At 36.9% G+C, this 270549-nt stretch overlaps 5 protein-coding genes, 2 long non-coding RNA genes and 2 pseudogenes across 15 annotated transcripts; 7 read left to right on the plus strand and 2 right to left on the minus strand.

Annotated features, from left to right (window-relative positions):
- Positions 1-5645: 5645 nt before the first annotated feature.
- Positions 5646-6371, plus strand: LOC147907468 (uncharacterized). The gene has a single exon (XM_087412684.1). It carries the CDS (start codon positions 5646-5648, stop codon positions 6369-6371), a length of 726 nt encoding a protein of 241 aa, XP_087268810.1.
- A 236-nt stretch (positions 6372-6607) lies between these two features.
- Positions 6608-8563, plus strand: LOC147907469 (uncharacterized). Its single transcript, XM_087412685.1, has one exon. The coding sequence runs from the start codon at positions 6608-6610 to the stop codon at positions 8561-8563; it is 1956 nt and encodes a 651-aa protein (XP_087268811.1).
- A 6273-nt stretch (positions 8564-14836) lies between these two features.
- LOC147907470 (uncharacterized) lies at positions 14837-16436 on the minus strand. Of its 2 annotated transcripts, XR_015547172.1 has the most exons (4): positions 16346-16436; positions 15949-15990; positions 15729-15849; positions 14837-15647 (listed from the first exon to the last, which is right to left on the minus strand). It is a non-coding gene; the product is annotated as an uncharacterized LOC147907470 (long non-coding RNA). The 2 variants fall into 2 exon arrangements; XR_015547171.1 differs by having other exon boundaries at positions 15729-15990.
- Positions 16437-17220: 784 nt separating this feature from the next.
- Positions 17221-154558, plus strand: LOC147907471 (uncharacterized). 6 transcript variants are annotated; one of them, XR_015547167.1, is made up of 5 exons: positions 17221-17993; positions 18294-18393; positions 68681-68788; positions 153554-153729; positions 153849-154550. XR_015547167.1 is itself a non-coding variant. In XM_087412590.1 (5 exons), the coding sequence occupies exons 1-5, from the start codon at positions 17221-17223 to the stop codon at positions 120716-120718; spliced, it is 1188 nt and encodes a 395-aa protein (XP_087268716.1). In that variant the 3' UTR covers positions 120719-120890. The 6 variants fall into 6 exon arrangements, 5 of the variants coding, with proteins under 5 accessions (XP_087268716.1, XP_087268719.1, XP_087268717.1 ...); XM_087412590.1 differs by lacking the exons at positions 153554-153729; positions 153849-154550 and adding exons at positions 120428-120583; positions 120668-120890; XM_087412593.1 differs by having other exon boundaries at positions 153554-154558.
- LOC147907472 (uncharacterized) lies at positions 64894-66812 on the minus strand (annotated as a pseudogene).
- An 11637-nt stretch (positions 154559-166195) lies between the features above and the next one.
- On the plus strand, positions 166196-246471 carry LOC147907473 (uncharacterized). 2 transcript variants are annotated; one of them, XM_087412589.1, is made up of 5 exons: positions 166196-167268; positions 167551-167650; positions 168860-168967; positions 235996-236151; positions 246131-246471. In XM_087412589.1, the coding sequence occupies exons 1-5, from the start codon at positions 166490-166492 to the stop codon at positions 246149-246151; spliced, it is 1164 nt and encodes a 387-aa protein (XP_087268715.1). In that variant the 5' UTR covers positions 166196-166489; the 3' UTR covers positions 246152-246471. The 2 variants fall into 2 exon arrangements, with proteins under 2 accessions (XP_087268715.1, XP_087268714.1); XM_087412588.1 differs by lacking the exon at positions 246131-246471 and adding an exon at positions 236256-236753 and having other exon boundaries at positions 166200-167268.
- Positions 183749-197237, plus strand: LOC147907474 (uncharacterized; annotated as a pseudogene).
- LOC147907475 (uncharacterized) lies at positions 193437-197803 on the plus strand. The gene is made up of 2 exons (XM_087412595.1): positions 193437-197288; positions 197635-197803. Exon 1 carries the CDS (start codon positions 196858-196860, stop codon positions 197284-197286), a length of 429 nt encoding a protein of 142 aa, XP_087268721.1. The 5' UTR covers positions 193437-196857; the 3' UTR covers positions 197287-197288; positions 197635-197803.
- On the plus strand, positions 204732-218552 carry LOC147907476 (uncharacterized). 2 transcript variants are annotated; one of them, XR_015547169.1, is made up of 4 exons: positions 204732-217865; positions 217948-218031; positions 218236-218346; positions 218432-218552. It is a non-coding gene; the product is annotated as an uncharacterized LOC147907476 (long non-coding RNA). The 2 variants fall into 2 exon arrangements; XR_015547168.1 differs by having other exon boundaries at positions 218236-218552.
- Positions 246472-270549: the final 24078 nt, after the last annotated feature.

The following is a 270549-nucleotide window of genomic DNA, read 5'->3' on the forward strand; positions in this document are numbered from 1 at the left end:
CGCGAACAAAAAAATAAAAAAAAATAATAAAAGAATGTAGAAAGACGCGATAAAACGTGTTGCGACATTTTAGCAATTCTTAGAAAAAGAGGGGAGAGTTATCCCCTCTTCGATTCTAGAAGTTTTATATACATCGCAATTTACGCGGGTGCAATTAGTTTCGCGATACTCGCTTGTACGAACGTTGAAAAAGAAATGTACTTCGCTGAAGACAGCAATGCATCGTACGAAACGAAGAAGGACTGCAGTAACATATAAGTTTTTTAACACAATTCTATACACATTTAATTCTATACACAAAAGAAATGTTTTTAACATTATGTATATACACAGCATGGAGCATCACAAGATGCGTTTATTGGGCAGACATTACGATCTGACGAGTACGGGCTACAAATTTTTGGAAATTAGAATCAACGTTGATCCACCGAGTTACGTGGAGATTGCCCTGGGAGATCATCGCGGACATGAACTGCTGCTGTCTCTCGAAACGTGGAAGAGCCTCTACGAGCAGCGATGGAATATTTACAAGATGCTGCGAAACGAATACAAGGACAATTTTATAAGTGTTGGACCGCTAACTGTCAGCGTTTGCATGCTGAACGATGCTATGCTCGTACGTCTCAATTCTTCGTCCGTATGCATGATGATGACCGAAACGACACTACGACGTATGTTTGAGTTTGACGAATGTATCGATGTAACGTTCGAACGATTAACCCGACTCGTCGATACGGTTGATGTCAAGTAGACGCGATTCTCCAACATCGCGTCCAAAAACGCTATACGAGATAGTGATATCTTTACAAACATCAGCTCGTCGATTGCGAGCTATTGGCTTTAGTTTTTAATACGTAAAAAAGAAATGATATAATAATATGTGAATAAAAAATTTTTTTATTCATATCGTTATATATATGTACTTTCTTTACTTCCCATCCGTCTACCCATCCATCCATCCATTCATCCTATATCTCGACGCGCTATAGTAATAACATTTCGTGACGGCACTTATGATCTAAAGTGTTTTATATACTGCCCCCCTATAGATCCTAGGCAGGCTCGCTTCTCAACGGCGAAGATCGATTCTCAACGTCAGTCTTTGTCCTGCTTTGTCTGCGCGCAAGACGTGTTAAGACGTGAGTGATATTTTTTTTTCCCAACGTGCAACAATATTCTACCATTTAGCGTTAATGATAGAATATTGTTGCACATTTTCTGTGATTAAGTGAAGTGATAATTTTTTTATTGTGCAGCTATAACATGCAAAAAGAACAAAAAGTTGAGAAGACTGCCTCTTTCTCTTCCTCCTTCTCCTCTTTCTTAGAGGAGATTCAGAATAATATCATAGTTGATCTCACTCAATTGCATGTAGATCAATTATTCAATCATCTCATCGACAATCTCGATGAGGCTGTGGAGGAAGAGGAATAAGAATTCAGCAAAAGATGAGGAGGAGGAGGAGGAAGAGGAGGAGGAGGAGGAAGAGGAGTAGGAGGAGGAAGAGGAGGCGGTGGAGGAAGAAGAAGAGGAAGAAGACTAAGAATTCAGCGGAGAATGAGGAGGAGGAGGACGGAGAGGGAGAGGGTGTGAAGAAAGTAAGAATATTTTTTTTATTATATAGTTTTTGTTCTTTCTTTTTTTCTTTAATATTTCTTGTTCGCGTTATAATACTGCCACGCATTTAGGGAGTGGACTCCGCAGTGGCTGTCTGAAACGCATTTTTTGGGATAGACGCGAGGTCTGTGGTGATGGCCCGAAACTCACTTTAGGGACGCGGGGTCCGCGGTTGCGGTGGTGGCACTGATGCCTGCGGCGGGGTGTGAGATGGCGGCGGTGGCGGCAGCGTTTGCGGCGATGGGATGTTGGGTGGCGGCGGTCCCAATAATACGTGACATCACAACATACGGCGATATGTATCATTATATCAATAAATACCGATAGCGCTGGGACTCATCATATCAGTAAACACCGATAGCGCCGGGACTTTCCGCACCTCCCCTCCCTTCCCCGCGCCAATGAATATCCTCCGCGCCCCGCGCCCCCCTCTGAGGACCTGGGTTAGAACCGCCACTATTATACTACTCAAGATGCATTGAATGTTACTGCAAGGAGTGAATTTAGCGTATAGAACACATGGTTATTGCATGTTTGTCGTTTATGGTCACGAGCGAGATACATCTTGAAACACATGTGACATAAATATAAGAAATAGAATAAAATAATTAAAATAAAATAATAATAATTAAAAATAATTCTAATCACATCTTTGATTAGGATAGCGTGGAAATTTTAAATCACGATTAATAGACGAAAAAGAACCATTTCGGAAATGATTCCCATAAAAGATAAAAAAAAACGGAATAAATCTAATGAAGGATACTGAGTTGTTGGATCGACCTTATTTTATTAACATACTTATTAACGATCGATTTTATTTTATTAACATATTTTATTAACATACTTGACGACACATACACTAATTAAGATTGTAACATTTTCAAACATACTTGTTTATGTCATGACGATATATGTATATTCTCTCACCTATAATATCAGTCCATTTTAAAACGTCTGACAAGCAAGAGTTGTTTTATACACAATGGCACAGTTATTGATTTTTAATTCAATAGACTATTCTATATAAATTAACGTAAGTTTGAACATAATTTCTCATTATTATTCAATTAACTTATACTAATCATTTAATTATTAATTGAGTACACAGAATATATTAGGATAGTCGTTAAAGGAAATCTTGATCGGACTGTCGTATATTTTTTTATAAAATAGTTGACTGAGCTGAATTCTCCTCAATAATAATCGAGGATTAGTAAAACACTCTTTTATAATTCGGACTTTAAACTTCTGACTAGATACCTATTTCGATCTGTAACATCTAAAGAAAAAAATAAGTAAGATTAGCTTATTAGGGCGATAATTTTTATTATTATATTATTGTAAGTTCGTTGACTTTGTAAGGAGTTATTTAAAAATATATATGTTTGTTTGAGATCGGTAATTCGAAAAAAAAGGTAAGAACTCCTTCGGTCGACCGACAGTAATTGTTATTGAACGCACGCACAAGGCGAGCTCGTGATTTCATCTCGAGCCTGACATTAAGCCTCGTCAAAGTCAGGGATTCATTGTTCTTTAGTCTTTTCAAAACAATTCGGTACACGCAAACAGGCACCGGCAACGGACCATCGAAAGTTCTAGAACAATTCAATTCGCGCACGCGAGCGCCGCGCTCCGACGAATACGTCACGCGCTGTCACCAATCCCGCGTACGGATTTTCTGTCGCGCATGACTGTTACGTTGAACGTCGTTAGGAAAGAATCGAAAGCGCCAATCAATTTTGTGCAACCAATGCCACGTGATAATTACGATTGTGGCAAAGTTTAATTGGATTTCTCCCAAGAAGAAAGCCCAGACCGAAAGCAATAAATGCTTCGATCTCGCCGTTCCTCCCGGGCAGATTGCTTAGATAGTTTACACCGCTTAAAATTCTTAGAATTCTTAGAGTTCTTACTTCTAAAAGTTCTTCGAGTTCTTAGAATCATAGTCTCGCTACTATATCGCTTCGTAAAACCGCCGTGCTAACCGCTTAGTGAAAGCCGCTATAAAACGAATCTTTTCAAAAGTTCCAAGAAAATCGCCGAGATTTTTCATCACCGCGATTTCAAATACAATTTTGGAAAAGGTGACCGCATTTGATATTCTGTTAATCTAATATTTAATTAATTATATTTTCTGACTCTGTAACTGATCATATTAAAGAAAATTCTTTGTTAAATTAAAAGGAAACGAAGTTCTCTTTACTGTCGTGTATCATATTAACAGTGTGCCGTTCTCTCACTCGAACCTTTCCGCGCGGTGCATTCTCGCACATTTTCTGGTCCTTCGAGCCGGATTCTCGCCGGCATCCGCAGTGTCGAGTGCATCGCGTCCAATGCGCGCATTATCAAGAAAATCAGAGAGAGAAAAATTCGCAAGTGAAAGCATGAGTGACGAAATAGCCGCCTTGCTGAGCGCCCAGAGTGACATCCATGGTCGTATGGCCAGGTCAATAACGAATTTGAAGAAATTGGGGACGGCCAACATCACCCTCCACAATGTCGAAACCCGCTTGGCGCTTCTCGACCAGATGTGGACGGAATTAGAAAAGCAACACAAGCTTATTCGAGCACATTACAAGGAAGCCTTCGATCAGAGTGAGTACAACACGTCTCAATTTGCCGATTCCGCCGAAAACACGTACGTGCAACAGCGCGGCCTGCTGAGCGAGTACCTGGCAAAGTTCAAAGCTGAAAATTCTAGTACAGCTCCTCCAAGTGCGGGAACCAATTGTTCTACCAAGTCGGCGCTGCCGCGCTTAAAAATCCGATCGTTTTCGGGCGCGTTCGAAGACTGGCCATCGTTTCGGGATATATTCTTGTCTATCGTTGGCAACAATCCGTCTATCTCAAACGTAGAGAGATTTCACCACTTAAAGCATTGCTTGGAAGGACCCGCGGAAGCGTTGATACGCCCGCTGGCCGTAACCGGAGACAACTATTCGCGCGCGTGGGCACTGCTCTGCAAGCATTATGAAAATAAACGGGAGTTGTCGCGTTCCAATTTTTGCACGTTCACCTCAGTGCAGAAAATGAAAAGCGATACCGCCGAGGAACTTAGCCGCATTCACAACGCCACGATCAGTGTCGTAAACGGCCAAGAAAGTATTGAGAGACCAGTTGGCGCATATGGATTCGACCTTTTGAATCACCTAGTCATCGAGCTTTTCGACCCGAAAACGCGTCTCGAGTGGGAATCGCACATGAGCAATTCCACGGACTTGCCAAACCACGACACGTTGCTGAACTTCATGACAAGGAGAACGCTGACTCTCAAAGCCGCGAAACCAAAATCGCTCAAGGTCTCCGACAACCCGTCGCGATCTGCCAAGTCGCATCACGTCAAGAAATACACCGAATCTTCTCAATGCGTCCTATGCAAGGGTAAACACCACGTGATGGTGTGTGAAGAATTCAAGAAAAAATCCGCGGTCGACCGCAAGGCCGTCGCCGAAACTCACAAGCTGTGCTTCAACTGTCTCGGCTCTCATACCTTCGCGAAATGCCAGTCGACGAGGACGTGTTCCACAAGCAAGTCTCGTCACCACTCAATGTTACACGATGAGTACGTTTCACCGAAACCTCACGAGGTCAGCTCACTGACGGCAGTGCGCCAACGACCACAAGGCTATCTTGCTCGCAACTGCGCGAGTTTCCATCGCTGATCGTCACGGCAATCGGCATACCGCACGCGTACTCATCGACCAAGGTTCGGAAATTTCTTTCCGAAGCTCTGGTCCAGCGCCTACGTTTGCCACGCTCTCGATCCGCAATCGAAGTCATCGGCAAAAGCTCCGGGCCCAGCCGGGGAAAGGTGACTCTCAAGGTGACCTCGTTAACCACAGGGACCGACTTCACAGTCGGAGCCTTCATTCTGCCACGTCTTTCGCTTTACCAAGGCTCTCACGCAAGGATCAGAATGGAGTGGCCACATCTAAAGGGGCTCCAATTGGCTGATCCGGGCTACACAGCAAACGACGCTATTGAGCTACTTTTTGGAGCGGAAGTATGCTCACTCATTCTCCAGGATGGCCTTCGCAAAGGAAGCCCCCAAGCGCCTATCGCTCAAAAGACACTGCTCGGCTGGATCTTATCGGGAGGTTGCGACCAAGCAACCAACTCAGCACAGCGCCGCTCGCTTCAGTGCACCGCAGATCATGAGCTGGCCGACCTTGTGCCGCTTCTGGGAGCAGGAACGAGAGGTGCCTGCTCCCGTCGCACTCACGCCAAAAGAGCAGCAATGCGAGGACATCTTCGCGCTGCAGCACCAACGCACTGCCGAAGGACGGTACGTAGTGCGACTACCTTTTGCATCTCCGCCGACGACGCTGGCTGAGACGCGAAGATCTGCTCAACGACTCTTAGTCGCCATGGAGCGACGCTGTGAAAGAGACGCACGATTCGGCGATCTCTACCGAGCCTTCCTGAAGGAATACGAGGACCAAGGTCACATGGAATTGGCGCCAGAACCTCCGAATTCCAGCGAAGATCGGTGCTACCTTCCGCATCACGGCGTCCTTCGAGAATCCAGCACTACGACGAAGCTAAGGGTCGTCTTCAACGGATCGCAGCGTACAAGGTCAGGTGAGTCACTCAATACTCATCTGCTAGTGGGGGCTAACCTGCTGCCACCCCTCGCGAACGTACTTCTGCGGTGGCGGTGGCATCGGTACGCGCTAGTGGCCGACATTGAGAAAATATATCGGCAGATTCTTGTGCATCCCGACAATCATAGGCATCAATGCATCCTTTGACGACACAGCACTGATGAGCCTATACGCGAGTTCACGTTGAAAACCGTCACTTACGGTCTCGCTTGCGCGCCATTTCTCGCCATTCGCACTCTGCGTCAACTCGCCGACGGACCGCGTTTCCCTCGAGGCGCGAATGCTTTACGACACGACTGCTACGTCGACGATGTCGTAACCGGAGCGCATTATAAAGACGACGCTATCGCGCTCCAAGTCGAGCGTTGCTCCGCAACCTCTGCATGGCGGGCGGGTTCTTTCTCCGAAAGTGGGCCGCCAACTGCCAGGAGCTGCTTCGCGACATTCCGTCTGAGTACTGTCTCACCAGAGACTCGCGGTCGTGGGAACAAGAGAACCACTCAACGCTGGGATTGCGCTGGTATCCAACCAGGGACGAATGCGCCTTCTCTGTTCCTCCTCGCACCGTCGTCGCGTTCACCAAGAGAAGCCTGCTGTCGGAGACCGCTCGACTCTTCGACCCGCTCGGATGGCTGGCTCCAGTGACCATTCAAGCTAAAATTCTTATTCAGTCGGCCTGGCTGCAGCAGCTAGATTGGGACACACCATTGCCGTCAACCATCGCTGGAAAGTGGAAGCGGCTCTGGGAAGAACTTTCACTGCTGGAGAAGCTCAGAGTCGGCCGCTGGCTCGGCACCGGCGACACGAGCTCTCAACTCGAATTGCACGGCTTCGCAGACGCGTCCGAAAGAGGTTACGCCGCCGTGGTGTACCTCCGCATCACCGCAAACAACCAAACAAAGACTCTATTATTGACAGTCAAAAGCAAGGTCGCGCCGATCAAACCTGTTTCTCTCCCGCGACTCTGCGCCGCCGCCTTGCTTTCAAGTGTACTCGTGCACACGCGCTCTGTGCTAAACCTCGCTACAACGCAAGTAATCTTGTGGTCAGACTCCAAGGTCACGCTCTACTGGATTCGAGGTCACGCCTCTCGCTGGAAAACTTACGTGGCCAACAGAGTATCACGAATCCAGCAGCAAATTCCAGAGGCTCAATGGCGTCACGTCCCGGACAAGGACAACCCTGTCGACTGTGCCTCCCGGGGACTAACACCACGCGAGCTCCTCAGCCATCCCTTGTGGTGGACGGGTCCCGCATGGTTGTGCGGGAATCCGACGCAATGGCTAAGCATCAATCTGGAGCCCATCAAGGACGTACCGGAGCAACGGGCCACCACACTCGCGGCAGTCATCAAAAGCAACCACGAGCCGGAAGAACTCCTCCGATTCACTGCACCAATTACTGAGAGTGACGTCCTGGTGCTTGCATTGGCGTCACCGCAGTCGCTCAGCGAGATCAGCGGACGATCAACTCCACGGATCTGCGCTTCTCCCAGCCGAACTCGACGCAGCACTCCTCCAATGGATTCGCGTAGTGCAGTCACGGCATTATCAGAAGGAGATAACTGCTATCGGAAACAAACGCGATCTTGCAAGATCCAGCCATCTGCGAACCCTCAGCCCGTACATGGACGAACACGGAGTCCTGCGAGTCGGAGGACGCCTCAAGCACGCAGCGCTGTCTTTCAACGAGCGACATCCTATCATCGTGCCTCCAGGGTCATGGCTCACTCGCCTGCTGGTGGAAGCCTACCATCGCCGTACTCTCCACGGAGGAGTCCAGATGACCCTGGGATTGTTTCGCCTCCGGTTCTGGATTCCACAAGGCCGAGAGGTGGTCAAGCGATGGCTGCATCAATGCGTGAGATGCACTCGGTGGAGGCTGCCACTCCGCAACCGAAAATGGGGAACCTTCCTCCAGGGAGAGTGACTCCTGCACGCCCATTTCTTCACGTGGGCATCGACTACGCTGGGCCTATCTTTATCAGGACGAGCAAAGGGCGTGGGCACAGCGCTCACAAAGCATTCATCGCAGTCTTTGTTTGTTTTAGCTCCAAGGCCGTTCACCTTGAGGCTGTTTCAGCTTACACCACCGACGCCTTCCTGGCTGCTCTCCGTCGATTCACATCTCGCCGAGGACTGTGCACGGACATCTACTCCGATTGCGGCATCAATTTTTTGGGCGCCGACCGGCAACTTCGAGAGATGCTCCGAGCCTCCTCGGCAGAAGGACGAAAGATCGCACACGTAGCTACATCGGAGGGGATCCATTGGCATTTCAATCCCCCTTCGGCACCTCATTTTGGATGGACTCTGGGAGGCGGCCGTGAAATCGGCTAAGTATCACCTGCGCCGAACCATCGGCGAAACCAGGCTCACCATCGAGGAAATGAGCACCCTGCTCGCACAAGTGGAGGCATGCTTGAACTCCCGGCCCATGCATGCCCTCTCAGACGACTCCGACGACCTTATGGCTCTGACACCAGGTCCCCTGCTCATCGGGGCACCACTGTTAGCAATTCCCGCGCCTTCCTTGTCGGACGAGAAGGAGAATTTGCTTTCCAGGTGGCAACTTATTCAGCGAATGCGAGACCACTTCTGGCAGAGATGGTCACGCGAATACTTACACACTCTGGCTACCAGACCGAAATGGACCACGGACGCTTTGCCACCACGCATTGGATCGCTATGCATCCTTCATTCCGAGCTCTCACCGCCAAATAAGTGTCCACTGGCACGGATCACGCAGCTACATCCTGGAGATGACGGCGTAGTGCGAGTGGTCACAGTCAAAACCGCCTCATCCGAATTAATTCGTCCTCTAGTCAAATTAGTTCTATTGCCGGAAGATGCTACCGCGTTTATCTCGCATGCGAATGCATCAAATGTAAAGAAGAGCTTGAATTGATCGCGTGTACTTTCGTGAATCATTTCTTCAATGTTATTTATCAGATAACTCTCGTTTACGGTTCAAGTTCTTCCACGGATTCATTGTATTGTATCGCTTGTCTTATTTACGCGTTTACGGTTTTTTTTGTAATCTCAATGCGTAACCTTATACATATATCGTCACGGAGATGACGAGGCGGGCGGCAATGTTTGAGATCGGTAATTCGAAAAAAAAGGTAAGAACTCTTTCGGTCGACCGACAGTAATTGTTATTGAACGCACGCACAAGACGAGCTCGTGATTTCATCTCGAGCCTGACATTAAGCCTCGTCAAAGTCAGGGATTCATTGTTCTTTAGTCTTTTCAAAACAATTCGGTACACGCAAACAGGCACCGGCAACGGACCATCGAAAGTTCTAGAACAATTCAATTCGCGCACGCGAGCGCCGCGCTCCGACGAATACGTCACGCGCTGTCACCAATCCCGCGTACGGATTTTCTGTCGCGCATGACTGTTACGTTGAACGTCGTTAGAAAAGAATCGAAAGCGCCAATCAATTTTGTGCAACCAATGCCACGTGATAATTACGATTGTGGCAAAGTTTAATTGGATTTCTCCCAAGAAGAAAGCCCAGACCGAAAGCAATAAATGCTTCGATCTCGCCGTTCCTCCCGGGCAGATTGCTTAGATAGTTTACACGGCTTAGACCGTTTACACCGCTTAAAATTCTTAGAATTCTCAGAGTTCTTACTTCTAAAAGTTCTTCGAGTTCTTAGAATCATAGTCTCGCTACTATATCGCTTCGTAAAACCGCCGTGCTAACCGCTTAGTGAAAACCGCTATAAAATGAATCTTTCCGAGAAAATCGCCGAGATTTTCCATCACCGTGATTCCAACTACAATTTGGAAAAGGTGACCGCATTTGATATTCTGTTAATCTAATATTTAATTAATTATATTTTCTGACTCTGTAACTGATCATATTAAAGAAAATTCTTTTGTTAATTTACAAAGAAACGGAGTTCTCTTTACTGTCGTGTATCATATCAACCGTGTGTCGTTCTCTCACTCGAACCTTTCCGCGCGGTGCATTCTCGCACATTTTCTGGTCCTTCGAGCCGGATGCTCGCCGGATGCATCCGCAGTGTCGAGTGCATCGCGTCCAATGCGCGCATTATCAAGAAAATCAGAGAGAGAAAAATTCGCAAGTGAAAGCATGAATGACGAAATAGCCGCCTTGCTGAGCGCCCAGAGTGACATCCATGGTCGTATGGCCAGGTCAATAACCAATTTGAAGAAATTGGTGACGGTCAACATCACCCTCCACAATGTCGAAACCCGCTTGGCGCTTCTCGACCAGATGTGGACGGAATTAGAAAAGCAACACAAGCTTATTCGAGCACATTTTCTGGTCCTTCGAGCCGAATACGTCACGCGCTGTCACCAATCCCGCGTACGGATTTTCTGTCGCGCATGACTGTTACGTTGAACGTCGTTAGAAAAGATTTGTTTTATAGCGGCTTTCACTAAGCGGTTAGCACGGCGGTTTTACGAAGCGATATAGTAGCGAGACTATGATTCTAAGAACTCGAAGAACTTTTAGAAGTAAGAACTCTAAGAATTCTAAGAATTTTAAACGGTGTAAACGGTCTAAGCGGTGTAAACTATCTAAGCAATCTGCCCGGGAGGAACGGCGAGATCGAAGCATTTATTGCTTTCGGTCTGGGCTTTCTTCTTGGGAGAAATCCAATTAAACTTTGCCACAATCGTAATTATCACGACATTGCATTGGTTGCACAAAATTGATTGGCGCTTTCGATTCTTTCCTAACGACGTTCAACGTGACAGTCATGCGCGACAGAAAATCCGTACGCGGGATTGGTGACAGCGCGTGACGTATTCGTCGGAGCGCGGCGCTCGCGTGCGCGAATTGAATTGTTCTAGAACTTTCGATGGTCCGTTGCCAGTGCCTGTTTGCGTGTACCGAATTGTTTTGAAAAGACTAAAGAACAATGAATCCCTGACTTTGACGAGGCTTAATGTCAGGCTCGAGATGAAATCACGAGCTCGCCTTGTGCGTGCGTTCAATAACAATTACTGTCGGTCGACCGAAGGAATTCTTACCTTTTTTTTCGAATTACCGATCTCAAACAATGTTGTTATGTATTTCACTGAGGAAGACTTTATAAGGCGAAACGTTTGAAAAACTTTATGGAATTATATTTACTTAATTAAAAAACAATTTTTATTTTATTGATAACTATAATTGCTCATTTAAAAAAGCCTTGATTTATTAATTATATTGCGTTGTATGTACATAAGACTGTTTCTATATTTTTTATATTAAAAATAAGGTAAATAGGTTAATAGATTGATAGCATGCTCTGTTCAAAATTTGTCTCCGTAGACTTAATTTGTTATCTGAATTTGGATTAATTATTCTATCATTATTCTAATCTCCAAGTCCACTCCTTTTTGGAGTAAATTTTTTGACTCTGATTATTGAATGCATTTTCCATTCCCATCTTGCAATAAAATTCACTGACAGTAATATTGGTGCAATTGCCACTAATGCCTGTATTGAAATTTCAATTTAATGCAATGAAATTTCATTGCTACAGATTTAGAGTGTATGATATTCACACAATTTGAACTTAATTTCATGACATTATATTAAATTTAATGTATTTGTAACTGAAAAGTATATTTGTGTATATGAAATTTAATAAATGTACTTTCCATAAATTTTCATGAAATTTTATAAAAATTTAATGTACTTTTCATAAAATTTTATGAAAGCGGGAGAATTCATAAAAGCCGATTTTGGCCTTATATCTATATATTGTCCAAACTCATGAAAATTTATTTTTTGAGGTCAATTATATTCAATTTAAGATTTTAGCTTAAACGAGCGGTGATATTGTTTACTTGAAAATTATTATTAATAATATTTTGAATTTCTAATGTGTTATTGAAAAACTTTCTAAAAAATCATGAAGAATTATAAATCATAAAAAAAAATATATATATATATATAAATATATAGTATAAAGATAATATACAGGGTCCATTATGAAAGTAATGCGCATGATTTTATTGTGACGCGAATATCCATCGCAGCGGAGTAAAATGGGTCGGGAAATGTGGTGGGGGGTCTGCCCTTCCAAGGCAGCCGGTGGCCAGTTTGCTCCGAGCAGTCTGAGTGGAAAGACGTGCCTCCGCGTGAAGTGTGTTTTCGACTTTGTAATACGGCGCAATGGAGCGTTCGCTTGAATAGCGATACGCCATCAAGTTTTGTGTGCGACTTGGAAAGAATGCAACTGAAACATTCCAGATGCTTCAAGAGGCCTTCAAGGGCGACTGCATTTCAAGGTCACAGTCCGGGAGGTGGCACAAGGCGTTCAAGGAGGGCCGGGAGGAGGTCGCCGACGAACCCCGTTCTGGACGCCCAACAACGGCCAGAACCGACGAAAACGTCGGAATCGTGTGTGCGAAGTTTTGCGTTCCGACTGTCGATTGAGCATCCAGTACATCGCTGACACCCTAAACATGTCCACATTTGCGGTACATGGGATAGTGACGGAGAATCTGCAAATGCGCAAGGTCTGCGCGAAGCTTGTGCCGAAAGTATTGACGGAAGAAAGAACTTCGAGTTTCGCGCTGTCAAGAATTGTTGGATTTGATTCAAAATGAGCCGGACTTTTTTAACTCTGTCGCAACCGTGGACGAATCTTGGATGTTCGAGTACGACCCAAAATCGAAAAGGCAGAGCAGCGAGTGGCACTCAAAATCATCCCCCCGCCCCAAGAAAGCGCGAATGAGCAAGTCTCGCATCAAAACGATGCTCATTGTCTTTTTTGACGTCCGAGGAATCGTCCATTTTGAGTTTGTACCGCAAGGAGAAACTGTCAACTCAGTCTTCTACTTGGAGGTGTTCAAGAGATTGAAACGCCGGGTCGCGCGCGTGAGGGCTGACATTAAAGACGCGATTAAGCTCCACCATGACAATGCCCCCAGCCACACGGCCTTCATCGTTGCCAACTACCTGGCCCGGAGCAACACCCCGGTGGTCCCCCAGTCCCCTTACAGTCCCGACTTGGCTCCGTGCGACTTTTTTTTGTTTCCCCGTCTGAAGAGAGAGCTGAAAGGAAAGCGTTGGGAGTCCGTGGAAAACATCCAAAAGCATGTTACAACGTTCCTAAGAGACATTCCCGTCGAGGAGTTTCAGCGTGCCTTCCAGGCGTGGCAGACACGTCTCCGCAAGTGTATTGATTCAGGGGGAGAGTATTTTGAAGAATTTTGAGCATTTGTACCGCTACGATCAATAAATCTATTTTTCCCAGAAAATGCGCATTACTTTTATAATGGACCCTGTATAAAAATAAACAATGCCTGAGGGGGATTTACGTGAATCAAACACTCCACTCAATAGTATTTTGGAGTGCACGTGCGTATCTCTTTCCCATACATACTAGAGAAGATTTCGAATTATTAAACTACAAGAATAACAAATTGTGAAGTCCTTAATCTGTGATGCACACACAAACGCGCACACACACGCACATACATGCACACGCACGCACGCACACAAGCACGCATTTGCGGACAGTTTATACTGAAAATCAAATTTATTTTTTTGGAATTTATTACCACGTATTGAATTCTAACATATAAGAGCATTGGCATCAAATGCAAATAGAATTGAAAAAACTGTCATTCCAGAATGATTTAGTTCATTTTTCAACACGATTACCATAATTTTTTAATAAGAAAACATTAAGTATTCAAAATATCAATTTCGGAGTAAATATGGCAACATCGCTCCGTTTAAATTAAAAATCACTTAAATTTAATATAATTGCCTTCAAAAAATAATAAAATAAATTTTCATGAGTTTTAGCAAAATTTGAATAGGGCCGAAATCGGCCTTATGGATTTTTTATTCTCTTCCTTTAATGTACATGTTCGTTACATTTCAGTAACTAAATTTTCAGTTAAATTATTCATTACTTTTAATTTTGTTTATAACCACGAGCTTCATTCACATGTAAATTTAAGGAAGCATTTCTAACAGTGTATGAATGATAGGAGATACCGGATTTCGTTGGCACAGTTTTCACAATTTCGGCATTAGATTTTTAAACTAATTATTATGATTAAAATATATCAATATGAGAGAAACTTTCTCTACATTTTCATACCAGTAATGATTCTATATATAATACACTGTATATAATTTGCAATAAATGAAATACGGATATATGCTGCACTGTGTTGTAGTTAATTTGCCCCGATATGTGGGATAAACTGCCTTTATGATAAACTCTATATTGAACAAATATATAATAGAAAGGTAATAAAAATAAAAATTAGATAGTAGATATGTACTTTTTAGTTAAAATTGTATCTTTCAAAGTTTGTAACGATCAAATAGCAAAATGTTGTTACAGAACGATAAGTATAAGTTGTTTTAATTCTATCTCATTTTAATATAGAAATATTATAAATATCAAACGTTTTATCAGAGTTAAATTGTAGTTAAATGTTCACACGTGCGGTAGAGCGAGTTATCCCATCCTTTTCTTATGACATGAACCAACGAACCCCATCCCTGCACACGTCCGATTTTAATCATTTTATTATAACAAATTACCATTGCTACTCAAAATAACGTATTGTATACTAACAAACCCTTTTTTTTAACTAATAATATATCGCTTAGATTTTCTTTTTGCAAGTTGAAGGACATTAAAATTATGAAAAGCTCAAAATTTTATTTGCTCTTGAATCAGACTTTTTCTTTTTTTATTATAATACTTGTTTGATTTAAATAAAATTGAGAAGTACTTATGTTGTAAAAGAAATATTTTGCGGTAACTTTTCCATTGTTTCGTTTGTCATAAATACATAAACCGAATGCAATACCAATTTGTCTATTATGCCAACTAGCCCCGGTCTCCCCTGCATATCATTAAATTTAAGTAAATAACAAAGATAGTACTACTTGGGTTTTACTTTTTAATTTGATAGAATTTAATTTGATTAGTTAAGACTGTAACATCTGGGTTTTAATTTTTTATTTAGTACATTAGTTTAGTACATTAGGTACATTAATTTTTTTCGGGGAGTAATAATTTTTGACCGAGAATTAAAGTTGCCGTTACTTTTGGATTGGAATAAGAAAACTTTCAATAAGAATATACTTAAAAAAAAATTAAAACTACTATTAATTGGATTGGACACTTAGGTTTTATTTGTACTATTAACTTCTTGGTTAATCTCCTGTTTGCTCCTTTTATTTTCATTTTTACAAATGAAGATAAGAGATACAAATTTCACTAATCTTGATTTTGTCAAATGTTACCAAGGTCATGATCCTGAATAGTATTTAAGAGGTTTTAATTGATCAATCATCTTGAATAATGTTAATGCTATAGGTAATACAAATATAATTTTGTCAAATTATATTTAGTCAAAAAAAAATTTAATCAAAAGAAATTTCATTGTTGGACTTTGGAAAGATCTCGATGTCAGCTACAAAAAAAAATATTGAATAAAAAAATGAAAGTTTACATTACATATTAAAATTGATTTTGAAAAATTTTCTATACTTACACTCAAGGTCAAATAAGTCTCGTCGATACATTGATTAAAATTTACAACATTTGTATGAAACATTTTCCTCGAAACAAATTTTTTTGAGACATTCGACCAGTATCCAGACTTTTTGCTTACCCTGTATATGATATTCAAGTACAAAGTGTTGAGATAAATTAAAAATTTAACACATTCCATAAGCTACTCCCACGCACAGAACAATCATGCATATACGTACAGAATAACTGTACATATCATGTACTATTCGAGGATGCACGGTCTAAATGGAAAGTTAACATATATTATCGGTGATACAGTGGTATGACATTAAATGAATACAATAAAATTTGTTTTATATAATTATCGTCATTTACTTATTAAATTACATTATCCGAAAGACTTCTGATCACTTTTAGTTCTAATAAACCTGCCATTAGCATGTGTGTAAGCGACAGAAAATATATTGCCAAAAGAAATATTTATATTAATAATAATGTTGTGATACATGAACATGATGCACTTATTTTTATAAAACATTAACATGTTACAGTAACTCAGAAAATTATTATACATTGTTATTTTTTGTTTATAAAGCGTTAAATAACATTATGTATTAGGAATTCTTCACGACTCACAATCATGCGATGTGTAGTTGAGCTTGTAATCATAAAAAGAGCGCTTCAAGATAACCATTGTTGTATAGAATGCATTTGTAGAAAACAGATACATTTAGAAGGAAAATCTTGATTTCTGTCTGCCATAGATGTAGTAAAGATTGCAGTCCTATACATTGAATGTTTTTATTTCTTGACATTTATTCGTGACGTTTATTCATCAATTTCTACATTGATAATGGAAGATAAGAGAGGACATCTTCAAATTTAGAAAGTACGCATTAAACAACATTATACACTGTGAATTTTTCGCGACTCTTAGTTCTGTGACGTGTAGTCGTGCTTGTAATTAAGGAAGCACTATAAGATAATCGTTGTTGTGTAGAACACAACTTTGTAGAACATAGATATTAGGAGGAAGGCCTTTCACTATACTTCTCCTTACGATAGATGTAGTAAAGATTCTAGTCTTGTCTCGAATGTTTTTATTTCTTGACATATATCATATTTATTCATTAATTCCAACAGTTCATAATAATAGAAGATGAAAGAGAACTTCAAATCGTCATTTATTTAGAAATACGCTATGTTATTGACGATACTAAAGTTCTGATGTACACTAATAACAAGATAAAACATAAATTGTAATGAAAAAACAGAATACCATTGCATGTCATGTGACAACGTCTATTAATACAAATCAAGTAGAAATTCAAAGGAATAATGTAACATCGGAGATCGACGATACAATCATTTTCGAAAGTTGATTAAAAAAATACACATGTTTTCTTGAAAAGAAAAAGGAGATATGCGTATGTATAACATTATGAGAAAGACGTGAAGCGAAGTAACTACAAGGTACAGAGAGTCACACAATTCCGATTGACAACGTGAGGATGAATTTTCGAAACGTTAATTCCTTAAATGTCCGTTTAAACTTGCTCTCGGGCAATCTTTTACCGATGATCAATCACGACTCATCCTTTTCATTTTTTTGGAAAACATATAGCGTTTTTATGTGGATAATATATTTTATTTTTATAATCGCGATAATATCTGGGTGCATCTACGTGCCAATGGAAAAAGCTCTTAAGGATGGCCTTCACGCCATTGTGGTCTTCATGGAAATACTCTTTTCGATTCTGCGAATTTGCACTCGTAGAAATTTAGCATACCAATTAATTCAAAAGTTGAATGAAATACTACATATTGCCGATGAAATTATGAAGAATGTTGTGCTAGCGACTTTAGAGCCGGTAAAGGTTCCACTCAATTTTTACTTGTCCTCTGGCGTAGTAGCGATAATTGGATGGAGCTGTATGCATTTCGTATTGATATTCGAAAAGAATCTGTTTTATTATGAGGATTACAGAATGCCTGCTGTTTTCTCCAAACAGCCATTCTCGTTTAGAATCTTTTTACTAGGAGATCTATTCATATTGATTGTCACGATATTTATGTTTGTAAAAAAAGTCAGTGTGGAGGTATACACGATGCATTTGGTTTTGATGGTAACAGCGCAGTATCGATATATTGCGTTGAAAATCGCGATGATATGTCAAGAAAAAAATAGAGATGATAAATCTCGAACAGGACATTCTCTTAAGCATTATTGGAAAAAAGAAAAGGAAATAAAAGCACTGTGTCGACATCATAATGATGTGATATAGTGAGTATTTCAAAGTTTATTTAAGTATATTCTATCAATTTCTGTAACAAGAAAAAAATATGAAAAACAATAATTGATTATATATGTATATATATGTATATATAACCAATTATTGTTTTTTTGTGTATTTTTGTATATTATATAATACGACAAATATGACAAATTAATTCTTTATATTTAAATTATTTGTCAGATTATATTATATTTCACATTTGTTTTTGTATAAAATTTATATTTAAATCTATGTAATTTTATATTATTTTATGATGTTTTACTTTTATATTGTACGTTTTATTTTAGCTTAACTTTATTGCTAAAGGAACTGCTGTCTTTAAACTTTAGTCTAATGTATGTAATGAGTGTGTTTCGATTCTGCTTTATTGGAATCATGTTTAGCAGCGTGAGTAATAATTTGTTACCACTAATTGTTCTTCTGTTTTCTCCTTCTTCCTCCCTCTTTTTTTCTTTTTTCTCTCTCTCTCTCCTTCTCTCACCCTACTTCTTTCTTCCTCCCTTCCTTCCTCCCTCTCACTGTTTGTTTAAAGAAATTGATTTTAAATAAAAATGAATTTAAAAATAACTATTGAATTATATTAATTTTACAGTGCGACAAAAAAATCACATTTTTTTCTGTCTGAAGTGCAATAGTACATTTCCCGAAAAATTTTTCGCGCTGAACACGATGTTGTTGGCAGAATTTACCAAGTACGTTAGAATTTTGAGTAAATTGAAATGAAAGAGACCAAAAATTGCTTTTATAGCTACTTTTAACATTTTTTGGCGACAAAGAAAGAATGTGGTTTCTAAATAAACTAAACAGCATCTGAAAGTATAATTGAGCAATTAAACCTTATCGTGAAATTCGATTTTAATTATACTGTCTCGTTCGGATGAATAATTGTAATATTCATAGTAGCGTTTTGCCGCGTTATATATTCTCAACAGGTGTTTAAAGCTCCAAAAAATTCAACACTGACACTACTTTCTTACTTTCCACGCGCCTGAATACATACACGTTGCGCGCCAATATTAGTTTATAAAGTCACTAGATCTATAAAATACCGCAAACTCGCATCCATTTTCACACGAAACGCGGCCGTTTTGAATTTATGTATTTGTATTACGTGCTTTATTTGGGAAAATGAAGCTGTCAAGTATGTAAATCAATGTTTTTTAGTTATAATTAGTTTATTTATGCATAAAAGAATATGTACGAATGCTCAATTTATGTGTTCTTTAATTTAATACGGATTTATTTATCGTAGAAGTTTTGTTCATAAAAGTACACGAAGGATACATGTAAGTACAGTTCAGAACTGTTCAGGAATATAAAAGTACACATCACACGTGTGATCATCTCATGTTTTCATCGTTTCGAAAATGCACGTTAGGTTAGCTGCACTCAATTGACCCAATATGGATCCTGTACTTCAAATCGTGTATGTGCACTTCGGTCATCTTTACACGACATTTCTGAAATCACAATTGTGGTACTTTATAAGCTAGTGACTTTATTAGTTTAAAAAAGACAAATCTGAAAGTGGGGTATTGGAGGAAGGGATTCTCCATCCGGAAATGATAGCATAATTGAAATCGAACTTCTTGATAAATTTAGTTATTCAATTGTCTCGTCTGGGTGGATAATTGCAAATGTTTAAAGCTCAGATTTGTCTGAGAAGTAGAATAAGGTAACTCCTATTCCGTCAAAAGTCAATACTTGTTTTATTGTAAATAAACATTTGCTCAAAGAGTAAATATGAATAAAAATAAGCTCTAAACAAGAAAAAAAATTTGCTTTAGTAAAAATGACAAAAGCTAAACCTAATATTCTGCGTATAATTCTGCTATGGATGGCATACATATATATATATATATATATATATATATACACACATATATAACTTATACAAGTACGTAGCAATTTACATAACTATTGCTTATTTACCTATTAGGCTTAGAAAGCCGCTTTCTTAACTATTGTTCGATTATAGAAACGGGTATAAACGTCTGGCAATTTGCTCTAGTATGCTCGGCAGTCTAATCTTATCTACGCTAATATCTTTGCTTGCTGCTAAAGATGTTGAAGCGTGACACGTAGAATGTGCTGAAAATGTATTTATATCTACACGCTGTGCCTAGCTCCGCTTTAACCCAACGCGTTAGATTTGAACGGAAACCATATTATATGGAATTCAAAAAAAGATAAAAAACGCATTACACAACGAAGATCGGAAGTGATTTTTAGGTAATATATTATTAGAGATAATTACAACGTGATTTGTCGCGCGCGATGTCGCGCATAACGCAGAGATAAAGTGGAAAGAAGGATGGAAAGAAGGAAGGAACACTAATTGCGAATACTGAGATATTTTTATTTTTTTATTTATAGGATATTTATTTATCGTATTTCCCCTTTACAGTTTCCCAATCATTTCTGGTATGGACTCTTTTCGCAATTAAGTAAAGATTTTTATTCTATCGCTGAATCGAACGCATAATAAGTGTGCATAACGCTATGATATGGTTGCGCGATGTAATCTAATGCCGTTGAAGTTAAAAGAAGGAAAGAAGAAAGAAAATAAATGTTAAGTTAAGTTAATCTATATGTATTTATCTAAATATGTGTTAATCTATATTTATTTATTTATTTTTACATATATGTATATATATATATATATAATATATATATATATATTTGTAATTTATTTAATTTTAATTTCTCCTCCAATATGAATGTAATGTCGTCATTCTTTCAATATTTATAATAATAATAATAACAATGATAAAAAAATGCACGATTGTGTCGATGTGCGCCTCCTCACGAAATGGGAAGGCAAATACGATGCGGAGGCAATGATCGGTAAACCAAATTTCCATAGTCGAAGCGTCTTTTCGAAGAATTTGGTTGCAATAGAACTGCGTAAACTCGAGATGAAGTTTGACAAGCCGATATAGTGAGTGCATTCTCGACATAACCAAGACGTGTACGAATTTCACGAGTACATGGCACCGCTGTTTCGCAAAAAATATAAAACTATGTACACCGATATCGATAGTCTTATATATCATATTAAATGCAACGATGCGTAACATTATGAAACGTGATATAAGTAGATTTAACACAAACGATCACGCGGTCGACAACGCGTTCGATATTCCGCTCGCAAATAAAAAATTCCTGATTTTATGAAAGACGAGAATAATGGTGGCATCATGACCGAATTCGTAGAGCTTAGAGAGAAAATGTACGCCATGCATGTAGAAGGAAAGAAGGATACGAAGAAGGCGAAGGGCGTCAAGAGCACGTTGTTACGAGACAAAACACTTAAACGTTTGAGAATTACATGCAGTACTTGAATGACGCAATTGAAGTGATGCGTGCATAAGATCCAAATTGCATGAGGTGTACACGATATTGGAAAAAATTGCTTTAAGTCTATCCATACGATGATAAGCGATATATTGTGCCAGGTTCCACCAACATACTGCCATGGGAAGGCAGTGCGTAAAATATCGATGTAAATAAAACATATTTCTATTGTATGTATAATATGTATATAACATGTATAATGTATAATATGTATAACACGTATAATATGTATACTACGTATAACATACATAATATGTACATTATAATATAATTATGTATTATATAATATGTAGATATAACATATAAATAATATTTATAATATGCTTAATACGTGTTTACATTTTTTATAAAAAATATAATTTTTGCACATTGTCATTATATTATATATCAACAAATTGTGCGAATTGTCAAATCCCAATCATGTCACGTATATCTCATTCGCCCTCTTGCACAACATCTTATCAACAAGATGCAGTCGAGATTAGCAACGCTATGCAATTCATAGAATCCTCCAACGATAGGTTCCCCGCAAGAATCTGTGTCTTTGAAGTTGGCGTATCACTTGGTGGAAATTCATTAAACTGAAGAGTTCTGAGCTTATTTTCGATAGTTCTATAGTTCTATATCAGTTAAACAAATAGTTCCGACCATTAAAGCCGAGAAACCCAAACTATAAAATGATACGCCAGGTTCACACAACACTTATTATAGCCAAAAAAGATTCAAAACCACATTTTCTTGAAGGAATTGAAAAGTTATATAGTAACTTCTTTGAAGAGTTCTAACAATGTTAATTTAATTTTTAAACAATTTTATTGCCTAAAAAATGGCCATTACGAGAAAAAAGATACGCTGGCCGATTTTCGACAGTTCTGTGCCACATATGATGCTTATCATGTGGCTCTGAATGTTTCCTGTTTGTAATAATAAACTATACGCTCTAATATACATATATTTATAATACGTTTAAGATTAAAATAGGTGAGGAAGTATGTGCAATTTAGTTCTAAAACGTAATGAAACGTTTCGAAATTCTTTACAATTTACACGCTTTAATATGTAATTAATTCTGTATGTAATTAATTCTGACTATTGCGTATGTATATATTATCATTATGGTATAACGGCGATCTACTGAGAAATTATTTCCCTAAGTAATTACTGAATTTTGTTCCATCTAATAGCGGAAATGTTAAAAAGGATCACCTTTCATACATTGACCATAGCACCACCTTCTCCTGTATAATAGTTTAGTTATATTCATCACGTACTTAGCGTAACCCAGAACCACGACGTGGACGTGACGAGATTATGGTTTTTTTTTGTTTTTTTAATTTTTTAATTTTTTGTTTTTAGTTTTTTTATTTTTTTTTATTTTTTTATTTATAATTTTTTTTCTCAATAATGTGTTCCCTTCAACTCGCAGAGTTATCGTGTAGAAAGTAACGTATACAATACTGAATATCTTAACTGTTATATGTTTTAATCAAATTAAATCGAAAATATTGTTACCTGAAACTGAAATAATAATATGTTATAATAATATGATATAATAATATGTCATGAAATAATAATATGATATAATAATATGTTAATGTATAGTACTTATTCTGTACTCTTAAGTTGGTTATTCTTTTGTTTTATCTTCGCATATAGTAACACAATTGGCATTGCTGTATATTTTTTCGGTGACATTTGTATTCGTTTTGATTGTAAATCATCGTATTCATACCACGACATATTCGTGAATACTACTGCCGTATAATGTCTCGCTCGATCCATATAGTATACAACACCTCTAAGAATATATTCGTTGTTACCTACTGAAATATTTTTTGAAATGTTATCCAAATTATATGTCATAGCTTTCAGTCCTATATGTTTTAGGTAATTAGTATCTGTTGGGATACTTGTATCTACTATAATTTGTGGGCCATATTCTTCTGTTACATTGCACAAATTATTGCATTTTACGCAACACTGTTTCGGTATAATTGCATCGTATTGACAGCCTCTTGTATGTATTCAAATTCTTTCTGTAATATCACGTTTACACTTATGCTTAGTGTTAAGAAGTTTCTCTCATTCGCATAATCACACGTTTTACATTTTTTTATCCTATGTACGCTCGGTAACGAGAGAAAAGTGTATTCGGCTAGGTGTGCAGCATTACACATGACGTCCACTGATTGAAAGCGTCTAGTTTATTTATATTGCTCGAATAGTGACAAATTTATCTATTTATTTAGAGAAAGGATGCTCTTGCTATATATTCGTTTCTTGTTATCTTTCCTTGAGATACGATCTTTTTTGCTAACTGTAAGAAACAATCATCTATGTCTTGAGTATGGTACTTATATTCTGCATCCATACCTATCATGTGTGCAGTAATATGGAGAAGAGCACAGGTATTTCGTACCATTACGGTTTCGCCTCGTAATTTTACAGGTTGACACAAATTACCATTTTTCATTATTGGAATGAAAACCGTATCTGTTGATTCGACGCTTTCCCATTCGGGACACTTGTCCAAGAGTAGTATAGTAGGGCGGGTTCTAACTCAGGACCTAGAGGGGAACGCGGGGTGCGGGGAAATACTCGTAGGCGCGGGGGATACCTAACGCGGGGGAAAGAGGGGGAAAGGTATGGGCTCCTTCACAATAGGGCTCCTACACAATAGGGCCCCTTTTTTTTTGTTATCAAAATTTGACCATGTTTTTCTTTAAAAATGCATCGATAATAAAGGTTTGAATTTGACCCTGACATATTTTTCTTTAAAAATGCATCGACACTTGCATGTTAGAGAAAGATAGAGCGCGCGTAACGTGCTATGAGTAAAGAAAGGATGGAAGAATTAATAGAGTACGAATTTCTTTTGTACAGTTTTTTCAATTTTTATGGTTTTCCTGGCGCGTCGAGGCATATATATATATATATATATATATATATATATATATATATACTATCAGATCGGTGACATGTCGCCACGTTAATAGAAGCGCCAATGTTTTTCGACTGCTAAACAAAAAACAAAAAAGAAAAAAAAACCAAAAGAAAACACAACTCTTCCACAGTAAATGTGCAAGACAGGATGTACAAGTATTCACACAAAGGCGAGTACTCCAAGTCGAACGCACCCTTCTTTGTCATCGATTTTTCTTTTATTACTTGTGTTCTCTCATTTAGAAAACATTTACCATTTAAATTTTACGATCGACAATCTAAAAAATTAAAAGCTACGCTTTGTGATTCCTCATTTATTTTACCAACTTCTTATTGTTGACGCCCTTCAACTTGCTTTTACACGTTTGGAAATATGAGTCTTTATTTATACACGATCGGTTCAGTAAGTACAAAATCTAAATGTGGATCCTATGTAAATAGGATTTTTTCTACATGATTTGTAATCTTTGTCGTAAATTTTGTCGTAGATCTCATGATTCTGAGGATCTATGTTTTTTTTGTTTATGTTTCCAATATCGTTGGGAAGATTTTCTAATGGCACGTTTCTTGAATATTATCACTCACCAATCGGTGACCGTTAAAGCTCGAGTTTTATGTTCGTGCTTTGTACTAACGATTGTTTTTTTTTCCTTTCTTTGTTTTTTTTTGTTGAAATTTTCATGAAACGAAGAAATCTTGGAGTCCATTGGACATAATGAAATATATAAAAGGGCATAAGTGCTCGATATACCACAGTGATGTCCTGGAAGACCATGGAATCAGTCGCTTCAGTTATTGACGATAAACATAATATGGCTAACCATCATGCGAACATAGCCAACGCAGTCGAGTATGTTCGAAACGCAGATCCGGAACAGTTCGCACATATCAGAGACGAAGTGTTCGAAGTGCTCGAAGAAGTGAACTTCGAAGAAATAATGGATCAAGAAATCGATTCCGATGAAAGAAACATTATCGGACGACGCTGGCTATACTAGCGATTTGAGCGAGCGTGATACAGATTACGTAGAAAGATTTGTGCCATCATCAGAAATCCGTGCACTGAACAGCCGTACTAAATACTGTATAATCCATTGTTATTATACGACGACGAGTGATGCTTCAAGAATATGTGCAGAATGCATGATCCGTTTGACTGATATTGATATCGCAGGATTGTATCTCGTAAGAAAGCATGATATTGGGCATATTTACGCGCTAAACGGTCAGTCTTGCACAAATTGCAGACTACCAACGTACGTTATATTTCCGTGCAACAAGTGCCCACAGTGCACACATTGAAAAAACTATTGCAAATAATATTGTGAACGAATCACGTGCAAGTGCTCCGTAGAAGAGTGTGATCTAAAGACTGTAAAAAAAAAGATATGTTAATATACATAATAAAAACTACTGAGGATTTTTTCGATAAATCAGATGAAAGTTATTCTTTTGAAGAGCCTTGTTCTAAAGATGGCACAAAAGCGTTTAAACTTATTATTTCTGATAAAAATTGGGACCATATAAAACCTGACACAAGACGATACAATAATCGGCGATATTTAAATTTAAAGCCCGGTGAATGGTCACATATTTTCGCAGCGAAAATATGGGAACAATCAAAACTTCCTTGTGCCTTTAAATTTAAAAACGCGGTTTTTCCGAGCCTAAACGCAAAATATTTTGTACTATTTAACGCCATATATAAAGAATGCAAAGCAATATTACAAGGCAAAATGTTAAAAAAGTCATGCGATGGGCAAGATGCTATTTTCGATTGTATTCTATCTTGATTTAATGATAAAATTATATCAAAAAAAGACAGTTAAAAGATTTTCTTCGCCAAAAAATAGCTGGTTAATCGATAGACAAAAAACAACATGCAATAATTTGGCGTATTAAGAAGGCTAATAAGATTATGATATTTGAGGATAAAGATCCGCTAATTTTATATTCATCGAACGTCTTGCGTAAAGCCAAGCAGATGGAATTGAATAATCGTCTAGGTATCGTCGATTGTGATCCAATTCGAAATTTGCAAATATTCAAATATTTGAAAAGATTCTGATCAATACATAGAATAGGTCTAGATCCATTTTATATAATGTATTGGTCTAAAGAACAAATCACATTATACAAGACATTAAATCGTTTAAAAAATTCATACTTTACTATGGATGCTACAGGCAGCATAGCAAAGAAATTGTCGAAGCGACAATTCCCGATGGAACGAAATCTCCCTACCTATTCTTATACCAATGTGTAATTGTTCCGGAAGATAAACGTGGTATCCCAGTTTTCCAAATGATCTCCATGAAACAAGATGCAGCACTTTAACATATTTTTTATTAGAAATTCGAAGAGCGGGTGCTACAGTGCCACTCGTAGTAATCACGGATTTTAGTCGAGCGATATTAGTCGCTTTAGCGCGTGCATTTGCTGATTGTGCAGATCTAAAACATTATTTACAACGTTGTTTCCACATTGTTATAGAGAATAATGAAGCAGCTCTGCCAGACTCATACTTAAGACTGGACATAAGCCACTTATAAAAAATTGTAAGCAATTGGGAGTGTTCGCGAAAATTATGAAATAAAGTGCGACAGTTTTATTTGAGATATATTGCTCAAGCATATAAAATGCAATCAATGACAGAATTAAATTCTTTTCTGTCGTCTGTATTAGTCGTAACTTTAAGCGAAAACATTGGCTATGTCGATGGTACTTCTGTCCTGGCTGAAACTTGTTTACAATTAGCTAACAATTGTATTAAAGGTGTGCATGTTGAAGATGTTAACGCCACAAATTTCAATACCACAGAATCATGTGATGATTTCTCGAATTCCGAGCATACTTCTTTATCTTGGCAGAAATGAAGTAAGAATTTATATGGCAAAGCAAACGCTTTAGCATTACAATCCCAAAATGGGAGCATAGTTAATGCATTTTATAATCCTACAGCTGCAAAAACGATAAAAGCGTTAATCGAATATTTACCGCTGTGGACAGGTGTAATGCGTCCTTATTTTAAAACTGGAACAGAAGTATCAACATCTTCTTCGAATCACTTTTCGCTGAATATAAAACACGACTTTTCAAAGGCTGTATTCCGATGAGAGTCGATAAATTTGTAGCAAGTCATTTCGATTATCTGGATGGAAGATTGCGTTTAGATTATGCCGTAAACGCTTCTTTGACTGGATCAGAATTGAAAACATCTTCGAAACAGGATCAGATATATGTGCACGAATCCGATGAACATTCCGATATTTCAAATAATTCTGTTACATCCAATTCCTATAATAACGAAGTAACAAATAAATACGTCCATTTTTGATACTAACGAAATAAGAGATAATTCTGTAACAAATAATTTAAACAGTACAGACTCCATTAATGACGACTCTCAAAACATGCAAGCCTATTCCAGAGAATCGAACTCATTAGTCTCTATTTCTAATGATACATCAGGCTCCATTTCTAATGATCCCTTGAATTATCAAGAAAATTGGATGGGTTTGATAAATAAAGATAAAAAGTCTGGTAATGTTAAAAAGAAATCTTACTTGGAAGTAGTATAGTAAGGCGGATTCTAACCTAGGGGCTAGAGGGGAACGCGGGGTGCGGGGAAATACTCGTTGGCTCCTACACAATAGGGCTCCTACACAATAGGGCTCCTTTTTTTTTGTTATCAAAATTTGACCATGTTTTTCTTTAAAAATGCATTGATAATAAAGGCTTGCATGTTAGAGAAAGATAGAGCGCACGTAACGTGCTATGAGTGAAGAAAGGATGGAAGAATTAATAGAATACGAGTTTCTTTTGTACGATACAGTTTTTTCAATTTTTATGGTATATTTTTCCTGGCGCGTCGAGGCAAAGGATGGGAAGTAAAAGACAATACATATGAAATAAGGCGAACAAAAATGTTTATTACACCAGTTTTCGTACTTATTAAAAACTAAAGCTAATAATTCGCAATCGACGAGCTGATGTCCATTGAAGATGTCGCTATCACGTATAATGTTCTCAGATGCGATGTTGGAGAATCGCGTATACTTGGTATCTACCGTATCGACGAATCGAGCTAATCGTTCGAACGTTACATCGATAAAGTCCCGTTAAAGTCAAACATACGGCGTAGCGTCGTTTCGGTCATCATAATGCGTACGGATGAAGAATCGAGACGTACGAGCGTAGCATAGTTCAGCATGCGAACACTGATGGTTAGCGGTCCAACGCTTATAAAATTATTCTTGTATTCGTTTCGAAACAGCTTGTAAATATTTCCTCGCTGCTCGTAGAGGCTCTTCCACGTTTCGAGAGACAGCGATAGTTCGTGTCCGCGATGATCTCCAAGGGCGATCTCCACGTAACTCGGTGGGCCAACGTTGATTCCAATTTCCAAAAATGTGTAGCCCGTTCGTCAGATCGTAACGTCTGCTCAGTAAACGCACCGCAAGATGTTCCGTACTGTGTACATATATAATGTTAAAAAACGTTTCTTTTGTGTACAGAATGTTGAAACTTACATGTTATATTCCTTCTTCATATCGTACGATGCACTGCTCTCTTTAGCGAAGTACATTTTTTCAACCGTTTGTACAAGCGTGTATCGTAAGACTGATTGCATCCGCGTAAATTGTGATGTAATACTTCTGGAATCGATGAGAGAAGACTGGTCCTTCCCCTCTTTCCAAGAATTTCGAACATGTTGCGACACATTTTATCAAGTCTTTCTACGTATTTTCTTTGTTACGAATTTATACATACGTTTATACACACGTACATACGTACATACGTACATACATACGTTCATACATACATACATTTATACATACGTACATACGTTTATACATATATTTATACATACGTACATACGTTTATACATACGATTATACATACGTTTATACGCATATACGTACGTTTATACATACGTTTATATATTACAAAGGAAGGGAAAAGAAATACATAATAAATATGTTAACGTATTTTTATTTTAAAAATTCTTTTGCAATTACCAGTTATATATTTTCAATACATTTTGTAACGCGCAATTCTTAACATGTTGTCCACATCGTAATTAGTAACATCTAGATTAGATAAAGATTCCATGTCTTCGTAAACTGCATCCAGGGTCTCAATGTACATGCGTTCTCGCTCATCATCCAGAAGCAAGTTCCGCAGCCACGTTCGTTTCCCGCGTCCCTTGACATACACAACAGCATCATCTTCAAATACACCCATCGTAATTAGACGTTTTGTCTCGTTGTACGGGATCATCCCATCCTCCCATTGCAATCCATGGTGAGAAGCAATCAACCAGGAGGCACAAGACCTGCCGGATCTTGTCAAAAATTTCCATGGCACGGGACTCGTAAAAATGTAATGCGTGAGAACGGTCCCCTGTTTTAGCACTGCCACTTCCTTCACGATAAATTTCTTGTTAACGATGAATCCTTGCAGATCCATGAACGTTGGCACGAGCATGTTGTCGAGAAGACTGCAGTCGATTGCGGTCGATTGCGACGTATCGTAGATCTCTCATGTTAGAGGTTCACACTTAGGTGATTTTGCGCACAACGTTGGTCAATGGATTATACTGAACCACGCGATCGTGTATGATGAGACAATAGACTGTTGTATTTGCAGGTACATCCTCTTTACATTCAAAGTCTAATCACACGTCCACGGTGCCACTCTTGATTGATTCGTTCTGTCGAGAGCAATCAATGATCACGAATGGACCATTACGTAAAAAAGTTGTAAAGATGAGACTCGGCTCGAGATACTCATATCCGTAGTAGCCCTTGCAGAAACGCGCGTACAATTTGTATAGAATCGCGCATCTGTTTTTATCAAAATCCAGATTCAAGTCATCGTACGGATAACATTCCGAATTCAGGTAAAGTTTCGCATTGATTAATTTGCAGTCATCGAATCGATTTACATCGTCGGACATGACATTTTTTCGACCTGTTTGCATAGCGAAAATAACGTAACGCGGCTTCTGGAGCTGAGTAGCTTGATGGCCCACGAATGCTTGATTGTGCTCTGCAAAAGCGGATATTCGTACAAATCCCACGAGTGAAAAGCTATACTCAGATATCGTCCGCTCTCCAAAGCGCGCAGCATCAACAGCTTATTTATCTCGCTCAATAACACATGCAGCATTCGCCACTGTACTTTGAATAATTCGAGCGTTGGCGCTATCGTCGGATCTCCCGTCAGACAATTGTTGTCGTTGCGCGCTCGTATTAAAATCAACTCGTGACGAGCGTTAATCACCACGCGTTTGTAATCTTCGCAAAATCCCAGCAGTATGTAAAGCGGTACACAGAAATTAAAATATCCGGCTGCAGTAGTCTGCGCATCCCAACCGGCATTCCGTAGAATCACGCTTCTGTCAGATGACACTGTTACATAGTTTTTGAGCGTGCTAGTTATACCCACATTTCTATTACGATCAATCTCCACATCATTGAGTTCATATCGAATCTCATCGAATATGAACGCGACGCAATTATTTCCCAATGCCACGTGAGCATCTTGGACCTCTTTGTTCTTCGTCAGTTTTCCCTCGACATATAGAAAGCTTTCGTACAGCAGTGTGTACAGATCCTGTTGCTGTATGGGTATTCTTATTTCATCGCTGTACCCGAATGTTATATTAGCGAACGGGTTACGTATGAGTCTCAATCTTGACGATGCGATCGTCAAAGATCGGCTCGTCTTTAATGTTTAAGATATCAGTCATCTTAAAAGTTGCGCACCACGAATCCCAAAGTTTGTAAAAATTTAACATTCGACGCACTGAGCTTCTTCTTGCTGACGCAGTTGGATGAGCGAGCGTTATCGAGCGGTAATGTTACCAGCCTTGTAAAAAATGCGTTATCTCTCTGCGTGCGCTCCGCTCCGTTCAATACGAGCATCTCACGTTCGCTGTCGCTGTCGCATGTGCAATCTGACGGTGATCTTCTCTCCGCGAAAATCGAGCAATCGTCCGTTCTGGTCGACGACGCGTATCATTAGATCCGTAATGCTCCGTACCGTGATCGGCAGGTAAATGATCTGCGTCGGCCTCTCCGATATCTTATATCCTGGTGGCACGCTCGGCGAAAATTCGTGTATCGTGTGCGCGCTTTTGCCGTTACTGTACGCGCCCGCGGTCACGTTACACTCTACGCGGATAACGTTTACGTTCATTATGTTGATCGACATGTTCGATTCGTGCCATCTTCGCGGTCGCAGTATACGCTTCGACGAGAATCCCAACAGCGATCCAATGCTGTTGGGCTTGCCCAAGTTTATTCTGTATGCACATTTAATCTCGCATCTTATCGTGCTGTAGTTTGCGCGGAGCGTAATCGGGTATTCTCCACCCTCACAATTATCATCATTATCATCAGTGTTATTCTTGTTGTTGATGTTGTTGTTGTTGTTATTGTTGTTATTGTTGTTATTATTATTGTTGTTGTTGTTATTATTATTGTCACCATGCACTACATCAACGGTTTCAAGTGCGTTGCGGTGCGAACGTTTCCGTAAAATCGTACGTTTCAAAAATTCATTTATGTCTCGCACTTCGTACGAACCCTCGGGAATTGTAATTTCTGCGTCGTCTTTGCCAAAATAAAATTTATTGTTCGATTCGTTTACATTCGGTATCGTGTGATAAGTCTCAAAAATCGCCAGACCAAGCTCGTAATCGTCGTCACTCAAATCTATGGAGAGAAAGTAGTTCGCCGCGAGGACGGTGCTCTTCCCGCTCAACGTAAGTGTCAACGACATGACGGAAAAAGCGTTCGACTAATACTGAGAAGTTACAGCACCTAGTCGAGCTTTTTAAATGCGCGTCTACCGTTTGTAGAAACCGCAGACACATTTGACCGCAGAAGCTCTGATCGTACGTCTGATAGGACGTACGATTGTACTCTATCGTCGTAGCACCGTTCTCGAAATATCGCACCAGTTCCTTGGGCGGTCGAAGATTACCGAAAATGTCAAAGTATACGATGCGGTTGTTCCTCTTGGCGTACGCTACCCAGTGAGTACCCGGCCCGGTCGCATCGTCCAAATTCACGATACCGCTTTCGTTTCGGTGCACTCCGCTCGTCAGTAAAGCGTTACGCATGAAGACACCTCTAAAGTACTCGCAGTACGCGCATACGTCTCGCGAGTATGTCCAATTGCACGTTAGTAGTTGCACCCGAGGGCATTTTTATCGTCTCTTTATTGTTTTTTTTTCTTCGCTGCTACACCCTGTCCGCGTTTATAGGGGCTGAGATACAGTCCGCGTCCATATTTGTATGGAGCGAGATACAGACTGCGGCCCTGTTCCATCACGCGGTCGTGACGTTGCAGCTCCTCGAGCTGACGTCGCGCGGCTATGCTATCGTTTACCGCTTTCGCCACGCTGGCCGCTCCACCAATCAAGGACCCGAGCGCGCCCAGCATTGGCAGAAAAGGTAACATACCACTTCGTTTTGCCGTTGGAAGTATCTGCTTTTTCGTTGTCATCTTCTTTTTTGATTTCATACCCATGCCGATCTTGGTCTTGGCTTTCATCGCTGTCCAAACGGCAGCAGCGGCGGCTCTCTCGCTCAGAGCCGAATCTCTCGCGGTGACACGTTTCCGCGCCTCCTTGGCGAGTACTTTGTCTGCCGCGTGTCTACCGATGAAATCGTTGCTGCGAGAATACGCGATGTCGTGTTCTCGGCACGCCGCGTCCAGCGGATTTATGCCCACGTTACCTCTGGCTAATCGCTTCGTAAGCCAAGTGCCCGGGCCGCCAAACTGGTAGCCCGGAATATGTAACTCGAAAGGAAGCGCGTTTATCGCTCGATTCAACAGACTGCCGTCCGACGCTGGCATTCGTTATAATCCTTTATCTTAAGTGCGGGACCGTCGATGTGCGTCCCCTGCCACGGCTGATTGTAGTGCTCGTCGCAGCGACGATTCGAACCTCCGAATCCGCCTTCACGTATTCCGAAAGCTTGTCCCACACGTAGTCGATATAGTCACCGTAAACGCATAAGAGTACGACCTTCGGTATATACTGCAGCTGCTCGGCGTTCAAGTCCTGAATGTCGAAAGGATGACACATTTTACTACTGCGCGACTCGTAAATTCGCGCGCCTTTAAATAGTTCGAAAGCGCGTAGCCTTAGTGTGAGCATGAAATTCGTGCTGCAACCGTTGTCGATACGTGTCACGAACTGCGACGCGAAATCGCGAATGATGGAAGGCAGCGTGGAGAAGCGCAAGCACAGTGAAATGCTGCCGAGTACTATACGCGCGATCATTTGCGGTCCATCGAATTGTGGTAAAACCAACGTCCTCATAAGTTTACTCGACAGCCCGAACGGCGTGCGTTTCGAAAACGTGTACGTCTACTCGAAATCGTTGCAACAGCCAAAGTATCGATATCTCGAAAATTTGTTTACGTCTATCGACGAAATCGGCTACTTTACATTCTCCAACAACAGCGACGTCGTTCCACCGAGCGAGGCGCGTCCAAATTCTATTTTTATCTTTGATGACGTGGCATGTGACAAGCAGGATGCGGTGAGAGAATACTTTTTGATGGGTCGCTACGCGAACGTCGACTGCTTTTATCTCTCAGACGTATGCGAGGATATCTAAACATCTGATACGCGACAACGCGAACCTGCTGATCCTGTTCAAACAGGACGGTACCAACTTGAAACACGTTTACAACGATCATGTGAATACCGACATGTCGTACGATGAATTTTGCACGTTGTGCCGCGATTGTTGGCAGCAAAAATATGGATTTCTAGTGATAGACAAAGACAGTGGGCTCACAAACGGATGATACAGAAAAGGATTTAACGAGTTCGCGATACCTTAACGTGACCCGTCGTTGCCGATACTTAGCCAAAGGCGAACATGGCGGATGTGCGCGAGCGCATCGCGAGGAAGATCGAGAAGACGAGCGAGTCGATCCGCAAGAAACATCGCGCTCTGAAGACCGGTAGAATCGAGGAGGGCATCGCGTTGGACAGACATTTTAAACCTCTTATCGAACTGCTGCGACTTTTCGTCGACAATCCCAGCGTGCGTGCTACAAAAAGAGAGTCGCGCGATGAAGATGCAACGTCTGCCTCTAAACGTGAGAGGAAGGAGGAAGAGGAACAAGAGAAGGAGGAGGAGGGAGAAGAAGCGAATGAGACGTTCGAGCGTTCCACGACTCTGCATAAATCCAATGATCGATCGCACGTTCACGCACAGCCGATAACCTCCACACCGTGTGCTAAAATCGTACCGACGATAGAATCGTTGAAGAACGTTTTCAAAACGACGGAAGACTCGCTAGCGACGAAAGTTCAAAATCAGCTGCAAACGTCAGAAGATCGAGAGGCGTTACGAGCTGGCTTGGGCCCACTGGGGCAAAAGTACGTCGAGGCTGTCCTGAGGGGAGTGCAAGATAAAGAGAGCGGTATAGATCACGTGTACGGCATTTACCTACACAAAGATGGATTGATGTTTGGCAATAAACGTTTCGATGATGACGCAAATGCGGACAACATAATTATCGATGGCGTACGATACGCCGGTACACCCCTGGTCTTTACGAGTTGATTTTCAAGAGAATTCCCGACGATACCCTCTACACGGAAGACGATATGCACAAATACAAGAGCATGCTGTTGGTGACGAACGCGCACAAACACAAGTATTCGCAGGGTCGATTATTGAGCAACAGGGGATACAATACAAACACGTAATCGCGCCGTTGATGTCGATCACACCAAGAAATAGAAGAAGAAATCTGTAAAGGGATTACCTCATGCAATGACATTGAACGACAACGCGATCGATTACAAGCACTGGGATGAACCCAACGAGCTGGTGGATCGTCTACAATTGCTCGACGCTTCGCACCGAGCAACAACGCTCACGACAACGAGATGCTGTCGATCATCGAGGAATTTCGCGAAGCTGGTCTTACTATAAATTAAATCGCGTATCCATGAAACGATTCGTCGAGTAACATCAGCGAGAAAAAATACATTATTTTCTTGTACTCAGTATATTACGCGTCGAATCATGAAAAAGAAATCTGAGAAAAAGAGAGAGAAAATTAGCTCCGAGACACGTTGAGGAATTGCATGCTCCTGCGAGAAGAAATTTTCCGCGAAGGCGCGTCATAGTTCGGGGATGATCTGTGACAGGCTGGTGTCGTTGAGATGCGTCCGTACTCAGGTTTCAACAGAGGTCACCATTACATACTCATCGTCATCGATGTGTTGAGCAAATACGCATGGGCCGTACCACTCAAGAGCAAGGATGGAAGCGAAATGGCTAACTATCGCTGAGATCGTTCGAGAGAGTAGAAGATGTCCGAAAAATTTACAAACGGATATGGGGAAAGTGTTTTACAACGCCGATGTGCAGAAAATCTTGAAAAAGCACAATTAATCACTATTCCACGTATTCGACGTTGAAAGCGTTAGTGGTCGAGCGGTTCAATCGCACGCTCAAGAAACATGTGGGAGATGTTTACGCTCAACGGCAATTACAAGTGGGTCGACGAGCTGCCGCGTCTCCTGTCAGATTACAACGCGCGCAAGCATCGCACCATCGGCTACCCGATGAAGTAACTCCCGCGATCGCCGAAAGACTCTTGGACACGGTGTACAGCGCGATAAAGATCGCAGGTCCTGCAAAATTCAAAATAGTCGATTTGGTACGCGTGAGCAAGTACAAAACGATTTTTGAGAAGGGTTACACGCCAAATTGGATCACCGATCCAAGGTGTTTACGATCGTTAAGGTGCACCAATCCTGTAATCTATTTACTCGAGGATTATCGCGGAAAATCCGTCGCTGGAGCGTTCTACGAGTACGAGTTGCATCGCGCTACTCATCCAGACGTATATCTCGTGGAGAAAGTACTGCGCAGGAAGGGAGACAAGGTGTACATCAAGTGGCTGGGATTCGATGGATCACACAATTCATGGATACACAAAAACAATATTATTTGATAAAAATTTTGATTCATATATTTTATTTCTACACATAAAAAATATATCAATATAAGTATATAAACTAAGTATATTTTTTTATTACTTCCCATTCATCTTCGTTTTGCAGTATACAGATATAAAATACGTATATAAATGTATGATACATGAAATGAAAATAATAGTAATACATAATAAATGATACTACATAAAACATAATAGTAATACTTATATAAATGTAAGAAATGCATTGCGTGTAAATTATAATGATAATAGTAACATGTACACTGTATGAAAATGTAGAAAAAACTTAATAGTGATATAAATGTTGATACACACACACACACACGCGCGCGCGCGCGCGCATCCACACACACACACACACACACACACACACACACATATATATTACAAAGGTATCCCCCCAATGCCTCCACGGTAACGTCTCCGTCGAATCCGGTACGACGTATCGTTTGTCATCGTATGGACGCAGAGCGATTTTCGATTCGGATATCGTGTACACATCGTGCAGTTTAGATCGTATACACGATTGACGACGAGTCATTTCGATCTCTTCATTCAAACACCGCGTGTAATCGTCGAACGTTATCGTTCGCGCTACGATGTTACCCTTTACGCCTTTCGCTTTTTTAATTTCTCTCTTGCCGTCCACCCTCACCGCGTACATCTTCGCTCTGAGACCAACGAATTCGCTCATTATCATACCGTTATTTTCGTCTTCCATCAGACCAGGTACTTTTTTGTTCGCGAGAGGCATACCGTACGCGTTGTCCATCGGATAATCGCTCGTGTCGAATCTAGCGATATCACAATTCATAGTCTCGTAAACGTTCTCGCACTCGACGCTGTATACAAGACTGTCCGTGTCGGTGTACATAATTTTACATTTGTCGCGAAACAGTAACATACACAGTACGACAAATATGTTCCCGGACACGAACCACATCTCAGCAACCAGTGGCGACATCTGTGCGTTCAAACATGCATTTTAAAGGTTGAACATTTTGCTATCATCTGTCAAAATTTCATTCATTTTGGTTGACATATAACGAAGATATGACAGTTCATGTTAAACAAGATTTTGGTCGAGTTAGAAATTTTAATATGGAACAAAGAGCAGTGATTAAATTGAACCCAAAACTTGGTAAAAGTGCATCAGAAACATTCCGATCGATGCAACAAGTTTACGGCAGTCTAGGTCGTACAGCTGTTTTTGAGTGGCATAAGCGTTTTTGGAAGACAGAGAGACCCTTGAAGATGACAAAAAATCAGGACGACCAATTTTGGTTCGAACACCCGAAATGATCGAAAAAGTACGTGATTTTGTTGCAAACGATCGCAATCACTAAAAATGCCTCACTAAAAATGATGGAGGAGGTTTTAAATATCAGTAGAGAAACAATTCGAATCATATTACATGAAGATTTGGCTAAAACGAAGGTTTGTGCGAAGTTTGTTCCACACACATTAAGAAGCGATCAAAAATCATCGAGAATTAATTATTCCAGAGACATCGTTGCAGCCACAGAAAATAATCCAAACTTCCTAAAATCAATTGTTACGGATGATGAAACATGGTGCTTTCAATATGATCCAGAAATTAAGCGTCAAAGTGCGGAATGGAAGTCAAAAAATTCACCACAAGCAAAAAAGTACGAAAAGTTCCATCAAAAATCAAGACAATGCTCATCACATTCTTTGATAGCAAAGGTATTATCCAAAGAGTTTGTTCTAACTGGCCAAACAATTACTGGTGCATATTATCTCGAAGTTTTAAAGCGATTGATGGGCAGAATTCATCGTATTCGCCTCGAATATCGTGATCCAGAAGATTGGTCTTTGTTGCATGATAATGCACCGAGTCACATTTCATTGATTGTCCGTCAATGTTTGGCTCGAAATCGTGTCTCTGTGTTAAACCATCCATCGTATTCACCTGATTTGGCCCCTTACGACTTCTCATTATTCCCAAAATTGAAATTGAAATTGAAAGGACGCTTTTTTGATGACATTCCGACCATCCAATCAGCTTCTACACAGGCACTGGAGGTAATTCCGCAAACTGAGCTAGAATATGCATTTAAATCACTATTGAATCGCTGTAACAAGTGTATTGAAGCCAGAAGAGAATATTTTGAATAATAAAACCAAAAAATATGCATATTGTTGTTTCAATTATGATTTTCAGGCCCTGTCCGGGAACATATTTGTCGCATTGTATATACTCGTGATAAAATTCGTACAAGCAGACTTTCGATATGTCGAGTATACACATACCCACGTAAATCGGCTTGTTGAACTTCATTTCGAGTTTGCGCAGTTCGACGGCGATCAAATTTTCCACAAAGATGCTACGGCTGTGGAAATTCGGTTTCGCGATCATTGCCTCCGCACCGTACCGTCCGTCCCATTTTGTTAATAATTTTACGTCAACATGGTTGCGCACATTCTCCATAGTTTTACCGAATACCGCGTTGTTCATTAATTTATATAAATTTTTCTCGAAATCATTTTTAGCGCGAGTTCTGAAATTTGTATTGAGTTCAATATAATCACGAAGCTATGGAGATTGCGCGAATTGTAGTACTCGATGAATCTTTGTTACGCGAAGACCGTGACGAGTACATTGCTGCAGGTTGCATTAGTGGATGACATAACGCTGTTTATCGTACAGCGTCGCTAAAAGTTTAGCCTCGCGGTTGCCGGGCTTATCGCGCGTCGGACAGAACGGCAGGTCAGTGTGCAGATCGTGTAGATGTTGTGGATACTGCAGATCGACTTCGAGAATGTAACCGATGGATGAATCCAGAGCAATCGCGCTCACGTCAAAATTTGCAACGTCTTCGACCCATCGAAATTCGGCGTATGGCAATGGTTGACACATCGCCCATCCGTATAAATTGTTAACATCGTAGTACATCAAGTACGACGACGGTTTTGGTGAGTCGTACGAACGCATGTACTTGTTATTAGTCTGTGCGTATCTACCACAGAACATTGACTGAGACTACCGCGTATACCGCGCTCGATGAACATGATCATATCGATGTCGGTGAGCAACTCGAATTTTATACGCGTATGTTTTAGCATTGCGTCCCACGTGAAACCAGGCAATATATAGTAATGCGCGGGATCGAGACCGTAACTCGCGACACAACTTTCGCGGAAATTTTCAAAAATGTCGACCAATAACAAAACATCGGTTTTCAAGATCACTGTACTCGCCAAGCGTTTGAATGGAGAATCGCTTCCAGATGTTCGCGGCGTGAGCGTAATCGCTCTCGGATACTGTATCGCCTGTCAACGAACTGAAAAATAATTCGCGCGGTGGTATTAAGCGCGTGTCCTGCAATTTTTTGACGTGATCAATGTACTCGTACGGAAAGATTTTCGTGTGAGTAATTCAAATTCTTCATCTGATAATGTTGGAAATTCGGAACGTACAATTTTTAATTTGTCTCTGCTTAAAAACGACGTCAATTTATCGAGGCTTGCGTTTAGAAATTTTAAAGAATCGATGAATCGTAATTTTATGCAATTTTTCCGAAAATTCTTTTCATTTGTGTCTTTGGTGCTATCAACATTTTTAGTGAATGAAATATATTTTTCTTTAATTATCGGTAGTATATCTACATGTCCTTCGAACGCAGTAGCAATTTCTATGATTATAAAATGCGCGTCGTAGCCTGATAAATTGTGAAAAACGATCGGAATATAAAATGAATTTTTATAATTTAAATTATAATTTGCATGCGCTGGACCACGGAATCTACCGGTGAGATGACAATGATCGCGGATCCGCGTATCGTCCGGCGCGAACGGTTTCTCGCAAATATGGCAACTTGTCGCGCTACGGTACGCCTCCAATTGTTCTTTCCACAACGTTTCCATGGGTAAGTTGGCGGATACTATATTTTTAATTCGATGCGCCAAATCGTTGAGTTGTCGCGCGAACCACGTTATGCAATCTTCATCGCGACGGAACCGATACAACGATAACGCGTCGTTGTACGAACATCGCACGTAGTATCCTATATTAAATACCTCGTGCTGTTGATGCGTGTACGACGACGACGACGACGACGCGCGCGACGATGCATTTTCCCTTTCAAGTTCCATCTTCCGTAGAACGCACTCCACGTCAGCGTAGACGATGAATGGGGCGCTCTGCTTATTGCGGTGGTTCTCAAATTCGAGCCACTTGTCGTCCACGCTCGGCAGTCTGATAGCGAAGTCGTTCATCTTCTCGCAGTCTATTACGTGCGACTGCAATTTTTCGTTGGTATTGAAGTAGTGCAAGCATCTGAAAAAAAGAAAAAAATTATAACTATTACCATTATTTTATTAGTGAGACGGAAAATTATAATAATTTTCCATGTATATTTACCGATCGCAGAAAAATTTCTTGTTCTGTTTCTCACTAATCTGCGAACTCACGAGACGGGATAGGTTTTTTATCCACGCAAAATATCCAACACCGTCGTTGCTTGGATCTTGCACGTACAGCACGTTGACGTGTTTCTCTTTCTTTTCATTAGTGAGTCGAAGAGAAAGGACCTGTTTATTCTCGATGCCGTACACGTTGATCGACACCGCGTTCAACCGTTCGAATTTAGAAATGTCTTTTAAAGTCACTGGAGACTCAATGTTTGCGAGATTCAGTACTGTCGTATAATGCGGATACGACGATTCCCGATCCATATACTTTTCAGCTAGGTACAGCGCGGCGACCATCGACCACGCGAAGCATGCATTGTCCGTCGTACGCACACTGATCACCGCTCGTTTCGTCGTGATTTCCCACGGCATTTTGATGTGGCATCCCGCGCGCATAGGATTTAATTTATTCACGTTGATAGTCAAATTCACTATACGTGACAATGCCCATCCGTTGTCGCGTTCCTGGAACTCTTCGAGCGATGCTAGGATAGGCTCGATTAGCGGTATATCTCGCTGTTCTTTGTAATTATGCTCTTATGAGCACGTTTATCCTTCGTCGCGAATTCACCGTTGAACATGGTGTTCACTTTTACGCTACCGTGTCTTTCTACTGCGTCTCGCACACGCTCGAACACTATTTCTTTCGCGTCTTCCAAAAACCGCCGCGGCTCAATGTGATTAGAGTTTATCACAGCACCTGTCGATATACGGCTTTCAAAAGCGGCGTCGATCTCTCGCCAGACGAGAGATCTTTCGTCGCGACTCGCGTACTCGCCACTCGCGTACTCACCACCAACGTACACGAAATATTGCTCCAATTGCACTTTTGCACCCGCGAATCGCGCGATCCTCGCCACCATGGATTGTCTGTGTCCAATGGCGAGACGCGGACGCTTGGCACGACAAAGTTTTTCAAGCTGCTCGATGCACTCGTCGCATCGTTGCAGCCACGCGAAATATTCCACCAGAGTAGCGACCTGGCCGCACTGTTCCAACAATTCGCGTATCACTCGCTCGTGATTTTCCATGTCTTTTTTTTACAGTCTTTAGATCACACTCTTCTACGGAGCACTTGCACGTGATTCGTTCACAATATTATTTGCAATAGTTTTTTCAATGTGTGCACTGTGGGCACTTGTTGCACGGAAATATAACGTACGTTGGTAGTCTGCAATTTGTGCAAGACTGACCGTTTAGCGCGTAAATATGCCCAATATCATGCTTTCTTACGAGATACAATCCTGCGATATCAATATCAGTCAAACGGATCATGCATTCTGCACATATTCTTGAAGCATCACTCGTCGTCGTATAATAACAATGGATTATACAGTATTTAGTACGGCTGTTCAGTGCACGGATTTCTGATGATGGCACAAATCTTTCTACGTAATCTGTATCACGCTCGCTCAAATCGCTAGTATAGCCAGCGTCGTCCGATAATGTTTCTTTCATCGGAATCGATTTCTTGATCCATTATTTCTTCGAAGTTCACTTCTTCGAGCACTTCGAACACTTCGTCTCTGATATGTGCGAACTGTTCCGGATCTGCGTTTCGAACATACTCGACTGCGTTGGCTATGTTCGCATGATGGTTAGCCATATTATGTTTATCGTCAATAACTGAAGCGACTGATTCCATGGTCTTCCAGGACATCACTGTGGTATATCGAGCACTTATGCCCTTTTATATATTTCATTATGTCCAATGGACTCCAAGATTTCTTCGTTTCATGAAAATTTCAACAAAAAAAAACAAAGAAAGGAAAAAAAAACAATCGTTAGTACAAAGCACGAACATAAAACTCGAGCTTTAACGGTCACCGATTGGTGAGTGATAATATTCAAGAAACGTGCCATTAGAAAATCTTCCCAACGATATTGGAAACATAAACAAAAAAAACATAGATCCTCAGAATCGTCAGATCTACGACAAAATTTACGACAAAGGTTACAAATCATGTAGAAAAAATCCTATTTACATAGGATCCACATTTAGATTTTGTACTTACTGAACCGATAGTGTATAAATAAAGACTCATATTTCCAAACGTGTAAAAGCAAGTTGAAGGGCGTCAACAATAAGAAGTTGGTAAAATAAATGAGGAATCACAAAGCGTAGCTCTTAATTTTTTAGATTGTCGATCGTAAAATTTAAATGGTAAATGTTTTCTAAATGAGAGAACACAAGTAATAAAAGAAAAATCGATGACAAAGAAGGGTGTGTTCGACTTGGAGTACTCGCCTTTGTGTGAATACTTGTACATCCTGTCTTCCACATTTACTGTGGAAGAGTTGTGTTTTCTTTTGGTTTTTTTTTCTTTTTTGTTTTTTGTTTAGCAGTCGAAAAACATTGGCGCTTCTATTAACGTGGCGACATGTCACCGATCTGATAGTATATATATATATACAAGGAGCTTCCCAAAATTTTCCAAACTTTTTCAATAGGGATAGGTCGGGTGGCGCCATCCGTGTGTTCGATTGCGCGTTTGAAAGGTACATCCCTAGCTGACTTCCAGTAAAAATTTCATGACATTTGGTTCAGTGGAAACGAAGTTATGGCGTCTCAAGTGTCAGTATGTTGTATACATCGGTACGAGAATGAACTTCGAACAAAGAGCCAATATTAAGTTTTGTTTTAAACTTGGTAAAACATTTACCGAAACCCATAATTTGATGAAACAAGTTTATGGTGATAATTGTGTAGCCCGTGCCAGTGTTTATGAGTGATATACGCGATTCAAGAACGGTCGTGAGGACATAAATGACGACGCACATACAGGTCGCCCAAAATCGACAATTAACGAAAATTCCATCGAAGTTTTTATGATTCCAAGGGTATTGTGCACAAAGAATTCGTTCCAGCAGGCCAAACAGTTAATGCTGTATTCTATGTAAGCGTTTTGAAGCGTTTGGTGCACCGCATTCGTCGTATTCGGCCAGAATATCGCGAAGGAGGAAGTTGGCGCTTGTTACACGATAATGCGCCATCTCACCGTTCGACACTTGTCACTGATTTTTTGACTAAAAATCACATTTTAACAATCAACCATTCCCCGTATTCGCCTGATATGGCACCTTGTGACTTCTACCTATTCGGCAAAATGCATTTGTCCATGAAAGGAAAGCGGTATGTGGACGTAGAAGACATCCAAAGGGCTTGTACCACTATTCTGAAGGACGTGCCTTTGAACGACATAAAACACTCATTTGAAATGCTTTTAGATCGTGCCAAACGTTGTATTGAGTCCGACGGGGACTACTTTGAATAAACAATTTGAATTTGAAAAAAAAAGTAAACCGTTGTTGTTTTATTTCAAAAGTTGGGAAAATTTTGGGACGCACCTTGTATATATATGCCTCGACGCGCCAGGAAAACCATAAAAATTGAAAAAACTGTACAAAAGAAATTCGTACTCTATTAATTCTTCCATCCTTTCTTTACTCATAGCACGTTACGCGCGCTCTATCTTTCTCTAACATGCAAGTGTCGATGCATTTTTAAAGAAAAATATGTCAGGGTCAAATTCAAACCTTTATTATCGATGCATTTTTAAAGAAAAACATGGTCAAATTTTGATAACAAAAAAAAAAGGGGCCCTATTGTGTAGGAGCCCTATTGTGAAGGAGCCCATACCTTTCCCCCTCTTTCCCCCGCGTTAGGTATCCCCCGCGCCTACGAGTATTTCCCCGCACCCCGCGTTCCCCTCTAGGTCCTGAGTTAGAACCCGCCCTACTATACTACTCTTGGACAAGTGTCCCGAATGGGAAAGCGTCGAATCAACAGATACGGTTTTCATTCCAATAATGAAAAATGGTAATTTGTGTCAACCTGTAAAATTACGAGGCGAAACCGTAATGGTACGAAATACCTGTGCTCTTCTCCATATTACTGCACACATGATAGGTATGGATGCAGAATATAAGTACCATACTCAAGACATAGATGATTGTTTCTTACAGTTAGCAAAAAAGATCGTATCTCAAGGAAAGATAACAAGAAACGAATATATAGCAAGAGCATCCTTTCTCTAAATAAATAGATAAATTTGTCACTATTCGAGCAATATAAATAAACTAGACGCTTTCAATCAGTGGACGTCATGTGTAATGCTGCACACCTAGCCGAATACACTTTTCTCTCGTTACCGAGCGTACATAGGATAAAAAAATGTAAAACGTGTGATTATGCGAATGAGAGAAACTTCTTAACACTAAGCATAAGTGTAAACGTGATATTACAGAAAGGATTTGAATACATACAAGAGGCTGTCAATACGATGCAATTATACCGAAACAGTGTTGCGTAAAATGCAATAATTTGTGCAATGTAACAGAAGAATATGGCCCACAAATTATAGTAGATACAAGTATCCCAACAGATACTAATTACCTAAAACATATAGGACTGAAAGCTACGACATATAATTTGGATAACATTTCAAAAAATATTTCAGTAGGTAACAACGAATATATTCTTAGAGGTGTTGTATACTATATGGATCGAGCGAGACATTATACGGCAGTAGTATTCACGAATATATCGTGGTATGAATACGATGATTTACAATCAAAACGAATACAAATGTCACCGAAAAAATATACAGCAATGCCAATTGTGTTACTATATGCGAAGATAAAACAAAAGAATAACCAACTTAAGAGTACAGAATAAGTACTATACATTAACATATTATTATATCATATTATTATTTCATGACATATTATTATATCATATTATTATAACATATTATTATTTCAATTTCAGGTAACAATATTTTCGATTTAATTTGATTAAAACATATAACAGTTAAGATATTCAGTATTGTATACGTTACTTTCTACACGATAACTCTGCGAGTTGAAGGGAACACATTATTGAGAAAAAAAATTATAAATAAAAAAATAAAAAAAAATAAAAAAACTAAAAACAAAAAATTAAAAAATTAAAAAAACAAAAAAAAACCATAATCTCGTCACGTCCACGTCGTGGTTCTGGGTTACGCTAAGTACGTGATGAATATAACTAAACTATTATACAGGAGAAGGTGGTGCTATGGTCAATGTATGAAAGGTGATCCTTTTTAACATTTCCGCTATTAGATGGAACAAAATTCAGTAATTACTTAGGGAAATAATTTCTCAGTAGATCGCCGTTATACCATAATGATAATATACACATACGCAATAGTCAGAATTAATTACATACAGAATTAATTACATATTAAAGCGTGTAAATTGTAAAGAATTTCGAAACGTTTCATTACGTTTTAGAACTAAATTGCACATACTTCCTCACCTATTTTAATCTTAAACGTATTATAAATATATGTATATTAGAGCGTATAGTTTATTATTACAAACAGGAAACATTCAGAGCCACATGATAAGCATCATATGTGGCACAGAACTGTCGAAAATCGGCCATCGTATCTTTTTTCTCGTAATGGCCATTTTTTAGGCAATAAAATTGTTTAAAAATTAAATTAACATTGTTAGAACTCTTCAAAGAAGTTACTATATAACTTTTCAATTCCTTCAAGAAAATGTGGTTTTGAATCTTTTTTGGCTATAATAAGTGTTGTGTGAACCTGGCGTATCATTTTATAGTTTGGGTTTCTCGGCTTTAATGGTCGGAACTATTTGTTTAACTGATATAGAACTATAGAACTATCGAAAATAAGCTCAGAACTCTTCATGTTTAATGAGTTTCTACCAAGTGATACGCCAACTACACAGACACCGAGAATCTTCCAGAAAATACGTCAATGGATTAGTTTGCTACACTTTGATAATTTTAAACACCTCCGCTGTCTAATTCGGTATGTAACCTTTTTTAAAGACTGTCTTGAATTTACTCATACGTACCGAATCACCCACTTTATTGCGCGGGTGCAGCAATCTTAACGCGATTGTAAATTGTGAAGAGCCTGTCGGCGATCGCGGGGTAACGTTGACGGGACGCGTACCGATAGTTCTACACGCTTTCGCGTATTATAATTTGATTCGAGACGCAGCAGGATGTCGATCCATTTGTAGTTTCCATTGTGCGTAAATTGTTTCCACATGTCGTTCTTCAACGTACGATTGATGACCGAGGCTTTCATTACGGAATACGTAGAATAATGATTGTTGTGCTTACTCAGCACGTCGATAAATGTAATGGTAGAAAATGTATGATGGTGAGAATGTAATGGTAACCTCTAAATCGCGTATAAGGACGCATCTCGATACAGGTCATTGTATTCGTGTACTATGACGTGTCTTCGCAAAAAAATTTTTCTCGTCAGAGTGTACAATCATCAAGCAGCCGTTTCTCGGACATTGTTAACAATTATTCTGCACGATACACTTCTCGAATCGTCTTTTCAAATTCGTAAGCATAACCTGCAAATTATTTTTTAAGGTCGCAATCTTCCTCTCGATTTCATTCAGACGGTCTCTCAAATGAACACTCTCTTGAACACTTTGTTTCACGTATGTTTGCTACGTCAGCATCATTCGCTAGTAGCGCAAATCGTCGAATCTTGCGCTATTTTGCGTCAAAGTTGGCTGCGATTATGCAAAGAGCGTTATCGCGCATGTAATTTCTGAGCAATCCGTGCTACTGATCGGTATTGCGATGTCGACTGAACGATGAATGTAGGACGAGGTCAATTTATAATCAGACTGGTTTCGCGAAGCTCTTCAATAATCGACGGAATCTAGTTGTCGTGACCATTGTGACCCGACTAGCGCGAGGCTTCGAGCAATCGGAGATGATCCACCATTTCATTGGAATCGTCCCAATAGATATAGTAGATCTTTTGTTGTCGTTAAGCGTCATTGTATGCAATAAATCCAATCTTTTGTTTATTCCCGTTCCAATTTTTTCACCCAACATCAATGGCACTACTATGTTCTTATACTCATATCACTTATTATATAAGTTACTTGATTACTCTGGTTATGACCGCGCCGGTGCGTTTGTCGTCAGCAGAATGCTTCTGTAGGTCTGTATGACATTATCCATACAGATACCTTCGTTGAGAAATTTCATTAAAATTGACCTTGTACAAGCCCGATGTTGTTCCATCATATCTTTTCCTATTTATAATTATATCGTCGCTTTTGTGCAAGATGATACGTTTATCACCGAGCATCGTTTCCTCGTCGCTGAAATAAATTTCATATACGACATCTATGTCGACGGTTTTCTTACCGCTCAGGACCGCTTTCAAATATTTTTGTCCCAACGGACTATGTATATTTGTTTGCAGCTTATCTTGCCCCTCGAATATTTGAATTGTCGAATGAATATTATGAGCGGTTCATCAGCAGCCTCAAAAATTTCTTCGATGAAAGAGATCGTACGATAACTTGCGCGGCTATATTATTTCGGACATTTTGTTCAAAATGAATGGTACAGTTTTCAATCGATTCAATACTGATTTCACAGATGCGGAAGCCTATATAGGATTGTCGTTCGAAGCACTCGGTCATTTTCTTTTGGTTCCTCGTCTTCTCCCGAAAAGATTGTTTCAGTCGTGACAGGATTTTTGGAGGATTCTATAGCGTTTTTTCAATAATCTGTTTCAGTGGATCGATAATAGGTTTGAAGTGTCGACCAAAGTGGATGGTACGGTTTTCGATCGATTCAATACTGATTTTATAGGCGTGGAAGCCTGTATGGGATTGTCATACAAAGCACTCAGTCGTTTTCTTTTGGGTTTTGGTTCTTCGTCTTCTCCTGAAGAGAATGTTTTAGTTATGACAGGATCCTTGAAAGATTCAACAGTGTTTTCGACAATCTGTTTCAGCGGGTCGATAATAGATTTGAGGTATCTCTTCAATGTAATGTCCTCCTCCATTTTACTAGTCTTCAAAGCGCGGTACTTTATGCGAATCAAATCGCTCGTTTTCGCAATCTATTTAACTATCTTCTTACGATCCGTGCTGTTGTCCATGTCAACGTATCGATATCACATCACAGTATTGCAAAGTCATTAAATCATTTTCTGTATCGCCCATCGGTAAACGCACTATCCTTGTCAATCACTAGAAATCCATATTTTTGCTGCCAACATTTACGGCATAAATTGCAGAAATTCTCGTAAGACATGTCGGTATTCACGTGATCGTTGTATACGAGTTTCAGATTGGTACCATTCTGTTTGAACAGGATTAACAGATTTGTATTGTCTCGTATAAGGTGCTTCTTTGTGTACGTCTGACAGAGATAGCTGGTGTCGACCCATTGCAAAGTACTCTCTTATCGCGTCTTGTTTGTCGCATGTCACGTCATCAAAAATAAAGATGGAATTCAGAAGCGCTTCATTCGGTAGAATGACGTCGTTGTTATTGGAGATTGTAAAATAACCAATTTCCTCGATTGGTAACAAATTCGCCACGTATCAATATTTCAGCTGTTGCAGCGATTTCGAATATATGTGTACGTTTTCGAATCATACGCTGTGCAGACTTTCCAACAGGCTTATTAGCATGTTCTTCTTGCCGCAATTTGACGGTTCACAAACGATAGCGCTTATAAAGGTCGGTAGCATATTGCAATGCTTGAACGTCTCTTTATCGGTTGCACTTTGCCGACGAGATTCGTCACTTTGATCGCCCGAGACTGGCGCACGAACTGCTTATTTTCTCTTTCCTCAAAATACTGAAAACGATATCGCCAGCGGGCCTATTTATAGAGCCGTGTATAGCAAAATTGCTTAGTAATCAAAAGCTGATGTTTCTCATCATGTCGGACGATCTGCACAATTTAATCTTAAAAGAAGTGGAATATATACCGAAAATTGTACTGCTGCGAGATTTAAAATTGTATAGATCTGTCGTGGGACAGATTGTCCGAACATATACGAAGCATATACGATTCGGAGGTACAATGGTCGGTGCCTGAAGTATTACAATTTTCCAACTCATCTAACATAGTATCAACGGTTCGGCGCCTTTGATAAAGAATTGCGAATGCCGTCGAAAGGCTTGTTAAATTGCGCAATAAACGCGTTTCCATTCGAACTGTATATTCCCGGATATTAATTTTACGGTTCAGGAACGTTTGGAGATTGACCAGAGGTGATTGAGATATTAATCTATTGGATGTTGCGTGTTGCGATTATGATATAACTTAGTCGTTCAGCAACGATCTCGCTGAACGGCACGCGGCTGCCGATATACTCGCCGAGAAGGTGCGAAAACGAATTATCGCAAGAACTTTTGAGAGAGAGAGAGAGAGAGAGAGAAAGAGAGAAAGAGAGAGAGCCGCAGCCGTTTGGGCAACTATGAACGCCAAAACGAAAATTGGTATGAGCTTGAAAACAAGGAAGAAGAAAAGTAAGCGGATATTTCCGACAACGATGCGTGACGGCGTTCTGCCTGTTCTACTGCTTGGCGTTCTCGGGTCATTGGTCGGCGGCGCGACGGAAGTCACCAAAGTTGTAAATGATAGTAAAGTGGCGCAACGTCAGCTAGAAGAACTATAACGTCATAATCGCGTCATGGAAGGCTGCGGCGTTTGTTTCGCTTCCTACAAGCGCAAACAAGATGTCGTGCGTAGAAGAAAAAAATGTCAATATGACGTTAAAAAGCGGGAATAACTATCAATGTGCAACTGCAACAACTTGCAAACTGTATGCGCATTTTAGAGGCATCTTTATGCGTATTACATTTGTTGTACTTTTGGGTGGAGGATACAAATAGGTGATTCGCTGAGGATACAGAAAATCACTAAATACACAAAACCAACACTTTAATCTTTAATTACTTTTACAAAGTCATGAGATCAAAAACTCTTAATTTAAATATTGATTTTAGTTTACAACATATTTATGACTTGACTTGCACGCGTCGGCCCGACGAGATTTTTATCGAATCAGGAAGAGAATTAAAATATTTGACAGAGATGTAGGAGAAAGCGGGATGGAACTTAGTGGATCGATATGAGAAGGATAAGTAATCTTGGTCAATGATAAGAAGGTTATTTTTAATATAATTAAAAGAGGAATGATGTTCAGAGTTCAACTGAAGGAAACGTCGCAGATATAGAAAAGTATTGGAGCGCAGGAGAGAAAATACAAAACGGCACAGGTGGAGAATAAAACGTTGCCAAATCTTAAGCCAGCCAGATCTCTGGTAATACGGAAATATTTGGTATTTACGGACGCAATAGGAGAAGCAGAGACAAGAATTTCGGATATGCTGTACACGATTTAGTAGATGTTGATTAAGAATCAGAACGTTGATGACATCAGCGTAATGAAATAGAGAAATAACAAATAATTGAGAAATGAGGAGTTTTTAAGAGCAGGAAAGAATGTGACGAAGGGGATAAAGAAACGTAAACGAGCATAAGCAATCTCACACTTGATGGCCACATGACTCGAATGACATGAAAAGTCAACATGGACACCAAGAATCTTAATGGAGATGGAGGAATTGGAATAGAATTAAGAGAAACGTCAAAAAACTGAATACAGGATAACAATGTTGAGGAATCAACAATCAGCAACGATGATTTAGAAAGATTTAGATGCATGGCATTATTAGTGAACCATTCGGCAATAGATTTTAAATCTGTATTCAAAGCAGAACAGGTTGCTAAAGCATCGAATAGATACAAGGATTTGAGAAAAATTACGTCATCTGCATACATGAAGAGCTCGGAGAAACATTAGACAAAAATATTAAAGAGTAAGGGTCCGAGAATGGAACCCTGCGGAACAGGAAAAAAAGGCACAAGTAGAGGAGAAAAGAGGAAAAGGATTATATATGAGGACTTACTGCGTGCAGTTTATAAAGAACCAGCAGATTAGCGAGAAGGCAAGATGAGAAAGATCGTATAACTTAAGTTTGACTAAAGGTCATGATTGATATCGAAAGCCTTTGTAAAGTCCACCGCAACGATGGAAGTAAGGCGATTATTATGAAGCACGGCGTCAGAGATATGAAACAATTCCGTCGTCGTACTGTGTGATCGACGAAACCACTGAAAAAGACTGATAGGAAGGAAGGATATTAAAAATAAAGGCATTAAGTTGTGAGGAGCAGATACACTCAAGCAGCTTTGAGAGGAAAGAGAGGAGCAAAATACGACGAAAAATGAAGGAGAAGAGGGGTTATTAGTATTAGCAATGGGAAGAATAAAAATTGAAGGAGGAGGGAAAGGAACTGTAAGAAAGAAAAAAATTTGACCGCGTGTTTAATTATCGCGTTTTCGTCATGCAGTATGGCTAACTGCTCCTTAATAATTTTTTCATCATTGGCGTTCATGATGTCAAACAATGATTTCGCGATTGAGCCTATTCCATCTATTAAGCCTTTTCTCTTATTCGGCGATATTTTGTAAATGGTTTATTTTTTCCACTAATTGTTGTGTTTTATTGTGTGCTTTTTCGAGAACTGTATATAAATTATCGCAAAATCCTTTACCTGTTAGTAACTCTTAGATACAGTTGTTTTGTTCGTAATATGTCCTTTTGAAATTCTTCTTTCTGCTGTTTGATCTGTTCTTTTTGCTAGTGTTGTGATATCTATTTGTATAACTAACTTCCAGTATTCTTCAATGGGTAACAGTTTTCAATTTTCTCGAAATATATTCTAGGATTATGGTTGAATTTCGCGATATTGTACGGCAGGTTGACTTGTCCGTCAACAGCATAGATTCATGAGATGATTCTGCAATTAATTGTTGCTGTTCATTTTCTCACTTGTTTTATTTTTGCCTCGTGTCTGATTTCTTTTTAGTGTGACATTTCTCTCTTTATTTATCGTGTGAGAGTTCTTACTCTCTCACATAACTTTATCTATAAAGTTTCGTATTTAATATGCTCAGCATTTCATTTCTCTCTTCTGAGCCTCGTTAGGTTTTTATACCTGCTATTTCTTTAATAGCTTCATAGCTTTCAATACGCGATATATATCAATTCACTATGTTTCTTATGATTGATTGCGGAGGTGTGCGAAGAAGAAGAGGAGGAAATTCCTTTAACAAATTATGCTCCATACTTCTCTATAGGGCAAGAGGAGAGCGATGTCGGTGCAGATGAAACGGACTGCGATTCGAATGATGATATGGAAGTATCCGATGGAGTCTTGTTTATATATAGATGAGGATGAAGAAGTAGAGGAAGTTGAAGATGAGAACTTCATAGAAATACAAGAACTGAAGGAGGAGCTGGAAGAAGGGAAGCTCCTATATCTTGTTCAAGTCGTGTCCCGAATCTGATTCGGAGATTGATCTGATCCGATGATTTTTTGTTCCATTATTTACAGTAGTAGTAGTTTTAATGTAGTTTTATAAATAGTGATTTGTAATGCTTAGTGAACTTATTTTACTTATCATTAGTGTAGTGCCTGTTTTATATCATTGATTATGCTTTGGATACATCTCCCACCATTCGATAACTGCTATTGATAAATATTCCAGCTATTTTTATTTATATTATTAATTAGTTATAAACGCTTTTAATCTGTTCACATGTGTGAACAGTATTTTTCGTCTCTTTTTCATCGTATAGTTTACGTCAGAATTTTTCTCGATTATTGTGTAGGGACCTATCCACGGAGATTCTAATTTTCACAATCTTCCCCATCGTACTGTTTCGTAGAATAAGAGTACTTCATCTCTTATTTTAAATTTTACGTGTTTTGATTTTCTATCTTGATATTCTTTTGCCTTTTGCTTTTCCTCTTTTAATTGCTGCTTCGCGATTTAATTTGACGCGCGTATTCGTTCTTTCAATTTCTGAGTGTAGTTATCATAATTATACGACAATTTCGGTGGGCTTAATAAGGTTGTAGGTAATGTCGCCTTATGCCCATACATTAGTTCGAAAGGCGTATACTATGTCGCGGTGTGAGGAGTAGTATTATACGCGAATATTGGCTAGCGTAAGGTAGCCAATTATCCTAATTGGTTTGAACCGCATTGACAAAATATCGTAGATATTCCGCTAAAGTTCTAGTGTCCCGTTACTTTGAGGATGATAGGCGGTTGTCTGTATTGTTAATTTTTAATAATTTGGACATATTTTTAAATATTTCGCTTAAAAAATTAATACCCTGATCTATAAGTACTGTTTGTGGAATTCCGTATTCCAATATTATCTTCGTAGTAAATTCCTTCGCAATGGTCACGGTTTCTTGGTTTGATATCGGTAATGCTTTGCTAAATTTGATGAAACTATCTTAAAATGTTAGCATATATTGATTATCTGTCTCTGTGAGTCAAAGGTCTCACTATATCTAGAGCATACTTCTCAAATGGTTTCTCGGAAGTATCAGAGATAACCAAAGATGCTTGTATCCGTCGCGAAAATTTATTTTTTTGACACTGTTCGTACTTATTATGTAATTTTTTACATCAGTGGTTATTCCTAGCCACGTATATTTTAGTTGCGTTTGAGGATTCTTTCAACCCCTTGATGTCTTCCTAAAGATGCGTTATGATATTCATACAAGATTTGCTTCTTTTTGTCTTCATTGTATATTCATACCATCTTGTCTTTCTTGTCGGAGTTATTATCTTTCTTTTCAATAATGTGCGTCTTCTCTGCGTCTGTGTCGATGTGACATTGCCTATATATCTGCTTAGAGCGTCTGCATTTGCATTGGTTTTTCCTTATTTATTTATGTATTATTTCATAGTCATATTCTTCGACTACATCTTAATCCAAATTATTAATCTTGATCCAAAATGTTAAATAACCATATTAATAGTCTATAATCGGTAACGATTTTAAATTTAATTTCATATAAATACGTCGGAAATGTTTCACAGTCTACACGGCAGGTAGTTTCTTCTCGGTAGTGCTATAATTTTACTCGGCGCGCGTTAATACACGGCTGGCGTATGCAATCGGACGATCCTGACCTACCGCGCCTTGCAATAAAACGGTTGCAATGGCGTAATCTAATGCGTTACAATAAATTCTTTATTAAATCCAAATATTTTAACATTAGCGCAGTTTAATTTTTAGATTATCAAAGGCATTCTGCTGCTCAGTGGTCTAAATAAATTTTTCGCTCTTTCTGGTTAACTTTGTGAGCAGTTTTGCTACTTGCGAGAAATCTGCTATAAATTTTTTATAATAACCAGCTAATTCTAATATAAATAACTGTATATCCTTGATTTTTTGTGGCGCCGGAAAATTCTTCACGACTTCTAGTTTGGAAGGATTCCGTGAAATTCCATTTTCTACAATAATATGCCCTAAGTAGCTCACTTTTTTAATAAAAAATTTACACTTATCCGATTGCAGTTTTAAATTGTTTTCGCGTAATCTTCTGAGAACGACGATCAATCGATCATTATGTTCTTTTAGATTAGTCGTATGTGACAAGTCATCTAGCTATATAAAGCATTTGATTCCCTGAAGTTCAGTTAATACGGAATTCATAAGACGTTGAAATGTCGCGTTTTTTAATCCGAATGACATTCCATTGAATTCATAGTGTCCATATGGTGTTGAGAACGCAGTTTTGTTTTTGTCTTGTTCCGCTATTTGAATTTGATGATATATGAACGCAATATCTAGTGTAATGAAATACTTCGCGTTATCCAACTGATCTAGTATATTGGGCAAAGGAAATGAATCTTCTATAATAAGGGCGTTTAATTTTTGAAAGTCTACTACTATTCGAAATTTCGATTTTCCTAATGCGTCAGTCTTTTTTGGTACTACCAACAGAGGTGCATTCCTATTGGCTTACGCTCGATCTGATTATCTCATTTCTTACATATCGCGAATTTGTTTGTTGACTACGGCATTATATTTTTCCATCTTTAGGTAGGCGATATGGTCTGACGTTTACACAGGACGAATTTATTTTATTATTTCGAGTTGTATTGTTGAAATGCAAATTAAAAGATTGCTTTTCAAGTAAAATACATCATTATATTCTGAACAAATTTTGTTCTCTTTATTGTTTAAATGTTCTGTTCGCAAAAATTTTTATTAAGTCTTCGCGAGGAGTTTAATTCTCAAAAAATTTTATTGATTGAATTTTATTTACGATTTCATATTCCATATCCGTTTCTAATTCATCTATTATATTGTTACACTTACGCGGTGTTAATATTTCTAATTCAATCTCTGTAGTAGTGTTTAGAGTGTTTATAGTTACAGGACATATATAATTCTAAGGAACTACTAAGCACCTTCCTATAAAAATTCCTGGTGCCGTTTTTTCTAATTTTGTTATTCCGATCTCATTTTTATTAACGGTACATTGCATGATAGTTTTACTTCGCGGCTTCAATTTAATTCGAATATATGATTGTAGCTTAAATTGTGCTCTGCCAATCATTACAGGTCGTGTGTTGTAATTCAATATAACCTTGTATCTTCGAATAAAATCCGTGCCTAAGATTCCAGCGAACTCCATGGGTGCATCGTCTCGTACTATATATACAGGATGCTTGATTTCTCCATCATATAGTTTGATCATAAAATTCGCCTTTCTGATTGTAGACATTGCGTGCTCCGTGACGCCTATTATTTTGACTTTTCCGTCAGCGATGGTATTGCCTTTAAACATTTTCAATTAAACAATTTAATTAGAGAAACAGTTACCCCGATATCAAACAAGAAGCTTATTTTATTTCTGTTGGCTCCCTGTAATGTAATTAAGTCCGGTATCTCATAAGGCACATCAAACGTGTATAATTCGATAATTTGTTGCGGTGCTTTTTCTTCGAGCTCGCGTCTTCTAGATCATCTTCCTCGGTACTTTTCCATCTTTCGTATCTGAATTTGTTATCGCTTTATATTTTGTCCAATGGCCCTTATTATTTTTTGGATAATATTAAGTGTAGTAAAAAGAAATCCATTATTTTTCCAATAGATGGCTTTAGTAATCTGTATCTCACAACGCGATATTATTGTATATTTTTCATTGCATATGTATTGGCGTTCAAGAATTCTCGCACGCGATTTCTGGAAGATCCGTCGATTTCGGGGATCATGTTCCGCGCTTCTTTTAATGATAGGAAACTCACAGAAGTGCCAGGTTGATGTCTAACATCCCGTATGGTTCATCCGTACGTTAGATATAAAGCTGGATCGTGTGGGAAGAAAGTATCCCGATTTTTCCCGGTGTATAGATTTTGCCTATTTCTATTCTGTTGCGCGACCTGAACGCGTAGTTTTCTTATTTCTCTTAATAGCTCTTGCATAGCTACGTTTTCAGTTAACGATCCTAGCACATGGTTGTCTCTTTGTAAAATTTCTGTGATGATCTCTTCTGCAGTAGCGCTCAGTGTAGCGTTTATCGGAGAGTTATCTTTGTTTATTTCAAGGAGATTGTAATCGTTTAAGTCAAAGGTGAAAATTAGTGTTACTGTCACGTTCGTAGGTGTTGTCAGTTGAGAATTGCTGTTCGAGTAATGCCCTATTCAAGTTTGTTATAATGTTATAATGCGTCTTCCACTATTCTTAACGATGGAGGTTCGCTGAATCATAATTCGCATTGATCGTATTATCTATTCGCGGTATCGTATTGCTATTTTCGTTCATTCGCTTTACGCGGTGTATTTAGTATTTAAAGTTGTCTTACGCGGTTTATTATTCGCGGTTCAGGATTGATTTATCCGTTTTACAATTCTTCGCACATTTAAATAATTTATTTACGCTGGTTATTCGCTCGCAGGTATAGTACAATTTTTCTGACTTACATTACAAAGTAATCGCATATTGTCAGCGTTTTTGATGGCTGCTGGCTGTGTCGGTGAGCGATGCCGCGTTGTGTTGTGACTCGTGACATCGGCGTGACGTAGTCTTAGCGATGCGGCGATATTCCTTCACGTCCTTCGGCTTGTCTGTTCCGTTTCCGATGATGTCAGCAAGATGCTGATGATCAGTGTGCGTTATCAGTCAGCTGTACTGGCTGTATGACGTTTTTATTTTCTCACGGTTGTACGTCCGTCTGATTTTTTCAGGGCTTATGAGATGTTTTTTTTTTTGTAGTTCATTGACGTATTAAGATATTTATATATTTATTTGTATTTCAGCGTGCTTTTTTACATGAATATTTTTGCTTATTCAACGAAGCGTGTGCAATTTTTCAGTGTTACATCGTATAATAAATTTATTCTTTTGTTGATACTCAGTGCCTGGATCCATGGAGTAGTATTATATGCCTAGTGTCTCAGCAAGTTTGGTCTCATGCTTTTCCTCTTTTATAGTCCGTAATCAGCAATTCGGGTTGTCTTTTTGGCTGCAAGCCCATACTGATTGTTCTGGTAATAGCAAACCCGTCTGATTGTACTTTTCTTTTGGCTATCCTATCACTGCCATCAATTATATTGTACTCTTGGGTGAAGGATATAGGGGATTCGAGGACGAAGATACAGAAATAAACCATCAAATGCATAAAACTAACACTTTAATATTTAATTATTTTTACAATGTCACGAGATAGAAAATTCTTACTTGAAATATTGATTTTAGTTTACAAGATATTTGTCACTTAACTTCCACGCGTCGACTCGATTTCCGTATACAAGGTGTATTCGCGTACCGCGTTGACTTTATGACTCAGACGCGTGATTTGGTCGATTTTATGACTCAGACGCTGTTGACATATGGATGTAGTCTCGGGTAACAGCTGATAATAAGACTCTGCCCAGTATGTCACGGCGTACGTTAATATACTTACTCGAACTGTTGGCCTGACTTAAACTTTGGTCAGCTGTTCGAACTGGTTTCGATCGTTCTCTTTTCGAATGCGTTCTTTTTCTCATTGCTGAGAATCACATCCTGATTTTTTTAATTCGACGGGAAATCGTTTTTTTGCAACTTATAGGGAACAGCTTGCAGTATTTGAGTGTTGCTTCTGCAAGATTGCATTTTCACAATTGAAGTGCACAATTGAAGAACGCAATTGAGATACTCAGACTTTTCGGAAATCGATGTCTGCAGATTGCAAAGTGACTCTGCAGTTGCAAAATGACTAAGTTGCCTAATTATTATATCAGTTATAGCTATATAGCTATCGCTATAACACATTACCAGTCGAAGGAATACATCGAAACGAGAGTGGTATCATAAATCTAGACAGTGAGCTGAGGGATCCAGTATGCATTGGGTGGTATATACAAAAAGGGAAAATCACGACGTGTTTGACCGTTTCGGCAATCTTCGACCGCCGAAGGAACTTGAACGATATCTGGGAAACAATGTAATCAAGTACAATTACAGACCTTATCAGCGTTACAATCAGAACAATTAAGAACAGTTATGTCTACAGTTTCTGCGGTCGGTAAACAATTTAAGGACATTGCGCCATTTAACTCAGTGCCCGTTCAAACATGTCGCTGACGTTTACGTTGACTGGCAAGAATGTCCTTGCCGTGAGCTACTTTCTAGTTGTAGATTTGGACGACGGTGATTATGAGCTCGGTCTGATGGGCTTTGAAACATACTATACTCTAGCCAATATAAATTCGACAAACATTGCATTTTTAAAGTCGTTGGGTTTCACCGTATGAAATGCATGATATCTTGAATATTACCGGTGAGTTGATCTTTGATGACTGCATCGTCAAGATTGAAATTCACACGTACAATTCGTACGTCAACACTACGTTTGGGCATAGCGACGAGATACGGATACCCACACAGCAGCAGGATTTGTACACATTGCCATACAACAGTTTTCTCTACTCTTCTCTATCGAAGGAAGATTGACGAGAAAGAAGAAAACCGATTAGATATCGACGATGCTTGGAAATAATTGCATGGCGTTCATGTTTGATGAAATTCGATATGAACTCAACGGTATAGAGATTGATGACTGCAACAGAAATGTTGGAATTACCAGTACCATCAAAAACTACATATGTGTCAATGACATACGACAAAGCTTTGATTGCCTTGAATGCAGGATGGAACTCTAAATCCGACACGGAGGAAGGATACTTTCATTTTTGCCTGCCGCTCAACATACTGTTGGGCTATTGCAAAGATTACAAATGTGTGGTCATCAACGCTTACTACGAATTGATTTTGATACGAGCGCGCAACGATTACAATTGCTTGATGGGAAATCCTGCGACAGAGCCAGAGGTTGAATTATTCAAAGTGCAATGACGGATTCCTCACGTTGCGTTAAACGAGATCAATGTTGCGAGCATTGAAAAGCGGTCATTATGAGCATGAGTTTTCGCTCGTGGGATCTGTATATCGAGTATCCTCAGTTACAGAATACGACCAAACATTCATGAGTCGTCAAAAACAGCGACTCAGCTTGAGAAGTCGCGATACGTTACCTTTGCTCTATAGATCGGTCGAAAAAATATCATGTCACGAGATGTTAGCGTGTTCGATGATTGTCATTTAAGTAACGTAAAACTTTATCTAAATTCAGCGTTTTATCCGTATGATTATTTAAATCTGGATTTTGACAAAAAGAGATACGCCGCCCTGTTTGATGTGCGTTTTCGTTTCGCATACAGCATATTATGGAATCGATTGCTTCGAAACGTGCTCTTATTTGTCGAGGAAGAGTCTTTTGTGGTCGCGACATTGATTGCTCGCGACAAAACGAATCCGTCAAGAGCGCCACTATAGACGTACGCATAAAATTTGATTGCAAGGAAAATGTGCCCGTCAATACCGCTTAATACTGCCTATTATCTTATCATACACGATCATATAATCAAATACGATCCGTTGTCTAACATAGTGCACAAGATTGTGTAAATTGTAACATCAACAAGTATCCAGAATATAAAGAAAAAAAAATCGAGGTGAGATGCAGTCTCGAAAAATTGCTTATCATGGTCATACCGACGTTTGTGGATCTGCAAGGATTTTTCATCCATAAAAGATTTATCATGAAGGAAGGTTGCCATACTGAGAAGGTAATCATTCTTACACACTACATTTTTTATATTCTCCATGCCATGGCATTTTCTAACGAGATCCGACAAATATTGTGCTTCCTGGTTGAGTGCTTATCACATGGATTGCATTGGAACGACGAGATGATCCCGTACAGCATGGCGAAGCGTCTATTACAAAAGCCATGAAGTTTTCGTATATGTCAAGGGACACGAAAAATGGAAATGGCTGATGGATACTCGACAGCAATAATATCATTGTCGGAACTTTGAATGTGCATTACGAAGATGTAGAATCGCTATATAATCTGGATGATTGTAATACTATACAATGTGCAAAGAATTGTGCTTTGCAAAATGTATTTAAAATATTTAATTGGTGATCGCGACGCCAAAAAGAATTGTAAAATTTTTAAATAAAATGTATGTCATTCCGCATTATCATGTTTTATTTCTGTTACGTATAAACATTTAAATAAATACAAATAGATGTTGAAAATGATAATGATTTGATATCCGTTCGATATCAGTTTGATAACTGTTTACAGTGAACCGATAGCTGTTTATAGTGAACTGATAGCTGTTTGTAGTGGACCGATAGTCAGTCGATAGCTGTTTGGTAGCCGTTATTGGTTCGATAGTCGTTCGATGGCCGTTCGATTGCCATTCGATGTATTTAATTGTGCTTCAATGATATTCGAAGAGCTGCAACAGTGCGTGCGTGCGTGCGTGCGTGCGTGCGTGCGTGCGTGCGTGCTTGTATGTGTGTATGTATGTGAACTAATAATATGTTGAAGTTATCATGGCATCATTTGAACGCGTAATATACTTTTCGGCTGAGGTATAAACTTTTGCATGTGGCACTTGGACTCAGGATTTTTTTTCAAAATGATATCACGTACATTTTTACTTAAATTCTCGCACAGCTTTCACGGTCTGTCAGTTTACTTGTTGAGCCTGTCGATTAGTTTGATTGTGAGTCTGTAAAATTTTGAATAATGGCCAATATTAACAATTTAATTGGTTGCGCAAATGGGATGAATGCGCTTATTAGTGCAAAAGACTGAGATCTTGTTCAAGCGGTTTAGGATCTTGCAAAGGGCTTTTACAATCAAGATACCTGACGGGCTTAAAATAAATTTGGATATCAGCGATGACAATCCGTTGTTCGGACAAATGTAAGTATTTTATTCTTAATTCAATAATTAACAGTGTAAACTATTACTATTAATGATATTACTATTACTATTATGTAAACTATTACCTTTAATGCTCACACTGGAGTCTGTGAGATTCCACGAAAATTTGGCTCGATATTTTTCAATAATTTTTCTAAGTTTGAATTAAAATTTAGAATAACAAAAATTATTCGTAGCATCATCTTGATCCAAGTGTGACATTTTACTGACGTTAAAAATTAATTGTAATACATATGGACTAGATGAGAAAGTATTGATAGCAAAAATGATATACAGGGTGAGTCAAAAATCTGGATACACTCAAATATTTCATTAACGCATTTTAGAAAAAAATGTTTCTTGTAAAAGTTGTAAGGCTTAAAAAAACGCATTCAACAATAATAGGTTATTTAACCTAGGATAGCGTTGTAAAAGTCAAGTCAAGGTCAACATGAATTTTTTAAATAAAACTCCCTTTTTTCATTACATATTCTTATCTCGAGAGCTTTCCAAAACACTACAATTAAGTTTATTTTCATTAAGTACTTTGCGAGTCATAAGGCTTGAAAGTTAGAATATCGCTGATATTATTATAGCATTACGCAAAGTGTCCAACCGACGGTTAAAACCTCTTGAATCATGTCCTGAATAACATTTGTTAAGATCAAGTTCATTGGAGATTGTCTCTCTTATTTTCATTTTTGCACAGAAAATTCATTTTTAAATATAATATAATATAATATTAAAATATGGTAATATTAAAATAAAAACCTTGACCTTGACAACGCCATCCTAGGTTAAATAATTATTATTGTTGAATATGTTTTTTTAAGCCTTACAACTTTTGTAAGAAACATTTTTTTCTAAAATGCATCATTTATGAGATATTTGAGTGTATCAAGACTTTTGGCCCATCCTGCATAATATTAATTAACATATCAGGAGACGCGGTAGTGGCTCTCGTCAAGTATATTTTTGTACGTAATATAATATCATGTCATGAAAGAGACGCTACAGCGTATCCTTTACAGGAAGGAACTCGCTTATATAATTAAAAATTATTGTTTTGTTTAAACAAATTAATGTTATAAAAAAATGCATATATTAGGGAAGAATATATATTTTTACAATTAAAATTACAATCATGTAATTAAGATTACAATCATGTCCGTAAATGTACTTGATGCGTAGATATTAATATGTGCATATTTTTCAGCCTAATTTATTCATTCAAATACGTCGTCATCTTCGCAAAATCTTATCTCCTTTTACACCTTTTTCAGCACTTTCTACACTTTTCCTGAATCTTTTCTACACTTCTTCTACACTTTTTCACATTCATTTTCTGCACTTTTTTTACACTTTTTCTAAACCTTTTTTGCATTTTTTCAATATTTTTTCTACATTTGATCTACATCTTTTCTGAACTTCTACTGCATCTCTTTTACACTATTTCTGCACCTCTCTCGCACCTTTCCGGCATCTCTATCGCATCTTTCATATACCTTTCTGTACTTTTTCTACATCTGTACCACATCTCTCTCACACCTCCCTCACATTAATTTCACATTTCTTCTACATTTCTCCGCATCTCTTCTCATCGTTTTCGCAACTCTTTTGTACCTCTTCCGCATCACTTGTACATCTCTTTTGCATCTCTTTCGCATTTGTTCTGCACCAGTTCGCATCGTTTTATGTAATACATTTAAATATTAACATAAAGTTTATTATTATTAATAACAAAAATTTAATAATTAAATTCATGAAATCAATCGGAAATGATATTAAAAATAATAGCAGTAAAAAAATAGCATTAAATATATTTTGGAATACCTTTACCTTTTTGTAATACATGAAATAAAATGAAAATAATCACAATAAATAATAAAAAAAAAAAATACTGGGAAAAACAGTACTAAAATAATAATAATAAAATAATGAAAATAATCATAAAAAATAATATCATAAAAAAGATGTGAAATTAAATTGCAATATTTGTTTGAAATATATGAAAAAAATGTCCAAAAACATAATAAAAAAAATAAATAATGCGTAAAAAGGAAGTGAAATCAAAATACACGAAAATAATAATGAAATTAATAATAATAATAGGAAAATAATTATAAAATATAACATTACTAAAAAGGTGCGAAAATAATTGCAATATTTTTTCGCAAATATATGAAAAGATGTCTAAAGATACAATTAAAAAACAAAAAAATAACACCATAAAAAAGAAATAAAATCAAAACATATATAATATTTCAAATTTATTTATTAGATATTAAAATAAATCCCACATAATATAATTCTCTGAATGGCATTTTGAGGATATCCCATGAGGTAGTCATCCTTTGGACATTCTTCAGAATTATATTGTATAAGATAATCTCTCATAATAGATTTAATATAAAATACGGAATACGTTTAAGATGTATACAAAGTATAACAACACATTAAAATAAGAATACGAAATGCAACAGATAGCATAATGAGAGGCGCAGAAATTAAAAATAAATTTTTACATTGATAATAAGTAAAAAATTATAAGAACAAAGTATTAAAAATAAACAAAATCTTCAGCAGCATATTTTATCATTAATCAACATTTGTTTATAATTTAATATTTGATGAAAAAAGATTAGACGGAAACAAAATTATAAACTGATATTTTTTGATTAAACTAGAAAATAATAATGAAACAACGATTTATTTCAAACAATATTTATTTATTTATAATTTAATGTTTAACAAAAAGGGATTGGACGAAAACGAAATTATATACTGGTATTTATTAACTAAACTAGAAATTGATAATGAACCGGAAAAGACATTAAAAATGTAAAAAAAGGCAAGTATATTAAAATTCCAATATTGAAACAATGTCCAGTTTATGAATCGATAAAAATAACGTTATTAGAACCAATATTTGAAAAATAAGCTTTTTCTAACTACATTTTAAAATAATCTGTAAGAAATATAAAATTTAAAATTAAATTAATAAATATTTTACTGTTATGAGATTCTTAAATAAAATATAAAATATATCATAGAAATAATAGAGAATATAATTACATTATATTATTTCGATTATGCAAATTTATATTTACTTTTCAATAGTAAAACAATATCTGAAAATCGGCTGTGAAAGGAAATTTATTTAATTATCTGAAGTCATTTTATATCAGATTTAGATGCTTTTACGTAAACATTTATTGGTATAAATAAGATGTCTTGTATTCTTGGTCCAAATATACCATTAGTTTCTTTTAATACAATAAATAAAGATGACAACAAATTTCCATTACATGATATTATTGGTATATGAGTGTGTTGTTGATGATATAGATTGCACAACACACTCTACTTTCTTTATTCCTTGATTAGATAATAATCTTCCAGAATGAATTTCCAATTGGAAACTACATTTTGATCAGAATTAAAAATATTTTCAGATCCAAACTGTTTGATAAGTGATTTCATTGTTTTCAGAAAATTATCAGCTGTATTTTGCAAATTAACAGAATCTTCTATTGTTCTTCTAGTTACAAATTTCGTAATTTTTCTCGAAACAATCGGTGGGACTTTTTGAATCTCAATAAGATGCTTTAAATATAGGATTTAAATTTCCTATTTCTTCTCTTGAGCTTGTAAAGTCTATCTTTGTAAATCGATATTATGAACTATGAATCCTGATTCAACAACTGTAGTAAATTTATCATGTGTAAATTTAGAGATGTAAGATAATTTTTCTATACGATTTCTATCTGAATATAATTATTTTTCTCATTTTCTTAATTGACGTTCAGATGAAACTCTTCTACATTTATTTTGCACTGATTTTAGAAAACGATTCCTTTTGTTGTTATTTTTTTCATTAATATCCCAATTCCACAACTCATCTTTTATGAGAACTGTGAAAGTCTGTGTCATCATTTAACATTGAGGATGAAAATTTAATTTATCTTCACTCCATGCTTCTTCGTCATCTTCAATTATTTCAGAATTATGTAGTTTATAAGATTCTTGATAATCGAGATAGATTTTTTCTGTTACTTCCAATCCATTATAATGAAAAATGCTATCCAACAATAATTTTTGTATGTGTTCCTTTAATTCTATTTCTGCTTCAGTGACTCTCTGATGTTTCTGTTAGATATACTGAACTTATAGATGCTAATAAAAGTCTATAACAACATTAAGTGTATTGATAATCTTGTCTAAAAATATTAAACTTTGCTTTGTATCGTAATATAAAAATAATTTAACAAATTATATAGATATGATTATGACAGAACAACTGCACTGACTGATGTAAGACTGATATGAATATTCTTATACTGTCCATTTATTATAATTATCTTGAATGTATTTATGAAATGTTATTGCACAGTTATTCTTATCATTTTGTTCGAGAGCGAGAGCGTTGGCGAGAAAAATTTGAGTGATACGGCGTTTAACTGAATTTCGCTTCACGCGAATTATCAATTGCGAATCAAACGCGGCGGTTTTCTGGCGGCGGAGCGTCTTCTAGGCGGTTGCACTGGTAGCGAAGCGTTGACTCGAGAACAGCGAAAAATAAGAGAGAGTCATTGCTTCTCGGTTTTGCCTTTTATGCTCTTTTAAGAACAAAGGCCCCTTCCCTTTGCATTTGTCTATGAGATTTTTGCAAAATTGAAAATTTTGAGGTCCCTCTGTTTCGGGTGGCAATTGGCAATTTCGAGCGCAACGACCAAGCGGCATGCTATTGCTATGCGCGCCCGTTAAATCTGGATTCTTGATTGGGATGAATGCATATTATGCGTTTTGCGTCACGCGAACGCGCGCGCGCTGCGACCGATCCGAGTTCGCCGTTATAGCGGTTGAGATTCGCGTACGCGCGACGTGCGGCTTAGCTTATTGTTTTTCGACTTTATCGACGAGGTGATGGCCGAGTTATATGTTTTGGAAACCTCTAAAGACGCTTTGGATCCTTCTAGAAGCTTTCGATCCGCATGTCGCATGAACGCCAAATATGCAAAAACTGTACATGTTGGCTGCATCTCGAACAATCTATTCCAAGAAACTTATCTTTTCTTTGAAAAATATGTCACGACTCTGATACGTGATACGTGATTTAGAAGATTATTTCTTATATCTCATTACACATGACAATTTAGACGCGAGATTTTCTAACAATTTAAATATATTTTATATATATATATATATATATATATATATATGATATATATATATATTAAATATAGTTATTAAACATATATTTTTTAACAATTCGATGTATTTTTAAATGTAATAATTTTTTAAAAATTTATTTTTTAAAAATTTAATCTTACACAATAATTTTATTATAAAAGAATGGAATAAAATTATTTTTAATTTTTATTCATAGAAGAAATTAATAGGTCAATTCTAAGCAGAATCGTAACTTGCTCTCGTAAAACTCGAAAGAACTTATAACCAGTATTCTTATTTTATACATATGTAAGACGTAAGATTGTTTCGTAAATATTTACTATTTCTTGTAAATCTTACTAATAAAAAATTGTCTGTAAAAATATCGTATAAACACTTCAAAATTCTTATAAATCTTACGAGAATATGTTACAAATTTGTTTAGAATTTAGGCATAAATATCAAAGAAATAATAACAGGATTAATATGTATATATATCTTAAAAATATTTAGAAAATCAAAATGCATATACACACATATATATATTATATATAAAATTTAAATACATATATAATAAAGCATATAGAAAACTAAACCAATTTTACTTAAGACATCTTTTCAAATTTTCATATAATATTTTATATATGCGCGCCTCTTATTACGTTAGATATTGCACTTCGTTCTCTCATTAATGTATTATTATATTTAATATACTTCAAATGTCATCTATACTATATTTGTGTAGTATATGTATTAAAATTGTGAGAAATTATTTCTTACAACACCGTCTTAAAGGATATCGAAAGGACATCTACATCATAAGGATGCCTTCAAGATGCTGCTCGTATAACATTATTTGATATATAAGTATTGATGTCTTGATAGATATAAATGATAAAATTTTTTAGCCTTGATGGGTAAATATTCTCGATTTTTATCGATATCTGTGAAGTTACTGAGAAATGTGATATCTCTATTATTAGCAATATTAATTTCAAAAACTTTGGCAGTTTATTCCTATTGAGAATTCACATAACAGGAAAACAATGATGGCGCGCGACTCGAATGTATTCAATGAGAAGTAAGAAAGTAGCGTCTGTTTTGAATTTCTTGAAGCTTTAAAGAACTTACAGATAATGCAGCGAAACGCTACTACTATTATCCATCCGGATAAGATGTTGCATAATTCAAGGATTTTCAAACGAACTTTGGTTCATGATCGTACGATTTTTTTCATCAAGTTATAACTATTCGAATTTTAGACTTTCTGTAACATCTCATATATTTACAGTTTTAGCAACACACACACGCACTCACGCACGCACGCATGCACGCACGCATGCATGCACGCACGCACCAACATCAAGTACGTATGCATACCTTTCTTAAAAATTTTACAGAAAATCCATAGTTCGAATAGTTATAACTTTAGAAGAAATGTCTTATGATCATGAACCAAAATTCATTGGAAGTCTTTTGAGTTATACTTTCAGGTTTTGTTGAGTTTATTTAAAGATTAGTTTTTCTTTTGTCACAAAAAAAATTGTTAAAAATGACTAAAAACGCCATTTTGATCGAGTTTATTTCAATTTATTCTAAATCCTGACGTGTTAGACAAATTCTGCCAACAGTATCACGTTCAGCACAAAAAATCTTCAGAAAACATATTATTATACTTCTAAGAGAGTTCTTTTATATCACTGTGTTATGATTTAATAACTAATACATCTTTTTTCAGGTTACATCCACGACGTTTGGAGAAGCAATTTCGATTATCATGTTCACATCAGGTGCAACAGTACAGCTTTATATTTTGTGCTCTTGCGTGCAACAATTATTAGACGCGGTAAATTTTGTAATTTATCATCAATATTATTTTATATTTAATTTACATTTAAGGGTTATTTCATTTGCGTGTTTTGTACGATAAATCAAGACAGAGAGGACTCGAATCTTTTTATCCTACAGCCAATCAACAGGCTTGAAAAACTTGTCGTACGATAAAAAAGCACAAATGAAATAGCGATCTAAAAAATCTAAAAAATTTTTTAATGTCAATGAAAGTAGGATTCTAATAAAAAGGTGTCAATTTTTATCTTTAGTAAGTAAAAGTGTTATTTTTGTAATTTTTGAGCTGCAATTTGATTCTAAATTTCTAAAAATTTTAATTTTTTAGGAAAAATTAAAATTATTATATAAAGATATTAAACATTTAATATCTAAAATTATTGTTGTTTATTGTGAATGTATTAGGGATGGAAAGATTTGGAAGGCTGAAAATAAAGTAAAATTCGAATGTCGTTTGTGGATAAATAAACATATACATACATTTTTTTATTAGCATATTTTGAATGCTTTCTCAACCAATAAAATCAGCTACAAAATTTCATAAAATATGAATAATTGAGGGCAATATTAATATTTAAAGACGACTGTGCGATTTGCGCATTGCTCCGTTCTTGCCACGATTTCGAGTAAGTGAATTGAAACTTTTTAATTTTCTTGGTGCCATTTTTTTGGTGAGATTCTCGTTTACAGATTGAATTTAAAATCTGAAAAAGAAAGTGAAGATTCTAAAAATGGTGATTAAAAATAGAATAATGTCGAAAAATTCAAGTTATTTATTATTGAAACGAGATTAAAAAATAAATTTTTATACGCAAAAGTTGGTTCAGTTAATAGAAAATTTTGTTATCATTACTTTAAAAAAAAATTTGAAGTCGATATTTACAGCCGTTCTTAATCGTGGCAAAATCAACGAAAACTGCTATTTCGAGTAAAGTGCGGTTAGTTAAAATTTGAAAAAAAATTAGAGAAAATTGATAGTTACGAAGTTCAAAAGTTTTCCACTTTATAAAATGATATCTCTAAGTCAGCTTTGTCTAGCAGCAATTGCAGAATGTCGATTTTTTTCAGCTTTAGTCTCTTTTGTTGATAATTTTTAACTTATTAACAATGCACAAAATGTTGCGACATATTTATTGTTCAGCGTTGAGGCATCGATTGTGTAAGCTTGAGTTCTCATTGCCACTAAGCTTTCTAACTTTGTGAGTATGTGACTTACCTCACAACAGTTAATGATTCAATTTTTTGAGAGGAAAAACGTTGGAGATATTATTTTGTAATGCAATAATCCAACCGTTGTGTTAGGGGGAAAGATTGTTAATGAAGACTTAAACCATGAGTGGAAACGTTTAAGATCAAGGTTTAATATTAAGAAGAATTGTGCTAATTGATAATCAGCGTTGACTCCCTCGCCAGTACTTTATGTTATTATCATATTTTTAAATTACCCAGATATTGTTTTTCATTTCTTTAACAATTGTTTCGAATTAATGTTTGCATTATTGTACATCACTGTGCAATTCACAATATTTTTGCCTCTAATATAATTTAAACAAAGATACGAAAACACCTTTTACAATTATTTTTTATACAGAAATGGCATCATGTAGGCAATAAAATAGAATAAAGTATTTATGAAACCATTGAAAACAATAATTGAAATAATAAAAATATGAAGAACTTTTACACAAGCTAAATCTTATCAAATCGAGCCTCTACCTGTTCGTGAGTATTTTTGCTATATACGGCCTCACATTTTTTGCTTTTCTGAGCTCAATTTTGCGAATTTCTAAAAAAAAAAAATAAAAGGAAAATATATATTCTTAAAAAATTATACTAACGGAATATGTAAAAAAATTAAAAATTGAATTTTTTTCAAAAGTTCAAACCTTTCCATCCTCCTTAATTTGTGTTTTAACGCCTTAGTTTTTAGATTAATAATAATTTACCATTACGCGGGGAAAATTGACACCTTTCTGACATCCTCGTCCTTTACTTTTTCTAACAATATACATTCAAAAGTTTCAATATCTTCTCTCTATTTATGAAAATGTTGTAACATAAAGAAAAATTTAAACACAGTTTGCACGCACTATATTTTTTAATTTATTTTGAGTTTTGATTTTTACTAAAAAAAAAAACTTATATTTTTCCTCAGACTTTTAATTATTTTAAGTTTAATCTCCTTGAGTTTTAATAACATAAGACAAACTTTGGCATTCTGTCGATAAGTTTTTTAGTAAGTAAGTTTAATAAGTATCTTTAATTCAAGACTTATGTTTAATCCGACACTTGATTTCTGCGAGAATAGAGGAGAATGTTCTAAATCGAACCATGATCCAAATAGGATTTTTTAAATTTAAATTAATACGGTTAAACAAATTTGCCTACTATTTATAATGTAAAGTCCTTATAAGACAGTAGTAAAGCAAGGCGGGTTCTAACCATGGGGCTAGAGGGAAACGCGGGGCGCGGGGAATACTCGTAGGCACGAGATACCTAACGCGGGGAAAGAAGGGGAAAGGTCCGGGTTCTTACGTAAACATAAGGCTCCTTATTTTTTTGTCGTCAAAATTTCTCCGCTTCCTCTCCAAAAATGCATCGGTAATAAAGGTTTGCATGTTAGAGAAAGATAGAACGCGTGACGAAGCATGTAACGTGCTATGAGTGAAGAAAGGATGGAAGAATCAATAGAGTACAAGTTTCTTTTGTACAACACAGTTTTTTCAATATAATTTTTCCTGGCGCGTCGAGGCGAAGGATGGGAAATAAAAGACAATACATACGTAATAATGCGAACAAAAATGTTTTATTCACATCTTATTACACCGGTTTTCGTATTTATTAAAAACTAAAGCTAATAGTTCGCAATCGACGAGCTGATGTCCATTGAAGATGTCGCTATTACGTATAATGTTCTCAGATGCGATGATTGGAGAATCGCGTATACTTGGTATCTACCGTATCGACGAGTTAATCGTTCGAACGTTACATCGATACACCCGTTAAAGTCAAACATACGGCGTAGCGTCGTTTCGGTCATCGTAATGCGTACGGTGGCTCGAACATCGCTAGCAGCGTTTTCTGGAAAAAGAGAACGAAAAAAATTTTTCAACCACTATTCGTTTTTTTAGCAGAGAATAAAATGCATTAGTACTAGTTACTCTAAATACGATACCTTATGACTTATATTTTGATGACATTGATGATGTTGATGATGAGCAACACGATTTTGATGCTTTTTCATCAGGACATTCCCAATATCTCGCTTTTTCCCTCGATGGTAGTGGTGGACTTGGCGGATTTGGTGACAAAGGATGGTACTCCTTGCGCTCGATCGATTTTCGACGTATATATTCTTTTACTCGATCCATGTCTTATCGTTCGTAACTAATATTTATGATTGAATAAAAAAAGCACTATATATTGTTTATATATATATATCTGATAGTATATATATATATATATATATATATATATATATATATATATATACTATCAGATCGGTGACATGTCGCCGCGCGTTAGAAGCGCCAATGTTTTTCGGCTGCTAAACAAAAAAAACATAACTCTTTCGCAGTAAATGTGGAAGACAGGATGTGCAAGTATTCGCACAAAGGCAAGTACTCCAAATTGAACGCACCTTTTTGTCATCGATTTCTCTTTTATTACTTGAACATGTGTTCTCTCGTCTAGAAAATATTTACTTAAATTTTACGATCTAAAAATTAAAAGCTATGCTTTGTAATTCCTTATTTATTTTACCAACTTCCTATTGTTGACGAGAAAACGCCCTTCAATTTGCTTTTACACGTTTGGAAATATGAGTCTTTATCTACACAGGATCCACATTTAGAGTACTTAGTAGTTTGTACTTACTGAACCGATCATGTACAAATAGGATTTTCTTTACATGATTTGTAATCTTTGTCGTAAATTTTATTGCTGTGGATCTGACGATTCTGAGGATCTATGTTTTTTGTTTATGTTTCCAATATCGTTGGAAAGATTTTCTAATGGCATGTTTCTTGAATATTGTCACGATCAGTGACAGTTAAAGCTCGAGTTTTATGTTCACGCTTTGTACTAACGATTATTTTTTTTTGCTTAAATTTTCATGAAACGGAGAAATCTTGAAGTCCACTGGACGTAATAAAATATACATATATAAAATATACAATATATATAATAGGGCATAAGTGCTCGATGCACTACAGTGGTATACTGGAAGACCAACGAATCAGTCGCTTCAGTTATTGACGATAAGCATAAATATGGCTAACCATCATGCGAACATAGCCAACGTAGTATGTTCGAAACGCAGATCCGGAACAGTTCGCACATATCAGAGATGAAGTGTTCGAAGTGCTCGAAGAAGTGAATTTCGAAGAAATAATGGATCAAGAAATCGATTCCGACGAAGAAATATTATCAGACGACGCTGGCTATACTAGCGATTTGAGCGAACGTGATACAGATTACGTAGAAAGATTTGTGCCATCATCAGAAATCCGTGCACTGAACGGCCGTACTAAATACTGTATAATCCATTGTTATTATACGACGGGTGGTGCTTTAAGTATATATGCAGAATACACGGTCTGTTTGGCTGATACTGATATCGCAGGATTGTATCTCGTAAAGAAGCACAATACTGGTTATATTTACGCGCTAAGCGGTCAGTCTTGCACAAATTGCAGACTGCCAACATACGTTATATTTCCGTGCAACAAGTGCCCACAGTGCACACATTGAAAAAACTATTGCGAATAGTATTGTGAACGAGCAAGTGCTTCGTAGAAGAGTGTGATTTAAAGAATATAAAAAAAAGACATGGAAAATCATGAGCGAGTAGTACGCGAATTGTTGGAACAGTGCGGCCAGGTCGCTACTCTGGTGGAGTATTTCACGTGGCTGCAACGATGCGACGAGTGCATCGAGCAGCTCGAAGAACTTTGTCATGCCAAGAGTCCGCGTCTCGCCGTTGGACACAAACAATCCGTGGTGACGAGGATCGCGCCACTCGCGGGTGCAAAAGTGCAATTGGAGTGACATTTCGTGCACGTTGGTGGCGAGTACGCGAGTGGCGAGTACGCGAGTCGTGACGAAAGATCTCTCGTCTGGCGAGAAATCGACGCCGCGTTGAAAGCTGTATATCGACAGGTGCTGTGATAAACTCTAATCACATTGAGCCGCGGCGGTTTTTGGAAGACGCGAAAGAAATAGTGTTCGAGCGTGTGTGAGACGCAGTAGAAAGACACGGTAGCGTAAAAGTGAACTCCGTGTTCAACAGTGAATTCGCGACGAAGGATAAACGTGCTCATAAGAGCATAATTACAAAGAACAGCGAGATATACCGCTAATCGAGCCTATCCTAGCATCGCTCGAAGAGTTCCAGGAACGCGACAACGAATGGGCATTGTCACGTATAGTGAATTTGACTATCAACGTGAATAAATTAAATCCTATGCGCGCGGGATGCCACATCAAAATGCCGTGGGAAATCACGACGAAACGAGCGGTGATCAGTGTGCGTACGACGGAAAACGCATGCTTCGCGTGGTCGATGGTCGCCGCGCTGTACCTGGCTGAAAAGTATATGGATCGGGAATCGTCGTATCCGCATTATACGACAGTACTGAATCTCGCAAACATTGAGTCTCCAGTGACTTTAAAAGACATTTCTAAATTCGAACGGTTGAACGCGGTGTCGACAACGTGCATCAAGAATAAACAGGTCCTTTCTCTTCGACTCATTAATGAAAAGAAAGAGAAACACGTCAACGTGCTGTACGTGCAAGATCCACGCAACGACGGTGTTGGACATTTTGCGTGGATAAAAAACCTATCCCGTCTCGTGAGTTCGCAGATTAGTGAGAAAAAGAACAAGAAATTTTTCTGCGATCGGTAAATATACATGGAAAATTATTATAATTTTCCGTCTCACTAATAAAATAATGGTAATAGTTATAATTTTTTTCTTTTTTCAAATGCTTGCACTACTTCAATACCAACGAAAAATTGCAGTCGCACGTAATGGACTGCGAGAAGATGAACGACTCCGCTATCCGACTGCCGAGCGTGGTCGATAAGTGGCTCGAATTTGAGGACCACTGCAATAAGCAGAGCGCCCCATTCATCGTCTACGCTGACTTGGGATGCGTTTTACGGAAGATGGAACTTGATAGGAAAAATGCGTCGTCGTCGTCGTACACGTATCAACAGCACGAGATATTTAGTATAGGATACTACGTGTGATGTTCGTACAACGACGCGTTATCGTCGGTTCCGTCGCGATTGCATAGCGTGGTTCGCGCGACAACTCAACGATTTGGCGCATCGAGTGAAAAATATAGTATCCGCCAACGTATCCATGGAAACGTCGTCGAAAGAACAATTGGAGGCATACCGCAGCGCGTTGTCATATTTGCGAGAAACCGTTCGCGCCGAACGATACGGGTCCGTGATTATTGTCATCTCACCGGTAGATTCCGGGTCCAGCGCATGCATTATAATTTAAATTATAAAAATTCATTTTATATTCTGATTGTTTTTCACAATTTATCAGGCTACGACGAGCATTTTATAATAAAAGAAATTGCTACCGCGTTCGAAGGACATGTAGATATATTATCGATAACTAAAGAAAAATATATTTCATTCACTAAACATGTCGATAGCACCAAAGACACAAATGAAAAGAATTTTCAGAAGAATTGCATAAAATTATGATTCATCGATTTTTTAAAATTTCTAAACGCAAACCTCGATAAATTGGCGTCGTTTTTAAGCAGAGACAAATTAAAAATTGTACGTTCCGAATTTCCAACATTATCAGATATAGAATTTGAATTACTCACACGAAAAAGTATCTTTCCGTACGAGTACATTGATCGCGCCGAAAAATTGCAGGACACGCGCTTACCACCGCGCGAATTATTTTTCAGTTCGTTGACAGGCGATACAGTATCCGAGAGCGATTACGCTCACGCCGCGAACGTCTGGAAGCGATTCTCCATTCAAACGCTCGGCGAGTACAGTGATCTGTACTTGAAAACCGATGTCTTGTTATTGGCCGACATTTTCGAAAATTTCCGCGAAAATTATGTCGTGAGTTACGGTCTCGATCCCACGCATTACTATACATTACCTGGTTTCACGTGGGACGCGATGCTAAAACATACGCGTATAAGATTCGAGTTACTCACCGACATCGATATGATCATGTTCATCGAGCGCGGTATACGCGGTGGTCTCAGTCAATGTTCCGGTAGATACAGGCTAATAACAAGTACATACGTTCGTACGACTCATCGAAACCGTCGTCGTACTTGATGTACTATAATGTTAACAATTTATATGGATGGACGATGTCAACCATTATCATACGCCGAATTTCGATGGGCCGAAGACGCTGCGAATTTTGACGTGAGCGCGATCGCTCTGGATTTATCCATCGGTTACATTCTCGAAGTCGATCACGAGTATCCACAACATCTACACGACCTGCACACTGACCTGCCGTTCTGTCCGACGCGCGATAAGCCTTTTAGCGACGCTGTACGGTAAATAGCGTTACATCATCCACTACCGCAACCTGCAATGTACTCGTCACAGTCTTCGCGTAACAAAGATTCATCGAGTACTACAATTCGCGCAATCTTCATGGCTTCGCGATTATATTGAACTCAATACAAATTTCAGAACTCGCGCTAAAAACGATTTCGAGAAAAATTTATATAAATTAATGAACAACGCGGTATTCAGTAAAACTATGGAGAATGTGCGCAATCATGTTGACGTAAAATTATTAACAAAATGGGATGGCGCGGATGCAATGATCGCGAAACCGAATTTCCAGCCGTAGCATCTTTGCAGAAAATTTGATCGCCGTCGAACTGCGCAAACTCGAGGTGAAGTTCAACAAGCCGATTTACGTGTGTATGTGTATACTCGACATATCAAAAGTCTGCTTGTACGAATTTCATCACGAGTATATGTTATCACTGTTTCGCGATAAATGTAAAATTATGTACACCGACATGGACAGTCTTGTATACAGCGTCGAGTGCGAGGACTATGAAACGCGATATCGCTAGATTCGACACGAGCGATTATCCGATGGACAACGCGTACGGTATGTCTCTCGCGAACAAAAAAGTACCCAGTCTGATGAAGGATGAAAATAACGGTGTGATAACCGACCGAATTCGTTGGTCTCAGAGCGAAGATGTACGCGGTAAGGGTGGACGGCAAGAGAGAAACTAAAAAAGCGAAAGGTGTAAAGAGTAACGTTGTAGCGCGAACGATAACGTTCGATGATTACACGCGGTGTTTGAACGAAGAGATCTAAATGACTCATCGTCAATCGTGTATACGATCTAAACTGCACGATGTGTACACGATATCCGAATCGAAAATCACTCTGACTCCATACGATCACAAACGATACGTCATACTGGATTCGACGGAGACGTTACCGTGGGAGCATTGGCGGATACCTTTGTAATATATATGTGTGTGTATGTGTGTGTGTGTGTGTGTGTGTGTGTGTGTGTGTACCAACATTTATATTACTATTACGTTTTTTTTATATTTTCATACAGTATATATGTATTATTATTATGCTTTATGTATTATCTTAATTGGTGTATGTTTTTTCTACATTTTTAAATATTTGCATACAGTGTACATGTTACTATTATCATTATAATTTACACGTAATGCATTTTTTTTTATATTTATATAAGTATTACTGTGCGGGAGTGCACCGCGCATGAAGATTAAAGTGAGAAGACACGGCTGATATAATGCACGACAGTGAAGAGAACTCCGTTCTTTGTAGTTTGACTAAAGATTTTACTTCAAATTTTACAACCACAAATTCAATATACATAAATAGTTATCGCAGAATATTCGGTATAATCACCTTTTCCGAAATAATAGTAATAAAAGTAATAGAAAATCGCGGCGATTTTCTCGGCGGTTCTCGAAGGAATCTTCCTTATAGCGGTTTTACTAGGCGATTTTTCACGGCGGTTTTCAAACTATATAACAGCGAGACTCTGAACACTAAGAGAGAGAGATCGGCGACGATCGGTGCATATATTGCTTTTGTGGCCTGGGCTCTCTTCTTGATAAAGTACAATAGAATTTTGCCACAATGGTAATTTTTGCGTGACATTTGTTGTATAAAATTGATTGGCGCCTCGGATTCTTTTCTAACGACGTTCGACGGAACAGTCATGCGCGACAGAAAATCCGCACATGGGATTGGTGGTTACGCGTGACTTGTTCGTCGGAGCGCTGCGCTCGCGTGCGTGAATTGAATTGTTCTCGAACCTTCGATGGTCCATTGCCGTTGTTTGTGTGTGTGTAACGAATTAATTCGAAATGACAAAAAAACGACAAATTGATAACTTTAGCGAGAATTAAGATCATGCTAGAGATGAATTTATAAACTCATTTCATGCATGCGTCTAACAACAATTACTGTTAATCGAGCGAAAGAATTATTAACTTTTTACGAATTAACGATCTCAAATAATTACTATTACGTTTTATGTAGTACTATTTGTAGTACTATTATGTATTACTATTTTCATTTCATGTATTACTATTATTTTCATTTCATGTATCGTACATTTATATACGTATTTTATATCTGTATACTGCAAAACGAAGATGAATGGGAAGTAATAAAAAATATACGTTTATATACTTATATTGATATATTTTTTATATGTAGAAATAAAATATATGAATCAAAATTTTATCAAATATAACATTGTTTTTGTGTATCCATGAATTGTACGATCCATCGAATGCCACTTGACGTACACCTTATCTCCCTTCTTGCGCAGTACTTTCTCCATGAGATACTACTGTGGGCAAAAAGTATCGATAATTTGTTTGTTTTTCAAAAATTCTTTATTTATTCATCCACATTCGTATCATCCCCCTCAAAGTAGTCCCCCCCGGTTGCAATGCAACTGTGCCAATGCTTTTTCCAATTTTCGAAACATGCCGCATAGTCGTCTGTAGGTATGGCCCGCAGCTCACTCGTCGTTCTCTCTTCAATCGTCTCGAAACGGTGTCCACGGAGTGGCCTTTTGAGTTTTGAGAACAGCCAGAAGTCAGATGGTGCTAAGTCAGGCGAATACGGTGGTTGTGGAATGATATGAGTTGAGTTTTTGGCGAAATGGTCACGAACTACAAGTGATGTGTGCGACGGCGCATTATCGTGGTGAAGGAGCCAAGAGTTGTCGGCCCACAATTCTGATCTTTTTCGGCGCACGGCATCACGCAAACGACGCATAACACCCAAATAGTATTGGCTGTTGACGATTTTCGAGCACCAAATCTCGGATTTTTTGGACGTGAATCACATCAGTTGATGTGGATGGCCGTCCGGCACGTGGCTCGTCTTGAACGCTCTCTCGGCCCTCTTTAAACATTCTGTGCCATGCAAAAACTCTTGCTTGTGACAAAGCGCCATCACCGTACGCCTTCTGACACATTCTCAACGTTTCGGCTGCAGAAATTCCATTCCGGACACAAAATTTTATCGCACTTCGTTGTTCCATAATTTCAGACATTTCAAAAAACGACAAATCACTTTTTACGTGCTTACAAACAGACGCTTATCTCAAACACTAATGACTATTTTGACGTGTACCTTGGCGCAGCTGTCACTGACAGAATTGCCAACTTCAAAATAAATTCGGTTGTCCCTATCGGAAACCCCGGGAAATTTAAATTTGAAATTATCGATACTTTTTGCCCACAGTAGTACACGTCCGGATGAGTAGCGCGATGCAACTCGTACTCGTAGAACTCCAGCGACGGATTTTCCGCGATAAATAGGTTACAGGATTGGTACGCTGCACCTTAACGTAAACACCTCGGTGGTCCAATTTGGCGCGTAACCCTTTTCAAAAATTGTCTTGTACTTGCTCACGCGTACCGAATCGCCTATTTTGAATTTTGCAGGACCCACGATCTTTATCGCGCTGTACACCGTCCAAGAGTCTTTCGGCGATCGCTGGGATTACTTCGGCGGGTCGCATGCCGATGGTGCGATGCTTGCGCGCGTTGTAATCTTACAGGAGACGCGGCAGCTCGTCGACCCACTTGTAATTACCGTTGAGCGTAAACATCTTCCACATGTCGTTCTTGAGCGTGCGATTGAACCGCTCGACCACTGACGCTTTCAACGTCGAATACGTGGAATAATGATTAACATCGTGCTTTTTCAAGATTTTCTGCACATCGGCGTTGTAAAATTCTTTCCCCATATCCGTTTGTAAATTTTTCGGACATCTTCTACTCTCTTGAACGATCTCAACAATAGCGTTAGCCGTCTCGCTTCCACCCTTGCTCTTTAGTGGGTACGGCCCACGCGTATTTGCTCAACACATCGATAACGGTGAGTATGTAGTGGTGGCCTCTGTTGAAATTCGAGTACGGGCGCATCTCAACGAGATCAGCCTGCCACAGATCGTCGTATTCCCTACGACGCGCCTTCGCGGAAAATTTCTTCTCGCAGGAGCGTGCAATTCCTCGAGTCGACGTCTCTCGGAGCTAATTTTCTCTCTCTTTTTCTCAGATTTCTTTTTCATGATTCGACGCGTAATACACTGAGTACAAGAAAATAATATATTTTTTCTCGCTGATGTTACTCGACGAATCATTTCATGGATACGCGATTTAATTTATAGTAAGACCAGCTTCGCGAAATTCCTCGATGATCGACAGCATCTCGTTGTCGTGAGCGTTGTTGCTCGGTGCGAAGCGTCGAGCAATTGTAGACGATCCATCAGCTCGTTGGGTTCATCCCAGTGCTCGTAATCGATCGCGTTGTCGTTCAATGTCATTGGTTGAGGTAATCCCTTTACAGATTTCTTCTTCTATTTCTTGGTGTGATCGACATCAACGGCGCGATTACGTGTTTGTACTTGTATCCCCTGTTGCTCAATAATCGACCCTGCGAATACTTGTGTTTGTGCGCGTTCGTCACCAACAGCATGCTCTTGTATTTGTGCATATCGTCTTCCGTGTAGAGGGTATCGTCGGGAATTCTCTTGAAAATCAACTCGTAAAGACCAGGGGTGTACCGGCGTATCGTACACCATCGATAATTATGTTGTCCGCGTCATCCACGTTTGCGTCATCATCGAAACGTTTATTGCCAAACATCAGTCCATCCTTGTGTAGGTAAACGCCGTACACATGATCTATATCGCTCTCTTTATTTTGCACTCCCCTCAGGACAGTCTCGACGTACTTTTGCCCCAGCTAGCCCAAGCCAGCTCGTAACGCCTCTCGACCTTCCGTTTGCAGCTGATTTTGAACCTTCGTCGCTAGTGTCGTTTCGAAAACGTTCTCCAACGATTCTATCGTCGGTACGATTTTAGCATACGGTGTGGAGGTTATCGGCTGTGCGCGATCGTGCGATCGATCATTGGATTTATGCAGAGTCGTGGAACGCTCGAACATCTCATTCGCTTCTTCTCCCTTCTCCTCCTTCTCTTGTTCCTCTTCCTCCTTCCTCTCACGTTTAGAGGCAGACGTTGCATCTTCGTCGCGCGATTCTCTTTTCGTAGCACGCACGCTGGGGCTGTCGACGAAAAGTCGCAGCGGTTCGATAAGAGGTTTAAAATGTCTGTCCAACGCAATGCCGTCCTCGATTCTACCGGTCTTCAGAGCGCGATGTTTCTTGCGGATCGACTCGCTCGTCTTCTCGATCTCCCTCGCGATGCGCTCGCGCACATCCGCCATGTTCGTCTTTGGCTAAGTATCGGCAACGACGGGTCACGTTACGGTATCGCGAACTCGTTAAATCTTTTTCTGTATCATCCGTTTGTGAGCCCACTGTCTTTGTCTATCACTAGAAATCCATATTTTTGCTGCCAACAGTCGCGGCACAACGTGCAAAATTCATCGACATGTCGGTATTCACATGATTCTTGTAAACGTGTTTCAAATTGGTACCGTCCTGTTTGAACAGGATCAGCAGGTTCGCGTTGTCGCATATCAGATGTTTAGGTATCCTTACGTACGTCTGACAGAGATAGAAGCAGTCGACGTTCGAGTGGCGACCCATCGAAAAATATTCTCTCACAGCATCCTGCTTGTCGCATGCCACATCATCAAAGATAAAAATAGAATTTGGACGCGCCTCGCTCGGTGGAACGACGTCGCTGTTGTTGGAGAACGTAAAGTAGCCGATTTCATCGATAGACGTAAACAAATTTCCGAAATATCGATACTTTAGCTATTGCAACGATTTCGAATAGACGTACACGTTTTCGAAACGTACGCCGTTTGAGTTCTCGAATAAGCTTATGAGAACGTTGGTTTTATCACAATTCGACGGGCCGCAAATGATCGCGCGTATAGTACTCGGCAGCATTTCGCCGCAGCTTGCGCTTCTCCACGCTCCCATCATTCGCGATTTCGCGTCGCAATTCGTGACGCGGTATCGACAGCGGTTGCAACACGAATTTCATGCTCACACCAAGGCTACGCGCTCTCGAACGACTATTTAAAGGCGCGCGAATTTACGAGTCGCGCAGTAGTAAAATGTATCTCGCGCTGTGTCATCCTTTCAACATTCAGGACTTGAACGCTGCCGAGCAGCTGCGGTATATACCGAAGGTCGTACTCTTACACGTGTACGATGATTATATCGATTACATGTGGGACACGCTTCCGGAACACGTGAAGGCGGATTCGGAAGTTCGAACGTATCGTTGCTGCGACGAGCACTACAATCAGCCGTGGCAGGGGACGCACGGAGTGGATCGACGGTCCCACACCTAATATAAAGGACTGTAGCGAATATCAGTGTTGGGCGGCAGTCTTTTGAATCGAGCGATAAACGCGCTTCCTTTCGAGTTACATATTCCGGGCTACCAGTTTTGCGGCCCGAGCACTCGGCTTACGCGATTAGCCAGAGGTGACGCGGACATAAATCTGCTGGACGCGGCGTACCGAGAACACGACATCGCGTATTCTCGCAACGATCTCATCGATAGACACCCGGCAGACAGTACTCGCCGAAGAGGCGGGGAATCGCGTCATCGCGAGAGATTCGACTCTGAGTGAGAGAGCCGCCGCTGCTGTCGTTTGGGCAGCGATGAAAGCCAAGACCAAGATCGGCATGAAATCAAAAAAGAAGATGACATCAAGGAAAAAGACAATGAAAAAGCGGATATTTTCAACGGCAAAACAAGGTGGTGCATTTTCTGCCAATGTTGGGCGCGCTCGGGTCGTTGATTGGCGGAGCGGCCAGCTTGGCGAAAGCGATAAACGATAGCAAAGCAGCGCAAAGTCAGCTCGAGGAGCTGCAACGTCACGATTGCGCTATGAAACAGGGCCGCGATCTGTATCTCGCTCCGCACAAATATGGACTGTATCTCAGCCCCTATAAACGCGGAGGGTGTAGCAGCGAAAAAAAAAAACGCCAAAGAGATAAAAATGCCCTCGGGTGCAACTATCAACATGCAATTGGACGCGCTCGCGAGACGTATGCGCGTACTTTAGAAGTGTCTTCATGCGTAACGCTTTACCGACGAGCGGGGCGTATCGAAACGAAAGCGGTATCGTAAATCTGGGCGATGCGACCGGGTACTCACTGGGTTGCGTATGCGAAGAGGAACAACCACGTCGTATACTTTGACTGTTTCGGTAATCTTCGACCTCCCAAGGAACTGGTGCGATATTTCGAGAACGGTGCTACTACGATAGAATACAATCGTACGTCCTATCAGACGTATGATCAGAGCTTCTGCGTCAAATGTATCTGCGATTTCTACAAACGATAGACGCGCGTGAATTTAAAAAGCTCGACGAGGTGCTGTAAAAGTCAGTATTAGTCGAACACTTTCTCCGTCATGTCGCTGACGCTTAACGTTGAGCGGGAAGAGCACCGTCCTCGCGGCGAACTACTTTCCCTTCATAGATTCGAGTTACGGCGATTACAAGCTCGGTCTGGCCATTTCTGAGACTTATCACACGATACCGAATGTAAACGAATCGAACAATAAATTTTATTTTGGCAAAGATGACGCAGAAATTACAATTCCCGAGGATTCGTACGAAGTGCAAGACATAAATGAATTTTTGAAACGTACGATTTTACGGAAACGTTCGCATCGCGACGCACTTGAAACCGTTGACGTAATGCGTGGTGACAATAACAACAATAACAACAACAACAACAACAACAATGACACTGATGACAATAATGGTGAAGGTGAAGAATTCCCGATTACGCTCCGCGCAAACTACAACACGATGAGATGCGAGATTAGATGTGCATACAGAATAAACTTTGGCAAGCCCAACAGCATTGGATCGCTGCTGGGATTCTCGTCGAAGCGTATACTGCGACCGTGAAGGTGGCACTAATCGGAAATGTCGATCAACATAATGAACATAAACGTTATCCGCGTTGAGTATAACGTGACCGCGGGCGGCACGTATAGCAACGGCAAAAGCGCGCACACGATATACGAATTTTCGCCGAGCGTGCCACCAGGATATAAGATATCGAAGAGGCCGACGCAGATCATTTACCTGCTGATCACGGCACGGAGCATTACGGATCTAACGATACGCGTCGTCGACCAAAACGGACGATTGCTCGATTTTCGCGGAGAGGAGATCACCGTCAGGTTGCACGTGCGACAGCGACAGCGAGCGTGAGATGCTCGTATTGGAGGGAGCGGAGCGCACGCAGAGAGATAACGCATTCTTTACAAGACTGGTAACATCACCGCTCACTCATCCAACTGCGTCAGCAATAAGAAGCTCAGCGCGTCGAACGTTAAATTTTTACAATCTTTGGGATTCGCGGTGCGCAACTTTTGAGATGATTGATATCTTGAAATTGATATCTTGAATATTACTGATGATGCGATCTTTGATGATCGCATCGTCAAGATTGAGACTCACACGTATCCATTCGCTAATACAACATTCGGGTACAGCGACGAGATAAGAACATAGCAGCAAGATTTGTACACGTTGCAGTGCAAAAATTTTTTCTCTACGTCGAAGGAAGATTGACGGTGAAAAAGAAAAACGATCAGATGCCAACGACGCTTGTAAATAATTACGTGGCGTTCATGTTTGATGAAATTCGATATGAACTCAACGATGTGATGATTGACCGCAATCGAAACGTGGGTATAACTAGCACGCTCAAGAATTACGTGTCAATGACGTACGATAAAGCTTTGACTGTGCTGAACGCTGGATGGAACTCTAGATCCGACACGGAGGAAGGACACTTTAATTTTTGCATGCCGCTCAGCATGCTGTTGGGTTTTTGTGAAGATTACAAACGCCTGATTGTCAACGCTCGCGAATTAATTTTGATACGAACGCGCAACGGCAACAATTGCTAGTGGGAAATCCTGTGACGGAGTCTGAGGTTGAATTATTTAAAGTACAGTGACGGATGCCTCACGTTGCGTTAAACGAGGTCAATAAATTAACATTATTGCGAGCATTGGAAAGCAGTCGTTATCTGAGCATGAGTTTTCCCTCGTGGGATCTGTATGAGTATCCTCTGTACGAGTATCCTCTTACAGAATACAACCAAGCATTCATGGTCCGTCAAAACAGCGAGAAGCTTGAGAAGCCTCGATACGTTATCTTTGCTCTGCAGGCCGGTCGAAAGAATATCATGTCACGAGATATTAGCATGTTCGACGATTGTAATTTGAGTAACGTGGAACTTTATCTAAATTCGGCGTTTTATCCGTACGACGATTTAAATCTGGATTTTAGCAAAAAGAGATACGCCGTTCTATTTGATATGTAGGCGCGTTTTCGTAAAACATATTATGGAATCGATTGCTTCGAAACGCTACTCAACGTGCTCTCATTTGTTGAGAAAGGATCTTTTGCGATCATTGATTGCTCGCGACAAAACGAATCCGTCAAGAGTGCCACTGTGGACGTACGCATAAAATTTGACTGCAAGGAGAAGGTGCCCGCAAATACAACAGCATATTGCCTCATTATACACGTGTAGCTCAGTACAATCCATTGACCAACGTTGTGCGCAAAATCATTTAAGTGCACCTCTGATATGTCACAGTCTTTTTGACAACATGCTCGTGCCAACGTTCGTGGATCTGCAAGGATTCATCGTTAACAAGAAATTTATTGTGAAGGATGTGGCGGTGCTGAAACAGGGGACCGTTCTCACGCATTACATTTTTACGAGTCTCGTGCCATGGAAATTTTTGACAAGATCCGATAGGTCTTGCGTCTCCTGGTTGATTGCTTATATGGATTGCAATGGGAGGACGGGACGGTCCCATACAACGAGGCGAAACGTCTAATTACGATGGCTGTATTTGAAGATGATGCTGTCGTGTATGTCAAGGGACGCGAGAAACGAACGTGGCTGTGGAACTTGCTTCTGGACGATGAGCGACAACGCATATACATCGAGACCTTGGATGCAGTTGACGAAGACATGGAATCTTTATCTAATCTAGACGTTACTAATATTATACGATGTGGGCAACATGTTAAGAATTGCGCGTTACAAAATGTATTGAAAATATATAACTGGTGGTTGCAAAAGAATTTTTTAAATAAAAATATGTTAACGTATTTATTATGTATTTCTTTTCCCTTCCTTTGTAATGTATAAACGTACGTATAAAAGTAAGTATAAACGTATGTATAAACGTGTGTATAAACGTATGCATGTATGTATGTATGTATAAACGTATGTATAAGCGTATGTATAAACGTACGTACGTATAAACATATATTATATATATAAACATATGTATGTATAAACGTATGTATATATAAACATATGTATGTACCAGGTGTATGCATAAGTTTTTTCCGGTTTTTTGGTAAAAAAAACACGTAATTTTCAAGGGAAATTAATTTTTTTTTATTCAAAATATTGCCATCGGCTTCTACACATTTCGCCCATCTTTCAGGTAATTTATGAATACCATGCCAGAAAAATGCTTGTCTTTTGCGGCAAAATTCGTCGAGTCATTTTCCAACTTCCTCGAAATTGCTGAAGTGCTGCTCTGCGTGCGCGTGCTCCATTGATGCGAAGAGATGATAGTCAGATGGCGCCAGGTCTGGGGAGGCGAGTGCGGAAGGATATCCCATCCAAGCGATTTCAAAGTGTCTTTCACTGGTTTTGCTGTGTGAGACGGCGCATTGTCGTGTAACAAAATCACTTTGCCATGTCTTCTGGCCCATTCCGGTCGTCTTTCGATTAATGCGTGGTTTAAATTAATCATTTGTTGGCGATAGCGTTGTGTATTAACGGTTTCGACGGGCTTCAAGAGTTCATAATACACAATACCGCTCTGATCCCACCAGACACAGAGCATGGTCTTCTTGCCGAAGCGATTTGGTCTTGGTGTTGATGGACCGGCTTCGCCAGGTGAAAGCCACGATTTTTTCCGCTTCGGGTTTTCAAAATAAATCCATTTTTCGTCACCCGTCACAATTCGATGCAAAAATGATTTCCTTTCGTAGCGTTGAAGCAGCATTTCACAAGTGACTTTGCGATTTTCCATTTGACGTTCATTCAAATTGTGTGGGACCCATTTACCGAGTTTATTGATCTTTCCCATTGCTCGTAAACGTCTACTGATTGTTTCTTGTGATACATGTAATGCTTCTGCTAATTGCGTTGAGTTTGAGTTGGGTCTTCATCCAATAACTCCTGCAATTGCTCGTCTTCGCATTTTTGTGGTCTACCAGAGCGCTCACTGTCTTTCACATTGAAATCACCATTTTTTAATTGTCGAAACCATGTCTCACATGTTCTAATCGATGGAGCGTGTTCACCATATGTTTCTATCAGCAAACGATGACTTTCAATAACCTTTTTCTTTTGATTAAATAAAAAAAGCAATGCGTGCCGCAAATGTTCTTTTTCAGGCACAAAACTCGACATGATTACTGAACGATAAAACAAAAACGCTAGTTTTTGGCGGACTCAACTTGTGTGTGTTTGTAGTTAAATGTCAGACGAACAAAATGGCGTATGTGTCAAATTAATACGCTGCGTACTTTTCGCTGGCGCCATCTCTTAGTTAAACCGGAAAAAACTTATGCATACCTGGTATAAACGTATGTTTAAATTCGACAAAGAAAATACGTAGAAAGACTTTATAAAACGTGTCGCAACATGTTCGAAATTCTTTGAAAGAGGGGAAGGACCTGTCTTCTCTCATCGATTCCAGAAGTATTACGTCACAATTTATTATCAGTCTTGCGATACACGCTTGTACAAATGGTTGAAAAAATGTACTTCGCTAAAGAGAGCAATGCATCGTACGATGTGAAGGAGGAATATAACATGTAAGTTTCAACATTCTGTACACAAAAGAAACGTTTTTTAACATTATATATGTACACAGTTACGGAGCATCGTGCAGTGCGTTTACTGAGCAGATGTTACGATCTGACGAATACGATCTACAAATTTTTGGAAATTGGAATCAACGTTGGCCCACCGAGTTACGTGGAGTCGCTCTTGGAGATCATCGCGGACACGAACTATCGCTGGCTCTCGAATCGTGGAAGAGCCTCTACGAGCAGCGAGGAAATATTTACAAGCTGTTTCGAAACGAATACAAGGATAATTTTGTAAGCGTTGGACCGTTAACCGTCAGTGTTTGCATGCTAAACAATGCTACGCTCATACGTCTTGATTCTTCATCCATATGCATTACCATGACCGAAACGACGCTACGCCGTATGTTTGACTTTAACAGGTATATCGATGTAACGTTCGAACGATTAGCTCATCGATACGGTAGATACCAAGTATACGCGATTCTCCAATATCGCATCTGAGAACATTATACGTGATAGCGACATCTTCAATGGACATCAGCTCGTCGATTGCGAACTATTAGCTTTAGTTTTTAATAAGTACAAAAATCGGTGTAATAAGATGTAAATAAAACATTTTTGTTCGCATTATTACGTATGTATTGTCTTTTATTTCCCATCCTTTGCCCTGACGCGCCAATGAAAAAACTGTGTCATACAAAAGAAACTTGTACTCTATTGATTCTTCCATCCTTTCTTCACTCATAGCACGTTACATGCTCTGTCACGCGCTCTATCTTTCTCTAACATGCAAGCCTTTATTACCGATGCATTTTTGGAGAGAAACCGGCGAAATTTTGACGACATAAAAATAAGGAGCCCTATGTTTACGTAAGAGCCCGGACCTTTCCCCCTCTTTCCCCGCGTTAGGTATCCACTCCTACGAGTATTCCCCGCGCCTCGCGTTCCCCTCTAGTCCCATGGATTAGAACCCGCCTTGCTTTACTTCTTAAGGCATCAAACATGAGTAGGTATACTAGCGGTTCTAAGCCAGGTTCTCTAAGAGGACGCGAGGCGCGGGGAGTACTAGTAGGCATGAAGGTGAAAGCAGCGCGGGGAAGGTCTCCGATCGCCGGTATCGCTGTTTACATAAACAGTGATAACCGGGATCCTATGTTTATATAAACATAAGAACCCAGTCGATGAATTACATAAACATGACATGCGCGATGACATTCCGCTATGCGTTCCATATTTTTCACCGACTGTCGCTGCCATCCCGCCGTCTCCCACCCCGCTGCCCTCCTCCCCGCCGCCCGCTGCCCAGCCCAAAAATGCGAAAGTAACAAAAACTCGCATGTTAGAAAAAGATAGAGCGCAATGATATCAGAGACTGTAACGTAACATTAAAAAAAGAATGAAAGAAATAAATCAATAGAGTAAAAGTACGACATCCATTTTTTTATGATGCAGATTTTACAATACGGTTTTTTTACTTAGCGCGTCAAAACAAAAAATACGACGGATAGGGAATAAAAGAAAGTACGAGGGCAAGTCAATAAGTTCTTAGAAAATCTGTCAGAGAGCACTTATAGTATCATGTCATATTACTTTTTAACAAGTAACATCTTTCAGCTGATTACTGTCAATTTTTCAACGGAATTCGTGTGGTTTCATTTCTATAGACGATTAAAGCGAACTTTAGTCGCAGACCTATGTACATATGAAGCCATGGAGGAACCCGCGGTGTGAGGAGTCGGGGGGAAAACTAGGGGTATTGTGGTGCGTGGGGGCAGCCAATAAGCGAGCTGCTTTGTCCTCTCACCACCTCTCGTAGTTTTCCACCCCGGCCCCCGTCTCCACAGGCGCATGTATGTGTGAGCTCGTAACGTCACGACGTAACGCGACGCGATGACGATCCAGCGACCTCTAGAGCAGACGAGCGACTGAGGAAGTTCGCGCGTTTTTCTTCCCTCGTGCTCTGTCGCTTTCGCTCGCATCAACGCCCACTCTCGCTCGCGGAGGATTCGATCTCTTACGATGGATGCGTAGGAAATTTTGTTTCTCACTCGCACTGACGTATCGGAACACACTTATGTCACGATGACACCTCATTGCGTTCAATTGTACCACCGTTCCCCACACACTTTTACTGTCGAGTTTTTTAATTGTTAGTTTAATAAAAAAAGATAGCAGAATAATAATCTTACCTCAATTTTCTTTTCTGCAGTTATTTGTCTTGTTAGATACCACATCCTTAAAGATACGATAAGACAAATTTCTCTACTTAATCCGTATCGTGTTCGCTCAAATCACTAGCACTAGCATAACCAACATCGTCTTCTTCGTCAGAATCTTGACCTATTTCAAAATCTATTTCTTCGAGCACTTCGAACATTTCGTCTATAAGATTTGCGAATTGTTCCGGATCCACGTTTCGAATATACTCGACTACGTTGGCTAAGTTGTCAACGTTCGCACGATGGTTAGCCATACTTTTTTTATTGATTTTGGCAAAAAAATAAAATCTTTTCAACGATATTAGAAATATAAGCAAAACCATAGGAGAGTTCGCGCATTTTTTTTTCCTGCGTGCGCTGTCGTTCTCGCTCGCACTACTAATGCTCGTTCAGCGCGAGTAATTATATATCGTATGATTCCACACCCATTTCTTTTTTCCTTTTGCCACTTTTTCCCTTTAAGTTTGCATCAGCGCGAGTTTTCTTTTTCTCCTTTATTTAAAGATATATATATATATATATACCTATATATATATGGTATATATATATATATAGGTAGGGATATATAAAATACTTTTATATATTTTAAAAGTATAGATTTATCGTTAGTGTTAATGACATATACAATTAACGTTCTCCGAAAATCAACGATCAACTTACAATCAAATATGTCGTTGCGGTCGAAGGATTCGTTATCATATCTCGTTTTTTAGTATGTTCGCAGATTTCGTGACAGTGGACACGTTAGCAAGAAGTCGTGAAAATTTTTTGTCGACTTTATCGGTCATTGCGGTTAAAGAGGAAATGAGACGATTTACAATGTTTGAGGTTAAATACATTAAGTACGGTACTTTTCGACATGGATAGACGAGCTGTTTCTAGACGCAGTATTGGTAGATTATTTATTCGTCCGAATCGTAACGTTAGATTTCCAATGTACATTGGAGACGGCGCATGTATTTCTTTACTTTTCATTATTCTCGTCGTACTGCAAAAGGGACAAAAAACGTGTTTTTGTTCGAGAAGCTCTCTCCAGATGTCCGGTGAAAGCGGAATCTCTTTACCGTGACAATCTCCCAAAATGATACTTACGTAAGAAGGGAGTGTGACATTGATATCAATGTTCAAGTATTTGTAGTCAGTTACAGTCTACAGATATCTTCTCTCGAGAATGCGTACGGTAGGACGATATGCGATTTGATGTCTATAATTAAGGAAAAGAAATTAGTAGATGGAAAAAAAGACGCAAAGAAAAAAATACCTACTTATTTGATTTGTTTTCTTTATCTAGATTTGCATTAGTTGAATCGTCGATTGTTTTTTTCTTCTTCGTGCTTCGTTCATTACGATCGTCCTGTTCCATAAAATAATTTTCGATATCCGCGTTGTTGAGCATTCTCACGATCGAAAAAAAAGCTTGGAAAGTGCGTACAAACGATGTTGTCGGAATGATTGTTCCTTTTATACTGATCTAAAACTATTATAGTATTTATTATATATGTCCTTTCATCCTTTCCTCTTCCTCCTCCTCCTCCTTCTTCGTCTTATTTCTCGTTGTGTTTTGTCAATATGTATTACTCGATCGAATTAGTCGACCTAAGATATCCTGCATTGTAATAATCCGTCTCTCGAACATTCGATGTTGAGTACGTTTATATTAAATTTACCAGCCTCTGTTACGGTTCTCGTGAATTCGTTAAATGTATTATATAAAATTGTTGTTTTTTGACAAAGTACAGATTACCATTTATATATTGGAAGGTCAAGGTCGGAGCTGACGGTATTCCTGGGAATACCGCTTGTAATGATTGATACGAGCGAACACTCACACTACATTCGTCTATCTGCGCCACATCGTTATTATTGAAGATCGCATAGGTTGTCCTCTGTTAGTATTTACTATGATATCGATCAAAGCGTTCAGGAGAAATCCTATGTTCGAGAAACGTTTTGGCCAACCTTCTTTCAATTTGAAACTGGGATACTCAATCATGTAAACTATATTATTTACAAACAGTACTAGTTTACCCGAAGGCCTTTGATACGCGGCTGATAAGGAGAAATTCTCCGGAAGGAAATCCATGTAGCTGTTTAATATGTGTGGTCCGTCGTATTTTGTATCATCTATATTTATCGACCTATACGTAGCGTTGATACGTGACGAATATTCGATGATGTAATACCAATACTGTATCCACATATTGTAAAGTATAGAGATCTACGTACTCGGGTTTATTTGTTGTAATTTCAGTAGTTGTTGACGTTGGTGGTTGTGTAGTTGTTATTAGTTTTGGATTTTTAATTCCATAGAGTTGTTGAATGGCTAAAATGTCCTCTGTTGAGTTTAAAATGTTGAGTTTAACGATTTTATTATTATTATTAGCAGTAACAAATGCGAACATTATGTAGTCTTCACGCGAACTGTGTGTTAATCCTAATGCGTGTCCAATTTCATGTGTTAACGTGTTAAGCAGATAGTCCTTGTTACTAGCAGATTTTTCGGTTAGATATATATGCCACGGTTCTGTACTATCTATGTGTATTTCAACGGTGTAATTGGCAACGTTTGAAGAATAGAACGCGTGAGCGAGTACTCCACCAGGTTCATCGAACGAGGAGGTGCAAATTTCTTCGTTACGTTTACGAAGTCAGCGTACGTGTGTGTGCCACGATAAGATATTAAGATATCGGGATTTAACGTTTTACGTTGGAATGATAAATTCGCTGCCCATAGCGAGAACGCGAATGCGGTAGTTTTCAAGTATGCACGTCCGCTAAATGGAAGTTCCATGTAAGATGTGTTTTCGCCCATTTCTTCCTATCTATTTTGCTCGTGGTGCAAAATATCCGCGAGACCACATCGTGGTTTACGCATTTGATACAACAATTTACGCATTTGATATAGTCATTCAATGTACCATCATCCTGTATTTGATAATATTCTTGAAATAACGAAATCGCCTGTTTAATTCCTCCCTCTTCGAATAATAATTGCGTATTGTTTCCAGCGTTACTCAAGTAGCTGTACTTTTGTAGATACAATTGTTTCAGTATCTATGCCTTGACGATTCGTCGCTGCGTTGACGTTGTCGTCGTAGTAATCGTAACGAAGACTACGACGATGACGATGACGAAGACATCGCGATGTAACACAAGTATACGACACGCAGTAGAAACAATGTATACTCGAACGCTTTGTTAAGAGTAATGAATCGCGTTTCGTGATTTTTTTCATGTGTTTTACATTATAATACAATAGTGTGTGATATTTGATAAAGAAGGAGAGAACTTGAAAAAAATATTATACGATTTTGCGAATAACATTAGTCAATGGATTATACTCTATCATCTTGTTGTGAATAATAAGACAATAAGCTGTGGTGTTCAGTGGAATATTTTCCTTACATTCAAATTCTATACGAATATCCACAGTAGCGCTTTTTATTGATTCGTTTTGGCGAGAACAATCGATCACTACGAATGGACGTACAAAAAATTGCCCGATAGATAACATAGCACCGCGATTGTTGTAACCGTAGTACGTCTTTTGAAATTTTACATACATATCGTAGAGTATAGCGTATTTCTTGCATTCGAAATCTAAATTCATATCGTCGTAAGAATAAAAATCAAAAGTTAAAAAAAGTTTCACATTAGTGAGATTACATACGTCGAATTGCGAATCATTTTGCGACGGTACGTTTCTTTTTCCGGTTTGAAGCACAAAAATTACGTATCGCGGTTTTTCCAATTGCGATGTTGTTTTAACAGCCCACGAATGCTTCGTTGTGCTTTGAAGCAGAGAAAATTCGTACAGATCCCATGAAACACTGCTGAGATATAGTCCACCTTCCAACGTTCGCAAAAGTGATAATTTATTGACATCATTTAGCACTACATGTAGCATTTTCCATTGTATCTTCGATAGCGTGATTTTAGGTTCCGTCGATTCGTGCGCCACAACGCAATTGTTATCGTTACGCGCACGTATCAGTAGTAAAGTCGTGTCGCGCGTTTATTATTATGCGTTTGTAATCCTCGCAAAATCCTAGGAGTGTGTTGAGTGGTACGCAAAAGTTGAAATCATTGTACAGCGGTGTGCGAAATAAGTACATTGTGCCGTCCCATCCTGCATTTTCTAACGTTATACTCTTGCTAGTGGTTAACGATAAGAAATTTTTGATCGTACTGGTAATACCAACGTTTCTAGATCTATCGATTTCTACACCATCTAACTCGTACCGAATCTCATCGAACATGAACGCGACGCGACGATTATTCGACAGTTTTGGAGGCTGTTATTCGGATGTGTTTCCATCTCGTTTTTTCGTTGAAAATTTTCCCTCAACGTAGAGAAAACTCTCACACGGTAACGTGTACAGATCTTGGTGTTGTATAGGTATTCGTATTTCATCGCTGTATCCGAATGTGGTGTTAGCGTATGGGTTGTAAGTGTGAGTCTCGATCTTAACGATATAGTCATCGAAGATGGGTTCACCTCCTACATTTAGAATATCGCGACTTATTTCTCACGACGAATCCCAGAGATCGTAGAAATGCGACGTTCGCAGCGTTCAATCTGTCCTCCATTCCTCTCTGCTTTCCTCCAACATATCATTCGGTGAGCAATGATTGCGACATCTGCGGTATGATTGTCGTGATGGATGTATTCTTACAATCGTGCGACTCGTTCAGAACGAGCATCTTTCGTTCATGAGCATATTTTTTATTGTCTACGCCGTATATGAAATCGAATCGATATCGCTTCTTCACGAAGGTTTATCAATTGTCCGTTTTGATCCACTATACGTATCGTTATATCGGTAACGTTTCTCGCGACGACTGAGAGATAAATGACATGTGTAGGAGTATCAGACAATTTATATTCAGGTGGAATGTTCATCGCGAATTCGTATATCGTATGCGCTGGTTTATCGTTGTTGTACGCACCCGAAATAATGTTGCATTCTATACGAATTATAGTTACATTCATAATGTTTACAGGTTTGTCAGACGCGTACACCACTTGTTCGGTTGTATTACGCGAGAGTTTGAATAATCTAATAACGAACTGATGTTATTCGGTTTCGTAAAATTTATTCGGTACGCACATTTGATCTCGCTTCTCATAGTATTCTCATTGGTTCGAAGAATCAGTATCTCTTCTGTATGAGTACTATCGTCGCCGTCGTCGTCGAATATGTACTCATCCTCATCATTATCTTTATCGTTAGGTCGTTGTATGTGACGAATAGCAGATACTTGTTTATAGCAGTTCGTACGATCCTTCGAGAATCGTGATTACTTTATCGTCGGTATCGAAGTAGAAGTTATTATTCGTGGAAATAACATTCGGTATTGCGTTGTACATTTCGAAATTCGTAAGACTCAATTCGTATTCACCATTACTTAAATCCAACGCAGGGAAGTAACCGTGAGTATACTTGTTCCAGTTAACGTGAGAGTCAACGACATGATGTAATCGAAGGTAAACGCTCAACTGAGATAACTCACACGGCACATTATTAGATATAGTTTTTCCTCCAATCTATTTCTCGAAGAAATTGTAGATACAATTGACCACAAATACTCTGATCGAACGTTTGATAAGAGCGATGATTATATGTTACGTTGCTTCCGAGATAGTGTTCGAATTCCCTTTACGGTCTAAGATTGCCAAAATCATCGAAGTAAACGGCATTATTTCCTTTTTTCGCATAAGCAACCCAGTGTGTGCCTGCATTTTCCGAATTATCGAGATTTACGATACCGCTTTTATTACGATGCAGTTTCATCGGTAACGCGTCACGCATAAACACACCTCTGAAGAATGGTGAACGCAAACGATATGCCGTACAGCTCAACTATTCATTCGTTGTGATACCGGTATTTTAAGAGTCTCTAACGTTTCCTTCCACGATGTTTTTTTTTACTTCTTGTCTTTCTTTTTCTCATGTAACCACGTTTGTAGGGCGCTAGATACAATCCGTGACCTTCTGTCTGATGTCGAGCGGCTTTGCGATCGCTTACAGCTCTCGCTACGCTCGCCGCTCCACCGATCAAAGATTCCAGCGCACCTAACATTGGTAAAATCGGTAGGAAATCTCCACGTTTCATTATCGGAAGTAATCTCTTCCTTTTCGTTTTTTTTCTTCTTTTCATACCCATCCCTAATTTCGTTTTTGCTTTCATGGCTGCCCATACAGCGGTTGCTTTCTCACAAAACGTCGAATCACTCGCTGTTATACGTTCGCGTGCTCTTTCGGCGAGAACTCGATCGGCAAAGTGACGATCGGCGAGATCGTTGCTTCGCGAATAGGCGATATCATGTTCGCGACACGCCGTGTCTAATCGATTTATACCTCGATCACCACGCGCTAGTCTTTTCGCGAGATGAGTACCGGGTCCACAAAATTGATAACCAGATATATGTATTTCAAACGGAAGCGCGTTTATTGTCTTGTCAAGTAAATCTGTTCCATATGCAGGAATCATTCCCCCTCCACGCTATCTTATCTCATACGACATATGTCGCAATTTTTGATAAGTATTGGCGGACCGTCTATGTGTGTTCGTTGCCACGAACGATTGTAATGCTCTATACACGGACGATAGCGTTGTACTTTAGGATCCGTTTTTAAATATTCGGGTAATCGATCCCACAGTAGCTCCACGTAATTCTCAAATTCCTGTAGAAGAACAATCTTCGGTATGTATTGCAATTGCTCGGCGCTAAAATCGAGAATCCGACGTTTATCCGTTAATAAGAAAAACATTTTTTGCGATAACAACAACAACGACGACTGCTCTTTACAGTAAAACTGTGCGAATCGAGTGCCTGCTCGGAGATATAAATAGTGCCGAAAAATTCGCTCGCGTTACATCGCACACGCGCGTTACACAAGTAAATGCGATTCGTACGACAATCACGAGTGATAGGAGTGTCGAATCTCGACCGCAAGACGCGACTCATGTCCGATGAAACGGTTGGAGAGATTCGTAGACACGGCCCTTTACCGAATACAATTCGTTGCATCATTTGCGGACCGTCCAACTATGGTAAAACAAACGCTTTGATAAGTTTGATAGAAAGTCCACATGATGTACGTTTCGAAAACATGTACGTGTATTCGAAATCTCTCTTTCAACCGAAATATCGATATTTAGAAGAACTACTCGAATCGATAAATGGTATCGGCTACCACGCATTTTCCAACAATCGTGATGTCATACTACCGAAGAAGGCATTAAAGGAGAGATAAAAACAATCAATATTCGTATTCGATGATGTGACTTGTGATAATCAGAATACTATTAGAGAATATTTTTCTATGTGTCAACATACGAACATTGATTGTTTTTATCTCTGTCAGACGTATATAAAAATATCGAAACATTTAATACGCGATAATGCAAATTTTTTGATACTATTCAAACAAAACGATATTAATTTAAAACACATTTATAACAATCACGTGCAACAATACTGATATATCGTATGAGAATTTTTGCACGTTGTGCTATTTATGTTGGCAACACAAATATGGTTTTGTGGTAATAGACAAAGATTACGCAACGGTAGATACAGACGAGGATTCAATGATTTCGCTATAGTGTAAAAAAATCATCTGTAGTGTTTTTTGTGAAAAAAGGTGAGCAGAACTTCTTTAACGTTACGATAAGATGGTCAGAACGAAAAGTATCTCTGAACGGAAGAAAACAAAACTGATCGCGAAGACACGCGCGTCGATTCGTAAGAAACACCGAGCATTGAAGACTGGCATAATGGAGAATGAAATCGTTCTGAAGAAACAATTAAAACCTATTATCGAACCGTTGAAACAAATTGCTGGAAACGCTGAACGTGGAGATAAACCATTTGACACTAAGTTTATGGAGAGTAAGCAAAAGAATAAACGTGAGTACAACTATGATGAGGATAATGATGATGAGGATGACGATGATAATGATGATGATGATCATGATGATGATGATGATGATGATGATGCAATTCATTTCCAATACAAATTACTCCCCAGCGTCCATGGAACAAACAAATAAAAAAGAAACGATCAAACGTTATGCCTGATTCGTCCATAATTCATTCGACACCAATAGAATCACAACAACAACAACAACAACAGGTAACTCTTTTTGACTTGCGGGACGAAGAAGTTTTTAAAATCGATGATGATCCATCGCTTGAAACGTCTATCAGACAAATGTTGAACACACCTCAAGGTCGTCAGAGATTGCAAAGTCAGTTAGGACCGTTAGGTATATGTACCAAGTCTAGAAGTATGAAACCGGAATTTCTCTATATATGGCACTAGCTATCAGTTTAAGGACCACAAAACCGCATCTGCAGCGCCATCATCTCTCTCTAACAGCTGACGAAGATTTCCAACATACAACAACCCAAGTTCCGTACACCGGTATATTTTTTTCTAACCTTAAACATGTCGAATTTTGTGCCTACGAACTACGATTTGCGGACAGCATTGATTTTCTGTTATCATTTGAAGAAAACTGCTGCAGAATCGCATCGAATGCTTGTCGAAGCTTACGGTGAACATGCTCTTGGTAAAACACAGTGTTTCGAGTGGTTCAAAAAATTCAAAAGTGGTGATTTTGACGTGAGAAACGAAGAGCGTGGGAAACCACCAAAAAAGTTCACAGACAACGAATTGCAAGCCTTATTGGATGAAGATGATACTCAAACTCAACAAGAACTCGCGGATCAATTGAATGTAACGCAGAAAGCCATCTCCATTCGTTTGAAAGCTATGGGCAAGATTCAGAAAGTGGGAAAATGGGTTCCGCATGAACTGAATGAAAGACAGCAAGAAAATCGAAAAACCACTTGTGAAATGCTGCTCGACAGATGCAAAAGAAAGTCATTTCTCCATCGAATCGTCACAGGTGATGAAAAATGGATATATTTTGAGAATCCTAAGCGTCGTAAATCATGGATGAATCCAGGCGAACCATCGACATCCACTGCAAGACCAAATCGCTTTGGAAAGAAGACAATGCTCTGTGTTTGGTGGGATCAGAAGGGTGTAATCTATTATGAGCTGCTAAAACTTGGTGAAACTGTTAACACTAATCGCTACCGACAGCAAATGATCGATTTAAATAGAGCATTACGTGAAAAACGACCAGAATATGGAAAAAGGCAACACAAAGTCATTTTGCTTCATGATAATGCTCCATCGCACACAGCAAAACGGGTCAGGGAAACGATCGAGGCGTTCAGTTGGGAGATATTAGCGCATGCGGCTTATTCTCTAGACTTGGCTCCGTCCGATTATCATCTATTCGCATCACTGGGACATGCTCTCGCTGAACAACACTTCAATTCGTATGAAAATGTACGAAAATGGCTCGATAACTGGTTCGCTTCAAAAGAAGAACTGTTTTTTTGGTGTGGCATTCATACATTGCCGGAGAGGTGGGAAAAATGTATAAATAGCAATGGAGATTATTTTGAATAAAAAATTTTTTATCATTTTCAAACAACAGACGTGTAATTTTTACAAAAAAATTCCGGTTTCATACTTCTACACCTGGTAAGTATATGTAAATACTCTTTTAACTGGTAATGCAAGAAACGAAATCGATCTTGTCTACGGTGTTTATTTTGATGAAAACGGTACGATGTTAGGTAATAAAAAATTTTACGTAGATACGGATGATACTATAATTATAGACGGAGTGAGGTACAAAGATACACCAGATCTATACGAGCTGATTCAAGAAGATTCCAAACGACGCTATCTACACCGAGAATGATAAACAAACGTACAAACATATATTATTGACGACGAATGCTCACAGACGTGTCAATAACGCCAGAATGCCTATTAAGAGTAACAAGGGACACAAATACAAAAACATTATCGTCCCGCTCTTAGTTACTCATCATAAAACCACGCACGAGTATTGGTTCAGGTATAAAGACAAATATACCATTCGCTGCGAAATTGACCGATAATGAAATAGATTACGTTTATTGGAACGATCCCAACGAGTTGGTGGATCATCTTCAATTGCTCGATGCTTCTCGTCGAGCGGATAATAACGCTCACGACAACGAAATATTGTCGATAATCGAAGAACTTCGCGAAGCTGGATTAATTATAAATTAAATTGTTGTGACAAAAAGTGCAACAGTGGTCAGGTTCGCGCGAACTCGATATGATGTGAATAAATTTGATATGCCTATGAGAAGAGATGATAGCGATGAAATCGAAAAGTCGCGATCGTCGATAGAATCTTTACGAAATTACGTACACGACAGTGGGCTTTGTCTGAATCCGGATCATTACGACACGAAGGAGCGAAAAATAGAACACGTAGCTGCGCCGGAATTCGACACCGATGCGGTAAACAAAAGCTACGTCGAATGTACGCTTCGAGATACGCGAAATGAGATCGAGGAATCATTTAGAATGATAAGGAGAGATGCACAGAAAGTGCATAGCGATGTGAAGAAGGTGCGAAGAAACATGGAAAAGAGTGTGATGAGGATGTCTAACGAGATTCAGCATTTGAATCGAGATGTAACTGTACGAATGAAAAATGTAGTAACTAATAAGACATTGGAGAAATCGTTTAAAATGACAGGGAGAGATACGATCGTGCTGGCGCTTCAGAAAGTGTCTAACGATATTCAGATGCTGCATCACGATGTAAGTGATCTGCGTCGACAATATCGACAAAAGTGTGTAACGAGAATGAGATTCGGTATCTGAATCGAGGTGCCTAGGTATTTAAACACATTTATAGTTGTCGTATCTACGAATAGAAAGGTTTAAAAAATATGCGCAAAGCTCGTTTCCTCTCATAACAGAGAGAGAGATAGATGAGTATTGAGAAACTCGGAAACTCGTGAAAGAACTTCACGCGCCCGCGCGAAGAAATTTTCCACGTCGTCGCGTCGTGGTGCACGACTGCGATGATTTGTGGCAAGCCGACGTAGTCGAGATGCGTCCCTACGCGCGATTCAACAAAGGTTACAATTACATTTTAACCGTTATCGATGTTTTGAGTAAATACGCATGGGCTCTACCGCTCAAGAGCAAGAACGGAAGCGACGTAGCCGCAGCATTATCTAAAATATTTCGCGAAGACGAACGATACCCACGAAACCTGCAGACAGATCAAGGAAAGGAATTTTACAACACTACCGTGCAGAAAAAAATTGTGAAAAGATACAACATAAATCATTATTCGACGTATTCGGTGATGAAAGCGTCGATAGTAGAACGATTCAACCGTACACTCAAGAATAACATGTGGAAAACATTCACGTTAAACGGCTCGTACAAATGGATCAACGAGCTACCGCGTCTATTGTCAGATTATAATCATCGTAAACATCGAACTATTGGGATACGACCGAACTCCCGTAGTCGCAAAACGACTCTTGTCGACGGTATACAGTCATGTAAAAATTGCCGCTCCAACGAGATTCAAGGTAGGCGATCCAGTACGTATCAGTAAATTCAAGACAATTTTTGAAAAGAGTTATACACCCAATTGGTCCACCGAGATTTTTTACATCGTTAAAACACAACGTACGAATCCCGCAACGTATTTATTGAAAGATTATCAAGGAAAGCCGATAGCTGGTGGATTCTACGAACACGAATTGCAGCGAGTCTCTAATCCGGACGTTTATCTCGTGGAAAAAATACTACGCAAACGAGGAAACGAGGTGTACGTGAAATGGTTAGGAATGGACAATTCACATAATTCTTGGATAGATAAAACGAATGTATTGTAATTTTCTTTTTTATTTATTACAATAAAAAAACTAAAAAAACTGCAGAGGTATTCTATAATGTCCCCAAGGTAGAGTAGCGACCGATTCGGGTACGACGTACTGCTTGTCATCGTACGGACTAAGAGCGAGCTTCAATTCAGACACTGTGTAAACCTCGTGCAATGTCGATCGTATGCACGACTGATGTCTCGACTGTACCGTCGCATCGTTCAAACATCGCGCATAATCGTCGAAAGTGATCGTTTTCGCGACCTTTTTCTTGATATCCTTTATTCTCTTCGTATCGCTCTTTCCAATCACTCTCAATGCGTACATCTTCGCTCTGAGCCCTATGAATTCCGTCACAATCGCACCATCATTTTCATCTTTCATCAAATCGGGTATTTTATTATTAACGCGTGAAACATCATACGCATTTCTCTCAGGATAATCACTCGTGTCGAATCTCGCGATATCACGCTTGATGTTCTCGTATACATTCTCACACTCTAGAAGATAAATCAAGCTGTCCGTGTCCGTGTACATAATCTTACATTTATCGCGATACAATGGTATCATGTATTCATAGTGAAATTCATATAGACGCAATTTAGATATTTCGAGAATGCACATACCTATATCGGTTTATTCAATTTTACCTCGAGTTTGCGCAATTCGACAGCAATTAGATTTTCAGAAAAAATACTTCTACTGTGAAAATTCGGTTTCGCTATCATTTCCGCACCGTATTTCCCATTCCAACACGTTATAAGTCGAATGTCAACATGATCGCGTACGTTCTTCATCGTTTTTCCAAATACCGCATTATTCATCAATTTGTAAAGATTCTTCTCAAATTCGTTATTCGTGAGTAAATCTTGTATTAAGTTCGATATATCCGCGAAGCCATGGGGATTGTGCGAATTGTAATATTCGATGAATTTTTTTTACGTGTAATTCCATGCTGAATACATTGTTGTAAATTGCGATAGTACATAACATAGCGCTCCTTATTGTAAAGAGTGGCCAGCAGTTTATCATTCCGTTTTCCGGGAGGCCGTTCACGAGTGGGGCAGAATGGAAGGTCTGCATGAGTGTCATGAACGCTTTGCGGATACGCAAAATCGACTTCTAGAATATAACCGACAACGGAGTCTGACGACACAGACATTACGTCAAAGCACTCGATGTCGTCGACCCATTGAAATTCTCTGTACGGTAAGGATTCGGACATCGCCCAACCGTACAGATTGTTCACATCGAAGTACATGAGGTACGTCGAAAGTTCCGAAAGTACGAAGATGTATTATACTTGTTATTAGCTTGCGCGTATCTATGTGAACATTGACTTAAACCACCGCGACTTATATCACGTTCCACAAACATCACCATGTCGATGTCGGTGAATAATTCGAATCGAATACCAGTGTATTTCAACATAGCGTCCCACGTATATCCCAGTAAAGTGTAATAATACGTCGGATCCAATCCGTAACTCTCAATACACTTAACTCTCAATCACGAAAATTTTCGAAAACATCTGCTAATAAAAGCACATCAGTCTTGAGATACAAACCACTGTAATCGCCGAGAATCTCTATGCAAAAACGTTGCCAAACGTTTGTCACGTGTTGATAATCGTCATCGGAAGCGGTCTCGTCGGTCAACGAACTGTAAAACGACTCACGCGCTAAACTAGTCTCGTCTAGCTTATCAACGCTGTCGATATACTCGTACGGAAACACTCCTTTCCGCGTAAGCAAATCGAAATCTTCAGCGTCAAGATTGGAAAATTCCGTTTGTATGATTTTCAATTTACTCTTGTCGAGATATGACCAACCAATTTTTCGAGACTAGTATTTAGAAATTTGAACGAATCCACAAAACGCACTTTTACATAGTCCATTCCCCACTTAGAGTTTACTATATCCTTAATAATTTTCTTTCGTTATAGGTAACACGTCAACACTACTCCCAAAACTATTAGCAATATCTTTTATGATAAAATGTGCGTCGTAACCTGTCAAATTATGAAAGAATACAGGAATAATGTATGTATCTTAATAATGTAAATTACAACGTGAGTGTGCAGAACCTCTGTAACATCCGGTTAAATGACAGTGATCGCGTACGCGCAAATCTCCCTCCTCAAATGGTCTTTCACAGATATGACAGTGAGTCGCATTTCGAAATTTTTCCCACTCGACGTTCGATGTAAATTCCGCCATAGTCACATTCTTGTCGAATATCGTTTTCGCACGATGCGCAAAATCGTATAATTCCTTGACAAACCACGACACGCAATCCTCGCCGCGATAAGATTTGTATATCGACATAGTTTCATCGTATATACAACATAATACCCTACGCTGAAAACCTTATGATGCTGATAGGTGAATCTCGAAATGTTTTCATCGTTGGTCCTCTTCTCCAGTATACACTCTAAATCGGCATAAACCACAAAGAGAAATCGCTCCTTCTTATTATGATCGCGAAACGATAACCACTTATCGTTCTCGTTCGGAAGAATAACAGCACAATCGCTCGTCGTAGTACAGTCAACGATGTGAAGCGATAACTTCTCGCTAATATAAAAGTAATGTAGACAACTGTAAAGTAACAAGTCGTACGCGTTACACAACTTTTTTATTGCTCTATAATATATATTAGGTTGGTGCGTATGAAATGTCGGATTTTTAAGTGAATATATAAAACTGCATATCTTTTTTCAAAAATTGTTTATTTAATCAAAATATGCTCCATTTGTTTCAATACACTTTTCCCAACGAGATTTTAATGCATAGATGCCTATCTTAAAGAAATTCTGATCTTTAGAATCAATAAACTCTGATATGGAATTTTTCAGTCTTCATTTTCTGTCTTCATTTTCATACTGTTTAGCATAAAAACTGTACTAAATGTTTAAAAAAATGAAAGTCGGTTGGCGAAAGATCCGGTGAATAAGCTGGGTGCTACAAAATTTCATATTTTAATTGATTTAATTTCTCAATTGTTTTGTACGACGTATGCGGCCGAGCGTTGTCGTGGAGAAGTATTGGGCCATGCCGATTAACAAGTGATGGGCGTATAATTTTCAATTTTTCATGCATTTCATCAATATACTGGCAATACTTTTCGGTTGTAATTGTTTCCCCAGTGTTCGAAGGAATGAGTAATGAATTACTCCAGTCACATTCCACCAAACTGTTATTAAAATTTTCCGTGGATGAAGTGATGGCCTTGGAGTATGAGCACAAGCCTCATTCCTATTAAGTCACCAAGCACACCTTTTCCTATTGTAGTAAAGAATCCATTTTTCATCATAAATAATAATCCGATCTAAAAATGATTCTCGATGAAATCGAGTTAGTAATGATGAGCATATTCAATCCATCCAGCTTATTCCGATCGATTAGTTCGTGTGGTACCAATTTATCCATTTTTTTCACCTTGCCAATTTCAAAAAGGTGTCGCAATATCGTTGTATGGTCAACTTTCATTCTGGTAGCAAGTTCCCTTGTAGATACAGTTGGATTCGTTTCCACCAATACTTTCAGAGCATCATTTTTCACAGACGTTTTAGGTCTTCCACGCGGTTCATTTTGTAGGGAAAAATCACCAGACCGAAATTTTTCAAATCAACGCTGCACTTTTCGATCATTAACAGTATTCTCCCCAAATGCCTAGTTTATATTGCGTGCAGCTTTTGCAGCATTATTACCAAGTTTATACTCATAAAAAAATTACATGAATATCAATTGAATTCATATCCTTACGAAATTCAAAACAAATAACAAAATAGAACATTTTTGAGAAAATCTTTGTTGAAATGTGACTCTGGCAATGGACAATACGACTATAAACGAGGTTATGCCAAAAACAAAAGCATAACGAAAACAGGGTGACAAATGTTCATATGTAAAGAAAATCCGACATTTCATATGCACCAACCTAATATATATATATATATACATATAATAATTATATATGAAATGATTTTCTCTAATATAATGTGAAAATTATTTTTGCAATTATTTCTGTTTCCTAATTGTTATAATTTTTGTTTAATAAAACAGTAATTTCATAAAAGAAAGAAGAAGTATGGACATGTATGGACATATTCGCATACAACATATTTCATATACAATTATATATAATTATATTTTTATCCATGTTTATACAGGTTTATGATATTTGCATATATTCATGCATGACAAATTTTTTACTATTCATGCCATAATTAATTTTTAACTTAATTATACTTAATTTTTAACCAAAATATATGTGCTAATATATTTAATTTATAACTAATTATTTTAATATTATGTATTATATAATATTAATTATATAATTTTAATTATGTTAATGATTTTGTCATAATAATTATATATATATATATTTATAATATGATATTTACTGTATTGGTAATATCCTTTTACTTATTCCATATTGGTTATTAGCATTGTCATTGTTCATTTAATTTTTTATTCAATATTTAATTTAAGACAGAAATTATGAAGATTAAAAAGAAAAATTAAGATTCATTATAAAGTAAATCAGACAAGGAAAGATTGAATATGCCATTTCTTGACACGAAATATGTTTCACGTTTCACAGTTAGTCTTTGTCTCTTACGCGACATCCATAGACAGAGACGGCAGAGATTTAGAGAGAAACATTGCCCAACTGCATGCATCATGTTATTCCTTCCACCATGGAAAGCTGAACCTTGAGTACCCTCATCAAGCGGCACGATCCAATAGCTGTTTAATTGGCAATGGTACTCAGTTGTGTGAAGGTCGAAAAACTCCAAACGTTGCATTTAACGTCAAATCTTTTTCCCTTTAACGGATTTTTCAATTCATGAAATAACCAGAAGTTACACAGAGTTATATCTGATCTGTACGGGAGTAAGTGAAGTTGGACAATATAGCCGTAATTAATCAAAAAATTTAATTCAAATTCTCGCTCGATCATTGCTCAGTAAACACAAATACATCTCAAATATGAATCATAATTTTTTGGAATTTAATTGTTATATCAAAAGTTAATATGTGAATTTTCGGAGAATTTTCTTGAATTTGTCATCTTATTTTACCTATTACAGTTATATAACAGTGACACTATTTACATAGTTGATATAACAATCACGTATTGAGACGAAATGCATATGTAACGCTTATGTAATGCAAAATTTGTAATGCCAAACATCACAGATATGTAAAATTGTTATTTATTTGTTACTTATTTGACATTTTAAAGACTCCATCAAAGCCGATTGTGCTAATAATCGATATTCAGTCTTTTTTTCTTTTTTCATAAAGAAGGAAGTCGACACAATTGGCTTAGGTGAGAATGAGTCTTTATGTATAAGTATACAGTCGATCACAGAAAGTTGCAACACTTTTTTTCGTTGGATTTCGGAATGCAGTTTGCTCACCGAGTGATTGGTTCTTACTTATGGATCTAATCATTTACATTCGACCATTCTACATGTAAGTCTGAGTTCTATCAAAAAAAAAGTGTTGCAATCTTTCTGTGATCGGCTGTACATATATATAATGCAATACATGTATAATGTAATACATGTATATATATATCAGGGTTGGCAATGTTACCTCATAAAAATAACTTGTTATCATTACCGTTCTTTTTCCTAAAAAGTAACTCGTTATCATTAACCGTTATTGATTTGCTAAAGTAATTCTTTACCGTTACCGTCAGTCAAAATGTAACGAGTCATTACTTTTTTTTCATTAGCAGAACTTGTGCGCACTCAGTGCACATTAAAGCCGTTGTACACAACTCCAATCTAAACAAAAATAAGATATCTGAGATAATATTATTACGTCCGCGCGTCCGATTTACGAGATCGTTCTAGCAGACGCACACACGTACTCCCGAATCGCTGAAATAATATAATAACACGATAGTTAAGAACAAGAACAAGAACGTTTATATTGATGCAGAACAGAGAACACAAAGAACATCGCGAAGATATAGGATGGAGCAGATCGCAAGAGAACTTCCGTACGCGTCGACAGCTCACATCTAAATACGTCTGCCTTGTTAGAAAGTTGACTGACTTGTTGTCTCGGTAATATGTTCGTCTACGCATAGACTACGAATGTCGGCAAGACACGGGCATAACACTGCCCTCCCTCTTGTAAATTGTCATCTCGACAATCACAATTTGTGGAAGAACGTCAAGCTTCTAAGGAATTCCAGGCTTCCGACTACTTTCTTGCTCCCTATTGCACTGCTGCCACAGTTTTCTGGAATCCTGGTCCACTTGGGACCCAATCATTAAAGGCGAAGGCCTCCCTTCAGTTCTTCCTCGGAGGGTAGCTAATCCTCCAGAGGACGAAACCCGCTCGGACATCCTTTCAGTTTCATGATGGGAATCTTAATATTCTCTTGAGACGTTCTTGTTTCTTCTTTTTTCGGAAAGGGAGGGGGGGAAAAAGTTTGGCTTCGCCGCAGTACCTTTGTCCCCAATCCCCGCCTCGACATCTGCCTTCCATCCTGTGGAAAAATCACGGCTCAAAAACCGCGAGCAAGGGGGGGGTCTTCTTAAAAAAAGATCTGCTAAATGAGTTCCTCGCCGATGTTGCTCCATCCGATGGGCTCCTCCAGATACTGCTTCCTCAACTAGGCTCTTCGCCGCTGTTGATATTGCAGCATGCCAGTAGTAGTACACTACTCTTCATACTACTACTCTTCCTCACGTCGAGTGCCGAGCTCACGAAGGTTGCAGTATCGCCAAATCCGAACAGATATTCGGCATTCCTGTAACTAAAAAAAGGAGTTATCACCGCGCGACTTGCGCTGCAAAATAAATCCACATTAATAAGCTAAATGACACTATAGGAGGCTCTACTTTATTGAATTAATATCAGTTTATTCCGCAGGCCTCTCAAGATACGGTGCTAATCGTACCTGTCTATGTATAATTTTATTTTTATAGCTGTTCGATTTGCGAATACAGTAAACAACATCACTAAACTTCCTTTCCACACAATAAGGACCTTCCCAGCTGCTCTGCAATTTAGGAGCTTTCCCTTCGAGAATTGTATAACCTTTGTGCCAAACCTTTTGACCCATTTCAAAATGAATCTGCCTGGCCTTTTGATCATACCAAGTCTTACTTCGAGAAGACTTAATACCCGTTTCTTAACTTGATCGTGAACTTCTTCTAACTTTTTCTTTATTTTACTTAAATAATTATTCGTTGAATTCTCTACTTCATACTCAGAGGTTTCCTCGAAGTAGGTCTACAGAAAATCTAAGATCTTGAACAAAATACTCCGCCGGAGTTATAGTGGCTTCATGTTTGGAAGACCTATATGCCAACAGATACATCAGAATCCAACGATCCTAATCTTTTTGATTTTTATCAATGAACTTCGCCTAAAATAGTTTAGAATTATTTGATGTTGGCGTTCTACAAGGTGCGGCAGCATAACTTCCTTTTTTGAAATGCCCGTCATTCAGTGGGTTGATGTCGTAGCGGAACGCTAGTGGTCTCGTTCGAGAGGCGGGAGTATAAAGTTTTGTCCCGACACAGTTCAGTCGCCATCATGCGTTGGAACAATGAGGAGCGTGCTTTTGCCGTCGAGGCCTACTTTTCGAGCGGATGTTCTGTGATCGCAACCCAGCGCGCCTTTCGGAATCGCTTTAATTTAGCCCCGTTGGCCCCTGTCCCGGATCGGAAATCAATTGTTACGTGGGTTACTACGTTCAGACAAACTGCAAATGCGACAAGACGAAGAACTGGAGTCCCTCGGCCCATTAGATCACCTGAAAACATTGAGGCAGTGAGAGCTTCAATTTTGCGATCACCACAGCGTTCTGCGCGCAAACATGCGTCTGCCCTTGGACTTTCCGATCGTTCTATGAGGAGAATTCTTCATGATGATCTTCATTTCCATCCTTACAAGATAGCGATTGCGCATGAACTTTCTGAGCGTGACTTCAATTCTCGGAGGAACGCGTGTGAGGTTCTTCTTGAAGTCGTTTCTGAGGACGCTATTGTTTTTTTTAGTGATGAAGCCCATTTTCATTTGTGTGAATCCGTCAACAAACACAACATGCGCTACTGGGCTGACACCAATCCTCGAGAATTGCATCAAAGGCCTTTGCATTCACTTAAAGTTACAGTGTGGTGTGCAATTTCCTCAGCTAGAATTATTGGTCCCTGGTTCTTTGAGGAGAATGAAATCGCAGTGACAGTGAATTCGGACCGATTATTTTAATATTTAAACATGTTACAGGAATTTTTTTTTCCACGGCTAGATGAGTTGGACTTAGGGGACATTTGGTTCCAACAAGACGGTGCAACGGCACACACTTCAAGAGCATCGATGGCTGTATTGAGGGAACACTTCCCAGAGCGCCTCATCTCAATTAGGGGCGATTTGGAGTGGCCGGTCCGCTCTCCCGATTTGACCCCTTGTGATTTTTTTCTATGGGGTTTTTTGAAATCCCGTGTTTATGTGAACCGTCCAAGTACCCTACAAGATTTGAAGACCAATATCCAAGAAGAAATTGCCAACATAACGCCTGCTATGCTGGCAAGAGTCATGACAAACGCCAGAAATCGGTTTACTCAATGTATGGAGAATGGGGGACGTTATCGCGGGACCTCTATTTATACCCCGAAAAAAGAGCATTGTCTAGGATGCAAAAATTAGTTGCAATGTCACGCGAGATTTATGATTTTTATAGCATCCTATCGTTGTTGATCTAGAGTACATCATTAGAGTAGTTTCGAGAAGAAAAGAAGTGATTTACGGTTTTCTTTAAAGAGTCAAGATTGCTCCGAGATGATGAATTCTGTTATTCTCGCGGCTAGGTAAACAAATGATTACCGTGCACAAATAAGTTTGCGTGCAGGGCTACTATTGTCAGTTGCGAGTCTGATTTTAGATAACGATCTCGTGGGAAGTTATCCTATGCGTTTTACGATTTTTTAAGTGCGACTTGGCGCCTGTTTTTCTAAGATGAAATTATTAGTCAGTCTCGGATGACAAAGCCTAGATTTTTTTCTATTGCGTAACTTCGGTGCATTTATAATGTCTTTTGCAATCTTGTCTCTTTTCGGGCCTACATTAAGGTTGTTATTCCTTCCGGGTTGATTGGCATTTACGAGTTTTCGCGGAGCCTGTCCGGTCCTTCTTTTCAATTCTGTCAGACTGTTATCAGAAGGTTCCGCTCGAGTCTCGCAGACGCCAATTGTAGTCGCGACGTGGAGCCGAAGAAAAAAAATCGTGGTGTCTGTAGGACGTAATAACTTGATTGATTCAACTATTGACAAAAGTTCGCGTCGCGTGACACAATAATTCCTCTTGGCTTTATTTAAAACACGGCTAAAATAGGAAATAACTTTTTCTTTTCCATTTTGTCTTTGTACTCGACAAGACTGCCGATTCCAAAATTCGATGCATTTGTATTAAGAATGAGTTCCCCCTCTTTTTTGGAAAAAGAAAGAATTGGTGAGGAGGTAAAAGCTTGTTTCAAACTGTTCTCACATTGCTGATCCCAGACGAATTTTGTTTGATTCTTTGTAAGAGCGTAGAGAGGTTTTGCTAATAAAGAAAATCACAAATTTACGATAATACGAGCACAATCCCAAAAAGGTCCGCAGATGTTTTTTATTTCGTTTGGCCACTCTTTAATAATGGTAATTTTATTATTATCTGTGGAAATCCCTGCAACTGAAATTGAGTGCCCCAAGTATTTTACTTCTCGAAAAGAAGATGCACTTTTTAGGATTAATTTTTAAATTTACTTTTTGCATATGGCTCAAAACTTTTCTTAAATTTTCGACCATTTTCTCAAAGCTTTTACCAAAAATAATAACGTCATCTAAATATACTAAACAACTTTTTGAAAGAAACTTTTGTAAGATTTGCTCCATTATTCGCTCTAATGTGGTTGGAGCATTACACAAACCGAAGAGCATCACTTTAAATTGCCATAACCCGTTTCCGATAGAGAATGCTGTCTTTTCTTTATCCTCTGGCCAAATTTTAATTTGCTAATATTCGCTTTTTATGTCTCATCCTTTTTCCTTGCTAACATAGCTGGGGACATCCAGGGATTCCTCAATTACATCTTGCTCATGTCTTCAATAATTTTATTGACTTTCTTCCTCATATTAATAGGAATTCGACGAGAAACCTGCTTGATAGGGAGAGAATCTTTTATATTAATTACATGCTTCCTAAACCTCACAATTCCTAGTAATAATTTCCTGAGCAAATATATCACGAAATTCAATAAGAAGTTTTGCAAAGAGTTCCTTCTATGATTGATTTAAATGTATAGAATCTTTCTCAAAAAGACTTCTCAAATTCGATGGAATATTAAAAGACTCTTCTACTCGTCAACATTGAACATCATCCTTTGCTATTTCTTTTTGATTATGAAAGACAGACTCGAAGATATTTCCAAAATTAATTTTTTCAAGGAAATCAACATCATGAATATAATCATCGTTAATTTTTGCAACCAACATTGAACTCTCAACCAAGTAATTCCCAAGTCGAACTGTGACATACATTTTATAATCAATTGCAACTTTCTTGCCCGTGGGATATTTTAAATTACAATTATTTATTTTAACTTTGAACTTATCCGATCCCACCAAATAATATACAAGGTGCGTCCCAAAATTTTCCCAACTTTTGAAATAAAACAACAACGGTTTACTTTTTTTTTCAAATTCAAATTGTTTATTCAAAGTAGTCCCCGTCGGACTCAATACAACGTTTGGCACGATCTAAAAGCATTTCAAATGAGTGTTTTATGTCGTTCAAAGGCACGTCGTTTCAGAATAGTGGTACAAGCCCTTTGGATGTCTTCTACGTCCACATACCGCTTTCCTTTCATGGACAAATGCATTTTGCCGAATAGGTAGAAGTCACAAGGTGCCATATCAGGCGAATACGGGGAATGGTTGATTGTTAAAATGTGATTTTTAGTCAAAAAATCAGTGACAAGTGTCGAACGGTGAGATGGCGCATTATCGTGTAACAAGCGCCAACTTCCTCCTTCGCGATATTCTGGCCGAATACGACGAATGCGGTGCACCAAACGCTTCAAAACGCTTACATAGAATACAGCATTAACTGTTTGGCCTGCTGGAACGAATTCTTTGTGCACAATACCCTTGGAATCATAAAAACTTCGATGGAATTTTCGTTAATTGTCGATTTTGGGCGACCTGTATGTGCGTCGTCATTTATGTCCTCACGACCGTTCTTGAATCGCGTATACCACTCATAAACACTGGCACGGGCTACACAATTATCACCATAAACTTGTTTCATCAAATTATGGGTTTCGGTAAATGTTTTACCAAGTTTAAAACAAAACTTAATATTGGCTCTTTGTTCGAAGTTCATTCTCGTACCGATGTATACAACATACTGACACTTGAGACGCCATAACTTCGTTTCCACTGAACCAAATGTCATGAAATTTTTACTGGAAGTCAGCTAGGGATGTACCTTTCAAACGCGCAATCGAACACACGGATGGCGCCACCCGACCTATCCCTATTGAAAAAGTTGGGAAAATTTTGGGACGCACCTTGTAGATACATACTTCTTTGGACATACGGGATTTGTCCTTGTGTTTTTTTTTGTATTACGCACGCGCACTATAATGGAACCCAAGAGGGGTTAAATATAAGAGTATGTTAAGTATTAATATATTAAATATATACATATATATGCATATATATATTTGTATATCCTCACGGGGGACATATAGGATTGAGCGTATAACAACTGACTTACTGTTGAGGTGCGGGGGATTGCTTGATACACAACCTTCGGGTGGGTATTTGACTTAGGAGCCCCGCTGTCCGCGCAAATGCACCAGGAAGGTAGTCTGAGGAGTGCCTGGCAGACACTGATAATTCGATGGACTCGAGCACGGATACACGAACGGGTTTACTGGCGTGGTTTTTCACTGGAGTGAATCCGTACCGATGTGTACCGAGTTATTTTAACTTTCGTACTGACGCTCTGTGCTTCCGCTGGACCTCTATTTATATTCCGAAAAAAAGGCGTAGTGTCCTTTATCTAGGATGTAGTTAGTTGCAATGTCGCGCGAGATTTTTATAACCAATTGCTGTTAATCTAAAGTGTATCGTTAGATGGGCTTCGAGAAGAAAAGAAATGATTTATGTTTTTCTTTAAAGAAGCAAGATTGCTCCAGACGAATGACAAATTCTGTTATCCTCGCGGAAAATATAGCTAGATAAACAGACGGTTACCGTGCACAACTAGCGTGCAGGGAAACCATTGTCAGTCGCGAATCCGATCTTAGATAACGCTATTGACTTTTTTTTGGACATGTAATTATTGAACACCGCACGATTGGACACGCAAGATTGGATATTGCACAGTTGAACATCGCATTACTTGGACACCACATTATTGGACACCGCATTATTGGACACCACATTATTGGACACCACATGATTTTATACCATACGTCTTTAAAAAATTTGTCATTCGATGTATAAATTATCCACATTTAAGTTAAAGCCTTCCTAATGTGTACGTACTTACGTACACATCCAAATGCGTTTTGACTCACCGACTTATAGCTTTTTATATCAGCGACTTATAGCTTTTTTTACCAGGTCAATGATTTCTATTTATCTACGTAATTCTATCTATCTACGTAATTCATATGTTTATTTCATACATTGCCGCATTTATGAAGATTTTAAAAAGTTTTAAATTCATGCATATTTAACAACGTTTATTTAGGCTGCGTCTCCATGGAGAAAGAAACAGCAAACAGAAACAGAAACAGGAACGAAATATTGACAAAAAAGATATATGATGAGGCTTCTTTCTCCATGAGGATGCAGCCTTATGTGTCATATCGTATACATATAGAGGCATTGCTTTCTTTTACCGTTTCGATGTTTTTTATCAGTATGTGTCTATTAGTATTAAAATATGTACGTTGTTATATATATTTTACTATATAAAGTGAAAATACATCGAGAAAATAGAATTATAAAAGAGCAGTAAGGCGGTACATGTGGTATTTTGAAGATTATATAATCTGCAATCGACAATGCAATTCATTAACGGCTGATGTTATCTATTAAGACAATATTAGATGCGTCCGTTTTTTGTCGTAAGATAAATTTTTCAAGCCTGTTGATTGGCTATAGGACAGAGAGGTCCGAGATTCTTTCTGCTTGCAACCAATTAACATACTTGAAAATTCATCGTTCGACAAAAAAATCGACGTATGTAATATTGGCCTAATATATAACATATCAGCCATTGTCGATTGACTCTTTTTACATCGTTAAATTGGTTAGTATGTACGCGTATCAAATTGATGCGGATTAAATATTTGATACGTCCTTATTTACACCGATTTGCTTCAGAACAGATCAGATTAAATGACATGATGTCTTCACTTTTCAAGATGTAAAACTTCTAATTCTAACTTGAACTTAAAAGCAGTAGCGAATTTTAATATATGATCCAAAACGAACCAAGCGTTTACAGCACACTGAGATTCTTTGATACCATTTGATACGCTATTAGCTTAGTTGATATTCGTGATTCAGAAGTATCAGATCAAAATAATCCGCCAGCGTTTATACAAGTGTATCAAGTGATTTTGTATGAATATGATATCTAGGCTACATTCCAAAATTCATTCTTTGAGGAAGATTTTACTATGGTATGTGTTACGTATACTATATATTTTGAGTAAAATTTTCCTTAGAGTGAACGTTTTGGAAGCCTTAATATTAGCCTTAATAAGCATATCAAGTGCTTGATGTAAACTAGGCCATTGCATGACTTATTATTTAATCTTCAAAATATCACGTGTAACGCCTTATGATATGTTTCCACAATAATTATGTGTCCAATCGGGATACGCCTAACGCTATCGTGGGAAGTTAAACCATGCATTTTACGATTTTTTAAGCGCGACATGGCGCCTGTTTTTCATCAAAGGATAGAAAGAGAGGGATTATATGTGTGTGTATATATATATATATATATATATAAACTTCTCTCTTTCACGACGCGACGTGTGACGCACTCAGATATTTGTACACATTAGGAGGGCCTTACCTTAAATGTGGATAATTTATACATCCAATGACAAATTTTTTAAAGACATATGGTATAAAATCATATGATGACATATGGTGTCCAATAATGCGGTGTCCAATAATGCAGTATCCAACTGTGTGGTGTCCAATCTTGCGTGTCCAATCGTGCATGTCCAATCGTGCAGTGTTCAATAATTATGTGTCCAATCGGGATAAAAAACGCCTAACGCTATCGTGGGAAGTTAAACCATGCGTTTTACGATTTTTTAAGCGCGACGTGGCGCTTGTTTTTCTTAAGATGAAACTGTTGATCAGTCTAGGACGACAAAGCTTGGATTTTTACTATTGCATGACTTAGGCTTTACTATTGCATTTATAATGTCTTTCGCAATCTTGTCACCTTTCGGGCCTGCATAAAGTTATTATTCCTTCCAGGTTGATTGGCGTTTGCGAGTTTTTAAGAAGTTTGTCCGCTCCCGCTTTTAATTCTGTTAGACCGTTATCAGAGGACTCCATTCGAGTCTCATAGACCCCCAACTAGTCGCGACGTGGAGCTGACTCTTTCGAAAGAAAAAAATCGTGGGTCCTGCAAGACGTAATATGTACAAAAGACAATTTTGGAAAAAGAAATGGTTTTGTAGCGTTTTAATTATATTTTGTATTATTTTATCCACTTTGATTTTAATTAATTGTTGTTTATGGCTTTTTGACACACAATTTTTTTGTTCGCTCTACCGATGCTAACACTTATCCTTTATTACTTTAAATATGAAGCGCCATTACGGTCTGAATATTAAGATGTTATATATTCATATAAATGTATATGAATTACTTATCCTTTATATTATTATAAACAAGAAAGACAGACACTATGAACATGTACGTAGGCTGCTGAAAAAGTTTCTGCAAACAATATGAAAAAAAACATGTAAAATTCGGTAAATGGCTTTATTGTTTTTCGAAGTATTCGCCTTTAAGATCGATATATTTTTGCATACGCTCGAACCAATTTTCGAAGCATTTTTTCCACTCTGAGGCTGTAACCTCAGAAATCAGTGTGTTTCGACAGTTTCAATGAAATGTTTCCACAGCTGCTTCAGGCGACTCAAATCACTCACCACGCATTTTCTTTTTAATTTTGGGAATAAAAAGAAATCATTAGATGATAAATCAGGTGAATACGGACGGTGAACGGACGAGTCATCAATTTGACATTTTTACTGGATAAAAAAATCAACGGTTTGACGTGTTGTGTGACAGCATGAAGGATGATGCGACAATTTCGGTTTGTTCTACGCAATTCATTTATAACTTCTAAACAAATTGTTGTATACCAATCAGTATTTACAGTCCTTTGATCCTCTAAAGCCACGGTTGCCACATGTCCGGTATAACTGAAGAAACAAGCAATCATTTGCTTGATAGCACTGCGTGAACGAACAACTTTTGTTAGTTTCGGTTCATTTTGAAATACCCAAACAGTGGATTGTTGTTTACTTTCGGGCTCATACGAATAGATCCATGTTTCGTCCCCAGTAACGATGTAGACCAAATTTGACCGACATCGATTGAATTTCTTGAGCATTTATCCATTTAATACGAGCTTGTTTTTGAGCTTCGATCAAATTGTGTGGAATCCAACTGCAAAGTTTCTGTACGCTCAAGTGATCATGCAAAATCGTATATATTGCTTTCATGTCAATGACTAAGGATGCTTGAATCTCTTGAGGTATGTTATATGCCAGTCTCGCTTAATCATTTCACGCACAGCATCAACATTAATGGCAACAATAGACGTGGATGGACGACTTTCATGGAATTCGTCACAAAGAAAGGTACGTCCACGCTGGAATTCGGCAAACCAATTATAAACAGTCCTATTGGATGGTACTTCATCTTCAAAAGCCAAATGAAGTCGATCGATGCATTGTTTCGGAGTTAGATTACATTTGTAATCGTAAAAAATCCATCATTGCCCGAAAATTTTCATGCAAAATTTCCATTTTCTTACAAAATAATTTCTTTTAAAATACTATGCAAACAAAACTAGTTGGCTTGGATACAAACTGTCAACTGAATTGTAGGTTAAAAATGTCTAATTTTACGGACGTGATAGTAGCAGAACTTTAGCGCCGCTAAAAGTATTAGATTGCAGAAACTTTTCTAGCAGCCTACGTATATTATTATCTCTAACTGTGCAAATTCTGAAACAATTAACTGATCGCATAATATGTACTGAGAGATAATATTTTATTAATTTAACAAGCCACTAGTACCTTTAACAAATGATTTGTAAATATGAAAATTGATTTGTTATGATTATTGCTAGTCTATTAGTAGTAGACTGTTTATATAATTATGTTATGTGCTAAATACATAACAAAGATATCATACATAACAAAAATATCATGTTATTTATATCAGAACATCTTGTTTACGCCATAAAGCTATTTTCTTGTTATAAAACAGGCAAACCTATGTAATGACAAAAAATTTATATAACAATGCCAAGAAATATTTGCTAAGTGTGAAATACAACGCATACAAGAATTTTCGACGTTCATCATACAACTGTGTACCGTTGCCGACTGAACTGTGGGATGTCGTGTCGCTTATTGTTAATGGGAATACTCCTCAAGGTCCTCTCTAAATACTGAATATCTGTTTTCCACAATGGAGGATGCCCATGGACAAAAATATGAGGGCAAGTCAATAAGTTCTTAGAAAATCTGTCAGAGGGCACTCGCAGTGTCATGTCACATTACTTTTTAACAAGTAGCATCTTTAAGTTGATTAGTGTCAAATTTTGAGCAGAATTCATCGTGTTCATTTCTATAGACGATTAAAGCGAAACCTTTGTATTTTCTGCAAAATGGAAAAAAACCGAGTTTCGTGCAATGATCGAACATCTACATATGAAAGATTTAACGCCGAAAGAAATCAAAGCCGAGTTGGATAATGTTCATAGCATCTGCATCAGCGTTTGTGACTGTATACAATTGGGTGAATGAATTTAAACATGGTCGTACATCGATATGTGATGCACCTCATTCGAGACGTTCAATTGAGTCTGCTACATCAGAAATCATCGATAAAGTCCACGATATTGTTTTGATCGACAAATGAAAGTGCGCGAGCTTGTTGAGGCTACAGGCATATCATATGGCACAGTGATTTCAATTTTGTACGAACAATTGGGTATGAAAAAGCTATCGGCAAGATGGGTGCCGCGTTTGCTCACGGTAGACCATAAGCGCAACCATGTGACGATTTCAAAATAATGTTTAGAGATGTTTCAACGTAATCCAGATGAATTTCTGCGTCGATTCATTACTGTGGATAAAACATGAATCCATCCTTCACACTCGAGTCGAAGGAACAGTCAAAATAATGAACTTCATCGAGTGAACCAGGTCTGAAGACCATGAAGTCGGCCGGTAAGGTGGTCACAGTTTTTTGAGATGCACGCGGTATAATTCATATCGATTACCTTCCGTCGAAGCAAACGATCAATGGCGATTACTACGCAGCCTTATTGGACCGTTTCAACAACATTTTAAAGAAAAAACGTCTTCATTTGGCGAAAAAGAAAGTGCTGTTTCATCAAGACAATGCATGGATTCACACCGATGGTGTCCAGCACCGATGTTCAAATTCAACGAATTCTGCTATGAATTACTTCCCCATCCGGCATATTCGCCAGATTTAGCTCCCTGTAACTATTTCCAAACCTGAAGAAATGGAGGAAAGAGATTCACCAGAGAGCTCATCGCCGAAACAGAGGCTTATTTTGAAGGATTGGACAAATCATATTATTCGGATGATTTGAAAAAGTTGAAGAATCGTTGGATCAAGTGTATCGAACTGAAAGGAGACAATGTTGAGAAATAAAAATAAATTGATAAAAAAAAATGTGTTTTTATTATGTGGTTTTACTATGTTTTTCTAAAAACTTATTGACTTGTTCTCGTATACACAGAAGGGGGATACTTTTGGGACAGATTCTGTATAATTATAAATTGCTTTTTTTCTCTTTAGCGAATATTATGATAACATAAAGATTTTCAAGAAATTACATATTAGTTTTATAATTAGAATTGTGTTCTATATATATTACATGTAATAATAATAATAATATTTTTTGTCGTATAATAATAATATTTTTTGGAAACGTAGAGCACAGAAATAACAGATCAGGCGTTCCACGAAAACTGGTATTTGCTTGAACCATCGACAAAACACATATTTAACTTGATAATTATGGCTAATAATTTAGAATGCAAAATCGCGACGTTTAAAAATTTCAATTTATCATTACCCTCATTTATGACGGTAAAATTTTATATATTTCTAATTTTTTTTGCAATAGTAACACTGCCATATTTCGAACTTAACATTCTTCAAATTTTCTTTCAGATTTTAAATCAATCATACTCGATCGCCCTTTTGTTTTTGAAAATGAAATGAAAAGTGATGAAAAAGATATTTATCTACAATAATTATAATCGTTACTTTCACATTAATAACGAAAAAAATTAATAACGAGAAATATTAATATTCTATAAAAATGTATATTGTTTACAGAGCAAAAGTTACAAAATAAGATGAATTTATTAATAAATGAATTATATTCATATAATTATTAATACTGTCACACATTTATTTTTTCAAATAGGATAGAAGATAAATTTCGATTATTCATTACGTTCCTGAAATTCGTATTTTAAATATTTTCTAATGGTATTTTTGTATTTCATATTGTTGATTTTAATACGTCAGAGAATCAATATTTACTGACGTACCAAGGGAGCAGTGAAAGTAACAATACATTTTATCAAAAAGGAAAAGAGCTTACTTTATGCATAATCTTGTGATAACTATGTAGTGGTTGATTTGTACAACGCTATATGTATACATACATTTTATTTACTAACAAGAAATAAAACCGCATTTCAGTGAGCTGCAGTGATGCGAATTCCATTTGCAGCACGCGATCAGCGCCACTAATCTGACGTAACTAGTAGCAACACAAACATGAGTGTCCGTGTGACTTGGTTAATTAGAAGCATGCCGACTCCTTGCTCTGTCCTTTTTGCACGTTCTTATTGCTTGCCTTGTCGGCGCGCTGAGAACGAGAGAGAACCTTACTGTTTCACTCAAGCAAGCGTCGAGCGACCGAAATATGCTTTTTCGGCCTCTCGGCGTGTATCAAGAGGCATGGGAACGTTCTAGATAACATATAAATTGTAATAATCATATACCCCTCCCATTAATCCAGAATATTATAAATCGTGTCAAAACGCGATTGACGAGAGATTAATTGTTTATAATTTTCTATTTGTGTTATGTACTGCGGTCATAAATATTTTGATCCGCAAGAAATTGGCGTGGTCGAGCGCGTAAGGTGTGAGATCGGAAATAAGTACTATAATTAGTAGTAAACATATATATTAGGTCAAATATATTTTTATATAATTTTTGAAATTATTCGTATGTGTAAATTTTAAGTAATAGTTGTAGGAAATAAACCGATTCGCTTTTCAATAAGCAAATAAAAAATTATTTTAAAATTACACAGCATATGAAAGCATTGTGCACTACAAAATTATATAGGTATCATCTTTATTTATATTATTAGTAATCTCGTTTTCGAAATTTTGTTCATTAATAGAATTTTAAATGTGGATGTGATAGTTAGAAAGAAACATTTTATACAAAATATTGATCGACACGAAGCGTATTTGTCATAAACGCAACATCATTAAACATGTTTTTTTTTATATGAATCTTTCATCGATTAAGTCGAATACATACCATACATGTCGAATCATTATTTTTCCTACATTTTTTTATTTTAAGGTACATGGATAATTGCAATTGTTATATGAAAATATATTATTTGACTTTATACAGATAATTAATTAAGCTACTTATATCGCAAAAGTATATTAAGGGGAAAAAGGAAAAAACAGGATTTTCGCGTGAAACTGTCATGCATTGTCCGCGCATTTTATTTATTCAGCCATATCGATTAATTGAGTTTGACGTTTACTAGTGCGATACAAAGATGCCAATTCGGGGACGGTTTATGATGATGGCTTCGTTGTGTCTAATGTGGCGCCGAGCGTGTCTGGGCGCCGGCGATGACCAACTAACGGCGAAGGACAATTGGCAGGAAATTATTAAGTTTACAAATAAATGTTACTCATTGGTTCTGACTCATATGTCATAAGGCGGTTTAATACAAACTTAATTGATTGTTTAGGAAGTACATTTCCCACACCAACTAACCCGTCGTTTTTGATGCATCTTTATCGGAAGCGTATGCTTGTGTGGGAATAGCATGATATGCGTAATTGTGTATGGTTGTTTGACTTTCATTTAACATTCAACTGAGGACAAACGCACCACGAATAGTAACATTCTTACAGGGTCAGAGCGTGCGTCTGGGGTCGAGACGCAAATGAGTGGGCCTCCCCGTGGGCGTGAGGCGCCTCGAGATCCCAGGACTCGAGACGCGTCGCGGCGAAACTGCTCATTCCTGCAGAAAAGCCCTGCAGGCGCTGCTGGATTTTTCCATCGCCATTTTCGGGGCAGCTTCGCTGATAGATGGTAGTTGTGGCATATACTTTTGTGGGTGAGGTGGCATGTTCGCTTCCGACTGCGGGTTGGAGCCGACTAACAATAATTGTTTAGGAAGTACATTTCCACACAGCATTGCCACGAGTCGAAAGATCGAATGGCTCTTATGTGGCGCGCACATAGTGTTGGCCGCGCGATCTTCCCTCGTTCGTAGACGATCGTGATCGGATGTATCATCGCGCTTACTGAACATCAACTCCACGGACACGAGTAACGGAAGGAGAGATCCTTTCTGGAGTGTATACTTGTACCTTAGCGAAAGACAATTCGAGTGTGTTACATACCAATAAAATCCCCTTATTCTTTATAGAATAATATATTCGTCATAGGTATACAATTTATACTTTACTTTATCTTATCGCTAGATTTCCCTATTTTCCTTATTTCGAAACTGGAAATTCCGTTTCTCTTTTATAGCCAGTTTCTTTATTTGAACATTCAAACTCTAACAGATAGATCACGTTATGTACTTTTAGGCGTCATAAAAATTATCTATAGAATATTCTAGAAAGAATGTCTAAGAATATCACACGATCTTTCTCAAAGAAGCCCTCCTATAAAATAACAAATATAAAAGCGTATTATACATTAACATTATATAATAATAACGTATATTATATTAGCGTTTAACGATTAAGTAATTAGCAGTAAAATAGAAACCTTCCTGAATGCGAGAACGAATATCTTTTTCTTTTTTTCCCTTTTTCTTTTTCTAATAAAGTTAAATTAATCTTAAATATATGAATGTAGTGAATTCGCCACGCATAAAGGATATTAAGGAAAACCGAATTTTTATAACAAATTGTTAAAATTCAACTATTACTTATTAAGAATAAACTTGTAGAGTGGGGAGTAGGGCTTACGCGGAGCCTTGCTGCCTTATCTCAAAGGAAGCGCGAGTATCGGTTCTACCAAATTTTGAGAAGTGTCGATTGGTTCTGAAAGGACACTCCCATACTCATTTTCAGTATATAAAGGGAGCTGTCGAAGACAGAAATGCACATTTATATACATTTTTATTCACAAACTCTTATACTCAAACTCTCAAACTCAGACTCTTAGACTTAGACTTAGACTTAGACTCACTTTCAGACTCGCACTGCTTCGATCACTCAGCCAGTCAGTCAGTTACAGTCAAGGTGAGAACTATCCTCGCGCTTCATCAGAACCTCGTTTTCACATTTATCTTTCTTTTAATAAACAATAATATCAAATCGAATCTATCGACGGAACGTCTAAATCTCTAATCTCTAATACAAATATACACATATATATGAATATCTGAGGAGTCGTTGCGACTGTCGCTGCCAATAGCGTGGCCCCCGTTGTCGGCACTTCCTCGGAGAATTCATAATTTCCTCGTATCCAGAGAGCTGTTACGACTGTCGCTGCCAATAGCGTGGCCCCCGTTTACGACAGTTCTCCGGAACATTATAATTCTTTTTTTTTTGCATTACTTCCATGCCTACCAAAGGCAGACGAAGACAAAGGGAAAAGAGATTGAGGTTCCAAGTTAAATCGGCCCTTATTTCGAATCAAGATCCTTTCCCCTATTTCCAAAAACTTGCGCAATTGCTAGACCAAGACAAACCGGTAGACTCACCTCGCGAACCTGTCTATACTCTGAATAAATTGGAGGTCAACCTAACGTTTCCTAGTTACAAAACCATTCCAAAACACGATCCACGTAGATTCGTCTATAAACTTCGCGATCTTTTTGGCACCGGATTCAAGGTTACCCTTCCTTTAAATTATCCAATACTTCCCAGTGAATCGCATCCTTAACTACACAACTTAATCTCCGGTCCCCGAGTAAATTGTTTAAATACATTGACTAAAAAACGGAGAAAACATCTCAATAACAACACTGAGACGTAACAAGTGTCCGAAAGGGCATACTGGTCTACGAACATATTCCACGAACGTATTCCTAGACGTCTCAGAATCGCATCGTCGATCTAGCGTCAGAGTCGAGCGGTTACAATCCGCCTATCTTGGGAGAAAATGATCTTTGTGATAGACATGTAAAATACTACGTTGAAGCTCTTCGGAGCACTTAAATAATTTCCACACGGCTCTATCGAGCTCATGAAGAAGCTTTTTCGACACAACACAGTCACGAGTCGGTGCCGTAAAGACCGAATGACTCTTATGTGACAAACATAGAATTGAATGATTGATCGATGGTATTTGACAGTGCATCCTGGAGTTGCCGATCCTCTTAGCGCCTTGATCCCTCTGCTTAGGGTTCTTTGGTGCTGGGGTCGGGGTCGGTGCCTCTAAGGAAGCTTTATCGACACAGCATAGCCACGAGTCGGCGCCGTAAAGGCCAAATGGCTCTTATGTGGCAATCACAACAATTGTGGCGGAGCCGCGCGTTTAAACCTGCCGTCGCTGCCTCCCTTTTCACGGAAAGGAAGGCGATGGAAGGTGAGTGAGAGATCCCTCTGGGACCGACACGGTTCGAGCTAAGCTCGGGCTCTGGCGGAACCAGGGTGTCTAACGAGCGGATGAATTATATATATGTATATATTTACATTTACATATTATACTTTTTCAGCTCACATCAAACACCGATAGATGAATGCTTAATGGTAAGTTTCCAAATAATGGCGCTCGTTCAAAGGCCAAAGTGTAGGAAGTCATGCTTAGGGTCTGCATGGCTGCGGAACATAAATTGAGCAGTCTCGAACGACACCTCCAAGGTACCTGTCAGGCTACCCCCCTGGAGTAGTCAGACTTAGTAGCGTATAGATGGGTGCCATTCGACTTCTTCCTCCTACCAAAGTATTGTAATAATCATATGGAAGTTAAAATAATATTAAAAATAATAATAATAATAACAATAACAGTAAAGTAAGGCAAAATCTGAACACAAGGCTGGGAAAATAGCCAAGAGCAAGGGTCGAAGTGTCCTGGAGAGGTGTAACGCTCGAAAAGAGTCAATAAAGACAGTTAGCAAACTTCGCGCTGTCAAAATAGCATTGGAACGATGTAATAATCTGGTAAAGCAATATGCACATCAATAAAAAAGGCAAGTGGCGAAAACATACAAAAGGTACCATCGTGAAGTCAGCATAGTACTACAAAGATGCGATACGCAAGAATGTGAATTGCAAAGACAAGGCATTCAGGCGATATCATCCAGCTCCAAGTCAGTAAGAGTTAAGATATTGCAGCTGAATATGGGGCGGTCAGCTGCGGTAACAGGTGAGATGCGTCAGCTCGACGCCGAAAAGCGACTTGACATCCTGTTATTACAGGAGCCATATGTCAAGAAGCAAGGCGAGCCACACCTTTTATGGGTTAGGAACGGGAATGAAAGTTGCAGTGCGCTTGGAACGCTCATGGGCGATGATAGCGATCAGCAATCCCCGACTACAAATGATATTTGTCTCGCAGCTTAGCACAACTCACTGTGTGTGCGCGGAAGTGCAGGCTTCTATCAATATACATCGTGTCATGTTACTTTCAGTACAGCGACGAAATCGAGGGCCACCTTAGGCAGGCCACCCTCTCGAGAAGGTGTTTCATTCCCTGAGGGGCGAGAAACTTATAGTGGCGTAGATGCCAACGCGCGATCGTCGCTCTGGGGCTCCCCTGAGACTGACGAAAGAGAAAGTTTGAGATCCTCATCCGCGCGATTGGTAATTAACGAAGCCCATCAAGGACCCACCTTCGAAACGCGAAGGGGATCGTCTTTCAGATGTGATCCTGATGTTCCCTCAAATAAGCCAACTCATCGACACATGGAAGGTGAAGCGAGAATGGACAATTAGTGACCACAGTCCCGTTGAGATTGGTCTGAGGACACCAAGAACGGCAAATGACCGCAGAACTACGAACAATTGGTTCGACATACGACGACTGGGAGCGATTCAGTGAGAGCCTGAAAGATCTATCGGATCAAGGCTTGGAACCCTCGGCCCGAAATCTGCAGAGGAAGTAGAAAGAATGGCCAGAGAGTTACAGGAAGTTTTGGAAGCATGCAAGAAATCGATGTCGAGGAAAAGAGTTTTCAGAAAGTCGAATCCGTGGTGAACGGAAGAATTAACAAACATGTAAAAAGAAGTGAGCCGGAAAAGAAAAATGATCCAAGCATTAAGAGAATCAAGAAATCAAAGGACTGAATCCGAAGTTAAAGCAATCAGTACCTTAAAACAAGAATATCAAAAGTTCCAACGCCAATACAACAGAGCAATAAGGAGGATACGAAGTATGAAAGCTGGCAAAAGTTTGTCACAAAATGCAGCAATGAAAAGCCATGGGGCTTTGTATATAAACAGCAAGCGAACAAACTGAAAATAGAAAAGGTCATAAGCACAGAAGAGGTGAGCATCTAACAAAGACTGTAGAAGAGACGGCACAATGGTTGTTGGATACACATATACCAAATGATCTATGCCACGAAGATACACAAGAACAAGGCGAAATAAGAAATCTAGCAAAAATAGCACCAGATACAGCGAATGCCCCATTCTTCACGGGGAAGGAAATGGCCATAGCGGTGAAAACATTCAAGAATGACAAAGCTCCAGGTATGGACTTGATAGAGATCAAAGTACTAAAAATATCGGTAAGAGAAATCCCTGAACAATTCATAAGGTTGTTTAATGAGTGCCTTCAGTGGGGCGTCTTTCCTACAATCTGGAAGGAGGGCTCATTACGAGTTCTTTTGAGGACAAGGACGTGAAGGATCCAAAATCCTATAAACCTATATGTCTCCTCCCTGTAATAGGGAAACTCTTCGAGAAGCTTCTCAAAATGCGCCACATGGCACTGGCACCGGGAAGGTGATCTCTGATCTGCAGTTCGGTTTTATGCTGGGCAAGTCGACGGAAGACTCGGTCGTGGAGCTTCGGCGACCAGTCTCTGCCTCCGAAGGGAGGTATGCTGTGGCGTTGCTCTTTGACATTTCCGGTGCCTTTGATAACGTCTGGTGGCCTTTAGTATTACAAAGACTAAAATCAAGAGAGTGTCTTCTAAAAATGTGTTCGAAGTTCTTCGAAGTTATTTCGACAAAAGACGAGTGAGCATCTCAATAGGCGATACAAAAGTATCGAAGTAGGCAACAAGAGGATGCCCGCAGGGTTCGGTGCTTGGGCCAACCTGTTGGAACTTAATGTTTGATGAATTGCTAAGGAGGCTAGAGATCGCTTCATAGCATATGCAGACGATCTTATTATATTGGTAAGCGGTAACTCCCGAAGGGAAATAGAAGCTAAAAGCCAGGAATTAGTAGACCAGATGATTGAATGGTGCAAATCGACCAAACTTCAAATCTCCGAGCGGAAGGCTGAAGCAATCTTGCTCAGAAGACAAGAGTTAAGGAGGACCCAAGTCGACAGACAGAGAGGAATACGCCAGGATAGAAAGCCAAAGAATAGAAAAAGAAGAGTAAACTTTAAAAGTCCACCCGCTGTTAGGATAGGTGAGTCAAAAATCAGATTCAAAAACTCGGTTAGGTACCTTGGTGTTCATTTTGATAGGGGTAGTGAGTCGAATCACATTGCAAGTATCTAAAGAGTAAAGTAGGATCACTCTTCAACAAACTGGGCAAGTTGGCAAGATCCCAATGAGGTCTCAAATATAAAACACTTTCCACAATTTACCAGAGAATGTTCATCCCAGTAGTCATATATGCGGCTTCAGAATGGCCGACCTGTGTACTGTGAAAGACAAGAAAGTTCTTAGGACTGTGCAGCGCGAAGCGTATGTGCTTATAGCACATACAAGCGCATACCGCACAGCGTCATGGGAATCATTTTACGTGGCAGCAGGACAAACTCCCATTGATCTACTCCTAGATGAGCGTAAAGTCCTATATGAGGTAAAAAAGGACAATGACATAGAGGTAAATGGAACCGTAATTGGAAACGATACGTCAAGGAAGTAATAAGGCGAGAGATAACAAAGATGTGGCAAACTAGATGGGAAGCCTCGACAAAGGGTCGAGTGACGTTCACCTTCTTCAACAGCATACAAGAAAGGCTTCAGCCTAACTATTGGTCCATACACACTAACTGGGCATGATAACTTCTATGTGAAATTCTCTCAATTAGGACTTACTGAAAGTAGCTCGTGCAAATGCGGAGCTAAAGAGGACACAGTTTGACACTTCATCCTAGAGTGTCCAGAATTTGAGGCGCAAAGAATTGTCTTACGAAATGTAGTTCCTCATAAGTGGAAAAAGAGTGGAAAATGCCTGAGGCGATTCCTAGTATCAAACGCCGAAGCATTTCAAACATTCGTCGACTTCTCTAAAGAAACTCTAGATAAAGCAATCAAAAAGAGAACTAGATTCAGAAACTGCTCAATAAGACAGGATCGATGCCCTCGAAGCGGTGTATGAAGCTCAGTCAAGGGAGACCTGCCCCTCATTACAGAAATACTCCTGACAAAGCAAATCCATACTTCATCACGGTAAACACACGCACCACGGAGCAGTTTAGGGAAATACATTTTTATTACAGGGTCAGAGTGTGCGTCTGAGGACAAGACGCAAATGAGTGGGCCTCCCCGTGGTTCCCCGTGGACGCGAGGCGACTCGAGACCTCAGGACTCGCGACGAAACTGCTCATTCCTGCAGAAAAACACTGCAGGCGCTGCTAGGTTTTTTCCATTGCCATTCTCGGGGCGGCTTCGCTGGATAGTGGATGGTAGTTGTCGCATATACCTTTGTGGGAGGTGGCATGTTCGCTCCGACTTCGGGACGGTAACTAACAATAACTGATTAGGAAGTACAGATTACAAAAGTAGATACGTAATTGCGTGCGTATGACAGCTCGGATATCGGTATCGCATTGCTAAGTTAGAATATGAGAAATTAAGAAAATCTAAGCATTTATCTGACGACGCTAGCAATTACCTAATGATATGAGCAGTAACTGATGTCGATCTCACAGTGAACATAGGATGATTATTAATCTTACTGAGCATTAACTTATAATCTATCGCTGAGGCTTACAAAGATCTGCACGCGGAACGCCATGATACCAGAGAGAGTGAAAGAAAGGAAAGCCGGGAAAAAGAATTAACTCGAGCGCCGCAACTAATGCTTGCAACGCCACAATAATGTGGGAATATGTGACTCAATTGACAAGTCTGATTTTCAAGACAAGACAAGTAACAATGAATTTATTCCAGGAACACATATGAATACGACCGTACAGGACGAGCGCCATAATCTATCTTCTTCTTTATTTTTCTCTGACGCTGCTTGTAGGCAACTCGCAACCTACAAAGTCCCTAGGCTTCCTCCGCTCGCTACGCTAGTGAGGCATTGAGGACGTAGTTCCCTACAACAACATCGCGATTCACGCCATTCAGTCGACGGTCTAAAGCGACCGTTAGTCACACACACAAGCATGAGTTTATGTCCATGTGCGATTCGGCACTTTCGCGCTTTGGCCAGCTTCGGCGGGTGTTCGAACGTATTAAGAGCGAACGAGACAGCGTTTCACTGGAGCGTGAAGTGACTGAAAATGTTTTCCCGGCCGCTCGAGCGTGTGTCGAGAGGCAAGAGGATATTATAGATAACATATAATTTTTAATAAATCATTGTTACAGTAAACCCTTCCCATTAATCCACGAAGCATAAAACATGTCAAAAAGTAATTTTATGCAAGAATTTGTATTGTGTATTTTCTCATATTTTATCGTTATAGACTAAAAGTAATGCTGAATGAACAAAAGGAACTATGAAGTTAATATGCATTATATTTTTTAAACGTATATTTCTTAATAACAATTATTATAAAAATTATGAATTACATATCGCTCTTCTCTCCGGCCTGCCTCCGCATTTTCCTCTTCTCTTTCCCTGATTTCGGACAAAGTTTGATTCCTGCAAAGTTAATTTGTAAATGTCTTTAATATTTACACTTCAAATGAACTATATACATATGAAAATTGTGTGAATAAAATTATATTTTTATTTAACAACATATTTTTATAGTTTATATTATCTATTTGTTGTTAAAAATTAAATTGTTTTTTTATAATATTAAGAGAAATCTCAATTTTTTGTATAAGTATTTAAATGTTTCAAATGATTTATATCAAATTTACATTGTAATCGTCTTTATTTTTATTGCAATCATCTTCTGTTATAATGTAAATAAATAAATAAATAAATAAATAAAGCAATTTTATTTATTTAATGAGCACCAAATCTCTGCATCGCAATGAAACTTTATGTTATATTATTAATCATCTTCAATATATATTTAAAATATTTAAAAATTCATATTTTTTTTTACTATTTCTTAATATTTTCATTAGAGCACATATCTACTTCTTATTGAATTAATTTTTTAGCCACGCAGAAAATCGTCGCTAAATTTTTTCCATTATTTGCAAATGTAATGTGCAATCTTTAATTTTTCATGGTTTTTCAATGATTTTAAAATTGATACTGAATATATCCTTAAAAGTTTGTTAAAGCGGGAACGAAGGCTTTCTGCTTCTCTGCGGCCTCTCTTTTCCATAGCACGGCCCCTTATAATTTCTTGTCGGCTTCTTATCTCGGTTGGTCTCAGGATGGAGCTAGGTAAGAATATCTCATGAGGCCTTCCGTTGGACGTACTATCTGTACCGAACACGTCCCACCCCTTCTTATAAAAACTGAAAATAAAATTTTCAAGAAATAATATATGTATATACACATATATATATATATATATATATATATATGTATATATATATATATATATATATATTAGGAGTACAAATTAGTTCAGTTAATTTTTTTGTGTTCAAAAATGCATTTATTTCAAAACAAAATGAATGAACAGATTAATTAAAGTATTGTCCATCGCTGGCTACTACTTTTCCCCATCTCTCAGGTAATTTTTGAATTCCATCTCGAAAAAATGACTCGTCTTTGGAGGCGATCCAATTTTGGAGCCAATTTTCGATTTCTGCAAAAGAAGTGAACCGATGACTTGCCAAATCGTGCTACATCCTTCGGAACAACCAGTAATCAGAAGGAGCAATGTCCGGAGAATACAGCGAGTGCGGTAAAATATCCCATTTGAACGTTTCCAAATATTTTTTTACGACTTTAGCGACATGAGGCCGAGCGTTGTCATGAAGAAAAATAACTTTATCATGTCTTTGCTCGTATTCCGGCCGTTTTTCTCGCAATGCACGGCTCAAACGAATCAATTGTAACCGATCGCCCGTAATGGAATCGCCAGGTTTCAGCAGCTCATAGTAAATAACACCCTTTTGGTCCCACCAGATACAGAGCATGATCTTCGAACCATGAATGTTCGGCTTTGGTGTTGATATTGAGGTCGATGGCAACGATTGACCGGGCTTAGCGTAGTATTTTTTCTTCTTGGGATTGTCGTAGAATATCCACTTCTCATCTCCAATCACAATCCGATGCAAAAAACCTTTTCTTTGTTGTCTTTGAATCAGCTGTTCGCAAGTGAAAAATCGCCTTTCAACATCTCTCGGTTTCAGTTCATAAGGCATCCAATTTCCTCGTTTTTCAATTATTCCCATGGCTCTCAATCGTGCAGAAACGGCTTGTTGAGTTACTCCCAATGATTCTGCAAGCTCCTCTTGTATTTGACTCTGATCTTCTTCGAGTAATGCCTTTAATTCTTTGTCTTCGAATTTTTTTGGCTGTTCAGAGCGAGGCTTGTCTTCAACGCTGAAATCTCCATCCTTGAAACGTCGAAACTATTCCCTACATGATTTATCAGTTGGAGCAGTGTCACCATAAACTTCGACAAGCATTCGATGGGCTTCAGCTACACTTTTCTCCCAATTAAAGCAAAAAATTAGAATCTCCCGCAAATGCTGTTTGGTTAACACAAAATTCGATATTTCAAACACAGTAAATCAAGATTTTTGTATGAAACTCAAAGCGATATAAATTGAATATTATTAGCAGATGTCTAACCCCTCTGAAAACGCCAAAATCAATTGTCACTATGACCATTCACAACAGCCGGAGCCAGCTTTTGGAAAATTAACCGAAATAATTTGTACGCCCAATATATATATATATATATATATTGGGTCATCTAAAAAATATCCGCGGTTTTTTATTCAATTTTTGAATGAAATTTTTCTTTATTGAAAATCAATTTTAATCAAGTATATATTGGCCATTATTATCTATAACCTTTTGCCATTTTTCAGGTAATTTCATAATTCCATCCGTGTAGAACTTTTGTGGTTTATCGGCGAAAAACTTTTTCAAGTGATTTTCGGCAGCTCTTTTGTCGGCCAATGTTTTTCCATCAAGAGAGTTCTGCAGAGATCGAAACAAATGGTATTCAGACGGTGCAAAATCCGGGCTATACGGTGGATGCATCAAAACTTCCCAACCAAGCTCCCTCAATTTTTGGCGCGTCATCAAAGATGTGTGTGGTCTGGCGTTGTCATGATGGAAGACAATACCTTTTCTGTTAATCAATTCTGGTCGTTTTTCCCTAATCGCTTCCAGTAATCTATCCAGTTATGAACAGTAGAGCTCTGAATTAATCGTTAGGCCATGTGGTAACACCTCATGATGGACGACTCCCTTCCAATCCCACCATACACACAGCATCACCTTATTTGCCATCAATCAATTTTGAAGTCGTTTGTGGTGGTTCGCCGCGCTTACTCCATGATCTTTTACGAACGATATTCTTGTATTTCACCCATTTTTCATCGCCCGTGATGATTTGCTTCAGAAATGGGTCGATTTCGTTGCGTTTTAGTAGTGTTTCGTTGATAGAAATTCGATGAATCAAATTTCTTTGCGTTAATTCATGTGGCACCCAAACATCGAGTTTCTTTGCGTAGCCAGCCTTTTTCAAATGATTCCAAACTGTCATATGATTGATTCTTAGTGCATTGGCTATCTCCTGACAGCTCACATGCCGGTCTTGCTTGACCAGTTGCAAAATTTCATCGACTTTTTCAATGACTAGCCGACCAGAGCGAGGTCGATCTTTGACATCAAAATTTCCAGAACGAAATCGAACAAACCACTCCTGCGTCCTGCGTTCACTTACAGCATCCGCGCCGTAAACTTCACAAATTGATGCATGTTTGTGCTACGTTTTTGCCTTTTTTGTAGTAAAAAAGCATCATATTTCTTCAGATATTTCATTCATTTTCAAACCAATATAACTTTTGACACGATTGATGAATCACCAAACTTTGTTTACAAAAAATGTAACCTAAAATGTCATCTTTCAGACGCGCGTTCGTTTGACACAATCGGATTAGTGTTGCCCGATATATGACCATTAACACCATCTAGTGACAAAAAACCGCGGATACTTTTTAGATAACCCAACATATAATAATATATATATGTGTGTATATATATATATATATAATATATATATATATATTATGTGTATATATATATATATATATATATATATATATATATATATATATAAGTAAAAGGTATGATTGAGTATAAAAGAAGGGCAAAGAGCCAATGACGTATATAAACAAAAATTATAATTTAGATAAGCAAACTTAATACAAAACAATTAAAATACAAATAAAATAAAACAAACGTTTCAACTCCAATTGAGTCATTTTCAATGCCATCATACAATAATATAAATGTCATTCTAAATTAAAAATTCGTACATAATCTTACAATATTCTTACAATTCCTTAACAAAAAATTCTTTCTTCTTTCTGTGTAATACGCTGTGAGTCATTTTTATCAAGAATTAACAAAGTCATAAGAAAGTTCTGGAAAAGTAACCGTAAACAAAAAGAATTAATATTAATCACATAAAAATTAAAAATATGATGATATACCTTAGTAAATCTGTTAAGAGTCCAATAATACACAACGAGAAAAAAATGTAAAATGTAGTCCATTTCGGGTACAATAAAAAAGTCTTTTTAATTTAATAGGTTATTATAAGCAAATTCGCAAAGGTAACGAGCTTCTGACTTAAACGATGTCACAAAACGAAATGTCAAACAGAAAAACATTATCGAGAACGGAAAACGGAAAAATAAGAGGAAAAGGATAGAAGATGTTAGAAAGGAGAAAGAGAATGTATAATGTCAGAATACAAATCCGGCAAAGACTCCGTGTCATTTTGTTGATATTAATCCCATGCTTCTGTTTTTTAATATGGACCATTTCTGATATCAACCTTTTGTTGTACGAAGGCTCTATATCTAATATTTCCACTTTATCCCATTTAAAGTTATGATTCTCCACCATACGATGGTTGGAAATCACTGAGATTTTGAACTTATATTGATATCAGAAACATGTTCATGCAATCTGGTCTTTAATTGTCTTTTCGTTTGGCCAACGTAACTAGCATCACAATCCTCACAGGATATTCTATAAACCACATTTTGATTCTGAACGTGTTCCAAATCATCCTTTCCTCTCCTTATAAAACTTCTCAATGTGTTAGGAATAGTAAAAGTCAATTTACAATTAAATATATTAACAATAGGTATAAATCTTTCGGATATTCGGTATTAACATATGGAATCGTAAAGAACCTTCTCCCAGTGTCATCCTTATTCTTATTTAAATTATTAAACTTATTAATGTGATATTTTATTCTATTATGAATAGTCGAAAAAATAAAACTTAACGGATATCCATTCTGTGAAAAAATCTTAATAGCGTCAATCAAATTATTTTGTTGGAATTTCGGATGATACAAACAAAAGATCTTATCCACGACTCCATAAATCACACCTCTTTTATGACAAAGTGGGTGGTGTGAATGGAAATTAAGAAGTCTTCCGGAAAAGGTTGCTTTACGGTATACATCAAAAATGAGATTCCGTCCATCGATAATTAACATCGTATCTAAATAACTTATTTTTCCATCACCTATCTCCATGGTGAACTGTAATCTAGTATGTAATGAATTAAAAACATCCAAAATATCATAAATACTTTCAGAAGGAGCGGCTAAGATAATATCATCGACATATCGGTAGTAAAACAACAGACGACAAGGCAGCATTCCAATAGCCATCTTTTCAAAATCCTGCATAACAATACTTGCAACAACCGGTGACAAAGGTGAACCCATGGGGGTCCCAAAAATCTGTTTATATATTTTTTTATTAAAAATGAAAACTGTTGAATTCAGAACCATACGAAAGGCTATCAGATACTCGTCCAAAGGAATCTTAGTTTTCTTAGATATAGCATCCCACCTCACAACCACACTATCAGATGCCAAATCTATAGGTATGTTAGTGAATAGGGATACTACATCCAAGGAAACCAAAACAGAATCTGATTCCAGCCTTACATTTTTAAGTTTATTAATCAAATCATAGCTGTTTTTTATGAAACTAGGCGTCTCCGGTATAGAATCTGCAATAATGTTATGCAAAAATAATGACAAATTATATAATGGGCTATTTAACGATGAGACAATAATTCTCAACGAATAGTTTTGTTTGTGTATCTTCGTCAAACCATAATCCCTAGGAATGACCCCATCAGTCGTACGCAACCTCCGATACGTCAAGTCATCTATTAATCCTTTTCCCTTCCACCTACCAAGCAAGTTACGTAAATATATATTTTTTCGGATAAAAATACATATGAATTAATAACTAAAGATCCTACTAAAAAACTTACGGGTGATTTACGTAACTTGCTTTTGAAAAGATGGCTATTGGAATGCTGCCTTGTCGTCTGTTGTTTTACTACCGATATGTCGATGATATTATCTTAGCCGCTCCTTCTGAAAGTATTTATGATATTTTGGATGTTTTTAATTCATTACATACTAGATTACAGTTCACCATGGAGATAGGTGATGGAAAAATAAGTTATTTAGATACGATGTTAATTATCGATGGACGGAATCTCATTTTTGATGTATACCGTAAAGCAACCTTTTCCGGAAGATTTCTTAATTTCCATTCACACCACCCACTTTGTCATAAAAGAGGTGTGATTTATGGAGTCGTGGATAAGATCTTTTGTTTGTATCATCCGAAATTCCAACAAAATAATTTGATTGACTCTATTAAGATTTTTTCACAGAATGGATATCCGTTAAGTTTTATTTTTTCGACTATTCATAATAGAATAAAATATCACATTAATAAGTTTAATAATTTAAATAAGAATAAGGATGACACTGGGAGAAGGTTCTTTACGATTCCATATGTTAATACCGAATATCCGAAAGATTTATACCTATTGTTAATATATTTAATTGTAAATTGACTTTTACTATTCCTAACACATTGAGAAGTTTTATAAGGAGAGGAAAGGATGATTTGGAACACGTTCAGAATCAAAATGTGGTTTATAGAATATCCTGTGAGGATTGTGATGCTAGTTACGTTGGCCAAACGAAAAGACAATTAAAGACCAGATTGCATGAACATGTTTCTGATATCAATATAAGTTCAAAATCTCAGTGATTTCCAACCATCGTATGGTGGAGAATCATAACTTTAAATGGGATAAAGTGGAAATATTAGATATAGAGCCTTCGTACAACAAAAGGTTGATATCAGAAATGGTCCATATTAAAAAACAGAAGCATGGGATTAATATCAACAAAATGACACGGAGTCTTTGCCGGATTTGTATTCTGACATTATACATTCTCTTTCTCCTTTCTAACATCTTCTATCCTTTTCCTCTTATTTTTCCGTTTTCCGTTCTCGATAATGTTTTTCTGTTTGACATTTCGTTTTGTGACATCGTTTAAGTCAGAAGCTCGTTACCTTTGCGAATTTGCTTATAATAACCTATTAAATTAAAAAGACTTTTTTATTGTACCCGAAATGGACTACATTTTACATTTTTTTCTCGTTGTGTATTATTGGACTCTTAACAGATTTACTAAGGTATATCATCATATTTTTAATTTTTATGTGATTAATATTAATTCTTTTTGTTTACGGTTACTTTTCCAGAACTTTCTTATGACTTTGTTAATTCTTGATAAAAATGACTCACAGCGTATTACACAGAAAGAAGAAAGAATTTTTTGTTAAGGAATTGTAAGAATATTGTAAGATTATGTACGAATTTTTAATTTAGAATGACATTTATATTATTGTATGATGGCATTGAAAATGACTCAATTGGAGTTGAAACGTTTGTTTTATTTTATTTGTATTTTAATTGTTTTGTATTAAGTTTGCTTATCTAAATTATAATTTTTGTTTATATACGTCATTGGCTCTTTGCCCTTCTTTTATACTACCTTTTGCTTATTAGTACAGAGCCTTTTTTATTACTTTTAATTATATATATAATATATATATCGCTAGCTTGGTGCTGTTGCATTTTCTGCTGCTGCACTTGCTGCTGCTACTGTTGCTGGAGTTGCTGCTCTTGCTGTCGTTGCTGCATTTACTGTAACTGCTGTGGCACTGATACTCTCTACAGCTTTTGTGGTTCTACCATTAATAGTAATAAATACATATTACACAATAATTAAGAATTATATTCATATTTATAATATAATATGGCTCATTTTATTAATAAATTTAATAAAAGTATGTTAAGAAGGACTTCGAGCCAAAATACAAAATTTAATATATGAGTTAGAGCAAGCAAATTTGAAAAGATTCTCTAAGTTTCAATGTTCATTTTAATATAGTTTATTTATTTGTATCTTTGTTTTAATTCATATATTAAACTTTTTATTTTAGCTCGTAGCTCTTCTCAACATACTTTTATTTAACTTTATTATTTGAGCCATATGCTTTTATTTAATTAATATCTTAATTTACAAGAAAGTGTGTTTTATTCATAATAATGTTCATCAAAATCAATAAAAGGGTGTCCAAAAATAATACCCGAATATTACCAATAAACTAATAAACATCAAATACAAATTACAATTTAGTATTTAAAATCCGACACTAATGAGAATACCCAGGCAGCATATAATATATTGTAATATTTCGGAAATATTTAAAAAATGTTTGTAGATATTTATAAGACTTATTTTAAATATTTTGTAAATATTTTTGTAGTCTTAAATTGCATGGATTATAAATATTTATTATAAATACTAAGAAATATTTACTGTAAATATTACCATAACGCTTCGCTTGTCTTATTGTTAATGCTGAAACACTACCGTGTCTCCAGTAAACGATGTGTAAATGACATTATAATCTAAGTTAAAAATATTTAATAGAAATATTTATTTATATTTATCATAAATATTAGGTGTAGTAAAAAGAAATCCATTATTTTTCCAATAGATGACTTTAGTAATCTGTATCTCGTCTACGCGTGATACAGATTACTAAAGCCGTCTATTGAAAAAATAATGGATTTCTTTTTACTACACCTAATATTATATAAAATATTTAGTCTTCAATAATATTTCTACAAAACTTTATATATCAAATATGTATAAACTATTTACATAACATTTATCATAAATAGTCTGCTGTCTGGATAACAATTATGAGGTAAAATTGAGAATACTTACAAATTATATAAGAAAGTCAAAATAACTCGAGAGAGTCAAAATAAATCCTATTTTAAATTAATACTATTCTTCCTTTAATGTTATCTCAAACATAATTCTTTTAAAAAGTTTATAGGTTCAGAGTAAAGAATTTTTATCAATCGAACGTATTGAAAATTACGAATATATTCAGTGACCAAGATACATATCTTTATATAATACTAATAATAATGCAGTATATTATCGCATAAATTATATTATCATACTGGACAATAGGATGGGCCGAAAAATCCGAATTTTTGAAACTCGATATGTAATGGTGCGGAAAAGTTGCCCCTTGGGAAGACAAATCAACGCCAAAAAAAAATTTTGAAATTAATTAATATTTGACCTCGCGCATCGAGGTCAAAGTTTTGAATTTTTGATCAATTTTTGCAATTTTCGTATATTTTCTTAAAGTCATTTATATTTCAATGTTCGACATTAGAAAATAATATTTGAGCATATAAATACGTGAATTTAGTTTAAACCTCAAGCAATAACCTAACCTCTTATCCTCACTCCTTAGTAGACTCCTTTCCCTCTGTTCGTCATACCGCTATGTCCCGCTAGCATTGGCGAGGCAGCGGTTGCGACAAGAGCGCTTCATATTTTTGAGCGAGCGGCGTCAAGAGAGCTTTATTTTATTTTATCGAATAGCTTCAAAAGCGTTTTGTTTATTTCAGCGTGCGGCATCAGCCGCGAGTTTTGAGTTTTTCATTAGAAATCTAGAGATTGTTCTCGATCACTTGTTTTCCTTTTTGGCAATGTCTGTATTTAAAATGTTGTCTTATCACGTTGTATTGACTTATTCCTTAATTTTGTTGTTTTAAGGCTCTTCCATCAATATAAGATGGAAGCTCAAAAAAAAAACATAAGCTGAAAAACATTTTTCTGTCCGATTTTTGGCAATCCAAAGGATTTACCAACTTTTCAACTTCCTACATATATGAGGAAGTTTTGCTGTTTCGAAGAAAAATTTAAGCTGGTTTTAGAAGCCAACTATAACATAGTCTGTTTTGTTAAAGTAGCTAAGTCAGTTGCACAAAAGATCGTGGCTCTGTATAATTTAGCATTTATTTCCACAATTGCAAAAAGTACAAATGATACAATCGTACCAAGATTCATACTACAATTTGAAGAAATCTTACAACAGGGACAAAGATAAATAAAATTTATGGAAGGATGCTGCAAAACTCTTCGACATAACATCCTGCAAGTGTCCAATGACTCTGTCCTGCATCTGTGGAAAAAACATTCAAAGTTGTAGTAGTTCAATTTGCATTGACTATTGTTATGAAAAATTAAAGAAAATTCCATTTCTTGAGATTAAATTTATGAGCAAAGAAATAGTAGATGTGGAAAATAGGTCAAGTTGACAAAAAAGAATAAAAAAAACTTAACAAAAGACTTTTCAGGAAAGAGTGAAAACTTTCTCACTTTGATAATTCAATCTCAGAGTCTTCGAGTTCATTTCATGCCGTTGATTTTGATGATGTAGTCCCGAACGAACATTTTCTCAAACAAACTTTGAAAAATATTGAACAAGGCTCTGAATCTAAAAAGGGTAATGAAGATAAAATTTTTCTCCTTTCTAAAAAAATGAGGCCATCATCAAGCACACAGATGAGGATTGAACTCAAGTCGACTGCATTAGTGATAGATATGGAATTTCTGACAGGGCAGCAGCAGCAATCGCCTCAAGTATTCTCAAAGAATATAAGGATTATATAAATGATTTTGATAAATCACTTGTTATTGACAAAATAAACTAAGAAGAGAAAAGACACGTTTAAGAACTAGCTTACAGAATAGTGTTGACGTTATTCTTCGAGGTTTATATTTTGATGAGAAAAAAGATGATACTCTGGTTATTGAAACAATACATTCAAAGAATTTTCGCAAATTAGTGAAAGAGGAGCACATTTCATTGATTCAACAGTTGAGGTCTACATCATGTTTCTCCAACATCTGGAAAAAACATTACTGATAGTATAATCTCACATCTAAATGAATTAAATATCTCTCTTAAGGACCTAGATTGGTTCTAATGGAACAGCAACTAATACTGGATGGAAAAATAGTGTAATTCATAATATGAATGAAAAATGATTCTTAACGAAATGATTCTTAAAAGATCTTTCCAATGGAATATTTGCATATTACACTTCAATGATATTTAGATATTCAAATATTTATTTGAGTATTTAGATGGTCTAACTACAGGTCCAAAATCGTTTTGTGGTTTTATTGGTAAGTCTCTTTTGGGCTACGAAAACTTATTTGTCGTTGAGTTTGAGAGCATTGGTTGTGACATTCCATCTCTTGATGAGGGAGTTCTCAAACAACTCAGTAAGGATCAAAAATATCTTTTGCTTCAGCAATTAAGTCAGGATTCTGTCCTCCAGATCTGAGGATTCTCTCCTCCAGAGCTGTCTCAGATCCTGGGTCACTGAGTCATTCTGTGAGTGGCTGACAGCTGTAAATTGAAATCTGAGGTTTTATATATATATATCAACGATCAATCTATCCAATGAACTGATACAGATAGTGAAGTTCATACTTGCGTGCTATATACCTGTATGGTTCGCTATAAAGAAGAATAGTTCTTTCAGATAGATAAGCCAAAACATGTGTTCAGGGCTATTGAAACATCAAGATATTTACCTGAAATCCTCCTCCAAATTATAGATCCTGTCATCGAACGCAACGTGTACTTTGCCCATCCTGAAAACTTGCTCTCGGCAATGATAATGGACGAAAGGAGAAGTATCAGAGAACTTGGCCTAGAAATAATTGAGGCAAAAAAATCACTTATGAATCGAAGAAAGCCAGTTCATAATTTTTTCACTCCAAAAATTAATTTTACTGTGTTTGAGATCAGTAATTCGAAAAGAAAAGCAAGAATTCTTTCAGTCGACCGACAGTAATTGTCATTAAACGCATGCATAAATTGAACTCGTGATTTCATCTCGAGCATGATCTAAATCCTCGATAAAAATCAGCGATTTGGTTTTCTTTGTTCTTTTTAAAAACAAGTCGTTACACGCAAACAAGTTGTCGTTACCGGCAACGGACAATCGAAAGTTCTAGAACGATTCAATTCGCGCACGCGAGCGCCGCGCTCCGACGAATACGTCACGCGCTATCATCAATCCCACGCACGGATTTTCTGTCGCGCATGACTGTTACGTTGAACGTCGTTAGAAAATAATCCAAAGCGCCAATCAATTTTGTACACCTAATGCCACGTAATAATTACGATTGTGGCAAATTTTTATTGGATTTTTCCCAAAAAAGAAAGCTCAGGCCGAAAGCAATAAATGCTTCGATCTCGCCGTCCTCCTTCTTACTTCGAAAAAGTTCTTACTTCTTAAAGTTCTTAGAGTTCTTAGAGTCATAGTCTTGCTACTATATCGCTTCGTAAAATCGCCGTGCTAACCGTTTAGTGAAATCGCGATGAAACGAATCTTTCGAGAAGTGCCGAGAAAATCGCCGAGATTTTCCATTACCGCGATTCCAAAATATCATTTGGAAAAGGTGACCGCATTTAATATTCTGTTAATTTAATATTTAATTAATTATATTTTTTGACTTTGTAACTGAGCACATTAAAGAAAATTCTTTTGTTAAATTACAAAGAAACGAAGTTCTCTTTACTGTCGCTTCTCATATCAACCTTGTGCCGTTTTCTCACTCGAATCTTTCGCGCGGTGCGCTCTCGCACATACTGCAACAGATTATTGATTCAGAAATTATTGATTGGAGCTCCACCAAACTCTCCTCGCCTCTTTTGCGTCATATTTCAACTGAATACATCATCTCAGTAAGGAAATCTGGATCTATTCCACATTGAGATATCAGGGATTTTCCCTGCCATACTCAATCAGTTGAGCGCTGTTAAGTTAGTAAGGCAGCCTGAGGCAGCAGGAAAAATTATTGGGTTTAAAAACAGAGATGGTTTTATCCGGACCACATTGTTGTTCAGGGAAATTATGCCTATCTTCACAAACAAGGCACAATTCACCGTGAAAGAGTAAAAATAAAGGTATTCAGTATGCTGATACTATTAAATAATAAGTATTAAGTAGGCCCTATTTGGTTGGTTAGTTGGGAAAGGCAAGGGTGGAATTCGATGTGCAGCCACCTTCCCGAGGTGAATTCTGAATCGCGTTAGATGTTTAAACCGAGCTAAGAGTTGCATGCCTAAGGAATTGTATATTGTGTATATATAATGATATTATGTATATTATATTAGGTGTATGATTTTGTTTTTTCGTATAGATGGCTTTAGCGGTAAGTGGTGATCGAAATAAATAGATCATAGACGTCACACAATAAACTTGGCCATCTGTCAACATAATCCCATAGAAACATTAGTCGATTTGTGTCTGCATCATAAAGTTATTCTCGATTGAAAATGTCAGTTTACGAGCCAAATTCTTGTCATTTGCGGAAGGTTTTAATTTTCTGCTTCAATATGAAGAAATCTGCGGCTGAGGCTCATCGAATGCTTTCAAATATTTATGGTGAAGCCGCTATTAATGAAAGAACGTGTCGTAAGTGGTTTCAACACTTCAAGAACGGTGATTTTCATGTCGAAGACCAGCATAGCGGTGGAAGAGAGAAGGTTTTCGAAGATGCAGAATTGAAGGCATTACTTGATCAAGACTCTTGTCAAAATCAAAAAGAATTGGCACGATCATTAGGAGTGACTCAATCAGCCATTTCAAAACGTCTCAAAGCCATGGGAATGATTCAGAAGCAAGGAAATTGGGTGCGTACGAGTTGAAGCCGAAAGATGTTGAACGGCGTTTGTTTGCTTGTGAACAGCTGCTTGAAAGGCAAAGACGGAAGGGCTTTCTGCATCGCATTGTGACTGGGGACGAAAAATGGGTTCATTACGATAATCCCAAGCGCAGAAAATCATGGGGAGTTCCCGGCCATGCTTCCACGTTGACGGCCAAACCGAATATTCACGACTCCAAGATCATGCTCTGTATTTGGTGGGATCAGCTCGGCGTAGTATATTATGAGCTGTTAAAACCGACTGAAACAATCACAGGCGATCAGTATCGAACGCAATTGATGCGTTTGAGCCGAGCATTGAAAGACAAACGGCCGCAATACAACGAGAGACACGATAAAGTGATTTTGCAGCATGACAATGCTCGACCCCATGTTGTGAAAGTGGTCAAGACATACTTGGAAACGTTGAAATGGGAAGTCCTACCCTACCCGTCGTATTCTCCAGACGTTGCTCCCTCTGACTAGCACTTGTTTCGATCAATGGCATACGACCTGGCTGACCAGCACTTCCGATCTTATGAAGAAGTAAAAAATTGGATCGATTCGTGGATCGCCTCAAAAGATGACCAGTTTTTTCGACGCGGGATTCGTATGCTGCCCGAAAGATGGGAGAAAGTAGTGGTCAGCGATGGACAATACTTTGAATCATAAATGTATAACCAGTTTTTTACAATAAAGCCTCGAATTTCGGAAAAAAACGGTACAAGCAAAGTCATACGCCTTATATATATATATATATATATATATATATATATATATATATATTAGGTGTTGAAATTAATTCGTAGCGTTTTTTTAATGAAAGAATGTTATTTATTTCACATGAGCATTAAAAAATACATTAATGAAAGTACTTCCCATCACTTTCTACTACTTTTGACCATCTTTCGGGCAGTGAATGAATACCGCGTCGGAAGAACTGTTCATCTTTAGATGAAATCCAGGAATCGAACCATTTTGTACAATCTTCGTAAGATGTGAACTTCTACTCGCACAAGCTATGAGCTAATGATCGAAACAAGTGGTAGTCGCTAGGTGCAATATCAGGAGAATACGGCGGGTGCGGTAGCACTTCCCATTTAAGTGTTTCCAGGTATGTTTTTACCGGTTTTGCAACGTGTGGGCGAGCATTGTCGTGCAGCAAGATGACTTTATCGTGTCTTTCGAAGTATTCCGACCGTTTTTGCTTCAATGCACGGCTCAAGCGCATCAGTTGCCGTCGGTAGAGATCTCCAGTAACGGTTTCATGCGGTTTTAGCAGTTCGTAGTATATGACACCCTTCTGATCCCACCAAATACAGAGCAGGAGCTTTGAGCCATGGATATTGGGCTTTGCCACTGATGTTGATGGTTCGCCGGGCTTAACCCATGACTTTCTGCGCTTCGGATTGTCATAATGGATCCACTTTTCGTCACCGGTAACAATCCGATGCAAAAAACCTTTTCTTTTCTGCCGTTGAAGCAGCAGTTCGCACGTGAGAAAACGTCTCTCAATATCCCTTGGTTTCAATTCATATGGGACCTAATGTCCTTCCTTCTGGATCATGCCCAAACTTTTAAGACGTTTTCCTATTGTTGAGAAGTCAACTTCCAATGACGTAGATAATTCTTTAAGTGTTTGACATGAGTTTTCATTGAGCAGTGCCTGCAAATCGTTATCTTCAAATTTTTTCGGCTGACCAGGTCGCTCCTTGTCATCCAAGTCGAAATCACCAGCTTTAAAACGTGCAACCACTTCCTACACGTTTGCTCAGCCAGAGCATGTTCACTATACACATCCACTAAAATACGATGAGCTTCAGCTGCACTTTTGTTCATATTAAAGTAATGAAGCAAAACTCCCCGCAAAAACACTTTATCTGGCACAAATTTTGACGTATTCAATGAATTATACAGTATTGTTATTTATGATTTCAAGAAAGGTTATGTACGGCAAATGACGTCCTATGATAGATGTTTACAATGTATACAGAACTATAGGTAACAACGAAATAGTGTACTGCTTGTGCCATCTCTTGTAAAACGCTACGAATTAATTCCAACACCTAATATATATATATAATATATATTGTACAAATATATTAATGCAAACATTATTATATGTATTTATGTGCGCAAATATTATTTTCTGATCAAACAGTGAAATATAAACAACTTTAAGAAAACATACGAAAATTGCAAAAATTGGTCAAAAATTCAAAACTTTGACCCCGATGCGCGAGGGTCAAATATTAACCGATTTAAAAATTATTTTGGCATCGATTTGTTTTCCCAATAGGCAACTTTTCTGCACTATTACATTTCGAGTTTCAAAAATTCGACTCACCCTACTGGACAATCACGCGTAATGATATTATGAAAGTAGAGATCTGAATCTTGCACCATAATTGGTTTAATATAGATATATTATATCGATATTTTTATTAATACCGATATAGAAATAAACAATACCGATATCAATTCACTATTGAAATAATATCAGTAAAAAATGTTAATCATTCAGTACCATTCTTCGTTTTGTCACGTTATATTAATCACATTGCATATTGTAAAAAACATCACATAAAGATGAATATCTTATAACAGATTTTTCTTCAATAAAAACGCCAGATATTGAGAAATATAATGGTAACAAGCAAATGTATGCACCTTTATATTAATATAAAAGTTACAGCGCACAACAAAATAACAGAAATCTACAGTATGTCACTAAGAGTGGCACCAAAACATTAACCGTATTAAAATTATTTCTGTATTCAATCTCTGCTAGTTAAATAACAATAAATTGTTTATAACAAACCTATCATTTTATTGTCGTTGAAAATATTGCTCGTTGCAAATATTGCTCTTTAGCGAACTTTCTGCAGAATTGAGGACAGTTGACTGACATACGCACACTGACATACTTGGAAAAAAGCGCGCATTCCTCTTATCGCTTATGCATGCTTTTTTTCTTAGAATGCGTGCGCCTCCATCTGTCCGCATGTATTGAAATGAACATCGACGTTTGTTTTTTCATTATTTTCAATAACGCTGCGCTACACTATTTATACTGAATACTCGTTCTTGTATCCATTCCTGTGTTGATCTCGAACTTACAAATTCCCAGTGTACATTAATACATAGTAAATGCAATTTTATACATACACACACATTCGTAATTTTCTATTTATTGTTAATTGATAAAATGTATAATGAGTGATGAATTATCCAAGAAATGTAAGCGAAGCTTTGTAGAAGCTTGGCTTACTAATGATCGATACAAATCTTGGATACGTAGAGTGTCAACCAATAATAATCTTTATTATTGCAATGTATGCAATATAACATTTTCGTGTCAATCGAGAAATATTTCGAAACATGCAAACTCTACATATCATAAAAATAATATTAAAAAATCATGTAATAATAATGACGATAATTTAGTAAAAAAATCTAAGTCAGTATTTCAATTAAAATGGTTACATATTGAGGAATTTAAACATTGGTTACGTGAAGTGCCAGATGATGATAGTTCATGTTATTGTATAATTTGCGATAAGTCTTTTGCTTGTGGATTATTGCAAATCTATCGTCACACCGAAACAAAAAATACATATAAATAAATGTGAAAGTAGTGAATAAGACAATCTAATGAAGACTGGAATACGGAAAATAAGACTCACTTTTACCATTTGATGAGCGTACAAAAGAAGCAGAGATCAGATATGCCGCATTAATTGCTGAAATAAATATTCCTCATCAAAATGCAAACAAGATTCTGAGCTTTTTTCAACACGTGGGAAAAGATCCTCATGTGTTACGAAGTATGTTACGAAAATGTTACAAAATATAAAAATGTTATTACAAACGTTTTATCCAAAGTTGGAACGGAACGTGTCGTAGACAATATATTTCAGAACACAAAATTTTCAATATCTATAGACGAAACATTTGATATTTGTAACGAAAAGTGGATGACTTTTCAAGCTCGATACCCTGATCTTGGAACATTAGATATTCGTACGCAGTTAGTTGTATTAATTAATATCGATGCCAAAGATTCCAGCGCAGAAAAAATTGTTTAATGCATTTAAAAAAGAAATGTACAAATTGTAGGTACCATTTTCGAATTTATTTCTCTGTCATGCGACAATGCATCTGTCATGATAGGGAAACATGTATCATTCCAAAAAAACTGGAAAAAGAATGTCCACGTTTATTATTATAGTATTTCCATGTCCTTACCATTCCGCTGCTTTAGCAGTGCATGCTGCAAATGATAAAATATCCGAATTTTGCAATTCACTAAAATGATAGTTACTATATAGTTATTATATACAGCAGTCCAAAACGTTTAGCAGTTTTTAATGAATTTTGTGAATGTTTCGAAGGAAAAACTTTTAAATTATTAAAATTATCTGATCACGTTGGCTTTCTCATCACTCATGTGTTGAAAGATTTTAATAAGAAATATTGGGATACGATAAAACATTTTCTTCATGAAGCAGTTGTAAGCGAAAAACAAAGGCCGCGGAAAATCTATTGGCTATAATGAATGATAAGTAGAGACAAAAGCTTATTTCCTCTTTCTAGAATATGTTTTAAATTTCTATAATCAATTTAATGCATATTTTCAAGCATCACAAACGCGAATTCATGTATTGCATTCAAAATGTTTACAATTTCTTTGTAACATCTGCCAAAATTTTTTGAAAGCTGAGCATTTAAAACCTTTCTCAATAAACATAACATTCTCTCTAAAAGAAAAAAAGTTTTGATGAAATTAATTTATGATATGAGTGCGAAAAATATCTTAACGAATTAAAGACGAAAGGGTACGAAGATGTTATTACAACTGTTAGACAAAACTGCTTTATGTGACTGCTACAGACGAAATTCGAAAAAGGTTACCTATGAATAATATATTTTTATCAAAATTAAAAATTTTTTCAATATTTTGAAACTTATGCGATATTGATAGAGAAAAATCTTTCAATGATGTTGCTTTCATAACTACAACTATTGATGGTTTTGATGAAGAAGCTTTAAAGAAAGAATGGACTGCATTACCATTAAATTTTACAGAAGAAGAGAAACAAAGTTTTTCTACAATATATTAAATTTTGATGATATGTGGAAAAAATTTTACGCCCAAATAATATTACTAAATATCCAAATTTAACAAATCTTCTAAATGCTGTACGATCACTTCTAAATTCAAATGCTGATCCAAAAAGAATGTTTTCCCTTTTAAGTGATATAAAAACAAAAAACAATAAATTAATTACTTGAGTTTTTAAGTCAGCTTTGAATGCGAGAGGAGAAACATGCCTAAGTATGGTGATTGACGAAGCATTTGTCGCTTATGTCAACGGAGAACTTTTATATGCTAGTGTTGCTAAAAAAAACAAAAGTACTTTAAAACTATATGCTGCAAATGTTAATGATATTGCTGAATCCTCGTGATTAAAAAGATGTTCGATATTAGATTATAAAAATATTGCTCGTAAATCTCTAAACTTTATAGACATAGTAAGCCTTTAAGGCTTAAATCTTAAGGAATTAATGAATTATAATCAATCATTCTGCTCATATTCGCTTGTAACTGATCAATTTCTTAATGCTTAAGACTTATTGCATTTATTGTGGTTTACACTAAAACTATTACGCTCAAAAGCGTAAAAAATATTGTCCGCGAAGACATCACGCTTAAATAGGAAAATGATAAGCGTGTAAAAAATATTTTCCATAGAGACATCACGCTTAAAAGCATGTTAAAAATATTGTAAATATATATTGTATAATATTTATTTATTTTGTTTAATTTAGCTTAATTTGTGCGCTTGAGATTCTTCTTATTTTCCTTCCTTTCACACATACATAAACGCATACACAGGGAAATGTAAAAAATTACATTTTATGATTTTTAAACAATTATTTTTTAAATTACAATAATTTATTAGGTGTACAAATAAGTTTCCGCCGTTTGACAAAAGACGGTACCACTAGCAAGCTATGGTTAAAATTTTCTGATGTAAAACATTATATCGTAAGGTTGGACATCTGTCAACAATATAACCTTGAAATACTAGCGATTTTGTATCAGCATCATATATTTTTTTTTGTGCGAAAATGCCGAGTTTTGAGCCGAATAAGCGTCATTTGCGGGAACTTTTGATTTACTTCTTTAATTTGAAGAAATCAGCAGCTGAGGCTCATCGATTGCTTGTAGAAGCATATGGTGAGGCTGCCTTAAGTGAGAGAAGTTGTTGTGAATGGTTTCAAAAATTTAAGAACGGTGAATTTGACGTCGAAAACAAAGAACGTAGCGGAAGGCCGAAAGTGTATGAAAAATTGGAAGCATTATTGAATGAAAATTCGTGCAAACGCAAAAGAACTTGCACTTACATTTTGACTTACATCAATAAAACATTATGTATCGTTCTTTCACAATAAATGCTTAATTTTTGATAAAAAATGGCGAAAACTTATTTGTACACATAATATAATTTTTGTTTGTCTATATTTGTAATACAAATATTTTATATAAATAATTACATTAATAAATTAAATGTAATTTTTTACATTTCCCTCCTAACGGAATAGATCACCATCTTCTCGCGGTTTCCGTCTCTCTCTCTCTCGAGCAACAATATGTACGTATACATACATGAATAGAAACTACAATGAAAGTAAAAAGATGAAAAATTGTATAACATAATTTAATAGTAAATATTTACATATTATTTAAAGTGTAAGGATAATTTTTGAAGCGACATTTTTTAACTATTTTAAAGCGTACATATTGGCCAAGTGTGGATTGCTGTTTATACATATATACACAAATTTTAATCGTTTATTTAAAAATCTTAAACATATTAAGAATATACCTCTTATACACACATTAAACTTCCATTAACTTACACACGTAACAGAAGTCGCAGTGATAGTTTACGAGACATCGTTACAATTTTCCGTATGGATTATATATCGTATTCGTAAAACGCAATTAATTATGGGCAAACAAAGTACACTAAATTGGAGTTCCATGCGCGAATCCTGCTTTTCTTTATTTTTGAGTACATATTTCCGATATAAATAGTTAAATTAGTTCAGTAAACGTATAGGGTTAAACAATACGTTTTTATATAATTTTTGCAATTATTCATGTATACTTTTAAACTGACAACTGTAGAAAGAATAATGATTCACGACATGTATGATATGCGTCAAACTGAATTAATCAAAGATTTGTGAATGTAAATTAAATTTGTTTCCCTTTAAAAGAATTCAAAAAGAAATCATGTTTTGTAATGATGTTGCACTTATGAAATGCGCTTAGTATTGATTGATACTTTATTTTAAATATCTTTTTATAAATTATCATCCGAACTTATAAAATTCTAGTAATGAATAAAATTGAAATTGTAAATATCAAAAGTGAAATTATTTACATAATTATAAAGATGATGTCAATATAAGTTTGAATTGTACAAATAAAAGCTTTTATATGTGCAATTTTAAAATAATTCATTGTCTATTGAAAAACGAATTCTTCCTACAGTTGTTACAAGTACACACACGAATAATTTCAATAATTACCTGAAAATATATTTGACCCAATATGTTTATAACCAAGTTTATACCCAATATGAAAAAGCTTGATCGCGCCTTTTAATTAGTTACGTTTCTCACTTATGAACATAGTATATAACTTCCATGATAAATTAATTTTAAATAATTAATACTTCGTTAAGTATTACGTTTTGACATGATTTATGCTACTGATTAATGGGAAGGGTTTACTGTAACTACAATTTATTAAAAATTATGTGTTATCTATAATGTCCTCTTGCCTCTCGACACATGTTCGAGCGAAAATTTAGTTCAGAACATTTTTAGTCGCTTCACGCTCCAATGAAACTCTGTCTTGTTCGCTCTTAGCACGCCCGACTGTCTCGTTCGCTCTTAGCATGTCCGAACGCCCGCTGAAACTGACCCAAACGCGAAAGCGCCGAACGGCACATGGCTCATGCTTGTGTGTGTGACTAGCGATCGCGCTAGGTCGCCGACTGATAGCGTTAGTCGCGATATAGTAAACCATCCTTGGCATTCTTGCGATATAGAATTCACATGATGAACACTCTCGTGTTCTCGTATTCTCAAGAATCTCGAGTTGTCGATGCAATGCGCGATATTATTATCAAAATATCACTCTCTTTCTCTACTTTCCTATATATTTTAAATATTAATCGGAATAAAGTGAGGTATATTAGATATTATTATAGTACATACTTCTACGAAATATGCAACATTAAAATTTATGAGTGTGAAAGTATCCACTCTTGGCCAATATGTACATCTTTAATTTAAAATGTTATGTTAAGTATGTTGTAATGAAATTAAATTTAACAATGAAATTACACCATCTTTAATCTAAAATTATAAATTACTTTGGGAAATATTTATCTTTTTTTGGTGGAAAAAACAATGAAAATAAAACAAAGTTTGTTTTAAAGCATTTGCAGTATAATTCTTTATATAATTCGCGTTGAGAAATGTTATGTTATAACCGTTTTTGCATTCAATAATAAAAAATTACATCGTAGCTTACATATTTATAAAGCATTAATTTAAAAAATCTTTAATGTAACAATATTATAAGTTGTTTGTACAAGGATTTATCGTTGGAAGGAAATTTATTGTGAAGGAAGTGACGGTGTTGAGAAACGGAATCATTCTCTCATAACATTTTTACATGTCCCATGCCACGGAATTTCTTGACAAAATCCGAAAAGGACTACGCTTCCTGGCTGAGTATTTGTCACCATGAATTGCAATGGGAAGATGATTTTGTACTGCATGGTGAAACGCCTGATTACAATGGCTCTAATTGGTGTGGAAGAGAATGATAACAATAAGGCTCTCGTATACGTTAAAGAATTTAAAAAACGCGAATAGCTGGCTGATATATTTAGTAGCGACGATGTGACCGTTGAGATCCTGGATTCTGATTACGAAGATACAGATTACGTAATCTGAATATTACTAATACTGTACGATGTGGAAAACATATTAAGAATTGTGCATTACAAAATGTGTTTAAAGTATACTGATGATCGCACTGAATCGTCTGGTGATCGTCTGAAAGAAATGTATCAAGTTTAAAACATAAAATATATTATAAGATTTCTTTTTAAATATATTTTAATTTCTTTTCCCGAAATTCATTTTTGAAAAAAAAATAGGAGCAAACAGACTATTGTCGTTGACGCCAATCCCTTAGATAAAAAAGATTCGATATCGTTAGAGTGCATTCTTATGATATGTGTCAATTTGGTATCCTTCGACCACGTCGACTGTTCTTCAAAGTATAATGTATATAAAAAAATCACCTCCGTTTTAGGGTGTGTAAAAAAAATGTAGAAAGGAACGCTGTTTAAAAGAAGAGCTCCGGATAATGTTATCGCAGTCGTTCAGAAAGCTTCAACAGAGTTCAGAGAGCTGTTGCTAATTATAAGTTTTCCGAGAAAATATCTCAAGCCATGAACTATTACGTTCCAATTCAACAATATGAGGCGTGTAAGAGAGTTCAGCAAGTTCATTAATTTTAATTTAATTTTATAAAATATTTTGCTTATACGTATTATATGTTATGTATTTTTGTAAGATTTATTTACATGTTTCCTTTTTTTCCAAAGCTCCATTTTCTCAAACATCGTCTAGTACAGAAACCTCGCTACATGCCTCGTATCTTGATGATGAAATATGCATTAACATTGACAGCATATAAATTTCTGGACATTGGGATTGTTGTTGGATCTATATCTCAAATGCAAATTGCGATTGGTGATAATCGAGGCAACCGCATGTTCATACCCAAGCTACGTGGAAGACGTTCATTGAGAGGCGTGCAGATATCGAGCGATTAATACAGTCAACAGTTTCATCACCGATTCTAAATGTGGAACTTGTTAAAATATATGATATGAATAACGTGAAGTTAACATTAAATAGCACATGTTTTTACATAAAATCAACAACTGTGCTTTTCTTATTTGAGCTTGAGCAACGTGTATTCTATGAACTGTATATATACGAACTGTTAATTACGCACGATGCTAGTAAGAAATTCGAATATTTTGTGTTATTTTTAGTACAAAATTGTATTACTAATAAAAGCGATGCTGCAAACACTTTGTACAAAATTTATGATAAGGATTCTATTATAGAATGTGATCTAAGATTATATTGTACATACTGCATTACATGATAAATAAATGTATATTAAAGTATATATTCTTTTCTTCTAAAATTATTTTATCCTTAGTATCTTCGCCACTTCTTCTTTATATATTCGTAATAGCATTGAATTAGTAAATAAGAAAGCGTGCTTGGTCATTTGTATTACATTGATAAAAAAAGAATATTATTATAATTAGTGTTACTAGGTTATATTATTAAAAATTCATAAAATATTATCATAATTAGTTTTTAAGTCGTATCATTAAAAAATCATTAAAAGAAACAAATATCTATTTAATAAAATCGTTTGCAAAAGAAGAAAAGAGAGCGCAACGGGAGAAAAAGAGAGCGCAAGTAATAAGTATAGAACTGCAACGGGTGGAAGAGAGAGAACTGCATCTTACAATGGATTGGAGAGAGAGGACAATAGTTTAAAGAGGAAACGCAATGGGTGAAAGGGAGAAGGAACAAATCCCTTTTTCCCCTCTAATACGGACTCTGACGACACGCCTTTTCCCCCTCCTTCGAACCCAGCATCTGTGATTTCGCCCTCCCCACCCGCGCGATATATATATATATATATATATATATACATATATATATATAGATATATACAGGGTGACATGAATATACGGCCCCATTCGTCCCGAGCAGGTAGAGTGGACTAAACTGAGTTGAAAAGTCCTCTACTATTTGGTAATGCTCGCAATAATTAACGAGATATTAACGATAATTTAAAGATAGCAGAATACGCGCGTCCACTCGACTTACTATTGTCGAAGATACAGGCCACCGAGCGCAGGCCACGAGGAGCGGGAATGGCTTAGCAGGCACGCCGTGCCATTTGAGCTTAGATACTCATGACGGTAAGCCCCGCGGTGGGCCGTACTTTCGGCAATAATAGGTGCACTATTCTTAGTTTGTTCCAATATATTGGAAAAGATCCTAATCAGATATCAGATGATACTTCGCGTATCCAAAATTTGTATCTTTCGTCTGTAAGCCAAGCTTCTGAAAAACTTTGCTTACGTTTTTTAATTAATTCGTCACATATGTCTAATGTATTACAAAGCATGACAATGAGTTATAAAAAATGTATGAATATTATTACGAATGTTTTGAGTTGAAACGGAAAGTATTGTGAAAAACATTCAGAACACAAAATTTACAATATTTATCGATGAAACATCTGATATTTATAATGACAAATAGATGATTTTTCTTGTTTGATATATTGAGCCAAAAACATTAGACAATCGAATTAATTGTTATTGATGCTAGAGATTGCAGCGCAAAAAAAGTGTATGAAGCATTTAAAAATGAAATGTGGACATTACAGATATCATTTACAAATATTGTTGCCTTGTCATGCGATAATGCATCCGTCATGAGAGGGAAACATTTATCGTTTAAAAAAAAATTGGAATAAGTATGTACTACTAACATTCTCTATCTTTATTAACATTCTCGTGCCCTTGCCATTCCTTCGCATTAGTAGCGAATATTGCGTGCAATAAAATACCTGATTTTTGCGAGGAATTTATTAAAAAGATTGCTAGATAATATATTAACAGCAGTTCAAAACGATCGGCTGTATTTACTAAATTTTGTGAATGTTTAAAAAAAAAGTATTAAAAATTAAAATTATGTAATACGCGCTGGTTTTCTCACAACTTTAGTGTTGAAAGACTTCTAGAATATTGAGATAAAATAAGATACTTCCTTTATGAAATTGTTGTAAGCGAAAAAGCAGCCAAAGATTTATTATCTATAATGGATAATGTAGAGATAAAAGCTTATTTTCTTTTCTTATAGTATATTTTAAATTTTTAAACAAATTTAATACACATTTTTAGTTACAAGAAACACGAATTCATGAAATGCAACCAAAATCTTTAATATTACTTCATAAAATATGGCAAAATTTTTTATAAAATGAGCATATATTATATAATGTTTTTCTGTATATATACTGTATTCTTTAAAGAAAAATTAATAGTACAGCAATGGGGGTTCGAATCCACGGATACAGCTACCTGGCTGCCACGAGGCGGCGCTGGCGTCGCGGTCGCGAAAGAAATTTATGGGGGGGGGGGGGAAGCACGGGAAGGCCCCGACTGCTATCGGCCGCCACTGACGCAACTCCACACGCCGCCGCCGCCGCCGCCGCGGACCCCGCATCCATCCCAAATTGAGTTAAGGGTTACCGCCACCTCACACCAACCCCAAAATGTGACGATTAATGTCAAAATATTTTTACTTACCTCTTCCTTCTCCTTCTTCTCCTCCTCTTCCTCTTATTCCTTTTATTCCTCCACTTCCTCCACCGCCTCTTCGAGGACGTGGAACAACTATTCTTCGCTTCGTAAGTGGAGGAGGTCCATCATGTACTCGATGCACTACTTGACGCTTACATTGTTAAAATTGAAGGGAAAGTTGTTGATGTATATGATCTCTTACTCGTCATCGTAATCCATTTCCTCTTCCTCCTCCTTTTCCACTTTCTCCTCTTTTTTATCGAATGTCCTCATCGAAAAGAACATCCTCATCACCGAGAATCTCGACGATCCAACGATCTCTTCGGCGAGGAAAACATCCTCTTCGATGCTGACGTTCTCTTCCTCTTCCTGCTTAATCTTTAGCCGTTTGGCTGGAGGCTCATCGGAATTCTTGATCATTTCCTCCTTAATCTTTAGTCGTTTGGCTGGAGATTCTTCGGAATTATACATTCTAAATACAATCACGTAACACTTAATTACATAATTTACTCAAAATATTGCGTCACTACAGAATACTTTACAGGTTGAGAAAGAACTCATCGAATATAGTGCTTCGCGCGACGCTACTCGATAAAGACTGCCACTGAAAAGCATTCTTCGTTATAGCGAGACGGTCTTGGAATTTATTAATTATGTACACTGACACAGTCAGTCTCATTTATCACATGCGATGATGTTTACGATGCGAATTGTGTAAAATTAAGATCGGACATGTCGCGATGCGTTTAACAGAAGCGTCGATGTTTTCGGATACATACATATACGTTCATATATATATATACGAACCCATCCGTACAAATTATTCACATCGTAATACATCAAGTATGACGACGATTTCGATGAGTTGAATAAACACATGTACTTGTTATTAGCCTGCGCGTATCTGCCGGAACATTGACTGAGACCGTCGCGTATACCGCGCTCGATGAACATAACCATATCAATACCGATGAGCAATTCGAATCTTACGCGCGTATGTTCAGTATGAAACCTGGCAATGTATAATAATGTGCGGAATCGAGACAGTAACTATTGCGACGCAACTATTGCGGAAATTTTCGAAAATGCTAATAACAAGACATCAGTTTTCAAGTACAGATCACTGTTCTCGCCGAGCGTTTGGATGGAGAATCGCTGTCAGACGTTCGTGGCGTAATCGCTCTCAAATACACCTGGCAATTAACTGAAAAATAATTCGCGAGGTGGTAAGCGCGTGTCCTGCAATTTTTCGACGCAGTCAATGTACTCATACGGAAAAAGACACCTTTTCATGTGAGAAGATTGAAATCCTCCGCGCTGAGCTTGCAAAATTCGGAACGTACAATTTTTAATTTATCTTTGTTGAGATACGACGCCAATTTATCGAGACTTGTATTTAGAAATTTGAAAGAATCAATGAACCTTAATTTTACACAATTTTTCTGAAAATTCTTTTCATTTTTATCTTTGGTGCTATCGACATGTTTAATGAATGAAATATATTTTTCTTTAGTTATCGGTAGTACATCTACATGTCCACGCAGTAGTAATTTCCTTAATTATAAAATGCGCGTCGTAGCCTGATAAATTGTGAAACATGACCGGAATATAAAACGAATTTTTATAATTTAAGTTACAATTCGAATGCGCTGGACCGCGATATCTATCGGTGAGATGACAATGATCGCGGACCCGCGTATCGTCCGGAGCGAACGATTTCTCGCAGATATGACAACGCGTCGCGCTACGGTACACCTCCCATTGCTATTTAAATAATGTTTCCATGGGCATATTGGCGGATACAATAGTTTTCACGCGATGCACCAAATCGTTGAGTTGTCGTGCGAATCACGCTATACAGTCTTCATCGCGACGGAAGTGATACGACGATAACGCGTCGTCGTACGTGCATCGCACGTAGTAGTCTATGCTAAACGCTTCATGCTGTTGATACGCGTACGACGACGCGTCTTTTTTGTCTGATTCCGTCTTCCATAGGACGCACTCCACGTCGGCATAGACGGCACTCATTGCCGGTTATAGTTGCCGAATTCGAGCCATTCGTCCTCGCTCGGCAGTCGAATGGCACAATCTTATCACAGTCTTCGCTGTGGATCTCCAACTTTGCGCGCGAGCTGAAGTAATGAAGGCATCTGCAAATAATAGAGAAATTATTTTTCTATTTCTTTTTACTGTTTCCAAATATTGTTTTTTTATCAACTTTCCTTATTATATTTACCGATTGCAAAAATATTTTCTGTTCTCATTCTCAGTAATTTGTGATCTTACAAGGCGGGATAGATTTTTTATCCACGCAAAGTATCTAATGTTATCGTCGCGTGAATCTTGTAGGTACAGGAGATTGACGTGCTTATCCCTTTTGTCATCGTTGAGCCGTAGAGGAAGGACCTACTTATCTTCGATGCTGTACACGTTAATCGATATGTTGCTGAGATTTTCGAATTTCGGAATGTCTTTGAACGTTATCGGAAATTCGATATCCGTGAGATTCAATACTGTCGTGTAATGCGGATAGGGCGATTTTTTATCCATATTTAGCTGGATATAGAGCGGCTACCATCGACCACGCGAAACACGTATTGTCCATCAAATGCACGTTGATCACCTTTCGTTTCGTCGGTATTTCCCGTGGCACTTACGAAGTAACGTCCCGCGCGCATTGGATTGTGCTTATTCACATTAACTACCAAATTGAGAATTCACTGCCCACCCGTATCGTGTTTCTGGAACTCTTCGAGCGATACTAAGGTAGGTTCGACGACGTGTCATTCGTAGCACTCGCGTATATCGATATATCTCGCTGTTCTTTGTAATTGTGCTCTTAGCACGTTATTAGATAGCGTAATCAACGAAACTCGCCGTTGAACGCGGTGTTCACTTTTACACTACCATATCTTTCTACAGTGTTTCGCACTCGCTCGATCATTACATTGCCAGCGTCTTCTAAAAACCGTCGCGGCTCGATGTGATTAGAGTTTATCACCGCGTCTGTCAATATACGACTCTCGAACACTGTTTCGATCTCGCGCCATCGAAGTCCATGTCCAGCACCCACATGCATGAATCGTCCACGCACCGAATCCTTCAAACTCTCGAGCTTCGCGATATATGTGATCACTGACTGACTCTTGCCGATCGATAATCGCGGGCGTTTGGCATGACTCTGCTCTTCCAGAGATTCTATGAGCTCATCGCATCGTTGTTCCGTACGTTATGCGACGTACTATTCTATGGTATTCAGCTGGGTCGCTTGCTCTATAAAATCGCGCTCCATGTTATCGCTTGCGTTGACTAGTGACGCGATGCGTCTAAATCTTCTTATTTTATATTAATTATTTGGTCACGTGACATATGTATCACATTACATTGATGATGATGTCACCGCTCAAACATGTTGTGACATGTCGTACCATGTCGAATGTTCGTGAAAAATCTGGTCACATGACATGTACACTACTCAGCAACGTCACATTTATATCAAATCGCATTGACGTCACCGCGAAACATGTCGTGACATGTTGTGACTTGTCGCGGCATGTCCTTGAAAAATCTTTGATTATACTATCTAATAAAGCTGTCGGCGCTTTATTGCGAAATTGCAAACATTGCATTTTTGTTGTATTAAATTACATTGATGATGTTATCGCGAGAGGTTATCGTCAAATAACAAATACGATGCGGCAAACACCTAACGTAAGATTAATGATAAAAATTCAAACGTTGAATGTGAATTATTAGTTACACTATGGATAATAATAATAATAATAATAATAATAATAATAATAATAATAATATATATATACGTAGTATATGAAAAATAAACAAATATTAACTGTGTGTCTCAGCGTTTGAAATTATTCATTCTTTTCGTCTTCGCGATATCTATTCGTTCTTTTCCTTCCTACATTCTTTGTATCATATTACAAGGGCAAGGTGAAAAGTTCTCGGCCTAGAAGTGAAAGAATAAGTTTTTTACTTTAAAAATACATTTATTTCTCAATATACCATCTATGGGTTAGGCCGAGAACTTTTCACCTTGCCCTCGTACATGTACTGGCAGCATCATCGCGATCGATGATGCTACCGGCACATGTAATCCGGCATCATGATCATGATCATCGGTATCATGATTTGATAATATCGCTGCGCTCGCTTTAAAAGCATTATTAGAATATAATCGAATAAGTATAATAGAAATAAAATATATATATATATATATATATATGTATATATATATATATATATATATATATGTATGTATATATTTTGCGTATAAGAATAAGTAAAAGGACTCACAGAGCTGCAATGAGAGAAAAAATCCGTTAGTGTAAGATGCACACGAGTCACAACGTATCAAGAGAAAGATGGTAAGTATATGGCAAGTATATGATAGAGCGCACGGCTGCGGCGACGGTGGCGGCGGTGGCAGCGCTGCACAATATCTCAATGTGTATATCGGTAATATTTGATAGTCGGATGTTCTGTGCACAACAAAGGCAACTTTCTACGAACTTATTTTGTTGATCTTCTCGGTGGTACTTTAATTTACTTTATTTTATATACATTGACTGCCATAGATAAATCCCAAGACCGTCTCGCTACAACAAAGAATGCTTTTCAGCGGCAGTCTTTATCGAGTAGCGTGAAGCACTGTATTCGATGTGAGTGACTTCCTCAACCTGTAAAAGTATTTTGTAGTGACGCAATATTTTGAGTAAATTATGTGATTAAGTGTTACGTGATTGTATTTAGAATGTATAATTCCAAAGAGTCTCCAGCCAAACGCCTAAAGATTAAGGAGGAAAAGATCAAGAATTCCGATGAACCTCCAGCCAAACGGCTAAAGATTAAACAGGAAGAGGAAGAGAACGTCAATATCGAAGAGGATGTCCTTCTCGTCGAAGAGATCATTGGATCGTCGAGATTCTCGGTGATGAGGGTGTTCTTTTCGATGAGGACATTCGATAAAAAAGAGGAGAAAGTGGAAAAGGAGGAGGAAGAGGAAATGGATTACGATGACGAGTAAGAGATCATATACATCAACAACTTTCCCTTCAATTTTAACAATGTAAGCGTCAAGTAGTGCATCGAGTACATGATGGATCTCCTCCACTTACGAAGCGAAGAATAGTTGTTCCACGTCCTCGAAGAGGCGGTGGAGGAAGTGGAGGAATAAAAGGAATAAGAGGAAGAGGAGGAGGAGAAGGAGAAGGAAGAGGTAAGTAAAAATATTTTGACATTAATCGTCACATTTTGGGGTTGGTGTGAGGTGGCGGTAACCCTCAACTCAATTTGGGATGGATGCGGGGTCCGCGGCGGCGGCGGCGGCGGCGTGTGGGGTTGCGGCAGTGGCGGCCGATAGCATCGGGATCTTCCCGCGCCTCCCCCCCCATAAATTTTTTTCGCGACCGCGATGCCAACGCCGCCTCGTGGCAGCTAGATAGCTGTATCCGTGGATTCGAATCCTCATTGCTATACTACTAAAATCAAAGAAATCTTGATGAAGTTAACTTAGGATCAGCATGTCAGGAATATCTTAACGGATTAATGATGCAAGGGCGTGAAAACGTAGTTACAATAGTTCAAAGCAACTGCTTGATGTTTTATGTGACTGCAGCTGAAGAAATTCGTAAAAGAGTGTCTGTAAATGATATTTTTTAATCAAAATTAAATGTTTTTGGGCCTTCAGTATGTTTACAAGGTACTGATAGAGAAATATCATTCAGCAATGTTTTGTTCATAGCTTAAACTATCGGTGGTTTCGATGAAAAATCTTTAAAGAAAGAATGGTTTGCATTGCCATTAGATTTTACATTACAGAAGAAAATCAGTCTGGCTAAATTAAGATTTGATGATATGTGAAAATAAATTTTGCAATCTCAGCATCCAAATAAATGTCCAAATTTAACGAAACTTCTAAATGCTGTACGATCACTTCCAAATTAAAATGCCGACGCGGAGAGAATGTTTTCCTTCTTAACTGATTTGAAAACAAAAAATGCAACAAACTATCGTCAACTTCCATTAATGCCACTTGCATTGTGAAATCAGCTTTAAGGGCGAGAGGAGAAACTTCTTTAAGTGTGACTATTGAAGAAAAACATGAACATATTATATAATAGTGTTACTAAAACAAAACGCAGTACTTTAGGATTACATGCTGCTGATATAAATGATATTGCTGGTCCTTCGAAAACTGATTAGAAATATTAAATGTATAAATTAAAAATGTTTAAATTTTTCTTTGTAAACTTCCTTAAATATCCGTAAGAATATAACATTTAAAAGCGTATTAAAAATATTGTCAGCGAGGCTATGACGCTTATAAACCCAATGAGCTTAAAAATATTGTCACACACAAACACACACACACACACACACACACACACACACATAAAATCAGGGAAATGTAAAAAATTAATTTATAACATTTAGTTTTTGACAATAATTGTAAATATAAATATATTGTATATTTATTTATGAATTTTGTATTTATTTTTTGTATAATAACTTTTTACGTTTTCCTCCTGACGGAAGAGACCACATCTTCTTGCAGTTTCCGTTGAGCAACAATATGTACGTTATTTAAAAATAAAATGAAAGTAACAGTACAATATTTTGTAAATAATTTATAAATTATGATATAATTAAAAGTATTACAATTAATTTCATTATAACATACTTAACATAACATCTTAAATTAAAATACGTACATATATTAGCCAAAAGTGGATACTTTCACATTCACAAATTTTAATGTTGCGTATATCGTAGAAGTATGCACTATAATAATATCTAATACACCTCACTTTATTCCGATTAATATTTAATATAAGAAAATAGAGAAAGAGAATGATATTTTGATAATAAATCGCGCGTTGCATCGACAACCCGAAATTCTTGAGAACACGAGAACGTGTTTATCGTGTGGATTCTATATCACACTAAACATCAAACTCAATTAATTGATGTAGCTAAATAAATAAAATGCGCGGACAGTACGCTGATAGTCTCACGCAAAAATCCTGTTTTTCCCTCCTGAATATACTTTTGTGATATAAGTAATTTAATTATCTGTATAAGATAATTAATATATCAAATATTGTACCAATAATATATTTTCGTATAATAATTGCAATTATTCGTACCTTAAAATAAAAAATTGTAAGAAAAATAATGATTCGATAGGTATGGTATGTATTCGACTTAATCGATGAAAGATTCATATAAAAAAAAACATGTTTAATGATGTTCCGTTTTAAAATTCTGTTAATGAACAAAATTTCGAAAACGAAATTACTAATAATATAAATAAAGATGATACCAATATAATTTTGTAGTGCACAATTGAAAGCTCATATGTTGTGTAATTTTTAAATAATTTTTTATTTGCTTATTGAAAAGTGAATCGATTTATTTCCTACAACTATTGCTTAAAATTTATACGAATAATTTCAAAAATTATATGAAAATATATTTGATCTAATATATATGTTTACTACTAATTATAGTATTAGGTTGGAATTAATTCGTAGCGTTTTACAAGTGATGGGAAGTACTTTCATTAATGTATTTTTTAATGCTCATGTGAAATAAATAACATTCTTTCATTAAAAAACGCTACGAATTAATTCCAACACCTAATACTTATTTCCATTCTCACACCTTACGCGCTCGGCCAATTTCTTACGGATCGAATTTATGACCGCGATACATAAACACGAATGGAAAATCATAAATAATTAATCTCTTGTCAATTATTGCGTTTTGACACGATTTATGATATTCTGGATTAATGGGAGGGATGTATAACTATTACAATTTATTAAAACTTATATGTTATCTAAAACGTTCCCATGTCCCCATGCCTCTTGATACACGCTTGACGTCGAGAGCCAAGAGGCAGAGAAAGCATATTTCGGTCGACGCTTGCTTAAGTGAAACAGCAAAATTCTCTCTCGTTCTTAGCGTGCCGATAAGGCAAGCAATAAGAACGTAGTTCAAAAAGGACAGAGCGATATAGTCGGCATGCATCTAATTAACCAAGTCACATGGACACGGGCTCATGCTTGTGTTGCTACCGGTTGCGCCAGATTGCTGATCGGTGGCGCTGATTGCGTGCAAGCGGTCCGGAATTCGCATCACTGCTGAGCTGCTTGTTAAATAGGATTAGACTGAGAGACTCCTTTCACGGTTTTATGACAGATGACAAGTATTATAAGATAATAATTATAAAGGGATTAGTTATCATATTTACTTTAAAGTAAACGGTAATGAAAAGTACAATTCTTTAATGAATTTATCATTGTTCATTACGACATTCATTTATACAGTACAATGATTGTAGGATAAACTTTGAAATAAATATTGACTGTCATTGCTTGTTATATGATTATATGTATACAACGTAATCCACATAGCACAGAAACTTGCAGCAACATTGATGCAACCTTCGTAAACATGTTACTGCAGCATTGTTGGAACATTCTGTTTGTATGAACTATATAATGTAATAAATTCAGCAATATATTACTATTTAATATTATTTTATATAATCGTAATATTATATCCCTTGTTGTTCATAATAATAAAGAATTGTCAAGTTAAAAGTATATATGCCCGTAAAATAAATTAACTTATTTTATAAAAAATATTTCAGCATTTGTATGCATGTAAATATAAATTATGTTAAAATTAATTGTATAATATTTTATATTGTGCTAATTTCTTAACTTTATCTAATAATGACAAATTTTCAACTAAAAATGAAATGAGTTCAAACATATTTGGTTAAGTCTCAAGTTATTATACATTTTATATTATTTATAAAATTGATTCCAATTTAATTAAAAACTAAAAATTTGTATTTGATGTCTAAAATCTTTCATGTTTGATTTGCTTCTTATTTCTTATATTAAAAATATTTAAAAAATTGTATATGTATTAACTGCTGAAATACAGAATGATAAATAGAAATAAATTATCTGTATCAAAATTGTTATTCTTAATATCATCTTTCTAAGATCTTTTACATAAAACTTATTTTAAAGATTGATTATGAAAATGCATACATTAATATGTACCGTATATAATATTTGCTTTAAATAATTTAATTAACTTGTAGTTTGTTCTCTGTCACTTTTCATACATCTTAGATTAATTCGTATATTTCGATCAACGATAGTATCAGACTGTTAAGTTCTATAGTGTCTCTTGATGTCAATGATTTTACAATTTTGACGGAACATAAGATAATTGTCGCAACAATGTAGAGATAAATAGAAGGAATTTAATAATCATTTACACTTTTGATAAACAGAAATTAAAAGATTACAGACCACATTCAACAAACTATTGTTCGGTACATAGTAATCTTTATCAGCTTTTCTATATTTTCATTATAATTGTATATTGAACTTCACAAAATCATTACTTCTGTCAAAGATAAAGTTCTACAATATTTAATACTTGATATATCCATAGAATGATCATAGGGCAAATAAAACAGAGCAATAGAATGCAGAGAGAGAAATGTCATCCTTCATTGTATGTCATGTGACTGTTCACAATATATTAGGAACAGATAGGAAGAAAGAAAGGGAATAATAAATTTTTTAATAAGAGTAGGGAGAATTAAGTATAATTTATGAACAACAGGAAAGTTATTAATTTTCTTTTGTATATAAAGGAAGAAGCGATAATAGAACGTGAAACAGATATTAGTGAAAGCATGAACAATTGAAGTATCAATGCTTATATACTGCATTTGTTAAAATATTTCTTTTGGAAATATTACCACAAATTTACGACACAAAAAAATGGATTTTAAAAATGTGAATTTTTTAAATTATCGAATGAACACACTCTCGGGAAATTTCTTACCTATAGCAACCAATAATTCGCGGTTTTCAGTTTTCTGGCGTACTTATAGCATCGTTGTTTGGTTAATACAATTGAGTCATACAATCGCTTTGATTTTCGGGATTATCTTGGCACCGACGGAGAATAGTCTGAAGGACGGCATTCTCTCCGTCGTGGTCACAATAGAGGCATTTTTTATGCTTACGCGTCTTCATACACGCAAGAAGTTGATAAAGGAAATGATTCAGAAGATGAATGATATCTTGCAAAGCACGGACGAAATTATGAAAGATACCATAAAGTCGGCCATAAAGCCTATAATATTGCCGTTCGTAATATATGGCGTGACCAGCGTAATATCGGTTACGATATACCACGCCATGCAACCGATTGTATTGACCTTCGAGAAGTTCACCTTTTTTTATGTAGATTATAACTTGTCAACCGCTTTCAGTACTAAACTGTTTTCCAACCGCATTCTGATTTTATCGATTATTTTGAAGACAATTGGCAGCGTTTACTTATTTCTCAAGAAGTTCGGTGTAGATGTGTACATGATGCACTTAGTATTAATGTTAACGGCGCAATATCGATATGTAGCAATAAAACTCACGATGTTGTTTCGTGATTTACATAACTATAACGACAAATCTCGAAAAGAACATTATCCTATAGAAGATCGATGGACGGAGGGAGAATTAAGAAAATTATGTCTGCACCAGAATACTGTTTTAAAGTAAGTATAATGCGATCGTTGAAATAGAATTGAATGGAGAAAAATATATTTGGATCATCAAGCTATTAATATTATCCTTCTAGCTCTAAGTTTTAAAAAATCATTACGAGAAAAAATGAATTATATTCTTATTATAAATAAAAATCATTATTATTAGATATATATAAATTTTATTATTTCCTATATAAATGTTTTTGACTGTATTATTTATTAATTAATATTAGTTTTTTACTTAAATAATTTACGATTTCATATTTTATGATATTTTATGTTATGTTTTAGCATGTCATTTATATTAAAGAAACTTTTGTCTGTGAACTTCAGTCTACTCTATATCAATAACGTATTTCGATTCTGCTTTATAGGTATCTTATTAAGTGCAGTGAGTAATAATGTTATTATTAATTTAAAAGAAAAAATTGTTTTTACAACTGTTGTAATATAAATTAATTTTTTATTGTATAATATATTTGTTTATGATATTACTTATTTTAAGAAATTAATGTATACTCAATGAGTATTTCAAGTAAAATTTTTTAAATAAATTTTATAAATTACATAAATTAGAATACGGTAAATATAGAGTCACGAGGCACTAGAAATCAGCGCTACTCCTGATTTGCGCAAAATATAACAATGATAAAGATATAAATAAATTTAATTAATTCTGGACGTTTCGGTTCCGTTTTGAACATCTTCAGCAAATAAATATATAAAGAAAAATTACCGCAATGAAATAAATATATCGCTGATAGTAAATCGCAAATTCACATTTCATACTTTCTTCAAATGTAGACTATATGGGCCATGCAATGAGACATGATCATTCTAAATTTTGTAAATGGTGTTTGTCAAAAAGTGAGTATTATAGTATAAATAAATTGAATTGATCAATTTATTAAAGTTCATAAGGATTCGATGCCAAATATGTCTAAGAGGAATGTAGTAAGATAAATTGTAATGATTGCACTGCATCCTATGTTGGCCAAACTGGTCAGAAAATTGAAAAGATTGGCCAAACACTACAACTACCTGAGCAGAACAACAAGTCATTTGATGATACCAAAATGATGTCAAAATGACTCCAAAATAATCACTAAAAGTCATTTTTCAATCATTTCTGATTCATTTTAATGTCATTTTGACGTTATCGTGACTTGTTGTTCTGCTTGAGCATATGCGCAGAAAAATTACCACACATATTCAGTAATTACATATCACAGGTTGCATATAATCACAATTTCGATTGGAAGAATGTAAAAATTTTGGTTGTGAAGAAATAACGAGAAGAATTAACGACTTATGTCGGAAATGCTCCACATTAATTGTCAACTTGAAGGATTAAATTTGAAAGTTGACTCCTAATGCTTCCTGATTTTATATTTATCGTATTCTATGAATCAAAGGAGTCTCTAAAATAGTTATTTCTTAAAATAATTATTTCTATTATTTATTGTTACGTAAATTAGAGAGATCTCTATTTAAAATTTAAATTAAAAGATTTTCTAATAGGAAAAATAGAAATGTGACTTTTACTTTTAAAGAGATTCTTTGTTTGAAATTTTCTAATAAGTGTTGTATATATTTTCAGATACCATCAATGACTTTTGTAGAAGGAATTTCAGTCACTTCATTTGCAATTGGTTCACTAACGCAATTTTTTTTGTTATGTTCTTCCGTACAATCGTTATCAGACGCAGTAAGATTTATTACTTTATATTATAGGAAGCTCCTGGGTTAAGTGGCCAAACTCTAAATATAAATTTAGGATCTCAAAACAAATAAAATTTTTTTCTGAAAGTATGCTCGCAAATGCTTCGTTCAAGAGATGTTGACTTCTTAGTCAATAATTACAGAACTGTAGGAATGAATAATATCGAAATAAGGTCAATCCTTTTTATTGTTTTACAATAATTAAAATTTAATTATTAAATGTTTTGTTCAAAACAAAAATGTTAGGAATAATATGAGCGATATTTTAATTGGACCCCGTTTTTTATCAGCTCGCTTGTGAATGGATTTCTTGCATTTTTGAACAATGAATTTTATGACGTTTTTGAAAATATTCTTTTGACTATAAGAGTGAACTTCTGGTTTCAAATTAATGGCTGTTTTGCTTACTATGTTCTCGACAGTGGCTTAATATTTCCAGAAGCTTGATCGTACCGGATTTGTGGCTTGATCTCTGCGTTTACTAGATTTAAGAGGATGCTGGAATAGTCCTGTTTTATCAATGAAGTGTGATAATTTTCATTTGCTCATTTCTCTTAATTACGGATTGAAAAACTCTTCTCCACAATTAAAGTATCGACAATAACACAGGGCGCCAGCTAATACGAATATAATAATTTAATACGAAAAACAAAAAAAAATAATGGTTTTTGCCACCGGCTTCTGCAATCGACTCGTCACAATATGTGCTGTATATGAGAGTTTCAGACCTTGCACGTTTAAAATAAGTAGCTGGTGCTATACAGAAAACCTCAAGGAACAATATGCTTGTAGAAATGAACTAAGGGCTTGAGTATAAGAGAACGGTGTCTACAAAAATTTCATTTGTATATTACGAATAAAATTGACGCGAAGCAATGACACCGAGCATTTTAGTTCCTCGATATTATGACAACAGCGCTGTTGTCAAATGTGCCTCGCTCGATCAGCAGAAACGATCAGAATTATCGATCTACTCAGGTGAGGCTGATAACAAGCTTCTTACGTGCTATGATCAAAATTTTTTTTCCTGAGAGGAAAAATAATATATAATAATAAAATAAATATGATCTTAATTATTTCAATTTTATACAAATAATGTTTTTATAAACAAGAACTATATAATATTATTCACATATATTATTTTCGGTTGATTTTCGACTCTGCTTTAATGTCGAAGCGGCAATTTTCTTCTCATCGCCAGCAAATATAGAAATAAATTGAATCATTATGTAAACTATACATTATCAGCTGGAAACGCCGTAAAAATAACATATTTTTCTATATAAAAAAATATATATTAAAATAGAATCGTTGCTTAGAAAGTCATGCATCCTTGCTGCATCGGCGATGGTAAATCGGAATTGATAGAACACATTCTTGAATTGCAGAACGAATTATCGAAACAGAAGTATGACAGAGCGAGACAGAGAAAAAACAAAAAAGGATAGAAGCTCCGATTGTAATCGATGAGGCTCCATACACCGAGCTGGACTCGTTGAGCGAAACAGCGAGTCTATCCTTCCGTCTTACTCTCTATAGTAGCTTGTTTCTAGCGACCAAAAATGCTTCTTGGGAATTTCGGCCATTCAACTTGTATAAATAAGGGGAGAAGGGACATTATAGATAACGTATAAGTTTTAATAAATTATACTAATCGTATATTCCTCTAAATTATGTATAATGCAATAGTAAAAATAATTTAAAAATACGAGAATTTACGAGATATTGATATTTCCATGATTTTCCATGAGCGTTACATACCATGTTCATAGAAATGGTTTGCAAGAACTCGACGTGATCTCGCGTGTAGGATCGAGATCGAAATGTTAGAGATCGATTCCTTTTTTCTTTTTTATTATATATATTTTTTCTAAAATAAGTAATATTGTTAATAAACATATTACAGGCCAAATATATTTTTATTTTATTATTCAAATTATGTGTATTTCTAAAAGTTTTAAACTGACAATTGTAGCAAAAATAATTCGACATAGTATGCGTCGAAGATAGAAAACCAGTATTTTTATATATAAATGAAATCTATTTGCCTTTAGAAAAAATCCGAAAAAAAATCATGTTTTTGTAATAATGTTACGGTATCGATCAGTACTTTCTGTGAAATGTTTCTTTTATAACTATCATTCGAATGTATGAAATTTCTGATAATTAATCAAATTGTGAAAATGCGATGATTAATATAATTATGAGGATGATGTCAATATAATTTGACAGTTCACAAATTAAAAAATCTTTATATGTTGTGCAATATAGAAATAATTTTGCATTTATCTATTAAAGTGATTTGAAATTTTTCTACAGTTATTGGTTTAAATTTTCCAGTGCTCGGAAATAGTTGCACATTTTGGACCGACTTTTGAAGCTTTCTTTTACCTGCCGCCTATTTCTGCTCAACGCTCGATGATCGGATCACGCGCGGACATATACATATATCTCAGGAGTTATAAAAAATATGCTGCGACCCTTCCTTCCAGCAAATTATTGTTACTTTTTTTCCTACATGATTATAATTTTCTTTTTCTTAATTAAATCAAACTTTCTACTATTAATATATAATATATATATATATATATATATATATTAGGTGTTGGAATTAATTCGTAGCGTTTTACAAGTGATGGGAAGTACTTTCATTAATGTATTTTTTAATGCTCATGTGAAATAAATAACATTCTTTCATTTAAAAACGCTACGAATTAATTCCAACACCTAATATATACACACGAGCGACGCTCCTAAGATGCACGTCCGCGCGTGATTCAGCGGTTCGGCCATCGAGCGTTGAGTGAATGTGAGAAAAAAGTAGGCAACACATTAGAAATCGACCCGAAATGTACAACTATTTCCGATATATTTATTATTAACGTTATTTATTTTAAAAACAAAATTATGGAAAAAAGGAAAAAGCAGGATTGATAGTTGGATCTTCAACATTCTGATGTCGTACCTTACAGCCGAGACCACGCTGAGTGAGTGATCTTATCACTTACGGATCACTTCTACGAACGTAATATATAAAGTGCAAACAAAGTCGTGAAAGTGAAATGATTAATAAAATTATAAGGATGATGTCAATATAATCTTATACATAAATCACAAATTGAAAAATCCTTATATGTTGTGCAATATAGAAATACTGTTTTATTTGCCTATTGAAGTGATTTGGTACGCAACTCGCTGACGCGTAAAGGAGCACGGCAATGTATTAGCTATCGTGTTTCCAGATTCTTCCTAGTACCGTGTCTCCATATTCTTCCTGCACTTTTAATTTTTAAATCAACAAGTGCATTACAAGATAGTAACAGTAAATGAGCACAACTTACTTAGAGCCACTATAAATTGCTAATTCATTTGGATTGTATTATTGTATATATCAGAAGCATATTCAAAACTTTATTCGTGACCACAGTTTGCCAGCTATTAAGCAGTATTCCGCTGGAGCCCGAAAGTCCATGCATTTGACTATTCCTGCTGGAGATCAATTGTTTACCTACATAGCCTCTCTAAAAAAAAAGATTATGAGATTTTTTATCCTCCTGTTAAAAATTTCATTTCACAATTAGAAGCGAGCGAGTAACGCGTATAAAATGTGAATCAAAGTGAAAAGATTTTATTTTTATTCACACACAATAATTATATATTTTTAAATTCATTTATCTTTCAAGTTTTCCTTGAAATTAAAAAATTATGCTTTTTAATATAAAAACTATGAACGGAATTACAGAATTTATTGTATTATAATTATAACTTCCACGTTGAACGCCGTTTCCGAAAAAAAAGTATTAAAAATATTGAGCGATCAGAAAAATTTAAAAAAATTAGAGATTTTCTGCTGGAATACTGAATATGAGTTCAAGAAACCGAAGTCTCTGACAAAAAATGGAGAACCAGCAATCGTATTTGTGATTTAAAATTCTTTCATTTTCCGTCATCTCAATAGAGCGAGAGAAACGAAAAAGAATAGAAGCCCCGATTGTAATCAGTTCCATGCGGATACGCCGAGCTGGACTCGTCGAGCAAAACAGCAAGTCTGTCCTTCAGAGTCTGTCCTTCTCTCTGTGGTCGATCGTTTTTAGCGACTGAAAATGCTTTCTCGGCGATCTCGGCCACTTAACGTGTAAGGGGAAAAGAGACATTCTAGATAACACATCTTTCATTAAATTATATTAATCATATTATTAATTATTAGGTGTACAACTTTGCTTCCGCCGTTTTCCTATACATGGCTTTAGCAGTAAGTGGTGGTCGAAATAAAAAGATTATAGACGTCATACAATAAACTTGGGCATCTGTCAACATAACCCCATAGAAACATTAGTCGATTTGTGTCTGCATCATAAAGTTATTCTCGATTGAAAATGTCAGTTTACGAGTTAAATTCTCGTCATTTGCGAGAAATTTTAATTTTCTGCTTCAATATGAAATCTGCTGCTGAGGCTCATCGAATGCTCTTAAATATGATGAGGCCGCTATTAGTGAAACCACTCACGTGTCGTGAGTGGTTTCAACGCTTCAAGAATGGTGATTTTGACGTCGAAGACCGACATAGCGGAAGAGAGAAGGTTTTCGAAGATGCAAAATTGGAGGCATTACTTGATCACGACTCGTGTCAAAATCAAGAAGAATCGGCACGATCATTAGGGGTGAATCAACAAGCCATTTCAAAACGCCTCAAAATCATGGGAATGATTTTTCAGAAGCAAGGAAATTGGGTGCCGTACGAGTTGAAGCCGAGAGATGTTGAATGGCGTTTGTTTACTTGTGAACAACTGCTTGAAAGGCAAAGAAGGACGGAAGGGATTTCTGCATCGCATTGTGACTGGAAACAAAAAATGGGTTCATTACGATAACCCCCAAGCGCAGAAAATCATGGGGAGTTCCCGACCATGCTTCCACGTCGACGGCCAAATCGAATATTCACGGCTCCAAGGTCATGCTCTGTATTTGGTGAGACCAGCTCGGCGTAATGTGTTATGACCTGTTAAAACCGACTGAAACAATCACAGGTGATCAGTATCGAACGCAATTGATATGTTTGAGCCGAGCATTGAAAGACAAACGGCCGCAATACAACGAGAGATACGATAAAGTGATTTTGCAGCATGACAATGCTCGACATGTTACGAAAGTGGTCAAGACATACTTGGAAACGTTGAAATGGGAAGTCCTATCCCACCCGTCGTATTCTCCAGACGTTGCTTCCTCTGACTATCACTTGTTTCGATCAATGGCACACGGCTTGACTGACCAGCACTTCCGGTCTTACGAAGAAGTAAAAAATTGGATCGATTCGTGGATCGCCTCAAAAGATGACCAGTTTTTTTGACGCGGAATTCGTACGCTGCCCGAAAGATGAGAGAAAGTAGTAGGCTAGTGATGGACAATACTTTGAATCATAAATGTATAACCAGTTTTTTACAATAAAGCCTCGAATTTCGGAAAAAAAAACGGCGGAAGCAAAGTTGTACAGCTATTAGGTGTTGGAATTAATTCGTAGCGTTTTTAATGAAAGAATGTTATTTATTTCACATGAGCATTAAAAAATACATTAATGAAAGTACTTCCCATCACTTGTAAAACGCTACGAATTAATTCCAACACCTAATAATATATTAATCATCACTTTTCTTATTAACGTATAATAGCAAAAATGATATCAAAACGCGATAATTTAATAATTAATTAACTTTTTTCCATGTCCGTTATATACCATGTTCATAAGCCTCATTCGCAAGACCTCAGCGTGGTCGAATGCGTAAAGTGCGAAATCAAAATGTTGGAAATCCCCTGATCAATCCTTGCTCATTTCTCTTTTTGTTCATAATTTCTTTTTTTAAATAAGTAACAGTTATTAATAAACATATAATACGAAATATATTTTCATATAATAATAGGGTATATTGGCCGGTTCTAATTCTGGAACTCCGAAGGGGGATGAAGGGCGGAGGGGAGATCCATGGCGCGGAAGGGTCCACGGGAAGGAGAGGGATGACGTCACTGGTCGAGGGGGACGACATCACAAGGATATGCAAGATGACAGCGTGTGATGTCGCGGGAGATGACGTTATAGGAAGAAGGATGATGCGGGGACGAAGTTAATGTCAACGCGGGGTATACAGAGAAATTGCGTCGCGGAAACATCGCGGAATTTACGTCCGCGTCGCGGTGATGACGTTACGCGGAGTCAGAGGTTGTCGGGTCCGCCTCCGAGCGCGATCCACCGCCTCCGAGTCCTTCGACGGTCCCCACCATCATCTCTACCAGGCGCGGTCTCCATCGCACGCTATACTTATCATGTATCTTTATTATTTTTTCCTCTTATTCGTTGTTATCTTATTCTTCTAACACGCGAAATATTTTATTTATTTATTTAATACCTACATTTTATTATATTATATTTTATTTTATTTTATTTTATAATTTGCAGTGCGCACTAAGCGCGATTTTTTGCGCGATGTCGTAACGCTGAAGTTAAAGGAAGGAAGGAGGAAAGAAAGCAAATTAATGTTGATAACGAATTAATCTATATATAATATATATATTTATTTTTACATACATTTTATACATACATTTATTTTTATCAATCTGTATATATTGTATGTATATTTATTTATTTGTATCAATCTATATATGTATAATTTTTTATAAATTTTTATAATAATTAAGTTCTTCCCTGCTGCATCACAAATGTGACATCATCATTCGGATCTTCATCCCTCCTTCGCTTTCTACACAATCATCTGTTCATTTTTTTTAAATCTTCCTCAGTTTTCTTAATTAATCTTGTTAAAGCATCCATGACGTCGTCCATCAGAGTAACGACGTCAACAGTACCATATCTGGAACAAAAGAATAAAAATATGCGAATGCAAATAAATAGTAAGAGATATTGTGCTAATAGGAATTGGCGCTGTAGTGATTGCGTTATTATTGACGAGAATATCAAAATATCGTCATGAAACTTTTCGTATCATTTAAAATAATATATATAAGATTAGTATTATACGAGAGTAAGTCAATAAATTCTTAGAAAATCTGTCAGAAGGCACTCACAGTGTCATATCACATTACTTTTTGACAAGTAGCATCTTTCAGCTGATTACTGTCAAATTTTGAGTGGAATTCATCGCGTGGTTTCATTTCTGTAGACGATTGAAGAGAACAATCATTTGTTTGCAAAATGGAAAAAAACGAGTTTCGTGCAGTGATCAAACATTTACATATGAAAGATTTAACGTCGAAAGAAATCAAAGCCAAGTTGGATAATATTCACAGCACATCTGCACCAGCATTTGCGACTATATACAATTGGGTGAATGAATTTAAACGTAGTCGTACATCCACATGTGATGTACCGTTTGGGATGTCCAATTGAGGCTGCTACGCCAGAAATTGTCGATAAAGTCCACGATATTGTTTTGATTGATCGATGAGTGAAAGTGCGCGAGTTTGTTGAGGCCACAGGTACAGTGATATCACATGGCACAGTGATTTCAATTTTGCACGAACAATTGAGTATGAAAAAGCTATCAGCAATATGGGTGTCGCGATGAGATTTGCTCACTATGGACCATAAGCGCGACCGTATGACGATTTCAAAACAATGTTTGGAGATGTTTCAACGTAATCCAGATGAATTTCTGCGTTGATTCATTACTGTGGACGAAACATGGATTCATTACTTCACACTCGAGACGAAGGAAGTCAAAACAATGGACTTCATCGAGTGAACCAGCTCCGAAGACCACCGAAGTCGACCGAAAAGGTGATGGCCACAGTTTTTTGGGATGCACGCGGTATAATTCATACGATTACCTTCCGTCGAAGCAAACGATCAATGGCAATTACTAGTCTTATTGAATCGTTTCAACAACATTTTAAAGAAAAAACGTCTCCATTTGAAGAAGAAAGTGCTCTTCTATCAAGACAATGCACGGGTTCATACATAGCATTCGGCACCGATGGCCAAATTCAATGAATTCCGCTACGAATTGTTTCTTCATTCAGCATATTCGTCAGATTTAGCCTCCTGCGATTATTTTCTGTTTCCAAATCTGAAGAAATGGTTCGGAGGAAAGAGATTCTCCATCAGAGAGCAGTTCATCATTCAACTCATCGCCGAAACAGAGGCTTATTTTGAAGAATTAGACAAATTATATTATTCGTACGGCTTGAAAAAGTTAGAGAATCGTTGAATCAAGTGTATCGAGCTGAAAGGAGACTGTTGAGAAATAAAAATGAACGATCAAAAAAAATGTGTTTTACTAAAAATGTTTTTCTAAAAACTTATTGACTTGCCCTCGTATATGTCCTAGTTTGTTTTGTTGACGTCTCGAAAAAATCGGGATAAATAGCCGAATGAGAATAAATAAACATAAAAATAAATGGCTGAATGAATTACATATATATACTTATATATACATATATTGAGTTATTTAAAAAGTATCCGCGGTTTTTTGTTCAATTTTTGAATGAAATTTTTCTTTATTGAAAATTAATTTTATTCAAGTATATATTGGTATTATTATTATCTATAACCTTTTGCCATTTTTCGGGTAATTTTATAATTCCATCCGTGTAGAACTTTTATCGGCGAAAAACTTTTTCAAGTGATTTTCGGCAGCTCTTTTGTCGGCCAATGTTTTTCCATCAAGAAAGTTCTGCAGAGATCGAAACAAATGGTATTCAGACGGTGCAAGATCCGGGCTATACGGTGGATGCATCAAAACTTCCCAACCAAGCTCCCTCAATTTTTGGCGCGTCATCAAAGATGTGTGTGGTCTGGCGTTGTCATGATGGAAGACAATACCTTTTCTGTTAATCAATTCTGGTCGTTTTTCCCTAATCGCTTCCTGTAATCTATCCAGTTATGAACAGTAGAGCTCTGAATTAATCGTTAGGCCATGTGGTAACACCTCATGATGGACGACTCCCTTCCAATCCCACTATACACACAGCATCATCTTATTTGCCATCAATCCAGGCTTTGAAATCGTTTGTGATGGTTCGCCGCGCTTACTCCATGATCTTTTACGAACGATATTCTTGTATTTCACCCATTTTTCATCGCCCGTGATGATTTGCTTCAAAAATGGGTCGATTTCGTTGCGTTTTAGTAGTGTTTCGCTGATAGAAATTCGATCAATCAAATTTCTTTGCGTTAATTCATGTGGCACCCAAACATCGAGTTTCTTTGCGTAGCCAGCCTTTTTCAAATGATTGCAAACTGTCACATGGTTGATTCTTAGTGCATTGGCTATCTCCTGACAGCTCACATGCTGGTCTTGCTCGACCAGTTGCAAAATTTCATCGACTTTTTCAGTGACTGACCGATCAGAGCGAGGTCTTTGACATCAAAATTTCCAGAACGAAATCGAACAAACCACTCCTGCATCCTGCGTTCACTTATAGCATCCGCGCCGTAAACTTCACAAATTTTTCTGCATGTTTGTGCTGCGTTTTTGCCTTTTTTGTAGTAAAAAAGCATCACATAGCATATTTCTTTAGAAATTTCACTCATTTTCAAACCAATATAACTTTTGACACGATTGATGAATCACCAAACTTTGTTTACAAAAAATGTAACCTAAAATGTCATCTTTCAGACGCGCGTTCGTTTGACACAATCGGATTAGTGTTGCCCGATATATGACCATCAATACTATCTAGTGACAAAAAACCGCGGATACTTTTTAAATGACCCATATATAGATATATATATATATATATACATATATATACACATATATACATATATATATATATATATATATGGATATATAAAATGAAATAGTATAACCTATAATCTCAATCCATCAACATGAGAAAATACTGATACCGAGATTTAATTTTGATGGAAATAATTTATAGAATATTTTTATCTCGCTCGAATACATCACTACTAGCTATTCATTACTGAATTAATAATGTAATATTTATGTTTTGTCCATCACCTTATTATCATTGCGAATATCCACCATTAATTTCCAACTCATTAGGCATATGATGATCAGTGTCAGCAGCCTCCGCTGCAAATTGCACGCATTATCAATTAATTTAATAGATTTTTTAACCAGCTGCAGTGCCTGAACGTTAATACAATGTGCGCAAATGATTAAATTATTAATATTCGCCATATTTTAAACTAACTCTAGACAAACTGACACACTCGACAAGCAAACTGACAGACCGTGGAGGTTATGCGGGAATTTATAGTGAAAGTGTATGTGACAGCATGATATCATTTTGAAAAAGAATCCTCCGACCAAATATAGTGCTATGTGTAAAAGTTCATACCTCAGCCGAAAAGTATATTACGCCTTCGAAGAAACTTTAGCATTTTATCAGTTATAATTAGATCATCAATGCTATATATCAACGACAAAGTGCAATACCTCTATCAAAAATATATCTCGCGTCCAAAAGATTCCACCTCAGCATTTTTATCTGTTGCAGCTCTTCGCATTGAAGCGCAACTAATCATATCAAACTTATATTAAACCGCTGTCGAACAGCTATCGAACGGCTATTGAATGGCTATCAAATGGCTATTGAACAACTATCGAACGGTTATTAGACTGATATTTAACGGCTATAAACAGCTATCAGTCCATTATAAACAACTATCGGACTGATATTTAACAGGTATAAACAGCTTTCAAACAGCTATCGATTCACTGTAAGCAACTATCGAACCGCTATCGAACGGATATCGAACTGCCATTAATTCATTTTCAACATCTATCAGCTATATTTATTTAATATCTACAAATATCAGAGTAACAGAAATAAAACATATTAATGTAATAATAGATAACATATATTTATTAAAAAATCTTACAATTCTTCCTGGGATCGCGATCACCAATTAAATATCTCAAATACATTTTACAAAGCACAATTCTTTCGTATCTTCCACATCGTATAGTATTACAATCATCTAGATTACGTAGCGATTCTACATCTTTGTAATGTGCGTGTAATGTCCAGAGTTTCGACAATAACATTATCGCTGTCGAGCATATCAGCTAGTCATTCTCGTTTTTCGTGTTCCTTGCCATATATGAGAACTTCATCCTTTTCTATCAGCTTCTGTAATTAAACGCTTTGCCATGCTGTACGGGATCATCCTGTCATCCCACCACAATGATAATAAGCACTCAACCAGAAAGCGCAAGATTTGTCGGATCTCATCAGAAAATGCTATAGCATAGGATGTAAAAAAATATAGTGTGTGAGAATGGTTCTCCTTCTCAGTACCGCTACTTTCTTGACAATAAATCTTTTCTCGATGACGAATCTTTGCAGATCCACAAACATTGGTATGGCTATGACGAGCAATTTTTCGAGATCACACCTCACTCCGGTTTTCCTTTCTTTTATATTCTGGATACTTGCTGACGTTGCAATTTACATAATCTTGTGCACTACGTTAGACAACGGACAGTATTTGATCATGTATGATGAGATAATAGACGATTGTATTGGCGGACACATTCTTCTTGCAATCAAATTCTATGCCCACAGTGGCACTCTTGACGGATTCGTTTTGTTGCGAGCAATCAATGACCACAAAAGGCCCTTTCTCGATAAACGAAAGCATGGTGAGTAGCGTTTCGAAGCAATCGATTCCATAATATGCTTTACGAAAACGCGCGTACATATTAAACAGGATGGCGTATCTCTTTTTGCCAAAGTCTAGATTTAAATCATCGTACGGATAAAACGTTGAATTTAGATAAAGTTTTACGTTACTCAAATTATAACTGTCGAACATGCTAACATCTTATGACATGATATTCTTTCGACCAATCTACAGAGCAAAGATAATGTATTGCAGCTTCTCAAACTGAGTCGTCATTTTGACGGCCCATGAATGCTTGGTCGTATTCTGTAACAAAAGATACTCGTACAGATCCTACGAGCGAAAATAATGCTCAAATAATGATCACTTTCTAATGCTCGCAGCATTGATAATTTATTGATCTCGTTTAATGCAATGCAAAGCATCCGCCACTGCATTTTGAATTCAACCTCTGGTCTGGCTCCGTCACAGAATTTTTCACGAAACAATTGTAATCGTTGCGCACTCGTATCAAAATCAATTCGTGGCGAGCGTTGACGACCACGCGTTTGCAATAGCTTCAGCATTGAGTAGCAGGCAAAAATTAAAATATCCTTCCTCCATCAGATCTAGAGTTTCATCCAGCGTTGCAATCAAAGCTTTATCACACGTCATCGACACGTAATTCTTAATAGCACTAATAACTCCAACGTTTTTGTTGCGGTTAATCTTCACACCGTTGAATTTATCGAATTTCATCAAACATGAACGCCACTCAATTATTTCCAAGCGTCGTTGACATCTGACCGTTTGTCTTCTTCATTGTCAATTTTCTTTTCACTTAGAGAAAACTATCACACGTGTACAAATCCTATTGCTGTATGAGTATCCGTATCTCGTCTCTATGTTCAAACATAGTATTGGCGCACGGATTGTACGTGTGAGTCTCAATTTTAACGATGTTATCATTAAATTAATTAAAAATCGGCTCACCGATAATATTCAAGATATCAACCATTTCGCACGATGAAATTCAATGATTTTAAAAGTGCAACATTGGACGCAGTGAGTTTCTTTCCAGGTATAGTCTTTTCGTTAACAGGTGTAGTCTGTTTCAGCTGTTTGTTTAAGGCAAGCATTTCACGTTAGCACTGTCGTACGTGCAATCTAACGGTGATCTCCTCTCCGCGAAAAAATGGAGCAATTGACCGTCTTGGTCCACCACGCGAATCGTCAGTTCCGTAATGCTCCGTACGATGGCGGAAAGTAAATGATGCGTAGGTCTTTCTGATATCTTATATCCTGGTGGTATGCTCGGTGAAAATTCGCGTATCGTGTGCTCGCACCTATCGTTGCTGTAACCGGTCACGTTCTACTCGATACGAATGATATTCACGTTGATGATATTTATTGGCACATCCGACTCGTGCCACTGTCGCGGCTCCAGCACGCGATTCGACGAAAATCCCAGCAGCGAGCTAATGTTGCGAAGTTTTGTAAAATTTATCCGATAGACGCATTTGATTTCGCATTTCATCATATTATTGTTGGCGGGAATCACCAGCGAGGACTTTTCATCTTTCTTACCCTTCGCGTTGCGAGAACATAAAATTTCGCGCTTCTGGTATCAATATCGTGCAGTTTGTACGATCCTTCGAGAATGAAATTTCCTCATTGTCAAAGTAAAACTTGTTTACCGAATTTACATTGGCTAGAGTATAGTACGTTTCAAAGTCCGTCAGATCGAGCTCGTAATCGCCATCGCCCAAATCTACCACTAAAAAATAGCTCACGGCAAGGACGCTACTCTTGCCGGTCAGCGTAAACGTCAGCGACATGTTTGAACGAGCACTGAGTTAAGTGCAATGTCGATCCTTAAATTGCTTATCAATCGACCGCAGAAACTATAGACAAAACCCGCAATTGTTCTGATTGTAACGCTGATATGGCGCGCGATTGTACTCGATTATATTGTTTGCCAGGGATATCGTTCGAGGTCCTTCGGCGGTCGAAGATTGCTAAAAACTGTATACAACGCGAAAAGTACACAACGCGATTTCTCTTTTTCTCATATGCCATCTGATCAATGCGTTCCGAATCCCATTATCGAGATTTATGATACCGCTCTCTTTCGCCATACTCCTTCGACCAGTAATGTAGTGCGCATAAAGATGCCTCTAAAATACGGAATGCGCATAGGTTTGCAAGTTGTTGCAGTTGCACGTTGGTAGTTACTCCCCTCGGCATTTTTAACATTTCATCGACGTTTTTTTTTCTAAGCGCGTTACCTTGTCTGCGCTTGTAGAGAGATAAACGCGAGATAAACGCCGCGACCTTCCAAGACGCGATTATGATGTTGCAGTTCTTCCAGCTTCCGTTGCGTTGCTTTGTTATCGTTTGCGGCCTTGGCGACTCCCGCCGCCCCACCGATCAATGACTTGGGAACACCCAGCAGATAGAACGAGCAGGACGCTGTGTTTCGCTGTCGGAAGAACTCTCTTGCTCTTCTCTCTCTTCTTTGTTTTCAAGTCCATATCAATCTTCGTTATGGTTTTTATAGCTGCCCAAATGGCTGTGGCTGCGGCTCTCTCTTCAAGAGTCGAGTCTCTCGCACTAATGCGTGTCTTCTCGGCGAAAATATTATCAGCGTGTCGTTCAACGAGATCGTTGCTGTGCTAATATGCTATGCCGTGATCGCGATATGCAGCATTCAATGAATTAATTCCTTGGCCAATCGCTTTTCTAAACGCGTTTCCGAATCGCAAAACTGATATCCGAGAATATGCAATTCGAATGGAAACGCGTTTATCGCACGATTTAACAAGCCTTTCAACGACATTCGCAATTCTTTATCAAAGGCACTAGATCGTCGATATGTGTTTGACGAGTCGGCAAATTGTAATGCTTCAGGCACCAACGGTATCGTTGTACAATACTTTCAGTTTGTACATGCTTGGGTAATCTGTCCCACAACAGATTGCAATCTTCTACTACTCTCGCAGTAGTACAATTTTTGGTATATATTCCAGCTCTTTTGAAATTAAATCATACGACACAACGAAAAACATTTTGATTATTGAGATATCGCTCTACGCGGCTTATAAATAGGCCCGCTCGCGATATCGTTTTCAGTATTTTGTGGAAAGAGAAAATGTGCGCATCATGCGCCAAGCGCGGTGGATTAAAATGACAAATCTCGACGGCAAAGTGCAAACTGATAAAGAGACGCGCAAGTATGTTACTTGTCTCTACATATATGCGCTATCGTCAAACGCTACATATTTGCGGACCGTCAAATTGTGGCAAGACGAACACGCTGATGAGCCTGTTGGTAAGTCCGCACGGCGTACGATTCAAGAACGTATACGTATACTCCAAATCGCAGCCGAAATATCGATACCTGGCGAATCTGCTAGCTCCGATCAAAGAAATTGGCTATTTCACATTCTCCATAATAATAACGACGTCATTCCACTGAGCGAGGCGCTTCCGAATTTCATTTTTATCTTTGATGACATAGCATGCGATAAACAGAACGCAATAAGAGAGTACTTTGCAATGGGTCGACACCAGCTATCTTTGTCAGACGTATGCAAAGAAGCACCTTATACGCGACAATACAAATCTGTTGATCCTGTTACACAAACATTCTGTGACACAAAAACGTGATCAGTAACTCTTTGAAACTGAATGTATCATAAAAATAATAAAGTAATATTTTAAAAGTACATTACATTTAGTAAAATGCATTAAGTTATTAATATGATGTTCAATCACCATTATTAATAAAATACAATATTATATAGGAAGGAAAATATTTTCGTGACAATTTGCTGGAAGGTATGGTCGCAGCATGTTTCTTATACTATGACACTCTTGAGATACACGTCCACGCGTGAGCGGTTCGGCCGTCAAGCGTCGAGCGGTTGTGAAGGAAAAGTAGACAGCATTTCAGAAATCGGCTCGAAATGCGCAACTAATTTCGAGCACATTGAAGTACACGTATATAATTTCTGAAATTTTATAAAAAGTAATATGTTTGGAGTAATATGTTTATTAATAACGTTATTTATTAAATAAAAATTATGAAAAAAGGAAAAAGCAGAATCGAACATAAGATCTCCAATATTCTGATCTTGCACCCAACGCCCGAGACCACGCTGAGTTCTTGCAGATCACCTCGACGAACACGATACATATAGTGCATGGAAAGTCGTAAACTATTGTATATCTCATCAACGTTTACGTTTTGAAATCATTTTTGCATTTGCATTTTTGCTACGTTAATAAGAAAGATATATGATTAATATAATTTAATAAAAAGAAAATGAAAGAATTTTAATTCACAAACACGGTTGCCAGCTCTCCGTTTTTTTTTGCCAGACTTCGGTTGCTTGGACTAATATTTAATATTCCAGCAGACGACAAAAATTGGAGATTTTCACATCTGCTGGAGTATTGAATATTAGTCCAAGAAACCGAAGTCTGTCAAAAAAAAAAACGGAGAACTGGCAACCGTGTTCGTGATTTAAAATTCTTTCAATTTCTGTAGAGCGAGACAGAGAAAAAACAAACGGATAGAAGCTCCGATTGTAATCGGTGAGTCTCCGCGCGGACACGCCGAACTGGGCCCACTAACAAAACAATGAGTCTGTCTCTGTCCTTCTCTCTGTGGTCGCTTGTTTCTAGCGATCGAAAATATTTTCTCGACGATCTCGGCCGCTTGGCGTGTATCATAAGGAGGAAAGAGACATTCTAGACAATATATAATTTTTATTAAATTATATTAATCCTTTGCCCTACGATTTAAGTTACGATGGCGCGTGCCATAATTAACAGTTTGGAACATATTGTTTATGTTTGACCCGATAGACATACCACGGCTCTCATCAATGATACTTATGTTTGGCCCAATTTCTTTACCACGAGTCTCACACGATATTAGTGAAAGAGTTAATCATATACCTTTCTCATTAATATATAATAGCAAAAATGATTTCAAAACGTGATAGTTAACGAGATATAGTTTACGATTTTCCGTGTATTTTAAGACTTTTTTAGGCGTGTGTATTTATGCTATTATATATAATATATATATATATATATATATATATATATATATATACATACATACATACGTACATACATATACACACACACACACACACACACACACACACATATATATATATATATATGTTATTTTATATGCATCAATAATTTACTAAATAAAATGTATGTAAAAGACAGAACAGTGTAATTAAAATAATTATTTTCATTTGTATTCATATGTAAATATTATGGTATGTTTCTTATTTAGGAAGAAATTATTTCAACAAAATTGAAATAACTATTAGGTGTTGGAATTAATTCGTAGCGTTTTACAAGTGATGGGAAGTACTTTCATTAATGTATTTTTTAATGCTCATGTGAAATAAATAACATTCTTTCATTAAAAAATATCATATTTATATTATTATTTTTCCTCTCAAAAGAAAAAACTTTGATCAGGGCACGTTTTGATTGATATGGACCTGAGTAGGTCGATAATTCAGATCATTTCTATGGTTCAGCGACGCACTTTTCAGTGCCGCTGTCGGAATATCGCGGAACTAAAATACTGCTCAGTTTCATGGCTACACATCAATTTCACTCGTAATATACAAATGAAATTTTTGTACACGCCTTTCTCTTATACTAAAACTCCTACCGCGTTTCTAAAAGCATAGGATTGTTCGTTTAGGTTTTCCGCAATTCGCCAGCTACTTTTCATGAACGTGCATGATCTTAAACTCTTATATGCAACACATATTGTGATGTATTGACTACAGAAGCCGATAACAAAACTGTAAGTCTTTAATTTTCTTTCGTTTTTCGTATTCAAATGTAGCTGACGACTTACATTGTTGTTGATACTTTAATTGTGGAGAAGGATTTTTCAATCCATAAACACAGTTACGAGAAAGGCGTTTTTAAAGTTTAATGATAAAACAGGACACTCCAGCATCCCCTTAAGAATATTAATTATAATATTATACAACGATCAGATTATGGGATGAGTTGTGCTGCCTCTGATGCACCCTTGATTATAAAAAATGTTTTTGATTAAAGGATATCAAATAAAACAGATTCGGTTTACAATATCAAGATCGATCCTGGTAGCTTTAATACAAAATTTGATATCTCTAATACTAACGAGAAATGGCTCATCAATCTGAGTGAGGTTGACATTCCAAGTAAAGCTAAAATCGTTTTACAATTGGGTCAGCATTTTAATTTATCTAATAATTTAACGAATTAAAGAACGAATTACACGTGAGTTCATTAAACACGTTGAACATAATTTGTTTAAAGCTGACGAGGATATTTGCAAATCGGTCAGAAATGAGACATCCTACATCCTCAAGTCTATTATACTCTATTATATAACTGTGATACCGAATCAGCTGAAAACAAAGTTGTGAAAGAGGGTGTAAGAGAGGTTAAACGATTCATCTCAAAGAATCCTGAGATATTAATCACGAAAGCGGACAAAGGAAACACCACAGTAATCATGAATCGTGAAAATTATCGGAAAAAAATGTATGAAATTCTTAACGATCAGATGACATATAATGTAATAGATAAAGATCCTACAAACAAGATAAATTTAGAAATTAGGAATTTATTAAAAAATTGGAAAAATAAGGGGTACATTGACCCAAGCATATACAAAAAATTATATATATTATATTATTTTCTGATTGCGAACTTCCGAGATCTTACGGGCTGCCAAAAATTCATAAAGAAGGTCATCCACTGAGATTAATTGTTAGTTGCATTAATAGCGCCTTTTATCCACTTGCGACCTTCTTAAAAGAAATTATTGACAAGAGCAATAATAATAATTTTAGTTATGTTAAGGATAGTTATGATTTGGTTGACAAGCTTAATGGAAAGATTATCGAAAAAAATTTTAATATCATATCATTCGACGTGGTCTATATGTACACTAACATACCTACGGACTTAGTACTAAAAAGCATTAAATGTAGATGGAACTTAATAAAATAAGACTTCGATTCCTTTGCATGAGTTTGTTAAAGCAATGATGATCATAATTAACTTCACGTTTTTTAGATTTGACAAAAAAATATTTAAGCAAATTTTTGACATGCCGATGGGCTCTCCTCTATCTCCGCCTATACTAGCGAATATAGTCTTACAAGATTAGAAAAAGAAATTTTCACTACTAATAATATTATCTCTCTGTTTTATTTGCGATATGTCGATGACTTTGTGTTAGCTGTACATGAGGAAAAGGTTGAGGAGGTTCTAGATTTGTTTAATTCATACCACGACAGACTTAAATTTACTGTTGATTTTGGCGATGAAAACGGTATCAATTTTTTAGACGTTAAAATAATGATTCAAGAAGGAAACATCATTTTTGATATGTATAAAAAACCGACAAATTTGGGGAAATATTTAAATTATTTTTCGAATCATCCATTAGCACATAAAAAGGGAGTAATCATTGAACAGCTTGACAGAATTTTAATGTTGTCCCATCCCAAATTTCATGAAAAGAACATCTCGGATTTAATTCACACTCTTCTCAATAATGGCTATCCTCTCAAATTCTTATTTTTGACGATTAACAATAGAATAAAAACTTTGAAAAATAGAATTAATCCGGAAAAAAATCGTGAAGGAAATAATAATGATTATGATTCCAACAAGAAAAAATTTTTTACGATACCATACTTAAGTAAAATTTCTGAGAAATTCAAAAAACTCGCATATATTCATGGATTTATAGCCTATAAACCGATGAATAAATTAAATACAATTATTAAAACAGGAAAGGATCCCTTGCTTAAGGATGACCATTGTGGGGTGGTTTATAAGATCAATTGTTTGAATTGCGAATCGTCGTATGTGGGCCAAACTAAGAGAAAATTAAAAACTCGTATTAAAGAACACAAGACTGATATTAAGAAATCTACTTCTGAGATATCAGTTGTTTCACGTCACCGTGTGAATGAAATGCATGATTTTGATTGGGATAACATTAAAATTTTAGATACAGAACAATCATTGATGAAACGAAGAATTTCAGAAATGATACACATTAAAAACCAAATAAGTGGGATCAATAAACAAAGTGATACTGAAAGTTTGTCTGATGTTTATCTTCCTCTTCTAAAGAAAGATCTCCCTCGCACTTAATAAACAATTCTAGAACTTTCTAAACTATTTGACTCATGGATATAAATAATCGAAAAATATGTGATACGATCAATAACAGCACATAATAAGCTTTAAGATAACGTTACCTAAAATTTAATTCAAATTCTATATTTTTGAAAATTACAGAAATGTAAAAAGTGAGCAAAATGCAAAGTCAAAAAATTGTGCTTCTAATATGAGATGCCCCGAAAAATCGATAAAACGGAAAGTCAATATTGCAATTAAAAAACTTTATTTAATGTTTCTAAAATACAAACAAAAACAGCCAGTGTGCGCGAAAAATGAGCATGCGATAGATTATACCCAGAACTCATTTTCAGGTAGTTGGAATCAAGCATTGCAGATATAGGCACTCGATATTCATTCCGACATTTTTGTCTTTTTATTATTGTACAATAACATTTATACTTTAGCAACGATTTTTACTATAACATAGGAGCATAGGTTATTTCATATTAGGAATATCCTGGATATCTCCTATTACGATTTCCACACTTTATGATTTTATCGATCATCAAATCTAATTTCTGGAATTAAACAATTCAACATATCTCGTATTTTTCTGTTAGTACTCATCTCAATGAAATTTGAGGACATCCAAATTCTAAAATCTTGTTTTACAATGATTACAGGCATGATCTAATTATGAATTTTATACTAAATAATTTTCAATCCAAGAGCAATAAATTCATAATGGAATCAATAGATAGCTTTTATTAGTTTAGCAGAAATGCCGCTATTTCATATTAGGCATCTATCTCATATGATGGAGCTTTCCTCTACTTATATGTACATATATATTAATAACAAAAAGTAACATACATATATATATGTATAATAAAATAACATTAAATAATTATTTTTGTAAGTATAAATATGTCAAGTTGCTCTATTCCTGGATGCTCTAATCGCACTAGCAAGACAGTAAAAATGCATATGGCTTTCTTTCTAAAAGAAAGAAAAGAATTATGGATTTCTAGCATAAACAAAATGATTGGAAACCAATAAAACAAAAATAATTGGAAACCAAACAAATATTCATATATATATGTGAAGTAAGTAATCAAAATCGTCTCTTCTGTTATAAAAATAAAAATCCTATATACAAGGGCAAGGTGAAAAGTTCTCGGCCTAGAAGTGAAAGAATAAGTTTTTTTACTTTAAAAATACATTTATTTGTAGCAGTACCATCTATGGATTAGGCCGAGAACTTTTCACCTTGCCCTCGTAAACAATTTATATAGATACGTTTCGCAAATGAAATATGAGAGAAGGAACGAGTGGATAAAACTGAGAGACTAAAAGGCAACGCTGTGACCACAATTTTCTCGACTCAGTTAGTACAAAGTATGCAGACTCAGTTAGCACATGTATTACTACAAACGTGACTTCTCTTCCTTTGCAGACTTTTAAAAACAGCGAACAATGCGTATACGCTAATTTTAAAAACTCATTTTAAGAACAATCTGTATAATTTTCAATTTCCAATTTCATATATATATATGCTTAATTGTAACGAAAACATTGATTATGTTTACACGGCTCAATTTACGCTGAAGTTATAATATTAGGTGTTGGAATTAATTCGTAGCGTTTTACAAGTGATGGGAAGTACTTTCATTAATGTATTTTTTAATGCTCATGTGAAATAAATAACATTCTTTCATTAAAAACGCTACGAATTAATTCCAACACCTAATATAATATCGATATTATGAAACTGGTCAATCACAGTCATTCCATTCTTCAGAAGAATAGCTATGATTGGCCAATTTCATAACATCGATGTTATAACTTTGACAAAAATCGAGCCGTGTAAACGTAATAATTTTGAAAACTTTTGACTTACACATACATTATTAGAAATGTTTCTAAATTTCATTAACTTTTAAAACAAGTTGAATATAATGATATTATTGGGAATATAAATTAGTTCGGTCCGTTTTTTTGTTCAAAAATGCATTTATTTCAAAACAAAATGAATGAACAGATTAATTAAAGTATTGTCCATCGCTGGCTTTTTCCTATCTCTTAGGTAATTTTCGAATTCCATCTCGAAAAAATGATTCGTCTTTGGAGGCGATCCAATTTTGGAGCCAATTTTCGATTTCTGTGAAAGAAGTGAACCGATGACTTGCCAAATCGTGCTGCATCCTTCGGAACAACCAGTAAGAAGGAGCAATGTCCGGAGAATATGGCGTGTGCGGTAAAACATCCCATTTGAGCGTTTCCAAATATTTTTTTACGACTTTTGCGACATGAGGCCGAGCGTTGTCATGAAGAAAAATAACTTTATCATGCTCGTATTCCGATCGTTTTTCTCGCAATATACGACTCAAACGAAACAATTGTAGCCGATACTGATCGCCCGTAATGGAATCGCCAGGTTTCAGCAGCTCATAGTAAACAACACCCTTTTGGTTCCACCAAATACAGAGCATGATCTTCGAACCATGAATGTTCGGCTTTGGTGTTGATATTGAGGTCGATGGCAACGATTGACCGAGCTTAGCGTAGTATTTTTTTCTTCTTGGGGTTGTCGTAGAATATCCACTTCTCATCTCCAGTCACAATCCGATGCAAAAAATGTTTTCTTTGTTGTCTTTAAATCAGCTGTTCGCAAGTGAAAAATCGCCTTTCAACGTCTCTCGGTTCCAGTTCATAAGGCATCCAATTTCCTTGTTTTTGAATTATTCCCATGGCTCTCAATCCTGCAGAAACAACTTGTTACTCCCAATGATTCTGCAAGCTCCTCTTGCGTTTGACTCTGATCTTCTTCGAGTAATGCCTCTAATTCTTTGTCTTCGAATTTTTTTGGCTGTCCAGAGCGAGGCTTGTCTTCAACGCTGAAATCTCCATCCTTGAAACGTCGAAACCATTCCCTACATGATTTATCAGTTAGAGCAGTGTCACCATAAACTTCGACAAGCATTCAACTGCACTTTTCTTCCAATTAAAGCAGAAAATTAGAACCTCCCCCAAATGTTGCTTGGTTAATACAAAATTCGACATTTCAAACACAGCAAAAATCAAGATTTTTGTATGAAACTCAAAGCGATATAAACTGAATATTATTAGCAGATGTCTAACCTCTCTGAAAACGCCAAAATCAGCTGTCACTATGAACCATTCACAACAGCCGGAGCCATCTTTTGGAAAACGGACCGAACTAATTTGTACTCCCAATTTATTAAAGGGGGAGGATTGATAAGACCTGATATTGGCTCATTTTAAAAATCAATATTCTTGAAACGTCAAAGAAAAAACAAACTTATTATTAAAATGATGGACTTATTTAAGCATAAAATTACTGAATTTTCGGGAAGACAGCTTGATGCAACATTTCAAACATTGGATAAAGCAGTTTATGGCAACGATAGCGAGAAACAAAATATATTCTATACCAGACTATTTTATACCAGATGTTACTCTATTAATATCGAGCAATCTTATTTTTAATTACTTTTAATTACTCTGCGAATTATTGAATTCAAGTTATTGTAATATGTCATTATGTTACTTTTAGATTTTTCTATTAATAGTCATTCAAAAGAAATATGCAACAAAGGAGTTTCTGAAGTTAAATTGCTGAAGAAGCCAACAAAAAACTTGATTTAGCAAAAAAAAACTTGATTTGGCTAACAAAATTATTTTGAAAAGTAACCAATGCTCAATTAAAAAAGCGTATTAAGAGATTGACTCCAATCCAAAATAATTCGAAAGTCCGAAATTTGAATTTGGAATCATCAAAAAGCGATTATTAAATGATGATCAAATTCAAGTTCTCATAGGAAAATCCTTACGCGGCTATTCATCTAACGATACAATAAAAAAATCACTTAGACTTAAGTTTTCCTATGATAGCAATGGCTATCAAGAGTTGTGGAAGCAAAACATGCCTTTATCGAGCGAACGTACACTCCGAAAGAAAAGTGGAAAATATTCAATTCGAGGAAGGAATATGTGACTCTATTTTTCAATTGTTGAAAGCATAGTAGATGAAATAGCAATTGCACCAGGTAAACAATTTGACTCATCAACACAGTCGAAATGTATTAGGTGTTGGAATTAATTCGTAGCGTTTTACAAGTGATGGGAAGTACTTTCATTAATGTATTTTTTAATGCTCATGTGAAATAAATAACATTCTTTCATTAAAAAACGCTACGAATTAATTCCAACACCTAATATAATAGAATTGCATCGTTTTGTACACGTGATGGTATGTCTGTGTAAGAATTGCATATATAATTGGATGCTATATGAATTTTTTTCTCTTGTATAATTACGATCAATTTTTTTCCTTTTTTCCATTTGCATTACGTTACAATTAACATTACAAGCAACGAAAAATATAATATAACGAATTTTTACTTTATAAACAGAGTTGGATAGTGCTAAATTAAAAAGATAAAAAAGTGAAGTTAAAAAGTTAAAAAGTTAATTAATTTTAACTTAACTTAGTTAAATTTCAGATTCTTAACTTTTTAATTTAGTTACATTTCTTCAGTAATTATTTTTTTATTTTTTTTTCCAGTAACTATTAGGTGTAGTAAAAAGAAATCCATTATTTTTCCAATAGACTTTAGTAATCTGTATCTCGTCTACGCGTGATACAGATTACTAAAGCCACCTATTGGAAAAATAATGGATTTCTTTTTACTACACTAATATTAACTTTTAATTTGATTTTGGTAATTATGCTGACCTTGACCTTGATATATGTCAAGACTTCTTTGTATGTGTGCAGGAAGGAGGGGAGAAATCATATTCTCTTAATCAGTTCACCCAACTGAAAATAATTGCTAAAATAATTGCTAACTTTAGTTGTTAATAACTTTTTAACGAATGACGAGCGACGGCTAAAACTTGTTGGAGGTCACTCAGGGTCATGACCTTGACAACATATGTCAAGATCAAGGTCATCGGGGCTGGCTCCCCTCATCATAATTACGAAAAAAAAAGTTAACTCTGTTTATAAGTACTCTGTTTATAAGTAACGATAACGGTAACGCGTTATTTTTATGAAGTAGTGTTCCGAATTCTGCTTTTTCTATTTTTCTATTTCTGCTTCTATTTTTTTCTTTTTTCTTGTTCTGCATTGCATATAGATAAAAGTGATTTCGCTACGCATAGTTTGGTTTATATTTGCTGATATGGATCTGAATTAGCGATGTGGCGTACATTTCTTGTTGGTTTCGCTATTCAACAGTAACGAATTCAATTACCCATCTTGTTGATAACAATAGCAAGCTTTGATTTATTGCTGATCCTGGCCATCGAAAGAATCTAAAATTCTGTTTAATTAATAACAATAATCATTAACTTACCTTTCAATTTCGCGAGTACACATAATGTTTCTTCTTTGATCGATTGCATGTAAAAGAACTTGCTGAGATTCAACAAAATTTACAGCTACAACTAACAACTAAAATTAAAATAGACGATTTTTCAAGTGGCACTTTTAACAAAATGAAAGTTAACAAAGCCAAAAATTTTTTGTCTCGCGATGTTAACAGTCTAAACTGTATGGCAATGCAAAATCCACATAAAAAATATGAGACGACAGCCTTATTCATTGAATTAGTTTCAAAATGATTTAATGACTTCACATACTCCAAATCTGGCATTAAGGAAAATTCGAAATGATGAAGTGATCGCTCTCACACACATACACACACACACACACAAAATTATTTGTACATCATTAATTCATCAATAACTATAAATTCAGAGTGCGAGCGTATTTCAATCCAGAGGAGTTTATTAAAAAAGGGGATTTCTGTTAAAAAAGTGTAAGTAAAAGGAATAGTGTTTTTTTATTATGATCTTTTGGATATGATGAAAATACTAAAAAATTCGTAGCGTTTGAGCAATACTTTGAAAATTAAGCAAAAATATTGAAATTTATGTAAATACACCACGTTCGCGCTTAATTTTCAAGGTGTTCTCTATCTGTCTCGAATTTTTTGATAACATTATTATATTCAAGAAGTCAAAATGTACAAAAAAACACTATTCCTTTTGCTTATACCTTTTTAGGCAGAAATCAGCTCCTTTCGCACTCGGCTGAAGTGTTCCTTATTGGAACACCGCCACCATTAGTTGTGCAGAAGTCACGTGCACCAATCAGCAGAAGTCCTAAATGACCAGGTCTCTAATAAAGGCTCTCTAAAGTCCCCGAGGCACGACCATCTATCGGGCAATCAACCAATTCTCATGTTCTCCATCTAGGCATCTCTTGGTTATCTAAGTTATTCATTATTTCTGTCTTTGTTCTGAGTCCCTTATTTATTTACGAATCATTCCGAGCATACTTCGGGCATTCTCTTATTCCTTATAGGGCAACTGATTCCAGAACATTTTTCTAAAATCCTGATCTCCTTCTCCTGAGAGATAGCAGGCACGCTAATCCCACTTCTGAGCTATAAACAATTGACGATAATAGAGAAAAATATCAAGTCGCTCCTCATCTCGATCTCAGGCCTGTTCTTTCCTCCAATTTAGTAGATTTTCGTTCTGCCACTGAGTCACACAGCCCTGACGTTGTTGATATCTCTGTTGCGTCTATATCTAGTAAATTTCTTACACCTCTTTCTGAAGAGGTTTGGATTTACTAAAACGGTTTCAATAACATCAGTATTAGGGACGTTTACGCGACATCTAACATCAGTTTTAATTAAATACGGTTTTACCAGTGTGTATAAACATAGTCATAAACGCTGCGTTCGAGAAGTACTATTAGCGCTATTTGTATCATTCTGACTCTTAGTGACACTAACTATAATCTGGTCACGTGATCCGGTGAATTATGTTTTCAATTGAGAAAGTGAGAAAAAGTCGGAGAGACATTTATCCGTATTGTTTCTTTTCTCCGTCGGGTCGCGGTTCTATAATTTAATATAGGGAAGGTGCGCTTCAGTATGTTACGATTTGATAGGTTGGAATTTCTTATTCCCCGTTTCTATTGTTCCTTTCCATTGTGTTTAAATGCTTACGCTCAATAGTGGAACAGGAATTATAGTTATTAAGATTTCAACTTATCAGAAACTGTGTATTCCGATGTAATCAGTTTCTGGTAGGTTGAAATCTTAATATCTAATTCCTTTACTGTGCTCAGGTCCTGACAGAAACCATAGGACATACCGTAAGAATTAGCCAATCAAAATTAAGAGTTCAAAAAATTTACGACTCTGAAAGTATACATAGAGTAATCAAAAAGACTGGAACTCCCTATAATCTCTAAAAGTACACATTTCAATAAAAATGATCCGAATAAAAGTTGCAGTGATCGAAAAGATCTATTTATTGATATTATCAGTTTGATCGTAGGTGGCGTCGTTAAGATTAGATCAAAGTCGATTTTTTAAATGGAACACCTCGTTTTTCATTACATATTTTAAGGAGGGAAACCACAGTAAAAGTTTGAAAAAATCGAAAAAATTTTTTGTCGCTTATAAGATGCTTTAGGGTCTTAAGAATAACATACCAAAAAATGGAGTGCCGCAAAAATTTCGTAATACCCAAATTTTCCATTCTGCGGCAACGCCTCTCAGGTATGCTCCGAGCGCCTTTTGTGATTCCGGCGCGCGCTGTAATTTATGAGTACGGGAGCAGGTATAATGGCAGTCGATGGAGAAGGAACTTCCCTCCGAAAAGTCTATAGTACTTAAGAAACCTATAGGTATCACCATATGTACATTCAAAGAACACGTGTGTAACGTTAGTAAACCGAATGTCAATTGTTGAAACGGACGCTTTTTCGCTTCGCTTCGCCTCGTGTATACGTTCCATAATATTCGAATAATAGTGATAATAAGCAGTGATTATTGAAAACTATATATTTCGGGTTAGCTATTCGTAGAAATTGCGAATCAGTCGAAAAAATGAAGACAGCTATATGGGCCACATTACTTCACAAAATATCTACTTTGATATTCCCCAAATAATATCATGGGGATAATCCCCAACACGACGATTGCCCGACTGGAGAAAATTCATGGTGCTCGTGGCAAAGGGCGAAATCTTCTAACACTTTGGCTACCTATACGCACAAATCACTAATGTCTGATATAGTTTATGAAGCAATTAAGCCAGTTTACGAACAACTCACTACGGATGATCTTCTCACTCGTTGCATCGGGGGTTTCACTCAAAACAGCAATGAGAGCTTCAACTCGACAGTGTGGGCGATGGCTCCGAAAACTATGAATTCCGGCAAAATAATCATCGACATTGCTACCAACATCGCTTCGTGTGTTTTTAATGACGGATTAATATCAATTTTACATATAATCCAGGTCATGAAAATTGGCCCAAAAAGTCACGAACTATGCATGGACTTGGATGAGAAACGCATACAGAAAGCGGAACGATCTTTGAGTGAGGGCGCAAAACAGGCCCGCATCGATCTGAAAACAATTCGAAAGGCCAAACAAGAGCAGGAGATAGATGAAGAAGACCAATTGTATGGCGCAGGCATCGCAGATTAGAGGTATATAAAAATATTATATGATTTTACAGTACTTAAAACTTTAAACGCGTTTTTCTCGAAACCACTTTTTTTAAACTGGGCGGACACATAACTCGAATAAATCTTTACCGGTTTTAAATTTTGACAGTATATTCAGAATACCTTTCTCTATGGAAGTGCGTAGGGTTTTTTTTATATTACATGGTTTTTTTTATAAACAATTTTATGGCGTTTTTTTTTGTTAAATTTGCAAATTTTCCTTAAAACGTGCACCATTTTGCGAAAAATTAATATATCGAAAAAATCCTACGTACTTCCACAGCTATTGATATATAGAACCTAAAAAACTTGTCATTTTTTGTTCCAGGTCAAAAATTAAGGACTCTAGATGTCCGCCCATGGTCCCTCCTTCAAAAATAGGCGCCATCGGACAAGTGCGGCACAGCCACCATTTTGTACCAAAAATGTATGAAAAAATTCTTATTTGTACTTCATTCATAATATTATAATGCTTATTTTACAAATTTTTGATTGATCATTTTGTGTGAGAGCGCACCGCGCGGAAAGATTCGAATGAGAAAACGGCACAAGGTTGATATGATGCACGACAGTAAAGAGAACTCCGTTTCTTTGTAATTTAACAAAAGAATTTTCTTTAATATGCTCAGTTACAAAGTCAAAAAATATAATCAATTAAATATTAGATTAACAGAATATTAAATGCGGTCACCTTTCCAAATGATATTTCGGAATCGCGGTAATAGAAAATCTTGGCGATTTTTCTCGGCACTTCTCGAAAGATTCGTTTTATAGCGATTTCACTAAGTGGTTAGCACGGCGATTTTACGAAGCGAGATTATGACTCTAAAAACTCTAAGAACTTTTTTGAAGTAAGAAGGAGGACGGCGAGATCGAAGCATTTATTGCTTTCGGCCTGAGCTTTCTTTTTTGGGAAAAATCCAATAAAAATTTGCCGCAATCGTAATTATTACGTGGCATTAGGTGTACAAAATTGATTGGCGCTTTGGATTCTTCTCTAACGACGTTCAACGTAACAGTCATGCGCGACAGAAAATCCGTGCGTGGGATTGGTGACAGCGCGTGACGTATTCGTCGGAGCGCGGCGCTCGCGTGCGCGAATTGAATCGTTCTAGAACTTTCGATTGTCCGTTGCCGGTAACGACAACTTGTTTGCGTGTAACGAATTATTTTAAAAAGAACAAAGAACGACGAATCGATGATTTTAACGAGGATTAAGATCATGCTCGAGATGAAATCACGAGCTCAATTTATGCATGCGTTCAATGACAATTAATGTCGATCGACTGAAAGAATTCTTGCCTTTGTTTCGAATTACCGATCTCAAACACATTTCATTGAGCCAAAAAAAATTCCCGAAAATATACTTACTTTTTCGTGCTCTAATGTGGTTTCCCCCCTTAATAGCAAACCTAGAGAATTTTCTAAAACATTATAATAAAATATTTTTTTACGAAGTACTTTTTAAGTTATAATGCTTGAAAGTTACAGTATCGTCGGCATTGCCCAAAGTGCCCAAATGGAATATCTCGTTTTTCATTGTTCTGTTATTCTGTTATTATTCTAATACACACTTAGAGAGCTTTCCAAAACACAATAATAAAATATTTTTTCATGAAGTATTTTTTGAGTTATAATGCTTGATAGTTACAGTAGCATTGCCTAAACGATGGCTAAAATCTCTCGAATGTTGTTTAAAATTATGACTTGGATTTGTCAAAATCAAGATCATTAGAGGTTATTCCGCTTATTTTCATTTCTACATAAAAATTGTTCACAAAACATTGACATTCTAAGAATGGATTTGAACACGCAAACAACCCATGAAATGCATAGTTCTGGTATTCTATTTTATTATTTAATGAACAACAAAGAAAAACTATGCATCATACACGTAACACATCTTGTATTACAACGAAAAGTTGATTATTTTAACGACAATACGAAAATAGTCCACATGAAATGGATATTAGCGTAGAATAAAATTCATAGAAAAGAGAACATAAGCAGGATATAGTTGAATTTTTTATCTACTTTACAGAAGCTTTCATATATTTTATATCTTTATATATTTACTAATTTGATAGTCGTTAAAAGGTACGTTCTACTTAATGTTTGCGAGCATCAGTTTATGATGCCTTGTTGTCATCAAATTAAGCAAAAAATGAAATGATGCATGCAAATGTTGCGAACGCTACGTAGAACACATCTAAAATATGCATGTGTTGTCAAAATATACACGTCGTCTTTGTTCGTGTAGTACAGTTTGACGACAGTCGTCAAAATCTACAGGTGTCATCAAAGCACACGTCGTTAAAGTACTCATTTCATCGTTCGTTGAAATATATATGTGTTGTCGAAGTAGTCAATTCTTTGTTTGACGATAGTCATCAAAGTATACGATTGAACATTAAAAATTTCACGACAGTCATCAAAATAGTCAATGCTTATCCAAAATCGTCGTCAAAATAATCGATACACAAAATAGTCAATGCTTATCCAAAATCATCGTCAAAATAATCGATACACAAAGATATATATATATATATATATATATATATATATATATATATATATGTATATATAAAGGCTGTTATATATTATATATAGGCTGCTGGGAAAATTTCTGCAATCTAATACTTCCAGTGGCGCCAACGTTGCTATTATCATATCCGTAAAATTAGACATTTTTAACCTATAATTCAGTTTACAGTTTGTATCCAAGCCAACTAGTTTTATTTGCATAATATTTTAAAAGAAGTTATTTTGTAAGAAAATGGAAATTTCACATGAAAATTTTCGGGCAATGATTTTTTACAATTACAAATGTAATCTAACTCCGAAACAATGCATCGATCGACTTTATTTGGCTTTTGGGGATGAAGCACCATCCAATAGGACTGTTTATAATTGGTTTGCCGAATTCCAGAGTAGACGTACCTTTCTTTGTGACGAATTCCGTGAAAGTCGTCCATCCACGTCTGTTGTTGCCACTAATGTTGATGCTGTGCGTGAAATGATTGAGCGAGACCGGCATATGACATACCGCGAGATTCAAGCATCCTTAGACATTGACATGAAAGCAATACATACGATTTTGCGTGATCACTTGAGCGTACAGAAACTTTGCAGTCGTTGGATCCCACACAATTTGACCGAAGCTCAAAAACAGGCTGTTAAATGGAGCAAAGAAATGCTCAAGAAATTCAATCGAGGTCAGTCAAATTTGGTCTACATCATTACTGGGGACGAAACATGGATCTATTCGTATAAGCCCGAAAGTAAACAACAATCCACTGTTTGGATATTTCAAAATGAACCGAAATCAACAAAAGTTGTTCGTTCACGCAGTACTGCCAAGCAAATGATTGCTTGTTTCTTCAGTTATACCGGACATGTGGCAACCGTGGCTTTAGAGTATCGAAGGACTGTAAATACTGATTGGTATACAACAATTTGTTTGTGAGAAGTCATAAATGAATTACGTAGAACAAATCGAAATTGTCCTTCATTATGACAACGCCAGCACGTCAAACCGTTGATTTTTTTATCCAGTAAAAATGTCGAATTGATGACTCATTATCCGTATTCATCTGATTTATCACCTAATGACTTCTTTTTGTTACCAAACATTAAAAAGAAGATGCGTGGTGATTTGAGTCGCCTGAAACAGCTATTGAAACATTTCGTACACTGATTTCTGAGATTACAGCCTCAGAGTGAGGAAACAATGCTTCGAAAATTGGTTCGAGCGTATGCAAAAATGTATCGACCTTAAAGGCGAATACTTCGAATCGGTGTCCGATTGCGTCTATGTTCAATCGGGTCCGTGTCTAATCTGATCCGTGTCCGATTGGAAAATACTGCTGAGTCTGATCGATAATGTGCGTAATCGGGACACTCTCCTAAAGACAGACTGTTTTCTGCTATTATATTTTTCTCATTTTGTGGACACAAAACACTATGTGTGCGTGCGTGTGTGCGTGCGTGTGAGGGAGTCAGGGAGAGAGGAGGTGCTTCACAGACGTTAGGAAAGAGGAAACGCAACAGGGTCCATAGTAGAAGGAGAAGGGTTCGTTCCTTCTCTCTCTCATCTGTTGCGTTTTCTCTTTAACCTATTGTCCTTCGTCTCCTACCCATTATAGGATACAGTTCTCTCTCTTCCACCCGTTGCAGTCCTATACTTATTATTTGCGCTCTCTCCCCTGTCTTCTCTTCTTGCACGTGATTTAATTAAATAAATATTTACGATTTAAATAAATAAGTATTTTTAATTATACAACTTAGAAAGTAATTATGATAATATTTTTATGAATTTTTAATAATATTACGAGGGGTATCCAGAAAATAAGTTCCGTTTGTATTATACGTTTAGTAAGGTCGATGTATGAGCGAGCTGGCAACACAGCATTGAAGAGGGGAAGCTACCGAATAGAATGAGCGGTGTTCGGCGTCAGTAGCTCGTGAAACACGGTCAGGAGAGGTTATCAAAATGGAGTCTTCCACTTCGCGTCCCGCCACCTCCATTCCGATTCCTTCTCGAGTTGTTTTGCGCGGCATCATTCAGTTTCTTTTTGCTCAAGATTTTAAATCGGTTGATATTCACAAACAGCTTGTTTCTGTATATGGAGAGAGTGTGATGAGTGAATCTATGGTGCGGAGATGGGTCCGAGAATTTAAGGCAGGAAGACATTCGCTTGAAGACGAAAGTGGGAGAGGCAGACCCTCCCTTATCACGGATGAGTTGACGACAAAAATTGAAAATGCGATTCGCAATGATCGTCGTTTAACTTTAGATGAACTCCACAACCTTTTTCCAAAGATATCCCGAAGTCTTATCCATGAGATCGTTTCAGAAAAACTCGAATTTCGCAAGGTTTGCGCCCGTTGGGTTCCCAGAGAACTGACTCCTCTACACAAGGCCACACGAGTGACTGCAGGTAAAGAATTTTTGGACCGTTACAGGGATGAGGGAAATGACTTCCTTAAATCTATAGTCACTGGAGACGAGACCTGGGTCCCATTACACACCAGAAAACAAAAGACAGTCAATGCAATGGAAGCACACCTATTCTCCAACTGCAAAGAAGTTCAAAGTGGTCAAGTCCGTCAAAAAAATCATGGTTTCTCTCTTCTGGGACCAAAAAGGAATTCTGCTGATTGATTTTTTGCCTCAAGGAGCAACAATAAATGCGGAGCGCTATTGTGAAACTTTGAAAAAGCTGCGTCGGGCCATTCAGAACAAAAGAAGGGGGATGTTGACGGCAGGTGTGTCCCTTCTTCACGACAATGCTCGGCCGCACGTCGCTGCTTCAACAACTGCACTTTTGAATCAGTTTAGTTGGGATGTTTTGACCCACCCACCGTATAGCCCGGATCTAGCACCATCGGACTACCATCTTTTTACGAAACTGAAGGAGTCCTTGGCCGGAAAACGCTTCCAAAGCGACGAGGAAGTTCAGACAGCTGTAACTAACTGGACTAAAGAACTGGCGGGAAGTTTCTATGCAGAAGGGATTTCGAAGCTTGTTTCCAGATATACAAAATGTATTGAGATTGACGGGAATTATGTAGAAAAAGACTAGAAGTTGTCAAGTATTATCCATGTAAATTTTAGATTTTTTCAATAAAAACTTTATTTGTAAAAAAAAACGGAACTTATTTTCTGGATACCCCTCGTACCTAGTGATGATTCCGTACAGCATGGTGAAACGCCTGATTACAATGATTGTAATTGGTGTGGAAGAGAATGATGACAATAAGGCTCTCGTATATGTTAAAGGATTTAAAAAACGTGAATGGCTGGGTGATATACTCAATATCGATGACAATTAAGATCCTGGATCATTACGAAAATATAGATTCTTTACGTAATCTGGATATTACTAATATTGTACGATATGAAAGACATATTAAGAATTGTGAGTTACAGAATGGGTTTAAATATATAACTGGTGGTCGCAAAGAAATATATCAAGTTTAAAGGATAAAGTGTAAGATTTCTTTTTAAATATGTTTTGATTTCTTTTTCCGAAATTCATTTTTGAAAAGAGAATGGGAGCAGACAGACTTTATTGTCGTTGGCGCCGATTCTTTAGATAACAAACATTCGATATCGTTGGAGTGCATTCTTATGATATGTGTCATTTTGGTATCTTTCGACCACGTCGTAACTGTTCTTCAAAGTGTAATGCATATAAAAAAAAATCCCCTTCATTTTAGGGTGTGTAAAAAAAATGTGGAAGGGAATATTGTTTAAAAGGAGAGTTCCGGGCAATTTTACCATATCAGTCGTCCAGAGAGCTTCAAAAGAGTTCAGACTATTTATTACTAATTAGAAGTTTTCCAAGGAAATATAATATCTCAAGCCGTGAACTATTATGTTCCAATTCAACAGGATGAGGCGTGCAAGAGAGTGCAGTAAATTCATTTAATTTTATAAAATATTTTGCTTATACGTAACATATGTATTTTTGTAAGATCTATTTACATATTTTCTTTTTTTCCAAAGCGCATTTTCTCAAAACATCGTCTAGTACATCTTTGAAACCTCGCTACATGCCTCGTATCTTGATGAAGAAATATGCATTGACATCGACAGCGTACAAGTTCCTGGACATCGTTGTGGGATCTATATCTCATGTGCAAATTGTGATTGATGATAATGAAGGCAACCGCATGTTCATACATCATGCTACGTAGAAGACGTTCATCGAGAGACGTACAGATATCAGGCGATTAATGTCAATAGTCCCATCATCATCACTGATTCAAGATCTAAATGTGGAACCTATTAAAATATATGATACGAATAACGTGATGTTAACATTAAATGATACATGTTTATACATAAAACCAACAATTGTGCTTTTCTTATTTGAGCTTGAGCAATGTATTGAACATGTATTCTATGAATTGAGTCAATATACGCAATATATGGTGTTAGTAAAAAATTCGAATATTTTGTGTCATCTTTAAGACAAAATTATATTGTATTACTAATAAAAGCGATGCTGCAAATATTTTGTATAAAATTTATGGTAAACATTCTATTATAGAATGTGAACTAATAGTCTATAGTTTAAATTATATTGTACATACTATATTACATGATAAATAAATGTATGTTAAAAAATATATACTTTCCTTCTAAAAAAAGTTATTTTAGTCCTAGTGTCTTCGCCATTTCTTCTTCTTCATATCTTCGTAGTAGTGAATTGAATTAGTCAATAAGAAAACGCGCTTGATCATTTTTGTTACTACATTGTGTAACTACATTACTAAAAAAAAATATTATCATAATTAATTTCTAAGTTGTATCATTAAAAATCGTTAATATTATATTTATTTAATTAAATTACGTGCAAGAAGAAAGGACAACGTGGGAGAGAGCGCAATGGGAGAAAAAGAGAGCGCAAATAATAAGTGTAGGATTGCAACGGGTAGAAGAGAGAAAATTGCATCCTACAATTGGCAATACTATACACGGAAAAAACAGATTTGGTTGAATTAACTAAAATTATGATAAAAAATGAACAATCCAGAATTCTAGTTAAGTTTACTAGATTTCTGGTTAAATCTTTTAAAATTCTGATTGAAATAACCAATTCCCATTCTACCACAATTTTGTTTGAAATAACCAGAATCTAAATTAATATATCAATCTAAATTAAATCAGAAAACTAGTAAACTTAACTATGTAGAATTCTGGATCGTTCATTTTCCACCACAATTCCAATTAATTCAACCAAATGTTTTTTTCCGTTTATCCATAGTACATTTGATCATATTTACATAAATAATAATTTAATATTTTCCTTTAAAAAAAACTATAGGAATAAGAATTATATTATAGTTAAAGCTGATCACACATGCTCAAAAATAAAATATGCAACACTCAGATCGCAGCGAGATAAAACATGCCCGCCACGGTTAGATAATCTCTTGAAACTGAGGACAATCGCTTTGTCATTATCATTTCCTAATTAACAAATACCAGCGTATTATTTCATTTCCATGTAATCTCCTCAAATATTAATAATATTAAATTGACATCAGAGGCATGAAATTAAGAATGGTTACAGTAAGAAGTATAAGTAATGTTGGCAATGTCTTGCTTACAAATGTGCGATTAGCTCAGCGTAAATGTATTCGAGAGCGTGACAAAGCGAGAGCAAGAGAGAGAGTTTGAGCGAGAAGACGCTTTCTAGCGAAAGTTCGATCTATGTGAATCTTCACGTAACAGATCACAAGTCGAACGCGACGGTTTTCTTGCGATATCTTAAAGGCGATTGAGTTGAATTGCGGAGAGTTAATTGCGACTGGAAAAGCGAAAAAGAAGGATCACTGTTCGATTCGGCCTTTTATCTATTTGGAACAAAGGCTTCTTTCTTCCAATCGCCTATGAGATTCTCCAAAAATTATAAATTTTGAAGTGACCCCATGATTCGGGCTGCGATTGGCAATTTTCGATGACGATGACCAAGCGGTACGCTATTGCCATGCACGCCCGCCAAATCAGCAGTTCTGATTAACGAGTTACGCGTTTCGCGTCACGCGAGCGCGCGTGCGCTGTGATCCGAATTTTAATTGCCATTTTAATAATTGGTTTTTTGTGTACGTACGACATGCAATTTTGATTATATTTTTGACTTTACCAACGAGAGGTGATTGTCAAGTTTATTTTGGAAACTTCTAGAAACGCTCGTTTGAAATTGTTTTAGAAACTTCCAACCCACATGCCGCACATATAGATTCCGTGAAATCGGTGTTACGGATGCATCTCGCTCGCCTTGTCACGCAGTGACGAAATTAATACTCACGCTCGGCAAGCGTATAGATGTCGCGAGTTCGACTAATTATTTGAAAGATCGCAGCGCTTCAAGTGGCGCAGATCAATAATGTTTGCGCGTGCAGCGGTATCGCGGAAGTCTGTGCTTGCATATGACCGGAGACGATTTTTTTTTCAAGTTTAAAAATAATAAGGAATTATTTGAGAAATATATGACACAGTCGCAATCACGTGATCTAGCTATGATCTAGCTATGATGATCAATTGAAAGGAATTAGCGGACAATCTTGATTACAAAGTTTTGATTGCGCAACAGTTGAAGACGTAATCAGAATATTTTCAAAACTAAAACTACAAAAATACAAAAATACAATACTAAAAATACAATATAGTACATTGCATTAAGCGTTAAATATATTCTTACAAACGAAAATGTTAAATTTATTATATTCGTATCATCGAAAATTGAGAAAGATAGATAAAAGTGATGCGATTACACACGCGTTGACTGACGCTAGTACAATGAATAAGATCGGACGGTTTGATACAATGTGCAGTTTTATTGCTCTTGCGAGTGTGCGTGTAGAGTGGTCAAAGCAATGGGTCCAGGCAGCATCATCAATTTTACCAGAGGTCAGACGAGCTCGGAAGAGACTGTGCGAACTGTTGCTACTCGGGGTTACACCGTCCTTTCCTGGGTGCAGCTTTGTGATGCGAGCTAGAGGCCATTTGCTTGATAGTGATGACTCTTCTCCATCCAGTACACGTGACGCACCGATGCAACCAGTATTTTATCATGGGTCGCCCTCGAGGGATCCAATATCGTAGTCGCAACAGGCCCTCTTCAGAGTCAACTGCACTCTTCTATGGAGTGTTCGGCGGTGACATGACAATATCAAAAGGTGTGTGAGGTGTGAGTGTGGCGAAATGATCATCGGATCCCGCTCGTCCGGAGAAGGAACTGCGTGCTTCAGGCGATCTCCGTGTTCGTCGATGAAGGGATTCAAGGTCCGTAACTGGCTGCGAGGTGGCATCGGACGCCGATCCTTTGCGGCAGTGACTTCGTGCGCATAGTACAGTGCCTGGACTGCTCGAATCCATCGTCCAAGTGCGGTGTCGAGCTCGGATGTCAACGTCGACTCCAGACTTCCTTCTGTCATTGGCATCTCTCTTAAGCGCAGCAAACGTAGACCACGCTGTGAGCGCATCTTCAGGAGCTGATGAAGTGAAGAGAATCGGAGGAAGAGCTCCAGTTCTGTGACAACTTTTGACGTGACAGTGCGAGAGTGGACACGTTGCTCGAGCAATTCCTCCAGTGGAGCTTCAGGTTGTGCGCTATGCCAGGTGGAGTTGTCCTTGAGCAGTCAAGAGTGAATGACCATCAGAGTGATCAACAAGCTCGCCTGGTGTTATTCCCTAAAAGGCGCAGAAACATGACGCCATTGTCCTTCTGAAAGCGCCTCCTGTATCATGGACATGCGATTGGCCACATAAGTCTTCCATCGTGAGGTGTGACCCTGAATCCAATATAGAGTGACCTTGGAGTCGGATCAGAGAGTGACTGGAGCTGTGGACAGGCTTAGAACAGTGCGCGTGTGTGCGACTAATTTTATTAGCAAGACGGCGCACAGTTCCAATCGCGGCAAGGACACTGGCTTGATCGGAGCGACCTTACTCTTTACCGCTAGCAAGAGAACGTTGATGCTGTTAGCGTGGGTGATACGAAGATACACCACGGCTGCGTACCCTCGTTCGGACGCGTCGGCGAATCCGTGCAGATCTACACTCGCGTCCTCGACACCGTGTTTAACCAGCAGTTGATTCGAAGATGTTCAAGCTTTGGGAGTTCCTCTAGGAAGCGACTCCACTGGCAGGCGTCTGCTTGAGAGAATGGGGCATCCCAGTCCAGCCCTTGCAACCACGCTAACTGAAACAGGATTTTGGCGCGGATCATCGGTGTCAACCATCCGAGCGGATCAAACAACTCCGAGAGAACCTTCCTTTTAGTGATTTTTTTCAACGGTACGGCTTCGAATTAAGAATGTGAAGGTGTCATCGACCGGGTGCCACTACAAGTCCAGCGTTGCGTGACTCTCGTGTTCCTACGATCGCGAATCCTCGAGACAGTGATCCGCAGGAATACCGAAGAGAATTTCAGGATGGTTAGCAGCCCATTTTTTCAGCGGAAAACCCGCCCGCCATGCACAGCTCTTGTATCGCGATTGCCCCGTCTTTAATGTACGCTCCGGTCACGATGTCGTCGACGTAGCAGTCGTGTCTCAGTACTGCGGAACCTCGCGGAAATATTGCGTCTTCATCGTCGGCGAGCTGACAAAGGATGGCGAGAAATGGCGCGCACGACAGACCGTATGTCGCTGTATTTAACCGATACTCGCGAACCGGATCACTGACTGAATTACGCCAGAGAATGCGTTGATAATCTCTATCCTCAGGCGCTACAAGAATTTGGCGATATATTTTTTCAATGTCCGTCACGATCGCGTATCGGTGCCACCGCCACCGAGTCAACACATCGGCAAGCGATGGCAACAAGTTAGCACCGACTAACAGCTGAGAGTTTAGTGACTTACCAGACCTTATACTCTGAGATCCACATCATTGAATATCACCCTGAGTTTGGTCAACGCGCTCGATTCTCGTTATCACTCCATGGTAAGGTAAGTAGCATCTTGCTTGTGACTCCGATGACCTTGGTATTAATACTTCCATGTGATCCAACTCTTCGTACTCTTTTAAGCATGGTACAGACGTCCGAACGTCACATTCGGACCGTCAATCCATGGCAGTGAGCAGTCGCTCGGCTGATTGACGGGTGCTGTTGGCGACAAATGTAGTCGCACAATGTACCTTTCTATAGCTGTGCGGCTGTAAGTTCGAGCAAAGATCTCCTCGCATCGTTGTTCGTCTGGCGTGATGGTCAATGAGGTGGAAGGTTCCTTTTTTTGCTCCCAAAAGCGTTGTACGAGTGTGGTCAGCTCGTGATCGGCGGTGCACTGGAAGGAGCGGTGAGGAGTCACTAAGAGATTCTCGTCGCAGCCCGACAGAATCCATCCGAGCAGAGTACACTGAACGACGGGAGATGCGAATCGCCCTTTCGAAGACCCTCTTGTAATATGATGGAGCTACACTTCCGCGCCGAGTAACAGTTCGATGGGATCGGCGGCCGTGAATTACGGATCAGCCAGCTGGAGACCTTCAATGTGAGGCCATGTAGTATTGCATGTCGTAGCTGCGCCTTAATACAGCGAAAGACAGGTAGGATGAAAGCGGCAGCGGTAACTCGAGTTCCATTGATCCTGGATGTGAGACTGAGAGACATTTTCCCGCGACAGGAACTCGAGGGTGAGCCACCGATTCCGAAGATTGAGATTGTCGCGCGGGATCGCGGCAGGCGTAAGCGCTGGACTAGCGCCTCGGAGATCAAGAATACTTCCGATCCTTGATCGATTAAAACTCTAACCGGGTGTGGATCCCCGTGGCGATCAGCGACAGTAATTTTCGCGATAGCGAGCAAAATGGCCTTGCATTCATCGTCTTAGCGTACAGCGGTCAACATTGGCGGGTTTCGGAGTGATGTACGCTTCGTGAAGGAGCGAGTGATGTCTCGCCTTACACGTAAAGCACGTCTTCGTTGACTGGCACTTCGCGATTGGATGCGAACCGAGACAGTTGTAACACAACCGGTGTGTTTCCGCGACGAAACTTTCGTTCGGATGCGGATTTCACCTTGTTCAAACATCATTACATTATGCCTACCCTTGCACAGAACACAGCTGCACACAGAACGTCGGCTGCACGTTTAGCGACGTGCGATTTTGCGATTCGCGATGGATCTCCGAAGACCTTGGCGGGCTTTGGTTTTGTGGCTTTGAGATTCAGAGTTTGCTTGGTAATGAAGTCCATCAAGGTATCGTGATCTGGCAAGTCCGTGAAATCGCTCATGAGATTCCCACTCGAGGCAAATCTTCGGGTCGAAGAGCTTGATGATGAAGTGATTAAAGAAGTCGAAGCCATGCGATTTAATTGGTCTTCTTATGCTTTCTTGACCATTCATGGCATTGATAGCGGCGTTGTAAATGCGGCATTGTAAAGCTCCTCGGCGGTATCGCTTTTCATCTTCTGCACTGTGGTAAACGTGCAAAAATTGGAACGCGACAACTCTTTTTTGTTCTCGTAATGCTTGCACAACGCCCATGCACGAGAATAATTATCTCCGATTACGGCTAACGGACGTATCAATGCTTCAACGGATGGAACCTTTTTAGGCAATGCTTCAAGTGATGGAACTTCTCTACGTTTGAAAGAGACGGATTATTATCGACGCTGGACAAGACAATCTTCAAACGCGCTCGAAAATGATCGGATTTTCAGACGCGGCAGCATCGATTTAGTGGAAAAGTCGTTTCCTAATTCATTCGAAAGAGCTGTATTTGACTGCTCAACCTTGAACTTTGTCAAGTAGTCGTTCAACAGGCTACGCTACTGCATGTAAGTAATTTCAGCGGAATTGAGACGTACTGTACTCACTTTCATCGAAGGCTTCCTTATAATGTGCTCGTATAAGCTCATGCTGTCTTTCGAACTTCGTCTACAGTTGTTCGAGAAACGCTAAGCGGGTTTCGACGGCATGGAGAGTGATGTTGGCCATACCCATCTTCTTTAAATTTGCCACTGATCTGGCCATGCGACCGTGGATGTCACTCTGAGCAAGATATTTATTTCTCCACTCATGATTTACTCACTTACGTTCTCTCTTTGTTCTTTTAGGTTACGCGCACTAAACGCGACGATGGCACTCCCGAACAAGCAATAATCGAATGGCGAAGGTGAATCCGATTCGAAGGACCAACAATGTTCGAGAGCGAGACAAAGCGAGAGCGAAAGAGAGAGAGAGAGAGAGAGAGAGAGAGAGAGAGAGAAAGAGAGAGAGAGAGAGTTTGAGCGAGAAGACGTTTTCTAGCGAAAGTTCGATCTATGCGAATCTTTACGTAACAGATCACAAGTCGAACGCGACGATTTTCTTGAGGCGGATTGTCTCAAAAGCGATTGAGATGAATTGCGGAACGTTAACTGCAACTGGAAAAGCGAAGAAGAAGGATCACTGCTCGATTCGGCCTTTTTGGTCAAAGAAAGGCTTCTTTCTTCAATCGCCTATGAGATTCTCCAAAAATTATAAATTTTGTGGTGACCTCATGATTCGGGCAGCGATTGGCAATTTTCGATGACGATGAGTACGCGGTACGTTATTGTCATTCGCGTCAAATCAGCAATTCTGATTGGGGTGTTAATGAGTTTCGCGTCACGCGAGCGCGTGTGCGCTGTGATCGATCCGAATTTTAATTGCCGTTTTAACAGTTGGTTTTTTATGTACGTACGATGCAGCTTTGATTATATTTCTGACTTTACGAGAGATGATAGTCAAGTTTATTTTGCAAACCTCTAGAAACGCTTGTTTGAAATTGTTTTAGAAACTCCCACATGCCGCACATACATCGATTCCGTGAAATCGGTTTTACGGATGCATCTAGAACAAAATGTATTAGACTACCGTTCTAGAGATCGTAAGTTCAAATCTTACCAACGATGCGATTTTTTAATAATTAATTGTAGTTAATAAGATAGAATATGCAATACAGTAAATAATGAATTGAAATGAAAAAATAAAAAGTAATAATAACAAAAAATTATTTTTTTCGTTAAGATATAACCGTATACATTTTTTTTATTACATAAAAAGGGATTATTTGGTCATACACAATTAGCAAATTGTTTGAAACAATTAATAATTTGGTTATATTTGTCATATGATTTCGTAATAACCATCTAACTTTACTACAAATTTTCAAATTTTGACAGTAATAGATGTATGATTCTACGTATAATACTTTTAATTATGTTTGTTATTACAATATTTTATAGTATAATTTACTATATGCAAATACGATTTATATGTAAGATAACCATACAATGAAGTTGAATGAATACATATCATAATTTAGTGTTCAGATTATTATAATTCACATGGTCAAAACAATTATAAATTTATGGTTGTCCCCAAAAATAACTATAAATTATAGTTATTCCACCATTTCCTTTTCTCAGTGTGCCGTGTCCGATCGATAATGTGCGCAATCGAGCTTCATTCGGTTTTAGTAAGAGAAGGTTATGGGTGCCTTCTAAGAAGCGACTCACTCATTACAATACAGTGATCATCTCATCTTTATACATTAGTGAACAACAAGATTGTAATGATGCACCGTGTCACAGTGTCTCTTGTTGGAAGGCACCCTATAAAGCCAAAATTATTAAAGCCAGAATGGAAAAGTTAGTTTTTTTAGTCTTTATATCATTCGTTAAAATAATACTTTTATTTATCATATAAATAATATGCCTAAATGTCACAACCGTAAATTGGTTTGCCTAATTATAATCCATTGTCAGAGGCGTTCATCGTGGGCTGACTATTTTTAATTTACTGCCAGGAGCATTTCGATTATCAAATCTGGTGAAATACGATGTTTACTAAACCAATTCGTAGAATTTTGCATCTGCAATTGAAGAAAGCTGAGTGAAGGCATTGTCACGATGCCAAAGTTGGTTGCTTGACACGATTGAAACAAAGAAACTAATGAACACATCTGTCTGAAATTTTAATAGTAATTCTGTGAAGACTTAAACTTTTCTAAAATTATAGTAGTTTGATATTTGTGGGATCATTTCTGTATTAGGCGAGAATTTTTCGAACTTATATCCCTGTATAAGTCAACATATCAATAATAACTGTGTATTAAATTCTACAAATAAAAATAGCATGTTTTATTAAACTAAAATGACATTGACGTCTGACCTTACAGACATCACCCAAGGTTAAACTAAATATCAGCAAATAGCTTTTTTGCCTTACAACCTTACAATTTTTGTCTGAAACGTTTCTTCCAAAAACGTTATCTTAGCACAAGGATGGCCGTAACTGAGTCGTAGAACGTAATTATAGTCATAGGTCAATTATATTTTGACGTACTATGTATGTCGATACAACTACTAACTATGTCAATTCCTTCACGATTAGTTATAGTCATCTTTATGTTCAGCTCATAAACCGAGTGTCTTTCTGGACATCCTATATAATGGTACATATTATCTAAAGATTATGCCTTGGTATTTCAAGAATGGATCTGGACACGAAGGAAACCCACCCACGCATAATCTTTATATAGAAAGCACCCGTAGAAGCCTCAAGAATATATGTTACATATATATAACATACATTACATGGTCAATAGTCATATGCATAATTTTCATACGACACTGTATGAAATGCATAAGTACATCATATTCAAAGTGTTTTAGTCAATGTATACACTTATTGATCAATGTATACATTGACTAACAGCAAGTTACAATAAATATATTTTTATTAATACTCTGACTATGACATAAATATACTTTCAGATGCAAACATGTATTTGAAATACATGCACACACGTATATGTAATAGCATTTTTTCCTTTGTTCCGAATGCGATTTTAACTTAGAATGTAACATGTATTATAGTTATGTATTGTCAATACATAAATACATTACACATACATATGTAGCTATTCCATTTCTTTTTTATTATTTCTTATTATTACATCTAATGAGTTTTCTGCAATAAGTCATTAATCATAAATCAGACGCTAAAAATTGACGACTGTGATTGGTCAATTTTTAGCTTCTGACTTTTGATTTATGTCTAATGGGCTTATTGTAAAAGGCTCATAATAAAAAGAGATAGAAGTTATTCATCCTTAGATATTCATGCAAATATAATATAGATATATTAGTGAATATATAATTGTATTTTATATGCATTAATATGTACACACATTACAAAATATAAAATATATTTCAAATTCATATCCACATATGTATATAGCTACTTTATCTCTTTTTGTTACAAGTTTCTCAGTGCAATTTTTGTTACAAGTGCTCAGATATTTATGCAGATATTCCCTGTATCTATTTACACAAAACATTAGAATTGTACGAGTATTATAATGTGTTTGTATGTATGTCTAATGTATGTCTGTATATACTTCTACATATATATTATATATACGAGTATATATATATATATTCAAATTCACCGTTCTTAAATTTTTGAAACCATTCACGACTTCTCTCACTTAAGGCAGTCTCACTATATGCTTCTACAAGCAATCGATGAGCCTCAGCTGCAGATTTCTTCAAATTAAAGAAGTAAATCAAAAGTTCCCGCAAATGACGCTTATTCGACTCAAAACTCGGCATATTCGCACAAAAAAAAATATATGATGCTGATACAAAATCGCTAGTATTTCAAGATTATGTTGTTGACAGATGTCCAATCTTACGATATAATGTTTTACATCAGACAATTTTAACCATAGCTTGCTAGTAGCGCCGTCTTTTGTCAAACGGCGGAAACTTATTTGTACACTTAATATTTCTAATATTCCTAGTGAGAAAATTATCAAGCATAGTATGATTCTGTCGTATGATGCCGACACCGCGTGACACGCGCGTCACGTTAGCCAATCGAAGCACCCGTGAGGCGTGTGCCGCGAGCCGATGTATTGCAATTCCAAGCAGGATAACTCTACGCGGAGTTAAGAAATCGTTCCCATATGTTGACTGTCATGTTATTATCATCCTACAGGTTTAAGAAAAACTAATCCGATCGAAACACCTCAACCCCTGTAATCTCTCAGAATAAGAATAAATTATCGCGCACCAATCAATCGCGGCCTGCAACGCGCGTGTCGTTCGTCGCTCTGAATCCTTAATAGGATTTCAGCCGCTCTGATTGAGTTAATTTCGAAATCTAGCGTTATGTTTAATACGTTTTTGGTTTGATTTACTATCTTTTGGCCATCATGACCATCTTAATTAGCATAACCGCATTAGCTTGAAACAGATAAGTAAACGCGAATTTGTCATATTAGCGAACGCTGACCAATCGAGAGTCGGGAAAGGAGCAGCGCGGACCACAGAGAAAGATTCAAAATATAATTTTCTGACTTTAAAATTCCATCAATTAACGCGAAATTAATTTGATCCATTAATTCTAAATCAAATTCGTGGCAACCGTGCCGAATTTTAGTTCAATGTGACTAATATTTTCATATGAAAAATCATTTTCCGAATTCGGCACGTATTACCAATTCCGGGAAATTCGAGCTCCCCCCGACTCGCGAGTGCCATCGACTGGCGCCTATATAAATGAGGCGAAAATCAAGCCAGCGGCTCAGTTGGGTATAGTAGCTCAGTCATTATTCTTTCAGCAACTTTCACTGAAATATCTCTCAATATTCGCAATACATACAAAGAGAAGGAATGCATTAATTTCTATCAAGCTTCTTCTTTCCTATACCCCTGTGCTTGTAGGAGTTGCTCAGTCCTTCCCCTTCTCCTAGGCGCTCGTAGAAGCTGTTCAGTTCACCAAGACACGCAAGAGACACTCTCGCGGCGCAATCCCCGCGCGCGGCGGTGCAGGGCTACCGTCCCGGGCGCGTATTCGATGCGGCCGGGGGATGATGAGCCACTCTGTGAGAGCGACATCACCCGTTCGCAGAAGGAGGAGAACGCCTTCCATGCCCTCTCCCCGCCGACTATCGCTCTGACGACAGCCGGCAGGGAGAGACCCCCCCCCAATCTCCTGGACCAAGACACCGCGCTCGGCCGCCCATGCCGGGCAAGCTTCGAGCGTATGCTGCGCGATGTCCCGGTCCCCGTCGCAGTGGTGACAGCGTGCGGTCGGCTCCTTACCAATGCGACACTCCCCGAAACATCCGTGTCCGGTGAGCACCTGCGTCGCGTGAAACGACAGTCCGCCCCATCCCCTGCCTACCCATTCCTCAAGGCAGGGGAGGATGGCCTCCACGGTCCGTACGCCCGTTGTCGGCGGATTGTTCTCGAGAGTGGTGCGCCATTCTCCAAAGACCCGCCGACGGGCGTTCCCTCTCAGTCGGTCTACGGTCCCCGGGGTTACGATCCCCCCCCCCCCCCCGCAGCCGAATGGCCTTCACCCTGGCGTAAGTCTCCGCCAATTCTTCCATCCCCTCCCGAAAGATATGATATGATAAGATGGCTTGATTTGCTTGGATCCAGCATCCATTTTCTTGCTAAATAAACACTAATCAATTTGATATTTATTGCTATTACAAATTCTCAATAAACCACTAGCGATAATGACGAAATTTGAAGCTCATTTTCTAAATTATTCAATCAAATATTCATAACGTCTCATATTGATAAAGAACTATGCCGACGTCCTTTTCAGAAGGTCGATAACTTAATTTAAAATTCTATTAATTTAAAATTCTAAGTTATTATAATAAATTAATTATCATAAGGGATTCATAGCATGCGATACGTCAGCAGTTTCATGGTTTGCCGCTCGACCTCCTAAACTCGCTCCCACTCTGATCATACCTCCCCTACTCTAATAACCACTCTTTCAATCTTATGTCCTGCTCGCACGCTGCGCCGGACCGTCTCCCCCCCCCTCCCATTCCGCACTCGGCAGGGACGCGATACACAATGTAATACCAAAGTACCATATACGATCCGGGACTATTAGTTATTCTCAGCATGAGAATTCGTAACATAATAACATAATTGACAGCAGTAGGATAATAACGAAAATCACTGCATCCTAACACAGTAATTCATAATGCGAAAGTATCTAAATTCGTTACACACGCAGTAACGTAACAAATTGTTGAATTTGAACAGAAATTTCTCTGAAATTTTGTTGAAATTTCTTTGAAATATTTATTGAAATTTCTCTGAAATTTTACTAAAAATAAATTTTTCAGCTAAAAATCGCTGAAATTTTTTTAAAATGCTGAAACTTTGCTGAAAAATGTTCCAAAATGTGAAATAACTAGCGAAAATTTTCCACCAGAGTATATATAGAAGTATATATACATATATATACAGACACACATTATAATATAAACACATTAGTGAATATTATATGTATATACTTATTAAATATGTGTATATAAGTATATACATATATACATACAAATATATACATATATTATATTTGTAAAATTCTAATATTTCGTGTAAATATAGATACAGGGAATATCTGTGTGAATATCTGAGCATAAGAAACTTGTATCTCTTTTTTTGCACGTAACAAAAAGAGATGGAGTAACTATATACATAGTTAGATGTATGTGCAATATCCATGTATTGACAATACATGTTACGTCCTGATCTAAAATGATATTGAACATAGGGAAAGACATTACTACGGCCGTGTATCGATGTACATACACTTTGAATACTAAAAATTCATAGTTTATATTACGTCTATTACAGATTTCAGTATTGGCAATATGTATCAGTAGACTTATCTCTTTAGTAAAAAAAGGTGAACTAGTTATACAATATGTGTGCGTTCTTTTAGGCACCGGATATAGCAATTCTTGCAGTAATTTGTTCTTTTAGGACGACTGCGAAGTCGACTGCAGCGCAAATTTTCGTTCTTTTGGCAATGGATGTATAGTGAATACGCAAACGATTAGAATTAGCTACGCAACTGGCTACGGATCTAGTGTGGGCGTAAAAAGAGTGGTAGTATAAAAAGTTGCAAGAGAAATTTATTAAAATGGATGATAAAAATGTATATTTTTATGTTGGAGTATCGCCATCAGGTGAAAAACAATTATTTATCATCGACGCTTCAAAAATACAAGAGTTCCAAATGGATTGTAAGTTTTGAATTGCGAATGTAATTTTATTATATGCAAATTTTATATGTAAGATTACTTTTTGTTTATTCTTTCGATCTAGCTAATGTGAAGAATGTACAGTCCTCTCTTGCTGGTCAGAATCTTACTTCCAATGCCGAGAAATCGATTGTATTGGGACCTGAAGGTACATATACATATTTATAATGTGATTTTATTTATTTTTAGGTTATTGGATATCTTAAAAATAAACTCGACTTGGTTTGTTTTGCTTTGAGATTTATGATGATAAATGTACTTTCTTAATTATGCATTATTCATAAAATATTATACATTTGTTTTTTTTATGCAAAATAAATAAGGTTTTAATGCACAATGTTCATATTCTCAGAATGTATCGCAAAAGATTTTGACACTCCGGTGAATTCAAATTCTTTCTATTAGTTCTGCAGAAGTATTTGGAGAGTCAGCTTTAGAATTTCATACTGTGAAACAAAATCAGGTAATAAAAATTGGCATTTTTAGGAATTATTATTAATTTAATAAAAATATTATAGTGTTGTTTAATCATACATGGATTTTTACAGAGAAAATGGTGAATAATTGATCAACTGTGGAAATAAAACTTTTGATTGAGAAAAGACTTGCATGTGATAACTTTTTTAGAGATCCAAAATGCAAGAAAACTAAATATTGAGAAAAAATAAATAGGGAATTTGTACAACATGGATATCCACATTCTGCTGCTGATTTACAAATAAAATGGAAAAATCTTATGATGATATACAGGGTGTACACGCCTACCGATCGCTTGGCGCGCGAACAGTGGGGAGCGGGGATAGTCTGGCAAGCGTATTGTCCGAGCTATGGAGGCTCGCGACGGTGTGCGCGGCGTGGGGCATGTATGGTATACACTTCGCAGTAGTAGACTGGGCGGGCACACATATTCGGCTATCTTTAAGGATTAATATCTCATTAACTATTGGGGAAATTTACAAAATAGAGGACTTTTCGACTCAATTTAGTCTGTTCTACCTGCCCATGAAATCTTTGGCGATTATTTCCAGACATCCTGCATAACAGAAATGTGGATAGGATAAAGAAGTCTAGAGAAATGCAATTACTTGGGAATATTTTGAATTAATGCATGCAGTCTTTGGTCGCAAAAAAAGTGTCTACCCATCATTAGAATCCTTGGGATTTACACTTAAAATCTCAAGAAGTTCAATTCATTCTGCAACGACTTTAATGTTACTGATGGAAGTCCATCAGTAGTTCATAATGCTGAACTTCTAAATGATAGCGATATAATACAATGCTCTGAAGATATTGAAAATTTACCTATCAATAAAGCATTTGATGATAGTCCACCTAAAAGGCAAAAGAAAACTTAACAATAAGAGATATTGTCAGAATAACATGCTAAAATTTAAAAAAATGAGGTGGGAAGAAAAAAAGGAAATAGAACAAAACAAAATAGATGCAATTATTATTATTAACCATTTATTATTAACATAGTTTTAAAATAATATAAATATAAATATAAATAATAATAAATAATTAAGTTAAATATATACACATATATATATATAAATATGTATATATATATAATATATATATATATATATATATATTTCTATATATACTAGTTTGAATTCGCCGTCAGTTTCTAATAAATGTAGTTCATTGTATTTACCGAACAAGATACAAAAATGCTTGTTCAATAACAATTCTTTTGGAACTTAGTTTTGTATTGTAGTTGATTTGTCTTCCACTTAAATGTCCATTGTCACGAAATGGAGTCATTAAGTATGAATGCAACGGATATGCGGAATCTCCTAATAGGTGTGTTCCTTCGGGTAATCTTAGATTATCTTCTGCAAGATCACAACCTACAGGATTCTCTCGCCATATATAATATAAACATGTTAATATTATTCCTACATTGTGCTAGACATTCAAAAAAAAATTCTATAATGTAGTCTGGGACATAAGTAAACTGAAACACTTCGTACTTTTGAACATCAAGATCCTATTGTTTATTAAAAAAATGTTAAACAAATAGCGATCCGATCGACCACAGACCACGCATAGTGCTAGACTTTCAGAAAAAATTCTATAATGTGGTCATGGGGCATGGGGAATCCAAAATACTCTGTACTTTTAAATATCAAACCACTACTTTATTTAAAAAATGTTAAACAATTAGCGGCTAAGTTGATCACAGATCACACGCATGGTGCTACACTTTCAGAAAAAATTCTATAATGCAATCTGGGGAAACCAAAACGTTTCATATTTTTTAACATCAAGCCCCCATTATCTATTAAAAAATTGTTAAACAAATATCGGCCAGATCGGTCACCGATCGACGGCGCTTTAGAAGAATCCCTCGCATAATATGTATTTCATTATTTCATTATTTTAATTTTATACTGTATTGAAGAAGACTCAAAAATAGGTCGAAACGTTTACTGTTCAATTTTCTAAGAAAATAATAAATTGTTACACACTAAGGTGTGCTGGCTTGAAAAAAAGCATTCATCGTATTACATTGATTTATTTCAAAAAGATATCAGATTCTTTCTAGAACATTTCATCAATCTTTCAACAAGATTTCATGTGCCAGGAATACGGATATTTTGCTTTTTCAGAGCTGTCTCAGAAATGTTGCAGACATATTTCGCAATTTTTATGAAATGTTTCATCTTTCAGTTGAAATATTTTTGAAATATTTCTTAAAACTTTCGATGCTATATAGGAAATTAATAAAACAACTAGAAGCAGTTGGCTTATAGTCTGATAACAGAATTATTTGTTTACAACTGATACTTTGATTGAGAACCCAATATTAATATTAAGCGAGGCTAACGATGGGGACATTTCGGAATTCTGGCCTTATTTATTTTTTTGATCTTTTTGTTTTTTATATATTTTTTTTAAGTTTTTTTGTTTTATGATTTTTTTGTACTTTTTATTTATTATGTTTAATGTTATGTTAATACTGTTTTATTTTAATAGTAATAATATACGAGAATAATAACAACAATATATGATAATGTCTAATAATTTTGTTCGAATTTGTCATTCCTTCTGTTTCGCGTCGTGGGTTTCTTTTGATTGCTGTTTGTAATCAAATTTAAGGATGTCCATAATTCCACAGTATTATCAAATCTAAAGGGTCAAGAATTTGATTTTTTTATTAACACTACAACATTGGAACAATTATTAGAGAAATTTGTATTCTTACTACCCTCTACTAATAATAAGGTATTTGATTTAATACACCGTTTTACTATTTTTATTTCATTTTTTGCTTCAGCGAGGTATGTCGCAATTTCCTTTCTTGCACAGTTCATGTCTTCTTCTTTAAAATACTATATTCTTCCCGTTGCTACGATATATGTCCAGTTGCAAATATGGACGCCACAATTACCACTAGCATTGGTATTTCTATCAATTCCTATTACTAACTATTACTTGTGATGGTATATCATTCGGCATATGTTCATAACATTCAATCGTCCCAAGCAACACTTAATTTCATATCAATGAAAGTCAATATCCCGTTCATAATAACATTATTAGAATTACCATGAAGAGAGTCGAAATATATTATTATCTTTTGTTACCAATTTAATTGGTACTTTATTAACGCCTAATGATTGGAATAGTTCATTGGAATTAACCAGGCTTCTTTGGTCCACACACTGAACATTGTGCCCTATTTTTTAAACCCGCAATTGATGCCTCTTCTTAAAATATTCTCACAAAACATAGTATCGGAGACTAATAAGTCGAACTTTCGTCGCTCGGTCTCACATTACATGCATTGAAAAAATGCATTAATAACATCATTAGTCAGATATTCTGCAACTACTATAATTCATACGGAAGTGTCATAAAACTAGCACTTGTCAGATAGTGCCCATTTACATTATTCTATATGAACGGAAATCTTTCGTCGGGATACGTATTATTAGCAAAAAATAAACTTTTTTCTGCGTTTATCTCTTCACAAATTATCTTCGGTGCAGCCGAAGATAATATTTGCAGCGGCGGCTACCCCATCACTAGGGTATTGCTATCTTCGGTTGCGCCGCTGGTCCATCACTGGACTACCTTTGGTTGCATATAGTACCATTGAGCGTAACCCATGGCATTATGCGTTCGCCAAATAATATAAGACAAAAATCTATGGCGCGTTCATCATAACTCGTAGTATTTATACCGAAGTATTCTCTTTTTGATCGCATTCTATTATTTTATTTCGTTAAGTTTAATATTATTCTTGAAAACTAACGTGGTTCTAATATTAAAACATATAAAAAATAAGAGCATAAAAAACCACAGCACAAGTTATAGTTTGTGATATTTAATTATTATTACATTAATTAAAACATTAAACGTTTCGGCCACAATCTGGCCATCTTCAGTAATTCAATGATATTCTTAAAACGCAGAGTTACATCTAGTTGACATTAAATTCAACAGTCGAGAGTTGTAATTAAATAAACATATCCTTTTATATGTGAAGATGCTTCATACAGTAATGTTACAACGCCAGTTGTCATATCAAGAAAAGTGTAGAACAAGAATTTCCAGATTCTAATTTAAATAAAATTGTATATATTAAAATCTTCTAGTCGGAATATAAAGAAATAGAATCATTACCTGTTTTACAGCAAAAAAACCAAACGATGAATCTCAAGTATTTCTTTTACACAATTAGAATTTTGTCGTGACATTATGTGTTGTTATTTGTCCTATCATGTATTTTACCACTATTTATATATCTGAGTCAACAATTTAGAAAGTTCTAGAATTATTTATTAAAGGAAAGAGACATCCTTCTTTAGAAGAGGAAAATAAACCTCAGGCAAACCTTCCGTGTCACTTTGCTTATTGATACCACTTGTTTGTCTTTTTATATGTATCATTTCCGAAATTCTTCTTTTCACTAAAGATTGTTCTATATCTAAAATTCTTATATTATCCCAATCCAATTCATGCATCTCATTCATACGGTGACGTGAAACCACAGAAATTTCGGAAGAAGGTTTTTTTATGTCGGCCTTATGTTCTTTAATCCGAGTTTTTAATTTCCTTTTAATTTGGCTAACATAAAACGATTCACAGTTTAAGCAATTAATTTTATAAACTACTCCGCATTGGTCATCCTTAGGCAAAGAATCCTTTCCTGTCTTAATAAATGTATTCATTTTATTCATAAGTTTATAAGCTATATTAAAACCATACACATGTGAAAATTTTTTTAATTTTTCAGAAACTTTGCCCAAATATGGTATCGTGAAAAATTTTTTTGAAGTAACATTAGAGTCACATTCATTATTAATTTCTTTACGATTTTGATCTAAATTAGTTCTGTTTTCCAAAGTTTTAATTCTATTATTTATTGTTGAAAATATAAACTTTAAAGGATAACCATTACTTAGAAACGTGTGAATTAATTCAGAGATGTTTTTTTCATGAAATTTAGGATGGGATAAGAATAGAATTCTATCAAATTGCCCAATAATAACTCCCCTTTTGTGTTCTAATGATGATTCGAAAAATAATTTAAATATCTCCCAGAATTGATTTTTTATAAATATCGAAGATGATTTCCTTCCTGTCTCATTAATTTAACATCTAGGAAATGTATGCCGTTATCATCGTCAAAGTCCACAGTAAATTTAAGTGTTCTCCTTTGTCCCCCATACTGGCGAACATTGCTTTACAAGATTTTGAACAAGAAATTATTACCAAGAATAATATTAATTCATCTTTTTATTTTCGTTATGTGGATGATATTGTATTAGCTATACATAAAGAAAAGGTTGAAGGAGTTCTAGAATTGTTTAACTCATATCATGAAAGGCTTAAATTTACTGTGCACTTTGGCGATGATAACGGCATACATTTCCTGTTAAATTAATGAGACAGGAAGGAAATATCATCTTCGATATTTATAAAAACCTACCAATTCTGGCAGATATTTAAATTATTTTTCGAATCATCATTAGAACACAAAAGGGGAGTTATTATTGGGCAATTTGATAGAATTCTATTCTTATCCCATCCTAAATTTCATGAAAAAAACATCTCTGAATTAATTCACACGTTTCTAAGTAATGGTTATCCTTTAAAGTTTATATTTTCAACAATAAATAATAGAATTAAAACTTTGGAAAACAGAACTAATTTAGATCAAAATCGTAAAGAAATTAATAATGAATGTGACTCTAATGTTACTTCAAAAAAATTTTTCACGATACCATATTTGGGCAAAGTTTCTGAAAAATTAAAAAAATTTTCACATGTGTACGGTTTTAATATAGCTTATAAACCTATGAATAAAATGAATACATTTATTAAGACAGGAAAAGATTCTTTGCCTAAGGATGACCAATGCGGAGTAGTTTATAAAATTAATTGCTTAAACTGTGAATCGTCTTATGTTAGTCAAACTAAAAGGAAATTAAAAACTCGGATTAAAGAACATAAGGCCGACATAAAAAAACCTTCTTCCGAAATTTCTGTGGTTTCACGTCACCGTATGAATGAGGTGCATGAATTAGATTGGGATAATATAAGAATTTTAGATATAGAACAATCTTTAGTGAAAAGAAGAATTTCGGAAATGATACATATAAAAAGACAAACAAGTGGTATCAATAAGCAAAGTGACACGGAAGGTTTGCCTGAGGTTTATTTTCCTCTTCTAAAGAAGGATGTCTCTTTCCTTTAATAAATAATTCTAGAACTTTCTAAATTGTTGACTCAGATATATAAATAGTGGTAAAATACATGATAGGACAAATAACAACACATAATGTCATGACAAAATTCTAATTGTGTAAAAGAAATACTTGAGATTCATCGTTTGGTTTTTTTGCTGTAAAACAGGTAATGATTCTATTTCTTTATATTCCGACTAGAAGATTTTAATATATACAATTTTATTTAAATTAGAATCTGGAAATTCTTGTTCTACACTTTTCTTGATATGACAACTGGCGTTGTAACATTACTGTATGAAGCATCTTCACATATAAAAGGACATGTTTATTTAATTACAACTCTCGACTGTTGAATTTAATGTCAACTAGATGTAACTCTGCGTTTTAAGAATATCATTGAATTACTGAAGATGGCCAGATTGTGGCCGAAACGTTTAATGTTTTAATTAATGTAATAATAATTAATGTAATAATAATTAAATATCACAAACTATAACTTGTGCTGTGATTTTTTATGCTCTTATTTTTTATACTATTACTTATTTTTTAATATTATTGTCAATTAATTTCTCATATTTTCCCAGTAATAAAAATTATTTTGTCCAACTAACAATCCTTTTCACTTTTCGACCATTCCTATATTCCCTGAATTTAATGAAGATTATTTAAAATGATTTCGTTAACGAATGAATTATCTGCGATGCAGCGTTGAAAGCTTTTTATGATTCAAGTCATTCAGATTTTCAGGAATTTACTAATGATTTAAAATATTTTAAACAAAGCACGTGGCTTCCAATCTGTAGTTTATATACAAAGATGCGAAAGATGAAAGAACATTTCGGAAACATTATCAAAAGTGCTATTATTTCTTTCGACGGAATTCTAATAATATATTAGAACGTATAGCAAGCAAATACGACGAACAAAAATAAAAATATATTATTTAAAGAAACAGACAATTAAAATACTGTCTTCTCTCATTATCGTAATGTTTGCATGAAAGAAAATGTTGAATCAAATGTTTCATACATGGAAATGTGTTCAAATTCGGAACACACTGATAATCATGATATTCTGAATGTACACAAGGAGCAAGGAATGATTAAATCGGATAGTACAGAATCGAAAGCATATTTCAGTTTCGAAGGTATTCACAATGAAATTAATATTATTTCTGTATCTCCGGAAAATAATTTTAAGTATGACACACTTCATGAGATTGAAACTGCAAACAGTGTTCCTGAAAGTCTAAAATGAAGTACGAGTCATACAACTTTTTCATGGTGGAAAAATATTGGAGATACTTCCGTCAATGTCCCTGTAAAGTTTTGGGATACATTTTGAACCAACGGAAAGAAAATGAAACGAGGATAGTTTGACGAATTTAACAAAATATTTAGCACTATATATCCATATTGTGTTTTGACTTGCGAACAGCACAAATGATCATTGGGATGTAAAAGTGGAAAAGTTTTCAAGCTCTTGCAAAATGTAAACACACGTCATGCACACGGATATCTGGAGACATATCTGATAGTGTCTCGGCGCTAAGCTACGCGCAGAGACACTGCTGTGCCTACTTTTAAATTTATCGTGAACGAGGCAATTGCGCATCCGTATATAGAGCATATATTATTAATATTTACAGAAGATAATTGCGATCACAGTAGCCATGAAAACCATCATCGTTTTGTGCGAGGTACGTAAAGAAAATTCTATGCGAAAGAGCTTAAAAAGTTATCACCTTCAGCATTGAAATTAAAATTATTGATTGATACGCCTAAAAACGTTCTGAAAATGGACAACTTGAATTCGACGTTATCTGGAGAAATACTTTAAAAAATATCCAGCGAGAATCATTTGAGAGATGATCTTTACAACAAATTTATCACTTTCATGTTTAAGCTGGATGAACATTTGATGATAAATGTACGCAGTAAAGTATTTAATGGATACATCCAAAGTTTCTCGGTGAAATCATTTCATTGCGATTACTTGAATACATCCAAATGTTCTTCAATAACAATGTTTACCAAAGAGCAAATTTCGCTACTTTCTCTCGCTAAATCGACGATTTTTATATTTTGGTGCCACTGATTCGCTAATACAAAAACCTAATATCATTAAATTACACTCTGATGACTATTTATTACTACTGCATGGTTGTTTCGCGAAGGAAAGACTTCGGACCTTTACCGATTTTTGAAGTGATTTCTGGAAAGCATGATGTTGGCGCAATAGAAGATCATCTGAAATTATTTATAATAATGATGAAAAAGATTTCGACGACAAAAAGTGTCCACTAAATCAAAATTGATTTTAGTCTTGCCTTGCTTCATGCATATTCATTGGCATTTAATAGTATGACTTTATGGCAGTAAAATATTCCAATTAACGTAAAATATAATATTACAGAGAAGCAGACTCATAATAAAATCAATTTTGTCATAATTCATATATATTCCTCTCTGATAAAGATCGTCATTCGAAAAAGTAAAAAGTGTTTCCCAAATAAAAAAAAGCATTGGCTTCAACGCGCAGTTGTTAACACATTTGTCAGTAAGCTTTTGCATTGTGACAGCGAAGCATATGCAACTAAGATCTACGAGTCGTTCGTGCAAATATTCGGATTACCTAAAAAGGTTAAAAATTTTCATTTCGTTTTTGAGACTATTCGAAGCGATGGAAGTGAAAGAGAGGAAAGCGACAGCGATGATTCTAATGATAGCGAAGATAATGTTAATAATGAGATTTCGGATGGTTCAATAGAGGAATGCAAGTTATCGGAAACAGAAAAAGAGGCAACATTTATAACAAAGAACTCTCGTACTGGAAAATTTTTCAAGCTATTGAAATGAAAGTATTGAGAGACATTATATGCACTGATATCGACATAATTTTTACTCTCAACAATTTTTTCGATACGTTGGAAACTTTTTGATGCCTTATTTTCCATCGTAATCTGTTATAATTCTTACAAAATAGGTTTATATCGCGATAGCAATGCTTCGGTGGAAAATCATTATAAAATTCTCAAGCATTACAAATTTGCACATAAGAAAAAAATGCCCGCACCAAGATTTATAACACAGAATTTTAAATTTATTAAAGGAGATTTGAAGGAACGCAATTTCTCATTGAAAACCACGAGACAAAATAGGGAAAGAAGTAATAATCACGACAATCCAATAGAAAGTTGGAAAATAGAAGGGACATCCTAGAGTGAACAGATTTTTAAAACATGACAAATTCGTTCCTCATACCAATGAGCCCACTTTTACGCCGGAGCTATGAAAACTAGCTAATATTTTTAAAAAATGATTCGTCCACGTTAAATCTACCAAATAATGGTAATAGCATCAAAATTTCATCTGAGTCTAATTGTGATGAGTATGTGGAACAAAATTCGATGATTTTGAAAAGGTAAACGCAGAAAAAAGTTTAATTTTTGCTAATAATACGTATCCCGACAGATTTCTGTTCATATAGAATAACGTAAATGGACTATCTCACAAGAGCTAATTTTATGCTAGTTTTATGACACTTCAGTCGTACGAATCAATTGCAGAATATCTGACTAATGATGTCATCAATGCATTTTTTCAATACATGCAATGTGAGGCCGAACGACGAAAGTTCGACTTAGTCTTCGATACTATATTTTCTGAAAATATTTTAAGAAGAGGCATCATCAGTTGCGGGTTTAAAAAATGGGACACAATGTTTTGTGCATAGACCAAAGAAACCTGGTTAATTCCAATGAATTATTCCAATCATTGGATATTAGTAATGGTATTACTTAAAAGGTAATAATATATTTCGACTCTCTTCATGGCAATCTTAATAATGTTACTATGAACGGGATAAGACTTTTATTGATATGAAATTAAGTATTACTTGGGATTGAACGTTGCATATGTTGAATGATATATCGTCACAAGTAACAGTTGGAATCGCTGGAAATACTAATGCTGGTGGTAATTGCGGCGTCCATATTTACAGTTGGACATACAGGGTGCGCCAAAATCCGGACAAATTTCAAATTGAAATTCCCTCCGTTCAATACCATTGGTAGATGTCGCGATTGGCATTCAAATAGCTTGACGCATGTACTAAACTATCATAACCTCGAAACAGTCGCAATGTTGAAACCAAGTGCGGAGTATAACCGAAGAGCCGCGATTATCGAAAGTATTCGCGCCGGGTGCTCAGCGACAGAAATCATTTGCGTGTTCTGACAAATGTAGTGAAGCCGTGGATGGAAACAGTGTCGTCTGGAAAGACATATGTTTTCCAGCAGGACGGTGCGACCGCCCACACAAATCATTTGATGCAAAATTGGTTGTCGGACAACGTCGACATGTTTTGGTCGAAAGAATTCTGGTCTCCCAACAGCCCAGATTTGAATCCTTTGGACTTCTACGTATGGGGCGTGGTTGAAAGGGTCACGAACAAATCCAGACATCCAAACGTCGCATCATTGAGAGCAGCTATTGAAGCGGCATTTACCGATATGGACCGTGACGCATTAAAGCATGCCTGCGCACGCTTCAGACCGAAAATGGAGGCGGTCATTCAAGCAAGCGGGGAATATATTGAGTGAATATGTTCTTTATGGCCTTACAAACAATGGAGGTAAACAAATTTTATAAACCTTTTCATTGTAGCAATAAAATATGTTTAGAAAAAAATGTACAATTTGTCCGGATTTTGGCGCCGCACCCTGTATATCGTAGCAACGGGAAGAACAGAGCATTTTAAAGAAGAAAACATGAACTGTGCAAGAAAGAAAATTGCGACATACTTCGCTGAAACAAAAAATAAAATAAAAACAGAAAAACGGTGTATTAAATCAAATACCTTATTATTAGAAGGTAGTAAGAATACAAATTTCTCTAACAATTGCTTCAACGTTGTAGCGCTAATAAAAAAATCAAATTCCTGTCCCTTTGAATTTGATAATACTGTGGAATTATGAGCATTCTTAAATTTGATTACAAACGATGATCAAAAGAAATCCACGATGCGAAACAGAAGGAACGACAAATTCCAACAAAATTATTAGAATTGTAACCACATGATCTCATTTTCATTTTATTATCATATATTGTTGTTATTATTCTCGTATATTATTACTATTAAAATAAAACAGTATTAACATAATATTAAATGTAATAAATAAAAAGTACAAAAAAATTATAAAACAAAAAAACTTAAAAAAAAAATAAAAAACAAAAGATAAAAAAGTAAATAAGGCCAGAATCCCGAAACGTCGTTAGCCTTGTTTAATATTAATATCGAGTTCTTAATCAAAGTATCAAATGTAAACAAATAATTCTGTTATCAGACTATGAGCCAACTTCTAGTTATTTTATTAATTTCCTATACAGCACCGAAAGTTTTAAGAAATATTTCAAAAATATTTCAACTGAAAGGTGAAACATTTCATAAAAATTGCGAAATATGTCTGCAACATTTCTGAGACAGCTATGAAATAGCAAAATATCCGCATTTCTGATACATGAAATCTTGTTGAAAGATTGATGAAATGTTCTAGAAAGAATCTAATATCTTTTTGAAATAAATCAATGTAATACGATGAATGCCTTTTTTCAAGCCAACACACCAGTGTGTAACAATTTATTATTTTCTTAGAAAATTAAACGATAAACGTTTCGTCCTCTGTTTTTGGGTCTTCTTCAGTACAGTATAAAATTAAAATAATGAAAATAATGAAATACATATTATATGAGGGATTCTTCTAAAGCGCGTGTCGACCGATGACCGATCTGGCCGATATTTGTTTAATAATTTTTTAATAACTAATGGGAGCTTGATATTAAAAAATATGAAACATTTTGGTTTCCCCATGTTCCAGACTACATTATAGAACTTTTTTTGAAAGTGTAGCACCATGCATGTGATCAACTTGATCGTTAATTGTTTAATATTTTTTTAATAAGCAATGGAAACTTGATGTTAAAAAGTATAAAACGTTATGGTTTCCCCATATTTCAGACTACATTATAGAATTTTTTTTTAAAGTCTAACACCGTGCGTGTTGCCTATGGTCGATCTGGCCGTTATTTGTTTAACAATTTTTTAATCAACAATAGGAGCTTAATATTAAAAAGTATAAAGTGTTTTGGTTTTTCCGTGTCCTAGACTACATTATAGAATTTTTTTTGAATGTCTAGTACCATGCGTGTGGAAGTAATATTCATTTATATATTGTTTATATTATGTACATTTTTAAAAATGTTTTTTATTTTCAATATTTTGAATTCAATCTTGTTTTTTTATCATCGTGTATTATGCGTTATTATTTTCAATAAATTTTTTATGAAAATACATTGTAAAATCTATTTTTTATCATCGAGGACCCCGCATTACTATTCGTTCTTGGTGTTTCGGGTCTGGCCGCTGGAAGTGGCCGCTAACTTCAGCATCATTAAAATTGTGTATGAATTGCAAACTTAACTTCTTCATCTGAATTATCCGAATTACAAGAATCATCATCCGCATTGATTAAATCCTCAATTATAATCGGTAAAACGTTACAACGTTAACGTATGATATTCATTTAACTGGTACATCTTTCTTATATTCTTCTTTGATTTAAAGTTTTGAGAACACAAGCGCAGAATAACGTTCTTCTAAATCAGCTGCGCAGCCGGCAGATCCGATGCGCAATGGATGCGAAATATAATGCCTAAAAGGACGCACCTTATACGTATTCATGTGACACATTTTGACCCATTATGTAACCTAAAATGACATTGGATCATAACGAAAAGTGTACTACGATCATGTATACTGTCAGTAAAATGTATTTTACATATATTACAGATTTTTAATACTGGCAATGATTTAGAACGCAATCATATTTCAGACTACGTTCTGTCTAAATGCTTACATACAACATGTGAGCAAACCGAGTGACTGGAAACGGCGCACGGTTAGAAACAGCTGGAAATGTGAGTGCTCGCAACACTCACAGCGTATGAAAGCCTGAGCCTCCAGAGAGCATAAGCGGACGATATAAAATCTATTTTATCGACTTCGATCAAGTTCGGCCGTCACTTCAGTATCTCCTTAACATTAGATTTTTTGTATGGGGTACTCTGAACAAAAAGTGCAGTACCTGTTAATGATGTTCAATCATTAAAACGACGAATTATGCAAACATATGAAGAAATTTGTAACATGAACGAGATGAGAAAATGAAAATTCGATTGTCAAAAAGATAGAATAAGTAAAGAATTATAACAACTTTAAGATTACAATGACTAAAAATTTCAAAATTATTTTGTTGCGACAACATAGTTCGTCCTATTTACACTAGAGCCGATATCTTCGCTTGCAATATTCCTTCAGAATAACTCGTCGATAACTTAGATTCAAAATCGAGACGCGATTGGCTAACGAGCTTACTTGTAATTTTCGATCATTCGTGATGGTAATATAATACATACAGTCGAGTGTGCCTATTCCTCTGTTCTTATCGCGAACCGATGCAATGCGATTATACGCATGCCTCTACAAGGCCTTCGATAGGCCTCTAGCGACTATCTCCTCTGACTCTATTCTGTCTAGCCAGGTAACTTTAACTCTCGACTCTTCAAATATTTCTGCTTATCACCTTCTCATTTCTTAGTATCAAATGGTTCGGTTCCAATTCGATATCTCTCTCCAATCTTAGCTCTCTACTCTTTTCTTGTTTCGTCATTGGCTGTTGTAGGTATATATTGTGACGTGACGTTTTTCACCGTCCGTCACAAGGGTCAGCCGACCTTACCGAAGTAGCATTTTTGTCCTGTGTCCCGACGCGAAGGACTGGCGTGTCGATGCTTATTGCGATTTCCGAGTGATTTCTATTGTTACATTTTGGGGAATATTATTATTTCTTTTTAGGCAAGTCTATTTAGGATTTTATTATCTGCGGTTACGACAGATTTGTTACATGAGGGTTTGTTTCACCACCTCAACTAACGGCAAGAAAGAAGATAGATACACACGGAACCACTAGGCCATTCCAGGGAGGGGTAGCACGCAGGTGACACCGCTTTGGCTTTTTTGAAATAATGCTTTATTTATAAACTTGTGATCCTGTTGCTGAATTCTTTTCAGGCAATTATTAAAAAGGATTGGCAAGTAACGTGTTATTTGTAATGTCGTTACTGTTACAAGTTACTTTTTTTAATAACGAATGGGTAACGACGTTATATTTTCTTCTGAGTAACGTTCATTGTAACGCAGTTACATTTTTGGGATAATGGTAACAATTTTATTAGTTACTTTTATCGTTACTTTATTTCTAACAACTGCCACAAAGTTTTAGTCGTAATTAAACCGTGTGTGTGTGTGTGTGTGTGTGTGTGTGTGTGTGTGTGTGTATACAATATATATATATTAGTTTTTGAGCCTTATTCCTCTACCAAAAGATAGAATTCTGACTTCTCTTCAAAATATTTATCGCAAAACATTAATTTGCATATAATAGCGTTTTTCATTGACAGAACTACACAGACAGCATATAATATTTATAAAATATTTACGAAATATTTATAAATATAAGATTTATTTTAAATATTTTGTAAATATTTTTGTGATTTTAGATTGTACACATCATAAATATTTATTTTAAATATTATGAAATATTTATTGTACATGTATAGTAAATGCTGTAAAAATACTTAATGAAACATTATAATCTAAGTAAAAAATACTTATTAGAAATATTTATTTATCCACTCTCTGCCATAAAACGAGCGAGAGATCCCGCTGCCGGTACTGCAAGGGAACCTCTACTGGGTCTAATCAGGAAGCGGAAACCGTCCGTTTAGATAGGACGTCTAATCAGGAAGCGGAAATCGTCCAAAGGAGGAGTCCATCAAATCCTACAGCACTTCGCCCGAATAGTATAGAAAGTCTTGCAGCCAAAAAGAATGCCAGCCACAAGTCATATCAAGGATACAGGGGACGCTATAGTGACTTGCGAGATAGCTCACAACCAATCAGGCGTGATAAGACTTATTACGTGGACCTACCGTGCCTGCGTGCAAGAAAAATCTTTTCGGATGCCCCCGAAAAGACCCCGGGTCCGGCACTTGTGCTGTGGCGAGCTTTGACGCAGGATATGTACGAGATCGAGTGCGATAAACGAGTTAGGAGAATTTCGTGATCAGACAAGCGTTACGTAACGCCATTATTGTAAAGCCGCCGATTTCTAAATCAGAGGAATCGCACGTATATTTTGCGAATATATCATTTAGTTCCGTTGAGTAAAGGTATTTTAGTGAGTATTTTGCGTCGCATTAGTGATCGTACAGAGCGCGATCATGTCATCTCACCCGATATCGTACAGATTGAATAATTTCGAGTCAGTTATTTACACGCCCACGGCCACAGCCAGGTCATTCTGTATTATATCGTTGCATCATATTTTTGTATCGCGTCTTACCGAGATTGTGTTAGATTTCGGATAAATTCTTGCATGTTTAGTATTTCGCCATTTTCCATCGTGATAGTTCTCGTTATCGGCGCGGTCGAGCTCATTGACGTGTTAAGCAAAGCCGATCACTATCATAATCTTTGTCTAACGAATAGTGCGCCCTTAATTACGACATCCACTGTCCGTAGAATCAGTCTAAAATTTGGAGCTCATACCGTTAAGAGAAAATTCTTGTATCTAATATCGCGTGGCTTGGAGAGGCAATCACGTCCCATTAGCGCTTTGTATAACGCATAATCGTTAAATTGTCAGCCAGTGTACAGAATATTGCAAATCAGTGAGAGAAAATATATGTTATTATTTCTTGTTACACACGAATTCTGCATATTTTCTGCTGTATCGTTCCCCAAATCCTGCTCGTTCTCCAAGATATTCTCCGTTCTCAATCACGAATCGCCCCCTTTACCATTACGGTGGCTGAGCAGTCGGTTATCAGAGCCATTCGCGTTGGCATTTCTATAGAAATCTGTATATTTTGAGTAGAATCTTTTTGTTAATTCCATGAATGAGTGGCACGCTTTCTCGTGCCTGGCGCTCAATTATCGATATTGAGAATTAAGAGCAGTTAGAATTTGTTAGACTATCTGATGTATTGTCTAATTGTATATCTAGAGTTGGGAAAATTTGTTATAGAGGAAAATTTTATTTATTTTGAGATCCTAAATTCATACTTAAATTTGGCCATTTATAATTCAGGAACACTCTGTATAAATTATTTTTTATTTGTAAATAAAATTAATGATATTGGAAAGAATGTTAAATTGTCAAGTTTTATGCTTAAAACGTAACAAAATTTGAGATTATATATTTAAATATTATAAAAATTTATAAACATATTATTTAATACAAATAAAAAAGACAATTTATACAGTTTTAGTTGTTTAGTTTAGAATATTATGACGATAATTGTGTAAATAATAAAAATAATTATAAATTATAAATGTTGACAAGATTAAATGAAAAATATTTTTAACTATGTATCATTTTATATATTCTTATTAATTATTTAGATTAGGGGATCCCCCCTCCTCCCCAATGACCTTGACCTTAATGTACGTTGTTAAGATCATGCCTCTGAGTGACCTTCAACAAGTTTTAGTCATCGCTCATTATTCATGAAGAATTATTAACAATCAAAATTGATAATTATTTTCCCGTGCATGAACAGTTGGATGACTATAGGTAAGGGAGGAGGTACGTGGTGGACCTCGCTTTGCGTGGAAAGTCGTGCGACTCTAGATAGTGTGTATCTTGCTTCGGATGGAAAGTCGTTATAAAATCACAAATTTTCTCCTTTAAAAACAAAAATTGTATACAAAAATAACGTTACCAAAAAAATTTTTTTAAGCAGAAAATTGATTTTAAAACCAAGGACTCGGATCCAAAAATTTTAGTCTGGATAACGAATAGGGCTAAATCCAACTTTTGGTCCCAGTTCTTTTACCGGGACCTTTTGGACCTTTTTCTTTTCGGTTCTTTTTGAGTTCAATTTTTGGTAATTATATAATGGTCATCGTTATCACTATCATGACACTGCAACTGATTTAGCGTCGAGATACTAGTACTATCGTGTCTCCAGAAAAGAAACCGACATCGAAACCAAACGTTAACTAACTTTGGATCATATAATATATTAATCGTAACCAGGCCGAAATTTTAATCCTGAATGTAATTTCGGTCCGAGTCCCTATTTAAAATAGAGAATTTTTGTTATATATAGTATAAAAAGACGTTATTTCTTAAACTTATTTTGTTAATAATTTTTTAACGAATAACGAGACGATTAAAACCTATCGGAAACCTTCCTTCAGGGTCATAATCTTGACAACATATGTCGAGGTCAAATTTATTTGGCGGAGCTAATCTAAATAATTACCTCTTATACTAATTATAGAGTACTGAAATAACAGATAGAGCATTTGATGAAGGCTGGTATCAATTTGGACCATCAATGAAACGTATATTCATATTATTAATAATGTCTAACAACCTAGAATGCAGAATTGCGGAAATTGGAAAGTTTAATCTGTCTCTGCCTTCATTTATGACGGTAAAATTTACTATATATTTATTTCTATGTTTCTTATATGTATCTTCTCTTGAAATAATTAGTATTTTAAACCGTATATATTATATTTTTTAATGGTATTTTAGATTATGAACCAGTCATATTCAGTCGCCCTTTTATTTCTAAAAGCAAATTAAAAAGAAACATATCCTGCACATTTAAATTTAGTAAATATCATATAAGAAATGATTATTCCGAGATAAATGAAATTAACACAATTATTTTAAAGGAAAGTTTCGTATAATAGCCTGAGGATGGTTAGAACAATATATGAGCGATATATAGAAAACATGACGATATTTCTCAGAAATTAAATCTTCGGTTTTAGTTTATTTTTCTTATTATATATTTAAACTGAATACAATTAAATTTAACAATAATAAACAATTTAAATATAATTTAATTTTAGTATAACTTGTTATATTTAACAACTGCAACACTTATAATACTTTAAGAAAATCAGCACAATAGTTCAAGTATGTAATTAATTCATTATTAAAAAAAAATTCTTTCCCTTACTTTAACACAACTAAAAAAATGTAATTTTTTAATTATATTATAAATGACTTATGTGTGTACATTAACCTATCAATTATCAAAAATTAACATTACGCCATAAAAAATTATTGAAGTTGCTGCAACTCTCAAAAAATATGATCTTTAAGGACTGTAAAATAAAAATAACAAAAACATTTAGTGATGTTAAAAATATATTCTTTTATTGATATATTATTTAAAAATAACATTTTGTCAATTTAAAAAATATTTCTTTACTTTTTTAGAAAACATAATTTTTTAACTTGTGCTACACAAAGAATACGTAATTATATTCTAATTTTTATTTAATTAAAGAAAAAATTTTGTCATTCATGAAAGAAACTTATAAATCGCTTTCACCAATTCCGATTAACCTAATCGGTCGATTAATTATTAACGTGATTAATCTGTTCTGCTGAACTACAAATGCGATTATTCAGTTCCAATATAACAATTGACTTGATTAGAAATCGGCCCTATTTATTATGGTAATACTGTTAGTAATTAATTTTTCATTTCTATTAATTATTTTTCTCCATTTTCTAAATATTTCTTGAATTGTTAATTTCCGAAATTGTTGTCGACTGCTCACATCACGTGTTAATTCATAAAACAGTAGACTTCAAGACATTTCATTCATTACGAAAAAATCCTATTAGTGCATAGTAATATTGCTGATATTAATAGTATCACTACTGATACGCAATAGTGTTAGTGTCATTGCTGAGCTATAGTAGTACTATTAGTAGTGTTCAACACTATTGAATTACTGTTACTGCTAGTGTATTATAACACTATTGGAGCGAATAGTGAATACTACTGTACTAGTGTCCCTTATGGGAAAAATTGCAGTGCTACTAGTGACACTATTGACATTTAATAATGTCACTACTTCATCAGTAATATCACTGCTGATACGCAATAGTGGCACTGCTAACACAGTAGTGTTTGTTATACAGTTTAATACGAATCACTTAAGGGTCGTGCTGTCTTTTTGCGTGCTGTGTTAGTTTACGTTAAATTTCTCACTGTTACGTCCAAACCCTTGAAAATTTAGTCAAGGAGACAATGAGGGAGAATGGAGAGGGTATGGAAGGACGGTTAGACTCAATCTCACAGGTATACGCGCGGAGATGAACACCTGTGAGTCGAATGCACCTTTTCAGTCCCGGAATATGGGTCAATGGGGTCAACGTCCGAAGGGACGCTATGACACCTGTTCCGCTGGACAGTGCGAACGTCGGTCCTACTTTTTCGGGCAAGGAACTTAATCTTTTTGACCCGGAACTGGATCTCGTGCGATCTCAGGTATTCGAGGGAAGTGAATGCGAGGGGTGATGTCAAAAAGACAGGGGAATACCTTAAATTACATTTATTAATAAAATAAAATATAATGAAACAAAGGAATTTTATACATTATAAGACTTTTCTTTACAAAAAATATATACTATAGCTTATGGATGTATGCGTGTATGTGTGCGTATGTGTGTGTAGAGGAGAAAGGGTTAGCGAGTATGGGAGGCGAGGAAAGTGTTGTAGGAGCACATCGGGATGAGGTGCTTATAAAGGACGGTGTAAGGTATGAGATTTCCGAGGATGTATACCGTGACTAATCTGTCCCTTTCGTAGGATGTAAAGAATCAGAATATCCGATCCCAGTTGATCGGTTCGGGATTTAGTCGAAATGGGAGGGATGGAAGTTGATCCGAAGTAGGAAGAGGGAGTGGGGATCCTTCTTCGTGAGGAGGAGGGGTAGGGAATCGTTCCTCGAGAGGAGGAGGGGGAGAGAATCATTTCTCGAGAGGAGGAGGGGGAGAGAATCGTTTCTCGAGAGGAGGAGGGGAATAACCAAGGATTTTTTGGATATCGAGGTCAATATCAGGAGAAGAAGTGAGGTCCAACGGTTGTATTGGTGAGTAGGAGATTTCTGCGAATTGTTCGCCAGTCGATTGTGGGTGGGAACGGTTCCTACTCCTCCGGTTATAGGGGAGTCATCCGCGTTTCTTGATGGTACGCACTACGAATCGACGGGTTAAAATTGAAGTACGTTCGTTGGAAACGCGTGTATATGCATTCATGCACAATGAATGGGTTTTTTCATGCGGGGAAACGCGAGGATGGACTATAAATAATTACGACTTACTTAGTAGCTGTCCTCAAGATATCGGATAGGTTCTAGGCGAATGGCCAAGGAGATCCATCGTCAGCGAAGACCGTCCAAAAGGCAGTCGCCGTGGCTGGTAACTTCAGTTGCGATTTGATTACAAGTTCGCTCGGATGGGATCGCGAACTGGCGTGATTAGCGCGGATTATAATAATTTTCGGACTGCCGAGACAATGAGTAACTGAGCGCGAACTTCACTGACGTGGACCGAGTGGTTTAAAATTCTGTACTGACGTGAACCAGGTGCTTCAAAATTTCATACTGACGCTCTGCGCTTCCGCGGGACCGCTATTTATACTCCGAAAAAAGGGCGTTGTGCCCTTTGTCTAGGATGCAAAAGTTAGTTGCATGCGAAATTTACGATTTTTATAACGTTCTATCGTTGTTGATCTAAAGTACATAGAGTAGTTTCGAGAAGAAGAGAGATTTACGGTTTTTCTTAAAAAGCCAAGATTGCTCCGAGACGGATAACGAATTCTGTTATTCTCGCGGAAAATATGGCTAGGTAACAGATGGTTACCGTGCACAAATAGGTTTGCGTGCAGGTCTACCATTGTCTAATTTTAGATAACGCTCCCGTGGGAAGTTATCCTATGCGTTTTACGATTTTTTAAGTACAACGTGGCGTCTGTTTTCTAAAATGAAATTGTTAGTCAGTCTCGGATGACAAAGCCTAGATTTTCTATTGCGTGACCTCGGTTCATTTATAATGTCTTTTGCAATCTTGTCTCTTTTAGAGCCCACAAGGGGTGAAGGTTGCTATTCCTTCCGGGTTGATTGGCATTTACGACTTTTCGTGGAGCCTGTCCGGTCCTTCTTTTCAATTCTGTCAGACCGTTATCAAAAGGCTCCGCTCGAGTCTCGCAGACGCCAACCATAGTCGCGACGTGGAGCCGAAGGAAAAAAAATCGTGGCGTCTGTAGGACGTAACATCACCATAATTAAGTTTGTGTGAAAAGAGTATATATATGTACGATTTATAAGGTACCGCATTACAAGTTTTCTTTACAAATTCAGCTCACTTGTATATGTCAAATATTGTCACAATGCGTAATTTATATATGCACGAACACCCTGAGCCGCTGTGTAACGCCTAAGGATGTTGCTTAAAGGGTCCTCTACATAGAAGTCGTAGAAGTCGTGGAGTCTTAAGTTAGGAAATTGACCAATTCTAATCGAGTATTCTCCTTATATTCGATTGTAATTGGTTGGTTTCCTACGATTTAAGACTCCACGACTATCTGCGACTTCTATGTAGAGGGCTCTTAACAGATCGCGACGCGTATCTGGACGCTGGGACACCCTGAGCCGCTATGCTGCGGCAACACCTGGGGATGTCGCCTGATAATTGGACGGATACGACTATGCTTGAGGCTGTCGCCTTGGGTCGTCACAATACACTGCGCTTTCTCGAAACGTATTCTCGATACGTGATTGTAAGACTGGGATCGACTACTCTCGGTGACTTCCGAATCGCGACTGAGCTCATGCGAATGGGTTTTCCCATCAGTAGATTCATTCCAGAAAATAAAGATAGCAAATCTCGCATCTTAACTAAAACGGACACACGTATGTCGCGACTTCTTTGGTTACGAGACGAAATAGGTACCTGAGACGGAGGTTGCGACAGAAAGGCGCCAAGTCTTTCTTTTGTTAAGTTTTTTCGATTTTTTTCTTCGATTTATATATTGATGTATATATATTGTTTATTGTGTGATGGCCACGTATGTATATGTGAGTGTGTTGTCCGTCCATCGCTTCTTTGATGTGTCATGCATGACGATTAGACGCATGCAGTATTATTACTGCAGTAGTACGATGAGATATGATGTGACTATTGCAGTAGTACGACGAGATATGATAAGAACTATTTTCAGTAATTGTAATATTTAGTATACAAAATTTATATATATTAGAATAAAAAATACATACAGGGTTGGCCATATTCGACGGAAAGATGTTTTTTTTTTCAATCATGGAAAAGAGATGTTAGATCGAGTAACGACGTTTCCCATGATTGAAAAAAAAACATCTTTCCGTCGAATATGGCCAACCCTGTATATATTGTTAGAGCAATTAGTATTATTTCAACTTGTAGAAATAATGTCTTACGAAGGCAAATCAATAAGTACCCATACTAGTAATGAAGACACAAGCTTTTAACAAAATTTTTTTTTATTTTTCAACGTAATCCCTTTTTAGGAGGATACACTTTTCCCAACGCTTCTGTCATTTTTTTAACCCCTCAGAAAAATATGATTTATCGAACTCTGCAAAATAGGCCTCTGTTTCGGCGATGACCTCCTCATTCGACGTGAATTTCTTTCCACTGAGCCATTTTTTCAAGTTTGGAAACAAGAAGAAGTCACAGGGGGCTAAATCCGGAAAGTACAGTGGATGCGGCAGCAATTCGTAGCGCAATTCGACCAATTTGGCTGTGACGACTGCGAAGGAGTGAGCTGGTGCATTGTGAGCAATCATCGGGCCGACAGCTTTTTCATTCCCAAGTTATCATGCAAAATATTAAATGCCGTTCTGTACAACACGCCTACGGCCTTTGCTACTTCATGCACTTTCGTTCGGCGATCAGCGAGAATCATGTCGTGGACTTTTTCAACAATTTCCTCAGTAATCACGTCTGCCTGGACGCTCCTCATCAAAAACAAACGAACTACCACGTTTGAATTCGTTGAACCAATATCTGATGGTTGTTATAGATGGTGAAGAGTTCTCATAGATGGCATCCAACTTCGTTTTTATTTCTTCGCACGTTTTTCTATCCAAAAATAAGAAACGAATCATGGATCGATATTGCTCTTTTTCCATTGTATCAGAAAACACACTCACTACGAATTGCTGTTAAATCAAGACTATTGCATGAATCATTTTGAAATTTTATATGGCGTTGTTTGAAAGATGGTACACGATGGTAATGTCATCAGCAACTTGCATCAGCAACATCGCCTGTCTTGAAACATGGGTATTTATTGATTTGCCTTCGTATAATTAAAAACAAGTTATTAAAAACAAGTATTACTATAGGTATCTTCATTTGTACATTACAGCTATATTTAACATTAATTATTTTTTCGTCACTTTCACAATATCTCAGATATGTTACAACTATATGTCCATTAGCATTATAGGTTTATGGTTCTTCGAAGGAGCAATTCCTATATTATTGCAGAAGTCAAGCATGCTAAGTGGATGATAGGTGAGCATCATAAAATTAGTTCTCGAATTCATAAAGGAAATCTTTTTTTATTATAATTTTGTCGAGTATCCTCTGAAATATGATGCTAATTAATTAATTATTTTTGTAATAAAACTTCAGTGAAATTTTAGTGAAATTTCAACAAAATTTTTTCCACTACTATATTACCCAATCAGAAATGATAATGGAATCGACATCGAATCGATCTCGATTCTTCGTCGAAAGTATCAAATCGACATCGAATCGACGTCGATTCGATGTCGATTTCATTATCATTTCTGACTGGATACACTACTAGTAACACTAGTGTAATAATGATCAAATTTATTAATGTACTATTTATTAATGTACTATTGCACTAGTAGTGACACTAATAGTTTTTTTTCCGTGAGGAATGCCAATTTAATTCATTGTGTACTCTTAATCTTCCGATCATTTTCTTTTCTCAACAGATTTTATTACAAGACTCTTTGTACATTTTATAGAAGAAGCAAAAATGCTAAAATAATTGCTATTTCATATCGGGAAGCTCGAATAATTTTACATAGAAGTTTATTATCACATTTTTGTGATAAATGAAATAAAAATCTCTTTATATACTTGATGATTGTGTTATCGCGATAGTTGTTTATATATCCTTTACTTTTCTGAAAGGGCATACGAAACATTTTTTAATTAATACTTATATAGGTTTGCAGTACATTGTCGGATGTACTTAATCTGATATATGTCACTTATGAAATAATCACAGGACATAAGATTAGTGACTATGAAAGATTGTCACATGATGTCTATCGCATGAGGCATCATAATTATGCAGCTCATAAAGGACTACAAATTTAAGAGAACATTCTCGCTTTATAATCTTTTAGGAATTCTTTTTTTTCTAATATAACAGTCATTTTGAAATTTCTTACATTCCTTTGATTTTATTTGAAATTATTATTGTTCTTTATAAATTTCTACAAATATTATAAACGATTTTCTTGGTATTTGTTAATAAATTTATATGAGCATATAAAAAAAATGTCCGTTTATTGTTGTCATGACTTAAAAGAGGAATTATCTAAAAACAAAAAATTCAAAAAGATTCTTAATCTACATAATTATACATCTTGTTCGAGCTAATCAAATTAAAAAATTGAGTTTTGCAAAAATGGCAAAGATTTGAAAAAATTTTTAATTTTTTAAATTTATTTTTGCACTTCTTCCTTACATAAAAAAATATAAAAATTGAAATTTTTATTGGATTGTAGATTGGACGAGAATTACACATATGTAGACTAAGCATCTTTTTGAATTTCAGACAATTCCTAATCTTAAATCATAGCAACATAAACGAATATTTTGTTTACATGTTCATATAAATTTGTTAATAGATGCCAAGAAAATTATTTATAATGTTTGAAAAAATTTATAATAAACATTCAAATATCAAAGAATAAATGTAACAAATTTCAAATTTATGGATGTTATATTAACCCTCGATGATCACACTTCGTGAAAATTACGTAATGATCAATATGACCCCAGCACTTTTAAATTGCTGCCAGCTTAATTTTCATAGGTATAGGGTCAAAAAAAATGAGGGACATTCTTTAAACTTTAAAATATGTATTCGCATTAGTTTTTTGCTAAATTAATAATTTTAAAATAGTCAAAAAATTCATGAATGAAGGTCTAGTGAAAAATAACTTTTTTCATTTAAAAAATCATAACTTTTTTATTTTTTAATATTTTTGCGTAAAATTTTAGGGATAAAGTCTTCAGATGCACTTCGATAAAAAAATTATTGCAATAGCGGGCGTTTCAAAAAAAATATTTATTTTGAAGATTGGGATAATTTAAAAAAAAATCTAACGCGGTTCACTAACGCGTTTTACGCAAGTTACTAGAGTAGATAGAGTGTCAGGCATTATTTCGAAATTTAAGTTAGTGAAAATTTAATCCAAACTTTCGATGGAGTCACAGTAACCCCCAATGATCAATTTTTTTTCAATAAAAAAAGAATTCCTATAAAATAATTATAAAATGATACAAAAAGCAAGAATATTTCTTTAAGGAAAACAGAAAATTATTCAAAGTTTATAGTCGCCTATAAGCAACTTTCAAACTGCAATACGTTCTTATATATTTTTCTGAACAAATAAAAACGTACACAAAAACATTAAACAGAAAATATTGAACAGAAGTTGATACTAAAATGCAGTTAATAGATATTTTTTATATTTTTGCATGGTTAGTAATAGTTACAACTAAAAATCTCAAATCTAAGCAGATTATAAAGATAAATAAGTCTCCTTTCACACACAAAAAAGGAACTACTATATATTCAAATCTTGTTAATATAATATTATACAATAAGAAATAAAAATAATGTAAATAATTTTGAAATTTTTTTATAATATGGGAAATAAATAAATAAATATAATAACGCTCGACAATTTGCAAAGCAATATAAAAATTCTCGATAACGACTCATAAACGAGCAAAAGGAGATGTTAAAATAATAATAATTTAATTATAGTTAATACATAAAAAATAATTCCGTAAATGTTTTGACTCACAGAGTCTTCCTCAGTACAATATGAATATAATTAAATTAAATTAAATATTAAATTTTAACATGAGGTTAAAATGAGGTAACATATTAAAAATATCCGTCCTTTTTGAGATTATTACAGTTGAAATAGTTATTGTCACAACATGTCCAAACGAATATATAACAGTCAAAATTATTCGAACTAGATTCCCGTTTGACAGCGATAATCGTGTTGTTTTAGTCCTTTATTAGTCAACGGATAAGTCAAGATATAAAATTGTTTTAAATCAAATTACTTTTTCGAATTATGAATGTATGCTATTAAAAAACTATTTTTTTTTTAAATGAAATATTGGTTAAACTTACTTAACGTAGTGTAATTTAAAAAAAAATGATCCATAATAGTAATCAGTAATAAATTAAAATCCTGATAATCGCAATCTGTAATGTACTGATAGGTAGAATATGACTAAGATAACACTCATCAAAATATTATCAATTGTATGAAAAATACTGTTGCGAGTTATTGGATGGAATATATTTCGACATCAAAGTAGTCATAAAACAATATTCTGAAAAAGTGACCGTGAACAAAAAAAAATTAGTACTATATTTAATATATACAAATTAGTAATATAATAATGTACCTTGTTAGCAATATCAGTAAATGTGTTGAGAGTCCATTAATAAAAAAAGAGAAAATAACGCAGAATAATTTTTCCTTGGATGTGGTATCCCTATTTACTAACATGCCTATAGATTTGGCATTTGATAGTGTTGTTGGAAGGTGGAATTCCATATCTAAGAAAACTAAAATTCCTTTAGATAAATTTTTGATTGCCTTTCGGATAGTTTTGAATTCTACTGTTTTTATCTTTAATAAAAAAATGTACAAACACTTGAGATCCCTATGAGGTCACCCTTGTCACCTGTCGTTGCAAATATGATTATGCAGGATTATGAAAAAAATTGCTAGCGGAATGTTGTCCGTTCGGTTGTTATTTTATTATCGATATGTTGACGACATTATTTTGGTTGCTCTGTCTGAGAGTATTGGTGATATCTTTAATTCGTTGCACACTAGACTGCAGTTCACTATAGAGGTTGGCATTGACGGAAAAATAAGTTTTTTAGATAATCATACATCATACAACCAATAATATCGTGTAATGGAAATTTGCTGTCACCTTTATTTATTGTATTAAAAGAAACTAATGATATATTTGAACCAAGAGTACGAGAAACCTTATTTATACCAATAAATGTTATTGTAAAAGCATTTAAATCTAGTAAAATGACTTCAAGTATTAAATAAATTTCCTTTCACAACAGATTTTCAGATACTGTTTTACTATTAAAAAGTAAATATAAATTTGCATAAACGAAATAATATAATGAAATTATAATCCCTGTGTCATTTCTATGATATATTTTATATTTTATTTAAGAATCTCATGACAGTCGTAAAATAATTATTAATTTAATTTTTATATATTTCTTACAGATCATTTTAAAATGTGGTTAGAAGAAGTTTATTTTCCAAACATTGGTCCTAATAGCGTTCTTCTTATCGATTCATGGATTGCACATTGTCCCAATATTATTTCAAATTTAACACCTGCAGGAAAACATATTACTGCTATGATTATATCGAAAGGCACTACAGGAAAAATACAATCATTAGATATTTACGGATTTAGAATTTGGAAAAATTTTGCTAAAAGATTTTCAGATATTCTTTTATTAAAAAAAAGTAATATGTTACAATTTACATGAAAGTAAATGTAAGTAATACGTACAATTTACATGAAAGAAGTAATATAATAAAATTACAATCTCTGATACATAATCAATTGTCATCTCTGCAATATCACAACTTATTTAAAAATTCGTGGTTTAAAAGTGGTTATACAAACGAAAGAAGAATTTGAAAATCCAATAGAATTTAGTTTCGACAAAAGTTCAACAACGTGTGATATCGAAGGTTGCAATAATATAGTTATAATAAAATGTTTATGATGCAAGAAATCATTATGTTTAAAACATTTTTTCATCGAGTATCATTATTAGTAATGAGTAAACGACGTAGTAATGCTGTGGGAGTTCTAACTCGGGAACTCCAAGGGGAATGCAGGGCGTAGGGGATTCTTCGGATGTGGGGATATGACGTCATGCGGAGTGGCAGTAAGACATCACAGATTTTGGGAACTGCAGTCACGTATAAGACAACAAAAAACATCATAAAAAAGAGAATATTACCATGAACAAAAAACAATATAAAAAACAAATGATTGTAAAACGAAAAGTGTTACAAAGGCTATTCGCCAGTATATGCTCCAACCGTTTTTTCGGTCAAAAAATATGTCGTAATGTAATTTTTCTAGAAACAACATTTATTAATTATTTTAAATAAATACGACCAAGTTTCATAATTAATTGATTGAGTGCCAACATCTGACTGCTATCGAAATCGATGATATTGAAACGCAATGTCTCTCTCCCTTGATAAAAGAGCCTCGATTATTTGTCCTTTTTTTGGAAAGAAACGTGACAATCGAACATGTTTTTGCAATATGTTTCAAATATATTTGCAATATGTTAGTAGAAGTGTAAATGTAAATGTAACTCGAGAATTGTATTTCCATAAATTTTTATGAGGGTGGAGCGTTTTTTTGAAGCATACTTTGAAAATGAGCGCATAATATTCTTTGAAAAGAGGGAGTTACAGATGAAGATAAATTCAGTCTAGAAATGTATCAGATTATATAATAGTACGTTGAAATATATGAGAGCGAACTCGTCTTATTAGTAAATCATGTTAGTAAATCATGTTCGTAAACATGGATCGAGATTTCAATCAAGTAGAGCGTGATCTGTTGAAGCGATCTCACCAAATTGCTACCTTGAAGGAGTGTTTCACGTGAACAGAAGAATGCAATGAATTTATTAAACAGCTTAAAGAATGCAATCATGTCAAGCGTCCACGGCTCTCCATTGAATACAGACAATTTCTAATCATTACAATTGCACGACTCGAGGGTACAAAGATTCAATTAGAAAGACGATTTCTGCATTTTGGTGATGATTACGCGAGTATTTTTAATACTTTAGATTAGCAGTGACAATAACGTGGAAAGATCTTTTGTTTGGCCAGAGATCGATGCAATGTTTGAAAATCAAATTTTAACCGGTGTAGTAATTAACGCGAATTATATCAAGCCGCGATGATTTTTAGAAGACATCATCAATGTAGTGCTCGAGCGAGTCACAATAGAAAGATACAACTGTATAAAAGTGAACACGATATTTAACAGTGAATTTGCGACGGGTGATAAACGTGCCATAAAAGTATTAATATTAAAAACTATGAACTCTTTCAAACATCGAACTTGCGTGAATGGTACGAGCGGCAAGAACCCACGTTGGTATCTCTTGAGAAGTTTCAAGAACGTGACAGTGGGCGTTGTCGCGAATTATGAATCTTACAATAAACATCAATAAATATAATCCAATGCGCGTGGGATGTCGCTTCGAAGTGCCGCGAGAGATAATGACAAAGAGAGCGGTGATTAATGTGCGATCGACGGACAATGCATACTTCGCATGGTCGGTGGTCGCTGCTTTGTACTCAGCCGAAAGAAACGCAGATCGTTCAAAATCTTCCTACCCACATTATACGATGGTGCTGAATGCAAAATATAGAATTTCTTATAACGTTAAAAGACATAACGAAACGAATGTCTCAATGACCATTAATGTATACGGCATCGAAAGACAGAAAACGCTAAATGTTCTCCCGATACAATAAAATATTCGCTGACGATAGAAAGGAGAAACATGTCAATTTACTATATTTACAAGAACCGCGAGATGACAATGTGAATCATTTCGTATGGATCAAGAATCTGTCCCGGCTCATGAGCTCGTAATTGAATAAACATCACGGTCAAAAATATATTTGTGATCGGTAAGTATATGATTAATAAAAGCAAATTCTTAAAAAAAAAATTACTTTATATTATAAAACATTACTTATTTTTATTTGCAGCTGTTTACATTATTTTTATTCCAACGAGAGATTGCAGTCACATATGGTAGATTGCCGACGGATAAATGACTGCGCTATCCGACCACCGAGTGACGACGACAAGTGATTGAGTTTTAATGACTATAATAGAAAGGAAAGAGTTCCATTTGTCGTTTACGTCGAATGCATCTTCGAGAAAATTGATAGCAATCAGAAAGCATCTACGCGTACATCACCATCAAGTATTTAATATAGGATACTACGTGCGCTGTTCGTACGACGATTGGCTATCAAAATATCGATTTTATCGCGATCTGGATTGTATTTGTGATTCGTCGAAAAACTGAGAAGTATAGTACATCGCGTAAAAAAATTTTAGCAGCTAATGTCCCCATAGAAACTTTATCGAGCGAACAACATGGGAGACATTGCGCAACGCGACGCATTGTCACGTGTGCGAAAAGTCTTTCACGCTAGACAATAATCAAGTGAGTGATCATTGCTATTTAACCGGTCGTTAAAAGGGTTCCGCGCATTCAAATTGCAATTTAAATTATAAAAACTCATATTTTATTCCCATAGTTTTAATTTATCAGGATATATAATTTACATTTTATTATCAAAGAAATAGCTACAGCATGAAGGCAGTATAGAATTATTGCCAATAACAAAGGTAAAATATATATTATTTACAAAAATGTTAAAGATACTGTTGAAAGATCAGATTCGTGAAATAACATAAAATTACGATTCATTGATTCTTATAAATTTTTAAGCACCAGTCTCGACAAATTAACATCCTCTCTTAATAAAAATGAATATTGAATTTTACAACGCGAATTTCAAAATTTGTCCGTAGAAGACTTCGAGTTACTGACACGAAAAAGGATTTTTCTATACGAATACATTGTACTGACAAGCTACAGGATACGCGTTTACCATCGCGCGAATCATTTTACAGTTCCTTGACCGATGACACTGTATCCGAAAGCGATTACACGCACGTCGTGAACGTATAGCAACAGTTCTCTGTTCAAACCTTGGATGAATACAGCGATCTATATTTAAAAACGGACGTGTTGCTGTTAGCCGACATATTTGAAAATTTTCGCGATAAATATATTGAAAGTTATGGTCTCGATCCTGCATAATATTATACTTTATCAGATTTTACGTGGGACGCTATACTGAAACATACACGCATAAATTTCGAACTGCTCACTGACATCGATATCGTGATGCTTATCGAGCGCAGTAGACGTGGCGGTCTTAGTCAATGTTCCAGCAGGTACACGCGAACTAATAACAAATATACATATGTCATACGACCCGTCGCAACCTTCTATGTACTTGATGTACTTCGATGTAAATAATACGGATGGGCGATGTGTCAACCGTTATTATACACCAAATTTCGATGAGTCAAAAACGTCAGATTTGATATTAGTATGATTGTTCAAGATTCACTCACAGGTTACGTTTTTGAGATCGACTTAGAATATACGGAACATTTGCACAACGAGCACATTGACTTGTCATTCTGTCTAACGTGTGATAAACCACCTGGCAAACAGCAGAATAAACTTTTAGTAGACTGTGTATGACAAAAAACGTTATATTATACATTATCGCAACTTACAGCAGTGTATGTGTCACAGTCTTTATACAAAAATTCATAGCGTATTGAAATTCACACAATCACAATGACTTCGTGATTACATAGAACTTAATACAAAATTTAGAACGCTTGCAAAAAATGACTTTGAGAAAAATTTATTTATGTTAATGAATAATGCAGTATTTATCAAAACCATGAAGAACGTGCGCAATCACATCAATGTAAAATTATTAACACAATGGGATGGACAATAGAAGCAATGTGTATTTTAGCAGAAATATATTCTGAAAATCTGATAACAATTGAAATTCGTAAACTTGAATTGAAGTTCAACCGATCTACGTAGGAATGTATACACTCGATATATTAAAAATCTGTTTGTTGTTGTATGAATTTCACTATGAATACATATTATCACTATATCGCAAAAAATATTAAATTATGTACACAGACACTGATAGCCTCATATATCGCATCGAGTGTGATGATGTTTATGAACAAATGAAGCGTGATATCACTAGGTTCGACACGAGTGATTATTCTATTCATAATGTGTATGGTATACCACTTGCGAATAAAAAAGTGCCAGGCTTAATGAAAGATGAAAATAATGGCGTAATATTGACTGAATTCGTCGGACTCAGAGCGAAAATGTATGCGTTGAAAGTAGGTGGTAAAAAGGACACTAAAAAGGCAAAGGTGTGAAAAGTAACATCGTAGCGCGAACTATAACGTTCGATGATTACACCCGATGTTTAAACGATGAAATTGAAATGACGTGTCAACAATCATAAATAAGATCAAAATTACATCAAGTATGATATCTGAAAAAAAAGCTCTGAATATGACGACAAACGATGCGTCATACCAAATTCAAAACATTACCATGAGGACATTATCGAATACCTTTGTAAAAAAGGTCGGATAAATTGTATTATTGAAATATATTATATTATCAAAATGTATAATCCTAAATAATTATTGTATATAGTATTACATTTATAGTAAAAAATAAAGATTTTTTTATACCTTAAATTGAAAAGATAAGTATAAATAATTAACATTTTATACATTTTATGTTGTGCGAGAGCGCACCGCGCGGAAAGATTCGAGTGAGAAAACGGCACAAGGTTGATATGATGCACGACAGTAAAGAGAACTCCGTTTCTTTGGAATTTAACAAAAGAATTTTCTTTAATATGCTCAGTTACAAAATCAAAAAATATAATTAATTAAATATTAGATTAACAGAATATTAAATGCGGTCACCTTTTCCAAATGATATTTTGGAATCGCGGTAATGGAAAATCTCGGCGATTTTCTCGGCACTTCTCGAAAGATTCATTTTATCGCGATTTAACTAAGCGGTTAGCACGGCGATTTTACGAAGCGAGATTATGACTCTAAGAACTCTAAGAACTTTTAGACTCTAAGAACTAAGGACTCTAAGAACTTTTTAGAAGTAAGAAGGAGGACGGCGAGATCGAAGCATTTATTGCTTTCGGCCTGAGCTTTCTTTTTTGGGAAAAATCCAATAAAAATTTGCCACAATCGTAATTATTACGTGGCATTAGTTGTACAAAATTGATTGGCGCTTTGGATTCTTTTCTAACGACGTTCAACGTAACAGTCATGCGCGACAGAAAATCCGTGCGTGGGATTGGTGACAGCGCGTGACATATTCGTCGGAGCGCGGCGCTCGCGTGCGCGAATTGAATCGTTCTAGAACTTTCGATTGTCCGTTGCCGGTAACGACAACTTGTTTGCGTGTAATGACTTGTTTTTAAAAAGAACAAAGAACGCCAAATCGCTGATTTTTATCGAGGATTTAGATCATGCTCGAGATGAAATCACGAGCTCAATTTATGCATGCGTTCAATGATAATTACTGTCAGTCGACTGAAAGAATTCTTACTTTTCTTTTCGAATTACCGATCTCAAACATATGTATTTTATGTACTTTTTATATATATTTTTATATTTAAAATAAATACATTTTTATGAAAATACAGTTTATATGAATTATGTATATATTATACGTGTGTGTATTATACTATATATTAGAGGTGTGGCTATTAAATAACGAGACTGACGCTGTTACAGAAGAAGTACGCATGCGCCAAATGCCAGCAACCGACAGCTGTTTAGCGTGAAGCCTTTTCTTTCGAATGCAGTACCTCTCGTTTCTGTAAACAAATCCGTATAGCCGTAGCCTTCTTTCGCATTAGAGTTGTTTTTTTGTTTCGCCGGAAAAATGATAAGTGTAACAATAGAGCAACGAATTGTTGTGAAATTTCACGTGAAACTTGGAAAAACCGCTACTGAAACTTATAATTTATTGAAAGAAGTGTATGGCCATGAATGTTTATCGCGTGCACGTGTTTTTGAGTGGTTTAAACGTTTCCAAGCGGCCGAGAAGACGTTGAAGATGATTCACGCCCGGGTTGCCCTTCCACGTCAAAAACGGATGACAATATCGAAACAATCGGTAATCTGGTTCGATCCAACCGTCGGTTAAGTATTCGTGCGATTGGTGAAACTGTAGGAATTGACAAAGAATGTGTACGGCAAATTTTACATAACAATTTTAAATGGATCTCCATCAAGACAATGCGCCGGCTCATTCCGCATTGTCTGTCAAGAGGTTTCTAGCCAAGTGTTAGACCAGCATCCCAGTGTTAGACCATCCGCCTTATTCGCCGGATTTTGCACCGTGCGACTTCTATCTGTTTCCTAAGGTAAATCTGCATTAAAAGGAACAAGATTTGAGTCCGTTGAAGCTGTGAAAGAGAAAGCGGCACGCGTCCTGAAGGAGCTGACAGAAGAAGACTTTCAGCACTGTTTCAAACAATGGAAGATTCGCATGGAGCGTTGTAGGGATAGAGGTATATTGAAGGTGATAATAAGTAAATATGTATGAAATCAAAATAAAATGTTTTACAGCGTCAGTTTCGTTATTTAATAGCCACCTCGTATGTGTATTCAAGAATTGTGCGATGCATGAATCCCAATTATTTTACGTAAACCTCGTTTCCTCTCCTGCGCAATACTTTCTCTACTTTCTAGATGTCCGGATAAGCTACGCGATGTATATGTAATTCATGTTCCAGAGATAGATTTTCAGCGATAGTCATCCAGTAGAGAGGTTACGGGATCAATATGCTACACTTTAGCGATTTTAAACACGTCGGAGGTTTAATTTCATGTACAATCCTTCTCAAAGACAATTTTATATTTGTTCACACGTATCGAATCACTTATTTTGAATTTCGCTGGACCTGCGATCTTTACATTGCTGCATATCGTGACCAAGAGTTTTTCAGCGATCGCTTCAGAAGGTAATGTCGACGAGTTACATATCGATCGTTCGATGCTTGCGCGTATTGTAATCTGGTACAAGCTGCGACGCTCATTGATCCACTTATAGTTTCCATTAAGTATAAACATCTTCCACATATCGTTTTTTAATGTGTGATTGAATCGCTCAATGACCGATGCCTTCATTACGGAGTATGTTGAATAATGATTGATGTTGTGTTTTTTCAAGAACCGTTGCACATTAACGTTATAAAATTCTTTTTCCATGTCATTCTGTAGATTTTTTGGACATTTCTTATTCTTTCGAATTATCTCAGCGATAGCTTCAGCCATCTCTCTTCCACCTTTACTCTTGAGCGGTATGGCCCACGCATACTTGCTCAATACATCGATGACGGTGAGTATATAGTAACGGTCTCTGTTAAAATGTGAGTATGGATGCATCTCGACGATATCAGTTTGCCATAGATCATCATATCCCTGGACTATAAAGTGCCTTCGCAAAAAATTTTTTCTCGCTAGAGCCTGCAATTCCTCGACGAGCCGACGTCTCACAGAGCTAATTTTTTCTCTCTTTTCATCAGATTTTTTATGATTCAGCGCGTGATACGCACAATACAGGAAACAAAGAAAATTTTTTTCTCAATGACATAACTCGACTGACCCATTTCATGCATACGCAATTTAATTTATAATGAGATCGGCTTCGCGAAGTTCCTCGAAGATGATCGACAGCATCTCGTTGTCGTGAGCGTTGTTGTTCGCTCGGTGCGAAGCGTTGAACAATCGTAGACAATCCATTAGCTCGTTAGGATCATCTCAGTGCATGTAATCGATTGCGCTGTCGTTCAGCGTCATTGCGTGAGGTAATCCCTTTCCAAATTTCTTCTGCGTGATCGACATCAACGGCGCGATTACGTGTTTGTACTATTATATCGCCTGTTGCTCAATAGTCGACCCTGCGAATGATTGTGTTTGTGTGCATTCGTCGCCAGCAGCATGCTCTTGTAGGGGAGACCAGGAGTAAATAGAATAATCGAGGCTACATTAAAAACAAAACACGCGAGACATGCATAACCGTGTCTGAGTATGCAGCAGTGACTACCGCTGTAACATCTTGTTGCTAACAAATCTATAATAGAAATTATGCCACAATTTTAAAAAATCGTACACCTAAGTAAATATTTTTATTCTTAAAGTTTTTGTTTTACTCTATCCTATATGATTGTCTGAGATATTTGTTTTCTTAGATAGTAAGTGTAGTTCTTATTTAAAATCCAACAGATTTTTTTTGTTTACATATCTCTGTTATCGTATATTGTTAATATTTTTAAAAAATGAACGCATGGGGATAGTAGACAAACCATAGCATGGAATTATATGACTCATTTAGTGACGATTCTTATAATACTTATTCAAAATTTTATTCCTTTAAAGAGATTTGCCTCAGTGGTAAATATTATATAAGTTTAGTTCTCTCATGTCTCAAAAACTAGGCTTATTCGACGTGTTTTTGCACGAAATGAACAAATTTTGCAAAAAGAAATATTCTTTCCACTGCGAAGCGAATGTTTGTGTTTAAAATATATTTTTATAAAAGTTTTATTAATATGTAGCCAAAGATGTAGCTTAAAACATTAATCTTTTAATAATCTTAATCGAATTACTGCGGTTTTTTTCATATTAGTTATCAGTTTCTCCTTATTATTAAAATATTATTAGGTAGTCAAATGTAGTAACTGGTGTAGAATTGATTTTTTTCGATAAATCTCTTAATTTTGTCTGTAAAAATTCGAAACTGAAAAATGAGTCTATTAGCCCCGGTTTCCCCTTGTGCATCGTCTTTCATGTAGAGGAGATCGTCGAGAATTCTCTTGAAAATCAATTCCTAGAGATTATGTATACTAACGTATCGTATATTTCATCGATAATTATGTTGTCCATCTCATCCACGTCGAAAGATTTATTGACAAACATTAGTCCATTCTTGTGTAGGTGAACGTCATATATGTCATCTATACCGCTCTCTTTTCCACGCGCTCCCCGCAGGATAGCCTCGACGTACTTTTGATCCAGCAAGCCTAAACCGGCTCGCAATGCTCTCGGCCTTCCGACGTTTGCAACCGATTTTGAATCATCGTCGCTAACGAATCGTCTGTCGTTTCGAAAACGTTTTCGAACGACTCTATCGGTTGTATGATCTTCATACGCGGAGGTTATCGGCTGTACACGATCGTGCGATCGATCATCGAATTTATGCAGAGCGGAGGGTTCAAACGTTAAGCTGTTTTCCTCTTCTTCCTCTTTCCTCTCGCGCTTAGGAATAGACACTGCGTCATCATAGCGCAATTCTCTCTTTATCGCGCGCCGAGGCTGCGATTTAATGATAGGCTTAAAATGCCTGTCCTCCTCGATTCTACCTTCAGAGCTCGATGTTTCTTGTGAATCGACTTGCTTATTTTCTCAATCTCCTTTGCGATTTTTTCACGCTCGCACACATCAGCCATGTTTATCTCTAGCGAAGTATCGACAACGGCTGGCCACATTATGGTATCGCGAATTCGTTAAATCCTTTTCTGTATCTCCCGTTCTTAAGCACCCTGTCCTTGTCATTAGCCTTTATCATTAGAAATCCATATTTTTGTCACCAATAGTCACGACACAACGCGCAAAATTCATCGTACGACATATCGATATTCACGTGATTGTTGTAAAGTTGGTATCATCCTGTTTAAACAGGATTAGCAGGTTCGCGTTATTGCGTATCAGATGTTTAGGTATCCTCGCATACGTCTGACAGAAATAGAAACAGTCGACGTTCGCGTGGCGATTCATCGAGAAGTATTCTCTCACCGTCCTGCTCGTCATATGCCACATCATCAAAGATAAAAATAGAATTTGGGCGCGCCTCGCTCGGTGAAATGACATCGCTATTGTTGGAGAAAAGTAGCCGATTTCATTGATAGACTTAAACAAATTTTCGAGATATTGATACTTTGGCTGTTGCAACGATTTTAAGTAGACGTACACATTCTCGAAGCGTACGCTGTTCGGGCAAACTTTCGAGCAAGCTTATGAGAACGTTGGTTTTACAACAATTCGACGGGCCGAAAATAATCACACGTATAGTACTCAGCAGCATTTTACCGTGCTTGCGCTTCTCCACGCCGCTTCCAATCATTAGCGATTTTGCGTCGCAATTCTGTCGTATGAACTTTATGCTCACACTACGGGTTGTGCGCTCTCGATTGCCTATTTAAAGGTATGCGAATTCGCGAGTCGTGCAGCAACAAAATGTATCTCGCGCTGTGTCATCATTTCGATATTCAGGACTTGAACGCTGAGCAGTTGCAGTATATACCGAAGGTTGTACTCTTATACGTATACGGTGACTATATTGACCATGTGTGGAACAAGCTTCCGGAACACGTAAAACCGGAAGTTCGAACCTATTGTCGTTGCGACGAGCACTACAATCAGTCGTGGCAGCGGACGCACATCGACGGTCCGGCACCAAAGATAAAAGACTGTAGTGAATGTCGGCGTCGCGCGAATCAAGCGATAAACGCGCTTCCTTTTCAGTTACATACCCTGTGCTATCAATTTTGCGGTCCAAGCACTCAGCTTACGAAACGTTTAGCCAGAGATGATACAGATATAAATCCGCTGGACGTGGCCGAGAACGACAATGCGTATTATCGGAGCAACGATCTCACCGATAGACATGCGGGGGACAAGGTGCTCGCCGATAAAGCGCTAGATCGTGTCACCGCAAAAGATTCGACTCTGAGCGAGAGAACTGCCGCTGCTATCGTCTGAGCAGCGATGAAAGCCAAGATCGGCATGGACATGAAACCGAAGAAAAAGACAATGAAAAAACGGATATTACCAACGACAAAACGAGGCGGCACGTTACGTTTCTGCCAATGTTAAGCGCGCTTGGGTCCTTGATTGACGGAGCGGCCAGCGTGGCGAAAGCGGTAAATGATAGCAAAGCCGCGACGTCAGCTCGAGAAGCAACGTCACGAACGCGTGATGGAACAGGGCCGCGGACTGTATCTCGCTCCGCACAAATACGAACGCGGAATGTATCTCAGCCCCTAACATGGACAGGGTGTAGCAACGAAAAAAAAAAAACGCCAAAGAGACAATAAAAATGCCCTCGAGTGCTATTACCAACGTGCAATTGGACATGCTCGCGAGACATATGCGCGTATCGTACTTTAGAAGTGTTTTTATGCGTAACGCGTTACCGACGAGCAGCGCGCGTCGAAATGAAAGGTATCGTGAATCTGGACGATGCGATAGGACCAGATACTCATTAGCCTACACGAAGAGGAACAACCGTGTAATGTACTTTGCCAGTTTCGATAATCGTCGACCGCCTAAAGAATTAGTGCGATTTCGGCAACGGTATTATGATGATAGAGTACAATTGCACATCCTATCAGACATACAATCAGAACTTCTGCGGACATGTGCTTGCGGTTTCTACGAACGGTCGATGCGATAATTTATAAAACAACAAGATGCCGCTAAATCTCAGTATTCATCGAACGTTTTTTCCGCAATGTCATTGACACTTACGCTGAGTAAAAAGAGCAGTCCTCACGGCAAACTATTTTTCTGCTATAGAGTTGAGTGACGACGACTACGAGCTCGGTCTTTGAGACTTATCACACGATAAGTCTTACCGAACGTAAACGAATCGAACAATAAATTTTATTTCGGCAAAGACAACACGGAAATTACAATTCCCAAGGGTTCGTACGAAGTGCGAGACATAAACGAATTTTTGAAATGTGCGATTTTATGGAAATGTTCGCACTTGAAACCGTTGACATAATACGTAGTGACAATAGCAACAATGACACCGAAGACGATGACGAGGGTGGAGAATATCCGACAGCGCTCCGCGCAAATTACAATTTGATGAGATGCGAGATTAGATGCACCTACAGAATTAACTTTGACAAGTCCAATAGTGTCGGATCGCTACTGGGATTCTTGTCAAAGCGTATACTGCGATCACGAAAATGGCACAAATCGGACATGTCGATCAACATAATGAATGTAAACGTTATCCGCGTAGAATGTAACGTGACCGCGTGTATTGCAACGGCAAATGTGCAGACACAATACACGAATTTTCGCCGAAATATAAGATATCGGAAAGGCCCGCGCAAATCATTTACTTGCCGATCATCGCACGAAGCATTACGGATCTAACGATATGCGTTGTCGATCAAAACGGACGATTGCTCGATTTTCGAGGAGAAGAGATCACCGTCAGATTACACGTGCAACAACGACAGCGATAACGTGAGCGTGAGATGCTCGTGTTGATCGGAGCGCATGCAGAGAGATAACGCATTCTTTATAAGGCCGGTAACGTTACCACTCGACAATATTCACTCATCCAATTGCATTAGGAAGAAGAAGCTTCCCGTCGAACATTAAAATAAAATTTTAAAAATTTTTGGGGTCACGGTACGCAACTTTCAAGATAACTGATATCCTAAACATTAAAAACGCATGCACGCACGCATGCACGCACGCACACACGCACGCACGTGTATATATGCTATTATATATACATATATGTACATACAGGGTGATTCAAAATGAATATATTATCCTTGAAATGTAACATTCCTGACTTAATTCTAAGACGATTTTTCCTTTGTCAAAATTTTGTCAAAAGTTGTTTTTAAATTATAATAAGAAATAATTAGCGAATGACAGGGCGCATAGAGAAGATAGCCAGGAGCAGCGTTTCTCACTATCCGACGCAGACCGTACGAGGGAACCTCGTTACGATCAGACGATCGCTACACACGCATACATATGCGATCGCATTCTCTCTCTCTCTCACACACACACACACACACACACACACACACACACACACACATACACACACAAAAATTACCTTGAAAAAGTTTGATAACTTCGACATGCTGCAGCTTGAGAAACAAGAAAAACTTCCATTGATCATTGATGGATCACGTACAGCTCCAAATTTTTGTCACTTAAACCTCCATTCCTCTAACAAGTTTAGAAATCACTCGTTCCCATTGATGCACGTAGATCGAGTAACCATTAAAATATTTTGTTTCTTATAAAACGCATCATTTCGATACGTTTACGCTCAGCGTACAGCTATTCATTAACTTGAAGAAAACGAAGTATTTCAATAATTACTCAAAAAATTTATTACTAGATCTCTATCGGTTAAGTGTCCGTTTTACTACCGATGGTCCATTTTATCTATTATCAATTAATCATTCGGTGACCGAAAATCACTCGAAGAAAGATAATCACACGCCGCGTTTATTCGATGATAGCATGCACTCGATTTTAATGGAGAATCTGTTAGTTAATTTATAAATTACTACCGATTAATTATTTGTCGACTGAATATCACTCGAAGAAAAAAGCACACGATTGTTTACTAACACACGACGCGTTCACTCATACGCGATAACAAGCAGTTGATTGATTTTATTGATTATATTTGTACTGGCGCTGTCAAAACACGGACGTCTCAGTCAGAATCGAATCGATATCGGTTCGCTATCGTTCGACGTCGAAAGCATCAAATCGACATCGAATCGATCAATATCAAAAAATCAATATCAGAATATTTCATGTTATGTTGTATAATTGATTTTTCTGACATTGATTTTTCTTCCAAACAGAGTAATGCTTCTTAAGTAGTATTACGTGAAACGTAATGCTGTACGATAGTGTTGCGTCTGCGATGAATAATTATTAAATCTTTTACAAAATAAGTTATTATATAATATTTCTTGTACGTTCTCTCCATCTCTTGATCTTTTTTACATAAGAGAGATATTCCATGTAAGAAAGTATTGGTCGCCCTTAAAAGGACGAATTGCTGTCGCTCTAAAAAGAACGGATTGATTGTGATGGATAAAGTAATTTTATAAAAGGTGCTCGAAATGTCCACTATCCATTCTAACGCAGGCTCTCATACGTCTCAATAAATTTCTTTGCACGTTTTGCGTCTTCTTCGAGGGCCCATACGGCATATCGCAATCTTGTATCAAGATCTTCCATGTCTTCGGGAAGCATTTTATAAATTAATTCCTTGCAATATCCTCAAAAAAAGAAATCCAGAGAATTAAGATCTGGAGATCTTGCGGGCCGTATTAACCCATCCATCGTCTAGGAAATTGCTAATTTAAATAATCCGTCACAATTCTAGCGTTGTGTAGCCCCGCACCGTATTGCTGAAATACGATTTTGCTTCTCTCGAATAATGGGATTTCTTCTAAAAAATCTGGTAGATTATCTCTTAAAAATTCCAAATATGTTTAGTAGCAAGGCAGGTTCTAACCCATGGGGCTAGAGGGAAGCGCGGGGCGCGGGGGATACTCGTAGGCGCGGGGGATGCTCGTAACGCAGGGAAGGAGGGGGAAAAGGTCCCGACGCTATTGATGTAAGGACCCCGGTCCTTATTTATTGCCGCTCTGTCTCCAAAAATGCAATAAAGGCTTGCATACACTTACCGCATCTATTACTACCATCACTTACTACCATCTGTTTTTTTCTTATCGTTTTATCTTTTCCGCCGCCGCCGCATTGTCACTCTCGTTATATCTTCATGCACGCAAACATATTTTATTATAAAAGTTTTTATTTAAAAAGAGAACGCTTAATATGTCGTGACAGTACCGTCGAATGTGATGGATGGGAAGTAGAAGAAAATACATACGTAATAATGCGAACAAAAAATATTTATTCACATCTTATTACACTGGTTTTCGTACTTATTAAAAACTAAAGCTAATAGTTCGCAATCGACGAGCTGATGTCCATTGAAGATGTCGCTATCACGTATAATGTTCTCAGATGCAATGTTGGAGAATCGCGTATACTTGGTATCCACCGTATCGACGAGTCGAGCTAATCGTTCGAACGTTACATCGATACACCCATTAAAGTCAAACATACGGCGTAGCGTCGTTTCGGTCATCGTAATGGGTCCGGATGAAGAATCGAGACGTACGAGCGTAACATCGTTCAGCAAACACTGACGGTTAGCGGTCCAACGTTTATAAAATTATCCTTGTATTCGTTTCAAAACATCTTGTAAATATTTCCTCGCTGTTCGTAGAGGCTCTTTCACGTTTCGAGAGACAGCGATAGTTCGTGTCCGCGATGATCTCCAAGGGCGACCTCCACGTAACTCAGTGGGCCAACGTTGATTCCAATTTCCAAAAATTTGTAATTTGTTTCCCGTATTCGTCAGATAGTAACGTCTGCTCAGTAAACGCATCGCACGATGCTCCGTACTGTGTACATACATAATGTTAAAAAACGTTAGTTTTGTGTATAGAACGTTGAAACTTACATGTTATATTTCTTCTTCACATCGTACGATGCACTGCTCTCTTTAGTGAAGTAAATTTGTTCAGCCGTTCGTAGCGGGTATCGCAAGATTGATTGCATCCACGTAAATTGTGACGTAATACTTCTGGAAGCCATGAGAGAAGGCAGGTCCTCCCCCTCTTTCCAAGAATTTCAAACACGTTGCAACACGTTTATCGTATATATTTATATATATATATATATATATATATATATATATATATTAGGTGTTGGAATTAATTCGTAGCGTTTTACAAGTGATGGGAAGTACTTTCATTAATGTATTTTTTAATGCTCATGTGAAATAAATAACATTCTTTCATTAAAAAACGCTACGAATTAATTCCAACACCTAATATATATATATATATATATATACAGGGTGTCCGAAAAGTATGGAAACGGTCTAATATCTCGAGAAATACTCATCGAATCAAAAAAGTAAAAATACACGTATTCAATGGTTCCAAAAGAGCTATCTTGTGACACCTAACATAACCCCCCACCCGCTGAGGGTGTTAGAGGGGGTAACTTAAAAATTATAAATGGGAACCCCCGATTTTTATTACAGATTTCTCTTCTTCAGAAAAAGTTACCTATTGAATTTTACCTATTGAAGTGTATGTAACAAACATTATGTACATATGTATAAGCGGAAGATCGAGCAGAATGCTATCATACTGCGTTTATCTCATGACAATAATCTTTTTTACATTTAACACATACTTTGTATTTACATTTCTTCTAATTTTGTAATAATTTTTATGTTTTTCACTATTTGCTTAACATTTCTTCCAGTTTTTAAAATTCTGTATTCGCTCCCCCGTTGTAATTGTGCATACAAAGTTTTTGACAGAAAAAGAAAGAATCGAAATCCTTATTCTACGAGGATGTGGTGATAAAAAAAGATCATACGAACAAGTCGCCCACCAATTTCATGGTACTCATCCAGATCGTCAATCCATTTCTAAATCAACTGTTTGTAACACTGTTTTTCGGGTTCAGGATACTGTCAAAGATTGACCAAAATCAGCCACGAACAAAGACAACAGTTTAGCGGTCTGTGTAAGTGTCGTTGAGGATGTGTATTCTGCAGTTAGAAAGATTGCACAACAAGTTGGTATCGGCAAATCGTCCGTCCATGAAGTATCAAAAGAAAAAATTTCCATCCTTACAAGATAAAATATGTGCAAGAACTTTGGGAAAACAACTTCGATCGCAGATTAGAATTTTGAGGAAATGATGGTGCGGTGTGACGAAAATGAGTTATTCCTTTTTTAGATATGCGCTTCCGATGAAGCTGCGTTTCAGCTGGGTGGAGAAGTTAACAGATACAACATACGATATTGGTCAGACGAAAATCACCATTGTGTGAGGGATAGCCAAACAAAACATGAATAGAAAATTAATGTGTGAGTTAGAATTTTGAGCAACCAAGTCGTTGGGTCTTTCTTCATTGAAGATAATTTCACAGCTGAGGAGTACATTAATTTATTGAATAACCAGATTATACCGCCAATCCGAAATATTGCTGGTACATACATATATTTCATGTCTTGTTTGAACAGGATGTAACCCCGTGTCATTTCGGTTTGATTATGCGCTCTATTGTACAACATTTTCCCCGGGCGTTGAATTGATAGGAGGGGTTCGACTGAGTGGCCACCAAGTTCACTTGATTTAAATCCTCTGGACAATTGTTTCCGGGCCTTTTTGAAGAACAAAGTATTAAAAACAAGGCCATCAGACATCGATGCGTTAAAAGGAAAATAATTCAATGTTATAACAACACGAGGACCAAAAAGCAAAAGGTTGTGCCTATTAACTTCTCCACTCAACTGAAACGTAGCTTGATCAGAGAAGCATATCCAGAAAAGAAATAACTCATTTTCGTCACAACGTCTCATCATTTCCTCACAAAATTCTAATCTCCGATCGAAGTCATCTTCCGAAAGTTCTTGTACATATTTTATCTTATATGGATGGAACTTATTTCCTTTTAATATTTGATGGACAGACGATTTGCCGATACCAGTTTGTTGCGCAATCTTTCTCACTGAAGTATGGACGTCCTCAACGACACTTGCACATACCTCTAAACTGTTGTCTTCGTTCGTGGCCATTTTTGGTCTTCCCGATTTTGATCGATCATTAACAGAGCCAGTATCTTGAAACCGAGAAACAGTCTTACAAACAGTTGATTTGCAAATGGGTAGACGATCAAGATGGGTATCATTAAATTGGCGGACGACTTGTTCGTATGTTCCTTTTTTATCGCCGCATCCTCGCAGAATAAGGATTTCGATCCTTTCTTTTTGTGTCAAAAACTTTGTATGCACAATTACAACGGGGGAGCGAATACAGAATTTTAAAAACTGGAAGAAATGTTAAGCAAATAGTGAAAAACATAAAAATTATTACAAAATTAGAAGAAATGTAAATACAAAGTATGTGTTAAATGATAGCATTCTGCTCGATCTTCCGCTTATACATATGTATGTACATAACGTTCGTTACATACACTTCAATAAGTAAAATTCAATAGGTAACTTTTTCTGAAGAACATAAGTCTGCAATAAAAAATGAGGGTTCCCATTTAAAATTTTTAAGTTACTCCCTCTATCACCCCCAGCGGGTGGGGGTGGAGGGTTGTGTTAGGTGTCACAAGATAGCTCTTTTGGAATCATTGAATACGTGTATTTTTACCTTTTTGATTCGATGAGTATTTCTCGAGATATTAGACCGTTTCCATACTTTTCGGACACCCTGTATATTACACGACAGCATCATCTTCAAATACAGCCATCGTAATTAGACATTTCGACTCGTTGTACGGGATCGTCCCGTCCTCCCATTGCAATCCATGATAAGCAATCAACCAGGAGGCGCAAGACCTGTCGGATCTTGTCAAAAATTTCCATGGCACGAGACTCATAAAAATGTAATGCGTGAGAACGGTCCCCTGTTTCAGCACCGCCATTTTCTTCACGATAAATTTCTTGTTAACAATGAATCCTTGCAGATCCACGAACGTTGGCATGGACATGTTGTCGAGAAGACTGCGACGTCGATTGCTATGTAACGTAGTATTTTATATCGTGTCAGAGGTGCATTTAGGTGATTTTGCGCACTACGTTGGTCAATAGATTATACTGAGCTACATGATCGTGTATGATGAGACAATAAACTGTTGTATTTGCGGGCACATTCTCCTTGCACTCAAATTCTATGCATACGTCCACAGTGGCACTCTTGACGGAATCGTTTTGTCGCGAGCAATCAATGACCACAAAAGGCCCTTTCTCGACAAATGAGAGCACGTTGAGTAGCGTTTCGAAGCAATCGATTCCATAATATGCTCTACGAAAACGTGCGTACATATCGAATAAAACGGCGTATCTCTTTTTGCCAAAATCCAGATTTAAATCGTCGTTCGGATAAAACGTCGAATTTAGATAAAGTTTCATGTTACTCAAATTACAATCGTCGAACACGCTACCATCTCGTGACATGATATTCTTTCGATCGGTCTGCAGAACAGAGATAACATATCGAGGCTTCTCAAGCTGAGTCGCCGTTTTGACGGCCCATGAATGCTTGATCGTATTATGTAACAGAGGATACTCGTACAGATCCCCCAAGCGAAAACTCATGCTCAGATAATGACCGCTTTCCAATGCTCGCAGCATTGATAATTTATTGACCTCGTTTAACGCAACGTGAGGCATCCGCCACTTTAAATAATTCAACCTCAGACTCCGTCACAGAATTTCCTACCAAGCAATTGTTGTCGTTGCGCGCTCATATCAAAATTAATTCGTGGCGAGCGTTGACAATCAGTCGTTTGTAATCTTTGCAAAAACTCAACAGCACGCTAAGCAGCACGCAAAAATTAAAGTGTGCTTCCTCCATGTCGGATCTAGAGTTCCATCCAGCCATCCGTTCATCGCAATCAAAGCTTTATCGTAGGTCAATGACACGTAATTCTTGAGTGTGCTAGTTATGCCCACGTTTCGGTTGCGGTCAATCTCCACACCGTTCAGTTCATATCGAATTTCATCAAACATGAACGCAATTGTTTACAAGCGTCGTTGGCATCTGATCGTTTTTCTTTTTCACCGTCAATCTTCCTTCAACATAGAGAAAACTTTCGCAACGTGTACAAATCCTGCTGCTGTATGGGTATTCTTATCTCGTCGCTGTACCCAAATGTTGTATTAGCAAACGGGTTGTATGTGTGAATCTCAATCTTGACGATGCGATCGTCAAAAATCGGCTCACCGGTAATATTCAAGATATCAATCATCTCAAAAGTTGCGCACCGCGAATCCCAAAGATTGTAAAAATTTAACGTTCGACGCACTGAGCTCCTTCTTGCTTCTTCTTGATGCAGTTGGATGAGCGAGCGTTATCGAGCGGTGATGTACCAGCCTTGTCGCACGTGCAATCTGACGGTGATCTCCTCTCCGCAAAAATCGAGCAATCGTCCGTTCTGGTCGACGACGCGTATCGTTAAATCCGTAACGCTCCGTGCCGTGATCGGCAAGTAAATGATCTATGTCGGCCTCTCCGATATCTTATATCCTGGTGGCACGCTCGGCGAAAATTCGTGTATCGTGTGCGCGCTTTTGCCGTTGCTGTACACGCCCGCGGTCATGTTACACTCTACGCGGATAACGTTTACGTATATTATGTTAATCGACATCCGATTCGTGCCATCTTCGCGGTCGCAGTATACGCTTCGACGAGAATCCCAGCAGCGATCCAATACTGTTGGGCTTGCCAAAGTTTATTCTGAATGCACATCTAATCTCGCATCTCATCATGTTGTAGTTTGCGCGGAGCATAATCGGGTATTCTCCACCCTCACCATTATCGTCATCAATGTCATTGTTCTTGTTGTTGTTGTTATTGTTGTTGTTGTTGTTGTTGTTGTCACCACGCACTACGGTTTCAAGTGCGTCGCGGTGCGAACGTTTCCGTAAAATTGTACGTTTCAAAAATTCATTTATGTCTCGCACTTCGTACGAACCCTCGGGAATTGTAATTTCTGCGTCGTCTTTGCCAAAATAAAATTTATTGTTCGATTCGTTTACATTCGGTATCGTGTGATAAGTCTCAAAAATCAGACCGAGTTCGTAATCGCCGTCACTCAAATCTATGGAGGGAAAATAATTCGCTGCGAGGACGGTGCTCTTCCCGCTCAGCATAAGTGTCAGCGATGGAAAAAGCGTTCGACTAATACTGAGATTTTACAACACCTCGTCGAGCTTTTTAAATTCACGCACGTCTACCGTTTGTAGAAACCGTAGACACATTTGACCGCAGAAGCTCTGATCGTACGTCTAATAGGACGTACGATTGTACTATCGTCGTAGCACCGTTTTAGAAATATCGCACCAGTATATCCTTGGGCAGTCGAAGATTACCGAAACTGTCAAAGTATACGACGCGGTTGTTCCTCTTGGCTACCCAATGAGTACCAGGCCCGGTCGCATCGTCCAGATTCACGATACCGCTTTCGTTTCGGCGCGCCCCGCTCGTCGGTAAAGCGTTACGCAAGAAGACACCTCTAAAGTACGTTACGTGCATTCGTCTCGCGAGCATGTCCAATTGCACGTTGGTAGTTGCACCCGAGAGCATTTTTATCGTCTCTTTGGCGTTTTTTTTTCATCGCTGCTACACCCTGTCCGCGTTTATAGGGGCTGAGATACAGTCCGCGTCCATATTTGTGCGGAGCAAGATACAAACCGCGGCCCTGTTCCATCGCGCGGTCGTGACGTTGCAACTCCTCGAGCTGACGTCGCGCGGCTTTGCTATCGTTTACCGCTTTAGCCACGCTGGTCGCTTCGCCAATCAAGGACCCTAGCGCGCCCAACATTGGCAGAAAAGGTAACGCACCATCTCGTTTTGCCGTTGGAAGTATCCGCTTTTTCGTTATCTTTTTCCTCGTTGTCGTCTTCTTCTTTCATGCCCATGCCGATCTTGGTTTTGGCTTTCATCGCTGTCCAAACGACAGCAGCGGCTCTCTCGCTCAGAGCCGAATCTCTCGCGGTGACGCGTTTCCGCGCTTCCTCGGCGAGTACTTTGTCTGCCGCGCGTCTATCGGTGAGATCGTTGCTCCGAGAATACGCGATGTCGTGTTCTCGGCACGCTACGTCCAGCGGATTTATGCCTGCGTCATCTCTGGCTAATCGCTTCGTAAGCCGAGTGCCCGGGCCACAAAACTGGTAACTCGAATATGTAACTCGAAAGGAAGCACGATTATCACTCGATTCAACAGACTGCCGCCCGACGCTGACATTCGCTACAATCCTTTATCTTAGGTGCGGGACCGTCGATGTGCGTCCCCTGCCACGGCTGATTGTAGTGCTCGTCGCAGCGACGATACGTTCGAATCTTCGAATCCGCCTTCACGTGTTCCGGAAGCTTGTCCCACACGTAGTCGATATAGTCACCGTACACGCGTAAGAGTATGACCTTCGGTATATACTGCAGCTGCTCGGCGTTCAAGTCCTGAATGTCGAAAGGATGACAGCGTGAGATACATTTTGCTACTGCGCGACTCGTAAATTCGCGCGCCTTTAAATAGTCGTTCGAGAGTCCGACTAGCCTTAGTGTGAACATGAAATTCGTGCTGCAACCGTTGTCGATACGCGTCGAACTACGACGCGAAATCGCGAATGGGAGGCAGCGTAGAGAAGCGCAAGCACGGCGAAATGCTGCCGAATACTATACGCGCGATCATTTGCGGCCCGTCGAATTGTGGTAAAACCAACGTTCTCATAAGCTTACTCGAGAGCCCGAACGGCGTACGTTTCGAAAACGTGTACGTCTACTCGAAATCGTTGCAGCAGTCAAAGTATCGATATCTCGAAAATTTGTTTACGTCTATCAATGAAATCGGCTACTTTACGTTCTTCAACAACAGCGACGTCATTCCACCGAGCGAGGCGCGTCCAAACTCTATTTTTATCTTTGATGGCGTGGCATGCGACAAGCAGGATGCGGTGAGAGAATACTTTTCGATGGGTCATCACGCGAACGTCGACTGCTTCTATCTCTGTCAGACGTACGCGAGGATAGCTAAACATCTGATACGCGACAACGTGAATCTTCTGATCCTGTTCAAACAGGACGGTACCAACTTGAAACACGTTTACAACGATCATGTGAATACCGACATATCGTACGATGAATTTTGCACGTTGTGCCGCGACTGTTGGCAGCAAAAATATGGATTTCTAGTGATAGACAGTGGGCTCACAAACGGACGATACAGAAAAGGATTTAACGAGTTCGCGATACCGTAACGTGACCAGTCGTTGCCGATACTTAGCCAGAGACGAACATGGCAGATGTGTGCGAGCGTGAAAAAATCGCGATGGAAATCGAGAAGACGAGCGAGTCGATCCGCAAGAAACATCACGCTCTGAAGACCGGTAGAATTGAGGAGGGCATCGCGTTGGACAGACATTTTAAACCTCTTATCGAGCCGCTGCGACTTTTCGTCGACAGCTCCAGCGTGCGCGCTATAAAAAGAGAGTCGCGAAGCGACGTCTGTCTCTAAACGTGAGAGGAAGGAGGAAGAGGAACAAGAGAAGGAGGAGGAGGGAGAAGAAGCGAACGAGACATTCGAGTGTTCCACGACTCTGCATAAATCCAATGATCGATCGCACGATCGTGCACAGCCGATATCCTCCACACCGCGTGCCAAAATCCGACGATAGAGTCGTTGGAGAACGTTTTCTTTTCTCGCTAGCGACGAAGATTCAAAATCAAACTGTAAAACGTCGAGAGGCGTTAAGAGCTGGCTTGGGCCCGTTCGGGCAAAAGTACGTCGAGGCTGTCCTGAGGGGAGATAAAGAGAGCGGTATAGATCATGTGTACGGCGTTTACTTACACAAGGATGGATTGATGTTTGGCAATAAACGTTTCGACGTAGATGACGCGGACAACATAATTATCGACGGCGTATGATACGCCGGTACCTGGTCCTTACGAGTTGATTTTCAAGAGAATTCCCGACGATACCCTCTACACGGAAGACGATATGCACAAGTACAAGAGCATGCTGTTGGTGACGAACGCGCACAAACACAAGTATTCGCAGGGTCGATTATTGAGCAACAGGGGATACAAGTACAAACACGTAATCGCGCCGTTGATGTCGATCACACCAAGAAACAGAAGAAGAAATCTGTAAAGGGATTACCTCATACAATGATATTGAACGACAACGCGATCGATTACGAGCACTGGGATGATCCCAACGAGCTGGTGGATCGTCTACAATTGCTCGATGCTTCGCACCGAGCAACAACGCTCACGACAACGAGATGCTGTCGATCATCGAGGAATTTCGCGAAGCTGGTCTTACTATAAATTAAATCGCGTATCCATGAAACGATTCGTCGAGTAACATCAGCGAGAAAAAATACATTATTTTCTTGTACTCAGTGTATTACGCGTCGAATCATGAAAAAAAAATCTGAGAAAAAGAGAGAAAATTAGCTCCGAGAGACGTCGACTCGAGGAATTGCACGCGATTTTTCTCCTGCGA

The sequence above is a fragment of the Acromyrmex echinatior genome, chromosome 13 (genome assembly GCF_024713525.1).
Source record: "Acromyrmex echinatior isolate Ae372 chromosome 13, ASM2471352v2, whole genome shotgun sequence".
Lineage (NCBI taxonomy): Eukaryota > Metazoa > Arthropoda > Insecta > Hymenoptera > Formicidae > Acromyrmex > Acromyrmex echinatior.

Bases quoted from the DNA above. Each gene is read 5' to 3' on its own strand.
- LOC147907468 (XM_087412684.1), top strand. From the start codon at position 5,646: ATGGCCTTCGCAAAGGAAGCCCCCAAGCGCCTATCGCTCAAAAGACAC.
- LOC147907471 (XM_087412590.1), top strand. From the start codon at position 17,221: ATGAATTTTCGAAACGTTAATTCCTTAAATGTCCGTTTAAACTTGCTC. The intron at 18,394-68,680 runs GTGAGTAATAAT...ATCTTTTTTCAG, and splicing joins TTGGAATCATGTTTAGCAGC to GTTACATCCACGACGTTTGG. The intron at 120,584-120,667 runs GTAAAATTTTAT...ATTTTCTTTCAG, and splicing joins CATTACCCTCATTTATGACG to ATTTTAAATCAATCATACTC.
- LOC147907469 (XM_087412685.1), top strand. From the start codon at position 6,608: ATGGCGGGCGGGTTCTTTCTCCGAAAGTGGGCCGCCAACTGCCAGGAG.
- LOC147907473 (XM_087412588.1), top strand. From the start codon at position 166,490: ATGGATTTTAAAAATGTGAATTTTTTAAATTATCGAATGAACACACTC. The intron at 167,269-167,550 runs GTAAGTATAATG...GTTATGTTTTAG, and splicing joins CACCAGAATACTGTTTTAAA to CATGTCATTTATATTAAAGA. The intron at 236,152-236,255 runs GTAAAATTTACT...ATGGTATTTTAG, and splicing joins CTCTGCCTTCATTTATGACG to ATTATGAACCAGTCATATTC.
- LOC147907475 (XM_087412595.1), top strand. From the start codon at position 196,858: ATGTCTGATATAGTTTATGAAGCAATTAAGCCAGTTTACGAACAACTC.